The sequence below is a fragment of the Erithacus rubecula genome, assembly GCF_903797595.1.
Source record: "Erithacus rubecula genome assembly, chromosome: 14".
Classification (NCBI taxonomy): Eukaryota; Metazoa; Chordata; class Aves; order Passeriformes; family Muscicapidae; genus Erithacus; species Erithacus rubecula.
Window position 1 is genome coordinate 7,671,716 of NC_136666.1, and position 288,358 is coordinate 7,960,073.

The 288,358-nt window shown below is 44.2% G+C and overlaps 1 protein-coding gene and 1 long non-coding RNA gene across 2 annotated transcripts; both read right to left on the reverse strand.

Moving 5' to 3' along the window:
• Positions 1–50,757: 50,757 nt before the first annotated feature.
• Positions 50,758–180,188, reverse strand: SLCO3A1 (solute carrier organic anion transporter family member 3A1). The gene is made up of 10 exons (XM_079317622.1): positions 179,786–180,188; positions 157,051–157,516; positions 80,819–80,917; positions 76,984–77,235; positions 67,242–67,406; positions 65,156–65,354; positions 64,178–64,316; positions 59,706–59,881; positions 56,622–56,686; positions 50,758–52,301 (listed from the first exon to the last, which is right to left on the reverse strand). Exons 1-10 carry the CDS (start codon positions 179,957–179,959, stop codon positions 51,922–51,924), a joined length of 2,115 nt encoding a protein of 704 aa, XP_079173748.1. The 5' UTR covers positions 179,960–180,188; the 3' UTR covers positions 50,758–51,921.
• Positions 180,189–204,342: 24,154 nt separating this feature from the next.
• On the reverse strand, positions 204,343–205,084 carry LOC306807740. Its single transcript, XR_013775801.1, has 2 exons — positions 204,699–205,084; positions 204,343–204,582 (listed from the first exon to the last, which is right to left on the reverse strand). It is a non-coding gene; the product is annotated as an uncharacterized lncRNA (long non-coding RNA).
• Between the last annotated feature and the right edge of the window lie 83,274 nt (positions 205,085–288,358).

Below are 288,358 nucleotides of genomic sequence, written 5' to 3' on the forward strand. Positions count from 1 at the left end.
GCTTTTTGCATCAATTCAGAAGTACAGTGTGATACACTGTCAGTGTTGTGAGATTCCTGCCGAGGTGCCTTGCACCAGGATAAAGCTGTCCGTATGTACAGGGATGCCTAACACCAGCATCGTGTATGGGAAGGCACATTCAGCAAAAGACTTTTCTCTTTATCTGGATTAAATGGTGGAAGGAGCGTGTTGTGGCCCATGTGCCTTCCTGGGGATTCTGAAACTCTTGCAGAAAGAAGAGACAAACAAATCACCATTACATTTATAGGTAAAAAATACAACACAGGTGAGTCTGGTACAATTATACTGTAGTATATATGGCAAATTTACACTCCGGTATACAGCTTTCATAATAGAGCATATTCAGGAGCCTGGGGAGAAAGTGATTTTAGGTGGTGTAAGTAGCCCCATAATTCACCTAATGCGTAAATCTGAGGAAAGCCTAATTTTCCTCCTGTTTTATTCATCTCGGACTCCTTTTGCCCAGCCTGCTCTGGAGTTTCTCAGCAGTGTGACTGGCCTGAGGATGAGGAAGCAGGCTTTGAGGTGACCTTGCAGGTGCAGGGACTGACGCTGGGGCTTCCCGAGATGCAGCACCAGTCCCCTGTGGTTCGGGAGCACCACACCGCAGCTGGCTTCTCCTCGTGCACATCCTCAGGAATACAGATGGAGATATCTGCTCCTGCATCTTTTTCAGCTCCATCCCAGGTGGTGTCTCAGCCTCTTTTGTCTGATCTTTGTGTTTCAGTTGCCAATCACAGTGTCAATGTGCAAGAACAGAAATCTCGATGGAGGCTGAGGGATAAGAGGGGGGATCGTTCAGTGCACAGCAGGAGTTGGTTTGCCTGGACAAGGAGTCTCAGGGGCAAGGGCATCCTATCTGCTGTGATGCTGCTTCTGCTGAGGGGTAGCTTTTCTTAAAAGACACGCTGGGATTTGGCTCTGCTCCTGTGTAAGTCAATGGAAATGCAGCTATTAACTGAAATTGAAAAAAAAAATCCTCCTTGCAGGGTGAGCTGAGAGTTAAGCTTGATGCCCTTCACTGGAGAGCTCCATTGCTAGGGGCTCACACAAAGAGCTCTGTGAATCCTCTACTTGGTGTCATATGTTGCTTTATTCCTCTGAAAGATGTAGGTCAGGAAAAAAGGTCATTCTTTGGCTGATTGGGCTTCAGACACAGGACCAGGACCTTGAAGTGCAGCTGGTTTGAGGTGAGGAGACAGCAAGCTGGATAGAAGATGTAGGAATAGTGCAGCTTACTGAATTATTTTGTAATCAATTAACAAAGCTGTATAACACCACCAAGTGTGACTCTGTGATGAAAACCTTGAGATCTCATTGCACTGCTGAGGGCTGAATTCTGCACAGTCAGGAGTCTCACTGCAGTGATAAGAGAAAATTAATATAATAATACTGACTACAGAGAGGACAGTTTACTCTGCATTCACTCCAAGTCCATCCTTTACAGCGTCCTGGCCAGATTTGGGGGAGGAGCAGATAATCCAGCCTGATAATGCACCAGTTTCATGCATTACTCATTATCCTGAAGAACTGCAGACTGCTTTGGAGCAATTGCCACAGTTCCTCAAGTGTTAGTCATTCTGCACATTCAATTCACCATGAATCTTTACATGATTCAGCTTAAACAGGTGCATAAATGTTGCAGGATTGGGTCCATAAGCATCCACAGCCTCAATTTTATGTCTCATTTGTAAGATGGGTTGCAGGAAGATGAGAGCAAACTGTCGCAAATAGACTGTTGTGGTAGAGTAATATGTTCTAAAACAGAATAAAAGCTGATTATATCTTCTAGTTCCTAATAATTTGAGGAAGTAATTCTGTATCTGGAACATTTGCAGTAAATACAATAAGGTCTACTTAAAAAAATATAAAATGTTAGCATTGCAGCTAAAGTAACTGCACCAGAACAATATTGCATTTTCTGCTTTGTAAGGAGAAGAGAAAAGAAATGGCATTTTTACATTTTCTTTTGACCTTTGAGAAATATCAGGAATATGTAATAGCCACACTCACCGGCAATAGCTCAGAGGATTCAGAGAATAAGAGTTAAACACCTGGGGACATTTACAAACAACTGGCAGAGAGGTGATGAATTTAAGATGTGGGTATGAAAGGCACAGATACACAGAGAGTGCGAAAATAATACATATTTAAAATGCTTTTAATCTGTGTGAGAAGCACCATTGAGGTGGGAGGGGCAGGGAAGATGACCCACGAGGTCTCTGCTACCCTGTGGCAAATGCTAGGGCCTGGTGCTGCAAGAGGTCTCAGGGGACATTCCTCCATCAAATTCATAATGCTGTAAAGCACACATAACCTTTATCGTACCTGCCAGCCAAAATGAGCAAAGTTTACAGCCCATTTTATACAGCTGAGCACTGCTGTGATGTGAGGAACAGGCACAGGAGCCTGAGTTACCCAGGGCTGTCGTGTTCCATTGTGTCACTGCTGACACACCACCCTGATTTCCCCAGCAAAACTCTCCCACGGAGGAGAGGTGACTCCCAAAAGCCATGGAGTGTCTTTTCCTCCCCACTAGGTTCACAGGCAGGAGGGAAGGATGCTGATCCAGTAGGTTTGATACCCTTCATCTTCTCCTGAATGCTCTTGCTGGTCTCCATGCTGAGCAAGGGATTGGAGAGTACCAGCCCAGCAGCTCTGCTCATGGATGGAGGGTGCTGGTAACAACCCAGCAGCTTCCAGAGCCACCAGTCTCCTCACTGGCTTCATCCACCCCTGGGTAAATGTTTTCCAGCTGTATCCTGAAGTGGCAATGTCCATTGATGAAGTGCATTCACCTGGCTCCTGGAAGAACTTCCAGACACTGGACAAGTTGTTGGTCCCAAGCTGGGGAATATGAATAAGGCTTTTTTTTTTTTTTTCTTTTTTTTTCTTCCTAAATCAGCAGACAGCACTGAGTTGAAGTCCAAGCAGAGGAATTTAGACCCATCCTAAAGTCAGTGAATCTGAATTTTGCCACAATACAGGAATCCATAACTTTCTGTGCTCCATCCCCTATTGAAATGGGTAAAGAAGCATCCCCTGTTCCTCATCTTCTAGACAGGAAGGGAGAGCCTTTACATCCTTAGATAAAGAACCAAAACCCTCCTGATTTTCTCTTTTCAAGGATTTTTGCCATTGGAAGGAGGATGCCAAGTCTGTCATCTTTTTACCCAGACTGGCGTAGCAGCAATAAGAAAGCTTTGTTGGTTCATAAGAAAGGGAGAAGAAAATTAAACTGTATTAATTTCAAGCTCTATTAGGATTTTAAGAAAGTAAAATCAATAGAAAAGGATGGACTCAGTAGGGAACGTGACCTTATTTTCCCAGTGTCTGAAGAGGAAGTGCACACAATAGAGAGATAAAAATACATCTCTAAAACCAGATCAGCTTCTTTGATGTTGAAGAGAAGAAGTTAAAATGCTTATGTGAACTTGCATCACTTGACTGGCATTTAGAAGAAGTGTCTTAAAGATAAAAAGAGCAAAACAAAAAAAAATCCCAACTTCAAATCCATCAAAAAATCCCCAAACCCCACCCCACCCATTAGTCCTTTCTATTTCTTTCTCTCCTGCACTAAATTGTAAAAATGGTGTGATCCATGCAATATTTCATCAAATATGACTCGCTGTTGTCAGAGCAAAATGTTTGATATAAAACAAGAATGATATTTCTTTTCTTTTTGGTCAGATAAGCTGGTTCGGATTAATAAAAATGCCACATTCACAATGATATCGATAATTTGCATGTGAAAAGCCTTCCACCTAGTAATGAAAACAATTTTTCAGTTTTGCCAGCACTAGTCAGGAGAGATAAGGTCTGCCGTCCTCCCCCTTGCAATTAACCACAGACACACAAAAAACGGAAAAGGGAGAAAAAAGGGGAAAGGCAGAATATGTGTGACAATTGCAAATTGCCTGTTACCTGAACCTGATGCCAAGGAATTGATATTTCCACCTGCAGCTGCACAGCTGGCTCACTCCTACAGCCTGGCCCTGCGTGCCTGCCAAGCCAGGCACCTCCAGCTTGGGAAGGCAGGGCTGGCTATGTGTTTGTATTAAATCTGTACACCGTGTCAGTGGCATTTAGGGGAGAAAACCCCACCCTAAACCAAGTTTGCACCCCTCCTTTGCTAGCAAGCCACTGGGTGGCAGTGCTGTGTGTGCACGGGTGTTTATGCACACACAGATTATGGGGGGCCCCTCTTTTTGGGGGGTATTGAGAGTCTGGCTGTGTTTTGCTCAATCTGTGAAGCCCCTGTGATGCCCAGGAGGAGAAAGGTGTTTCAGCTTTGAAGAACGTGGGCAATTGCTGCACCTCCATGGACCTGTGTGAAGCTCCCCAGCCAAGGAGGTGAGTGCCCAAATGTCACTCCCAGCACTGTCCAAGCTGTCCCAGCCTCTCCTTCAAACCTGCACTTGCAGTGTTTGTCTTGCACAGCCACCAGAGGAACAAAGAAACCTTTTGCTGATAGTCATGGACAGAAATGACACAAGACTCCTCCCTGTTCCCTGCTTCTGCCCTAACCCACCCTTTTTTCCCACCTTATAGAGAAATAATTAACCCAGCAAGGCCATGTTTTCAGTGACAGAAGGGTGTTTTCAGTGTGTATGAAGGATGCACATTTCTTGCACACAACCAGCAATGCTCTGAATTTAACAGCACATCCCCCTGAAATAAGGCCAAACTGATACATAATTCTCACTTGTAATTGTAGATTTGAAGTGGCTGATAAACAGATGTAGGGTTCAGATGCCAACCTGAGACCTCAGCGAGTTCAGAATTTTGTCTTTTATCTCTGATTAAAGCTGCTAAGACATGGCATTTCTTTCAGGTTTGTTGCTGCAGCACCTCCAGCATGGTATTCCTGCATTTCATGGCCCTCAAAGCACAGGTCATGTTTGACTCTAGTTTTGACCTGTTTCAGACTGACAGGTTTGATTAGTCTTGTCCTATGCTTGACAGAAAACCAATTACTCTCTACAGCCAGGTTGAGGGGGTAAATCTACCTAGTTTGGATAAACAATCTCACATGTAGGATGAAGGAACGAGCTGTGTACGGGCACTGCAAGGTGTGAGAGGGGTTTTTTTGCAAGAATAATTTGAGATTTCAGATTGTTCCCACCTGTGAGAAGTCAAAGAGAGTGCTGGAAGTGACAATATAGGAATAGATAAAGAAGAAGAAACCTTTATAACCCTCCTTTGGGCCATCCAAGACAGCACTGTTAACTACTCAAAAATCTATCACCTTAGTGATGAGCACACCTGAAAAAACCTGCAGGAAGGCTCTCTTGCTTTTTCCTCGCCCTCTTAGGGTGCTTTGGAAAATTTGGATTGAAATATTTGCAAAATGTGCAGGTTACAACAGCAATTAAAACAACCAAAAAAAGAAAAGGAACAAAAAAATTCACATGCACACATGGTCCTTTGCAAATGAGAACTTTTCTGCCAGGAAAACACGAGATCTGACAATATGTTCCATTTAGCAAAGATGACAAAACCTAAAAGGGTAACATTAAGAATGTAACTTTTTCTTCTCTTCACCTCTTGCTAACAGCTAAAAAACCGCTGTGCAAAAGGCCTTTAATGTGAAGCCTCATTTCAGCTCTGGAAAGGCACTTGATTTCTGTAACTACGGTGGCTGTCGTTCTGCCCCCATCAATAATAAATGCTTTTTTTTCACTTCTCTTTTTTTCTGCTAATATTTCTCATCCTTCATGTCCTTTGTGGTGGGCAGAGCTGCCGAGGGAATTGCTTAGGCTTTGAAATAAAGGGAATTTTGAAAGAGTAAAGTAGGGCAAAAGGATTTCTCCTGGAGAGCTCTAGCCAGAAGGAGAGCATGGCCCCCAGGTTAGGTCCTCCTGTGAAGCAAGAACAGAACTTCTTGGCTGGAACTCACCTCTTGGTGGCCAACACAGAGAAAGAATCACCTGTGTCGATCCAAAAAAACTCTTAAGGAATTGCAAGCACCCCAGTCACATTAGGAGCAGCCAGGACAGGATATTTTCAAGATCATACTTCCCTTCTGGGCTCCAAAATTGAATTTTTGAGTACCTGCTCCTGTCTGTGCAGCACCACATGCTCAAAACCCACCTCAGTGGGAATCTGATTTGTCAGCTCAGTGAGCATATTCCCTGGGAGGGAAAACTTTAGGGCAGCTCGTGCCAAAATGTGATTTTTGCTCTGATGTGGGATCATTAGTGTCCTGTGTGGTGAGGAATACGAATGATCTGCTGCCAGATCACACCTAGCACAGAACCCCCGTGGGAGTTGGGGCTGCCTGGAACACTCTTTGCAGGTTGAAGTGCTCTGTACAAAGGAGAAGGAGAAGCAGAAGGAGGAAACAGAGGGGAAAAGAGCCAGTGCGGGGGAGAGAGAGACCACAGGCATGTACCAGCCTCCCTGACCTAGTGATTTATTTATGGCAGTCCTAGAGGGGAAGAAGCCATGCAAAGATCATGAGCCTGCATGCTGCAGTAAGTGGTGGATATGTGCTGGCATATATTTAGTGAGCAAGAGTACAAAGCACAAAATCTACAGAGGATGGGGAAATGCTTCCACTCCTTGCAAGGTTTTTGAATTATTTGAGTCAAGCCAGGGGAGAGTTTTATTTGGAGGAACACGAATTATTTCCCTTGTTTCTCCCTATAAATAAATTGCAGGGAGATTCTTGGGTTTGCTTCCTTGAAAGCCAGGGTGTTTCTCAGCACTCACCTCACTGTGCCTCACTCTTGGGCTGGCAGCAACTCCAAGAGCCTCTGCAGGGAATTTTGGGTGCTGATGGCCCTCTCAGGTCTGTAAGAGAAAAGGCTGTATCTGGGATGAGGTGCCTGAGAGGTATTTCACAATAAAAGGAGCATTGCAGGGAATAGGCCTCCAGTACAGCAGGAAAAAAATCAGAATGTGTGAGCTGAAACCAGTAGCAATGTTCACCTGACAAATACCTGCTCTGGAAGGTTAATAAAGTGCAGCATCACACGAGGGGACTGCACAAAGATTTGCTCTGCACTCACTGCTGCTGTCTGGGGCTGGGGCCCTGCAGCAGAGCCCATCACTGTGGCCACCTTAAATAGATGTTATCAAAGGGGCTCTCCTCCCTTCCCACTGGAGTGGGCCCTGATTCCCCAGGCTGGTGCAGCCACCAGTGGGACTGCAGCAGCACAGCAGGGGCTGCACTGTGCCTGGGGAGAGCAGGGGCAGCACAAAGTGTTTGGCAGCATTCATCAGACCTTGCACATCACAAAAGGTTAAGCCCTAAATGAGAACACAGTGTCACTTTAGAGCTCCTGACTCTGTTGTCTAAATTAAACCTCATTCAGAAATAGGATCTTACACAAAAGCCTGTGACACCCTCTTTGATTTCTGAGTTTAGCTCCTGCTTCAGCCTCAGGGGTTTCAGAATCCCAGTGGCCTGAGCTCCTGGAGATCTGTGGGGACACACAGAGCACCAAGTGTCCCAGCTGCCTCAAGCTGAGGGTCTGATGGCTTGGGGAAGGCTCAGAAGCACCACTGGACATTTCCTGAGCAGGGCCAGGACTTTGATGATCCCTGTGGGTTCCTCCCAATTCAGCATATTCTATGATTCCATCAGCATGGACTTGATTTGAGGAGCTGGGCTTGATTACTCCAGGAGTGGACTTAATGCTTGGACTTGCATCTCAATCAAACTTGTCTGTCATTCATAGATTCTAGTGGAAAAAAATAATCTCCGTTTATGTATGGGAATATAACAATCAATCAAACTTTATAGCTCCTGTTTCCATTCTAGCAGCTTATAACCACATAATAAAAGCATATAATGAAAACATCATAAAAACACACAGTAAAAACACATTCACCATGCAAGTATTGCCATCTTAGCACATCCTGGATAGAAATGCTGGAGAATTCTTGAGGCTTCTGGTATGTACTAATAGCCTCCATAACACTACATCACACTCACCCTTCCCACTTGAGAAGTGCTCTCTATTTAAACAGCAGTGGTTATAGAAGATGCATGTAAATGTTTGGGTTCAGCAAATTAAGGACATGAAAGATCTCCAGAAGAATTTTGCTTTCCTGGCTTTACAGCATTAGTTAGAAGATTCTATGAGAAAGGCCTCTTCAGCTGCTTTTGTTGTATTATAGCCCTTATTGGAAAAGCTGCATGAGGTGGGTGTTGCATTAACACTCTTCCTCCCTGTGGTTTAAATTAAAGTTCATCTTCACAGGCAGTCCTCTGCTTCACTTGAAGGATGCAAGCAGCTCGTTCTGCCTCCCTGCTCTTTCTTCATTTCCCTGACAATTTTCCATAAATCCTTGCTCTAGCAGAGCATGGTTTGCTCACTGTGAAGGAACCAACGCCCTGATCCTGCAACAGGGAGATGATTCTGCACCCTGATAAAAGGTACTGGTCCCTGCTAACTCTGCTTTGAACCCAAACTCTTGTGACTCATCTCAGCTGACTCTCAGTGTGTTCCAGTGAGGTGCCAGGGCAGTAGCACCATTGGAATTCTCCCACCCCACATAGCTGCAGCTCCTTTATGTGGGGGAAATTGCTGAGGTCAGAGCCTTGTGTGGCTGGCCACTGCACTTGCCCACTTGTCCCTTCACATGTGTTCCAAGTTACTCACAAAGTTGTTTCAGTGAGTGAATAAACCAGAAATTAGTCATCAAGCCTGTCACAGTGACTTTCTCCTTCACATCAATAGTGCCAGAATAGTCACCTCTCACTTTAATAAGAAACTTGAAATCTTCTCACTTTCAAAGATTTTCATTTTGGTTTGAAGTGAGCATTACAGTGACACTGTGGACCTAATGGCTCAGCTGCAGGTTGATTTTTGTATTTTTTTTAAAAGCCACAGATGTTACTATAATATCAAAAATGACTGAACCTGTTTATCTTAGAGATTAAAGGCAATATAGTTCCCAGCTTTCCCTAGCTGCTTATTTTGTGGCTTTAGGAAGCACTTTTTACTCACATGGCCTTGCTTTTTTCCTCCATTACTTCCCTCTCCTTTGTTTGCTTGACACTTTCATGCAGAGAAAGGGCAGAATCCTAAACTGGGCAGCTGTGGTTTGATCACAGAGCTGGTGGGGGGCAGGTGCAGTCGATCACGCTGCCGTGAGCGCTCCCATTGCCATCAGCTGCAGCTTGTTTGGGGAGAAATGATGCCCTGCAAAGATGCCAATCTAAAGCCTGTGATCCAGGGATGCCTTTGCATGGACTCTGTATTTCATGCAGTGTGTCACTATTCCCCCCTCTAGTCTGCAGATGTGTTAAAGCTGGAGGTTGGTTTACCAAAAACCGCAGATTGATTCAGCAGCAGAGCAGAAATTCCTGACCCGAGTCCTTCAGTTCCTCTCATGAAACACAAAAACTCCATCAGAGACTTTTTTTTTTTTTCCAAGTTCTCAGCCTCTTCAGAGACACACTAAATTAACCTGAACTCCCTTGGCTTCCCTTAATCTTACAAAAAACACGAGATGCAAAGTAACTGCATTCCAGATGAAGGCAGCAGAGCTGCCCCCCTTACCCCAGCTCGGAAGTTGGTCCCTGGGATTTTAACTGTTCCTTTATCTACTGAAAAGGAATGTTGAAAAGTTTAATTGGCATGTAATGAGATAACTATAACAAGTTAATTAGTTCTCAATTAAATTGCGTTTACCATACATTCTGAATATGTTGTTAGCAATTAACGACACCTAATGAACCTGCAGTAGCGACTGAGTTTGCCATGATAAGAGATATAATAATAATAACAATAATGCTCACACGTGGTTTCATAGAGCATTAGAAGCAACAAATGATTTAATAAGTATGCGGTTAAATCATCATATCTTGTGCAGCCACTGGAAGGGAAACAGCCAGGAAATTTATTCTGGCACATTCAGCAGGGTCTGGGAGGAAACAATTGGCTTTTAGGATAGGTCATCTTGGGGAAAAAAATTCCCTGAGAGTTGTAGAACTGCAGAGGAAAAGGGAAAGCAGAGCTGCAGGAAAAGGTGATTCAGTTTACATATAAGAAAGTGTGACAGCTCCAGGTTGGACAGGGCTTTGAGCAACCTGGTTTAGTGGAAGGTGTCCCTGACCATGGTGAGGGGCTGGAATGAGATGATCCTTAAGGTCCTTCCCAGCCCAAACTGTTTTGTCATTTTGTGATGTTTTTATGACAAAGAAAGATTGTAGCAAACGTCTCAAAATTGGGATAAGGTAGAAGCCCCTGTGAGTGAGAGAAAAGGGTTAAATTATTTTGCAAGATCACTTAAGCAGGTGAGTATATGGAGAGCAATTTGTCTCCGTGCTGCCAGTTAACCTCCCCTTAATGCTTTGTGCCATTAGAGTGTCACACTGAACAGGCATTAGAAGGAAAAAACCCTACAAAGTAATTTACATTTTAATGAATTTTTAATTGAACCAAAATCTGTTGTTTCTGTTTAAAGATGCAGTGTTGACTTTGTGGTCTGTGCTGCTGAGAGCCGAGTGGGATCTTAATGTGATAAAAACAATGATAACGCTAAGCTTAATTAGGTTTGAAAGCATCCCTGGTAAAGTGGTGGGGAATAAAAACGTCACCTTCCCACATGGAAGCCAAACAGCCAGTCTAGGGACAGCCTGGACCACTTGGCCAGCCTGGCTGCCATGAAGCAAGAGCCAGAGCTGCTACTTCTTGCTCATGTAAAGCTCAGCCTATGGCCCCAGTGGGTTCAGGGAGACAAACCTGACACAATAACGTTAATTCCATCCTTTCCTGCCATTAGATCCAGCTTTAATGACTGGCAGGACCTCCTGGGGTTTCTCTAATCACTTTCCCCTTTATAACAGGGTGTTTCAAAATGCCAGAGCCTGGCAATCACACTTTCCATGGCTGGGACTTGGAGGCATGGGCTTTCCTGCCCATCTCTGTCCTGGAGCAAGTCTCCAGTAAAATAAACACCTCCTTCTCCGTGCATCCAGCCTGCCTGGAGCTTGGAGACAAGAGAACTCACTGCACTTGGATTTGACCAAAAATGCTCTCCAGTATTGAGGTGCACACGCTTGCTCTCTCTCTGGTGTACCTGTAATCCTGATCCAGACATTATAAGGCATTTTGTTGTGTTTTTAGTGTCTTGTACAGCAATTTGCCAAGCTGACCATGGCACACACATACCCAAGGAGCTCAGTGAAATGGCAGCAAAGCAGCTTTTAAACACTAGTTGCACATCCTCTACTTTCATCTTTCCTCTGGCTGCCTCTGCTCCTGGGAGGATTGCTCTCTTCATAACATGCTCACGGTTTTGCATAATTAAACCTTGGTTTTTATTAGTTATCATTTATTAGGTTATTGTTGATTTGGTTGTAGCATAAGCATAAGCTGAATACACCCCTTACCTCCACAGAGAGCCCGAGCATCTGACACTCTAACGAGCCTAAATAAAATCACAGCAATTGAAAACAAGCTATGGCAGCAGGTTTCAAAACCTGTTAAAATCACTTTGTGAGCTTTGTCTTCAATATCCTGCTGCTCCTTACCAGGTCCTGCATTTTGCAGCAATTTGCTTCACTCTTACTCTGTTATGACACTGAATTTATACTGCACAGGAGTCCCTAGCCTCAATGCTCAACTTTGAACTTTACATTATATATCATGTTATTTTTGACTTTTAAAAGTAAGGTTTCCCTTGACCAATTTATTTCATATCTCCCCCTGTTACTGTGGGCAGTAATTTGGTTCCTTGTTAGCATGGGCTGGAAGTATATTCCTTTCTAAAGTAAGTTTGTCATTAAAAACATCTTTGCATGCATAGTGGGTGCAGAAGAGTTAAGACAGAGACCTTGCATCTCATCACATGCCTGAAAAACTCCTTATTTCTAGTTGGAAACAAAGAACTTTTCACTCCTACATCAATTTTTCAGCTGCTGCTTTTTGCCTTCAGAGGCATTAAACTCCAAACTCACTTTCCCTGCCTTGCTGCTGTATCTGAGCTGCTTCTCTCTGGAGCTATACCAGCTGAACAGAGAGAGCCACAGCACTCCTCACATTGCTTTGGCTTGGGAAATTATTCCTGCCTGCCTTTCAATGCCTTGGAACAGCAGGAGCTGTCAGTGCAGGCTGCCCTTGCTGGGTGTGAGCAGCAGAGTGGTCCAAGAATAGCCCTTGGTCCTGACAGGGCATAATCCCAGAATAGCTGGGATGTTAGAAAGTTAGTAGAAGGGGAAAGAAATCACTGAGAATTTTGACTTTGAAGCAGGGGCACCAGGGCTTCCAAAGCCATGTGCACTGGGAGAGGTGAGGATTGGAGCACAGGGCTCAGCAGCTCTTGCCCTCACACATCACAGGGGGCTTCACCTGCCTCAGGGAGGTCATTAGGACCTCTCTGGGCAGGGGTTGTGATGCATTTACCTCCCCAAGAGCAGCTCTGGAAAGGCTCAGAGTGTTTCCAGGGTGTTGTGGTCTCTAAACTCTGTTTCCATCTCGGCCACTGAGCAGGAGCAGCCCCAGAGCTGGAAGGCTGGGTGCAAACCCAGCAGCAGAGCTGGGAATCTCAGGGGACACAGGGGGATGGAGGAGAGGCCTTTTGGCTTGTCTGTCTGCTGTACTTGTACAGCAACTGTCACTCTCCAGCCCATAAGAACTAACTATCTTGAGATCCAGGAAACAGCTGCTAAATGACAGAGATGTCTTTGCATTTATATGATGATCATTACTGAAGGGTGGGAACTCAGCTCCTGCACATAAGCTCTAAGTGTGGGAGGGTGCCACATCATTTTCCTTCTTCCTTCAGAAAGGGTCTTTCAACAAATTCTCTCCTCTCCTCTCCTCTCCTCTCCTATCCTCTCCCTCGCTCCTCTCCTCTCCTCTCCTCTCCTCTCCTCCTCTCCTCCTCTCCTCCTCTCCTCTGCCTCTCCTCTCCTCTCTCCTCTCCTCTCCTCTCCTCTCCGCCCTCTCCTCTCCTCTCCTACTCCTCTCCTCTCCTCTCCTCTCCTCTCCTCCTCCTCTCCTCTCCTCTCCTCTCCTCTCCTCTCCTCTCCTCTCCTCTCCTCTCCTCTCCTCTCTCTCCTCTCCTCTCCTCTCCTCTCCTCTCCCTCTCCTCTCCTCTCCTCTCCTCTTCCTCTCCTCTCCTCTCCTCTCCTCCTCTCCTCTCCTCTCCTCTCCTCTCCTCTCCTCCTCTCCTCTCCTCTCCTCTCCTCTCCTCTCTCCTCACTCCTCTCTCCTCTCCTCTCCTCTCCTCTCCTCCTCCTCTCCTCTCCTCTCCTCCTCCTCTCCTCTCCTCTCCTCTCCTCCCCTCCCCCCCCCCTCCCCTCCCCTCCCCTCCCCTCCCCCCCTCCCCTCCCCTCCCCCCCCCCCCCCCCCCTCCCCTCCCCTCCCCTCCCCTCCCCTCCCCTCCCCTCCCTATTGCTTTGGGACAGTACATCTCAAGTCAATTTAAAGATTTTCCATTTTGCCCTGACAGCTGCAGGCACTTGAGGCCATCTGGAGATGCAGTGTCCCCAAGTGATGAACCAGACCAAGGGACCAGGGTGTCCCTCTCAGCTGAGCCTCAGTGTGTTCCTGCAGGTCCTGGTGAGTGCCACAGCAGTCTCTGCTTTTGTGATGAGACAAAAATAAATAACGATAGTAATAAAAAAGCTGGCTAATGGTCTTTTTGCATATTTAGGTGACTATGGCCCAGCTCTACAGAAAAGGCTTTTCTGAAGCGAAGCATCCCTCTGAGATTGTTTTTTCACCATAGCTTTATGTAAAATCTCTCTGCTTCTTCCCCACAGTTGAATCAGATCATTGATCTTACCCTGCAAGCTTTGCCTCTCCCTTTTCACCTGTTCCTGCCTCTGTTCCACTCAGCCTGGTAATGATTCCCAGATACAAAAGCTCACTGCCTTCCTCATAATGAGTCCACTTCTGTCACAATGCCTCATCTTGGGTACCTGGATGGAAAATATTGTCCAGATCCCATTTATGAAAATGCCTTTAATTCTGAAAGAAGGATGATTTTGCAGTTCTCTTTGGGAAAAATGAGGACAACAAAGGGAATTTAGTGCAGAAGGGCCTAGAAAAGATCCATTCCACATGCTGCAGGCCACAAAACACTCTCCATCTTCTTTATCTAACTTAATGTCTAGAAGAAAGAATAAGCTCACAATGAATGCACTGTGCTGCAGGAGGCCTCCCACCCTCCAAAGCCAGCATGTCTGGGAAGGAAATGTACCTGAAGGGTGGGTTTATGTGAATGTTTCTGTGGTGGTTTAGGCTGTTGCCCCCTCCTCAGAAGGGCACAAGGACCTGGACCTCAGCTGTACCTCTGGCATCCTCCTTGAAAGGCACCTCTGCCATGTGTGAGACAGACCTGTTACAGAGGGGGCTGGGGTCTGAGCTTGGGCAGAGGCAGCAGAACAGCCAGGGCTGTGATGCCCCAGCTGTTGCAGCAGGAATTCACCTGGCAGTGCTCTGCATCCAGGAGTCCTGGTGAGTAGGTGCAGCACACCCATATCCAGCAAGACAGAGGTCAATTGTGGTAATTTTCTTCCCCAGCTCTGTAATGTGGTTAGGCATAGAAAAGCTGTCTTTCTAAGTGGATTGATATAATTGACAGAAGCAGACATCAAAAATTCCTAGGAGACTATGAGTATGATCTTCTTTGAATGCAAATAGTTCCTAGCACAGCAACCCTGACTTTGGTTAGGCCTAATGCAAATTAATAAGCAAAATAAATTATATAATGGATGGAAGAACTTGAAAAAAACACTTCACTCAAGAAAGCAGAAGTGATTTTTCAATAGCACACTGTCCAGGTTTTCACCAGGCTTCAGCTGCATTTTGAATAATGAAAGAGATGAACAAGTGAAATACATATGCTTAAACCACAATCCTAATTGAAATACATTATGGTCAAACGGCATGTTCTACAGAGGTGGAGATCAGTGTGATAAAACCAGGAACAAGATGGAATAGTGCTTCAGAAGTGTTTAAAAGCTCTTCCCATTCCGAAGGAGTGGCTCACATTTGCAAAACATTTATTCAAGTCTCAGCTGAAAATAAATCCTTGAACGTAGCTGTGCTACTGAGAGGTTGCACGGTGGCAGTGGCCTCTTTAATCATTGTCCCATTCAAGCCCTAATCAGGGCAGCATATGCAGGAATGAGTGGTAGTAGATGAGAATTCACCTCCTCAGCAGGGTGAGATTGTCTCTGTGTCTTCTTTCTAATTAGAAGCTCTATTCAAATGTTAATCAGCAACACCATGATTAAGGAGGATTAAAGAGAACACTTGGCCATCACTTCACTGATGTGGCTAAAGAGGTTTTGTTTTTTCTTCTTTCTTGTAACAAATAAGGGTTTTCTGCTCCTGGTGGAAGTCAGTGTTTGCTTTCACCTCAACATCGAGGATGCCACCCCTTGTCCAGGATGCTGCCGTGGTGGAGAGCAGCTCTTTTACTCCCAAGACCTTCTGCCAGTCATCTGAGCCACTCTGGTCCTTGGTAAACACTGCTGATGTGTGAGGAGTGACAAGGGACTCGCCCATCACAGCTGAGAGGAATTTGGGAAGTACTCAAAACAAAAATGGCCTGAGAGAAGGTCACAGGAATAACCTCTGCTCCCCTGACATTAGCTTTGAGCTCCATCCTCAGTTATCCCAGGGCTTGAGTACCCTTCTTATCCCATCTTCTCTGCCAGTATGGGGTCCTAAATGGTTCTGTTTGGATTTTTCTTCAGAGAAAGGAAGAAAAAATAATCACTATCAGGTTAAGATGAAATCAAATGAATCTGAGACAAAAGGGAGAAGTCAATGAAGGAATAGTGTTATACCTGATGGAAATGGGCATAACCCTGCAACAGGAAGGGAGCAACAAAACCACTGGAGATTGAACCAGGATGAATCCAGACCAGACAGAACAAGATGATCCACAGAAACAACAGGCACTTCTCCACTCTATTTCTCTGCTCTATTCAAAGGAAAAAAAGTGGTACATGATTTGAGACCCTGATCTTCTCCAACATCCTCTCCTGAGTGCCTGCCTCACTGCCTTGCCCAGTGATACCACGTCATTCCCAGTGCCTGCCCATGCCCATAATTAGGAGAAACAAAAAGCTCTCTTGTGTTTGTTTCTTCTGAGGAATCAGCTCAGCTAGCATAAAATCAAACCATTTGTCTAATGGTCTTGTATTTGGAAAAAATCCCTTCAAAGACAGTGTACTGGAACTGGCTATTCCTCCAAATTCATGAAATGATTTCATTAAAGGTGACAAGTTAAACAGAAATTTTAGTGCATAGTGACCTCATTGTAAGTCTGTATTTTGCCTTTACAAAAAGTTAGCATCAGGTGAGGCTGCCCACCCAAATCAAATGTCATAACCAAGGTCCCAACACAAAAACCTTTCTCTGAACTGAGGCTGGGGAATCTCTCTTCATTTGCATATTTCAAGAGAAAAATCAAACAAACAAGAATGAAAAATTGAAAGCAATCAGCTCATTTCTGGTGGAGAATTTGGATGCTGCCTCCTGCATCCATGCATAATCCTCAGCACAGCATTCATTAAGCCCTGATGATTCATGACTGGCTTCTCCAGCTGAGACACAGCATAGGTTCAGCCCTGAATTGCCCTCACTGTCTGGAGGCATTTAATTCCAGGGGTGACAACACACATTGCTGTGAGTGTTTTGGGGCTGGCTCTGCTCTGTGGCAAATTTAGGTGTTGACTTCAGCTGTGTTTCTAACAATACCAAAGCAGGCAAACAGAAATTCAATCCTGTGCTATATATTACATATGATACATTATTGTTTGGGAAAAAAACAAAACCAAACTACCAGGGTCTTTAATTCTTCTTGGTATTGTACAGGAAGGAAAGTGCTGGCAACAATAGGCTCTGTGCTTGCAGAGTCTTTCCAGGCTGGATTCATTTTTAAAGTAAGCTGGAGGTTAGCTCAGAGTCAGGGACTTCTGAAAATTAGGGGTTTTCAAAGCATCCAATTCCCATGTTGAGATGCTGTTTGCAGTCAATATCCAGCCCAAGTTTTCAAATATCAGCTGTGCCTTCAGCACACCCTTAGTCACACTAATGGGCATCCACAGCCCAGACACCACCACTGAGAGGGTGACCCCTAGAACTGGAATGCTGTCCCATCTGAGATAGGCTGCAATCTTGGGAGGCATATCTGTGCCAGATTTAATGTCCCCAGAGGTCCCATGGAATAGAAAGCTGTGTAAGTGGCACAAACTATTGACAAACTATTCACAGCCTATTGACCCGTGGCAACATCCACATCCCTCCACTGTCACAGCTCACTGGGACCTGCACTAGGTAGATTAAGCACAGCTAAATCAACCTGCCCACATGACAGCACAGCTACACTGAAAAATCTGGGGAGAGCTGGAATTGCAGCAACGTGTGCCAGAGGGAAGGTGAGTAGGAAACAATTATTTGCTGTTCTTGCAGCAGAAGAACAAGGGATCATTATGTGGAACTCTGAAATTGCAGAGTCAAGCAAATGAGCATTTTGCACACATAGTTAAACTGAAATATACTGCCACAGGATAACGTGGGTGCCGAAAATATTCATGGTCAGAAAACCCTGTCAAGAGTCATTAAAAAGAAGGGCTTAAACATTGCCTGAAGAAGTGCATACAGTACTACAGCCTGAAGGTGAAAGGACATAGAGGGATCCTTCTCTTCTGATACAAAAAGCTTCTGCTGCTGTTCACTGTGAGACAGAAACCAGAGCAAAGCTGATGTTTGCTTCAGATGACTACAGCCATTTTTATATCCTTATATAAAAAAAAAAGTTCTGTTCATGGATTTGTCCTTTCCAGGGAAGGTCAGGATCTCCAGATATCTTTTTTGACAAAATTTTAGAAACTAATCAGATAATCAAATATGCCTTTGACTGATGCTGGACAAGGAGCATCTTCTTGCCTGATAGCAATTAATCCCAAGAGTCCCTCCATAGCCTAATGGATTACCAGGACTCCTAAAGGTCATCTCCTACAGCAGAGCTCTCCCAGGACAGATGGGAGCAGTGCCATCCATGTCCTGACACAGCCAGGGCAGCAGTGCCTGCCTCCCCCCACTCAGGGTCCCTGCTCCTGTCCTCAGCAGAGCCAGCAGACTGAGAGGAGCCTGGCTCAGCCTTGCAGCTGCCCAGGTCCCTGACATTTTACTGCTGTCACCGTGGCTGTGTCTAGGCAGCACAACTCAGCACTCTGCAGAGCTGTCTGAGCCAGGCAGCATCTGCACTCTTGGCATCTGAGCTGCAGGCATGTGGAGCTCCCTGGCACTTCCCAACCTTCCTTCTACCCACAGGGCTACTCTGGTGTCTCTAGCACCTTTGCTTAATTTTAGTCTCTTGGTGATGAGCCCTAACACCCCCTTTGTCACCTCCAGGACTGCAGGGAATGATGAGGTGTGTCTGTGCCATCTCTGCACATCTCAGAGGATGTGAGATGAGGAGCTGACAGCTCACCAGGAGTGCAGTGACAGCTCCTGTGGCTGGAGCCAGGGCAGGGATCCCTCAGCAGGATCCCTCAGCAGCCTGCAGGAGCCCTGCCAGCCTATCTGCTGCCACGCTGGCCCCAGGTAATCCAGTGGGCACGTTCTGGCACATCAAAAGCTTGGGGACTGTGTGTCTGTAGTTTAAGTGAGTCACAGCTTGGGACAGCCTCAGGTCTCCTTATGTTCACTGTAGACAAGAGTGAAATGCTCACACTAAGGAGCTGCCTCTTCTGAGATTGAGATCACCTGGTGCCATTTATCTCAGGACACCCAGTAGCTAACACTGGCACTTTCCTTAGGAAAGACTGGGAAAAGTTGAATTTCCTGTCTCCATATCTTTTACTTAAAACCTGGCTTTGAATCAGAACCTTTCCAGTGCTGGTCACTTTCATCTGGCAATAAAATTCTCTTAAAGCATTTAAAATAAAAACTTCACAGAGTTACAAAACACCGAGGTTTTGATCTGAAATCATTACTTCCCTACATGCTTAGTAACATATTCATATTTTTCTTGCTTGCTTCTTTCAGCTAATAGTATCTCCAGAGGGGTTCTTCCAACATCACCTATTTCTTGGCTTGCAAAGAAATAAAAATCCTGATTGATGATCTGCAGGCAGACGTGATGAAAGCATTCCAATCAGAGGCACAACACTGGTGCCTGAGTAATGGGTTTCCCACGCCCACGGGAGGCACAGCACGTACCAAGTGATGAGGCTGCTCTTCTGGCAGGCAAAATTCTGCACCATCAGATCTACATAAACAGCCACAAGTTCACGTCACTGGGCTAAAGAAAGCAAGTAGATAAACTCAAAACACCTCCCTGCTCTTGTCTTTCCTCTTGTTAACATCCAGGCGTGAGCAGTAGCCTGTTGCAGTGGGTCATTTGTTTTAAGATTGTATTTGGCTTGACAGGGAGTCTAGACAGAAGAGTGCTCAGTTAATCTGTCAAATTCCCATTGCTCTTCCATGCATCGAGCAAGTCTTGGATGTGCTGGTGCCTGGAAGGTGGAGCAGGGAGGTGAGGCAGAGCTTCACTGCAGAGCAGCCAGAGAAAGGTCCTGGCAGGCCATGCCAGACTCCTCTGGGAGCAGGGGAGGAAGGAGCTCATTTTCCTCTGGAGAAGAGCTGAGACCTTGCAGGGTGCCATGACCACAAAACCTTTAAATTGTGAGTTAAAGAACTGGTGAAGTGAAAGCTGCTCAGGCTGGTGTGAATGGAAAGGTTGATTTTTAGGGCAGCAAGACTTTGTTTTACAAATGTTATAAAGGATATAGCTGTGTAAGGCACTGGGTCATAGCCCAGTGGGACCCAAGCTGGGTCCCTTTACTGCTTGCAAAATTCAGCAGTAGGAGAAAACAGCTGCAGTTTTATTGTATGATTCCATGATGCTATAACTCTCACTCCCAGGCTGATCTTAGTCACCCTCCTAGTGTGACATTTTTTGGCACTTGTAGGTAACCTCTGCCATGAACTGTTCTCCACATGGCTGCTTTCTGTTAGAAAAGAGTCCCAGACAGATCTGTCCAGCCAACACAAACCCTCTGGGGGCCACCAGGGACTCTGGATCCCCGTCCTGAATGCATGGCTAAGAAACAGGCAGCCCACCAGGGAGAATGGTTCCACTTCTGTCAGGCTCCTAACACTGAATCTGTAGTTCTTACAGCAGCAATAATCAGCCACAGAGCCTTGGGAAGGCAGGAAGGCCAGGTTCATTTTAGATAAGGGAACTGTGAAAAATGACAGCATGACAGACAACTGCACGAGGGAGAGTTCTTCACACAGTTAAGGCTTTACTGACAAAATGCTGGAACTTCCCAGCAAGAGCTGCTCAGTCAGCTCCAGAGCTTCATCTGCTGGTGCTCCTCAGTTCACACCTTGCCGTGGGATTCTTCTCCAAGCAAAAGGATACAGGGAGTGGGACCTATGATAGATGTGGCTATTTTGGTAGAGAGCTCTGAAGGTCCTGGAAGTAAGGATGAGCGTGCCCATGGTACTGTGAAATCTGGTTAGGGTTTGTATTTTGCTTTTTTGGAAGATGCCAAGTGCACCTTTGGCAAGGTCAGGAACAGTGTTCATCTACAAGCACCCATCCTTGTCTTTCCACCCCATTTCTCCTCACCATGCATTAAAATGCACAAAATTTTCTAAAAATTTTCAAAACCTGCTTCTGAGGGACAGTAACATGTCCAAACCCCTGGAGGTTGGACAGGGCAGGGTGCAGCAACTTTCTCCAGCTGCTGCAACTAAAGGGCAGCCTGTAAAAACTGCTGAGCACTGGGTGAAGGCAGGATGCTGGCTGTCCTGCATGGTCCTGGTCATCCCTTCTCTGTGTGGGATCCAGAGCTGGGCTGTGCTGCTGCACCCCTGAGGGAATGTGAGCAAAGCAGACCATGCAGGCAGCTCCAGACAAAGATTTTTGGCTGCATCTCTGAACACTCCTCTGCTGATGAAATATTTATGATGACATGTTGCCTAGCAATGACCAGATTGCCCTGAACAGGCAGGAGATAAAATATACTATGGGATGTGGGAACTATGGGAGAGATTATGAGATGGGGGGGAGGGGGGAGGGAAAGAATCAAAATAAAACCAACTCCAAATGGGCACTGATTTAGCTGGGCTTAGAACCTTTTACTAGTAAGAGATGAAAAATAGGTTTTGTTCGGTAAAGAATTGGATTGGTCAGACTGATTTCACCAGCTAGGTAGAAGCTTACAGGGATAAAAGCAGGCAGTCAGGAAGCACTTAGCTGTGATGTAGCAAAATGTTTTATTTTTGTCACTGCTTGGCGATGTGTGTCCAGACAGCACTGTCCTGTGGTGTTTTCTTTCCTCTCCTTGTCAATGTGCCAAAGCTAATTAAAGTGAGCTGGGTCTATCTGTGAAGTGGGATTTACTGAAACAAACTAATCAGGGAGGCAAAAATAGCATGTATTTTTGTTGTTTGGAGGGAATTGGTTGGCTCAGAAAGAGGATGGATGGGAGAGCCGAGAGCTACCACATGTCGTCTGTTTTGCCATCTGATTCTCCTCATTCATCCTGGTCTACATGCAGAGCACTCTCAGGTTGTTTTTTTATTTTTCACCTCCTAGATTTAACCCCATTTCCAGCAAGGTGGAGAGCTAACAGGTGAGCCAATAGTGTTTCTGAAAAACAGCCACTTTAAAAAAAGCTGGTGATGTGTTTGCTGTTTGTGGTTCTTGATGTAAAGAGGGGAAAAAGAGAAAGACATGAGTTGTTTTCCTGTGAAAAGAGATCATCCTGCAACAGCATTTGTTTGCTGGAGCCCTTGCAGAGGCCAGCTGTTAATAGATGGGCTGCATGAGCCTTCTCATTCAATTTATCACCAGTCCTGCACAGAAAGATTCTGCTGCTTTCACGAGGGCAGTCAATCCAACCATCTCACACACCTAGAGCAGCTCTGATTGTTTTACCATCCACTGCCTGACAGTCTTTATTCTTCCAGATCCCTATGGGGAAGGGATGGTTGCTTGCTCCATTTTGCAGATTCACAGAGGAATAGAGCTTAAAGCCAGACAGGAATTTGCATCACCAACCCAACACAGATCAGGACATTTAATCACTCACCTCAATTCCTTCTGCATGACTGATATTGTCCTTTCTCATAGCATCCCATCCCACCACCAAGCCATGGAGACTCTCTGGAGAGCTTGATGCTTTTGGTTAAACCTCCTGGAAAACTGTTTAATTTCAAATCAATGCATATCTAATTGAAAAAGTATAAAGTATAAAGAGCAGAAATGGAAATTTCAGGTAGGGACTTGGCAGTGAGAAGTGTGGGCTCACTGGCAGAATTAACCACTCAGCAGGGAAGTTGAGGAATGGTCTCCAGAGGGGTCAAAGGAACCAACATGTGACCCTCACTGTAATAATCACTCTGGAAACACACCCCAGACAAATCCCCAAATCTCTGGGAGGTACATCCCTGGCCAGACCAGGCTAAGTGCTGTTGGTGGGACCAGTGTTTTCCCTGCCCAGGTTTTGGCCTGCTCATGGGCTCCAGTTCCAGCAGGCTCCTTCAAGCATTTTGTCAAGAGCTTGAATTTCTGCACTTTTCTGGCTTCGTGGAAGCTTTTCCAGCTTTGTCATTTTGACATTTCTCCTTTGCTGAGTTTTCCAGGCAGAGGTGACACAACATGCTCTAGCTGAGCTCCCAGCACTGTCTCTGCACAAAGCAGCCCCCAGGCACCTGCCTGGACTGCAGCAGTGTTTGCTAAACTTGCAGTTTTTTCCCTCAGCTTTTATCCAAAGCAGGTGTTTAGCTGGGCCTTTGGGGGATGTTCACTCCACTGCTTGCACTGCGGGAAAAAATCCCTTTCCTCCAAGGTGGGTGATCACTGTTGAGCTGTAGAAAGGCATTGGGGTCTGTGCTATCCTCTCACAGCAGGTTTGGGGACAAGGTTACCTCACTCCCTCCCAACTCTCCCTAAGAGTCAGCATGGGGGAACTAATTGCTGCCACCTCTAATGGAAAAACCAAGGGCTGCTTGACCTTTGATGACTGAGCAGATCGAGGAAATAGATTGAACAATCTTAAACACAACAAATTATATGGTCAAAAAGAAGCAGAGTGCATGGCAGGTGCATTGAGCTGCTGAAATGGAGGGGCAAGGGGCCAGAGCATGACCCTCTCTCCTCCATCCAGACAAAAGGGAGTTCAGGGGTGGGCACATGTGTGTCAGGAGCCAGGCTCATCAATTACCATTGACACAGCAGCGAGATATTCCCCTTGACACAGGATCAGATAATGCTGAGTCAGAATCACAGCCTTCAGGAGGCTGCAAAGGCTCCAGCATGATGCTATCACTGCTCTGAGCAGCTGGAGGTGAGAGATGCAGGGAGAAAGCACCAGCTCCCCTGGGTTCAGTGCCTGGCTTGGCCAATGATTTGCTGGATGCCCTTGGAAAAGCCAATTAAGGTCTGCTGCCTTGGATTTCTCAGTTGTGCAATCCAGAGCTGTACTCAAGCATAATTAACTCATGATCTGACCGCAGTTTCGGGCATGTGGTTTGTAAGAGGCATGATGGTGAAAAAAATCAGGAATTGAAAGTATTAATAGATTTTTAGGGCCTGAAGCAATGACTCTGCTAATTTATTTATACAGCATTTGTTAACCAGACAGCAGAAGCTCTTCCAGCAGTATCTACACTGCAGGCATGCCTGGGAGTTATACCTGTGCACCTAAAGAGATGCAAAGTCTTGACTTAGACATCTCAAGTGACAGAGACTTCATCACATCTGCAGATCTGCTGTTGAAAGGCTTATTTTCCTGCCTCTGTAGCACACCACATTGCTAGTCTGAGCAGACCCAGGGTCTGCTCCCACAGTGATGGGATTAAAGAGCTGTAAATGTGAGCAATCTCTAACCCAAGTGGAAGGCTGCAGACGGTGACTGAGCCAGCTCTTTGCCTTCTGGTGGATAAACTGAATAGATTAGGGTTTAAGCCACTCACAGTAAAGAAGGTTTTCAAGGTCTTAAATCATTCCAGGAACTCTCTCCAATTTCCCCAGCATCTTTCTTTGAGTTTTAGATGCCCAAACTGAAGAAAGAACCAAACTCATCTCACTGACATTTCATTTATATGTAGCATCTCTGCACTTCTTTTAATGTATTCCCTTATTCATTCATGGCTCATATTTGTCCCTTTAGCTACAGCTTTGTGCTGAGAGTTCATGTTTGGTTTTCTACTGTGATGCCCTATTTCTATTCCAACAGAGTTTTTGAACACTCTCAGAATAACTGTTTTACAACCTGAGCAATGTTTAGACACAAGGATAAGATGAATAACTTGATATTTTGATCTAAGGTAATGCAACAAGTGCCCCAAAGTCAGTCTGAGTTGGAAAGAAGGAGTCAAACTCACAGCTGGAGTTGTTCAACCAAGACTTGAAAAGACACCCTGGATGAAGACTGGAATTAAATTTCAAGGTGGGGTTTGCTGTTGGAGTGCATCAAATCTGTCATTAATCTTATGAAATGTGCTTTTTTTTCTTTATCCTTCACTGTGGCTTTGAGCAAGAGCCAGCTCAAGGAATTACAGGGAAATGCTGCAGACATTTATTCTAAACTTTTATGGCTGAAATAGGACTGTAAGGAGGATCCCTGACCTGACAGAGTAAACCAAAAAATAGCCAGAGGCAGATGATTTTGGAATACCCAGAGAGGGGAGGAGATGGGCAGGAAAAACTGAATTTCACTTGTGCACATGCCACATCTATTCTTTGCTGACACCTTATTTAAGAAAGCCTTTGCAAGTTTCTGTGGGACCACAAATGGTCCAGTAAGGACCCATCTCAACTGCTTGGCTGTGGAGCCACAACATAAGAAATTACCAGAAGATCTCTGACTCACCAGGCTTTAGAAGTATGTTAGAAATGAAGTGTGTCCATTAAAAAATAATTTAAAAAACCCTGCTGCTTCAACAAGATAAAGAACTTATGGCTCCAAGGAGCATCCATCAACAAAGCTATTGTCCATGGAGGAAGACAAAAATTCAGAGAAGGAATGCAAGAAAGATGCAGGACAGTGGAAGAATAGATTGAGGAATGGTCTTTGGGAAAAAAATTCTGTGATAAGTGAAGGGTATTGTCAGGTAGAAAAAGGAGGTTTCACTAAATAGAATGTAAATTATAAAAATTAAAATGCCAGGACTTGCTCTACTTAAAAACAAGCAAATAAACAAACAAACAGACAAAAAGGAGAGAATATGACAGAGTGGTAGAGATGCTTGCAGAGTAATCTGGAGCTGAAAACTCTTTGCTTACATAAATGGCTAATTCCAATTAATAAATCCACGTTAAGATTCCATTTTCTTGTCAAGTGGATATATGAGGCTAAGTAGGATGGACAGTGAGGAATAGGGTGGGCAGAAAATACAAAAAGAAGGCAGCATTCACTGTGTGATGTGTCAGATGGACAGACTAGGGCTACACCACTAAAACAACACATTTGAGTGTTTGAAGTGAATAAATGGGAAACTGGGGAGATGGAGACACAGAGATGAGAATTGTCCAAACAAAATGATGGCTGAAAATCAAGAGCTGAAACCAGTGGAAAGAAAAGCTGAAGGGAATAGGGACAAAATCCTATTTGACAAACAGGGAAAGAAAGGAAGAGTGCTGGCAGAAGCAGAAGGGAGAATTCTTGGCAAGGGTGAAAAGGAAGTTCCTCTACAAAGTTTCGCACTCAAAAATCATAATCAAAGATATAATGAAATGTTTCAACATCTTGGAAAGTCCCTGAGGAGCTTCACACAGAGTTTCAGCTGCTGTGTTCAGATAAACAAACATCATCTGGGAGGTTTTGTGTTGTGTATTTGTATCAGCTGGGATGGAGCTGGACAGAGCAGGACACAGGGCTATGATTTACAGTGTCATACATTAATAGTATCAAATTATGGCTCTGTGGTTCTTGGGGTATATGGTGGAGTGTGTTTTACTCCTGGCAATAAACGTAGTGTTTGCCTTGGGATGTCAATCAATAAACCATCTGCCTTAATTGGTATTGATTTATTCATTCATTATAACACTGTACAATGAAAACCAACACTCCTGTGCTGTCCCAGCCCCTGCAGCAACACAGCTCTCCCCAAACCCATTTTGCACAGCAGAACTGGGGGTTTCAGATGGGGACAAACCTCTGTGAACACACAGTGGCTCCAGCTCTGCCCTGGGCACCGAGGGGCTGCCCTCCATCACTTCTGATTGCCACAGACAGAGCTGTACTCATGTCCCATTTTGCCTCTTCCATGACCCACTGCTGGATGGGAGGAGAAAACCTCTCTCTCCTTTCTCAGTGCCTCAGTTCAGCAGAGAACAGAGCTTTCCCTGAGTGGAGGTGTGAACGTGGACACCCCGTGGGTTCTGAGGAGTGTTTGAAGCCTGTTGAGATGCTCAGCACTGCAGTCATTGGCTTTGCTTAATAATGGTGACAAAGCTCCTCATCCTGCCAAAGCAGCAGTGAAACCTGCCCTGCACACAGGGCTGGGTGGCAGGGGCAGTGCTGGGGGCTCATGGTCTCTCCCAAAAAGAACCTGGAGTCTGCTGTGCTGACTGTACAAGGAGAGAGGGTTTCATGCTACTTTTGGCTCAGTGGGATGCTGCCCCTGTAACAATGCCTCCTCGTTTTACCTGGGAGGAGGCAAAACACTCCAGTCAAAAGATTAACTCTGACATGGCTCAGAAGCTCCAGAGGGGCAGAAGGGATGCAGCAGTGCATCCAGCCTGGAGAGCACAGGCTCAGGATGGGGTGAGGGCTGCTTGCTCCACTCATGACTCATTTTCTTTTAAGTTAAAAAGAGATGGCTGAAAAGCAGGAACTGTAAAATCAGTGGAAAGGTAACAGGGACAATACCCTGTATGACAACAGTGAAAGAAAAGGGGACTGATGACAGGCAGTGGGGGGAGGGAGAATGGTTTCCAAGGGTTTTAGCTCTAATGAATAAATAAATAAATCTGGTTTTTTGCTAATTCCATACTTTAAACAGTGCTCAGGATACCAGGCAGTCCCAGAGCTTATGGCATGATATAGAAAAAGGAACCTCTTTTCCTGCCTCACTGGTACCCTCAGTCATGGCTTTGTGCTTTGTTCTGGGGATGCCTCTCCCAGACAGGAAGGTATGTGCTGGCAATTAGAGTCAGCACAGACAATTACACTTCTGGGGTTTTCCTCTCATCTCACCTCATCTGAGCAAGTCAATTAATCTCCCTGCATCTCAGTTTCCCTGCCTGTAAAACAGATAATCATGTGGGCACCCCCAGCATGGCTTCATGGAAGTGCTGGCATCGCCCCTGGCTGCAGAGGCACCCTGGATTCTTCATCTGAAGCCAAAGAAAAACGCTGCCTCTGACTGGTCATTACACCTGCCAAGCCACCAGCAGCCTCTGCCCACCCCTGGGATGTGCTGGGTCACCTCCCAGGACCTCCCTGCTGTGGCTCTGAGCTGTGGGAGACCCTGCTAAAAATAGCAGTGCTGGCACTTCTGCTCTGGATGCTGCAGATCATCTATTTTTCTTTTTTAAAGAGCTGATTTTACGGATGTTTCTTCTGGAGGGAAAAAAAAAAGAGGGAGGGAGAGGAAGAAATAATTCAATTAGGGATGAAAATAATGGTCCCATTAGGCAGTCACTGCTGGATCAGGCAGGAGGGAGGTGAACTGCAAAGTTCTGATATTGGGAGGGAGGGAGTGCGGGGTGTGCAAAAAGTGCCAGTGTGATGTGAGAGGAGCAAGGCCACAAAGGGAAACAGCCCCAGAGTGATGATGGGGCTTGGCCAGGGTTGTGCACCACAGACAGGAGCCATGTCCATCTCTCCTGGGAGGACAGACCACCCTAGATCATAAAACCCCCCCACCCACACTGCTAATCCTCACAGCACTGCAGAGCATCAATCTGAGCCTCTCGTGCAGTGAAAAGTGCCCCAGTTGGGTCCCAGGATGAAAATTTACCAATTAAACAACTTTTCTACAGAGGAAATTGCTGCAGACATACTGTATCTCTTCAGGAGGAGATGTCATTAGTGCTCAGTGTGCTGGTGACCCTGGCAATGGAGACACTGGCTTGTTTGGAGAGGGATGGACAAGCTTAATCCCTTTTTCACTTATGCCACCAAACAGTGGCTGCTAATTATTTTAGTCACTAATTCTCTGTATCACAGTACAACCCATAATCCAGTGGGGAAAAGTTTTGTATCCCATTACCATATCCCTTGCATCAACTAATGACTCCAAAGATAAACATGTTTAAATTAATAGTAATTTCCACGTGCTTTGTGACAACTCTCTTTCCAGCATACAGTCTTTACATGCTCCCTATTTTTATGCAGAAGATTTATTGTGTTGAAGCTTGGAGGGTTTTTTATAGGGTATTTTTGGTATGCAATGACTGCTTTTCTGGCACTGGTCCATCTTATGCCCACTTGGATTTTAAGAAGAGACTAAGTGGCTCTGACATGAGTAGAGGAGGGTGTGCAAATGGAAGAAAGCATGATTGGAGTAGGTGAACTTTTCAAGACTCAGAGAGGACTGTAAGAAGAACCACTCTAGAGTTTGGAGAATCTCCACATTTCCCAACAACAATGCACACCAGGAAAAAGCTGTAGGTCTGCAGCTAGTGATGGGTACACAGGCAGCACATGGCAGCTGTGTCAGGCTGAAGCGTTTCTCTGGAAAATCCTTTGTGTTTTCAGTAAACATCTCCTTCCACACAATATGTCAGCTATCCCCACAAGATTTCAAATTTTCATTGGAAAGTCACAGCTTTGTTTATGGAAATGAATTTCTTCTCATAATTTGTGGTTTAGGGGTGGGAAAAGGTTGGTTTACTATAAAATAATAATGAAAATCACCCAAATTCCCATCTCTTTTTATTTCCTCATCCAGTTCCTGTTAGTCTGTGCTCATCCATGTTAAAGCACAATGGGAAGGGTTCTTTTGGTTGGGGTTTGGCTTTTTACAACACAATCCTAAAGCAGCATTTGGAAATCAGGCACTGACATGTCTGAATGGGTGCGCTGAGCCTTCAGAACGATTTTTGTAACAGGCAGACAGGTGAAAGGGAGAGATCACAGGAGGATTCAAATGTCTCATAAAACACAAGAACCAACCTGAGAGCTCACACGGTGCTGAAACAGATGGCTTTCTGAGAGGTAATCTGTTTTCTCAATTTGGTGCTGTGGAAGGCACATAAACATTTCCTAAGGAGAAGATGACTCCTTGTCTTTTGACAAAAGGCACCTGCCCTCCATGCAGCCACTACCTGAACAAGGACAAAGAGAGAGAAAACTGAAAAAAAAAGAAAATTATATAAAAATCATGTTGTGTTTTTCAAGTCTTTGTTGGGAAAAGGATGTAGAGAGGGGGAATATTCCTAATTATTATCTGAGCAGCATTCACAGACAGTAGCTTTGGGGAAGCCTGTGGCAGGTTAAGGGAGCACATCAGCAAGTGCACACAAATGAGAAGGTACCTGCTCAAAGGAAAACAATGCATAAAACATCCTGCTTATGCAAATGTATGATGATGACATTACCAGGCACTGATTAGAAAATAAATCTGATTTGCTTAGGGCCCTTTTTATCAACAATCCACTGTTTTTTAAAAGGTGTCTGGTGGCTGTAACCTTGGCTTATTCCTCCATATTTGGCTGTCCCCTGAGGTGAGGTCATTTAGAAATTAGCAGGGGAAGGAAGGCTCCTGCTCTCAGGGTGTCCTGCAAGTGAGGGTCCAGGCATGGCTGATGAACAGGCTGGGGTATTTTTTGTGCTTGCCACAGGGGAAATGGCTGTCCATGCATCCTGTAATCTGTGTTCCTTCTCCCAAGTATGCTCACACATACGTCAATTCCTCTCCAGCCTCCCCCTGTGCACTCAGTCATGCAGCAGAGGAATAAACATGGAACAACTTACAGAGTAGGTTGGTTAGAAGTTGACTTCTTGCTGTGTTTAAAAATGTTTAGAACTTTCCTGTTTTCACAGCAGGGGCAGAGGCATCAGGACATGGCAGGAACACTCCACCTATATGGGCTGCTGGACTCCAAAGAGCAGCACTGTCTCCTTTGATGGCATTCATTGCTTGCAAGATTTTTCTGATAAACACTGGCCATTAGCACATCCTGCAAGTGCCTTTTTCTAAGCCCATCTCTTCTTGGCATCCATGACCTACAGAGACTGGTTCCTAGCTCCACAAATTGGCACCAGATCACATTAACAGATGGCCTCGAGTGCACGCGTGCCAGGACTCATTATGCACCTCTTTTTTTCTTTTTTTTTTTTTTTTTTTTAAGAGCTGTGTATGGACTCTGTCCAAGTATGTGGCAACATCTCTCACATCTGGGATCATGGTGATAGCTCCTTTCTTGTATAACAAAGGTGTGTCTCACCCGTGATGTGCTCCACAGTCCTCACTCACACTCAAGGGGAGAGAAACATCTGTCTGGTTGGAGCAAACAGCTGTGCACTCCTTTTGGGTAGCCTGGAGTGAGCTGCTGGCAGCCAGCACAAAATGCAGCTGCTGGATCCATCCAGTCCTCAGCACACTCAGCAGATCTTCCCAGCCAAAGCAAACCTCAGATGCTCCCTCAGCTGATACTCCTGTGGCAGCCACGGCACAGGGAAAACAGGCACAGAGCAGGAATTTCCTGGCAAACAGCAGCAGGTGGCCGGCAAAGGCCAAGGAAAGGGCAAATGGAGCCTGGATCTCCTTCCTGGGTGATACTCAAAAGCTGTGTGGACACAATCCTGAGAAAAGTGCTCAAGGGATCCTGCTTGAGCAGGGAGGTTGGACCAGGTGACCTCCAAGTCCCTTCCAGCCTTAGCCACCCTGTGAATTCGTGATTTTACTGCTCAGGGCTCATTTCTGGAGCTGCCTCCATGGCAGAGCTGGTCAGGGAACTTCTTAGAGATGGCAGCAGAAGGACACAGGTATCACAGCCACACCCTGATCCTACAAACTCTGGTTTTGAAGCTTTGAGCTTAATTTGCATAACTTCAGGTCTGTGTTATTTACCTGATGGAGAAAGACTCATCCCTTTGTCTTCCTGAAGATCATCACGACTCGGCTGCCTCCCCTTTGTGTCAACCTCAAATTTTTTTTCCCTTGGGAAAAATATGTTGTGCACTGATCTGTCAGTCACTTCTTCAGGGATATGGAATCTATAAAAAAGAAAAGGCTGGTTTTAAATGACATGTCACACTAAACTGCTTCATTACCTCCAAAGTGAGATGAAATGCATTCTCCCTACATATTATTTTTTTCCCCCTATTTCTCAGTATTATTCTTCATTCATGGGAATAGTGTTTAGCTTGGAAGATTATAGACTGGTCATAACCAAAGAAAAGGAGAGAAAGATTTACTCCAATCATGTCAAAGGGACCTCAGTGAGTATTAACTGATAAAGCATACACAGGTCTGAGCACCCCCTCACAGCCTGCCTGTGGATTTATCCAGCTTGATAAATGGGAGCAGTTTACAGAGCAGGCAGGAATTGATACAGGAGAGGTTTCTATCTGGAATGCTCTGTATAAATTACTGGATGCTTATCTGTGAGTAATTCCCTTGCATATGCTAACTGTCCAGACCCTTAGAGCCTATGGCAAAGGCATTAGATAACCTTCGATTCACAATTGCTGGGGGCAATCTTCAAGCTAAATAAATAGTTCATCTCCTTCAGACCCAAATGATGTATCTGTTTCCTAGCACCACAAGTACTGCTCTAGAAATGGATACTTCAGCTACAATTTTTGAGCTGTCCTTCCTTTTTTTCTCTGGGCCTGCAATTTGTGTCCTCACTTTATGTAATTTAGCAGCCTGCTACTCCTGCCTTGCCTATTTTATCCATCAGGTTTCTAATGTTCCCATCCAGTGGTCTGTCAGGTAGATGGACAGTTAAAAATAAGATTTTTAATCTTTCTCTTTTTTGCTCTGTTGAGGCCACAAAACACCCCAAGTACCTTCCTTTATTTGTCTGTTTGGCAATTTTGCCCACAGCTCATCCTTGCTACAAACTTATATGCTGAGCTGAAAAGGAAATGTTTTTCTACTCAGCTTTGCAGTCTTAAGATCAGAATTCACCTGAGCAAATAGTGAGGGCAGGATGCAGGCAGGGTGAACATCAAGCAGTCAGTACATAAAGACAAGAGGATTTTCAGCACTCAGACAGGTGAGTGACAAATATCATCCTTTTCTGACAGAACCCCCCCACCTCACCTCAATACATAGTGTTTGTTTGGCATCAGCTGAATTTACAGCTCTATTTTCTAGAAATAAAATCACTATCTGTGCCTGAAAGTCAAAGCAGATTTTTTTTTCCCCTAGAGGAATTGCATTGGCACTCTCAGCCCATCGTACAGCCCAGTGCCAACCAAGTGGAAATGAACCAGGAGGAGGAATTTCATAGCACAAAGAGGAGATTTCAGGCTGCTGAAAGCAAGGTGCAGCAGCAGATCCAAACCAGGTGGGTGGAAGCAGCTACTTCTCCAGCCATCAAGAGCAATGCCAGGGATTCCCATCCTGCTGTGACCCAGCTCCTGAGCCATGGAAATGTTCTGCCTCACTGTGAGGCTGAACTGGAGCTGTGACCAGCCAAAAGCCACAGTGTGCTGGCAGATGGGACACGTGGAGCTGCTGCCCCTGCCTGGAGAGACACAGCCCTCCAGGGAGGACAAGGACAAAGCTCAGGGGTCCCAGCTGCTGCCTTTGGTTTGAATCTGCTGCTACACTTCAGTCAAAACCTGCACCTTCAGGCTGAGCTGAAATTAAACACGAGCCTCCTCACCACAGCCATGAAACAAACTGGAAATCATTAAAACCTTAAGACACTCTTCACCCAGTGTCACCCACTCTTCTGCTTGCTCTAACTTTTGCTGCCTAACAAGCTGTGCTGGTAAATGCAGTTTCCCTTGGCAGTTAGCAGTGAAGCTGGCTCTGTTGGTGTGCTGGATTTGTATTTCTCAGCTCTGGAAGAGGTGCTGATCCCATGCCTCATTCTGGGCATTGCCAGGGTCCCCAGCAGAAAGCTGTGCACAGATCCTTCCACAGGGGAATACTTCATTAATCAAGTGCTGACAATCCTTCTCACTGGGGCTTTTCCCCCCCACATGATTGTCAAACACATCACTTTTTCTCCTGAAAGCTGTTACCTGCAATCCTGCATGGCACAGCTGCATCACACAGAGCCCCAGTGGCAGAGGGTCTGGAGCTCAGTCTGTACCTTTGGGGAAGGGAGCAGTGCTTCCCAACATGCAGCCAGCATCTCGGACAGATGCAGAGACAGAGCCTGGCTTTTGACAAGCTCCTTCCACCCTGTGGGTTTAACAGCTAGTGACAGCTCATGTCTGCTGGTCAGAGCCCCTGTGAATGCTGTAAGCTGTGCCACCAGCTCAGGCTTGGCTGCCCTCTCTCTCACAGCCAGAGTTAACCCATCCTTTTCTCAATTTTCCATGTGAAACAGCACTCAGCAGCTGTCCAGATCTGCAAGGCACAGCTGCCCCAAACCAGGGGCATCCTACCCCCAGAATGGAGATATCCCAAGATTTTATTTGGAGACAAACAACTCTCATTTTCAATAGCCTCCCTGATATTTTGCAAGATTTTTTTGGCTGCCACTGCACATTGAGCTAACGATATTGGAGAGCTGTCAGAACTGACTCCAGCTCTGCCCAGTCCAAGCTCAGCACGTGCAGAGATGGCCCAGATTGCTTCTCTCCACATTCATCATGGTCACTTACACTGGGGCTCGGATTTACCTATTCACACAGATTTCTGAACTCCTTTGGAGGCTCCCTGCTATTGTGATGGGATTTGACTGCCCAGAACACCTGAGCTCTTCCTCCTCACTCCAGCTGTGTTGTGAGTAAATGCACATCTGGAGGGGTGCCCAGTTGGGATGGCATTGGAGGAGCTCAGCCCTCTTTGGCCTCTTGCCCTCTACTTCTTGCTCTTAAGAACCTGAAGGCAGATTTTACTCCAAAATTACTTTTTTTCATAAAAAGCTGACATCATTTATTATTAAAGGTCAGTGAGAGGGAGAAAAATCTTTGCATTTGCCTCCTTAGCTGAAATCTGGGAGCTACTGCCCATCTACCAGGGTAGTGCTGGAGATAAGCCCAAAGTCCAAACTCAGCAGCAAGCTACAACTCCTCTAGATCTGGCTAGAGTAAATAACATTTCCTGCCACTGCTATATGCCTGTGATTTGGGTCAAATAAACCTTTTGCTGCATGCTTGCAACAATTTGCACAAATTTCTTCAGACTCAGAGTCCAACACGTGCTCTGTGCAGAAGGGAAATAGGCACAAGTTTCTTTCTCTGTCTCAGCAGAAACATTTACGTTTCCATCTCACAGGAGAGAAAATCTAGATGCTATTTTTTCCTCCTCACGGCTTGTTGCAACAAGGACTCTCCCTACTACCTTTCCCAGAGGGGAGAAGAGTTGCCTTCATTTCTAAATTTAGATTTAATGAGTGCAAAATGAATAAGGCAGCAGGGGAACCTAATCTGGTTAGCAGAGCAGCAGCAGAAAGTACAAGATGCTTGAGTGGAGCTGGGCTGTGATTTCCTGTGCTGGATCCACGGGAGCACTGGTTTTGTGGATAAACAGCTGGGTATGAATTCGGCAGGCAGTCCTTACTGCTGGTGATGAGAGCAGAGCTGAATTTGGCCCTGGGCAAACACACCTTCCTGCTGATCTTGCTGCTTGCATGCTGTTTATGAAGGGAGGAATAGCACAGGCTGGAATGTATGAAGTTCTGTGGCACAGCTGGCAGATGTGTCCTAGCAGGCTCCTCTGGCTGTCCCTGCCATCGTCCTGCTCTCCTGGGTGTCCCTCTCCCCACTCCTGCAGCAGCTCTGATCATTCACTAACTCAAAGCACAATGATTTGCCTCATTCATTCAAGTCCAAGGTCCAAAAAACTATCATTACATCTTAGTTTTGCTCCAGACCTGATTCTCCAAGTCCCCACTGGTACCCTTCACTCCTGACTTGCATTATCCTTATTATCCATCCCATGCCTCACAGCCCAAAATGAGAGTGCTGCTGAGCTCAGCATGGCTGGCCTGATCTCCAGAATATCTAAATGGGTAGGATGCCCTGACTTTTGCACCTGAGATTCTCAGAAAATGTTTCCTCTAAGAACCCAAACATTACAATCCCAAATTTCTTCTTGGGGTCATTCTTGGGGACTAACCCCATGGGGGAAAAAAAAATTGCCACCAATGTAACCAAAGTAACTTCACTGCCCAAAAGTACAAAGAAGAATGTACACAGAGATAAAATATTCAGATTCCACTGCAGGGCATTTTAAGGCAGAATTAGCACCTGGCACCTGTCAGAAATGGCAGAGGATGGCTCATGATGTTAAATGATCAAGGCACTTGCTTTGGTCTCATGTGAAAGCCAAAACTATCTTCAGAAACCATAAATTCTGCTAATCATGTGCTGATTCTGCCACTTTCTGTGGTGTCCTGGGGCTTCCTTGGAGGTCTGTGGACCAGAGACACATAAAGGATGCACAGACTGAATTTCAAAAGCATCTCTGCTCTCACAATTTCTAGTGAAGTCATCTGAGGAGACTGCAATGCTCCAATCCTTTCCTAATTAGATCAGCAGTCTCATCTCCTCCTGAGAGAGCTTGGTGTATCCTCTGGCTTTTAAAGGAATTCTGTATCAAAAGCAGAGATCCAACAAATTGGAGCCTCCTCAAATACAGAGAGAAATGTAAAGAAAATAAAGAGCTTCCCCATCACAATTTTGAATAATGACAGTTGGAGAAATAACACTTGTTTGTAAATAACCCATGACCCTTTTCATCCAAAGGGATCATGGTAGCAAATTAATCAATGCTTTTCTCAAGACATAGAGGGCATTAATAACATGCTTGGCCAGTTTTCTCACTTGAATTTTAACTTTTTCAAGGCTGCGATCACACATTCCCAGAAGAAGAAATAGATAACATTATCTTTAATTTCTCACTAATTTACAACGGGCTTATTTTCAGGGGATGGAGCAGATATAATTTATTTTTATACACACTTTATTTCAGGGGATGAATGCAAACAGAAAGCACCATCAATTACTCAATCAAGCATGGAGGCAGCAAATCAGCTGGGTATGAGCAACAAGGGTCAATTATCCCCCTATATAAGATATTTCTGCAGTATATAAATTAATACAAAAGGCTGGCTTTGTGTTTCAGTGCTCTCACATTGCCTGGTGTCACAGGATATTTATTTGTCACTCTTGGTTTCATTTGTTCAAATGGGTGTAAAGATGACCCTGGATCTGTGTCTTGTAGCATTTGCAGGGTGAGCTAACAGGGCAAGGGAAAGGTATCTGAGCAAAAGGAATCGTTATTATTCCATTTTATGGGTGAAGAGTGAAGGTCTAAGGGAACAAGGCTGAGTGGAAGAGTGTAAAGGATTGAGAGGTGACTCCTGTGTCCAGCCACAGTGTGTGTCTTCCCAAGATCTACACCTCAGAAATTCAGTGAGCAGCTGGGAAACTGCAGCTTTGTCCTCTCCACCTCCAAGAAAATGAAGGGGATTAAAGATGCTCAGAGATAACAGGTGGCTCAGAGGTCACCAGGGAGCCAAACCCTCACATCTGTAAACCCCATGGGTGAGATCTGCACAAGCCCAAATGAGCAAACAACAGTGAAGTGTTTGTGAGGATTTATACAAATGATGCTTGAGTGTTTTCCTTGGGGACATTCCTGCCCTTTGCCACGAATCTTCATACGAATGGTATTTTTGTGTGCAAGACCAATTGTACAAAGGAAAAAGCTCAGAAATATTCATTTGAGTGAGGTTTCACTACAAAGAAATCTTTGTCGTGTATAAAAGTTTCAGTTCCTCAGAGAGCGAATTGAGGAAATACAATCTAGGTAATACATTTTGCAAACCAGAAAATAGCAACAAAAGGCTGGCAAGCAGCCAGGTGCCACAGAAATGAACTCGAGGGCTGAGATACATCACATACTATGTTTGAATAAGGAACATTGTCATAAAAAACAAGCCTGTTCATTCATGAATAATACAGGACCAAGGGACAGGTCTGAATTTGTCATGTAAATTATTTACTGTAACTATGAAATGGCCACCTGTCTGGACTTGTTGCAGCATTTGTAACACAGCCTATTACATAAAAAAGGGAAAAGATAAAGTTGGTTAAGCTGAAGAGGAACTTCTTTGGTCGTGCAGGGTGGGATGGAGATCTATCTGCCAAAGCCAGTCTGACCCAGAGCTGATGAGACAGCAGCTCTTAAAAACACAGCACCTTCATTAGCATTAGCAGCTGTCAAAGATGGAATAAAATCTGCGCTGTAAGGAGTCTAAAAGACATTTCTCTGTGTTGTGGCTGTGCCCTCCCCTGCCTCCCCCAGCCTGTTCCCACCACCCCACCTCAGTCAGCTCCTCCATGGTGACACACAGCCCTGTGCACCCTGCTGACTGCTCAGGATTTCAGTGTGGCCTTTTGTTTCTTGGCTTCATTTATTTTCTTCTTTTTTTTTATTTTTATTTTTTATTTTTTCAACCTGTTGCTCTATAAAGCGTTTCCAAAAAATCCCAGCAGACCAATAATGAACAAGAGCTACTTCAGAAAAGCACTTGGCATTCTTGTTTCAATAACCTCTTTTACCCCTCAATTGTCTTGTTTTTCTCAGGGTTGTCACAGAGAGGAAGATATTGATGAGCTGGTGGTGTGTGAGGGAGCATGGATGAGAGCAAAGTCATTTACTCTGTTCTCCAAAGCATTTATTTTTTGACCTATTTATCTAGTGTGTGTAGCTACAGCGTCCCCCTGCTCCTTGATGTCAGTTTGGTCACTGGGGAGAGCATCCTGCAGCACAGGCAGTGCACAGACATGGTTAATGCTGCACTGCCTGGCACCAGAGGAGTGCCTGTCATGTTTAATACATCCTGAGAAAGCAGACACCTTGCAGCAGACAAGTCAATAGGTTGTTTAGTTATACAGAGCTTCCAGAAGGCAAAGCTTCATTTTCACCTCTCTAAAGAAAGGAAAGGTCTCGGGTGTCTGTGCATTAGATCTTCAGAATGTCCCATCAAAACACAGGCTGCTGTAAGGCTGTTACCTTGTAAGAGAACTGTCTTACTGAAATCAGCAAGGTCTCTGCTCCCTCCTATGAGAAAGGAGATGAATGAAAGCAGGCAGTAGGTTCTAAGACTGCTTTCCCCAGAAGAAACCCAAAACATTTCTTCCTGGTGCATTGCAGCCTTGTTTGCACTTAACTAGAAAACTGGAAAAGAACTGAAAGGTGAATGATGCCAGGCCAGGATGTCTCAGAGTTTTAACCATCAAAAAGCTCCTTCAGCAGCAGCAGCAGCATTATGAAAAGTCCAAGACAGAATGTATTATGAGGATCAAGAGCTACTTACAAACTCCAGCCCTTCTGGAAGCTGCACTCTTTTTTGAAGACTTTCCTCTGGATATTTTTTCCTGCCCTTGATGAAACACACAGTTCTATTTCCAACCCACACAACACACTTGTCCTCTTCAGGTCTCACAACTCCTCTGTTCACACTGGAAGGCAGCACTGCCAGCAGAAGAGTTTTGACTGCAGCAGTATATTCAGCAAACATCCTAATTAACTGATTCACCCTTTTATTGTCTCACATCTCTGCTATCACTGGGCCTGCTGTGCTCTAACAATGCTTTTAAAAGCCTAACTTGTTTTTTCTCCTTGGCTTTTAAACACCCTCACACTCCCATCTGCAGCTTTGTATAGATGCACATGCAAAAACAAACAAACATGCTTCTTGCAGCCTCCTTCACCTTCTTCTGAGCACAGCCCCCAAAAGGGGCCGCCCTGCAGGTTTCCAAAGCTTTAACCCAAGCCATGACCACATAAATACAGCTACAGTGATAGCAGGTAGCTAACACCAGTAATGGCAGTGAGAGAGCAGGGAAAGGGGGCAGGGAAAAGGGAACCAGCTCAGATAATATTTTCTGAAAGATGATCCTAAATGTTACTAACCTGATTCTCCTCTGCCATCAAAATTACACCAAGGGATCTCCAGTTCAGTGAGATTCAGACCATGAAGGACCAACAAAATCCTTTCTGTTAACAGGCCCATAAACTAATGGTACTTGAGAAACTCAGCACACCAGGCTTTATGACCCACAGTGAAACAGATTAGAACTAACACAAAGGCAAAAAGAGCCCCCTAAAACCTTATCTTTAGCTACAAAGAGTGTTCTTGTGCTGAGCAGGTTTTGGTTTGCAGCTCAGCACCCTCTTCTGCATCTCCAGAGGCATTTGTGCCCAGCAGCATGTTTCCACAATATTGGAATAAAATAAAATAAGTCAAACACCTTTTTGTCATTTCAACAAGGTCTGGATTACATCCTGGCTTCATACAGCAAGCTTGTTTCTCAAGCTGCTCTGCTCCTTTCCAGACACATTTGGAAGTTGTGTGGGTGTTAGCACTGGATGAGTGCTGATTTCAGTGGGGAATTAGTACATGTCCTGAATGGAGAAGAGGCTTTGTATACACCCAAGGCTTGCAGGAAATGATCTCCAAGATTTCAGGTGAAAGCACTCCAAATTAATCTTAGGGGGAGGGTAGCATTCAGCATGCTCTAGGGGTTGCCACAAAAGCATCCTCATATCAATCATTCATATTATTGGCTCAGCAGTCCCTTTCCTCCTGCATATGAAGGGAGGGTTGGAGAGGTGAGTTTAATTCTAGAAACCATCTCTAAGAGAGAAAATCAGGATGAGGCTCCACTCCATCCCAGGCATTTCTTAGACTCCTGGATTTCTGCTGGCTGAATTTCTGTACTCACCTGCTGGCAGCAGCCTGAGGACCTCTGCTCACAGGCCACCCTGCAGCCTTTGGGGCACATTGACTCCTCACTGCCATCCTGACTCCTGAGAATAAGATAAAAATTTCCATTCCCTTTGCTCTCCCACCTCTCAGCAGAAATTTTCCTAACTTGCTGTATAATGAGACCATTTTTATTCTTTCTGGTCATCTCCTAAAGGTGAAAATGGGCCCTCTGCTGAGCATCAGCTTCCCAGGCTCAAGGCTTTTGATGAAAACCTCAAATTCCTTTATTTAAGGCCAGCAAGGTGACAAATGGACTAAACAGCCTGAGAGGTGGAGGAAAGGCTCTGCAGAAAATCAGTGTGGCAGGCAGCAAGGTCCCTGTTCAATGTTCCTGACAGCCAGCCAGCCCCATGGACCTCAGGCAGGGAGAAAACTCCCCTGAGCTGCACCTTAGGCCAGTAAAAACACCTTATTTCTGCAGCTGCCCTTCAGCTTCATGGATTTTTCACTCCCAAGATGAGCAGTCTCCTATCAAGAAGTCTGCATTCCAAAAATCACAGGCTGGGGCTCTGCAGCCTGTGCTCAAGGCAGTGGGACAGGAGCAGCTCAGCCCCTGAACATGATGCTCCCAGTCTGGGGATGAGCCCTGTTCAAGCATCTTCCCCTGCCAGGGAGGGAAGATGCAAATTGGCAAAAGAGCAGACACAAAGCCAATTTTAAAACCAATGATGGCCTCAAATTAGCAGGAAAAAAAATGCACCATTAGCTTTGATTTTTAAATACATTAGTTATCCTCTCAAAGGCTGGATCAATGGAGAGAGGAAACTGAGCAATGGATAAAGCTTTAATTGCTTAGAAGTAGGATTCATCCTCACACTGCCTGGCCAGAGCATGGCCTCTGCTGGGTGACTGTGCTCCTGCATTCCCTCACAGCAGCTGTGCCTGCTCCCATGTCCCATCAGGCACTCAAAGTATTTTTCTGGTGGGGTCTGGATTGGCAAGAGGCATCTGTGAAAAGTTCCAGAAGGTTTATGTATGCTTGTGTCTCAAAATAGAACAAAACACTGAATTTCAGAATTTCCACAGAAGTGTGGCGTTAAGCAGAAAATATTGCCTGAAGGCAATCAAAACATTTCATTTCATAAAAGCCCAAATAGTCCGATTTATTTTATATGCTGAGAAAATTCAAGCTATGGTTTTCCAAAGAAAACTCTAAATACTTCAATTTCAACAAGATGCTGCAAGCTCATCAGCTTTTGTTTGAATGAAATAGCACTGAAACGGAGATATTCTCACAAAAAGTTATAATTTAGAGGAAATTACATTTTTCCCCTCACTGGGAATATTCTGACTGGCTGTATGTAGCACTTTGGTTTTGCATTTTGCCTGCAGAGCCAAAGGCATTTGTGTGGAGCACACCTATTTGTCACTGGAGTGGCAGGAAAACAAGAAACAAGGGATAAAAGACAACTTTGCCCTGCCATGAACATGGTATCTGTCCCTCCTCTCTGGCTGGCTGAGAAAGGCTCTTCAGAGAGGGTTTGTACAGAGTCACAACTCTAATGATGTGTTTTATCCTTCCAACATTCTGCACTCTGGACCACTGGGCTGCTCTCTGCAGTCACACACACACAACCCTGGGCTGCTGCCAGCAAAGAGAACCCCAACACAAAACCAAAACAGCTTCTCCCAAACCCCCACAAGCCCTCCAGGCCATTCAGCTCTGGAGAACACAGATCACCTACAGCTTCAGGAGCTGAGCAAAGCTGGTGCAGAGCTCAGACCTGCAGAGCACATTGCCTGGAACACCACAGCCTTCTCCACTTGGGGCTCTCAGACTTCACCACCACTCACTGCCTTAGTCTCAGCTCAGGATGGCCTTAGACCCAGCTCAGGATGGTCTTAGGAAGGCTTCCAGCATCACAGGCTCCCTGGGGTGGGCACCCATCAAGGTCCTGGAACACCAAGGAGGAGAAGGATCAGAGAAGGCTGAGAGGGGCAGGTAAACTGATGCTGTTGATGTGTCCCAGCTCTGAGTCCTTTCTGATGAAAGCAGGGCTCACAACACAGGCCCTGTTGCTAATCAGGGAGGGCTGAGCACTGACACATTAACCTCCCAGTCTCAAAACATTACCTTTACCTGCTGCAATATCTTCTAGGTGACATAAAGGTTAATAGTCTGCATCCACAACAGAATTCAGCTCAGTAAATACCCAATTAACCAGATTCTGTCAGAGGCAGCAGCAAAAATGAAAGGTCTAGGATGGCTAAAGAAATGCTGAAATGCTGGGTGTGATGTGTGCTGGTGTGTTCACCCACTGTGGGGGACAGTGGGGACCTGCCAGCAGTGGCAGGGCAGCAAGCAGGAATGATGCCTTCAGAGGGAGCATGCACAGCCCTCAGCACTACCAGGAGCTGGGCTGAGGAAAAGCAATGAAGTGAAAGAAATAAAATGATTATTCGCTGTCAACATCTAACAAAACATTTTTTTCCCCCAGACTTTCTCCCTCATTGCTCCTGAACTATTCTCCAAAGCTTCTGTTGTTGGAAAGTGAATTCAAAGCAACAGTGGTTGGATTCAACTCGTGTGCAACAAAATTGTTTTTTGGTTTTTTATTTTCTGACTTTTAATCTTTGTTTTGCTCACTGCCTTTCAGAAGAGGGAATTGGAACAGGGAAGGATAAAAAATGGAACAAATGAGGAATAAGTGAATATTCAACTCAGTTGGAATGCAATTGCCTCATTTAGCATCGTTTTGTAGAAGCTCAGGAGAAAACTTCCCTTTGATACATCAGATTTGAAGCATTTAAAAATAATGGGTCAAAGAAGTGATTACTATTATTTTGGCCAGAACAGCAGCTGGAACAAGAGGAAGTGTGTGTCACTGAGTGCTCAGGAGTGTGTCACCCTCTGGGCCTGATCCCAGGGCAGCAGGAGCACTGATGGAGATGGAGAAGCTTCTGCAGCTGCAGGGGCTCAGGGTGCATGGCAGGGCTCAGCCACTCACTCAGCTGCTGCTATTTCAGCTAAAAGCTCTGTTTTTTTTTTTTTTTCCTCTGCAGCTGAACTGACACAAAGAGTGTGAGACATTCATCACTACAGACACATCCAGCATTTTCCTGCTCAAATCATGTTCCCTCTGAGCTCCTCCTCATTTTACTGTCTTCCAGGTGTTCAAGTTCCTCTGTTCTGCAAGAATTGAGGATGCCCTTGTTCTCTCTTTCCTTTCTCCATTCATCAAACTTCATTTTGTCTTTCCCCAAAATCTGCCTTACCTTCTCTGCCACAACCACTGCTTCACCTCCCCTCTGAAGGCACTGCACATGCACAGCATGTTCACCCCTGCTGTAATTTCTAGCAAGCTTTCAACATCACCATCAGAACCTCCAACCTGAACTCTCAACCCTGCTCTTTCCAAGGCTGAGAACTTTCTGGAACAGTCAGAGCACCAGCCCAGCCAGCCAACCTGGGAGAGCCAAAGAGATCATCAGTGAGACAGGACAAGAATGAAAATAGTGTTTTTAATATCATTTACAGCAAACTTACAGTATGTATTTCACATCACATATTTCTAAACTGCTCATCTGGAAAATATAAGCTGCAAAAATACAGAACACAGTACTCAAAATATATCGAGCATGTGGCTTCTCTTTTTTTTTTAAATTTATTTTTAAAGTCAATTGTACAGTGATACGTTTCCTTTTCCAAACCAGGTTTTGGTTTATTTTGGAAGTACTGCTAAACATCTGAAAAATTACCAGCAGTCAAATTACCAGCACAGTTCAAAGACCTTTCTGGGGACCACTTTCCCTTGGGCACTGCAGGAGAACAGTAACCCCCAGCCCGAGAAGGGGCAGTGGCACGTGGCTCATCCCACACTGTGCTCCAGACTATTTGTGGAGATGTTCTGAGCAGGAAGGACCTTCTCCACAACCTACAAATTCTGCTCTGCCCAGGTGACTGTGAAGGACAGCAATGGTATGAGGGACAAACACCATGGGCTGGTCTGGTACAGACAGGTCACACTCCTCCAGTGCTGTGGACCCTGCACAGAGCTCTGCAGGTGACTTTCAAGCCACAGGTGTGACAAACCACGGGGTGGTCTTGTTCTCTAACAAGGCAGTCAGTGTGGAAGCACCCTGCATTCACTGATGGAGGATTACATCCACACACCAGCTGCAAACACTTGTCAGAGAAGTCCTGAGCTTCTGAAGCCTGGAAAAACTCCCACCAACACCCCAGTTAAGAGATACATCAGGATTTGGAGGGCATGGAGACATGGCAGGCCTGCCACCTGAAAATGTATTCTTTTCATTTACTCTATGGAGAAAGAGAAGGATGGATAAGGGAGTGGATTAAGGAACAAAGTAGGTTCCTAACATTCTTACTAACCAAACCCCCAAGCCCCTCAATCTCTGCCAGAGACACAGAGGAGCCAGCTGGTCAAGAACATAACTTCTTTCCCAATCTGCTTTGAATTTTAGGCTCTTGGGTTTGCTCATATGTAGCTGCCACTGTCAGGGGTGGGGAATAACCAGGTTACACAGGCAGGGCATGTGCTGCTGGTTGACCTCTGCAGCAGGAAACAAGCCAAGAGAGACCAGCCACTGAAACCTCACTGCTTCACTGTGAGTGAGGCATGGCCAGGGACTGCCTGGGCAGTCTCTCCTGCTCATGGACCACACCAAGAGCTGCTCTCCTCCTGCCTGTGTAAACTGCCCCACCACCTCCCCTCTGATTTCAGATGGTGCTCGTGTCTCACCTGCACGGGGCAAAAGGGATTTTAAATTAGCCTGACTGCAAGCACGCCCCACCTAATGCCATTTATGCATTGCTAGCTCACACCACTCCAAAAGTCCCCGTGCCTGGAATGTGATATAAGTACATACAGCAGGAAAAAAAAACATTTCTGCAGACTGCATTTGACTTGTATCAAAATCCTAACGAACACCACATTTATTGTACTTTATTTACATGGAAGTCACGTATAATATAATACAATACAGCGTTCCATTTGCAGTGGTAGGCACTATGGGTTTTAAAATGTCACAGCTCTTCCCCTGCTCCATCCCACCCCCTCCTCCCTACAGATGTGGCACCAAGAGCTCCCTGTTGTGCAGTCCCAGTGCTGCTCCAGCTTCCCTCTGAACCTGCTCTGGGATGGCTCCTTCCCAAAAGCAGGTGAGGGAAGCTGCTTTCATGACCTAATGTGGAGACTCCAAAACTTTGGTGGTCACAGACCACTGGCAGCACTTAGCACTTGTCAGGGGCAGTCATGTGCAGCCTCCTCACCATGCTTTGCACCAAAACACTGTGAAGGCAATGTGGGGCTGTAGCTGAGCTAGAGCCCAAGCACAGGGAAGAGGCCACCCGTGATCACAGAGCACCGTTTGGTCCTGCTGCAGTGAAACTTTAGGAAAACAGCTGTGAGTCTCCAGGAGGGACCATCCTCCTCCTCTGACAGGGCAGGAAGTGTCACAGGTGAAGAACAGGGGTTGTTTCTTCCATTCAAGTTCACAGTTAGAGTTGTGAGGCACCAAGAACTGCACTGTTTGCACCGAGGGGTAAATGCACCGGTGTTTGTGCGATGCCCTACTGCACGAGCAAACGGGTTTTGGGGGCTCAGATATCCCTGGCAGGGAAAGATGCCTTACTGTCCCACCCATGGGCAATTCATTTGGGAAGAACTAAGATATGTTAGGCCATATGCAACTCTCTTGATGCCTGAGAGGTTTCTGCTTCTGATCCAAGAGCTGCGCAAACATAAAATTTGCACCGCCTGCTTCACCTCAATACCAATTTGGTTTTGTCTAGGTTCATACCCTTCTGGTGTTTGCTCTCAGTAATTACTCAAATGAGTGCTTTAACCAGTAGGAACACTGGGAGAGGCTGAGAATTTCAAGCATCTCTCAGAGAATATTCCTGGAAAGTGGGCTGAGTTGGAAGGCAGCACTTTGGCTGTCCTGGAGCACTGTGTGTCCAGCAGTGCTCAGCACACTGGCACTGAGCAAGGATCCTCTTACTCAATTCCTTATCTCACACTTTTGAACTAAATATTTTTACTGGTGAGGAAATTCCAGCCCAGGGAACTCAGGAGCAGAAACATGCCCTGTGAGTTTTACGTCCATCCAGAACAAACCCCCGTGTATGAATTACAAAAAAACTTTTCCAACTTCTCCAGACCACAGATGATATGCAGAAACGACCTTGCAAATACACTGGAGTAATTTTCTTGGTTTTCTCAGCAATTTGCAAGGAAGAAATAAAAGGGAAGATTCATATATGAAGTTGCTATAAATTATTTGCTGAGTTGTAGCTGACAAGTTTCTTATTGCTTTCTGCCATATGCAGACACCAACTTTGTGTAAAACAAGTCTAGCACTACAAACTGTTCAGGGTATGACAAATCTCTTCCTTCTCAAGGTTGGACATCCTGCTCTGCCACACTTAATCTGAATAAAGTGGGGGAAACATCACAAACTCATCCCATCCCAAAGACCCCATCCCTGGAATCACTCCATTCAACAAAAAAATACAAATTGAAGCAAAGCTTTGACAAGCAAAACAACATAAACACTACAAATGGATTTCTCTGCCCACACAGCTTTTCCTGAATTCCCTGTGTCCATTTGGGACCAAGAGATGCTCAGAGCCAAGCAGCCAAGGCAAGACTGAAGCTGAAAATAAAGCAGTCCATGTTCACACTTTGGCCCAGGAAACATCAGTATTGCTTCTGGGCGGGCACAGCTTCCTTCTGCTGCCCTGAATTCAGGGAACAGACAATGGCTGAAGATTTTACTTGGCATCAGTAGTTAATAAAGAAGTACCTCATGTCTAAGAACTGCTGGAAGGCCATTTTTCAGCAAAGCAATTGTATTAAGACTTAGATTGGCTAGAAATGTCAATGGAATGATAGAAAACATCATTTGCACCCTAGCAGTTATAGATTTAGGGGATATAGGAAGAACAAACTATAACATTTTGAACATATGTAAAACTAAGTGAGACCTGCTGGCATCCCAGGCAAATTTGAATACCTCTCAGTAACTCTGGATACCTTGGTATAGCTAAGCTGTGCTTTGCCATCAGGGGAAGGAAGAACTGTGGCCAGAGGAAGGAAGCTGATGGGCAGTTTGGAAGAAAACACCCACAAACCACGGGTCTGGTGGAGGTAGGGTTATCCAGAGCACAGAAGGGTGGACAATCCCTTCAGAGTGGCTCAGTTACACTGTCCTTTCCTCCTTGGATCAGTCTCAACCATCAGATAAGCATGGCTGAATCTGGCTCACACCAAAGGTTCCCATCTTAATAAACTGCTGCTATATTCCCACCAATTGTACATTGGTTGCCAACAAAAGAGGTGAGTCACAGCAGCAGTGTGGGATGCTGGGAGAGGTGAACCCAGATTCAGGTAAAAAAGCCAGAACCCCTATTGCAAATGAGAGCAGGTCAGGATTATTGCTTGTAATCAGGGGTGCTCTGCCCTGTGCACAGGAAGCTGGTGAGCTTTGCACATATTAATCAGATCTTGAGAGAGAACAACAACAAACCTGCTCCTGTCTGCAAACACAGTTCATGTGAAATTAGGGGGATAGATGAGCACGGCTGCATTTAAAGGCAGAGCAGGAGTAAGTCTGGAAACCCTTGTGAATAAAAAAACAAAGCTGTTATCACATCAGTCCAGTGAAGCATTTGCATGTGTCTTTTATACTGACAATTCCCCACACCACCTGCCAAGAATAAAGCAAACATCACACCAAGAATGTCAAAGTCTGAAGAAAACACCAAGCCAAACACACCCAGCTGTGACAAACTCTCACATGGCAGCAACAGCTGTGGCTGACTTGGGGGCTAGAGCTTCACAGTGCTGGTAGGCTTCAGGCTGTTGTGGGTTGGCTGTGGAGTGAAACTGCTGGTTGTGAGATGGAGCTGCCTTTCTCTGTCCCAGGACCTCATTTAGTGAGAAAAAACGTGAGTCTGTCTGAGACACAAAGGTGAATTTTAAGCACATTGCCTCCACTGCAATGTGATGAGCACAAAACTGTGATGGGCATAGGAGGGGGTCCAAATCACATTCACTCCCCTTTTTTTTTTTTTTTTTTTTTTAAGGAAAAAAAGGCAATGCATCTCAGCCATTTGGAAATACTCCAATCACTTTCCAAATGTCTGCAGACCATCAGTTCAATTTGGAAGCATTTTGAAGCATAGCTAAGTCAGATAATGGAAGCTAATTCCTCTCTGCATCTTTCCCTTCTCACCTTCTGAGCAAGGTGAGACCCAAGCACGATTAACAGCAGCAGCACTGAGGAGTTTAGTGCATCTCAGAGGGGCATGGCAGAGAGGTCCCTGTCAGCTGAGCTGCCAAGAGTGGAAGGCTTGTGATATTCAAGTGATAATTCAAGTGATGGACTTTCAGTCCCACTCTACATCCAAGATGTGCTGGGCAAAGTCAGAAAAATGGATGATTTCTATATGTATTAAAATAAGTTTCTGGAAATGCATCACCCTATTAACAAGGATGCAGAGAAAACGATTCCAGTGTCATCTGCACCAATTTTAGATTGGAGTCCCTTTTTGATTCCACTGGGGCTATTCCAAAGTGGGATCTGTGCAAGGGAAAGGAAACCCCAACCTGAAGCCATGCAAGGCAACTGGTCAATCCCAGAGAGACTGCAGAATCTCAAGTAGTTTGTTTTTCCAAACATCCCATTCCTTAGCAGACAGCCATGTGGGGAACATAGTGCTTGGAAATGCCAAAAGAACATTTCTGCTGAGACTGTGGCCTCAACAAACCCCTGATTTTCAACTGAGTATGAAGAAACAATTTCCACCATTGCATCTGGACCGCATAGTTCAGACCATGCCCCTGTTTCTGTTCCTGGGAATGGGCATTTTTCTAACTCCATCCTTGTTTTTTTAAGTTTCCTGCATGGTTAAGGCAGTTGCAGGATGGAGGTGAAGTGCTGACAAGTGAAGGCCCATAATGCAGTTTGGGAATAAGGAGGATGTCTGATGCTCTTTATTTGTTATTCTGTAACAAAAACTGGGTTGCAGGCAAAAACGGCTTGTGGTTTTGAAATCAGAAAAAAAAAGCAAAATGCCTGCTGGTGTGGATGAAGGGTTTGGTCTGTGTGTTTTCTTTAAACTAAAGCTCTGTTTTTAAATCTGTACCATAGCACTGACAGAAAAGCCCTTCACAATACAGGCATCAGACATAACCCTGGGAAAAAAAAAAAAGAGGGGGATGGGGGAAAAGCTTTTCAAAAGTTTCATTGTCAAAAGAAAATAACAATCATGTAGAATTTTCAAGTTACAGCTTTAAAATAATGTAAGTAACCCCATTCAACTGCATCTCCCACACATACTAAGAGAAGAGATCAAATGAAAAGAGTAAAGAAAAACAAAGATGAAAATGTTATGTGCCCAGGAATCCTGTTTCTATAACTCCGGTCAAGGGGGACTTTTGACTGTACCAACAAACCACAGCTCATGAACACTGGGAGTTTGTTTTACATCATATCAATCAGCATGCTATTCTCCTTCACCTTGGTCTTTCAGAGGGGAAAATCATGAAACTGTGAAAGGGGTTATGAAATTTCAAGCAATCAGGCTTTTAGAAAGGTTCTTTTCTGTGACATTTGTGTTCGAGTCTGAAAGTGTGTGTATAGTATAAAAATTATGAGTTAACATTTGGAAAGTAGCAGTCTAAGCAATAAATCTGCAGAATGAAGAGAACTGTACAGAATGATTTCAAAGGCTTATGCTTGACAATTATATATATTTGATGAGACAGATATGCACCTTGTGCCTTTTTTGAATTAATTGTTTTATGGATGCAGTATCTCTATTTTCGCAGACAGGATATACCAAACCAATGTAATGGTCTAAAAAGCATCATTTACCCAATGTAACAATGGCACTGCATAGCTTAATTTTTTTTTTCCTTAAACTCTTTCATCAATTGAGTAATTCTTAACATCGCTGAAACCCAGTAATTAATTATTTGCAGTTACAATATCTGTTGAGTATTTGGCACGACGGAGTTTATTTGATACACCCTTTTTTCCTGCCCTTATTGTTGCTGAACGTGTAATTCTGTGCAGAAGTGGCAAACACACATGTAAAGTCAGTCAAGTGGAAGCAGTTTGATATTCCACACCCATGTTGTAAAGTCTGGATAAGAGCAAAGTCTGCTAAAAAGGTGCTGAACATGAGTGACAAGTTACCAGCCCTCTGTAATTGTGCCAGCTCTGGGGTGTCCACTGCAGCAATGGACAAGGACCTGGGGAAGATGAGTCCCTCTGCCACCTGCATGGAAGTGACATCCAGCATTTGACTCAACATGCCAGGTTACTCCTCTAAGCATCCTCAAGTTCACAACAGCTTCGAAATTCACACAAAAAAAGGAACTTTTAGTTATGATGCTAACCCTTAAAGCCCTTCTGACATTTAGTCCATTGGAAACAAGTCTGGTTCCTGGGGAAAAACTCATCAAATGCTGCCAATTTGCATTGCTTCTCAGCAGGAATGTTTTGGAAAACAAAAATATGCATACAAAATAAGCCTGACCCCCACACTTCTTGTAATCAGATGAAAGTTTCCCCATGGTTTTTGCAGGTTTAGGTGAGACTGCACTGCAAGAGCCAAGCCAAATCTGCTCCTGCATGGAAGCTTTGTGGGGAGCTGAATGGAAGTTTGAGTTGCTCAATGCTGGCCAGCCTCTGCTCCCACGACCCAGCCTTCCAGAAGAACACTGTTCTCTCATGCACAAACAAAATGTGGCATCCAGGAGAGATTATTCCATCTTCCTCACATGGCTTCCCACTGAAAGTCAGTGGAATTTCTCAGGTGAAAAATAAAATACCAATTGTGAGGGTTGAAGGATTAAGGTCAGTATTTCTCCCATCTTGTACACACACGCACGCACACACACACACACACACACACACACACACTTTAAAGAAAACATCCACCACACAATTTCTAGATTGCAAATTATATATATATATATCTTTAAAAACTGGAGAGAACATAAACAGCCTCTCCACATATATATGTATTCACTGAGTCACATAGAATATGAAAAAACTATATTATGTAAATCATCATATTATCTATAATTCTCCAACAGACAATTGTTTTTATAGAGACACAGTGCATTCATTCTCTTTTTTAAAAACATATTATGTGTCTTCATTGGCTTGGTAGCATATTAGAATGAAGGCGTATGGATAAAAAATGCAGAGATTAAACAAACCCCTTGAGTCACATCACGTTTGGGTGAATTAAACAGGATCCTTTACCCAAACTAGCATAAATAAATCCTCCTCATGGAAAAGTGTCAGCGATTTAAGGGTTAACATAGATTTGAAAATAATTTCAAAAAAAACATCTTATTAGAGGACTACACAGATAAGTATTTGGAACTCATCCCCCTTTAAAAATGACAGCACGTTTGGCAAGTGTGAGCAAATGTCTTGAACTCTACTGGGTTTGAGATCTGAGCACAGTTATTCACAGACAGCCCCGAAGCTGCAATCTGTGAATAAGCCTGGGCTGGAAGGACTTGGATACCCCTGACAGCACTGCCTGCCACCGGGAAGGTTTCCAGCAGCTTTCAAGGTATTTATTGTGGACTCGTGGCTGGTGACAGAGTGTGACTGGGGAGGGACTCCAGCACCACTCCCTTTGCCATGGCAGCAGGCTGGAGCAGCACCCAGCCTGGCCAGCCCTGCAGGGCTCCACAGGCCCCATCCCAACTGGGACACACCTATTGCTGCTATCACCTGGCTGTTATCACCCTGCTGTTATCAGCTTGTTTTCTCTACGCCTGTGCCCCAGCCTGTGCTGAACTCTCCAGTGAACCTCTGCAGATTCCCTCCTTGGAAGCTCGTACTGTCACCAAAGGGGCTGGTACCCAGCCACAAGGGCTCCCCCCTTCTCCATCACCCCGCAGGATGTCACAGGTGATCCCATTAAAAGATGCTGTTCTCAAGAATCCTGGCTGGGTCTGACTGCGAGAAAAAGACAAAAGTTTCCTGTGTTGCCGTTGCTGTTTTGCAGTCGCTTCTTCTTCCATTCGTGCTCTCTCCTTGTTTTTATTAAAAAGGACCCTTGTATTATTAATATAGTTCACCGCTCCACAGTCACTATAAAACAGACTCCATATTTTCACACCACTCATGATCTTCAAGGTTATAGATAAATTTTGTCCTATGTGGTTGGTTTTGGGGCACTGAGTCCCGCCCCAGATTGTCTAGGGTGAGAGTAGAGGCAAAAAACTCACTAGTGCTGAGACCACCTTCGTGGTTCTTGATGTATCTTTTATAGTTTTTCCTCAAGCACTGCCAGGTGGTTGTGTAGAGGATGAATGCAAAGGACTTGAGGGCAATAGCAATGCTGACATACAGGTATCTGTAGACCACGTTGTCATAGAGTGCACAGGCTCCCTGCTCACCACAGAACGTGCTCCAGAACAGACACGTGGAGTCAATCCCGGCCCCGAAGATCAGCGGAGGTGGGATAAAACCTGCCAAAGTAAGAGAGACAAATCGTGCTTTTATGATCCCTGTGATAAAGAGAGAGGACGTGACTGCAGTGAGTGGAAAGAGAGTACTTTATCAAGGTTAATAGTCCCAGCTGAAGCCTGTGATTCTAATTTTTCAAGTTTTAAATTAACCTGAATGAAGTTTGTGGATGGGCTTTTAGCTTGGACTTAACGTCTGTGGAAGAGATTCCTGCTGATATCAACATGCAGCAAGGATTTTATTCAAGTTTGAGTGGCTTTTATTAAGTTTCTTATTTGCCTAATGAGACTAAGTAGAGGGGTAAATGAAAGATGAGGACAGCCTTGCAGCTCAGTCTCTAGAAATTCTGCACTTTAAGATGTTCACCTGAAGGATCTCATAGCATTCCAGTTCAGCACCTTAGCACTGAGATCCTGACATAGCAAAAGGGTTTCTCTGGATCTAAGGAAAAGACACAACAGCCTCTAATAAATGTCAAAGATGCCATCTGAAAAGAAGTGAAAATTTGGGAGTGCCATTAAATGAAATATCACAGCAGGATTCTCCCACAGCCACTGCAGCTAACTACCAATGAGTGTTTCTCAATGATAGTTTGCAGCAGAGCTGCAATCTTAAAGCAAAGTAATCACTCCAATCTCATTTAACTAATAAAGGAAATGTTTTTCTTCTCTCCTTTCCCCCACCCTACAGGGACACTGCAGCAACCCCCATTTCCCATTAGCCTGACAGTGATTAGGACATCCACATTCCAGCTCTGCACTCCCCAGCCAGAGCACATGCACTGAGTGTGCAGCACTGGGAAGAAAATGTGAACATCCTACATAATGTAACCATTTCTCTACCTTCTGCTGTATTAATGGGCAGAGGCTAGAAGAAGATAAACCCTGAAAAAAACTCTGATTGATGAAGTCACTGCTGTGGGTTAAGACAGCAAGCAAAGGAGAGCATTGCACCTACTGAAATCCAACAGCAGGCAGGCACAACACCCCCTGACAGTATCAATGCATCCATAGGTGCTGTGATGCCTGAGACTTTATAAATACCTGTGAAAGCAGACACAAGCACTGCAGTTTTTAGACAGGAAAGTGTTTAATCTTGGATCCAGTTTCATCATTAACCTGGATTTTCAGGCTTAAAAAAGATACCTTCCTTCAGCTTGTCACGAGCAAAGTAGTGACATTCATGACATGTATCCTAAGACTACAAATAAATTGGTTGTCTTCACTGTTCCCTGTGGTAACTGAGATCTCTTTATTTTATTTTGTTGATGACTGGAGCTGTGCAGATTTTGTTTGATCTCCCTTATATGTTGATAAATGCAGGAATTAAGAAGGGCTATATGGGCTTTTGGTACTCATTTTAACCAATCATTTAGTAGCACAAATGTAGTAAATAAAACCAGATGATAAAAATGCAAGACAATCAGTTTGTTAGAAATACTAGTTCCAGTCATCATATCTAAAAACATGTCTATGTTCTGGAAAAAAGTATCAGCACCAGCTCTTTGTTGATTTCAATAACTGGAAAATCCAGGCTGGGCTGGATCTGCTTCTAAGTTAAAAGAAGCTTTTTTAGTTGACACCTGTGAACAACACACACTCAACCTGGATTTTAAAAATTCAGCTGGGCTCCTGCCACAAACAAGCAAGAGGCTGTGCTGTGCCTGCAGTTTGTGTGCCCAGTGCTGCTGCACGGCACATCAGGGGCAACATCCAGATGTGGCAGTGACTGAGGAGCCACATTGTTTCTGGAATAACAGAAAACCACATTTGGATCATAATTTTGAGGTGTGAGTCTAGTTAACATGCTGAGAGATGTTGACACAAAGCTTTGGAGATGTGCAGGCTGAAGTTCAGAGGGAGTGCCATCCCCACCTGCTGGATTCAGCTGCCCTGCCTGGTGTCCACAATAATTTGGCCTGGAAAGTGCTTCTTATAAGACTTGAGGAAGAACCTGTTTCCCTTGAACTCCAAAGCTACTCCCATGTGAATGCAGGCATGTGGAAAAACCTTTAGCAACCAGTGAGTATTTCAGGTTGTTTTCAGCAGAGGAGAGGACAGGAGCAAGTTGGTGCTCAGAACCCCTGAGACAAGGAGCTGAGGGGTCACACTATACACCAGGAACTCCTGACAGTGAAACACTGTGGGGTTTTGTCATGTTAGAATAAGAGGCAAAGAACATGTGCTTGGAGGAAAAAAATATAAGGAAGTGCCCTGTTAAGCAGAGGCTTTTCTGGGATGCATTGTGAACACCACCCAGAAAGGATCCAGGATCTTAAAGGTCTGAAATTCTTTGCCATTCCAGGCAATTCCATTCTGAACCTTTGGCTATAATGGCATTGCTTTATTCTCTTCTCTGGGAAACTGCAGTAATGCTCTTATATGAGGAGACTGTTATGCTGCCCTCTCACAGCAGAATTCCTATGAAATGGGATAATATATGCAGGAGGATACCAGGAGAATTCAGTCATGTTCCATGTTATTACAGTGAATGTTAAAGAGAGTCAATCATGTTCTAGCTCTTACTGCAAAGTGTTGCAAAAATTTCTGCTCTATATATGTATTTCATAGCAGAAACTGTAGGGCTGCATAAAAAAAGGAGCTTCTGTCTTACTGAAATCTATTAGCTAGGACTGCACCTTCGGGTCTCATACCTCTTGCATTTAATTCTCTCCCTTGGTTCAAGAAGCAGCTATTATCACTGTCTTCTTAAGTCAAAGCTTAAAGGTGAACTGAAAAGCTTTTAGAATAAATCAGTAAAGCTATTCTCAAACCTCAAGTTGATAGAGGCACAATTTGGATATCCTAGCTCATATGGAAAAGTATCTTTTTCTTCATTTTCTGTGTGTTCCAGCTACACTGCTGATATGCTCCAGGATGTATTGTCTTATTTCATGGGAATCCCTTAGTGACAGAGCAACATATAAAGATTTGAGTTGAAATTCTCACTATGGCTTCTTTACTGGAATGAAAAACAGAAATCTTTTCAACTTAAGCACACATGTCTGAGCTTGGTTTTAGAGGAATTCAGGATGCTGCTTTCTCAAGAGGCTTCTCTCTTTTGAAAGGAAAAAAAGAAAAGCTAAAAATCTCTCCCCCTAAGTTTGGAAACAACACCCCACAGCCATCCTCCTTGCACACTTGCCTGCTGACACTCCACATTCAGCCAGTCACAGCTGAAGCCAGCCCAAAACCCATGAGCAGCACCAGCAGCTAAAGAAAATGCTGTGTCTGCAAGGCTTGAACCAGAGCTGACCCAGGTCATCCCAGGAACTTCCCTTTGAGTTACCTGAGCTCTGGGTAAGTCAACTTGATGGAACTTTTTGTATAACTGCACTTACTTCACCAAAACCAAGGGACATCTAATTTGCTTTACTGTAAACTGGTTTGGGAGCACCATTTCCTATTCAGCTGATGGAGAATGAGGTGTTAAAAAATTAAGTAAAAAAATGAGGTCACTTATTCAAAGCAATGTCTGGCATTGCTGGATTTTCAGTCCTCTACTTCCCAGTGTCTTGCTGTAGCCTAAGAGATGACACTTTAGTCTCCAGCTCATTCCTTTGGGACCATGGGGGACTATGAAGGGAAGGTGCTCCCTGTGCCCTGCTAAAAAAAGCAAAATTCCACTCCCACAACATGCAGAAACCCTGGGCATGAGATGGTCCCACACAACAATGGATAAGAGGATTTTGCCCTGAATCACTGAGACTAATGAGCTGAAAAAAAAGAGCTTTAAAATAGGAGCCACCTCTTCCAGAGGGGAGAAAAACACCCAGAAACAAGCAGCAGCCTGGTGTGTCCCTTTAATTCACACAAGAGAAGCACATACTAGTCCAGAGGAGGAGCCATGTGCATTTTAATGGAATATTAACCCACAGGAGGAAACAAGGACTGAGCTTGTCTCATTTTCCTGGTTTCCTTCCCGAGACACCCAAAGGAAGGGGCAAACCCACCACCTAACACAGGTCCTGTCCCTCAAAGGAGGATGAAAATCCATATCCCTCTACTTCAGCTATATGCAATACAGCAGTAATTCTGCAAGCTGCTGACACATTAATAACAGCTACAGAAGAGAAACTGGTTGTGTGGAACCATGGGAGAAACAGTAATTTCTCATGCAACACTGAATTTTCTTCCATTAGCACAACAGAAATGGCAAAAATGCCTTGATATGACACCCCTCGTGGAGAGGGCTCGGACCCCAGTGTGCCAGACCCCACTCAGACAAACTACAGGGAGTAGAAATCAACTTTAGCATGTTAAAAATGGAGTGTTCTATGAGGGAACAAATGGGAGGGAAGGACACACAAGTCTTGTACCTACCCAGCAGGCGGAGCAGCAGGAAAAGCACCCCCAGAGCGTAGGACTTGAGTTCAGGGCTCACGGTCCTGCAGGGAGGAGAGGCAGAGAGAGAAATCGATTCCTGTTGTTCTGCTTTGATTAACACACCCCGAGGCCATTCTGTGCTGTCAGCCAGGATGCCACCAGCACCTCTGCAAAAAGTCATTAATGGGGCTTTTCTTCTGCCTTCTCCTGAACTGCCTACAGCCCCAAAAGTAATTGCATTGGTGATAAGTTCAGGAATTAGCCAAGTCATTAATAACAACGGCTAATGTTGTCATTGGATGGGGAAAAATGGAATTCCCATCTCATTAAAACATTGTTTACAAGCTCTCTATGAGGTTTTCAAGGCTCCAGATGTTGAGAACTGGAGGGAGAGAAAACTTTTGATTCTGAAACTCCCCAGACTACTGGGAACAAGAGTGGGAGGCAGGATGGTGGACCAAGAGGTTCAGTCAGCCTGGTGATCCAGTGAGGAAGTCCTCAACACTAGTTTTCATGCACTTAAGCATCCCACTTTTTTTTATCTTGGGAAGACAGTGTTTGCAGAATTTTCTGCTATAAACACAACCACTATTGCATTGAGAGTTATCCTTCAAAGGTGCTTTAAAAAAACACTCATGGCAGAGGCATAAAATACAAAATATAAAATCTTTGCATAAATACACTGGAGGGGCATCAGCCAAAACTCATAAAACAGAACTAGTGAGAGCTTTTAAATTAGAAGACACTTCTGATCACCTGCCCTCCTCTCACACATTCATGGGCCATGTAACACCACACCATGACTTCTGCATGAAGCTTGTGACCTCAGGATGAATTTCAGCAGTTTTCAGACAGATCCACACACTTTATATAAAGCCTTTATGCCAGGAATTATATAACCTTGGAAAAATGTTCCAATGGTTAATGGCTTGGAATCCTCAAATAGGAATCTACACTTGGGTGGGAAATGAAGGAAACAGAGCATTAAAAGTGTATTTTAATGAAAAAATAGATTATGACATGGAATATTCACAGTGGGCTTTTAATTGGTGGTGGTGTCCTTCCATCCACTTTTCTATATTTAAGACCAAAGTCAATCCTCATACCTTAGGCTGGAGCAAAAATTGCCACTCCTTTTCTCACTGACTACAGCAGTGACCAAATGACTTGCTTAGACAAGACATTCAATTTGTAGGCACTGAGTCCATTTTTAAATAACCATGGGAACTGTCAGTGTCACTTGTCACTGCCCTGGACACCAAGGACACATTGATATGCCACAACTTTTTTCAAGAAATGGAAATGGCAGTTGCAAGAGAGTACAAGGTAGTATTTGGCTCAGAGCTCTCTGCTGTACATTTGGTAGCTATCAGTGATTCTGAGTGAAGTTACAAATCTGGATGTGTGAATTGTTTATTTCCTACAGCTCTGAATTGAGTATGTTTAATCTTCCCTTTGCTTTTTTTATTTCCTGGTATTCTTCTTCCTGCCTGGTGCTGGGCTTATCTCATTTAAAAGCAACACAAAGATGTCTCCATGCAGGATCCTATAGGTGCTGGCAGCTTCCTTGAACAAAGAACTCTTCAAACTTCAAATTGCTTTTGTCACAATATTTATCATGAGGAATTTGATTTCCCTTTAGCTACCGGAGATGCAAAGAGAGAAATGAACTAGTAGGTGGAATATCTCATTTTGTATCCTGCAGGGAGACATGCCCTCACAGAGCTGTTCTGTCCAAAATCCACTCAAGAGTGTGTTTCTAATACAGACCTTATTGATTGAATTTTATTGGAATTTTCCAGGCAGCAGAATGGATCTGCTATTTATGCCTCTGGTTATTATTCTCAGTAAGTGACAGCTTGGACAGCTAAGTAATTCTGGATAAATGTGGGCTTAGATATATATATGTATATCATAAGGTGAAGTGCTCCACATGTCTGGAAATAACACAAGGTCAGTTATTTGAATAAGCTACTTTTGCCCACCTATCCACATTAGTTTAACTCAGACATGTCCTTCAGACTTCCAAGTTCCTGATGTTCTTGGGCTTGGTCCAGGGTGAGAGAAGATAAACTCCAGTCAGGGAGGTATTCAGCTTTTTGTTTCTCCATGGTTTCTACGGTCTCCAGACTATCTCAAAATGTGAGCCTAAACCTCTCTCTAAGCCATTATGTGCTGAGAACATGGGGTGACAATTCTGCCTCTCTCCTGATGCAGCTGTAGCTTCCTTACTACCTGGATTGGAAACTGCACTTTCCATGTTACCCCTGGAAGAACAACCCCTGCCATCCTTCTCTGCAACATCCCTGCAGGAATCTTGTCCATTTGGGGGCCCAGTTCTACCTCACTCTCTCACCTTACCAAAGGAGAGCTCGAGCAATTCCTTTGTCTCTCTGGCAGCTCCACAGTGGAGCCCTGAACTGGGGCCATGCCATGGATAAACCAGACACTACCAAGTGAAAAAAAGTGGCTTAGGGAGAAAATGGTTTGAATGGAGATTTGGTTGGAAGTCACAAGTCTGGGGACAGTGAGTTCTGTGCAAAAGGCAGAGGCTTTTTGTAGGACTCTCAGCTCCCCACTGTGCCCTAGAGTCCCTCCTGCCCTGATCCCGTGTGAGGAGTGGCCCTACCTGATGAGGATGATGAATAAATCCCCACCTGCTGAGGATGGTGAATAAATCCCCACCTGCTGAAGATGATGAATAAATCCCCACCTGCTGAGGATGGTGAATAAATCCCCACCTGATGAGGATGGTGGCTAAATCCCCACCTGCTGAAGATGATGAATAAATCCCCACCTGGAGAAGATATTGGCTAGATCCCCACCCGAGTAGGATGGCAACTAAATCCCCACCTGAGTAGGATAATGGCTAAATCCCCACCTGGTGAGGAGGGTGGCTAAAGCCCCACCTGGTGAAGATGGTGGCTAAATCCCCACCTGGTGAAGATGGTGGCTAAAGCCCCACCTGGTGAGGATGGTTGGTGACTAAAGCCCCACCTGATGAGGATGGTGAATAAAGCCCCACCTGCTGAGGATGATGAATAAATCCCCACCTGGTGAGGGTGGTGACTAAAGCCCCACCTGATGAGGATGATGACGGAGGGTGTCTGCGCCATGGCCCCGATCATGCTGCAGACACACATCACACACAGGAATGTCAGGAAGGCCTCCTCACAGCCAGGGCTGGGGCATTTGCCAGGAACCACGGTGGCGTTTTCAGCAGGAACCGAGGTGAGGCACGAGCAGCCACTGAGGTTCTGCAGAGAAACACAAGGAGTCAGGAGCAGGGGGAGCTGTGATCCCCACCTGTAACAGGCTTGTCAGTAGCAACGCCTAATCCTCTAATGGTCAATTAAATAACTCCTAAGTGCTTCCTGGCGGGGGGTTTGGGAGGAATTTCAGGAGCATCAGGGCTGACGTGTGTTGCCAGCAAGGGAAAGCTGTCCCTTGGCTTGTTTCTTTTCTTCTGCTCCTTTCAAGTCTCTCCCATAAATGTCACCGTGACAAAATTATTACCCAGTTCTACCTCTTTGAAGGAGAATAAAGAAACAATCTGTGTCTCTGTGACAAGGAAGATCCCCCCATTACGGTTCTAATTACTTTCTTATTTACCTCTATCCTCTTGCAATTAAACTGAAGCACATTAAATGCAGGTAAATCTGCAGCCCTGTTCCTGGCTGCAGGTTTGGGGCCAGCCTCCAGCACCTCACACCCTGGGAAGGAGCCACCCACGATGGGTGCTGCAGCTCACCCAGGGCTGAACCACCACAGCCTGGCAGCACAGACACTGCAGGACTCAAGTGCACTCCAGGGCTAATAAATGACATCTGGTTCAGAGGGATTTGTGTTGAGCTAAAAGCTCAAGTCAAGCAAGATAAACTTTATCAATATGTGATCAGAAGGAGGGTGGAATGACTGCATTTCGCTTTGATCTCTCCAGCAAGCACAGGATGTGAAAAGCATCTTTGTTTGCCAGTCACAGATTTAAGGATTTACTTTTTTTTCCTCATTTTTCCAACTCGCCCTCCTGAATTTCTGAGTGGGGTGTCTGTGCAATTAAGGCACACAATACCACCAAGAAATCCCTTAACGAATACAGAAAGAAACAGTCATTAATGATTCATGGCTTGTCTTCACAGGCCCGCTGGGTTTGCAGGTCACATGTTTATATGAGGAGTAACGTCATAAAATATAACATATTTAAAAGCAGCTGAATCTTCTCCCCTTCCTCTCTACCATGTGCAAGCAGAAATTCCTCTGCTTTTCTGCCAAAGGGGTCCCCTTAGGACCATATGAAAGCACACTTTCTGGTTCACTGCCTCCAAAGATCAGCAGGGATACTACTCCAACCTTTCTGACACCAATCTCTTTCTTCTGCACAGGAGTCAAATCATTTTTTCCCAACTAAGTGCACAAAGGGCAAGAGAGACTGTGGAGCAGAACTCCAGGAGAGCTGGAGCAGACATGCAGGTGCCTTTCTGCTGGCAAGCAATAATTAACATAACAAATTCCTGTGCTGTGAGTAAGAAGCTGACACCTGAAGGCTCCAGAATGGTAACAATTAGCACCACTTAGGTGGCATCTGCACAGACAACAGGAATTTGTAGCTCCTAGCTCTTACTGCAGTGCATTGGTAGCCATCAGCCTGGGCAAGGCCCTGTGGATCAAAACCCATGTAAGTCTGGAAAAGTATATACCTGAACTGAATAAACCTTGGACAAAATTCCCATCACAGCAAACATGCAGAACTGGGTGTTTATTTCCCATGGGCTCTCATCAAGGGACAGAAAGCATCTGTTTCAGGCAGTGGTGGGGCAGACTGTCCTCACACTGGTGTGATTTTTTTACAAGGCAGATCTTACCTTCCCCCCCTGAAAATTTGTCCCTCAATCTGCTTGTCCTAACACTTTGCTTCAAGGTGCTGGCTCAAAGTAGTGTGAGTGCTTTGCACCAACTGCCTCAGCTTGCTTAGCACTGCACCTCATCCTTACCTGGGAGATCTTTGATCTTTTATTACACAGTATGCAACTCACAGACATCAAACAACGAAACATCAAAGATGGAGTTATAACTTTGTCCTGTGGAGAGGCAATTTTTTGCTACCTGTGCCAAACTTCTGTAGATCCCCTTGTCTGCAACCCCAGTGCATTCAATCTCTTGTTATCAGAACCTTCTGCTACCCAGCAACCTGCACAGCCAGATTTATGTGTGCCTGTGAGGCTACACAGATGCAGAGTTTACACCTTTAACAGCAACCTGACTTTGGTGTGATTATCCATGCAAATTACCCACTGTTTTAATTACTCATTTTTTAAGCCATGGCTCTGACTGGTACTTCAGTGCAAAGCTGTGAGGTGCCAGCACAGTAACTCCAGCCTGGAATTCATGTGTCTCCAGCCAAAATGCTGAGAGAGTCAATGGCATCAAACAAAAAAACATGTGGTATGCAAGGGTCACTCCCAGGAATGGCTTGAAAGAATAGTTCTTGGGGGTGCCAGAGCTCTGCCTCCCAGCACTGATATTCCTATGGCTTTATGGACAAGTACACCTCTGGAATCAGCTCAGTAAGAGAAAAGGAATGAAAAAGAAAAAAAAATAACTGAGCTACACATTGCTTTTAGAAATTGTTCACAGAGGAAAAGTGAAGAGAAGCAGTCAGAAACGTAAAATGTAGTAAAGTTAAATAAAGCATTCAGAGAATTTTATGTCCCAGTAAAAAGCAACCCTTGGCTCATCACAAGCACGTAACATTCACAAGACCCTCCAGACAGGTCATTACCTGGATTATGGGTTTAAAACTTGGTTTGGCAATTTGGCTTTGCCTCAAGGCCATTGCATGGCCAAACTGGTCCATAATTCTTGATAATGCCCTTTCCAGCGGATGCTATTGCTTCACCAATTTGTGTTCAAAATGTTACTGCAAAAAACCCCCACAAAAGAAAGAGATGAGAAGAACCCCAAGGATGACAACAAAAAGGCAAAATAAGAAAGAATGAGTAAGAGAGAGCATGAGGCAGAGTGAGTTTTTTGCAGAGAGGTTTGCTCCTGCAGAGCACAAGGTCAGGCAGCTGCAGACTGAAGGGGCAGAGCTGAATTTTCATTACCACACTTCTTCCAGAGCAGCCAGGGCTTTGCCCTGCACTGCAAGGAGATCACTCCCATGCTCCAGCCACAGACCAACACCAGCTGTACACTTGCTGAAGGCTTGGTGAACTGGTGAGACACAATTCTGGGTGCCTGAAACAAGCTGGTTTCCTGTGAAAATCATCCTGCTGCCATCTCAGGTGTGGAATTACTGGGAGGAGGAGGAGGAAGAAGAAGGCAGGAGGTAACACCTTCACGTGTCACACATTGATGTAGATCCTTGTAGGGCTGCTGAAAGCTCAAACTGTGGTGTTTCAAAGGGATGCCTGCATCTCTGAGGCTGGAGAGGGAATGGAGGAGATGTTTAAGCAGGACAAGCTCACAGGTGATCTGGGTGGGGAGGCTGCACTGCCAGCAGCAAGTGCCTGTCAGCAGCACTCACATGTGCTTTGTCTCTGGGGCAGGAAGGGAGGTTTAGTATCTCCTCAAAGAGGAAGGATGAAGCCATGGAGGGATAATTGCATGTGGTGAGCACTGATGTCCCTGTAGGCACAAACAGCCCCTGTGACCAGGCTGACCTCCCAGACTCCACACAGCAGTGATCACCAGGCCTGGCACAGCCCCAGGCAGCGAGCAAGGAGGCAGGAATCCCACCAGTCCCCACCCACAGGAGCAGCAGGCACTCATTTTCAGCATAACCCAGAAGGCATTAACATTTCAGCAGCAAAAAATGAAAAAGCTGGCTTTTAAGATACTGTTAAAATTTTTCCCCATCTTTATACAGAGATAGTTTGGTCTTTAAGAGTTTTCTAAGGGAAAAAAAAACCTCTCAGAGAGAACCAAGAAATGCAGAGTATCTTTGGATGGAATCTCTGCTCCCCTGATAACTGCTCTTGCTGCTGCCTCAGAGCAAAGCAAGGAAAGAGAGAGAAGCAAGAGCAGTTAAAGGAAAGCTTAAACAAGGGTGAATAAAATCAGGATCTGCTCACAACTGTCTAGGAACCAGACTCAGGGAAGGACCAAGAGGAAAAAGATGAAAAGGGCTGGGCAGGACACACATGGGCAGGTGGAAAAGAGGGTAGATGAGGAGCAGCAGGATAAAAGAGAAGTTCTGGTTCCTCAGCTGGTCCCTTCTGGGCTAGGAATCTCCTGCAGAGGATGTGTCCTGCCACTGGAAACCTGTGCAGATCTCTTATCATGTGCCTGAGGAGAAAACAGGGCAGGAGGTTGTGAGATCCCATCCTGCTCTGTGGGTGACCCTGGCAGCTGCTGCTGGACAGAGTGGGCATTTATGGAACAGAGTGAAAAAAACCCAGGGGCTCAGGCCCACTGGGGGTGTGGGGCCAGTTTTTGGGGGTGCAGCCACTGCTGGCTGTGAGTGAGCTGCTCTACCAGACACACAGGAACCTCAGTCACTGAGCTCCCAGAACTGCTCCTACAGATGAGAGGCCCCAGGAAAGCTCACTCACCGTGCTGCTGCAGCCAGCAAAGCAGGCAGATAAGTATGTGACCCCGTCTGCCCCACACACTGGAGTGAAGGAATCAGTTTGGCATTCACAGTTGTTATTGCAGGGGGAATATGGGTCCAGAGATGAGGTTGGAGTTGAGCTGTAAGACAAAGAGAGAAAGAAATTAATGGACAGCGTGGTATCAGCCAGCTTTTCCAATTGTTGCCTCACAAAGGTGCTTTTGAGGGGGACAGATAAGGCAAACACATTACAAAAAGCAGTGGAGGCTTTTTCTGTATGGCCAGCTGGGTTCCAGCTCTAAGAAATTCAGGCTACAGCCTCTCCTTGGAGACTGAAATGCCATAGCCACTATCTCCCTGCAAAAGAGAATCTAATGCAAGGCTTGGGCTGCCCTGCAATCTTAACAAGAAGCCTCAAGGAAACACAGACATGCTGTGGATATTGCTCTGTGTTTTTCTGCAACACTGTAAGGAGCTGACAGCCTGAAGTTGTCATCTAAAAGAGTTGCCACTGCATCCAGGAGCACTCAGGAAGAAAATACCAAATAACTCTCTCCAAGTCCTGTGAGTACAAGACATAACAGGGTTATGTGGGCCTCATTTCTCATATTAAAATGGGCCTGCAGCCACAAACACTGTCTCTTCACCATATCTGCATTTCCAGGCATCTAAAACCTGGTTCTACAAATTCCCCTCAGGCACTTAAATCAATGTACAAAGCAGAGCATGCCAGGACAAACCAGACCCAATACAACAGGACTGGCACCTTTTGATTCAGTTTGACTGAATTTCATATTTTAGGTACTCAAAATCTGCAGGTACTCAACTCTCTCATTGATGAGTGGCATGGAAACATCCCAGACCAAGAGCCCATACACATGTGCTTGCTCTATGGCTGTCTGAAGGCCAGCACTGCCTGTTGAGGACACTAACATGAATTTGAGTTGGTAAAGCTCCCTGAAACTCTCTGTGGACTCACTTGTTTCCATAGGGAACAGTAACCCCTGCCACAGGTCCTGTGTCACAGCCCAGGAACAGGAAGGACACGTAGCAAGCTGTGGACACCAGGTTCACCAGCATGGCCATCCTGATGGCTCCCAGAGCAGACAGGCTGAGCTTCTTCACCAAGAGGCCACCCAGGAATATGCCCAGACATGCACATGGGATTGCTGTCATCCCTGCAAGTGGAAAAACCAGTTAGCAAGAGGCATGAGTGAGCTACACAATGTGACAGGGCTGAACTCTCCAGCAGTCAGGTCTGGGCACTGGCATGAGAAACCTTGCAATGACCAACTGCTGGAGTAGCACCAAGCTGGGGCTGCCCAAAAAAACCAACAGATGCAAACAGGCATGCTGCCTTGCATGGAGGAACCAGGATCTTCTGCCAGTTCTCATCCATGCTGGAGGGGATGCCAGACTTGCTGAGCTTGGCCCAGCCTAGCAAATAAAGCAGCAGCAAATAAAGTCAATAATTTTCTGAGGTGTCTGGAGCTTTGGATGAGCCCTCCTGGTGTGACTCACAGAAGTCTGATCTTCAGAGATTAGGCAGGAGCAAGTACCTGAAAATATGAAATCTCCCTAAAAGAATTTTCTTACTGTGAAATGCGAAATCACTGCCAGAAGTGACTCCCTTTCCAGCACAGACAGAAATTACCACACTATGGTTGTCTGGGCTCACTTCTATCCCTTTGCTGCCAATTACACTCCAGATCTCACCTGCCTGAACTGTGTTTAGAAGAGAATCCCAGTTCTGGCATTTCTAGACTCCCTTAAATGCCACGTGAGAAATCTGATTAGAACTTTGTTTAAACAAGTTGCTGTGAGAAGCACAGAGATATCCAAGCCTCCTTTCCCACTGTCAGGGCAGGAGCAGGATGTGCTCTGGCTCAGGGGTGATCCCCTCTTTGCTGGCCACCCAGCTGTACTCACATGCTGACTGCCCAGCTAGCTCCCACCAAACAGCTTTTTCCCTTCTCCCACTGGGTCAACAGTGAAGTTACTTTCCTTTGCCAAGCCTTTAATTTTCAGGAAAGATGGAATAGCCTAACAACTTTGAGGCCTCTGGCCTTCTGTCAAATTGTATTAAAATTTACTAGCAAATTCCTGGGTTGCTGGGGGAGGCAAGGCTGACTGCAGGGGATTGTTTCTTTTGGAAAACCAGGCCAAAACCAGCAGATATCAATGAGTTTATTAACAGGGAAATAAAGAACTGTCAGAAGAGCAGCTTGCAAACTCCTTGTTATGATATGAAGATCCACCCCTTTCCTGATGTCCCAGTTTTTGACAGATCACTGCCAGCTGCCCATCTGGTGAGCTGGGGTCGCAGATCATCCAAGATCAACTTGCAGATATCTTAATTGGGTGCTGCTGAGAGAAGGGCTGTCATAAACAAATGGCTGGGCCTGCCTGGGATGAGCAGCAGCAGAAAATAAATGAATATTCTGCCATCAGTGTCCTGACAGGGAACAAATGAACACTGAGAAATGTAGAACGTGAAATCACAGCAGCATGGAATGGTCAGAGAGAAGGGACATTTGAAAGACAACCAAGCTGCACTAACTCAGGTACCTGAACTGCTCATTGCAATCTTGTCATTTCCAGGCCAAGGGGAAAGCAGTGACTAACAGGAGAAAAAGGGTTCCTAATAACAGGAGAAAAAGGGTTTCCTAACCCAGACTGAGATGGGCTGCAGAGCTGTGGGGCACCAGAGCCATGAGATGAGCAGTTCAATGTGCCACACTATCCCTTAGAGAGTCTGAGGCCATCAGATGGGCCATTTCTGCTGCAAACAGGCTCCCACAGCCTCCTCTCCTGGCTCTCCCAGCGGGGAGGGGATGCATCAGGGGAGAGCACACTGCAGGAGAAAGGATGCTGGAGGTCTGCTCTGAACCCTGCAGCCATGGCACAGCTGAAGCCCAACATTCTCACCCACAGACACATTTCCACATGTCAGAAAAGTCACTTTTTGGGCAGCCTAACCAGCGAGACTGGCAGCAGCTACCAGCCACACTGAGTGTTTTAAATACCTTTGTGTGCTGGGGGTCTGGTGTGGCTGTGTTACTCACCCAGGAGCTGGTTGGCAGAGGAGGTGGTGAGGTTGAACTGCTGCTCCAGGTACTTGCCCAGGAAGGCAGCAAAGCCAGCCACCACTGCAATCTCCATGCAGGCTGCCAGGATGATGCAGGTGAACACGGGGTTGGACAGCAGGTGCTTGGTCACTTTGGGGATCACTGCAACACAGCACAAAGGGAGAGGGGTTTTGGTGTAGACTTTACTTGAGGTGCTTTCTCTCTTAAGGGTAAACTTCACGTCAGGAGCGATTTTCTGTTCTGCACAGACAAGCTGCTTGAAATGTGGGAACACCAGAACAAAGTGAAAACACCCAAACAGTGCCACCTAAAGATTCCAGAACCAAGAGGGTGCAAAAAGAAATAATCTATGATTGTTGACTCCTACAGATGATTTTGAAAATTGGAAGAATAAGAAAAATATCCAATATTGCTTTTTGTTTCCCCCATAGGGAAGTCAATTAAATTCTGGTGTGATCTTTCTTCCCCTTTTCTTTTTGGTGCCTGTTCCCCATCAGTGCTGTATTCAGCATAAATTCCTGCAAGGTTTCAGACACAAACTAACCCAGCTCACATCTGGCTTTTCCTTCTCCTCCCATCCAGATTTGCTTCATTTCCCTATTCCAAACTGGCTCACTCACTGATGGTCACCTTCTTGCAGCTCATGTGGGTGTTTTCAGCAAGCTGAATCTCTCTGGCTTAGCCTGGCCCATGGATACCCATAGCACAAGGGTTCTCCTGCCTGGGACAGGCTTGCCAGTCTGTGTGTTCCCACAACCTAAAGCTTCTCCAGCCACCCAACACCTTCCATGTAGAGCCTCCCATCCTTAAGAGGGTGGAAGAGGATGAGCTGAGCTGTTCACTGTGTGGGACACACTCACGTGCCTCTGGTTTCACAACCCCTTGGCTCTCCCCTCCCAAATCATCAGTGTCCAGAGTCCTCTCTCCTCCAAACCCATCTCAATTTCCCATAAGCAAACATGAGTTACCCTACAAAGGCAAATCTGGCTAATGGATCAGATCTCACGTTTTCTACTCCAGTGAATGTTTTAATTATTGCTGAGATAACACAGCTTGAAGAGGAGAGCATCCCAGCACAGAAGAGAGCCTTGCTTTGTCTCAATACCTGATGACTAATTTCTCCCTGAATTAAATGTGAAAATCATTAAGTTTGAAAATTACCTTGATGTAGTGTAGTGAAGCCTCAATGGACCCCTATTTGCATTTTGAAAATCTATCCCCCACATTCCCTGTGGTGTACCAGGGGCTGGCAGATGATGTTTGTCTAGTGCTGGCTTATGTTCTCCCTCAAGGAATTCTTTTTGCACTGGCCACAGCAGGGAATGCACGGCTCTTTGTCAAGGCTTTGCTTGGGTGTCCTTGGTTCTTTCTTGAGGACAGTGGAAAAAGGGGTAATAATTAGGTTTGATCTAACCTTTATGGAAGAGATCACTCCACAGTTTCTGGTCTCTTTAGATCAGAAATGTTTTTCCAAGCTGTATAAAATTCCTGCTTCCTGAAGATTTAGTGAAAATAATTAAGGTGCAAGAGGCATAGCAATTTTTAGCACAACAGGGTGAGGGGGAAAAAAGAGGAAAAAAATATGTGTGGGAGGAATGGGGATGGGGGAATTCAGACACAGATAAATTTCAGAAACCACCTGCTGCTTCCTTCGGTTATTTGGTGGCCACCTACAGAATTTCCCCTTCTTGCCAGGAAAAATATAGAAAATGCAAAGGTGGACTTGGCAGTACTGAGCTTGAAAAGCCATATTTAAGGTATTAATGACTGTTGTGCCTCGGGAGTTCAGTTTGTTCAAGATTAATGGATTCCTTGAGATGTAGCTTTGTGCCAATTTAAATCCAAAGACACTAAGGTCTAGCTCTAACTTCATCCACCCAACAATAGTGATGACAGCCTGCCTTTTGCAGGAGGGAGTTAAAGATCATGGACATTTATTTCTGAAGTTGGCACCCAACCATCACGCACTACCAAGGTCAAAATTAATCTTCTGTGCTTGGGGTGGACAACAAAAAATTTGCAGAGTTATTGCAGCATCTCACACAAGAGAGGAGCCCCTCAAAAGTGCCTTGTCTGGAGTGCAGGCTCCAAGTCACAGCACTTCATCTAAAGGGGCTACAGGAGAGCTGGAGAGGGATTTTTGACAAGAGTGTGCAGTGACAGGACAATGACTAGTGGCTTTAAGCTGAAAGAGGGAGGGATTACATTGGATATAAGGAAGAAATTCTTTACTGTGAGGGTTTGAGACACTGGAACAGGTTGCCCAGAGAAGCTGTGGATGCCCCTGGAAGTGTCCAAGACCAGGTTGAACAGGGCTTTGAGCAACTGGTCTAGTAGAAGGTGTCCCTTCCATGAAGAGGTGTCTGCAAAAAGATGATCTTTAAGGTCCCTTCTGACCCCAATGTTTCTGTGATTCTGTGATTCCACAATCACTGCCACTCCTTCCTGTGAGTTTTCTGGGACAGATCCTGTCCCCTGCTGCATGTTTGATCACTGTCTAGTGCAACAGGACTCTGTACCACAGCCAGCATGACACAAAACCCAGTGCAAAGAGTGCACAGACAACTCAAGCAGTGTCTGTCAGCCTCCACCATCCCCTCATCCAGGGCCAGCTTATTCTCTTTCATCTTCTAAGGGAAATGACAGGAGGTTCCCTACAGAATTGAATATCCTTTCATCTTGCCACTGCCATTTGTTAAGATCAATCATTTGACACCGGCTGCTGCCTTATCTGTCTCAGTTCTTGGGGTGAAATACCTCTGGGAAAAAAGTAAAAAGTCAGCAGTGAAGTTTAAAAATCTCTCAATGGACTGGAGCGACAGGCTTTCAGCTGCCTAGCATATGGTGCTGGGTATGGAGTGGGAATAAAAATGCCTGATGGGGGACAGTGAAGCCCTGGGGAACACAACAGCTATGGATGGTGCTTCCCCACTGCAGCCAACTCAGCAGAAGTCATGGGAAATGTTGCCCTGCACCTTACTGGCCCAAAGGCTACCTGAACACTTTGGAGCACCTTTGCAGCTGTAAATCTCAGCTTAAGCCCATCTGCAAAGTGGAGAAAGTCTTTTGGAATCCAAAGAGTCTCAAAAATCTACTTGGAGAGCGCTGAAGCTGCAGCAGCCAGGGCACAGACAGACTCAGCTCCCCTCCCAGAAGGATGAGCCCATTTCCCATCCTCATCCCGATGCGCTCCAGAAACGGCGGCAGAAAAACAAATCCCACTGCCCTGGCAAACACACTGACAACACAGCAGCTCTTCTCACTGCTGAAGCATTGTAATCCCAACTCTTCAGCCCACCCATGTGCAGTGTTGGCCACGGGACGATCCACAGGCTGGGAGGATGTCCTGAAGCTCTCCCAGACCCCTCACCAAGCCCTGACTTCCCACCTTTCCACACTCCAGCAACACCCGTGCCAAGGCACCAGAACACCCTCCCTGCCTCCCTCCGTGGGGGCTCTGTGGGTGACAGCCAGGGGCTTGACAAATGCACACACTTATGTACACCAAGTAGCTCTGATTTGTCACTGCACATCGGGGAGCACCGGGGATAATTGGCAACCTCATTACACGAGGTTTAACTACTCTCCAGAAACGACAAACTATAATCATCACGTTGGTGCTTGAAATGAATTGTTTGGAACATTACAATCACCAAGGCCCCTGTTTCTGGTTGGAGCACCCTACAGAGACATGTTTTCAATTTGCAGTAAAGATGAAGAACACAGAAAGCTAAGTAATAAATTAGAGGGAGGTTTACAGCCCAGTCCACCTAGGACAGTGTGGTGAGGGAAAGGCAAAATGTAGTACTGAGCCAAAATACGACTTTCTACTACCTGTGTCTGCAGCAAGCCTCAGGTCTGAAGAGAAAACAAAGGGCAAAATCTCCACCTAGCTTGAGGAAAAAGGGATGAAGAAAACAGCACAGGCAGCAAGAATGAAACACATTCTGGAAAGATGTAGCTCCTGTAAAAGAGAATATGGAGTAAGGCAAGAGATGCTGAAGATACCTCAGGTGAGTTTAGTATGCTGAAGTTCCATGGAACCTTGGCAAAACTATCATAAAGGATATGAGGAATAAGGGTGACACATAAATCAAAAAAGCTTTCCTGAAAAGATGGAAGCTTGAAACAGCAGTAACATACTCAAGCATGGAAAGCAGGTCCTTCTAGTCCATCATCTTCCCTGCAGCAACCACCTTTGCTCTACTTGAGAGGAGGACATAAACCTCCTCACCTGTGACACAGAAGTCAAAGAAAAGCATTTTTTGGAGACAGATTCTGCCTGCCTTCAGCTGCTGCTCAGCTTTAGTCCTGATGTGTGCAGGCTGAAGGCCTTCCTGAATTTTTTAATGGCGCTGACAAGAAGATGCTGACTTGGAAACAGCCAAGAAAAACCTGACAACAATATCTGTACCCTCATGAAACACAATCCAAAGGAAACCCAAAAGACTGACAGGACCTGATGCCTTTTATGATCAACACCTTCTCACCTAAGACTTGGACTTCTCAGCAAGGTGTTTGCAGGGGAACAAGACCCAAATCCAAAAAAGCATTAAAGTTTAAACCTGGGTGAAAGCCTCACCAGTGCAGCTGTGAATGAAGATATAGCTGGAGCCCTCTCCAAAAGGTTGTCACTATCAGTCATGAGAAGTCAGGAGTTAAAAACTACTCTTGTTAGTCTTTAATCCTGCCCAATCCTATGAACTCCCACTGAGGATTACAGGCTCCCCACGGTCCAGGCCCTCCCTGCACAGCTGGGAGCTTTTAGCCTGGCACTAGTGCTCCAGAGAGCACTTTTTGGGAGAGAAATCCCAGATTGAAAGTGGCTCCCTCCCCAGGTATTCAGCAGATTGGCACACGGAGCAGGACGGAACTGAAGAGAAGACAAGGCAGCTGTCAGCTGTACATCCCAGCTCTCCTACACTCTTGAAAATTAACCTGGAAAGAAACCAAAATGTTTCCAAATCTAGGGAATTTGCAGTTCTGTAATTCATTTAATTCCACAGTGAGTTTTCTTTTAATTCCTTGTGAATGAGTTTCTCTTTCCAAACCTGGAGTATTCCATATCAATTCCAATCCTTTTAGGGTTTTAATCTCTCTTGCTAGACAGAGCAGCAGAATGTAACGAATTTCTGGTTTAAATCATTGCAAAGCAGAATGCATTTAGGGCAGAATGTTTCAGAGAGGTGTTAAAGATCATGCACAGGAAGCATTCTGAAATCAAATTTCATCAGAACTGGCCGGTCAATTCAATAGAAGTGACATTTCTGTGTGGAAAAAAAGAGAAGGGTTTTAATGAAGTCTTTCCAAGCACGTCCCAGAGCAGGTGGTGTGTCAGAGGCAGTGAGTGAGAGGGCAGGTGCTGGACAGACTCCAGCAGAGGGCACAGGTGCCCTGACACAGCCAAGCATCTTCCCTGAACCCGAGGAGCAGAGGGGTCCCCAAGGCAGAGCAGAGGTAGGAAAGCAAAGCTGTGCCCCCCAGAAGAGCAGGGGCTGCCCAGCCCATGCCTGAAGTGCTCTCACAGACCACAGGGAGAGCACAGGGCTGGAACAACCCTGCCAGGCAGGAGCAAAGAGCAATGGCAGCATTTATTCAGACTTTCACTGCTGTTAATCCTTCACTTCTCTGTGCTTCCAAATGGATTTGCTTTGCTGAAGTGAAATACTAATCAGGCAAAGTGGTGAAGCATTCACGTGCCAGTTTAGCCCCTGGAAGCAGCTCCCAGGACTGTCCCAAAGCTTTCCTGCCTGAGCTGCCATGCCCTGTGCAGAGCCCCTGCTGCCTCCACTGCCTTTGATTGCCTCTTCACCTCGTGCTGTTCAAAGGCACCACTTCCACTTCAAGTTTAGAGCTCCTCTTAAGACTGCTTCTTTCCTGGCATGAAAATACCCCACAGGAAGAGATGCCAGGGCTTCCCAAAAGCTGGGCCCTCCCTCCTGCTTAGACTTTGACAGAGATGTAAAAGATCAATACTTTGAGCATGTTCCTTTTATATTAATCCTGGCTTTTTTTGCGTGCTAAGGCTAGAGAAAGCCAAGGAATCTCAGCCAGCCCTCCATCTCACTGACTTTGAGCAGATCTGCTGGTGTCTGGAGCATCCTCCCACGTGCCAGCCATGCCATGTCTCTAGCTGACAGCCATGACCCAGCTCAGAGCATGTCCCCAGCTGACACTGCCCTACCATGTCCTTTCTCTTGTGGCAGTCACTACAAGGCTTGAAAAAAAATGTAAGAAAAAATAATGAAGCTCCTTCAGGAGCCAAAAAGGAGATGCAGTTCATCCTCTATAGAAATTGATATTTGTATAATCAATCCAGAGGAACAGCTCTTTCCCCCACACCTGCACAAGAGATGGCCAATCCACACCTCCATGCAGACATGACTTAGAGCAGGAACAAGCTGCAGAGACAACACTTACTGAAAATGAGCCAGAGTTATGGCCATACAAACCCCAAGGAGCATCTCCAGTCCCAATCCTCTGTACAGACAAATTCTCTGCTGCAGCCCAGAAAAGCTGTGGTTGTCCCATCCCTGGAAGTGTTCAGAGCTAGAATGGATGGAGCTCTGAACAAGCTGGTCTAGTGAAAGGTGTCCCTGTCACAGCAGGGGGTTGGAACTAGATGATCTTTAAGGTCGCTTCCAACTCATGCCATTTTATGGTTCCATGGATTCTGTTCAGCCTCACAAATTTGTGCAAAATCCAAAGTCCTATTAGGACAGAAGCATTTTACCCTAGGAAAAAGCCTAAACAGTCTTAACTTTCTCCAAAGGAGAACCAACAAATGGATTAAGGAGACCAGGACCTGCCACAGATGAGTGCATACAGATCTTCCAGTGCTACCAAAGCAATGTATGCCCACAGGAAGATGAAACCATCACCTGAAATACTGCTCATCAAGAACGATGGGGTTTGCCTCACTTCAGCAACACAACTCTTGACCACATTCTGACTGTGACAACAGTGGCAAGGGACTTGAAAGGAGATGTCAGCTACCAACACCGTGTCACCTGTGACAACCTCAAAGGAATAACTAAAAAGGTCATTCCTTGTCTTATTAGATGGGACGTAAATTGTATTTCAAAGTCCATCTACAAAGAAGCTCCTGGAATACTGCCTGATCCGAAATGGGGTTACCTGCAGTGACAGGGCTAACGTGGAGGCCTGTGGAGTCTCCTGATGTAATCAATACTTGAAGCATATGGATGTGGCAGTTTAATTTCTCTACTTCAATGAGCAACAGATGCTCAGTGAACCCCCCATGGCCTCCCTGTGTGCAAGATGCTCAGCACCATCCTCAGGCTGAACTGCTGCCCCTCCATGCAGCAGGGATACATCACATTCTTTCATTTTTCTCTATGAAAACCTGAAAACTTTTCCAGTGCCCACTCCAAAAGCTCAGTGGCCAGAAGCAGACACTGTGATGTGTACACAACAACAGCCACAAAACTATCCATATGGACATATAATGGGAAAAGCCTTTCAAATCCTTGCAACAAGGATGAAAGGATAGAGAAATTCATTTTACTGACTGAGTTTCAAAATATTTTTCCATTTACCTTTCCTCTGAGTTTCCTCAAGTCAAAATTTCACATCTTTGACCTGCCCTTAATGAACAACCACATCAACTATTCAAGGCATTTTTATCTATTTAGACAACACTTTTTTCCCTGAAGTCTCTTTTTCCTTCCCACCTGCATTTCATTCAACTCCCAATTAAGGTGACTGCACAGGGAGTAAGTGATTTTGTCCTCATTTATCTAAATGCATCAGGCAGTAATGAAACCCGCTCTACCACAGCAACAGGGAGTGGGAAGCAGCCACCAGTGCTACAGAAACACCCTCTCAGATGAAGGATTTTCCAGTGCAGCCTAGAGAAAGGATATCTGCTCACACCCTCCCATGAAATGTTGGATCCTCAGCTGACTTTAATTAGAGATACCTTCATTTTCATCACTGCAGGACATAATGTGAGGCTTTCTCTCTAGTTTGCTACAAATCATGCTCTGTCCTGCCATTTTGCTGCTATTCTGGGCTGGTATTTCCCTCTTCCCATTTCAGTTTAAGAGCTGTGGTGATGCCCAGCACTCTGCTTTGTATCTGGGATTGCACTAAGCTGAAACTCAGGTGCTGGGAGCTCTGTTCTTTTAAGAGCCCTTGCTGGCTTCTCTCTATTTCCAGAGGCAGAGGGGAGCAGGACAGTGCACTGGAAAGGAGTTGTCAAATTGATCTGGCAGCTGTGCTCCCCTTCATTTTTTTAGCAACTCTTTAGGACTATCATGCATTTCTGAAGATTAAAAAAACCCCAATGCTTTCAAGTCACAAAGAAACCGACATCTCTTTTTCAGACATGGACAATACCAGAGATAACTAACGAGAAGCTGAAACATCAGGTTACTGATTTCTTGGGTGACTTCTGGCGGGACAGTGTGGGTGTCCAGGGTGTTCCCCTGGCTTCCCTGGAGACCTTGAGACCCCCCCGAGGGGGTCAAAGACCCTTGAATGAGACCCAGAAGTCTCAGGGGCTGGACTTTTGCCCCTGGAAAAATCTACCAACATTGAGGGAGGAAATACAAGCCACGGAAATAAGTATAAATTAGGCTGTTAGAATGTGGAAAAGATAGATTTTTAGAAATGTTTATATTAGAGGGTTTTAGCTAAGATGGAGGATTTGGGGCGTGGTATGCTTCTTCCTCCTTCTTCTTCATGCCATCCATGGCATCCTTTGATTGGACAGGGACAAAGTTGTACAGTGTAACAAAATAGTAGTGTATTGGAAAACAATTGTAAATATTAAGTACGTAATTTAGAGTATAAAAGATCAGACCTGCCTCTGCCAGGCAGATTCCACCCTGGATGTCTGGCTGAACATATCCCTGTTAGGTGGACAAAGCACCTTTAAGATAAGAAACAATAAACAACCTGGAAATCTCTGAGAACAGCCTCCTCCAGTCTCTCCTCGGCGGCCAAAGGAAGAAACCCAAACTCCAGAGCACCTCAAGTCTAAGGAGGCAGCACAGGCTGTGCCGGGCCTGACGAGCTGCTGAGCCCAGCACAGGGAGCGTCTGAGAGTCCGTCTGAGCCTCTCGTCTGTTTGTGCACAACCACCCTCACCTGAGCCCTGCGCTGGCCAGGGATGGGAGAAACGCCAAGGGACTGTTCCGCAGGTGATGCCCACCAGCACTGGTTTCTCATGACAACCAGTCACGGGGAGTTTACTCAACAAAGCTCCCACAGATGGAAGAACAATGGACTGGTCAGTATGGGCTGCCCTGTGTGTGTTCATAACAACAAAGATGGTTTGGTGTGCCTTGAAACGTCCTGTTTCCACCTGTTCCTCAGTGTAACGAGTTCCACATACAATAGTCCATAAAGCTTCCCACCTTTTGGCCATAAGCCACTCGCTTTGGGAAAGGACTATAAAAGTGACTTTCTCAGAGGAGACCCCCGAGATGTCCCCAGACAGCAACAGACATCTATTGGCTGACTCCATGAGGATTCGTCTGCCCGTCTTGGTAGCTATAATCCCGACCCCCCTTTCTCTCTCTCTCTCTCTCTCTCTCTCTGTCCCACTATCACATTTTGGTTGGCACTAAATAAAGTGCATTTCTGTAAAAGTAAACTAGTTTTGTCCCCTGCTGTGTCTTTTGCGCTCTGAGATCCATAAAAGAACCCGTCACGAGTCCCGCTCGGGTTGGGCGGACCGTGGCCGTCTCACCTCGGAGCTGCTGGAAGCAGGAGGCGGCGCTGTCCCCGTCCAGCGGGTGCCGCAGCACGCCGTTGCTGGGCTTGGCGCGCTCGGGCAGCATGGCCTGCTCGCTCTCGCCGGCGCGCTCCGGCCGCGGCGGCAGCGCCTGCGGGAAGCCGAACATGGGCAGCGACGAGAAGAAGAGTAAGGCACCGCAGAGCAGGAAGCCGCCCCACCAGGCTCCGATCCAGCGAGGGTCGTCCGGGGTGATGTCCAGCTTACCTGCCGGGAGAGCAAGCACCGGTCAGAGCGTGCGCAGGGGAGGCAGCGCGGTGAATGACCCCATGGGCTGCGGGGTGTGAGAGGCCAGGGCGTTCCCCCGAGAGCCTCGGGACCCCCGGGCAGGGGTCCCAAAGGCACAGTGTGCCTGTGGACACTGGGAAAAATCACCGTCCTTGCAGGAAGAATTACAAGTCACAAAAAATAAGTAGAGTGTAAATTAGACTATTAGAAGGTAGAACACTGAATTTATGGTATTATTTATAATAAGAAGTTTAGAGCTTGGACGTGGCATGTCTTTTCTTGTCATCCATTTTCTGAGCCAGGATGGCACTTTTGGGTTGGTGCGAAGGAAAACTGGACAGGGCAATGTAAGGATCATGTATTGGAAAGCAATTGTAAACATTAAGTACGTAATTTATAGTATAAAAGATAAGACCTGCCCTCTGGTGTGTGCAGTGTGTGCCTTGGCCAGCGTGCTAGATAGATCCCTGTAACTTGGAGAAAAAAATTCATTAGATAAGAAAGAATAAACAACCCTCAGAAAACAGCTTCTGCCTTTTCTTTGGTGCTTGGGCTGGGAAGAACACGGACTCTAAACCACCAAATGTCCTGCTGAGAGGGATCTCAGGCATAAAGAGACCCCAAAGGCAGCGACAGCAAGGTGGTTTGATTTACCAAAATATGAGTACTGGTCTAATACCGACACTCAGCTGTGACTCTCTGACAATTTAAAGTTAGGAAGTTTATGTTTATTCAGTGAGAGGTAATTCTCTAATACACACTGCAAAATCACAGGTGATCACACAGTCTATTTATTAGCAAAGGAGTCAAACAAATACATATTCATAATAACAGCCCCTCCCATTCCCTGCTTCCTATGGTAATTAGCTTGCATAGCTATTAAGCATATGTGATTGACTTCTTAAATTAAATGGGGTCGTTTTCATGGGGAGGGGTCTTAAAAAGAGGAAGTAAGGTGAGTCTTCCTCACTCTAAACTCTTGACCTTTTCTGTCAATGACAGTACAAATGATTTCTGTCCAATTTTCCAAAGAAAGGGTTTCTGGTTGCATTGTCTGTGTTTCTTTGGATCTGCTCACTAGTTTTGTCTTTCCCATTGTAAGCGCAGCTAAGCAAACATAAAATGACAGACAATCAATTATTTAAATTTCAGACAACTACTCCCTTCTAACTTTTAATTATTTTCAGCAAGGTAACTAAAATCCTAATTTCCTAAGATTAGTGTTTCAGGTTGTTGGGAGGTTATTGGCCTTTGATGGGTGGTGAGGGGCACAAGACACAAGGTGGGAGCCCCCAGTGCAGTGTCCTCCATATCCTTAGAGAGATCCTTAGAACCAGCTCCCATCACCTCTTCTATCTAAATGGTTCACCCAGTTTCTGCCACACCCTATAGAGAACCCTATAGGTCGTCACTCAGCAGAGGTAAGGCCTAAGAAGGGTCTGGAGTCAGTGTGGGGAAATACAAATAAACAGCAGCAGAGGAAAAACTGTTTTCCTAACAGATGCCTTGCTGCCACAGCCACAGGGGTGCCCGGTGCTGGAGCTGATTCCTGGGGGAGACCTGGTCCACATGGCTGGAATAACAAGATCCTCTGTTCATGGTGATTGTCTGGTTACTGCCACTCTGAAAAATCTGTCTCAAGTGAGGCAATCAGGTTGTCTCTCAAGCAGAGACAGAAGGAAACTCTTTTCTCCTTAGGGAAAATAGCACGTAGCTCTCAAATACAGATAAAGTTTGAAAAATAGTGTTGTGGAGGGACTAGATTCTTCAGCTGTTATTTCCTCCTGCCTGAAGTGCATTTTTTTTCAGATTCTTGGGAACACGAAGATGAAGAGTCAGACAAATCAGAGTCTTCTTCATAGTCCCTTCCTAAAATAGCAGCTGGGGGTGGGCAGGGCAGCAGCATGCCCTGCCCAAAACAGGCAGCAGGACAGGGCTCAATCCACTGCAGCTTGTTCTCCTTGTGCTGCCTCGAGCTGCAAGGCACAGCCAGCTGTGAAGTGGAAACTCTTTCCCATATAAAAATAAACAGAGGCCATGTGTGCCCCAGCTTTTGCATGCCAGCAAGTGACTATGGCCAAAGCCAGCTGGACTTGGAGTTGGGAGCACTGCATCCTCCCTGTAAAGTGGCTGAGCCCTTCCAGGCTCCTCTCTGTGGCTCACTGTTTGTCTGGTGCTTTTTGAGCTGTAAATACTGAGCAATGTCTTATGTTAAAAATGGCCAGAAGACACCAAATTAACTTTTTAGCTAGGTCAGCGTCTTGCCTTTGATGGTAAGCAGCTGCAGCTGCCCAGAAAGCCTACAAGAATAAAATCAGCATATATTATTCTTGTGGCTAGGGGGCTTTCTAAGCTAGATTTGGTGTCATGCTCATTTTTTTCATATATAAACGTGTCCAATTGCTTTAAAATCCATTTGGAGATTTTTAGCACCTTATGGTGAGGAGTTCCACAGCTTCACCTACTGGGAGATAAAGTATTTTCTTCCCTACATTCATATTTTAGTGTAAATTATACTAAATGGTCAAATATCTTAACAGGTTTCAAACAGCTCCTCTGCCAATGAGGCTTTGGTAAAGCCAAGGAATGAAAAGGGGCCATGTGGTGTTTTGACCAAACTGCAGCCAAATGTCTCAGCCAGCCCAAAAGATACTTCTTTCTCATTTGATATTATTTACATTTCTTCAGCTGTCATGTGCTTGTGAGATCAAAAAAAGGCAGTAACACTTTAGCAGATCTGCACAATGCTGTTCTGAATTCTGCAAGGTTAAACTCCACCCAAATGTATTCTGTGACAACGCATCTGCAACATCCAAGGGCTGAAACACTCCCTGCATAAGGGTCTGTGGGACCAGTGGAGCTGAGAACTGTGGAAAAAGCACCTGAACAACTGAGGGGAAAGAATCAGGTTAGCTGTGTGCAGCCAGAGGGCTGGGAGCAGCAGAGAACAGCCTGGTACATGTTGCCCTCTCATGGCTGAGAACACACAGTGCAGGCACCAATAAAAGCAGAATTTAGTCTCAATGAACAAAAAAGACAGTTGGCAAACAATCTGCTTTAATCCGAGTGAAGTCAAGGTGAGCAATAATTATTTAAAGCTTTGGAGAAAAGCAAGAACTCCGTGGGACTGATGCTACCCATCCAAGCAAGGTCGTGGTGGAGGTGTTGGGGGTGGATGTTGGGTGTGCTTCCACCAGAGCCTGGACGGCTCCCACTCACCCTGGGGTGGCAGCTCCCCAGATTGCACCCTGTGCTCTGGACACAGCTCCCCCAGCATGACAATGCCACAGAGCTACTTCAAGGTGTCCTTGAAGAGCTGGGAAGAAACTCATCTCATAGCAGAAAGCACAGAAAGGAAGAAATTTTAACCATAGCAAATCTGTTATTTTTCAAGAGTTGAAACCTTTTGCAAACCTTTTAAAACCCTTCTAAAAGTTACACTCATACATGCAGGAGGCACTGAAGATGGAATGACAGTTTCCTGCTTGTGAGCATCAACATTTTTGTCCTGATGATAAAAATTTAGCATATTTGATTTGAAACCAAACCCAGTTCTCCTTACTTGTGTCAATGAAGACAGCATCCACATAGATTTTGGTACAGAAGGAGCCCAAGATAAATCCACAGGCTGGCCCAAATACCAGCATGGTAAACAGGATCCCTACAAGGAGAGAGAAAAGAGAAGATTAGTACCAGGCTCTGGTTATTCATTGCAGTTGTTCTGCTTGTCTGCTGTAAGATGGTATTACCTTAGTGATGCCAAATAGATAGGGACAGTCTCTGTGTTGAGTGCTCCAGGCAAAAGAGCACCTTAAATGTGTTTTGCTTTTCCATATCTCTTCAGGAAAATGAACAGATGGAGGTGTGATAATGCTGAAGGATTTCTATTGAGCTGAGAAGACAGTGTGGACATATGCTGTGTTTTGGTCGGCTGGCTGCTCTAAAAGATGTCTTACTCAACAGCACAAGGTAAAGCAGACCTGCCTTCTCACAGGCAACTCTGTCTTTGCCACCTCCAGCTAAAATCCTGGTAGACAGAATTTTCAGACATTAGGGACAGCAAATATTTTAAACAAGTGCTGTCACAGACCACTGGATAAAGTCCCTTTACAGAAGTAGGAGCATTTTCCAAATCTGTGAAGCCCTTCTCCCCATCAGACACATAATTTTCACGCTGTGTGGATCTTCCAGGCTTTCACAACTGCTTGCTCTTTCTGCAAAACCTGCATGAAATTGCCAGTGGAATGGCAGGAGAAGAGCTATTACGAGTAAATTACTTATTTGTTTCAATACAGTATTTAGAAGCATTTATTTTCACTCCCATTTTGGCCCTGAAACAGGAATGCTACAGGCACAGCGCCAGCTCTCAATTATCCAGGGCAGAAAGGCAGGGGGACACAAGCATAATCCAGAAAAAGAAGCAGCAAAGATAACACAAAACATTTGTAAATTAGACAATAAGGACACATTAGGTACTTTCACATTTGGGATAACAACATTATTTGGGAAAAACAACAAAAAGTCCCCCAAGGACCCTTGTAAATGGCTTTCTGGAGGGAGCAGGGCCAGTCTGAGCAGTGTGGAGCAGAGCAGGAGCCTGCCTGTTCTCTCTGGGGCAAGGAATTGCTGATGGACACATGTGCCTGTGAGGGGGGCACCTCAGCAGGGACGTGCCAGCACCACTCTTGGTGTCCCTGCACTCCAGAGATGGCCCATGAAGGAGCTTATTTGCATCTGGGTGCTTTGCTCACTCTCCTCCTCTCTCTGGGGGTGTTGCCTGGCATCTCAGTGCATTTATAATGCACTTCATCACAGCTATCTCAGCCCTCACGTTCCTTATCTGGAAACTTCTTAATTCCCAAATTCCCTCTCTGTGCATTTCTCAGGAGCTGGAGAAATTATCAGAGCTGCAAAAGAATTCCCAGACCGCCATCCCCAGGCAAGGCAAACCACACCTGCCAACCACAGCTTAGCCAAGCAGAATAAACTGGCATGGTCAGAAGCAACTTCACCTTCAGTTTTAAAATGCAGGGTGCAAATTCCTCCAGGTTGTAGGCACTGGGATTGGCTGGGTTAATAACCAGGGATGAAGAGATGCAGAGATGCCTGCAGCCAGCTGCTCACACACAAACCTGGTGCAGTGAAGCCTTCAGAGCTCTCACCTACAGCAGCACGAGGGACAAGTGAAGGAGGAGGGAGGAACAGAAGTGGCAGGCTGTACGAGCTGCAGGGAGGGGTCACTGCTGTCAGGGCAGCAGCAGGAGCTGCCAGCCCCTGCCCAGTCTCTGCCAAAGCTGCAGCAATGGCACTGTGTCACAGCCTGTGCTGCCAGCTCAAATTAGTCCCCAGGGTCTCTCCCTGTGACGTCCCCTGTCACAAGCTGACCAGCCATCTCCTCTCCTGCTGTCACCTCGTCCTGGGGTGTTTGGTTTGGGCTCCATGATCCAGCAGTACACTGGGGAATTTGTGCTCCTCGAGCAACAGAGCTGCTTAGGAAGTCTGTGCCTTCTTTGAAGCCTCATAGGGGACATCCCATATGTCACCTGCAGAAGCATTTCATGGGATATGAAATGAGGGAAGAGACAGGCTGGGAAAGCAGAAAAAAGGGATTTCTTCCCCTAGCATACCTCAGCCCCATCTCCTGTCCTTCCCAGCCTCACTTGTGGCTATACAGTTTTCATCAGGATTTTATAAAATATCCAAGTCACATTTTTTTTTAGTCACTAGATGGCATCAGTGTTTGCCATTCAGCCCCCAAGTGCCATGTGGAGCAGGCTGGGTGACATCCTGCCCATCCTTGCAGGGGTCCTACAGCCCCATGGAGGGTGGCACTGACACAGGGCACTGCCAGCACCCAAGGGCTGCCACACACACACTCAGGCTGTGCCCCTGCCCTGTCTGCACGCAGAAAATCACAGGTTTTAGGACAAACTGCTCTGTAACTGTGAAGTTTTCAGTCACAGAGTTGAAGGAGACAGCATTTAGCAGAGATTGCCATGGTTACTCCCATGATGAGTGATACAGCATTCAAATACATTTGAAAACAGAACATTAATTCTGAATTTGTATGAAAACATGCTCAAGCACATAAGGACACGCTGAGCCCCAGATCACCTGCAGCAGTGACAAATTGCTATTCAGCTCTTCAGGCAGAAGAACAAGGGCTAGCCAGTTTTACCCCCCAGACAACACCTTTGGATGCATCAGGGCTGGCTTGAGGAGGGATGGAAGTTTGTCCTGTGATGATCTCCAAACCATAGAGTTGTCTCACCATGTGTGTACAGGGAAAACCACAGAACTGGTGTTAGTTTCATGGAGCAAAGTGCAAGAGAGAGAACATGGAAAAAGCAAACAGGAAGCATTTTCTCCTTTTCCAAAAGCATAAGAGAGTAGGGACCTGTGGCTGGTGATCCAGCAGCAGCAGGGAGATGCTGGCAGAGAGAACTATCTCAGAAAAAAGGCAAACATTGAGAAAGTGCAGGCACAGGCACAAGTGACAGATGAACACGGCCCCTCTTCACACTATTGCACCTCAAAGCCACTATGGCAGAACCAAGCTCTGTCCTGAGTTATTAAAATACCACATTTCATATCCTGGTGGCTGCAGGAAGGCACAATTTGCTCTGCATGTCCTCACTAGAGGGCAATGTGGGATAGAGCATCCACTGAGACACCTATCTAACATCTTACAAAAGCTATTAAATTATTATTCACCTCTAGGCTAGCTTTAAAAAAACCCATGTTAATTGTGTTTTCTCTTTTTCTGTAGTTTGTTCTAAAATCAAGACAACAACTGGTTCACCCCATGCCCTTTATTTATCTTTTTTTGAGACTCCAACAAAATCCTAGGGTTGCAATAATAGTATTTTACACTTTAATTCACAAATCAAGCAGATTGTGGAAAAACCCAAGGCATGGGCTGTCACATTGGATAGTCCAGGGTCTGTACAGAGCAGGACCACGCTCAAGGATCAATGGAGCATGCTGCTGGGCACAAAAAATAGGCCAATTAAGCAATTGGGATAGAGCCTGTGGTTGAACATTTATGTGGAATTGAGGACACAAGGGGAAATTGGGCAAGTTCGAATTAGCTTAAGACATCCTTCCTCTTTTGAGAAATCCTGCACAACTGCCACCACCCTCACTATTAGAACACTTTCCACATCACCCACCTCCCCATGCAACCACAAAGCTGCTGCTTAGTAGAGAAGGATGTCCTGCAAAGCTCTTTCCTGCTAAGAATTAAAATGTGCTAAATTTGTGGCTAGCTTTAATACCACTTGCTTGGTCTTTTCCCATGTTCCCCTCTAACCTTTAGAGGGAAACTCTAAATACCAGGAGCAAACAGATCAGAGGTCCTATCCTGGCTCCACCAGGCTCTTGGGAAACTCCCACTGATGCCAATAAAACAGTGATCAGTAAAGGCACTGAAATTCGATTTTATTTTTAATCTCAGAGTTATTTTTTTAATTTCTACTAAATTATGGCAGTTCTTACAAATACTTCAGAGAAGTGTATTAAAAAAAAAAAAAAGGCAACTCTGTCTTGGGACAATTCAAACACTTTGTTTGGTACTCTCCAACACCTCCTTCCAGTCCATGTCCTTTCAGAGCACAATTACACCTTAGTTTGAAAACAGCTAATAATTTTCAGTTTACCTGCTCTCCTCCCTTAATCAGTCTCCCTGCCTCCCAAAAAAAAAAGCAGGAAAAAAACCAAAACAGCAAAATGGGCTGCACTGAGAAATCAGAACCATTTTCCTCCTCATCTTTTCAAACAGAACAATTTGCCAAATCCTACTTTGTCCTGTCAAATAACATTTTCCCAGAGCTGAGGAAAGGACTGGGACAGAGGTGAGTATTAGATCTGACATTTTGTGATGAGACTTTATCACTAGTAAGGCCCAAGACTGATAATGCAGTTTTCCATTAGAGCAAAGGGAAGGAGCAGCAGCAGGTACCACAGAGAAGCTCTGAGTCATGCAAAGTGCACAGAAACTAAATTGCCAAGACAGGAATCAAGGTATAGGGATACTGCCAGTACTTCAGTAATAAAGAGCTGTCCCTTGTGTTTCAAGTTGCTTTCCAGTAGCAACAGGATCCTGAAACATGAGCAAACCTGTGTTGTTTGCAGGGTAAAACCGGTGAAGCATCAACTCAATCCCTGTAATGAATGAACTGGGGACAGTAACTTCCAGGAGAAGCCCTCCTGGCTGGAAATAAGGCACTGAAGAGAAATATCTCCTCCCCCTTGCACCATCCCAAGGGACATCTTTGGTGGGCAAAAAGCTGATCAGTTTGGAAGGCGTGGGAAATTACAAAACGTTGTCTTTGCCTCATGTAACTGCATCCCTGAGGAAGAAGGGATCAGGGAGCTAAATGTGATCTCTGTCAGCAACTTGGGGTTCAGTGACCACCCCAAACCACAGGTTTTGGGGTGTGTGGGGGAGGGCACAGCACAGACCTCACCTGCCATGGTCCTGGGAGTGCTGCTGTGGTCGTGGGACAGCATCTGGCCAGGAATGTCACCCTCAGCCCCCTGCCTGTGCAGGAGCAAGCTCTTTCTAAAAGCACAAAGGGAACTGGCTTTGCAGAGCACGAGATAATCACAAAACCCTGCTTGTCCCACATTTCCTGCTGCGTGGAGGGCCAGGCAGGCCAATGTAAAGGGATTACTGGAATATTGTAATTCATGGGCTCTGGGACCTGCCCTTAAAGAGACACCAGCCCAGCACAGCCTGTGGAAGCCAAAGGCATCCTGGAACTGACTGGGGATGCTGCATCCTCCTGCACCAGGCAGTGGCTCTCAAGGGCTTGGGATAAAGGCTCCAGCTCACACCTCAGTGGGTTTGCTCTGCTTCTCTCAGGTGATGCAACCTCAAAAACACACAGTAAGCACAGAGGGAGGCTGTTTCCTACCCAGATGGCTTCTTTCCACAGCAAACCCTGCTGGAATCACCCAGCACTGCCCAGCATCTCATGAGCTGCCCCTGACCACAGTGGAGGGATGCCTGCAATCCTGCTCAGCCCTTGGTCTCTCATTCCCAGCTCTGTTCATTTGCCATGGAAAGACATAATTTTTCTTGCCACTCAGCTTCCTGTCTACACAGCCCATCACCCCCTCCTGCTCCCTTATGGCTCCTGCTCACTCACACAGGCTGCAGGAAAGGTGGAGAGGTGGTGTTGGACCAGAGGCATGTTTTGATTTGTTTTGCCTCAGTGCAGCCACTGAAGTGAAGGGAATGTTCAAACAGGCTGGACAGATGTTTCCAAGTGCCTGCAGCTGTTGATTAATGAGGAACAACTTTGGGATAATTCACTTTAATGTTTAGTCTTTGTTCTGATGGGGATCAAAGCAGCTCCAGCCCTGTACTGGCATGAGGTGGGGAGGAGTGAAGAGGTTGGGGGTGCATCCCATCTGTGCACTAGCCCACACATTATTTATTAGTTTGCCTTCAGGAGCTCAAGACCAGCAGACCCCTCAGACACCTATTTGGGGTTGCTCGAGTGACACCAAAGACAGGGATGGATGTCCTGGCAGTCCCAAGGCAGTGAGAGGCTGAAATCCCTGCTCAGTCATTCCCTTCCCATGGACCATTCACTGCATCTTGTCACTTCTCTACCTTTTAACAAAAGCTGGTCCCTTCTTGTTGTGTATTGCAAGATACACAAATACTATGCAGTGCTTTAGCAATCAGGAACACCAAATGTGTTAGAACAAAGTGAGTTTTAGTTCTGAGCTCTCCTCATTGATTCCACTGTTACAGCTCACTGCCTGCATCTGTGTGTGCAACACAACACTTGGAGAAAGATCTGACAGCACTGTCCCAAGACATCCCATTTCTCACTTGCAGCTGCTTTTGGGCCAGCAGAGCAGCTCCAGACAGACTGCAGAGCAAAAGCACTGGATTGAATCTGACTTCTCCCATTTCCATGCAACCACTTGTGATGGGAAAGCTTAGTTCTTTCAGCCAGTGAAAGAAATTATTACAGAGTTTCAAATCAGGCAGCCTTGGACATCTCCCATCCTCCCCTCTTCTCTGATCAAGCTTTTCTATCAATATACCAAATCAGTTCCAGCAGCTTGTAAAATCTGCTTTTGCTCTATGAAGATTTGGGTTTTTAAGGCAAGCTACTCACCACTGTACACAAATGCTGCAGAATGACTTATTTGCCCCCATGTTTAATAAGACTTAATAACTGTAGCCAAAGCTGGCTGGGGAGTTTCATTTACTTACTTACAAGAGGCAATAAAAACATGCACCCATGCCACAGATACAACAAACTTCTAATGTGATTCTTCCAAGGCTGGAGAGAGCCCGTGGCAGTGCCTTTCTCCTGCATGCTGGAAAAGACTATTTCACTACTCCAGGACAGTTTTTGTTTCAACCTGTATTTAACATTCAGATGCTAATCCCTGAAGGGGTTGCTTGGACTTGAAAGTACTTTACATGGAGGCATCTCCCCAGACTATGAGGGCCCCTTTAAATATTGATTTCCATCAGAATTCAGGATTTCTCTAAGGAAATGTCTGCTGGCTTAGAGATGAAATCTGTTTTCTATAAGCAGGCATTCTGCCTGGTGAACCACCCTGCATTTTCAATTACTACCAAGCCTTAGGTTTGTTTTATCAGCAAATCCCTGTCCCCAGTACTATCAAGGCTACATGTGAAAGGATCAGTGTTATACCAACACTGACAGTCCCAGGGGATCCTGGTGCACACATGGAATATTTGCAGAGTGGCATGGAAGGGGATTGGACTTTTGCATTAGGAGCACAAGCTTAGCATCCAGCCCCAAATTTTCCATGATGACTAGGTGCATTTGCAGCAGCTCTGAACACATTCATTAGCTGGTTTGTGCCCTCGTTCTGATGAGCACAGAAGCAAGGAAAATCCAAGCCAAACAAAACCAATAACCCCCTCTGCCAGATCCTCCCTTCCCCAAACAAAATATAATCCCAAATCAACCAAAAATCCAACCCTATGTTTTTACTGGCTTTTAAGTTCCTCCTTTATTCAGCTGCTGAAACAGGATCACCAAAAAGATGGCAGAGAAACAAATCACACCATGAGAAACACTCCACAACTCTTAAAACCTTGTTTGCAAGCAAAACAAAAATTAAAGCAGCTGACTTGTGAGCTCTGCAAGGTAAACTAAGGGGATGTGATCACTCCAGAAGTGTTGGGATTAATTTGGTCACACCAGTTAACACTGGGAACAAACTGCTTCCCACTCCAGTTCTCCCTATGCCTCAGTCCCTCCCAAGCAGTGGAGGGACATCTTGCTGCATCTCCCTCTTTACTGATGGAAGCTGGAGAAGAAATTTGCTTATGCTAATCAATCCCTGGCACTAGCCACACAAGAGCTAATCCACTGGCAATCTCCATCAGTCTCTGCATATTTAACCAAAGCAGGGAACACTCACAGAGGATTATGAACGCAGAGGCATTGTTGTAGCAGTGTTTTCCTACTTAAGCTGCAATCACTCTGATGCCCTGTCTCTTAATATTTACACATACTCTACACACAAACAGCGTGCAGAATCACATCGGTGCATGCAAGCACCCTGCTCAGACACTGCCTATGAAAACACACACACACCACGGTGATTTAGTGTATCTCCCTGCAGGATGCTGTCTCCACCCTCTTCCAAAATGCTCATCTTCATGCTGGCTGTTTCTATAAACCTGCATCTCTTAAGATAGGCATACTGCTTAATCCTCACAGAAGATTTGTCTCCTTCTGCAAAGCTTTTACAGGTAGTTGGACACGCATTGCAAGAGATTAGAGACTCAGGCTGAGTTAGGAGAAGTCCAGAAAAAGAAGCTCAATGGTCAATTTTTCTGCCATTTTCTGCAAAAAGGAAACAAAGAAACAAACAACGTATGAACCCATATCCTGTCCAGTCAGGTGCACCACCAAAAGATGATGCTCAGCAATCTCTGAAAAATAAGGACAAGCCACTTGTTCCACCTAGCCTGCTGGCTCACATTCCTGTCCCTGAAACTTGCTTGTTATCACATCAGAAGGAGTCAGCTCAGTTGAAGAAGTGGGTACCAGCACGTTCCTAACTATAGCGTGCAAATCCAGGGCAGGCTATTTCCACCCTGACACACGAGCCCACGAGCCACGCATTCCACACTCCAGCCCACGGTGCAAGCACACCAGCTGCAGCCATGGGCTTAAACAGCAATTTCCACCTTGCAAGCAGTTTTCCCCTTCTGCTAATTACCTTGGGAGGCAGCCACCAAAGAGAATTTGGAAGAAAAAAAATGCCACATGCTCCAATGCCAAGTACGGTTTTTGAAAGGGCTGAAGCACACGCCTTGGAGCTGTGCTCATCTCCCCCCAGCTGTTAAACACAAACACCTGTTTCACCCAATCCACAATGCCTCTGTAGCTACAGACAGGCAGATTTCCTTGTGTTACTGCCCAGGAATTGTGTCAGCTGTATGGAAATACACTTTTAGGGCACTTTTCTTTCTCTCTACTGGACTGCAAGTCTGCTCTGAGTTTGCTGGTTGATGTCCCCTTTAATACTGGGTGGTTTTGATCCTACAGAGGAATGTAGGGATATATTAAATATCTGCATAAAATTCTTCCCAGCCCTCTCTTCTGTGCTTGGACGAGCTGTCCACCCCACTTGCAAGCACAGCTAGTGTTTGCTCAACAGACACGAGACCCTTTTGAAGCTCCAACCTCCAACACTTGAATTCTGCACAAGTCAGCACCTCCTTACACTCTAAAATACACTGGAATAAAAACCCCCAACAGCTCATGCAACTGAGAGTACAATGAGCTATTCACACATATGACTCTCACAGCCTGTAAAATGTGAATTTTGGCATTTGGAGGTTGGTGCAACACCACCTTCCCTTTTTATTTATTTATTTTCAGCTGTGTACTGTGTTCAGAACAGACACAACACCTTCTTTTGAGCAAAGAGCTGTCAGAACTGTTCCTCCCTCTCTCTCTAACCTCAGTCTTGGGGGTATCCCTTCCCATCCTACATACCTTAAATGAGAACACATTCAATGTCTAACTGAGGTTTTATGTCAACACAGGCAGCTTGCTGCTTTTCTAAGCAATGATAAGCCAGGAAGAAAAATTCAGCTCTATCCTCCCTGCTGGACCTCCTTTATGTCTGTCTCACCATTTGAGAAACTCTTCCCTGCAAAGTTCCCACTGCTCCTTCCCACTTCTCACCTTGCTGCAGCAGAGTGCCACTGTTGCCATTTTCAGTCTTTTTTGTGCCTCTAAAAGCATTTGCCATTTCTTTCTTGTGCTGACAGCACCTGGTATATTAAGACCTTTCCTCTTGGCATCATCCAGAGAAAGGATTTTCCAGGGTTCGATGACACAGACTCACCCAGTCAGGTCAGGTATGCTGCTGGATCCCCCAACAGCCCACAGCTCCCCAAATCCTGCTCTGCTCCCAGCTGATCAAGCTGTTACACACACATACATGAGCAACCCTCCATCCCAAACACAGTACCTGCTACAGAACGTGATGCTCTGAACACTGGGTGAAAAGTTCATATTCCTGCTGTTCAGGCATTTCCATGCCAAGGAAACCCTCCCACTGCCCCACATCACCCCTGCTCCAGTGCTTCCAGCTCAGCTGATGGCTCCTGGGAACATAAGCAATTCTAATTTGTTTCTCTCCTTTTGTTTCATGTGTTCTCAAAAGGTCTTGGAGGAAAAACTCGGAACAATTAAAGAGCAACGCCATCTATGGTTTGTTCATCTGTGAAGGAAAGCAGGAAGAAAAGTGTCCAAAAAGCAACAGCTCCCTAAGAACTGCCCTCCAAAAGCCATCAGCAAAACTTTCTCTTTTAGCAAGAGCAGTTTTCACACAGTTTTTTGACATGTGTCTTCAAATCTTTGCTTGGCTGCTGTGCAGGTACAGACTGCGCTGCACGGTGGAGGATGAGTCACAGGCAGCTGGCACTGGGTAAATCCTAAATTTCTGAGGCAAGGAGAGGCCTGGGAATCACCAATGACGTCAGGCAGGCTGCTGGGAAGCCAGTGCTGATAAGAGTTATCTGTACCCAGCATTTAGGAAAGCGCCGTGCTTTCCTCTGCTCAGTAGATTAAATCTGCTCTGGTAATGGCTGAGCTGTCAGGAAGGAAAGGAAATTGAAAACAAAACTTGTGTTGTTCTGTTTCCTCATATTGCAAACGCCATCAGAAAAAAGCATTTGCTCTTGACAATAGTCATTCTTTGCCCTGACCCAAATCTCACTGAGGTTTAGGGGAACTCTTGCACTGAGTAAGGCACAAAACCTTAACTGGCTTTGGATCAAATCCACCATTTGCAGGTAAATATTTGATCTTACAGACATTCAGGGTGCTGGCCTGGGACCTGCCAGGCTTGGCTTGACACAGGTATCTCACACCTCCTTCCCAGGCATCTCCTCCCTTTGAGGTACCTCACTGCTCAGCCCTTGGCATGCACAGCTGCAACTCCTTTGACAGAGGCAGGAGCATCCCCACAGCATCTGTGGGTATCACTGTGGGAAATGTGGGGTTGGGGCCCTAGCTGTGCTTTGTTTCATGGCAATGCTGCATCTCAACAAGCCCTAGGTAAACTTCTCAGCAAGAGAAATTTGAGAAGTCTAAACATGTATTATTTATGGGTGGAACAGCACCATGCCACCACCAAACCTTCCAGGGCAGGAAGGGATGGGGGTGATCCAGTCTGAGCACCCCCACCAAACATCCCCCTGAATTACCCCATGTGGGGAGGTCTGAGGGATGCCAGATGCCAGTCTGTTCAGGGGGATGGGAAGCCTGGCTGGATGCAGGATAATCCCCCAATCTAAGATTACTTCCAACATAATTGTTTAGCAGTTGCTCGCACTATCAGCACAAACCCTGCAGACTGGATTCAGAGGCCTGTGCTCAGCATTTCATCCCTTGTGCACAGCCCTCCCTCCTCTTGCCAAAACTACAGCCACATGGGTGTTTTCCTGAGGCTTCTTGCAAAGTCAGAAGCCATGGGGAGCTGCCAGCTTCTTCAGTGCTGCTTTCACAGGAATATTTTCTTTTGTGCCAAAGAGGACCCTGTCCCTGAAGAGTCTCCTTCTGCCCAGGGGACAGAACAGCTGCTGCTATCATTATGGGCTTGTCTCCCTTAATTAAGCATCCACAGCCACAGCTAAAAGATGAAACAAAGCCCTTTTCCAGCCCTCCAGGACAGGGGCTGGATGAAGGGTCTGGGAGAGGACAGCAATTCTCCCACAGTAGACCTGGAATTGCCTTTTCAGTTGAGAAATGAATTAAAATCAGCTGAATATGCCATCTAAAATCAATCACATCAGAATAGCCCAGTTAAGGGTGTTCAGTGGGAGGCTGCTCTTCCCTAAGGGAAGCAACCCTAATTGTCCAAGTAGGATGAACATGGAAGGTCCATGATGGCCTCTTACTACTGAAACAGATTATTCAAAATTCTTCATATTACTCCTCCTCAATGACCTTTTCAGGAGCTAGTGTGACTCTGCAAGGTCACTCTTCTGGGAGTAATGGGTTCAATGCTAAATACCCAATTTCCACTTTTCCACAGAGATGTCCACCTCTGAATTTGCTACTTTTTGATGGGCTTTATGTTTTCAAAAGGGTGAAGGTGTGTATTTGTTCTGCCTTTCTTTTTCTTTTATTTATTGGCTTGGTTAAAAAAGAAATTAAATAAATACAAGCCTCTTAATTCCCAGAATTTTTGGCTTCAAGAGGCTTCTTTTTACAAGCATCCCTTCATCCTGGTTAGACCAAAATGGAGTTGCACCCAACCAAGTAAATGCAAATAACTGTGAATAGTATTTCTAAGAGTCATTTTGGTGCTGTCACTGCCACTCATCTCCAGTGTGGCTCTATTAATGAATATACATCACCTCTCTCATTTCTCTGACTGTTTGTTACCCCTCTGCCAGCAATCACCTCCTGGAAGATGTTAATCCCTTAGGAATGCATAGGTAAATGCACTGCTCAAAAAATAAAACTAGTTTTTAAAACATGCTATTCTGGCTGGATCTGAGCTGGACTCAGAGGTTTACAGAACTTGTTAGCACCCATATGCTGCACATCCTGCCAGCTGAACTGCCAGTGCTGCCATTTCCAAGCCCAGTTCTGTGAAGCAATCCAAGTTAAAATACTCGTACTTTAAAAATAATCCAGCTAAAAATAATCCAGCTAAAAAAACTGCTACAGGGAGGAAACCTAGAGAGTCTGTGACAGGAAGCTGGAAACAGCAATTTCCAAACCAGCAAATAGAGCTGCCTCTTTTATCATCATTTCACAAGGTTTATCTCTACTGCAATGTCCTGGTATGGGGAATTGGTCAAAAAGCCTTTGATGGACCAGTGCACCACTGGAAAAATGCAGTGGATCAAGCCAGGAGGCTTTATGAGACTGTGGTTACTTATCCTTACTTTAATTTTTGGGAAGGGAGGAAAAAAAAACCAGACAGGATGCTGAAAATTTTCCCCAGAAATTCAAAATGGATCAAAAAACCACCATCACTCCTATGTCACAAATTCTCAGAGTGCGTGACATGGAGCCAAATAAAAAACCCTGAAGAGTTCACAAAACCCCTGATCTCTCAGACACTTTGCTCTCAAAACACTCTGGGTGGAAAGTTTCAGATCTTGCCCCGTTTCCTGCAGACTGAGGGAGGCAGAGCCGTGCTTGGCCAGCCCCCACAAACTGCCACATGTTTCAGCTGCTGTGGCTTTGGACCATGATCCACTTTCATTATTTTTGGCAGAGTTTGTCGCATTCTTTTGGACAGTAATTACATTTTCCAGGGCAGGCTTCCTGCCAGAGCTCCAAACGATGACCAACAGGCCCTTTTTAACCACCTGCTACAATTCCAGCCTTGATTAGTTATTAATGTTCTGTGGAAAGCCACTGCAAGAACCACCCTTTCTGTCTGTGTTACCAGGCTGGCTCCAGGGAGAGGGAGGCTTGAAAGGAGAACAGGGAAATACCACAAGCAACAAAGACAGAAATTTGGAAGGTTGTAGAGAAACCATAGAGATTTTGTAAATGGGTACAGGAGTAGGGACTGGTTTGAGCAGCTGTGATATCATATAAGCAACTCAATGCTAATGATACCTAAAGATAGAAACAAAACTCCTTGTAAAAATCTGGGGTCTTTTTCACCCAACAAATATCAGGATCCCCTTTTCTTCTCACTTTTTAGCTGACTCTGGGGAATGGGAGGCTTGAAAGCATTGGGTTTCTCAGATGTATGGACACTTTCTGACTGCCTCCACCCAACACACACCAGCTTCAGGGCTCATTCATATTTGACAGAGAGCAGGGGTCTCAAACACACTGAATTCTTATGGCTGGCATGAATATGTCATCCTGGAATAGCTCTGTGCTAGCTCCCAAGTAGCAACAGCCTGGCCACAAATGTTGTCTGTATTTATAGGCATTGTAGATGCTTATTATGGAGTATCATAGAGAGATATCAAAGCACAGAAGTTTATCTGTGGGTTGGTAGGATATAGCAAGTTCACTCTGGCAGGAAAACTGGTCTTTCAGTCAGAAGAAAACCTCTAATTTCCTCCATCTCTTAATTTCTACCTTCTAATCTTTACCATCTCCTTGTTTCCAAAAAAGAGGAATGATGGTTCAGTGGTACATGGGGATCAAGCCCTGCATGAGGACAAGTCACATTGTTTCTTGCTGAGGGGAAGAAAGAGGCTCCTGTCACTGCACATCACACACTTCAGGTATTTTCTTCATTAAACCACAGAGGACATGGGATTGAGGCACCAAGAGGCTAAGGCATAGGACCAAGGACATTCCAAGGACTTTAGGGAATGAGCATCCTAATCTTCCACCTCTTCTGTCCCAAGCTGGTAGCCAGAAATGCCCAGATTCCACATTAGTTACTTTAAAATCTGCTGTGATAGATCCCTTCTGGTTTGTGCAGTCACACATTGAAATATCTGTCCTTCTCCTTTTAATAATCAAGTCTTAATTTTATTTTCACTCATCGAGCACAGAAACAAGTCAAGGGCTTGGCACACATCACAGGCACAAAGGACACAGGTGCCTGGCACCTTCTCAAAGCAGCAGTCCCAAAGTGAGTAATCACAACTACACTCAACAGGAATTTCTATTCTTCACAGGCACCAAATTTTAAAGGAAACGTGGGTGACAACATGGCTGGTGTCCTGCATAGCATCTAAAACTCAAGAAAAATTCCCATTTATCCTGATTTAGACCCACTTAAATGGCAGATTTCTCTGTAGACCTGGTCATGAGTATGTATTGTCCAGGGCATATCAAACTCTTTGACAACTCTCACTCCTTCAAAGCCATCAGGATTTCTCCAGCCAGGCTTTCCACAGCATCCCTCCCAGCCTCCCCGGCTGCCAGGGCTGGTTTGCAGCTTCCCTCTGAGCAGATCTCAATAAAGCTGCTCACAGGATCTTGATAAAAATTAATGTGAAACTCTGCTGTGTGCCACCAGATCTGCATCTTGCAGGGGATACAGGAAAACTACTAACTTAGTTTTGTAATAAAGCTCACCAATGGAATGACCATCTCAGAGGAACATTCCACCTTCACTTTCACTCTATTCTTTATTATCTCCCAGAGGTTTTTAGTAATAAAGCCAGCACTATGTTTATAAAGATCCAGAGCAGACAGAAGGCACTCTGCATTTATTGTGAAGATTTCTGCTTTGCAAAGCAGGCACATGCCTGCCAGAAAGCTCCCTGCTCTGCCCCTGCCAGTGTAACCTGAACCTTGGGGAGAAAAACATCATTTAGTGTTTCACATTATCCAGGCTTTGCTCCTTTTCTCAATTCTATAAGCATTTAAAGTTAATTCTTTTTTCCTTTACCTGATGAAATTCACGATTTAATAAGGAGATAAACATCTACAGACACCTTGCAGGTTCCTCAGTGCACGAGGAATTGCCAAGAGAAGGAAAGGAAGGAAAGCACACCACCACTAACAGCTTTAGAGGCTTAGATTGTTCTGTGGAAGGTTTGGCAAAATAGCACAGTAAAAAGAAAAGATTTTTCCATCCCTGTGAAAATAATTCCTTTAATCCAATGTCGAGACAAATCATCAGCCCTTGTGATTTATTTTGCCAAAAGAAACATTCTCAAGACACTTCAGTGAAATTATTGAAACATTATGTGTTGATAGAGCAGAAAAATAACTACCTAGTGTTTGCTTCATCTCAGTACTACATATTATATAAAGAGATCTTTTGTCTCCACCCAGATACACAATGCTGACAATCTTCTGTTGAATATTTGGATAAATTTGATGCAAAACACTTCAATTTGAACAAATTTACCTTACAAAACACTTGCCACAGTGAGAAGTGCTCAGCAGACACAACCCAGCAATCACCCTGCAAGGTTCCCTCTGCAAACCTGATGTATTTGTTCTCCCAGCAGCAAGGTGCAAGGATCACAGGGGGTTTCTAATCTGTTTGTGACCTTTATGAACATCCTCTGATATGGAGGTTGTAGCAGAAAGTTCTAATCACTGCATCTTGGCAAGACTATGCACAAGACACTAGCAGGGCATTTGTTTGAAGGAAATTACCTGGGCACTGAAGTCATAGAGTGTTTTCATCTCCAGTGACTAACTGAAGCCTTCAGGCAAATTATTACACCTCTCCACTTAGGAAAGATAAAATTTTTCTTTGACACTAAATGACCATTAAGCACAAAAATACTAATAGAGGATATTAACCATTCAGAATGGTAATTGAAGTGCATGCCACGAAGGACAGGTAGGAAAGATGCAATTTTCATAGTCTAAATAGGTTAGAATCCATCTAGTTCATGACTTCAGTAAGTGTATCACTGCTCTGCAGTATTATGGCAAAGCTGTTGGGTCACATCTACTTTATCACCACAGTCAATGTAGGACTGCTTTTGCCAGGGGATTATTTTCAGGTGTCCAGATGTACAGGACTGAGCACTCATGCTCATTTTTAATACTGAACTAGTGAACAAGGGGAGAAAACAAAGGGAAAAAATGTACTTGATGTTGCATGTGAAAACCACTACTCCTTTCAGAAGCAGCTGTAATACAAAGAGGGGGTGACTGACACAGTCTGAAATTTGAAAACCCTTCTGGGCACACAGAGATCTATGATGCTGTATATAAAAGACCCTTCATCCATCCTGAAGTGACAACAGTGCACAGGCACTGCTGCAAACAGTGTGTTTAATCCTGCCTTTTGAATGCTCTCTAGCACTGATCCTGCTTTCTACAAACTGTTGGATAAGAAATGTGCTGCAACCTCCCCATCTGGCCATGGCAGGCAGTGAACAGAGCCCTGTCCCCCAAACCACCACTTTGTGCCACTCCTCCTCCTCCACAGCTTGCAGAGGAAAGTGCCTGTGGTCCTGTCACAGCAAGAAAAGATGATGTGGAGGAAACCAGGTCACCTCTTGGTACACAGAGGAGACAAGCCATTCCACAAACCTTTATAGCCCATTAACACTGGCATTTGAAGTAACTCTGGGCTTGCACAGAAGGGGTGGAGTTGGAGAGGTTTGAATGTGTCTGAAAGGGGGAAAAGAGCTTGATGAGAGCCATGCTGCACATCCCAGATGCAAGTTGTACAGATCTCACCTGCCCCTGAGATGGGCACAGAAAGTCCATCCCTTTGCATGGAGGAGCTTGCTTTTGTTTCACTGTTCTCACAGCTTTTGTCATGGGTGATTACGAGACCTAAAAACTCTCCATACTGAGCAACTCCACTTCCAAACCTCTTGGATGCTGCTCACTCAGCACTTCCAGAAAAAAACTGCAAATGAGGACTACTCTTTTATAACCTGCCAAAGGATGAAGAGGCCACTTTACCATTATTAGCCCAGGTATTAGAGTACTTCTCCATCTGCCTCCAGGAGACCACATCTCAATTCTTTCCCTTGCCAGGAAAGTACCTGCACCACTCTCTGCCTGATCCCAGGTTTTACAAGTGACTAGTCCTGAACTAGAACCAAGCCAGAGGTTCCCAAACTTATCCCTAACTCATATGCTGGCTTAGGATCTGAATTTTATTGCTCAGAAAGCAAACTGGGGAGAAAAAAAAAATAAAAATAGCAGGAGCAGTCAGAAAAATCTCATTTGCTACACACTCAAAATCTACCCCTTTCACTAACGAGTGCTTCTCTCTCCACAGAGGTTCTCAGACACATCTACATAAGAGGCTTGACTGAGCTTAGCTCTCTGGAATATGTGTCACACCAGACCCAAATCACAGTGCAGTGATGTCACGGCCAGCAGCAGCTCAATTCCCAAGACTTGCCTTTTTTGCACCAAAATAGCAGCTAAGCCTGAACAGGAAGTTCTGAAATATTCATAACGATGGAATTAGAGGTAACACTTAATCCTCATTACTCACTATTGGTATTTAGGCAGCATACTGTCTGGCTCGTGAATAATCCAGAGGCAAAAGAAGTTAATATATGTGAACAGGGCACTGTCATTTCTGAAAAGTGACTCTGTGCTGCCTGTTGGCTCCGTGTAATCTTTGTGGGCAGAGGCAATGCAAATTCCCCTCCCTTTACCTGTCATTGTAAGAAGAATTCCAGCTGGCATGAATAAAGAAGAGAGCAGACAGTTCCATCACGTTCTGCTTGCAGTACCTGGGGCCCTTTTTGCAGCGGACGAGTCACATTGAAACTCTCTGGATTGTTTAACAACAGTTTGGTGGGTGGTTTTCCATCCCTACACCACCAGGTCTGCCCTACAAATGTTAGAGTAACAAATGTTGCTTTGAGACTTAAGCCACAGATGATATTCCCTCTCAAGTGCAGCCATGACCTCTTTTTTCCTTCTCATTATGTCTTTTGCAGGCAGCCAGGGCAGCTGCCTGAGCCATCAGTGCAAAGGCATCCTACATCCTTCCAGTCAAGAGGAGCCAGATTAGCAAAGACCTGCTCATATGCTCAGTCACCTGGCTCATTTTGGTTTAGGGATGGATCAGAGGAGCAACTCTGTCTGCTGGGATCAAGGGTCAGCATCTCCTAAATACCAGCTGAAGAAATAAACTGCAGCTGACACAGTAGAGGCTAGAAAGGTCACATCCCTATGCCCTCAGCTCAGTAACAGCACTCATTTCAGGGACTGCACATTCCACAGTCCTTTATCTCAGATTATTTTGGGAAAAAAAAAGGTCAAAATATTGCCTTTCTTCCCTCTGACGAATGAACAAACTGAGAGCAAAATACCTTTATTGCTTTCCACTGCTGGCCAACAGCAGAGGAGACAATACAAGACATGATTTTTGAGGCCTTCCCAGCACTCCATCACCAATCATCTCACACTTTGTCCTGGGTACCACCCTACTGTCATCTTTATCTGCCTGTGGGAAGCTGCCGTGCTGTATCTTCCCTGTACTTCTACAAGGACATGAAAGCAGCAGCCAAGATGAGGGTCCATCTGCCCCCATCACACCCTTACCTTTCAGCCATGCTTTTCTCTCTCCCCCCTGGATGAAAGCTTCTGTTTCCACTCAACCCATTAAAGCCTTCAAGAATGGAGGCTGCTGCAATCTGATAAAGCCAGCAACCACCAGGGTTCTGAGCAGAAGCTTTGAGTTCATTGTCTAAGGTGTCAGCAGGGTGAGGGAGAGAGGGGGCATCCACAGAAGCTCTGTACCAATAAAAAGAGGCCCAAATATGGACTGTCAGCTAGTAAAGCCCTTCAAAGAACTGCAGGGAAAGCACTTCTCCTTCTTATCCTACAGAGTATAAAGGTTTATATTTAGTGCTGCCACAGTAAATGAGGACACATTGGGTACCACCACATACTTCACAGGTTCTGCAAGTCATGTCAGTGGTGGGCTGACAAAGGCACAAGTTCAGGATTGCCAGCACAGACAGGGCTGTGGCAAAGTTTTGACCAGAGCACCATCACTCCAGCTGGCTGCCAGCCTGCCAGCACTTGCAGCCTGCCAAGGGTCAGAGAACTGATCTGCAAAGCAAACCAAATGATGAAAGTAAAACCTGATTCTCTGCTGGTGAGTCCTGGCTTGCATCAGGAAAGTTTAAAGGCAGTTCAGCTACCTGTCACATTGCAGAGCAGCCTCTGTCCTGAAATGACAGGTGATGTGGGGGTCAGTGCTCAGGTACCTCCATCTGGCTGTGAAATGCTCTACAGATGTGGGAGGCAGGCAGTGTAACAGCTCTCTGGTTTGTGTAGAGGATGCTGCAAGGTAGCAGAGAAAAAAGAAAAGGAGATTCACTCATCAGCATGCAAGAGTGTCAAACCATCAGAGCCTGTCCTTTCCACCACTGGATTCTGCCCTGTGGAGACAGAGATCTGTAAGTACTGAACAAAGCAGGAGGTTTCACCTCTGACATTACTAAAAGAAAAAGAGCAAAAAGCCTGCTGCTTACTCACAGCTCCTCTGGGCCATCCCTGTTGTGTGGGCAGCAAAAGCTGATTGCAGATTGCTAACAGTAGTCACCAGTGCCATCTTCAAAATTGCCATTTGCAAGTGATTAATTAATGCTGCCTGGGTACAGACTGTATTGTTAATTAAGCTAAAGGGAACTTTTCAAAAGCAATACTGGTGAGTGCTACACTGTGCTGGAAGGGCTGAACATGGTTGTCTCCACCCCTCCCCAGAAAGAGGGAAAACAAACAAACAAGTGAAGTATAGACCTGAACAAAACGGGTCCTAGTACATTTTTAAACAGATCACACGTGGTTAATTTCAAATAAATGCTATGCAATTTAATTTCCAAGGCTAGAGGCAAGAATAATACAGCCCTGCTGTGTTGTCTTCATCTGTCTTCCAATAAACTGATTAGAGCCCAACATGTTAAAAGCCCTGTGCACCATTATCTATTATTCAGGTCCCTAAAAGATGTTAATTAACCCACATGTTCTGAGGAGCTCCATTGTAACACGTACAATAGGGAGCACATGGCACAGTCAAAGCACGTGTTGCTTACTCCTTTTGGCTTAATTACATGGGCATTGTGCCAGGGTGGTACTGGAAGAAAAAATACAGTATGGCAGGACAATGTCCAGACAAACACATCAGCTTACAGTTCATTATTCTATCAGGAAAAACCCAAATAAATTCACCTTTCTCTGTTCCTAGCAACAAAAAAACCCAAGTAGCTTAGTCAGAACTGAGTTATGTCAGGCAAACCTGGTATTAAACAAGACCAGTTTGGGTTCAAAAGTCAGCACTCAAAAGAGTTGATCCTACCATGAAGAAAACTTGAAAGAAAAGTTCTTTTCAGGTTGAAATGCCAACTGAAAACTAAACGAATTGTAGGAGATGAATGGAGTTTTGACTCAGCTCCTGGTCCCTAAGCCATTGAGAAATGAGTGGAAAGACAAAGAACAAGAAACCTCTGCATTAGCTCCTGCAGCCATGGCATGTGCATGCCCATCACAGATGAAGCTTCTGGAGAAAATGCATTACTCAGACTCTCAGCAAGCATATAAAATATAAAATATTTCAGAGGTACATCGCAAAATAAAGTCTTTTGGACTGTAAAGTTTAGCACTTAAGTGATTCAATAATGCTCTTCTAAGTCAAAACTCTCTCCCCCCAGACTGGAAGGCTCAGGAGTACATAACTGTAAGAACTGTATTTCTATTTGAACATGGTAAAATAACGTGTTCAACCAAAACCACTGAGCCACAGTTGTTTGCACTGAAAATTGCATTTCTTCCTAAAATCTCACCCTAAGGTAGATGCTCTGCATGGAAAACCTCGGGTCAAGCTCTGAAAGCTGGCAAAGCTGTAAGCCCTAAAACCAACACAGTGCAAGGGGACACAAACCTGTAAAGCTGCTTGATCCATCTCCAACACTGCAGAGCCAACATTTAACAGGACATTGGGTGGACACCCAACCTCCTGCAAAGCCTGAAAGGTGTTTTTTAAGCCCAGATCAATGCACATGGGGAAGGTGTCTGAGCTGCTGATTTCCCAGTGGGGAGTGTTTGGTTTATGTGGTGGGCACTTGGTGCTGCACTGGTGAGAAAAGCACTGTGCTGAACATCTATGCACTGCATGGGTTAAAATACCTAACCTGAGGTGATGGATATCAACATAAACCATAATAAGTGTAAAGTTCTGATTTGGGGCCAGCCCAATAATCCACAGGTAAAATTAACATCACCCCTCTCAAGTGATCAGAGAGGATGAAAGCCAGCACTTTGGACATTAAGCTAACTCACCTCTGTCTTTTTCTTCTTTTACAACACTTTCAAAAGAAAGTAAAAGGGGGGGGAAAAAAGCCTCAAGAAAACCACAGACTTTTCCTATAAGGCTTGAAGGATCAGGTGAGGCTGCAAGGGAAGCACTGCAATCCCTGGCAGGAAGGGATCCTCCCTCTGGGGTGCCCCCCCAGTAACCCAGGGAGCCCAGCAGGGTTTGGGCAGGAGCACACCCAGCTCCTGCTGGAAGGGGTCACAAACTGCAGCTGGCCCCACATGAGCTCTCTGCAGCCCAGCACCTGGTCAGGGCTTGCTGATAAGGGCAGCACTTTGCCCAGGGGCAGGAACTGATGCTATGCTGTCCTCTGGGGCTTCCATGCTCTGTTTGCCTGCCATAAATCTAAGCCAGCTCCATAAATCTGCTAACATAAACTGCTGGTGGGAGCTATGCAAACACAACACATGCATTGGGGAGTTTGGAGGGAGCCTACCTTTTGTTCATCTCCTAGTGCTGCTGGTATGTTTTTTAAAGCTGTTTCAGAGCTGCTCCATCTGCCAAGCACTTGTGATTTCAGCCAGCAAAACCACCCAGCCACTGGGAGCATATTACTTTGTGCCATACAAGACCTTTGGGATGGACTTTCAGATGTCTGTGGTGTTGGGATTTTGTACTTAACTGCAGAAGCACAATTTGTTCTTTTTCCTTGGGAAGATGGAACTTGAAGACATGAGCAAATTTGTATTAGAATTTAATGTTAAATGAAAAAAATCTGCAAAGGTTACTTAACTCAAACTGTCCTTAAACCCTTGTGTGTTCTAGGCAACCAAATATCAGGGTCAAGCTATCCCATGTGTATTTACCAGAGATCTCATTCTTTCCTGACTTACACAGAAATTTGGAGAGGAACAGGCAATTTGAGGTTCTCTTCCCACTTATCCTGCTGAATCAAAGATTTCTCTTTACATGTTCAGCTCCTGCTTTCTCTGATACAAATGTTGAGCTCTCCCTGTGCTTTCTCTGAAGTCTGAGCAGCGGAGCCTTTAGAGATGGACCACTGGACTGATGATGGGTTTGACCCCTCCTTTTTTTAAAAAAAACAAGGGAAAGAAAGCAAACAGAAGAACTCAGTAGTTGCTGAAGAAGTTACTCAGCAACACAGAAAATTCCCATCCCAGGTTTGTTCTGCTGGCAGAATTTTGAACATGGAGCAGGTCCCCTGGCAGGAAGGGAATGCACCAGCACCACAAGGATTTTATTCTATATTATCTTGACCCTTCTGCACAACCACCCAGCAATTCCTACTGCTGACAATGGCAGTATTTTTTTGGTCACCCCTTATCAATGCAGATGCCATTAATATGTCTGTGTCTATCAGTGTAAGTAATAGTGCAGTGCTAATTGAATGGCTGGGTGTTCATTTCATCACACATTAACACTGCTAGAAGTTATATAATTCAGTTCCCAGGGAACATTTTACCATACACTATAAACTACCTCAGGAAAAAAGAAGGCCAAGACAAAGCAAACCAGCTCCTAGCAGCTTCTCCCCTCTTGGAGGGCTGTTATTTAATCAGCTTTTATTTCCATTATTTATCATGTGGAAGCAACGGTGCCGTTTCAGTGGCTGCAGCTTAAAATGTAATAAAATATGGTTGTGACACAACAATACCTGGATTCTTCAGCCAAAGCCTGCATTTCAGTGTCAGGATGTACAAAATATTAATCATCTGATGCAGCTGCTGCTGTCTTTGTGAACAGAGCACATATTTCACTGCACCCTGGCACGTCTCTTCTCCTGAGGGCTTTTATTAAAAAGAGCCTGTGAGTTACTGAACCATTAAGGTTTCCAAGCCAGAAATTTGACCCAAAATCCAGGTTTATAATGCTCTTGGAAAATATTTAAATCAAGGAGCAGACCCAGACCCTTAAATCACAGCAAAAGAACACCTGACACACTATTATACAACAAATCTTTTTTAAGAAGAGGCGGCTGATAAAGCTTAGCTGCTGGCATCATTATTTGCCATGTTTTATAACCAAGGAGGCCAGGTTCCTACTTATGGATTAGGTCACCAGACAGAGTCAGAAAACATTAGGGCTGACAAACTCCTTCTTAGACTTCATCTTTTGAGTCATGAGTTTGGCAACACTTTAATTAAGGAGAATATTAGCACAATGCAAATGGGCAGTAGAAACAATGCTTTGCTTGGAGGGGAGCACTAAAGAGCCATCCCTGATGAGGATGATGGTGATGATGGTGACAATGACCATGCACTTGGGCTGCCAAGGCTGGGTCAAGACTCTGCTCTTGCCTTGGCCTGGCACAGCAGCAGCAGCTTAGGAGAAGAGGCTCCAGCTCCTGCACTGCAGCTTTTGGACAATATTCTCGTGTCTGTTCAGCCCAGACTTTTAGAAAAAGGAATAGAGAAACACAAAGGAGGATCAGAACATTTCTTTTGGTGTCAGTGTCACTCCTGATGAGAACTGGGTCATTGAGGAGCTATTTCAGCCATTATATCTAATTACAAAAAGAAATCAGCATCTAAAAATAAAGCTTCGTGTGCCTGAACTACATTAAAGGCAGATAATTCACAATCAAATAGAAGAGGCCACCTTCCCCACCCCCAGCATGTCCAGTCTGCATCTCTGCTGAGATGTCACTGAAATATATCACTAATGTGGAAGTTGCATGCAAAGGACAACAACCACAGCTCCTGAGGGATGACACCAAATTCAGGAACCTCATTTGGAGAATCTGAAAACAAAGAGCTCCACAACATGTCTGTAATTACTGCTGCTGAACAGAACTTTGAGTTTTGAATCCCCATGCAAAATTAACCCAAGAACTGGTCAAATACCTGTAACCTCTCACCAGCCCCCCTGTTTAGAAATGTAAATGATATACCCCTAAGATACTCTATCTTCCAAGGACCAAGAAACAGGCTCAGAGACAAATCAGTCCACCTGAAACACAAACCACCCTCTGGCAATGCCTGAGTCTTCCCACGGGCTCCACACTCAGCCTTCCAGCTCTGAAAAAAGTGCCATTGCCCCTCCAGAGGAGGATGTCAAAGGCCACCCTATATACCAACCTAAGTGGACACTGCCAACCCAAACTTCCTGGTGGACATCAGGAGCAAAATACCTTTAGAAAAAGGAAGTGGGAAACTGGTTGCAAGTCTGCACAGCCAGCAAAGAGCAGAGCCCCGAAGCTTGTCAGATATATGCAAACATGCCAAAGATCAGACGTAGATTTGAAGCACTTGGAATTGCAAAGCTGGATTGAAGTCTCACAAAAATAATCTTCTTCATGGTACATCTTGTTCCTCCTATTTCTGAATGTGATGGAAACACTGCAGGAACAGCCTCTGCCATCACAGAGCAGCATATTGTATTCCCAGGCCGCCCCACAACGGAGAAGCAGAAGTGAATGGAGCAGAAAAAAGCATAACACTTTGGCATTATCACCCCCAGAAACACTCTTTTTTCTTTTCCTAGTATGCCATTTGAAAGGTTTTTTTACACCCATTTTATCCTCAGAGAACTTCTCTTGAGGACGATTTCACAGAGAGGACCTAAAAGTGCAGTCAGATTTGGGAAATTCATCCATGTTGGGCTGGATTTTCCACCTTGCCTCCAGAAAAGTGTGGATGCAATTTATCTGTGCAAACCCAAGAGAAAGGGCAGGGAGAGATCCAGTCCAGCTGCAGAGGGGCATCAAACACATTAGGAAGAAAAGAACAGCATCAACACGGATGAGGCATCATGGACTGATGGGGCAGCTTTTGCTACACTTGAAGGAGTGCAAATTTAAAAGCTGCCTTTAGAAAATCATTATCTCACATCCTCTCCCTCTCTTGCTTTTAGCAAAACTCCTTTCATTCTTCTCCACCTCCCTCTGACACACAGCTCTTACACAGCCTGCTCACCTGTCCCTGTACCTCGCCCTGCTCTGTGTTCATCCCATCTCTTCAGACCCCAACACTACAAAGATGCTCATTACATCACCCTTGCAGTGTTAGCCAGACTTCCAAGAGCTTACAAGTGGGATTCAATAGCACCCAGTAGATAGGGAGCTGTGGGAAATCAGCAAGTTCTTCACACAGGCCCAATTCAGGGTAATTACTAATCATACATTCATTACAGATGCAATCTCTTCTGACCCAATTCTCAGCATGCAACATCTGTCTGCCTGCAAAAATGTGCATCATTGTGTACTCTTGTATGTGGAAAATGGAGTCATTATGTACAAAACACTCTCCTTTTGGTCAGAAATCTTTCTACATGGGTTTTGCCAGTCTCTGCCTCCTTTCCTCTGCCAGCAGTCAAGGAACTTGCATCACTTGTCACTGCAACTCCTCATGCCCATGGGCTGTCCTGTCCCACCCTTCACTGCTTATCAAAACTTGCCCTTAGACTCTGTGGGATGCTCCTTCCTGGACCTAAAAAGCAGAAGTGCTGCTTCTGAGGCTGAAAGCTCTTGAAGGCAGGGAAGAAGCAGGGCAGGGCTGTGCAGCATCTGCTCCTTTCTGTTCCTCTGCAAACATCTCAGCTCCTGCCAAGCTGCTCTGTGCTAACTACCTGCTCATCCAAATTTGCTCACTGCTCACAGGTTGGCCACCTCCTCCAAGATCTGTACTAAGGGATATTAAAAGAAAGATGAAACTAATGTGTAGCCATTTTGTCAGTGGTTAACACAGAGCAATTACCACAACGTTCGTGTTCCCTAACAGGCAACAAGCTCTTAACAAAGTGATGTTGTACAGAAGGCTCCTGTAGATCACAGCTGGGAGCAGGGCTGGCAGCTTGGAAGCACTCCTGGTTAAAAATAGGACAGTGCATGGAAGAGGTAGGATTTGTAACATCTAAAAATAGTCCTCCCTAAAAGGATGCTTTTTACCTTGCTCACATATCACACATGTATCAGACCTCTCAGCAAGTACCAGCTGCTATATCAAGATTTTTCTTAATTTATTATTTCAGAAACATGAAATCCTAACTCACAAATTAAAAAAAAAAATAAAATATTTACCATAATGACTCATTCTGAGAGCTACATTCACAAATGCTCCCTTCCCCCTATCAGGAGACACATTCCAGGACCATGTGAGCAAGGAACACAGCAGCAGTCTCCAAACAACACAGCCTCTGCTTATTTAACAATTTTGGCGAGCCTCTGTTTCCTGATTCAGTGCTTCAGATTTGCAACAACAGAAAAGAGAGATTACAGGGCAGGTTTGTGTGGAGGCTGGGATAAATGTGATAAATGTAGGTCGACCAAACTGAATTTCCTATGAGGTGCAGGAGCGCAGTGTTGTCACACCATAATGGCCTCCAGCTGTTATGCCACCAAAATACACAGATAACATTTAAAATACACACATCTAGTGCTTGAAAGCCTGTAGAAAGCTGGCTCATCTGACAGCAGGTCTGCAGGGCAGTGTCACTAACATAGGGTTGGGTATTTATGGAAAGCACAGAGAGTGATCACTATTTACATGGGGCTGATTCTGCTGTGGAAGGACCTCAGCTCAATCAGACTGGGATGAGCAGGGTTAAATGAAATTATTCTCTTAGTTCCTGCCTTCTTCTATTGCAATGCCAGCATCCCTGCTAAACTTGATGTTAATGCATAGCATCAGAGCTGTTATTCCTCAGGAGCAAGGGAACCCAATCTGCCCTGCTGGGCAGGGAGAAAGGGAAGGGAATGTGACCCAGCAGATACAGCATGGATCTAGCCATGGAGCTGCTGCTCCCAGCCTTGCCACTTGCCCATCCCTGCACAAGGAAACCTGCCTTTTTGTGCTCTAACATCCCAATTTCCAAAGTCAAGCTTCTCTGTTAAGATCTTTCAGATCCATGCATGTTCAAGAGCTAGGCTGGTTTCTGGAATGAGGGCAGCAAAGCCTCAGGGCCAAGAAAGATGCAAGAACCACCCAAACAAAATGAGTTTTTTGTGAGTCAGTGGAATTCCTCCAGTTTTTCATTTGTCCACAGTAACCAACAAGCCATGATGCTGGCAGGCTGCCACAGGACTCTGACAGCAACCACTAAGAATTACAGGTTTGGTTTTTCCCTTGGTTTGGGCATAATGAAATAAGAACACTGAATATATCAATCTATTTTTAAGCCAGTGCAACATCTGACAGAAGTGCTGGGCACCACAGATTTCCAAAAGGAAAAGACTGCCCAAAGGATATTGACTTTCTCTCAGTGGGCTCCATAGCCCTGACTACAAGACAGGTATGATTCCAGAAAACACAAAGTATAAAGGCCACCAGAATTAGTTTATTTCAAAACATAGCTCTAAAGACTCTTTTTATAGGTGCTTTGACTTAGCCTTTGGCAGAATAGGAAGGAAAGACAAATATAAGCATTTCTTTCCCTCCTACCTCCTGGGCTGGCTATATTTATACTGCCACACAGATTGCTGACAGGTTGGTTCAAATGTCTTTGTAAGAATAACCTGAAAAAGCCTCAATTTTCTCAACAGCCTCCTTCAAGCGACAAATAAAGATAAACTGCATTCAGTGATGCAGCTGCTGTGCAACCAGGACTCGAGGTTTGCACTCGTGGCAGACAAGAGATGCATTTGCATTATTTGTTCCTCCCACATGAGCTCTAGGAGGTAGCTCAGGAAAACTTCACCTGGTAGAACTTGCTTCAGGAGTTTTCTTTTCAGCTTTAGCATTTTACAGGGTGGAATGGCCTGGGAGCAGCTTCAGACACAAGTCTGTCTACGTGTTAGTGACAGAACACTGAAAGGAAAAGCACTGGCAAAGCTGATGCATGATGAGCAGCTTTCCTTCTATGCAATGTCCTGGCTCCCCAGTGACCAGTCTGGCAAAGCCCTTTCTAGTACTTCAAGAGCTGAAAGATTGCTCAGGAACAGCAAACAATGGAGGTCTGAGGAAGACACCTGCACTTGAACTTGCTTATTGCATTACATTGGAAAAACCCCAGAGCTATCAACTCTGTGTGGGAGGAGACATTCAGCAATTCCTTTGTCCTGTGTAATAAGCTGAAAGAATCAGAGGGAATTTTTGTTGGCCAAAACAAATAATTGCTTGCTCCTGGGATGTTGCATTTTGGCTATAGGAGTGGTGGAAAGGATAATGCAACATAGTTCTTTGTGTAATGGAGAAGGAAAAGAGAGTTTTATTTAAGGAAACACTTCAGTTATATAGGGTAGTTCATGCAATAGAGAATAGAAAAGGCTCACTGGTCCAAGAAGGCAACACCTCTTTGAAAACATGCTTTCTGTAAAACATCATGTCTCCAGCAGGTGTTTAATCATTGTTATAATTTCTTGTTCCAAGGTTTCAAAGCTGCTTTTTCCCTGGTTCCCAGCAGGATCCAACGACACTGGGATAGGGGTGTAACTGAGGACCCATGTTTGTATTTTGAGTGTGAAAAACAGAGCAGGTGTACTGTACAGGTTGTACTGTACCTGTGGGCACAAACACCGACTGCATCTCATCAGAACCACCGAGACAGAAGTGACCATAAAGCACTGATACCCAGCAGAGTGTAAAAAACAGCAAGAAGATTTCTGAATTTTATTTGCCTAAGTTACAGCAACAGGCAAGTGTCTGGGCAAGCAGCTCTGGTGCCATGCAAATCTGTGGCCTCCCTGTATGTCCAAAGAAAACTGAAATAAAAGAATTCATTAAAGGATATGGTGACGTGCCTTTGATGCTTCCAAAGCTATGCTGTCTGCCTCTGAACAACTGAGTCATAATCACAAAGGAAACTCTTCTGAAGTTTATTTCTCCTCTAATTTGCATCTTGTTTTCTTTCTCCTCTTTTGTAAGTTGTGCTTTGAAAGCACATTTCCCTGCCAGCAGCAGAGCAGAGCAGAGAGGCGAGAAAAGCTCCCTCCCACCAGCGCAAGGATTCCTTGCTGGCTGCCTCCGTGTCTCCCATCACTGACCCTGCCCATGGTGGGCAGGGGGAGCTCCCTCCCAGAGCTCACCCACCACCCACCTGCAGGAGAGAGAGCTCCACTCCCTGTGCTGCACCACAGCACTTGCAGAGGAATGGTGCTTCATCGGGAGGACAAAAATAGAGATGCTGACTGTGATTGACACACGCCCCATCGCCGTGGGTGTGCTCCTGTGCTTTCCTTAGCCTGGTTTCCAGGAGAGTGGCTGGCCTACAGCAAACTCTGCAGCTGGCTGGGACTGCTGCTCTGAGCTCCAATGTCTGACCATGACAGAGCATCACATTATTGGGCTGCAGTCCCTGCATTTGATTGGAAAAAAATAATACATTCATTAGTCAGGACATACAGTGCATAAGGACAGCGAGGTACAGGTGTATGATAAAGTGTTCATTTGTGCAACATCCTTTATACAGTGTGCTTCCATCACAAATTCCAACATCTCTCTAAGCCAGAAGTTTCATTTTTGCTCTTTCCAAGGGGCCATATTGCAGCCCTGAGGGTAGCAGGATGGTCCCACTCTACACCTCTTTTACTTGTGTCTGTGGCCTCACAGGATGTGGTTCAAAACATATTTACTGTTCTCTGAAGGGATTTTAAATGCAACAGCATCTCATGCTGATGAATTCTAGAAGAAAAAATGCAATGGACAAGCATCATTTTTCAATATCTCTACTACTGCAGGTCTCTGCTTGAACCTAAAACTCATTTTTATCGGAAGTCTATTAAAACAACCAGAAGACCATGACAGAAAGATATTTCAGACTTATTGTCTGCAGAGCCAGTTATACCCTGCAAGACTGACTACTATGGCCTTCACACTGCTCCTTCAAGGGGCAACATGTTGGCTGGACAGAGCTGTGCCCACCTCCCCAATTTCAAGGGTGACCTTAGAACTCAGTAAAACGGACAACTCCAAAATTATGTCAGTTTTTTTGCCTGGGAAAGACAGCTTTATCCAGTTTCTCAAATCCCATTAACGGCTCCTTGAATATAGTCTATATACCCAACTCCGAATGCAGGAAGAAGAGAACAAAAGAAATTTAAGAAAAAAAGAAGATTTCAAGGTCAAAACGTTGTGTTTAATTTTTTCATGAATAGTGCAATGGCAGCAGTATTTCATTGTGCCTTCTTTCATTGTTTCTCAATCATCAGCATTCTAAAGGTATCTTTCCATCTCTCTCCAACGTTCATAGGTAGATACTTGACAATTCAGTAAACTAAACTGAAATGAAGGCTCAACAGAGCACAAAATTTGAGGCTAGTTGGAGCCTTTGAACCAGACCATTATGATATTTTGGGTCAGTGAGTAGGAAAACAAGTTGGGATAGCGAAATGTCAAAGTGTAAAACTGTCAGAAAAAAAAAAGATGTCAGAAACAATATACTCTCATTCCTCCCTGAAGATGACTCTGTCTGTGATACAATACCAAAATTATTTTACACACCAGAGATCCATGAAGTCCTTTCAGCTGGAATGGCAGCAACTGCAATCTCACTCTGGAGTGTGCACATTGTGCTTCATCACTCCTGATCTCGTGCTCTAAAAACTGACTTTGACCATTAAATTTTATTGGTAGCACAAAAATTTCTTCAATAAAGCTAAGCTGATGGTTTTGCACCACTGAGAAAAGGAGATGTATTTATTTTGATCATTTAATCTCCTCAGAGATAAAACGAAGATTTTAGAAAAAGATGCAAACATCAATCACAGATCTTCTATGTGGGTAAGTTGAAAGTTAAATTATTTTCTTAGCTAGGAAAGACAGAGCCGCAATGAATTTGATGAGCATTCAAGACTTGCAACAGTCTATTTTATTTTCTTGAGCCAAAATGCAATATAGAACCTGCAATGTCATTGCTAGAAATATTCTTCTAAAAAGGTAGCAAAGATACTTGTTAAACCCTTTAGGATAAATTGGCACTCACTCAAGTATTTAAATCAATGACAAGAGATAGAAACCTCTGAAGTGATGCATGAGCACTGTGAAATAAGCTGGCTGAAGTTTCTCCAATTAGACAGCTCTGGGATTCAACAATTAACTTCAGCCATTCATTGTGTGAAGTATCTGGTGTAACCTCAATGTAAAGGAGCAAATAATCTGCAATTGGAGCAAGAATGTGTCCCTTGACAAACAATTATGAGTACATATAATATGAGGGGAAAAGACAGCTTAGAGCCTCAGAAAAATCACAAAGAGATTTCAGAACCTGATCATCAGTGAACACCAGGGATCATGATCATTCTATGGCTATTAATGGATTTATGTAAAAATGCCTATGAAAGGCTCCTGGCACAGCCCTGTGTGCCAGTCCCACCATGGCTTAACTGCAGTCTTTGCTGGAAGTTTGGTGTCAATGCCGGAATAAATCTGAATAAATGCAAAGTTTGACTTTGTCCTGGGATGCCACTGAAGGATCACAGAGAGGAACATCAGCAGCTGCACGATGGAGAAGGACACTCTTCAGGTCAGACAATCTGGCACCCATGAGCATTAAACTCATTTCAAATAGTTTAAAATGACAGCTGTAAGTTAGCATCCATTTTCTTCTGCACATTGACTACTGAAATGAGTAATCCCTTTCTTCAACTCCCGGGAGACAGCCAGGACAAATACACTTTGTCAATCACAATATATCATTCTGCAGCCCCAGCTTCCCCAGAGAACCTCAGCACACAGCCATTTACTGGAGTGGATGGGCCCTGAGCATACACACTGTTGAAACTCATCTTGCATTCAACCCTGAGAGGACAGCTGTAATAAATATTTCCAAACTCTCATTTCTGTGGTTCCATTCCACGTACTTCTGTTAAAAAGATAAAAGGTAAGAGAACAAGTGGAGTTAAAACAGCCACTTGCAGGCAATGCCCAGCATTATCCATCCAGGTCAAGGATCCTGGAACATAAACACAATGCAACAGAAGCTACAAAATAATGGACTTGATTGTTTTCAAGTGTGTCGTTCTCTCTCTAGGAGAACTGTCTTTACATAATCCCTGGAAAAGCAGTGCCCTCAGTTAGCAGAAGCAGCCTTTGAGTGAATCTGTTGAATTTAATCTCAGATCTACAAGTCTCATCTTGATTCCCTCATCAAAGAAGTTATTCAGAAGGAGAGACCAGCAAAGACAATGTTTTCATCTGCTGAAGTGATGCCTTGGAGATGACCTCCACCCACCTGTGATCACACAGCCTGTCACCCCCATGGTGCCAACCAAAGTGATGCCTTCCCAAGAACAGAAACACCAGGTATGCATCTGGCAATGCATTACAGGCTACTTAACTGAGAGGAAGACCAAAAACCTAGTAATCAAGCAGGGATGAGTCAGCTGCTGCTTGCAGGTAGTTCACAATTGTAGGGAACAATTCAGCCAATTCTAGTATTTATTAAATATATAATATTACTGTATTTCCAAAGAGCTTGAATAAATGGAAGAAAATACTTTTTTGCCCCAATTAATTCTGAAGTTGGGGAACTCACAGGCAAGTAACAAATGCCAAAAGTTTAGATGGATTAAGAAAGCAGTTGGACAACATAAGAAATCTCTCCTCCTGCCAAGTAACACAGCAGACAGGAGAGAGCAGGGTTTCACTTCCCCCACTATGAGATGGGGCAAGAGGCAATTCAAGGAGGAATTAACATCACACCAAACCACCAGCATTCAAAATCCCAGCCCTGCTCAGTACAGGAATTTGAAGAGACATTTAGTTTATACAACCCAAGTGCACTCTTTGTTTTATATTTGCTTAACATTTGGCTCATGGATTTTCCACCATGGAGAAGCTCTTGTGCAGCCTCAGAAATGTGACAGCACACACAAGGTGTGCTCCTCCAGGTGACCAAGTTTGTACTGATGGTACAGAGTCACAGGTTTGCTGACATTGATTCTGACAGGCACTAGAGAACCCCAAACAGCTTTTGGGAATAAAGAAGAAGTAGTAATTTTTCACAAACATATACAGGGTCAGCTACATGGTTACAAACAAAGCAGCAGCAGCACAATAACCTGGATCCCAGTCCAAGATGCTCAACCCAGTAATTTAGACATATCAGCATGAAAGCCCTTGAAGTGGATTCTGGCTGCAGCCACTGTGCTTAGAAGCTCTTTTCTTTGTCATTCCCCTCTAATCAAATGTTTTACTTTGCAGAGACAAATTACATTCCTAGCTTTTATTTACTCAGGAACTGCTGTGACCAAGCAATCAGCTCCAACACTCTCCTGTCAGGTTTAAAATGCTGATGGTCAAATAACACAAGGGGTGATTCATCTTTCAAATACATCAAGTTGCTTGCAACTGCCCGACTGCTTTTCACACACCAAGGCATGGCTGGCTTGGGGTCTGTTATTCACAACAAACAGGGTTCCTCCAAGTGACTTTCCCATGCATTCACAGCTATTATATATGGGCTCTTCTGGACTTTCATTGCACAGGGGGAGGTATGGAAGCCATACATCAACAGGCAGCATCTCCATAAAACAGTGATCAGGTTCCAGGGATCCAAACACTTCTGTCACCACCTGCACAAGATGCTGGAGCAGCCTCCTTTTGCTCCCAGCCACTGCCACAGTGGAGTCAGACACCAAAACTGATAATAAAGTGCATGGAAACTAGGATACAAGTTGGGCAAACATTTCCATATCTTATTTAATTTAAAATAAGTTTTCCTATAAAAAGGTAAAAAAAAATTCAAAACTTTTTTCCTTAATAAAAACTTTTTAAGAGACAAAGTAATTATCAGGAAATCTGAAGGACTGTCAAAAAGCTCACTGCCAAGAATGTTCAAGCTCAAGGTTCCTCTTTCTGTCCCAAGTGCTCCTTCCACCACAGAGGATGAAGCTGATGCACAAAGATCTGGATAGATGTCTTTGTTTCAGCTGTCCAGTGGACAAAGAAATCAGGGCCAGTAATTAGTGTTGGCAGCTGGCACAAATATAACTTTTCATTTGAGATGTGGACAATATAAGACAGCCTAAATCTCCATCCCAAATTCAAACCACTGCAAAGGATACACATCAGAGAAGCTGTGGCTCAGCATATTATCTTAAGCTTCTGCATGTGGAAAAAAATAATAAAGAGAGTTCAGCACTAATTCTTTTCTTTATTAGAAGTCAGTGCAGACCATATGTGATCCAACTTTCTGGACTCAAGACAGCCACCTGGCACCAAAGCACTGCACTCAATTAGTGTGATGGATTGATTTCTCCAAGAGGCCAAATTAATGCAAAGCATTAGTGTTATCCAGCTTGTATCAGCATCTCACAGTTCACAGAGCAGGTGACACCAGCCTGGCAACACTGTGAAGATACAGGGGAAATGTGCATCCCTAATGCTGGCCAGCTGGTCAAGCCCACAGCCAGGATTTGAGGGAAGCTGCCACAGGACCTTTGCTCAGGCAGGAAACTTCCCTCAGCCCTTGATGTCAGCAACCCTGACTGCCACCTGCCAGCAAGACTTTTCATCACCCTCTTTCTTTTTGCCCCATAAACCCCATGCCTTACCTCACACTTCATCTTGCCAAAAAGGACTTTTCTCCTTCTGCCTTTGTGCACAGACAGCTCATTCCTCTGCTTCTCTTCCTCATTATATGCAACCCTGGGGTCCCAGGTTTTGCTCACAGCAGAAGTGCTTTCTGCAGACAAGGGAACTGCCTGAATTCATCTGCCAAACGTTCACAACAGCAGGAACATGGATCACACTCAGAATCCCCTGGCAGGTCACAAAGTTCTTTTCAAACTTTGAAGCAAACAAAGAGAACGTCAGGAACTCTCACTATAAGCAAAAATAGCTCTGGAGACCCAACTGCTGTAACAGACTCAGCCACAGCTTCAAAAATTCAGCAGAATTTTACTTTTCCATAGACCTAAAATAACATTTATTTTTTTCTTTGTGAAGTCAAAAGTGGGAGCAAACCACACAAAAAGGAGGCAAGGCAGTACAGTGGAGCTCTCATCCCTGCTCAAGTTTGAAGGCTCTGCTGCAGTGGATTTCACTGTATAAGAATAATAAGACTCTTCCTGTGGTAAGTTGCCTGCTGCAGCCCCAGCTGGAGTACAAATATGTACTGAAAGCCAGAGACAAAGAATAATGAAAATAAATCATTATTTTTTACTGAAAAAAATCAATTTGAATACGGCATTTGTGTTTATTTTAATTTAAAGCTATGTCAACTGCACCAGGAAATTTATTACAGTCTCTTCACAAATGGGCTAGCTCAGGGCAATACCAAATGTTAAATTATGACCACAGACCTGCAAAACTGCAGGTGCTAAACACACACTCAGCAAGCCCAGTTCATATTAAAGAGTAAAGCCCTACTGACACAGCTATAACAGCAATAACTCAAAGGAATAACATGGATTTCCAAAGAATATCAATAAAAATATACTTGCTCTGGTTTTGATGGGCACATATTGAGCCAAATCAGCAGGTACAGTAATACTGAGTCTTTTACAATAACTGATGCTGCAAAATATGCACCACAAAGGCCCAATTTTGCTCCCACCTGTGAGCTCCAGGCTCCCCAAAGTGGCTGCTCTGGTATGATTTTGTAGCTGGAAGAGCATCAGAACAGACGGTGCAGGAATCAGCTTGGTTCTTTTGGAGGAAATTACTTGGTATCTCATTGCAAGAATCAGTTCAAGGGTAAATTAGTATTTGTATCAAAAGCCTGATTTACTGATAAATTGGTATTTCTCCCCCATATTTTCTTTATGGCACAAGAAAAAGGAAGAAAAATAGGAACTAAATAAAATAGGAATTCACAAGTAGAATAATGTATTCAGGCAAATATGTTCAGAGACACCCCATTAACAGAATGGCTTAGCAAGACCAGCCAAGCAGTGATCACCAAGCCAAGCATTGTCTGAGGAGATATGACAGGGAATAAGCATCACTTAGAAATGGAAAAAGTATTGATGGTTTTATAACTCAGAAAAATATGAGAAAGGAAACATCTACAAATTTACACTTGGGTAAAGATCACCAACTGCCACGTTTCCTCCTTCCTTCTCCTCTCCCCTGAGATCCTTGCTAAAAAGGAATTTACAACCTCCTTGCAGGGCTTTGTTGTAAAGTGGGTCCTTAGTTTCCTCTTTTTAGGTTCTTTCTGATAGCCTTAGCCTAGGGCACATTGGAGCAGCACCTCACTGACAGATGTTGCTCTGTCTCCCTTCTCAAGTTTGCCAAAATATATTAAAAATATATTAGAAAATGCAGATGGGAGGGGGTAACCTACAGGTGTAACCTCCATGGCATCCCTTTTAGAGGTAAAATAATAAAAGCAGCCTATGTGCAAACTCCAAATTCTAGCCCCTGCCTTTTTATGTTCTGGTAACACCTGGCCACTTCTGCTAATCCTTTGTTTTTTGGCAAAACGGAAAACACGAGCTTATCTACAGAGATCATAAACTAGAAGGCTTTCATCTCCTGGAAACTGTGCACAGCAAGAACAGCCATGACCAAAAAATCACCAGTGAGTGTTTGCAGAGAGGAAACCCAAGTTCAGCCTTGCCCACAGCACCATCTGCAGAAACCTCTCTCTCAGATGCCAACCCCACAGCTCTCAGCTTGGCAGCACCAACATCCCATCCCTGCTTTGCACTAACAAGATGCCCACATCTCCCAAGCAGGGAATTCCTCCCAGAAGAGGCAGCTCCCTTCTTCAGGTGAGACTGAGTCCCACCATCACTGCCCAGGCAGGTGCCACCCCCAGGAGGAGTCTGAGGGCACTGAGGTGACTCCCACGCTCAGATGTAAAGAACTAAAACTGGGCTTTGGAGGCAGCACCTGAGCTGAGCTCTCAAAGCAGGTGGGTGCTTGTCCATGGGATTGGGAGTGTGCTGCTCCACAGCCAGCACCAGGAGCAGGACAAAGAGCAGCAAGCACAGGCACTGCAGACAGACAGACAGAAAGGCTCCACAAGCCTGGGGAGAGCATCAGTAGGCACTGATGGGATGTCAGATGGTTACACAGCAAAGTTCTGCCCTCTGCTGAGGGTAACAGCATTGCCCTCTGAGCAGCTCCACTGTCAGTGCAAAATCCACTCTTGTTCAGGGTCTTGCTGTTGAATTTTGCACCCTGATCCTCCCACACTGGTGCCATGCAGTGATGCACAAGCCCACTGCTGCAGTGGCCACAGGGAGGGGAGGCTCTCAGCCACCCACAAATAAAGTGTTTGTCTAGCAGTTTGGATCTAAATAAGCCATGGCGATTCTGGTATTCTATAGGCTCTGTCACAAGCCTCAGTGAGAAGCCAGGTGCCTGGTTCCTAAGGATGGGAAAGGTTCCCCTCCATGTATCTGTGCATGCAATCATGGCATGATCCAGGCAGCCTAAAATAACTGCCTTGAGCACTGGCAGTCAGAGGCAGATGTGTCTGATGACCTTGGTGCTGAATTTTTTGGAGGTCATAGGAAAACCCTTGTTTGAATCTTAAGTCACTGTGATCATGAGGATTAACTGGAGAAATGGCCCAGTCAGACCAAACTTACACAGATGTAAATACAGGGTCACAAGAACAAGATCTGTGACACAGAAATATCCTTACTTTGTCCTGCCTATCACACCCAAGGCCAAACTCTCAGCCTCTGCTACTGAGAACAACAGAACAAGGGTTCTTGCCCTGATGTACACAAATTTTGGCTACCATGTGAATGAAAATCCCAGAATCAACCCACTGCACAACTCATGTGTATCATTAAAAAATACTACTGACTCAAAAAGCAAGTCCAGTATGTGAAGAAAAATATTTGCAGTCAGTGGGGAATACATCACTGCTCCTCATGCACAGAGGAAATGTCATTCCCACCTTACAATTCTCCAGCACAAGAATTCCCAAAGCTTCATCCCCTTCACTGGGAAAGGAGTGAACAGCACATTAAAATGGGCTGCTGCTCACAAAAATCCCAGGCAGAACTTCCAGCTATGTCCACATTCACACACCAGTGACACCACAGTCACGTGGGATGTATAAACTTGCAGCTCTAAGATTACAGCAGTGATGATATAAATAGGTGGTGATGCACACATGACGACAGAGATGAAGGGTCAGGGATTTATGGTCTGTCAGGTGTTGCATGAGCAGGTGGGGGCCAGCAGCAGCAAAGAAGCCACAGCCATGCCAGCCAGCTTTGCTCCATTCATATCTCAAGCTCCACATCTGCTGTAAGAGTTTCCACTTCCTGAGCAGCTTCCCAGAATTGGCAGGGTGGATTTCCTGCCCACACTGTCCAGAGCTGAGGCAGCTGCCTGAGCTCAGACAGGGCAGCAGGGACATGTCCAGACCCCAGGACACACTCTACAGTCCAGAGCTGTGCAGTGACCTACATCAACCAGCCTGGCCACAGAGGCAGCCTGCTTACAGCTAAATGAAAGGCCTAAAAACTTGAAGATTTGGAGGATTACAAGGGAGATGAGGCTGAGTCAGGTCCTAATCCTAAGTATTTGCCTGATTTTGTGTGCTAAAATGAGATCTCTGTGACACTATGTCCTGCAAGTTTTCTAGTTTGAATTTGTTCCCAACCTTGTAGCATTTGCCACCTCAGCCTCTTTTTTTTACCATAAATTTCAGCACTGGAAGATGACACATCACTGGAAGACAAAGCAGTATGAGCAGGACACTCTGGTTTGGTCCTTTGGATTCAGTTTATCTTGAGATAAGAGTCTCAAACACAAATCCTCCCTTTCCCTGCTGCTCTGACAATAGTGCTTCTTCATGCCAAAAGTCAGAGCAACAAAAACCCCCAACTGCTGGGAAAGGTATAAAAAAATAGTTGCTTTTTCACAACATTTTCTAGATACCTGTAGAAACATCTTAATGAGCTAAAGCAGGATCTTGAGCTGTATTCCAGGGGTGCTGGCAGAATCCTGACTGCTCAAAGAAATGGATGCAGCACCACATGGCATAATCAGTCCTGCCTGACACCAGGCAGCAATCAGACAGTCCTCAGACTAAGAAAATTTATTCAAATATCTTAATTAGACATTAGAATTAATTAGAATTAATTGTTTAGTCCCACATATATAACAGGACATGCAAATACAAGTCAGCAGCATGGAAAGAGGAGGAGGAAGCTCAAGGGAGGAAGGAAGAGTACACTGAAGAGCCATAAGCTGCCCAACTAAACACAAGAAATTTAGAAGTGTGAACTTTGGTTTAACCATCCTATTTCCATTACATTTTCGTGGGAAAAGGAACGTCCATGATCTAAAGGTTCACTTATTGATAAGACAGCATGAATACAGGAAAAAAACCCTTAGATTGCCAGAAAAGTCAGGAAACCTTAACTGCAGTTTAAAAATTAATCCACTGCCACCACATTGTTAAGACCCTGATGAAACTTGTACAGGGCTTTAAGGCTTTCAAGGGGAATTTCAGACAGAGCACTAGCATTTAATGGATCAGACAATCCAATTTAAGAGTTTGCCTATGCTAGAAGTTCACTGCTTTTACTTGCCTGCAGTGGTTAGGGTGGCATCCTGCTCAGGCAGGCACATGCCTCAATATGGGTGCAGTTGTGTGTGTGTAACAGTAATTGAGTTTGTAGGGTTTATTTGCTGTTTTAGGCAAAATTAACTGTTCCAAATAAGACAGTTCCCCTCAGCCCAGCACTGGGAAAACCACAAAAATAAAATCCCATCTCTGACAGCACTGTGTTTGATCAGCCTATGGTTTCTAGCAGGCCAGTACCTGAACACTTGCAGAGAGAGGAGGTGAGCAGAGAACTAGGAGAGAAGATAAAATACTGCTTTCCAATTTGCATGGATTTACTTGTGCCACAGCAGTGATGTTTCACAGCATATTTGCCCCCAGGAAAGGAGGAAATGGGCTGACATCCCACTACCTTTTCCACCCTGTGCTGTATCACCTCCAAATTAGCTCTACATGGAAAAAAACTTGCTCCCAAAGCAAATAAAACTTTTCCTCATAGTTTTCTTCTAGCTCAAAACTCTGTAATTTTAAATACAAACTTGTTCCCTTTACACTAATTTCTTAATGTTTATGGAGTGACCCACAGGCACAAAACAGGATTCCCAATAACACCAACTTTTCATGCAGCTTTGAACCCTGCTCAGAATGCCACATTAGCAGAGTCCCAGATAAGATTTATTTTAGCCATTTTCACATGAGAAAACTTGGGTTTCTCATAGTGCAAACTGAAAGGGACAGTTTCAAGTCCTTTCTCTTTCCAAACACTGTTTGGAAATATGTTTTTAATTGCTCCTATATTCTCTTAAGGAGCAGACAGAAATGCTGGACGGCACTGCCCAGCCCAAATGCACATCTACAAAATATTTTATTAGCCAACATGGGTTCTGTGCTGTTTAGCTTATTAGTTTTATAGTGCCTTTCCCTCTCCAAACACATCCACACCATTTCTTTTGCCTGTTGTGACTTCTTGGATCCATGCAAACCACTCTTGCCCTTCCCCAGGAAAACTCAGCCAGCAGGCAACACACAACCTACAGAGCACCATGCTGCTTAGCTTTCTTCTTTGTTGTTGAACTGCTCTGTGTGTCTGTGGGATCCAGAACACCCTGTTCATTAAATAACATAATTAGCTGTTTGGATCTGCAGCACTGTCATTAGTCTGCAGCACAACAACACAGATCAGGGAACAGGCAGTTTGCAGTCGATGTTAGGACTCAGATCAGGCTCAGTCCCAGGGCAAGCCCAAGCACTGCAGAAAGCATCCAGGCTTCCTGAGCACCCAAATCCTGCCTCTGCCACAGAGCTGGAGTCACACACTGCTCACCAGGTAGAGCTGCCATGTGCACAAACGTGGGCTGGGACAAAGGAGAGCCCAGGCCCCCACAGCAGATCCTGGCACAGCTCAGACAATGGGCTAATCCAAATTTTCACAACTAGAGCTCTGTTCAAGTCTAAGCTTCCTTTTGTGGCTCCTCCTCACACCCCATCTGCTTTTGGCTAAGTGCAGTTCTTCTTATCTAGATACCCATTTCTACAGGGGTTTCATCAGGCTGGTGGATGAGGTTTCCTTATCCTCTCCAGCCTGCTGGAGTGGGGAACAGAAGTGGCACATGAATAAGAGACACCCAGGAGAGGGAAAAAACATCAGAAAAACAAGCCAAAGCTCACTTAGCCTGTTTGGGCTTTTTTGTGTTATTGAAATAGGTTTTCATTAGCTGATAAACACTCTGACAGTGTGATTACTCCAAGAGAAATCATCATGCAGAACAAATCAGTACATCCACAAGGCTGTCTCCATTCTCCAGCCTCCACAGGGACCACTTCCCCCTTCGATAAATGTAGAGGGAAAGGAGATGTTAATTCTTCCTAGTAATGCTTTGCCTTTCATCTGAGATTTTCAAAACACTCAACACTGAGCATTTGTTTTGTTAATGTTTAGAGGACCCAGGAGAGTGAAGGCCTCATTAGGAAATTGATACAGACAAAGCAGCATCATCCCTGTGCTGAAGACTGTGGTCTGACCAGGCTGGACAGAACAGGTGCATCAGAGGAAATGGAGGCAAAGGAACCTGTATACAATTATCCACTGGGATGATTAGGAACCAATTTTGCTGCCCTGAGCCTCTGCCTTACCCACTGCATCAGACTGAACACCACAGCCAAGCTCCTCACACCAGAGGCAGAATATCCCCATAAACCAGACAGCAGAGGCCAAAGGAACTCTGCTTTCCAGGAAGCTCAGGAAGTCAAAGAATAGACATTAATTTCCCTTATCCCTAAAGAAAGTGCCCAGATTCCTACTGGATAAACCAAGGCCACAATTCCTGCACAGACACAGCTTCACCATAAATGCCAGGAAGAAATGTGTGGAAAAGCATATATGTGAATAACAGCCACTTCTCTTTTCCATTTCAGTGTTTCCTCCCAAAGGAGAATGTCGTGTATTTTACTTGTATCTATAAATAATTTATGTGTCTGAAAGAAAAAAGGCGAGGTCTTACAAATTTAGGTACCATATGCCTTCATACACATATTTATGTATAGAAATATATAAATGCATGCACAACACTGGCACTCAGATTTCTACAGACAGCTCATTTCTCTCCCCTCTCCTCCCCTCCTTTGCAAGATCACAGTAATGAAGTTAGGCCTGGCAACATTAGTGAAGCACTTATTTAATCCACCCTTTCAAATTCAACTGATATCTGCCCAGATAATATCAAGAGAGCAGCTGAGGCCCCTTTGTCAGCAGCCTTGAAGGAGTCATAAGCAAGAAGATAATAAGAAATCTTATTACCAGCTTGGAGAAAAAGAGAAAATAGGGATTTGGAAGAGACATATAAGCCAAAATTGACCCTAGGCAAATGCATGTGAGTAAGGCTTTCAAATGCAGTACATCAGGAGAGCCCTAAAATAGGGTTTTAAATGTGTACAATGCACCCAGCCAATTAAAAAGGTGTTTTATCAGATGCTGGGCAGCTCTGTCCCTGCCAGGACACAGAAGCAAATTTCTATCCTCAGCTAAAAAAAATAATTTACCTTTTTGTTTCACCTCCAGGACATGAATTTTCTTTTGTTCTCTCCCCTTCTGCAGTATCAATGAACAAAAATGGCATTCTTGGTTTATATATCTCCTCAGAAACACAGAAACTCTCTGCATATATCTGGAGATGCCACCTAAATCTTAAAATTCATCCCAGAAGTTGGTTTCAGTTACAAGATGTTTTTGAAATAAGCAATCTTGAAGAGCAGTAGCACTACATACTTGCCTGCAAAGTAACCAAAGTTACTTTATTTCTTGGAATTTCTGAAGAACCAGAGACACGGCATATTTTTATGAATTATTTATCTCCTCTCACAGAATATTGTTTTTTTGACAAATTTTGACCAATTTTTATACTTGAAGCTGGATATCACTTTGAAAAATGCAGAAGTTTTGCAGCCCTGCAAAGAAGAGGCAGCCACATCAAGGAATTACAAGCTGGGCACCTGCTCTGATCACCAGAGTGACCTGCACAAACCCTTCTGGTAACTATTACATCAGAATTAGTGATTGCTTCATCTCTGTTCTCTTCCCTCAGAATGTCTCCACGTTTTCACATGTCCAAGGTGGGAGAGGAACCTTGGCTGGAGAAGGACAGGGACCCCTCCCCACTGCACCTTCACAGCCAAGGCTTTGAGGAAAACACTGAGATGAGCCTGAAGAGCCAAAGGGAGAAGCTGATGGCCTGTTATCAACAACAGATGGCTCTCAGCAGGGCATCTTCAGGGGAAATTGTCTCATTTCCCAGTTTGGGGGCTTGGAAACCTGAGACACCATGGAGGTAAGGTGGTTTGCCAAGGGGCACTCGCAGTGACTCTGCTCTTTCTGATTTATTAATAACTCCATCCACACTGACTCAGCTGGAAAATATGATGGCCTCTAAAGGCAGATGGAAGCTGGTTTATGGCCCAGAAAGGTAATGTCAGCTGAGCATATTTCTAAGCCTGTTTCTAAAACTAAAGTTATATTTAAGCACTCATATGTTACACTGATCATGACACAAAAGATAAAGTCTATTGTTCTTTGCAGGGTGTCCCACCAGAGGCAGCAACAATTGCTTGTTTCAGTTTGGTTTTTAACTTCAAAAGGAGAATAAGCAGCATTTTAAGTTGACCCAAATACTTGGCTTCTCATGACCTATTTCTGCCTATGATAACTGCACAGACATCATTCACAGGTCACTGAAGTGTGACATGCAGGGAGCACACAGCAGCTGCACAGCAGCCCAGAACCCAGCCAGAAACACCCTCCCCTTGTGCCTGACCCCTGACAATCTGAAGCCTCCTCATCACCACTGATTTTGCTGCAGAATGGACATTTCCAACAGTTTCATTACTTGTGGATCAAACACAGTTAGGACAAGGATCCATCTGACTCACTGGCTTGGATCTGACAATTCTTCACAAGCTTGGGACACACTTTCAGAATTTCAGCCTAGCCTTACCAATTCTCCTTTTGGTTGAATCCAACACAATAAAAGATTAAGCCAAGTGGCCTCCTGTGCTGCTCTGACAAAGACCAACCACAAGCAGCAATGGCTGCAATGAGCAGAGCTCACTCCAGCACTGTCATCTCCCACCCAGGAGAGGGAGAGCACTGCTGGAGGTGATGATGGACCTTCTCTGCATCAGGTTTGCATTTAAACAAATGGGTCAAATGTGCAGCAGAGGAATGGACTGTAGGTCTATGAAGCAATGCAAACACAGCCTGTGCTGCTGCAATAGGGTCCTTATAGGGACTGCTGTGCAACCCTGCAGGAGCTCTACCCCTGTGCCCTCTGCCCAAATACCTGGGAGCTGTGCTGGCTTCGTTCAGCTCTGTGCTAATCAAAACTGAAAGCCTCTTAGAACGACTGTGGTCTGCCAAGACTTCAAAGGAAAGGTGAGTTAAACTGCAGGACTACCTGCAGACCCAGAGGAAAGAGATTTTCTGTTACTGTCATAACTGAAAGTCAGTTATGGCAGAGATATGAACAAACAGCTCTCTTACCTCCCCATGCTCTGCCCAGCACTGAAGTTATCCCTCCCTCCAGATATATATCCCTAGCAGTTCTCTCCCACAGCTGCTGTGACACAAGGCACTTCCCCAGCCCTGAGGATCTGCTTCTCCTCCTCAGCATCTACAGTTCAGCTTTAACTGCTGACACTATGGTGGATGTCTCCTCTCTTCACACACCCATCCCCAGACCATGCCCCACCAGCCAGCTCCCAGCAAGCACCTCACAAGGGATCACTAGGATCAGGGGAACTGCAGAATTCCAGTTCCCAATCCAGCAATCACATTTGTGTCCTGCAAGGGGATGTTTGTGAATGGTGTTTGAGAAGTTACTGCACTCACTGACACGCTTTGACATCCTTCTGTTGACATCTAAAGATGTAAACAGATATAGCCTGGCTTTCTTGGACATCACTCCATGGGCATCAGATCCCAAAGGGAGGTGACATTTGAGCACAATTCAGTGCAGACAGCAGGTGCCACAAGTCTCCTCCTCTCTTCTGGAAGCTTCATATCCTCCTCAGTTTGCACCTCCTTGCCTTCCACAGAAATTCACCACATGCCCATCCTAACTGCAGCCTCCCTGACCAAATTAAATCTAATAACCAGCTCATGCCTAAATGTAATTACTGTCCATGAGTTGCAGGAAACAGGGAACATTCTATAAAACTGAGATCAGGGCCAGGCTTGATAAAACTTGATAAAAATTATCTGTGGAAATGAGTGTAGTGAAAACAGGGGCTCCATAACAGGGTAAAACAGCCTTTCCAGAGCTCTTCCAGAGCCTCTGCCCTACATTTTGTCCAGCTGCCCTATATACTATACCAGGAGTAAGACAACAGTAGGTTGTTTTATCCAAAAAGCTTTAGATGATGATAAAGCCAATGCAGGAGGTAAAGACAGGAAAACAAAGCATAGGGAAAAGTAACAGATCAGCCACCACATCAAAGGAGCAGCCCAGCCTCGCTTTTGAGACAAAGGATCCCGTCAAGCAGTGTTCCCAAAGGCATGGACTGCAAACCTGTGCTGGTGCCACTGGAGCATTCAGGAGAGTCACTGATACCAAGGAAAACCCTGAGCAGCTGCACATTCTGTCCTTGTCAATGGGAACAACATTTGGGAATTCCTGTCATGGAATGAGAAGTCACCACCTTCACCTACACAGAAGCACTCAGCCTTGCTCTCATGGCCTCCAGAGCTGTCCAGAGAAGAATGCAGCTGCAGAAGGGAAAATAAGCATCAGCTTTTCTGTTCTGGAGTGTGGTTGTTTGCATAGCTGAAGTATTTTTGGCCATATATACAAAATTCAATTTTGATGTTCCTCAAGTTCAATTTCGACAATTAGAGAACTTACTTTTATATCCTGACTGACCCTGTCTTTTCAGGGAGGGTTATGTTAGTTTTGGCTATAAAATACTGATTATCAGCTGTTTATTGCACAAGTGTGAACAACTATCCTTATCACTAGAACCCTGGGAAAAACAAGCTTGCTTTTACAGCAGGAAAGGAGACACAGAGCAGCACTGAAGTCCTGTCACACCACCAAGGAAAACTGGTCAGAGTTAAGCTGGCAGTCTCTCCAAAAGCTTGAGTGCAGCAGAGGTGCCTGGAAATGAAGCAAGGAGGAGCTGTTATTTTTCTGTGCAACAGCTGGGAAAAAGGCTACAAGCTTCTTTTCAAGGCCAGCCCTCATTTAACTGAAAAGATTAGAACAAAATCAAACAGTAAGCCACTCTCAAACTGACAGAGCTGGAGGACAACACATGCAAGCAAGCAGCCTGCATACAAAAACAAGACAGCTGAAGAAGCAAAGGCTGTATTTTCCTCCTAGAAAGCAGCCAGGCGAGTTAGACATAGCTTGGCTCTGCAAAACTTTGGAGAATATCATCTCCCACTTGATCAGCATCCTTTCCCACACGTTTCCATAGCAGATTTACAGAGCAGCTTTCAGAGGATTGCTGTGACACTGCAGGGAGGCAGCAGGACTGAAAGGCTGCAGCCTGCACCCCCCAAATCCCACCCCAGAGCCCAGCCAGCCCGCCCACGTGTGAAACCAAACTGGCTGGCAGCTCTGGGTGGAGTTGTAGGAAGCCAAGGAGAGAAAAAAAAAACATTTATAAAACATCCTGTTTAGGGAGAGCTACAGCATCTTACAGTTTTACAGAGCAACTGATTAAGCCCAGGCAGGACAAAGGAATTCTGCTCCTATCTCATCCTCTGTGCCAGTGCTACAAAGACAGAATTAAAAGCAGTAAATATGACAGCATGGCACTTTGGATGCCCAGCTGACTGTGCCACCAACTCATCTGGCTCCAGGGAATGTGACTCTTGGGCAGATGACAGCAGGACAGGCACTGGCTGCTCCCTGCTCCTCAGGGCAGGTCACAGCTGTAGGACCATGGACAGCCCAGTGGAAAGCACAGCATCTTCTGCTTCCTGTGTCAATGAGCTGAAGGATCAGCTTTAACACATGGACCTCAACAAGAACCTTTTGGACTTTCTCCCACTTTTACGTGTCTTCCAAATCACATCAAGTAGCACATCTCTGGTTTCAAGGAAGTGCCACGTGTTGGAGCACTTAAGGTTTTTTTGCCTTGACTGCAAGTAGAAGACACATGGAAAAATTGAATACCAGCCATTGCCACGCCCATTAAAGCATTTGACAGTATCCTAAATGAGAGCATTTCACGACCACAAATAAAACCTCCCCTGAACACAGGAATTGTCCAGCCATAGCCTATGACAAGCAATTAGTAGCTGTGGCTTGATAGACATTTCCATCCTAGTAGAAACCCTTGCTTTTTTACCTGTTTAAAAATATTACTCAAAACCTGTAGGACCCTGCAAAGCTTCATAAACAGGCAAAGTCTAATTGAAATAATGCAGCCAGGGCTTGGAGGAGCAGTATATCAACTGGACTACAATCCAAGCAATTCTTCTCTAAACCTCCTCCCCAAATATGAGCTCATACTTGGTTCTGAGGATTCAATAACAATCAATTTTTGCACAACAAAAACCTAGCTGTCTTTGCTGACAGGGCTCCCATTCTGCAAACTATATGATTGTTGTAGGAATGCAAAGGAAAATATCCAGTTAAAAATTAAACAGATTCTACCAAATGCCTTCAGCTCCGTACAAAGAGCAGATGTTAAAACCTTCAAGTGGTGTCAAAACATCTCTCTCAAAAGTGGCAGGTTTTGAATGGCTTGGTAATTAAAAACTCTGAAGATTGTTGGCTTTAGTTCAGCACACTTCACATTCACAGAAAGCCTTATTTCTTCCCTCCACAGTGCCAGATATTGATGCACTGAGATATTTAAAAAGCCAGTCAGCCACCAACTTCCATGAGCAAACCCTGAAAAACCAGCAGTGCTAAAATCTCAACATCTGCAGAGTCTGTTCACACATCATCAGTCTGCCTGGGTAATAAAGAGGCAGAAATTTGCAAAATCACATAAACCCACAACCAGGGTCACACCTTGCAGGGGAGGGGAGGGTTTCTCCCTGTTGGGCACCAAACAAAGAGCAGAGGGAGCCCAAGCAAGATGTGGAAACAAGCAAAGCCCATCACCTCAGGAGCCAGGTGCTGCCAGGGGAGCTCTGTTTGGAACACTCTGAATAGGAGGAGGCTCCAGAGCTGTCATACTTTGGCCAAACTCCATCGCTATTTTAAGAGGAGATCTGTGTATCTCCCTTACAGGATATACAGAATCTACTGAAACATGCAAACTCCCCCATAAATATGCTATAGATCAAGGACAAAACCAAATCCTTTTTTAACACCAAAAATGTTTTCCACACAAAAGCCATGTTATTAATTACAATTTTTTCCTTAAGTGGCCCACACGAAGGGTTAGTCATATACCTCCCATTGACTCTAATGAGAGCCTTATGGTTAGAACAGCAACAGCTTTTTCCAGAACATGGTGGGTGGAAGCAACTTCTATTTTAATAGGCCAAGAGTAGCGAGAAAGACAGAAAACCAGAAAAAAATTTTCCCCCTGCATGTTTAGGAGGGGAAGAGATGTGACATATGTGTTCTCTGCCTCATTTCAGGGACCTGAAATGCATCTTCAAATTAGTTCTTAAAGCTTTGCAACAAGACAATAAAGCAATTTTCAGAGCAGATGTTGACCTGCTCCTTCCTCTATGATGAACAACTTCCACACTGAAAGGACAATAATAAGATACAAGCATGGAAGCTGAAAACACATCTTGGGTTTGGGAAATATTTTACAGAAATTTATTTACACTGCCAGTGGTTGAAGGCTGGCATATCTAGATTACCAGAGCTAGAGAAAAAAATAGAAAGGCTTCTCCAAAGAGCCACCACTTTCAAGCTAACTTGAATTCTGAAATGGAAACTCACCCCCTCGAACCTATACTTAGAAAGAAAATCCCTTTAAAGTGCAGTCTGAGATTTCATTTAGGAAAACTGAAAACAATCTTGTAACTGAGGATTTTCAAAACACTTCTGAAGCTCCTCAAAATGCCTAAAGCTCAGCTGTTTGCAAGCTGACAGGCTGGGCAACAGACATGAGAACTGGGTTGTGAAGGGTATTTTAAAGCAGAGGAGCCTCCCATGGTGCACACCTTTGAACAGGGACAGGGGAGCCCTACAAATCCCACCTCAGAGCAGCACACACCATGTGAGCCTGGAAACCCAGCCTGCTCTAGAGCATGAAGACAATTCAACTCTGAGCTGCTTCTTTTTTGGTTTTTTTTTTTTTTCCCAGTTTTGTTATTCTATGTGGACTATTATGAATAACCTTAATATTTGTATAAGGCTTCAAAACACTGTTCAAACACCAGTTAATCCTCTCAACAAATTTGTGAGGTAAGCAAATGAGTATTATCATTTCCATTTCATGGATGACAAAGCTAAAACATGTAAAGGAAGTTAAAGCCACTATTTCCAAGCAAGCAGATGAATAGAATGAATGAACAGAATGAATGAATGAATGAGTGAGTGAACAGAGCATCCTGAAAGTTCAAATGAGATCTCTTCTTCCAAACAACCATATCACTTGCAAGTGTGGTTAGATATTCAGGTTCTGGAAGGAGCACACCTTTTATTGTCTTGCTTTTATAAATCCAAATGAACATCACACCCGCTAGAAAAATGGATTAGTTATTAAAAAATACAAACATGAGCAAACAAGAATTTACTTTCTTTTTGTTAAGACCTCAAAACATGTCCAAAAGTCCTTAATGCCTGAAAGGATAAAACCCCAAAGTGAACAGTACCCCAGAGGCAGCACAGGGTAATTTACTTGAGCCAAAAACCTTTTGTAGAGAGTATACAGAACTGTGGAAGGGGTTTGATCATGGGCCAGGTTGTGTTTCCTGGGCTGGTGTGTGATTATCCAGCATGACTTTGCACTATAGCAGAAGGGCACAGGTAGGAGCTGCAGGAGGCTGCTGCAGAAAATCACAGGTGAAGAGCCAAAGGCTAAGCATCTTCAACAGAGAAAAAACCCTGCATTTCAAGTACACTGAGCTTTGAGCTGGGCCAAAGTTAAATACTGCAGTGACAGGGAGGAGAAGAGTAAATTAATTGTGGATGATTTTTACTAAGTGAGAACCCAGTCGCTTATATGCTTTTACTGCTGAAATAGAAACAGATTAGATACATTAAATTGATGACAATGACATTTATCTTGAGCGTCAAGACACAAAGTAACAAACACTGATTTGCTGTCAGAAGCACACAGAGCAAGACCTAGATTTTTATAAATCTCAGCTGTTGCTCAGGCAACAGTCACTTTTAAACAGCCACCATGCAGAGAGCATTTCCAAAAACCCAGCCTGGAGCGTCTCTGACTCAGTTTCCTTGCTGCAAGCAGGGATGGGAACCTCAGGGGGAGAGAAAGCAGCAAGTGCTTCACAGTCCCTGTGTGAGGAAAGCCTCCCTGGGGCCACTGTGAAAGCTGAGGCATCCCAGGGAAAAAGCTTTGCTGCTCAGTGTGTGAGCAAGAAAGACCTGGCTCAGGTGTGTTCCCCTCCCCTGACAGAAGGATAGCTGGAAGGATGATGGAAGGCTGCAGGGAAGACCTGCCCTGTGGCTGTACAGTTTCCTGCAGTTGTAAAAGCACCACAGACCAGCCCTGCCAACTACAACAACTGACAGACAAGCAAAAGTTCTTCCTGAACCCTGGGGCTACAGAGGCCCTAGAAAACAGCTACCAGACAGGAGGAGAGCTTGCACTCCCAATTCCCTGCCTCTCACTTTCCTGGAGTGCAGCCTTTCTGTCCTCCAAACACATGAGCCTGGCTATTTAATTCTCCTCCCTCCAATTCTCACTGCCCATGCAGAAGCAGCTCCTTCCCTGCCACTCACCTGATCCTTTTGTTTCAGCTCTGCGTGGGAAGGAGAGCTCAGTAAAGGAGCACCAAGTGTGCTATTCTCAGGATTTTCTTTACATTTTGTAGCAAGGTGGCACATGCACATCAGCACGTTTTCACTTTTTTTGCTGAGCAGTTTGGACAGAACCTCAGAGTTCTTTGGGATGGAAACCTGGTAGCAAAGCTCTGTTTCAGCCTGTTCTTCTCTTAGAGCATAAACATTTCTTCCCATTTAAGTATTGTACTCAAAAAAGGTAACCCTTAACCCTTAAAAGCAATAATCTTTAATGCTCACTGTATATAGTGGCCTGCTTTGCTCTGCTTACTGTAACAAAAAACCCTCCCATCTTTGTTTCTTTCCTCTGATCAAATAGTAATGGCCGTTTCCAGACTTGGACACCATTAAAATCTGTATTCTCTACTAGTAAGTAAAAGGTACATTAAGAACTAAAAGGGGTAATAGGCCATAAATGATTTTTAGGTGGCAAGTCCCACTGGTCTGTGCAAAACAGAGACAAGATTGGAAATTCTGTGACCTCATATAAGGCCTGTAATTTCAAAAACTGGAACAAGATCTCTAAATAACATTTGCAGAAGAAAAAGGAATCACAGGCAAAGAAGAACTAAGTGTCCCTCTTGCCACAGGTGAGACTGCAATAGGCTTGCAAAGCAGCCTTAGGCTGAGGCCAGGAGACAGAAGGAGAAAGGGATTTAAATGAGGAGCCAAAGCAAAAATACCCAACAAATGTTGCTTTGATTTTCCTGCAGCAACACTCCAGTTACCTGGAGTGACCCTGTGGAAGGAGCCCAGAAGTAACAGGGGTTATGGGGAGATGCTGTGGCCAGATTGTCATAGAAATGCTGGGTATTTTATCAGGCTAGAAAAAGCAGAAGACAGAGCATGGCAGTAAAGCAGCAGCCTCCCAGCTGAACCCACAGAGGTAAAAAGGCAGAAAAGGAGGAGGAGGGTTTAGCTGAAATTAAACAGACAGTGGATTAGTATGGGATTTTTATCCTTGACCTGACTTTCTCTCTTGCAGACAGCTTACACCCAAACACCCTGGCCAAAGAGAAAGCGGCACACAAGTGATACAGTTTTGCTCTGGCACAATCAGAGGAAGGAAGGAAGTTATCCATGCTTTACTGTATACAAGGCAAAGTTAGTTTCCTGTAGTTACAGAAAAGCTTTTCCTTCCTCCTTTCCCAGAAACACCTAGCAATAAAACACCTCAGTGCAGCAAAACCAAGTCTTGTGTGCTTTCTTCTACTTCCTCAGGAATAAAGGGGAAACTAAACAAATTTCTCTTTTTTCTTTTTAAATTCACATCCTCCACACATCCAAGATTTACATTTGAAAACAAAGAGCTGCAGAAAGTTCTATGAAGAAAGATTCTCTTCTTCTCAGCCACTTCAGAAACACGCACATGAATCAGAAACGAGCCCTAGGAAGTTTGCTGCCATCCTTTCATTCACAACAGGAGGCTTTTCCCTTCCCCAGCCCCTTTTCAGAGGCAGAAGCTGCATCAAAAACCACTCCATCCTACACTGCAGGGTGAGACACTGTGGGCAGGAGCTGGTTTTCAGCTGAGCCCCCGTCCAGAGCATTTGCTGCATTTATCCTCCAGCAGAGGCAGCAGCCCACCCTGTGCTGGCAGCCTGTGTGAGCAAAACTTGCCTGGAATAGTTGTGTATCTTCTGAACTACAAGCCAGTTTTGCCTCAAGTGCCTCAGAGACAGCAGCTACTTCAAAACCTCTTCAGAGTAGGTTAAACTTGCAAGGTCAAGTGATAACTTTGGGGTTTTTTAAGCTGTGGCATACAAGCAAGCCTCAGGCAGCATTCTCTTTCCCCACCCCAATGCCATGCTCTGCATCCCAGCAGGATAAGGCTGGATGCTGCTGTGTTCTGCAGCAGTCACCCCAGCAGCTGTTTGGAGCCCCAGGGAGGCTTTGGGGTGCCCATCTCACCAGGCACAGCAAACTCCTGCAGTTGGATTATGGGTGGCACTGGGGCAGCTTTGGGAGGCAAAGCTCTCCAGCTCCAGCACCACAGGGCAGGGAGATGTGACATTTCTGCAGTGTGAAGGATGATGCAGGTGAGAGGAACAGCAGCAAGGCAGCCCTTCCACCCCACGACTGAAAACACTGTGCAGTGAACTGAGATTGTCCCTTTTCTTAGCATCTTTAATTTTGAAACAAACCCCTTGCTGCTGCCTTGGAATGTTTCAAGCAAAGAAAACTTTGACATACTTCCTTTTGAAGCTTTTTTCCTCCCCTTCTTTTTTTTTTTACCCTTGAAATACTGACTCTCTACTCAGTAAGAGTGCTTGATCTTGCACAGATTCCCAGCTATAGTCCTTCCTTATCCACAATCACTATGTTCCCAATCAGTTTGAAACTCCTCCAGTGGTTCTGGTTTGTTCCAAATGAACAGTGTAAAACCAAGGTGTGACCTGAATCTCAGGACAGGGTGTTCAGTGTAAAATCAAGGTGTGACCTGAATCTCAGGACAGGGTGTTCTCTGAGCAAGCTACACCTGCCTCTTCTGAGAATTTGAAAATAAGGATGACTTTGCTACTCTGTCACAAATCCCTAGCCAGTATTTCATTTTAGTGGACTTAAATTGTTCTGGCACACAATGCAGCTGAAGGAAAAATGGTCCCCTGAGCAGCTGCAGTTACTTGTTTAAAAGCAGAATAATCCTGTGTAGCTCCTCAGGATGGATCACTGGGAACTGTGATTCTGTGATGTTAACAACCCATCCCATCATGACACATGTGATCCTTTGGCTCTAAAACAAAAGCAAACTGAAGCACAAAGGGGACATTCTCCTTCAGGTTCAGTCATCCTCTGCAAACACAGCCCAGGAAATGTTTTACTCACTTCTGCACTGCAAACAACTCGAAGAAGTGAAGCAGTAGACTAAAATCCCAAAGAAGCATCCTGGTGTGACTCTGAGGACAAAACAGCTCTGACAGGGGGGTAGCAGAGAGGAGAACTGCACAGTGCTCATCTCTAGGGCTGTCCCTGAAGCAATGGCTCAAGATTAGCTCACAGGAACTGCTGCAGCAGCTGAGCTCTCTGGGGTCAGAGCAGGAAATTTCAGACCTTAAGCAGTTTTGCTTCTGTGAGTCAGATGCTCTTGAAGCAATCTGTGTGCACATGTACATTTTCACACGCAGCCCCTTGCTCACACATTGATTAGCAGCAGCAGGCTCTGCCCTTCCTCCAGTTCTTCAATGCCAACACTGTGACTGCAATCCAGCCCTGTAAAAAAGAGGAAGCTCTTACAAAGCAGGGGGGAATCGATACACAACAGCTGTAATTCTCTGCTCAATAATTCCACAGAATTTACACCGCTGAGTAGGCTCCCTACATTGATTTTTACAAAAATATTTACTGCAGCAGGAATACAGGTGGAAGGGTAAGTTTTGAGGCTCTGTCTTTTCAGTGCATTGATTTCAAAATAATAACCAATTTCATACTGTACAATGCTTTAATGCCTTCATGCAGAGACACACCTCCATGCAGACCATGCCTCTGCCAACAGCATTCTTCTCTCTCTCCATTTTTCTTCCTTTGTTTAAAAATCCCAGTTTAGCAACTCTTAAGTACTTATCACAGTCTCAGTAAGAAATGAGTCATGTTGTAGAACCTGGGGTTGAATCTTGGGTCCAACAAGAAAGGACAACATCCCTGGAATCCTGTCAACCAACTCCACCCAATGACACAACTGAGGGGCTGTGAAGATGTCCCAGAATGTTTCAGTGCTAGACAATGTCAGGCTGGTAATTACACTGTCATAAGAAAAACAAACAAATCCATCCTGATACCAAAAAATCTCTCAGAATCTGTTCTGCAAAAGTCGAGGGATGAGGGGAGGAATTAAAAAGGGAAGAAATCATCCTGATGTCACTGTCCAACTCCAGAGCAACCCTGTATCATACTAAATGAGAAAATCTGTCCAGCCAGCTTTAGAAACAATATAAAAGGACTAGAAAAGACAGACAAGACAAGACAAGAAAACTAGAAATATGGAATGGAAATATGGAACCACTGCTTTGGGAACTTAAGATGAAGATGAAATGACTGAATTGTGTGGAAGAGATGAACTGAACATTTCTATTCTGACAGGGCTTGTGGGTACCCAGGCAGAAGCTGTAGAAGAGATATGAAAAGAATTTTGTTTGTGGAACTTGCTGCTGCAAGGTATTGCAAGGCCTGAAATACAAATCAGCCTGAAGCCAGGTTAGCTGAATTTGGAAAGTACAGATTCACTTAATAGGGGAATGGTCCAGATGGAGCCTCCAAAACCAAACCACTGAACAGCCAGAACTGAATTCAGATACTCAGGAAAGGATCATCCTTGCATTTTTCCACACTGGAACTTTTGTTGCTGGTTACTATGTGAGACAGGGCAAGAGGGACTTTAGTCACAGTCCCCAAGTTTAATGTAGCACAGAAATCCCTGAACTATTGCCAGTACCAATGCCACCAATGTGTGTGTGAGAGGAAGGGCAGTTCAGAAGCACCAAAGAAAGATGGACACAAACTCCCCTCAATTTAAAGGAATAAAATCACCATTTAATTACTTCCTTGCTGTTGATGCTGTCCCGAGGGAAAAAAACAAGATGAGCCAAGAATCAATGACTGCTTTTCCACAAAACACTGGTGTGCAGCAACTTCTGTGGACTCAGCAAAATACACTGCCCTTTCTCTTTAAACTTAGAAATGGAAGTGTAAGCCTTCAAACCAAGAGCAGAGGTCTGGACCCAAACTAATAAATCCCACTGGTATACAGAGATGAAGGGTAGGTAGCTATATGGCACTCTCTGTTTTCCTTTTCATTGCAATCAATTTAATTTTCTATTTTTACATGTGATTTTTCATGTTTTAATTCCATGAAAAAAACCCACAAAGACAGAAGGTCAACACTGCATAAAAAGTCTCACTTCTCTTGGTTTTCTCTCCAGAGAACACTGATGCTACTAATGCACCATGAATTTCATAAGAATGACTCATTATCTAAGTAATGGAAGATTAAGATTTTTTTTCCCCCTCCTTAAACTTCTGCAAGAGAGGGTTTTTCAGGAGCATGAACAGGGTGACTCATTGCAGAGGGCACGGGGGCCACAGCTGGACGTGCAGCACTCCCATCTTAGAAACCCCTTCCAGGTGCTTTTCAGAGCTGTGCAATGATAAATGGCAGATTAGCATCTGACATGCTAGAGGAGAGCTTGTAATTACCAGCAAAGCAGAAAGGCAGAGGCAAATAATTGCCTCTCTTCCAGGAGACAAACATTAGAAAGGTTTATTGAGCCATGTTTCTTGGGGTGGCAGTGGCCCCCTTCAACACCTCCTGTAAACCCTTCTTCAATTTTCCCCATGCTGGGGCCACTCCAAAAGCCACAAGATAAACAGGAGCAGGGAAAGAACAGTAAGAGGAATAAAACCTGGATCCAGGCTAGAGAGTAATAAATATTTATTGCCTTTCCTTTCTGCACATTGTGGGAACAGATGCAAAATGAAGTTCAGTGCCTTGTGGGAAGCGAGCCAAACCCAGCCTTGCTGCTGCTGCTGCAAACAAGCAGAGCCACAGGAACAGCTCCTGGTTACCTTGCTAGTGGTGCAGAATCTGTCTGTCCACCCAGGACCTCCAAATCTCTAACATCCCTGTCCCAGTTCAGCCCCACATGCTCAGGAACAGCAGTTCCCTCTGCCAGGCAGGCAGCACACTGACAAGTGTCCCTCTGGAGCACTGGGATGTGGCTGCTTAGTCCTTCAGTACTGCAAAGACACAGTAGCTGTTGCTACTTTGTCAGGAAGCCAAAATTTTAATAGCTTCTTTTGTCCAAGGCCCAAACATCAGCTCCTCTCCTCATGTGATGAGAACCTCTCTTTGTACCTTCACTCAGCATTTTCAAGGAAGCCTGTTACATTCTCTCAGACCTCTTCCAGCACGACTGTGTGCTAAGGAAGCTGTTTGTTCTCTTGCTGCACTGCCAGAAGCATGTGAATACTACAAAAAAGCCACACAGAAAAAACCACAGCTGCATTTTGTTTGCTGGCTTTCATATTTTTTCCTAGATTCAAGGCAAGTCCCACCATCCAACATGCAGCTAAACAAAGAAAGGCACTACAAATATATAGGGAAGTGCCTAAGGACCAAATGGTATCACAAAGTTTAAATATTAAAATCCCAAAATCAAACTTGTCTCATATCAAATAACATGGCTGCAAAGGGATGGGTGGGAGTCTTAATTTCCATCCTTTCTTAGTGCATTTTTGTTCTTCTCTGTCATCACTTCAAAACTACCACTTCCATCTAGGATCTTAAGTTCTCACAGGGTCCTACCTCACAGGGTGACACAGAGACACAAATTATTTAGCTGATGATGCATTAGGCAGGGATTGAATCTGGAAAACTCTTTGTGAGCAGCTCATGAGCACTCCATTCATCAATGGTGTGGTGAAGCTCAGGGAGACCCCACAGAACAGGATGAGGGAGCAGGATCCTTCCCCTGAGTCCCATTCTAAACAGCCTCACTGAGACACCATCAGGGAACGAGGATTTTGCTCCCAGGACATGATGTTTCCTCAAAGCAAGAACAGGTGGGGAGACAAAATAAATTGTTCAGGATGCATTTCTTTCCTTAAATAAATGGCTGAAGCACACCACAGATTACCAGAGGACATCAGAGAAGCATGAAATGTGAAACATTTCAAGGAAAGAGAGCAAAACCTGGGGCAGGGCTTGGCAGACACCAAGCAGGTCTCTGGCCTGGAGAGGAGGAAAAGCTGAACACACTGATTTATAAAAGTCTGCAGGTACCATGGGAGCTGCAGGTGAGACAGGTCAGAGCAGTTCCATGTGCTCACAAGAGGCCTCTGCAAACAGCCAGGCTGCTGCTGTGTCCTCATGCACACTCTGCCCACTGTTTCCTAATGCAGTTTGGTTGTTTTTTTTCTCTCCCTCCTCCATGTCTGTAACATCTCCAGTTGACTTAAAAAGCTATTTTCTTTTTGTGGAAATATGAAAGCTCTCCATTATTCAGCACTTATTCCACATGGATGAAGGTCGATGGCCTCCTTAAAGAGCCTTCCTGCAGTGTGTAGCATTAATAGCTGCACCAAGACTAAATTAATTTCATTTTCTGAGATCTTACTTTTGACACTGAACAAAGTGCGTGGGATGGGAAGGAACAGCAGCAACAATTCCTTGCTTGACTCAAGGGGAATTACACCTCAGACACTAGGATTAAACCCCACAGACCATTTCTGCCCTCTGCCCCAGGGCAGGCAGAGGATGCTGGGGTGAACTGGTCCACACTGGTCAGCCCCAAATCCCAAAATCCCAAATACTTGTAAGCCACAGCCAGGAACCTTCTGTGAGTGACATTCACAACATGTGAGCGTGTTGGCAGAAGACTTGAGGAAGTCTTAAAAATGTTTATGAGCTTAAAGAGGTTAATTACTAGGTAAAAAAAAAAAAAAAAAAAAAAAAAAAAAAAAAAAAAAAAAAAAAAAAAAAAGTACTTTAGTCATTAAAAATAAAACACAAGAAACAAACTGTCCACTTAAAAGAGAGGAAAATGAGAATAAATTGCAGTGATTGGTATCAAGTCCCTCTGCTCTCACTAAGTAAAGTTGCCATTTCCCATTATATGCCCAGTATCAAGGGCTGGGTCCTAAAAGCTGCATCTCTGATGACCATATGCAATAAAAAAAAAAAAAAAAAGGGCTGATCACCACATCCCCCCAGTACAGGTCTCATTGCAGTGGTTACAGCATTCAGAGCCTGTGTGAGCCCCCTGCCAAAGCAATCCATACCAGCTTTAATCCTTTAAACAACTGATCTTCTGTATCTGGATGGTTTTGACTGAATAGCACATGGTGACACCACCATGTCTGCTGGGAGTCCTGTTGGGATGGGACATGCCCCATTAGTCACTCCAGCCAAAAAAAACACACAGCAGACCCTTACTCAGAAGCACCAGGAAGGCAAAGACAAAGCCCCTAAGCCTGTGAAGGTGAACACAAAACACACTCAGGATGAAAAATGAGAGTTTGGCAGCAGGGAGCTGCAAAAAGAAAAGTAGAATGAGCCAAAGCAACGTAAGATTAAGAGGAAGGTGGAGATTAAGCACTGCTGTGACCTGCCTGTTTTACTATGAATGAAGAAAGGGTAGAAGGAAACACACCAGTGCCCTGCTTCGTGCTGTGCTGACCTGCCCCTGCTCAGGCCACCAGCATCAGATGGCACAAACAGCCCAAAGGAGATTTGTCACCATGGTGTGGAAATCATATGCCATTTAGAAACCCTGGATTTCAACAGCAATCACAGAAGGAAGAGAAATAAAAAGCCAGTGGGTTAAAAGTCAGGATCTCCCTCAGTGCTGGGAACACAGTTTGATTGCACAGCTCCAAGACTAAAGCTTAAGCTGTGATATTAAGGTTCCTATGGCTGAGATGATATTGGCATTTGGGCAGACGTCAGCAATTCTTTCAAGCGAGTTACAGATACCAAGGGCTGGGAAGTCAGAAGCATTTCTGCTGTGTAAAATGTGACATGCCAAGATATTTATTCTGTTGTAAATGATGCTCCACATGAACCTTGAAAGACTGGGCTTCTTGCAGCTGAAAAATAAGACATCCTATCCTCCACACTCACAGGTTTTGGCCCAGGTATACCGATGCTCCTGCAGTCTGCTCCCCTAGTCTGTGCTCCCTCACAGAGCATTTGGGACTTGCACAGGATCCCAAATTCCTCACACCATGTGGCTCCAGTGAGAAAAATTATAGGAAAATGCCTCTCCATTAGTTAAAATCAGGCTTGTGAGCACAGGCTGGGTGATGAGTGCATTCCACTAGCGCTGCATACAAATCAGAGGCAGCACACAACCACGGAGCGCCTGGGAAGTGATCAGCTCATGCCTGCACTCCCTGGAAAGGGCTCCTTGCTCCTGGAAGGGCATGTGGCAGAAGGAGGAGGGGAGAAGGGCAGCCCAGGACACGCTGCCCACTGCAGAGCTCCCAGCAGGAATGCTGCCAGTTCCCACGGCCGGCGAGAGCGCTGCGCGCTTTGGGGACCCTGAGGGCCAGAGCTGCCCAGTCAGCCTCCTCTCAGCCCCACTGAAAATAACAGCCTTTGCAGCTCAGGGCCAAATGTTAAATGTCACTTTCATACTAATTTTCAAGCTTGGACACAAGTGTTTGTTTTTAAGGGAACGCTCCAGAAAGCCTCTGCCTTCTGCACAGATGGGTACAGCCAAGATCTAGAAAACAATCCACCAGAACTGATGAGACTTGATTTTCCTCCTTATGCAATTATTGTATCTGTGGTTTTTCTGAATATAAAAGGTTACAGTTAAAACTTGGGATAATGAAAGCAGAAGTTGACTTTCAATAAAAAAAAAAGATGCCAAACCTAACCCAGAATGTTGCAATTACTTCTGCCACACAAAATGCCTACTAAAGGCATTCCTCTACTCAGAAATTAATATTTAAGTTAAATATTTGAGTAGTTAAATTAATTTTTTGCAAGTTGGGTTACTTCCTTTCTTAAATAAACTCCCTCCAATTTGCTGCTAGAAAACCCTGAAATGATGGAAATAAAAGGGAATCAGTGTATCCTGTTAAGGTTTAGATCATGTCCAGCTGCATAAGAAGCATAGATAAACAGGAGGGAGGAACTCAGCCAACAGGATTTTGGGCCCATGGGATGGATGTCATATGTTTGAGGAATACTTTTTGCCTCCTTGCCATGATTCTGGATACCACAGGTAGGCAGAAGATAAAGGCACAGCTCCTGCCCCATGTGCTCAGGCTGGATGTGCAGGGATTGAATCACCATTATCTCCACTGCACATTAAGCTCTGTGTCACCCTTGAAATTGGTCAGGACCAGAAGGCACTGATGAACCTTCGGTTTATTAATTATTTTTTCTGCTCCCTAGAGGAATTATACTAAAAATAAAAAAGAACAATTTAATTTCCCTTGAAGAAACTTAGAAAATTATCATTCCAATAAAACCTTGGCATTCTGTTTTTTTTTTTCAAGTAGTCTACAACTTCCTCTGAAGGGATAGTAGACTTGTCTGTCAATGGAGATTTACTTGGTTAACAGCTGCATGCAAGTGGAATTAGACCTTCATCCCATTTCTAGAGCATCCTGGGTGTATGCACAGCATTGCACAAATGAAGAACTGCACCAGACAAATAGCAGGTCGCCCATCCAAAAGGGCTTACATTAATTATGTTAATCCAGTAGAGACAGAGGAGTGTGATTAAACAGTCTCTGCTGCCTGGGATTTGGCTGTTATCCAGCAGTAATCCTGCACAATCTGTGTTTGAAGTGTATGTGTAAGGCAGATACTCTAACCACCTATGTTCAAAACCAAAGCCAGTGACTTGGGTAGACTATGGCATCCCTAGATGCAGGAGCAGTTCCTGGAGAGCAGCATCTCCAGAGATGAGCCCCACGGCCCCAAGCTCAGCTCCAGAGCAGCCAGACTCTTCCTCAACTGCTGCAAACCTAAGGGCACTGGGGACTTGAAGTTAGGCAATAACTATAATTAAACCCCAAATGCCTCGTTAAGGAAGAGCAGAAGGAGACACCAGAAACAAACCTGGAACCAAACCCTAACATGGAGCTGTGTCCTGCACCTGACAGGGAGGAAGACTCAGCCCATGGACCCTCCATGCAGTCACTCAAGGTTAGAGTTGAACTCCCTGTACCTCTGTACACCAGGTGTCTCATCCTCCTGCTGCACAGAGGAGTCTGTTCAACATCAATTTCAGTGTCACCTCCAAACCTCCCCTTTCTTTCAGCTGTAACACAGTGGGTTTGAACACAACTGGCTGAAAAAGGGGATACTGATTCTCATGCAGCAACACAGCCTGGGGCATCAGTGGAGCTATAGCACAGTCTCTATCAGTTCATGTTTGTGACCAGCAGAAAAGGAGAGATCCCTTTGTTGTGGTCCCATTGTGGGTTGTGACTAAGATGCCCACAACCTGGGCTGGAGGCAATAAGCCCCAGTGGTCAATACTGCAGCTCCTGCTTCTCTTCCAGTGCCTTCCCACAGAATGCCATAGGTTAGACAAGGAGCAGAAGGTGCAGAACTGAGCCTGTGCCTGCTGTGCCAGCTCCCCATGGCAGCAGCACTCCAGCCTCGCCCCAGTGATGCCACCAAGCACAGTCACTGTCCCCAGAGACACTGACGGTGGCATGTGGTGTGACACAGCCCTGACTCTGCTCCTGCAGCAAAAGGTTATTTCAGCTTCTGGCCAGCTGGCAGCAGACCCTGGACACTGCTGTGAGGACCCTGCTGATACACCATCCACCTGCTGTAACCAGAGCACAGCTGATTTATTCCCTCTGTCTCTGGCAGGCTGTCTCCCATCCAGAGGCATCTCCAGGGAAAAGAAGCAAAAGCCCTGAGCCACTGATCACAGGCACAGGGAGCTCTGCCTACCCACTGGGGAACTTACTGCAGCCCACTCAGTTCTGAGCATCACCTCTGGCAAGCAGGCAGCAGCTCTGTGCTACCTAGCACAGCTCCAGAGGGATGCTGGCAGCAAAACAATCTGCTGAACTTCAACTCGTGACACTCTATTCTGCTGTGCTGGATACAGCTCTGGAGGATGTGAGGAGCAGAACCAGAGGCACAGCTTCTGGGATGTGCACTGGGAAAGGGCTGCTTCCAAACATCAAAACCCACTTCTACACTCACAGCTAACAGGGAAGCAAATCCTTAAATCTATTCTTAAACAAATTCCATTCCTCTCTTCTGCGTCCCTCTGAGACAGAAAGTCTGCAGGATATTGTGGAAAAATCAAGACACTCTCAGAACAAAGGCTGAGGTCCCAACACTCTTTCTTCCCACTCTGCACAACAGAAAATGACAAGCAAAAATGCAGATCTGGAGAAATGCTCTGTTTCCAAGTCTCCTGGACAGAAAACTGAGGTAGTAACTTCAACATAAACACTCACAGAAGATGATAAACATGTCTACAAGCTATTTCTAAATTCTCAGTCTCATTTGCCAACTGAGATACTACAGAGAGCAAGTAATTTCTCTGTCTCAGCAGGGGAGACAGGACAGAAATCTGTAGACAATGTGAAGAAATGCTGCTCAGGCAGGAATCAGAGTCAATCCTTGGGAAGTGCCTGAATAACAAAGTGCAGATCACTGTTGCACAAGTCTGGTTTGCAATGTTTCTTTCATATTATAGTAAAAAACCCACTCATACAAGCAGGGAATAATGTCAAAATGCACCTACTCTACTACTAACTTTGTGGTGGATAAACTCACTGCAATCATAAAACCCCCAAACTTATGGGTTTGCTGTACCTGTCACTCCCACAACCTCAACTCAAAGTGCTTTGATGATCTGCTGACAACTCACTTGTTCAAGGTTTGCATTTAGTTTGAAAAGCTCAACATCCCCAGCATGAAAAACAACAATGTTTTCCTTGGGTCAGCAAAACAGGGCAAATGCAGCTTTTATTTTTCACCCTAACCCTAGCTGGGAGAGGCATGGCTCACATTCAAAGGCACAAGTGCTCTCTGCCACACGGCTGGGAATGAGTTTTGCTCTGTAGCTCTGTAACATCATCCAATTCTCAGCTGGAGGTTTTCCAGTTAATAAAACGGCCATATGGGGCACTAAAAAACAAAACCAAAAAACCAAAAGCATTTCCTTCCTTTGCAACCTTCAGTCTCAAAAATCCCTCCCCTCCCAAAAAAAAAAAAAAAAACCCAAAACAACCCAACCAAAAAGTAAAGCAGCAGCCAGTGGTACTCGTGAAATTCTGAAATTCAAGAGCATCTCTTTTTCTTCTCACAACCCTTTTACCCAGAGCACTATCAGCACTTTTGATCAGCGTGCTGTGGGCAGAAGACAAATAATGATGGGTTGGAGGCAGCAATGAGCATTTTCAGTAAACACTCTCTGGGAACAAGAGTTCTGGCACACTCACTTCCACTCCTGACACCACCCACACTCACCATCAAAACACACTGCTTGTTCACAAATAAATTCTCTCTTGCTTTGTGAGAGAGCAGAGACCCTGAGCATGCTGGGGTCCGGGAGGAGGCACACCAACATCCTTGTGAATTGTGCAACAGCTGTGACCCAGAAAGGCAACATTCAGCACAGATTCCACTTAGACACCTGATTCCCAGGTGGGTGTCAATTATTTTAAGAGCCTGAATTTTAATAAAAAATGGAGTTTTTGGATGTGAGGATCCATGCTTCTGCAGACTTAATGGAGATGGTCCATACTGTGTTTCTCCTTGAGCTCCTGTCTTAACTCTGGTTCCTTAAACACCTGCCCCTCCTTCCCCACAGCTTTAATATGCTGCTGCTCACATCAACACTCCACCTCTCCTCTACCACCATCCTTATTCTTGCCTCTGCTGAATGCAGCCTTTGTTCAAGCAGATTTCCCAAAACCTTACCCCATCCTCAGCCACCTCCAACAGCTCCCCAGTGCACTGTAGATTCAATTTCCAATTGCCTTCCTGGGCTGCAGTAGGCAGCAAGGACTTTCTCGAGCATATCCTTAGCCAGCCCTATACTTCCTTACTTGCCTCCTCCTTCTACTGCTCCTCTGGCTCAGCTCTAGAATTTACTGCCCCTTCAGGGCTAATAAAACCTGAACTTGCTGATTTTAAGGCACAGAGTAACTCTCATCTGTTTACTCAGACTTGGAATACCACAGGACAGCGAGACTAATTTATTCAGAAAGCTTCAGTCAGCTGCTCTCATCTCCACATTACCACAGTTTTGGGAGGGTGCAAAATGTGAGATGAACCCAGGGAGCCACACATGGGAGCATTTCACACAGCAATGCTGGAGAGTAGCACAGCTGCACTTTCACTTCTCTTGTTTATCTGAAATTTTCACTTCAACAGGTCTTTTACTCATCAGCAAAACCCATTTAGGACTGTATTTTTCACCTAATGGGATTGCCTGTCCTGATTGTTGCCAGCTGTGCCAGCCTGTGCCTTATCTCCCCTGCCCCAGTGCACTTTCTCAGCACTCCAAGGAATTCCATGTGCACTCCTATGTGTTGGGATGTTGCAAGACCAGGGTGATGGCACAACTGCCAATTCAGCAGATTTTTGATAGGCAGATGCCACCTCTAAGACATCTTTACTCCAAGAGAAGTTTTGTGCCCACTTTGCCACCTTCACAGCCTTAAAGCCAAAATCCTAAACATCCAATCAAGAAAGGAGCAGTCCTGGGAAGAAAAATGCATAACCTAACTCGGAGATGAGGAAAGCCACAGAGAACTGTGGAATTTGCTCCCATTTGTGTTGGGCAGGCTGTAAGTGAGCTTCAAAGGTGACTGGACAAGTCTGGGATGTGCATCCCTGTGCTGCTGGCTCCTGGGAACGTGTTACAGAGGAGTGAGGTGTCTGACTGTCCTCAAAATGCTTCTTGCACCTCACCAACCCCTATCACAGGGTGGTTTGTGCTGGAAAGGATCTTAAATTCCAAGCCCCTGCCATGGGCAGGGACACCTTCCACTAGACCAGGTTGCTCAGAGCCCCATCCTGCCTGGCCCTGAAGACTTCCAGGAATCCACCAGCTCTCTGTGCAAGCTGTTCCAGTGCCTCACCACCCCCACAGTCAAGTTTATTTCCTAATATCTCATCTAAACCTACCCTGAGCTTGAAGCCATTTGCCCTTGTCCTGTTACTACATGCTCTTGTAAATATTCTCTCTCCACTATGCAAAGACAGTGCTGGTCTCAATTTAATCATCCAGCTCTTGGAGGCAAGTTAAACATAGCTTGCAGAGGTGGAGCAGGCAGACAAAAAGCCAGGATCTGTAACCCCTCTGCTACTGAGAAGAAAGGAATGTTTGCACCCATGGAAGATACATTGATTTGCAGGAATGTAGTGAAATGCTTTAGTTCTCAGAGTTAATTGCAGAGCTCTGGAGTCAAAATTCCTGGGGTCTATTCTCACCCTCTTACTAACTTGTTTTATAACCCTTGAGACATTGTTGAGTAGGAGTATTTGCTTAACCTAAGCTTAATTTAAGTTTTGCTCCTACTTATAAATCAAGTATCTCCAGGACTCTTAGCTCCTAATGAGGTACGGTCTACAATTACAGAAGAAACTGTTCCATTTGATAGGGAAGTCTCACCAGCACACGAAGTGAAACAACGTTTGAAGGAACAAGATGTTATTTTACCAGATCAGGTGACAACTGAGAAACAAAATGTAAATATTCTTGAGTGTGATTAGTTACCCTGATCAGAACAAGATCCACCAAGCACGAACATGTGTGTATTAAATAGGTGTTATCTTTCCCTACAAACCTCCTACCCTCTGGCACTTGAGGGAAACTCCTCACAGCACTCTTCCCCAGAACCACTGCAAACAATTTAGTTTCCTGCAATGCTGCTTCCTGTGGTTCACAACACAGTGTGCTTCTCTCCCACAGCAGCACATTTACAGAGGACATGAAGATGTGCATGCAGATAAAACACAACTGCAGTAAAACATCTGTATTCCAGGAGGGTGAGTTTTGCTATAAAATGAGGAGGGGGAATACTGAAATCACACACACAGACATCTCTGCACCACCAAAAGAACCAGTGTCCAGAATGAACAGAAAGCTCAGAGGGAGCTGACAGCTCAGGACAGTGAAGCATTAACCAGTGCTCAAGACACCTCAGAAGGCCAGGGGACTTGGCAGCTCACTTCTTGCATGCTACCACCCCTTCAGTCTCCAACCCCAGCACACAATTTGTAACTGTCTGCTGAGAAAAAGCTCTCTCTAACAAGCCTTATTCTTCTGATGATCTGATTGAATTAGGACATCCATATGTTGTAGCTGTTGGCTAACAAGATAGAGGTGGTTTTTCAACACACGGGTAATTGGTCTCAGCAGCAATTACTGACACAGCAAAGTTGTCCCAGTTGTCTACCCCCCCCAATATTATTTCTTTCAAACTCTAATAAGCAGTATCACTGTCTTGTACAAACAGTTACAGTGGGACTGGTTTGCCTAACACTGAGGGCAGGAATGTACAGAATACCACAGGGGAAAAGTGAGGTAAGCAGAGGGACAGAGAGAGGAAAGAGCTGGTGCACAGAGCATCTTGCTCTTCTACCAGTTTGAACACTTGAATGTTCACCATGCCTTGCTCTGCAGCTTTTAGCCAGATCCTGCTCCTTTTCATAGACACAGCTTTGTTTGGCTGCACTCAAGAGCTCTGAAGTATTAAATCAAAGAGCAAAGTCACATGCTGTTAACTTCTATCCAAGAAACTAAATCTCACATTTTAACTGGTTAATAAAGGGCCAGATTTGGATAGTCTCCTCCATACAAAATCCCTATTACTGAAATCAAAAGGGGACTTAGTGGGAGCAGGCCTCCCTCTTAAGAAAAGCCAAATACCTCATTAGCAGCATAGTTAATGGAATGGCCATACCCTGGCAAAAAGAAATCTGATAAAAGACTGAGTCCTTTCAAAAGAGCAAAGTTCGAAGAAGCAATTTTGGGAGCAGATGCCAGATTTGAACCAAACAACCAAATTTTGAGAAAGCAAAGCCACAATTTGTCCAAAACCAAGGAGAAAGTGCATAGCTTAATAACCCTAGATTTATGCAAACTTATCACTTATGTGAAACAAATAAATCCATAAAGATATAAACTTTCAACATCCACCAAACCAAGTGAAAGCTTCCACTCCACTGGCTGCTAAGATGACCAAAAAGGACAAGGAGGAACTTTATTTTTTTTTTTTCACAAGGTACCCATCACTTCTGGCCACACATTCTCCTTCAGGATGGTGCATGAGGGATAATCAGATGCATTAGTTAGTGAGGCTGCACCAATGTCCCCATCAGCTCTACCCCAAGCCCCACACTGCTGGGCCATCTCACACCCTTACTAACTAATGCATCTCATTACCTCTCATGCACCAGCCTGGAGGAAGCCTGACCACAAGTGATGGGTATATTGTTACACAAAACCAAAATTCCTCGGCATCCTTTGTGGTCAGAGGGACCATAGACAAGGGATAAAGGTTTTAAACTACTACAGAATCAATTATAACTAGATATATAGAAAAAATGCATTATGAGGAGGACCATGAATCAGTGGCACATGCAAAATTGACAGAGAGGTGGTGGAGAGCCCTGCACAGTCCCCAGTGCCCAGCAAAGCCAGGATAAAACCACACTTGAACAGCTTTGGCAGCAGAGTGCTGCCAGCCCCTGTGGGTCAATAGAGCTGCACCTTTGTGCCATGGCACTGCTTGGGACTTGGCAAAAGCAAACACGTTTAGGAGGTTACTCAAACAGCACTTATTTGGCACCCAAAGGGTGTAAGCTTGCCCAGAACCCAGCTCAGACCTCAGCAACTTCTCCAAAGTGCAAGAAAACTTGGTTGAGCACCTCAGCCAGACGCAGGAGAGGCAGCTGTGAAAGAGGTTCAGCAGCAACTTGAGAGAGAGCTCTGCATTCTCCTGTACACTCATACAAGCACCTTTTCCTGCAGACTAACACCCAGCCAGTGCTCTGAATTGTGCTGGCAAAGGAGGAAATTCTGTGCCTTGTCCCCTCCCAAGAAACAGAGCCCTTGCTGTTCTCAGTGCCAGCCTGTAAACCAAAACATCTGGACACTCCTGCAACAGGCTGGGGAGTCTCAGTCAAGTTCCCAAGGGAAGGGCCAAGATTGGCACACACCACTCCTGCCTGTGCCATCAAGGAGGCACAATACAGCCTTCAGCTTTTGACATGGGCAACTCATCACCTTCCAATCTATTTAATTAATTTTGTGAACCTAAGGGCTCTGCATATGTGCCATTTAAATGGCAAGGGCAGTGCACTAGAGAGGCTGCCCCAGGAATGATGTACCTCACTAGGCTCTCCCAGATGATGACTATTTAAAGCACACTACAGAAAAAACCCAACACACTCAACAAATGGAGTGATTTTTACAAGACATCAGAGTCAGCAAATCCCAATTAAGGCAAAAATCATCTGCAGAGTACATAGAGAGCACAGAGTAACATGGAAACAGCTCCCACCCTCAATATGCTCTCACATGAAGTCATTTGGTTGAGCCCAAGCTTTATTTACTCAGCTCATAACAACAGCAAAAAAAAGCTATTAGCAGAAGGTTAAAGTAACTGAAACAATGGGTGTAAAATAATGGAGCCCACAGCAGTTACGACTTCGTGCATATATTTATTTAATTGAATAAATACAGCCATTCAGCTACTGCTTTTCACAACAGCCTTCCTGCCTGCAGTGGGAAAGGTTATTCCCATTAATTGATTATTGTTACTGCTCTAATACACCCTACACACTTGTTTGTGTTTCCATTTAATTTTCCAGGGTATTACCACTAGCCCTGTAAAAGGGGACATGTGTAACCGAGCCAGCCCCGCTGACACACGGCAAATGAGAACACCCATCTCTCCCCAAAGGGGCATAATTATAAAAGACTGCAGGTTATTGATGGATCAGTGGGTTAATACCAGGATATCCACATGAAGCCATGCAATTTAATCTGATCACAGTCAGTCCAGGGGGAAGAGAGCCCAGTGAATCTGAAGCAAAGACACCTTTCAGTAATGAGCAGGCATCAGAGCCCTCGCGCTGGCAGCAGCGCTGCTCGGCGCTCACAGCTAATACTGTGCCTTTCTCAGCCCATGGGAGACTGTGACAGGAAGGAAAGGCTCTCCAAATCACTCGTAGGAGGATGCATTTACTGAACAAAAGCATTACAGAATTCCGTCTTCAGGCTAAAAATATTACACACCTATAAAACTGCCTATGCCAGCAAGGAGAAAAGCAATTCTCGCCTCTGTGCCCACGTGGGGGTGGACAAAGTCACCAGGGAGCTGATGGGTATGGAGTGGGCAGAGAGTAAATACAACAGATTGGAGTCAGCTACAATCCACTACAGAAGACCTCATAAAACAGGGTTTAAAAGGAATAAAAAGGGCAAGGAATGCACAAGGCTGGCAGAGCCTTAGGTAGTGAGCTCAGAGAAGCATGTTCCAGCAAGAAGGGTTAATGTGAATGCAGCACCCATGCTGCTCGCAGACCACAAATGAGCACAAAAGTAAGGAAAGTGGCCATGTGGGAAATGCTGTGAAGAGTGAAAGGATGAGCAGCCAGGATGGGCAGAGCTGTACAGACCTCTCAGTGGGTCCTAAAGGCCTTCCAATCAATACACATCAACAGACAGCCTCAAAAAGCTGATGATAGAACATAAACACACAATTATTCCACTTCCTGTGGTTTAGAAATGTAGGTTCAGACATACATGTCAAGAAACTTGAGAGCTTTGGAAAGGATAAGACTGATCAAAATATATTCATCCTCCACGTAAAAGACTTCTCAACAGGTAGAGACAAAACCAGTAAACCTCAAACGTACAAAGTGTTGACTCAAACTCTGATTTCAGCAGCTTATGCTGTTAATTTGCTGTTAACTCACCAGCATAGATACTCTCAGATTTAATTCTTGTCAGCTGAGAAAACGTTTCTGCTTCTCCAAAGCACAATGGCTGCTATCATTTTGACTGACGTAAGCTACCATAAATGATTTTTCAAATGGACAAATTTATCCCTGGAGACAGCAAGATTCCAATTAGGGCATGTTTGTCTTCCTCTGCAGCAAATCTTGAGCTGGTGCTTAAAGCAAGAGAGAAAGCACCAGAAGCAAGAGAGAGCTTTCTCTCTGTCATCACCAAACAAAAAGTGCTCTACACATTTGATGCCAAATAACCCCACACTAATGCAAAGTCAAAGCCAGCAGCTGCAGTGGAGGGTCCTGTCCCTCTTACAGGGTTAGTTAGGGCAGATGTGGTAAGAACACACCATTCTGTTGAGTTCTCCTCTTACACCAAGGGTAAGAGCTGGAACAACCATATGGTAAAACCAAAATACACAAAGAAAAGGCCAAATGGACAAGACAGAAGAAAGCAGCTAAAGAGACACATCCAGCAGAGCTGAGTTATCCATTTTTCCTTTCCTCTGCCCTGTCATGAAACAGGCCAAGGACAGCTCTATGCCCCAGAGGATGCTGTGCTCAGGTACACCCTAGCACACCAATAACTCAGGAACACTCATCACTCCTCAGCACATACTGCTTGTCTCAAGGCTTGTCCCTTCTGGGGTTTCCTTTAAGCCATTCTTCACACTACAGCAATTCAGCAAGGAGCTTCCAGTCATGGCTCCTGAACATGTGGGATATGTGCCCACAATGCCAAACACAGAGACAGCTTCAACAAATGCAAACAGAAACTCTCAAATGCATTAAAGATCAGCACAGCATTCTTCTGAATGAGCCTCACAATCTGGCAGGACTCCTTCCAACATCAATATCAATTTCCTCCATCAACAGGAGACAGAATAATAGCAGCTTCCTCTGTTTAATACAGCCCTTAATTGTCCCAGATCAAATGCAGGCTCCCAGAGGCTATTCATTCTGCTCTATAGGTAACTGTGTCTGAGACAAGATGCAAGAACTTTTATCAGCAAATGTTAAACACAGCAGGAAGGCCAGAAGGTGTGTCTCAGGACTGCTAAAAACATTAACCAACCACATCACTGCACTGGCTCTAATGGAACTCACAAAGCACTGCTGGGACCAGCACGGGCACCCCAGTGACCAGAAAACACTTGCAAGCTCCTGCTTATCTGAGAGGCAGCAAATCCATAAAATCACTGTCAGATCAGGGTTTTTTTCCCCTCTTTGTATCAGCTTCATGATGCCTCTGATCCCTCTCTTAATGAAAAAGTCCTCACTGATTTCAAGAGAGCTCAGCAAGACTGAGCAGAAAAAGAAACTAAAAAAGGAAATGGCAAGTGAGTCATTAGTGGGTGGAGAAAAGAACTGTATAGTAAGTAATCTTCAACTTTTACTCCTTTGAAATAAACAGTGCCACAAATTGAAGGAATCCTTTGACACCAGTGAAGATGGAGCAGTAACAAGCCCTGCACAGTCTGTAGGAATGATTAATTCCTCCACTCAAAGGGGGTTACTTATGACAGATGCCAATAAGCACACAGGTAAAATTAATCTTCTTGCTTGGAAACCTCTAGATGGAAGTTCCAATTTTAAATACAAGATCACACTCAGAGAGAAGCAAGCAAACCAGCACCAAACCAGAATACTCTCCCCAGTTTCAAACAGCTAAGAAAATTCCTTAATTGTTTCCCATCTTTTGGCTGCTACTGCCAGCATTACGACCTTTGAGTCAAGCAGGTGCTCAGATGCTGAAATGGGAGGAGAGTTTCTTCCCCATTTTTAGATTTTACATGACCATCAACCTGTTCAAGTGAAAGGTGTCTCTACCCAAGGCAGGGGGTAGGAGCTGGATTAGCTTTGAGGTCCCTTCCAACCCAAACTGTTCTATGACTATGATTAACCAGAGCAGGCATGGTGCCATGATCTTTCTAGCCCTGCTACAGCACAAATATGTTCCCTTTGGAATGTAATTCAGTGTGTACTTTCACACACTCATCTCTTTGATTCATTTTGCCCTGGCTTACCAAAACACAGCCCTTTTTCCTAGGCCTGGTTACTACAGCAACAAAATCATTTTGAGTTTGGTAGCAACACATTGCAGGCACCAAAAAAATCTGCTATTAGTTCAAGAAACATGAAGCTGCAAGCCAGCAGCCCATGCAGAGAAATCCTACTGTAGCATCTCACCCCTGCCTCTCTAATTAAGAAACTCTAAGAATCCCCACCTCCTTGGCAGAGCACAAGCTTGAACAGCCTCTGACTTCAAAGGATGAAAAGAGAGGTGCACTGCCCACAACATCCTGTGTGCCTGTCCCTGCAGAGAAACCACAGGAGAAATCTGATGGGCTTCATTGCCACAGGAATATTACACTCCACTGATGCTATTAGTTCCACTAATGATTAAAGCCAAAGCACCACTTTAAACTCCATATGGTATCACATCTGCATTCTTCTGCACATACATGAGTATTAACACACAAAAAAGAAGGTTTGGGGGGATGTTCTCAGGGTTTGGACTTTTTTTTTAATAACCAGAGAAGCCATCCTGTATTGTTATTTCACTGCAAAGTGACTATATTAGATACTATATTATTACTCCACTTAACTTTCATACAGCTCAGAAGCAGGAAAACAAAACAACCACTTGGTGCACACAGTTATTTCTAATTCACTGCCTTGGGACACGAGGGTTTTTATTGCAGAGGTGAACAATGATTAGTCCTTAGCTGTCAGGTTGAGAGACTGCTTCTAACCCTCAGCTACAGTCCAGCCCAATGCAGCACACAGACTCAACATAAGCAATACACCAAGGACAGCATAAACTGGTCAATATGGTCATTTCTCAGCAGCACCCAGTCATTCTACAAAGTTCAGCCAGACTATTATCGCTGTTATTAATTAGTTCCTATCCGAGAGAATGATCTATGCCAGATTTGACCCTAATTTTGACTAAAGGAACTTTCCCAAAACCATTTCATCTGGTCAGCCCCCACTGAGTGAGTGTGCTATTATGAGAAAGCAAACTGATACAAATATAGCACAGTGACAGTATCCACTCTGCAGTTATTTCCTCTGCGAAACAGAGCAGAATGAAGTGGGTAAGCTGCTCAACCAGCTTTCTTCTAAGGCCACTGAAAACTGCATTGATGACATCAACAAAAATAATCAGTTAAAGACAGATCTGAACAAATAAATCTCAAACAACATTTAAACTGAGCAATCTGACCTCCTCTCAAGTATCCACCAACATAAGATGACACTTCCACTTGTTTCTTCTTCATTTATATTCATTCATGGAATAGATTTTTTTCCTGGTAGCTTTTATTTTCACAAGCCAAATTGATTGCAAGTTGATAGATGAATTAATCATCCAATATCTGAAACTCTACTTGTGATGGATAGGCTAGGACAGGGCAGAAATTAAACCTAATTGGTGACTGAGTGTGCACACAGGCACTCCTCTGTAATCCTCAATTCAGATGTAGAAATTCAGGCTAGGATTTTAATAGTTAAAGCCAGAAGGCACACAACCCTAAAATGCTTGGGGTTTTGTGGTGGGATTTCTTTCCTTTGTCTATTTTTAAACTCCACATGTAGTAACAAATACGGTTAGACAACATCCTTATCTCTGCAGAAAAAATAAAAAAGCAGCCTATAGTAAGCAGAAATAATTTTCTGGAAGCATTTTCCCAGCTACAGTTGAACTGCCAACTTTAAACACGTTATTTTAGCATACAAGATGAATGTAGCTCAGGAAGAAGAATCACTCTTCCTAATCCTCCTCTCATGCACCCTCCTCCAGCCTGTTCTCAAGACATGAAGCATTGCTTAAAAAATGCCCACGGAACAGACTGAAAGAAGTTGCTGCCCCTCTATGTAGTTATTTATAATAGATAACTTAGAATCACTCTTAATTCCAGCTCATCATTTATGGTGTTGGCACAGTTGCTCCAGTGAATTCAGTCTCATTACTCACCTTTGGGTTGTACATTATCTTGCATTTTATACATCATCCTTCTTTGTCCAGTGGATCCCTCACAAACACTTACAGAACCAAGTGAAGATGAATAATGACCCAAGGACAAAGCTAAACCTGAAATACTATGATTTTATGGCCAGCTACAGAAAAGCAGGGACATGTTTTGAATACACAGACAAAGCTCTAAGTGAAGCAGCAATAAATCCATGAATGCCATGTTATGTAGTGACTTTCCACCAGGCTTCTGCACTATCCCAAGACATTAAACAACACTTGGAAAGTCAGCAGGACTTTGTTGTCAATGCTCACTTTGCTCACCTTTGCTGTCAATGGCCACACTCAGCTTGGAAACTTGATAAAAATGTCTTTGGGGAAAAAAAAACAAACAGGAATAGGATCATCCATTCAGCTGAAAGTCACACCAAGGTGGGGATGATGGGACAAGTGGGACAAGTTTTGGTTACCAGGATTATACTAATAAGTACAGAAGGATCTCATTAATGCAGCATGCACTCCACTGATCTATTACATTGGAGTGGTTTACCTAGTGGCAACTCCTGCAGAAAGAGGAATGGGCCAAGCTGGTACATTTTTTCAAAGAAAACTTCACCAACAACATCCTCTAAACCTGCTGGGAAGGGGAACTGCTGCTGAAACCCATAAGCACTTTGCCCCAGTAACTGAGATGTTTCACTGGGGAATCAAAGGCAAATTTCACAGCGTAACCATCTGGAAGAATTCTGCAACATGATCACCAGAACCATGAGTTCTACTCCAGGCTCACTGTATCTCAAAATAGACCTCCCCAGCTTCCACATCCCATTCTGTTACAGGGATCACATTACCAAGGGTCCTGCCCCAGCATCCTGGGTCACAGCACCTACTCTGGAACTGGCACTTCCTTGCTAAAATGTGACTGTGGCAGTGACAACACCTGTGTCCTCTCAGTCTCCTTAGACTGCAGTGATCACTCAGACACATCCTCTGGAACAGGAAGAGAACCAGGGTATCATGTAGGGGGGGAAAAATTTTAAAAAATCAATCATCATCACATACACCACTTGAACATTTGTCAGCTAAAACCGAGCCACAATATAAGAATTTAAAGGAATCTGGGCAAACACAAAAGAAGGAATAAACATCTGTCCAGTCATCATGGCTGTCAACCTCTACCATTGCCACAATATGAGCAAACACTACTGTGCTTCCCTGCTGCTCGATGCAGAGACCCATACCAGGTCACTTCCACAAGCACAGCAGCACATGGAGGAGAGGCCTTGAGGCATCCCTTGCACTGGCATCAAACAGGGAGCAAGAGCCAGATGCCAGCCCACCAGGAAAACCCTCGGTGAGAAGAAGAGCCTTACCTATGTACAGGGAGGAATCTTTCCGCCTCACGTGGTCATCGATGTAGGAAACTCCCAGGGGCTGGACAGGGGTAGCACCAATGCCCAGGAGGACCTGTGCCCCGATGAGCAGCAAGTACATCATGTTGGTGGCAGTCCTATTCCTGCAGATGAGGTCTGGGTCTGGTCCCTCATCGCTGCTGGACCCGTTGACAGCACACACATCCCTCCCTTCAGCTCCCCAGCGTATTTCCCCCGATTCGTACTCGTACTGGTGGGTCAGAAATTCGGGCAAGGCAGAAAGGAGGGCCCCCAAGGCCATGACTATCCCTCCACACCCTATCAAGCGTGGCCGGTGTCCTCGGGCTCCGAAGTAGCTCACGAAGAGGATGAGGGCCAGGTTGCCAATCTCAAAGCTGCTGGCAATGACGCCCACGTCGGCACTCTGCAGGTTGAATCGCCGCTCCAAGGTGGTTAAAACACTCACCTACAACAGAGAAATCCAGAGAAAATTACATCCCTGCCTTCCATTCTCCCCATACTGCAAAAGCATACATTTCCTTGACTTTTCCTGGAGCTGAAACCATACCCACCAAGGACATCCAAATCACAGTATAGCAGCTGACCTCCAAGCACGACCTGAACTGCTCCAATACAGCCACACCAGAAGGTCCTAATACCAAGTGACATTTCACAGCCTACCACCTGTCTGAGCACATGTCACTTCCGAATTCCTGTGCCCATCAGGGTGTATTTTGGATGCCTGCAGACCCCCATGATTCCATGATCTGTTAGTCTGTCTTTGTGCTCCCTTTTTATTTGAAGGCACAATCTTCAAGGTGCACAGTCCCACAGAACCAAGGCACAAAACACACTGAGCTTCACATCCTGCCAGGCACCCAACCTTTCCCTTGGAATGAACTGCAGTTAGGGAGCAGCAGAAAACCCTGCAGAGTCTTTGCTTGCACACCAGCACAAGGCCATCAAGCCACTCAGAGTGATGTGCACACAGGCAGTTTAGCTGGCATTGAATGCTTTTACTCAAGTATATAAATAAAATGCTGATCAAAGGGTTTAAACTGTTTGTGGATTAGTTAATGACTGGGATCGTCACAGAGTATTTTTGAGAAGACAGGCCAATTAAGGTTTACATAGAAGTTTTAAATCCACCATGAAGAAGGGATGATTTAACAAATTGTAAGTATTTAAGACTAAGAAGAGAGAAGCACATGAGTAGCGTTCAAATATTTAACATTACTGCAAAAAGGAATGACCTGTTCTTTGAATTCAAAATGAACAGGAAAGAAGTGACAAGATTAAACTGAAGCAGAGATGATTCAGGTTGGATCCAAGGTGGGGAGAAACCACATTTTACTGGTAAGGATTGTGAGGCACTGAAATGTGCTGCCTGGAAAGGCTGCAGAGGTCTTTAACAGAGCACAGACCAGCATCTGTCAGGAAAGACACAGGTATGACTGATCTTGCCATGGGGCAGGAAAATGAACAAGATCATCTCTTGAGAGCTCCTCCAATCTTGATTACATGGTGCAGTGAAACACAATGTGGATTTCCTGCAACAGTCACGGCACTGATCAAAGCATGAAGGATGAACCATTAAGTACCTCACTTGCTGTCAGCCTTGCTCAAGGGAGAAAACAGAGTATTTTCATGTCTATGGCAGTGTCCCTCTTCTACAGCAAAAAAGCAACAAAAGAAATCTTGAACGTGTCACTGAAATGCCAAAAACTTTTACCTTGAATAAAAAACTATCTAGTTTTCAGGCTGCAAAAGATTAAGGTATTTAAGGTTGTCCTAAAAGAGGCAGGTTTCTCTACTCCAAAAAAAAAAAGTGAAAAAGACCTCAGAGAAGAAGGTAGCCCCTGGATAGAATAAAAATAGCCTCCCACTGGAGGCACTGAAAATCTTTGCTGATAAACCTCATGAAGCAGGAGCCAGCCTGACCGACTTTAAAGAATTCTGACAGCAGTTCTTCTCCGGGGGCAGTTTGCCTCTGCTAGGGAACACCAGGGCACAGTTGGACAAAGACAGCCCCATCAGCAACAAAATGGAAAATGGAAACAACCTACTTCTGCTGCTTTGCATAAGCAAAAGCTCCCAAACCTGACTGTGGTAAGTGTGTAAGCCAGATCTCCAAAACTGGACTGTGTTAATGCTTTCTGAAAATCCAGCCTTCTTCTCTTACAGGCAGCTATCACTTTATACCACCACCAATGAAATCCTCCCCAGCTAAAGAGCAAAGAGCTGAGGAATGCAAGGAGCAAGAAACCTAAAAATCAAATCCTATGAATAAAGGCAGTGCCAAAGCCAGGTGTGTCAGAGGGAGAGGAGATCACCACTTTGCCTGCAGCTCCAGGTGCAGGTCCCTGCTGGGATGGAATAGCTCTGTGACTCAGGAGGGACAACAGTGTCCTCTGTGCAGGCACAGCACAGCCTGTCCCTGCTCCAGCAGCCTTGGCCAGCAGTGCTGCAGCTCAGCTCACACTCACAGGGACATTGCAGCTCCCAGCCCCCTGAGGGAGCTGAGCAGGTGAGCACAGACACTGCTAGAAAACATTGCTCTGGTGCTTCCAGAGCAAGGCACACCAAGGAGGGGAGATACAGACAGCATCCCACAGCCACAGGCACATCCACCAGGCACCCATGGGAGGGAGAATCTGGAATGGTTTGGATTGGAAAGCACCTTAAAGATCATCTATAGCTCCAAACCTTCCACCATGGGTAAGGATTTATGGTTTCATTACAAGGTGTGGTCTAATGGGGCTGTCACTGGGGGCCCGTGAACATCAATTTTGACAGGCTGAGGAATCTCTCCAAGATCAATATATAGCTCTGAGCATGCAAAGTTATGTCTGTGGTGCTCATTTCTGAGCTACACCTAGATGGAAACTCATGATTACTCATTACAGCTGTGCAAACTGAGGTGGAGAGCCAACTATTAATGAGTCAAGTACAGTCAACAAAATTAATTTCTGATGGAATAATTTAGACTGGAAGATTGAAAGCCAACAGAAGTGATTTCCCAAGGCCAACTGGTATTAACTAGCTTTGGAAGTCTCCCACATTTCGACCTGGCTGCCAAATTTTAGGCTTTTACCATACATATAGAGAAGTGGGTAGAAAGCAGGACATATGTGGGTGCCAGGTCTCAAAAGGGTCAGATTTTGAACAGCTGGATTTCAGACATAAAAACCCACACATTTCCAGGTGCAATTCACAGTGACAGAGACAGTCAACTGGTGACAAACCAGGGAACTAAAACCAGAGTCCCAATTCTCATTCCACTCTTATTTCAGCAGGACTTCAGCCATTCTTTTCCTTTTTACAAAAGCTGACCCATTAACAGTAGGGAAAAAGAGTCACACCATCCTGTAATACTTCCTTGCTTAACTATGGGGAAAACACTGAAACAAAAGCAGGAATAGGACTACAACACAAGGCAAATTCCAACCCTCTTGATAAAAGCTGGCAGTTCTCCTTATACCAGCTCTGCCTTTGCTAAGTGGGTTATGAGGAATGGAGGGTATGGTGAACGAACAAATTCATCACACCAGCCTTGAGCATCCAGAAGAAAACAGCATCCAAGTACAAAATGCTGAGACCAGCACACCAGCAGAGTAGCCTCCAAAACTGACAGTGACAGTGAGGGGTAAAAAAAATAAATCCCAAAATAAAAACAAGGCTGGGAAATAAACTGTCAACAAGCAGATTCTTAGCCAGAGAACAACGGGAACACAACTGCATTTTATCCAGGGTGGCTGCAGCCCAAACTCTTACTATGACATTGGCTGTGACCTTACAAAGACCAACTACAAAATCAGCATTAGCATGGCAGAAAAGTTACCTGCATTTATGCAAAATGTATCCCTGTCCATGAATAAAATCATTCTCCCACCCTCCATGCTCCACTTTTATGGGACTTCCTGCATATAATGTTTAACCTTTTAAGTTTGCAGTTTCTATGTGGGATGTTCCCAGTGCCCTTGTAACTGTGGGATAAAAACACTGTATTGCCCATTTTCCTTTCACAATCCTGTTCCCCAGAAGACGAACCATCACCACTCCCAGACACTAACGCTGTTTATCCAGAGTTACATAAAATGTTGTAAAAGACACCACAGGTCCCTGTAAAATACTGATGTCATGTGAAAAGGCTGTGAGGATTATGAAAAGGTCCCTGTGTGCTGATGCCAGGTTGATCACCCTAGAGCACAGCCATGTGGATGCTGTTTCAGAGCAGGGATGTGGGCCTTGGGATGGTGCAGCAGCACAGCAGCTTCAGATGGACAACCTCCTGCTAAAACACAGCAGGGAAACACCAGCAGCCCACAGTCCTGACTCCTGTCAACTTACACAGCTGTTCAGTGAGGGATGGGAAGAATTGACTAAGAGGGTATTTAGTTAAAGAAACCTTCTAACCCAAGATCAAAGCAGTTACCAGGAAGCAAAGACAGCACCCAGTAAAACCCATGCAGGCAAGATAGAGCAGACCATGCAGCCTGACCCCAAGAAGTCACTGGTGAAAAACACCCACAGGACCAGAGAGGTCCAGAGCAGGCACAAGGACAGAGGCAGGGTCATGGGTCATGCCAGCACTCAGGAAAATGGGAGCAGCACTGAAACCACAACTGCCTATGGCAATGTGCCTGCCTGCCACCCTTGTGTGCTCCATTTTCAACAGCAGCTCCACTGAGATGTAGCTCTTAGACATATCAGCTGTGTGGCTGTTGTTACTCCACAAGCTCATGCTCCTCCACACTGGGTCTATACCAGACCTGCCAACTGGACCACTGAAAGCTACACCAGTTTGGGCACCTGCACACCTTGCTCATGCAGAAAGCAGGCTGGGCATCTGGAAAACACCATGTAACCCAGTATCTACAGTAACCCAGCCTTCTGGCTTTCTGTGAACACACATACAATAACTAGAAATGATTAAAACTTATGGCATGCTTGCACTGTCTGCCCTTACTGAGCCACAGCAGGCTGCACACACATTTGGATCAGACAACTGACATCAGACAGGTCTGGGCTGAACGGGCCTCCTAACACCACCCTAAAACACTCTGCAATGATTGAAAAAGGAAAATGTCTCTCACAACGCACACAGTGATAAATGACCCACATCAAAAAAAAGAAATCAATCACCACCTTAAAATTTTCCAGCCAAAGCAATTTGTACTGCAACTTTTGTAACTAAATCCATGGAAGCTTATGCCATGCCATTCTGGACTTATTTCAATAATACAAGCTCACATTCATCATTCCTCTCTGTTCCAAATCTACAGACCTCGGCCTTTCTGAACCAAGGTAAATTTGTTTTCTCTGTAGGCTGTTTATTTTATATTAGTGCTCAGCAAAAATACAATCCACAGACCTGCTTCACCCTATTGCCCCACTTGATCACTAAGAAATGAACTGGAGGCAGGGAGCACCATGATGGAGTCAGAGACACAGTATATTGAAAATGAATATCATATTGTTCATATCTCCAATGATCAAGTCATATTCACCCACAGAGTCTACAGTTAAGTTCATTGTATTAATAACACTGGGTTATATATAGAAAACACACTGACTTTATGCCTGAAGGGCCTTTTCAAAAGGCTTTTTTTTAATGTAAAATACATTTTCTCAGTTATGTGTTAAGAGATTGGACTTGAAGAGACATGTCTGCAGTGCTACAGGGTGTAAAATAATTGCCTGGCAACTACATTCCCAAAGGAAAACAAACTCAAACCATCTCCCACAGTCTCCATTACAAGCTGGGAAACACAGGGCTCCTTGAAGAGCCAAAGGGACCATGCCAGAAGTGCCACTCCTTCCAGGTGCCTCCACCCACTTCTTCAGGTGTCACCTCATCCTCTCTTCCAGCAGCTGTGCAGGACATGGCAAATGTGATCCCATGGCTGGGAGACCCTTACCAGCTCTCTTCCTGTGGAGCTGGTCCCAGGGGCTCAGTCACCCTCCTTCCCACAGCCACCAGGCTCAGGCTTCAAGCCCAAGGGAATGATGCTGATCCTCTGCTCTGACATCTTCCTGCTCCACAGTTCCAGTGCTGAGATGGATCACTTGTGGTTGAGCCAAACTTTTAAAAAGGCAGCCATTTGGCATTTTGCCCACTCCTTCCCCATTGGCTGGGTAAAGGGCAACAACCTTATTACCCTTTGCCCAAACCCAGGCAACAGTTCTTCTTGCTACCCCACTGAAGTAGTGAGGGCATCAGGACCTCCTGTCTCAGGCTGTTGATCACTTCTCTGAACACCTTTCCTGCTCCATCAAGTCAGTCGAAACTCAAAATTCATTTTCAGTGTAGATGCCAACAGCTGTGCTGGCTTTGGGCACACGAACATAAGGGAAAGCAAAAAAAGGTGGCAGTATGAACACACCCAGGCTGGCTCTGCTCAAGGTCTGGAAATCATCTCTGCACAGAAATTTGCATTCACGTGACAGGGATAATAGATGCCACAGCTGAACCCCTGCTGAAAGTAGGGTGTTATTAGCTTGGCTCTTGCTGCATGTGCCTGTGCTGTTTCTAGGCCAGCACTCGAAAAATCTGCAAGTTACTGTACTGGTGCCATGAGGAGTTTGCAGCTTGGATCTGTGCCTCACTGGTGTGAAAAATTCATTTTATATTCTAGTGACCAGCTCTGAGGTTAATGACAGTCCAAATCAAGCACACGTTCAAGGTCAGGATTTTCAGGGCCTTAGAAGAGAGGGTTTTGCACCATGCAGCAAGAGAAACAGCACATCACACTCCTAGCTGAGGCAAGGCACACATTTTTGTCAACCTTTTCTCTCTGGCATCAAGCAGAAAACTTTCCTGCCATCTCTTGTGCATCTCCTCACCACATTTCAGCAGCCACAGCATCCTGTGCCTCTTGGCCAACAAGGCACAAAACAAGGGTACCTGGGCACCTTTGGCAGGGTTTCACAGCTGTGCCACAAACAGTGATGCTCCAGGCTGCTGCACACTGCAAACAGAGCAAAGAGTACTCAGCATCCATGGAAGATATCCTGCTTGATCAGAAGCTGATACATCAGTGCAAAGCTTCAGTTTGTTCCAAAATAGCTCAAACCAGAAGAAAGCCACGTGCCTCTGAAAGGTAAACGTGCTTTTTCCACTGGTGAAACTGAGATCCATGTTGGCCAACTATGGTGCATAAAAACCTAACCTCTAACTCATTGCAGCAAACAGCAATGCAGGCAGGGCTTTGAATACCTTCCTCATCTGCTTCCTACAGATCCTGCATGGACACAATGGGCTGACCCCCTTTCCCAGCTCCCTGAGGAAGGGGGGGCACAGTGCCCCATTTACAGCAGTGTCAACCAAAATATCACTGGGGTGTTACCTGCAGCTACCCCCTCACTCTTCCTTCATCATGGAAAGTCAGCCTGAGTCACCAACAGCTCAAAGCAGAGCCAGGTACAGAGCCAGGCCACACAGAACTGCCTAAGCAGAACTTGAAAGGATTTTTCTGTTGCTCTGAAACATATGCACACTGTAGCCAAAATCCTGCTTTTTAACCTTTTAAACTCTCAACCTACAGTGATAATATAATCACAACCACAGACCTTGTGTCCACACAAGCTTTCTGCCTCCAAGTCTGCTGTTCAATACTGACCTCACTGTGTGACAGCAGGTGGTATTTTAGTCCCTGACAAGGTATCTACATAAAAATACCCAGTGCCAGAATCCATTTTTAGCACAAACTTTCCTTGAGTAGCACACTTACAACGAAGCCAGTAGATATGTGAATCCTTACTTATTTTTAAATGTTATGTCATTTTCACTGGCAGCCAAATAACACATCATAAACATGCAAAGAAGAACAAACCTCAGCCCTGAAGCTTCATTTCTTCATGCTTTAAAAACTGTAGCACAGAACAGTGCTGCCGGCACATTTCAGACCTGGGGGATGAAGAATTCCATGTGGGATAAGGGGCTGGTGAGCAGGGGCAGCCAATCTCTCTGTCAAAGTAAACAGCCAAGGGAAAGCTGCTGGAACATCTTTGACACATCCAGAGATACCTCTCTTTCTTTTTCCCTTGTGGCCAGCAAGTAGGTGTACAAAGCCAGATGAAGAGGAATTCAAAGTGTATAATTTAAATGTAGGCTCCTGCAGCACTCCTGGACACATACAGAACTGGCAGCAAGATCCATACATGGGTCTGGAGCTCTGCAAACTGGGCACCACCATGCTGGGTTCCAGCTGAGAAGAGGAGATGAAATTCATGTTGCTGGAAGACTCTTAACAGGAAAAAACCCCCTTCTATATGCTATCACATGGACTATGTACTACCACTGGAGAGGCACAATCCCAAGCTGTCACACTGCAGCAGCCTCCCTTCTCCACCTCCACAACTGAATGCTGGTTTGCTTGTTCATCTAATAAAACACTTCCTAACACAACACTTCCATGCCTGCAGAGAAGGCTTTCTACTACAAACAGGGCACTTACCACACAGAAACCACAATGCAAGCCTGGCAAGGAAACCTGCCCTGCAAAGGGCTTCACGTTATCTGAATTTATATCCAGGGCTGAACTCAGGGCTAAGGGCTGCACCCGAGTCATGGACTGTGCAGATGAGGAAGCAAGCCTGTGGAGCTGGCTGCTGATGCATTCCCAGCTGCCAGGCATGAACCAGGGCAGAAGTGACACGGGCAGGACACTCTGAGACAATGTTAATAAAAGCTTTGAAGGAAGCTGAACTCAGTTTTCACGGTTGGAGGACAACACTGATTATATAAAGGCTATATACTGGGAGAGGAGCTTTTCTGACAAGTCCTACTACTTTTCTCCTCTTCTGCTCTGGCTCTGCTGATCTCTCCTGCTCTATTCCCTATCCAGCAGAAAGGATGCCTGGCTGCAGCAAATGGGAACTCGGCTTAGGGAGAAGTTTGAGGCTTTTCACATCAACCAGTGCATCAAGTGCTTTAATTCAGTAAGCCTTGGGAAATAGGAAGCCCTTTAAAAGGGAAACAATAAAATGGCCACATTGTACTGCACAGCACTTTGTAACTCTTAAAAGAAATCCTGAATGACTGCAAACTTCTGCAGGTGGAATTGGGGTCTCTCTGGCACCTAACCAGCAACACCCCTAGCTTGCCCTGGAGCCACATGTGCTGCTTGCTTATCCCCACCTCACACCCTGCAGCCCACACAAGCACTGTCCGTGTCATCCTGCTTATTTGCTAAGTAACACCCTCCTACAAAGCTGTTCACAAACTCACTTCTCCTTTCACGTTGTCTCTGTGCAGCGCCAAGGGTACAAACAGGAGCCATGTGCTGGCTGCTGAAAAACTTTCCACTAAAAGGAGAGGCAGGTTGGGGGTGAGCAAGGAGGGCCATGGTGAAAGCAGGCAAGTCATGGCTTGAAGGTGATCTTAAATCTATTTACTGCAGAATCACCAGACCCTGAAAAACTTTAATGAGCACACGCAAGGAAAACAGAAGCTCCCACCTCTTCTATTTACCTATCAGAGTCTGACATGAGCAAAAGCACAACAGGACAGGAGTTCCTATACAGGATCACTGCTCCTAGAGCCACAACAAATTCTGGGAGGAATCCATCTTTCAGGCACTAGAGAGTGGGAATGGTTTTGCATTCAGCATTCAGCATAAAGCCAGAGACATCCACTAAGGAATGGTTGCTGCAGCCAACATGAGTGCTCTCCTCTCCTTGAATTTTCCCAGTCTGGTTTCTCTCAACCTCCACAGCCATTTCAAATCCCATGTTTTCATCTCCTTCCAGTTCTTCACTCATCCTTTTCAGACAGCTTCTACATGAAGTTAATTCTCTGTCTACTGAGCTTCTCCCTGATTCCTGCCTCCCCAAAGTACTAATTACAATACAGTTTATTAGCCAGGCACATAACATTTAGACTCTAATTTTGCCCTGCTTTAAAGGAAGCTAGACACCACTGAGACAGTCCACTGCAGTCAGTAACAGGGAAGGATATTTTTCAAAAGCATTTTAGTGGCTTTGGAACAAGAGTCCCATTTTCAAAGAGACACTTGGAGTAAGTCACTTCTGTCAATGACAGTACAGCTCAGAAAACATCCTTGAAAATAACACCCTCAGGCTCTTTTAAAATCCATCACTTATCAAAGAGTGAGTAAAGCAGACCCAAGTAGTCTTTTCCAGTGAAGCCTTGACCAGCAAAAGGCTAAATGTTTCAGCCTTGACATTTCAGGCAGGTGTGAAGGAAATAGGGATAACACTCAGCAATAAGGCTGCATCATCACAGGTAGGATAGCACACAATTACCACCCCATTAATTAATTTAGTTCAGCCTGTTATGATAACTGCTAGAGACGTGGTTCAGGGCCCACGCCTGGGGGCCTCTTTCATCCCAGTTAGCATCACTGGAGCAGCTCAGTGCCCATCATCCTACACCACAAGATGACCATGGAACCTGACAAGAACACAGCCAGCACGTTTGCTGATTGAGAGAGAAAGCCCAAAGAAGGCTTTGATGCCCATGACAAAGCCAGGAAAGGAGCCCAAGCACACCTGGTCTGCACCTTCACCAAGACATACAAACAGCAGTTGTTCCTCAGCCAACAACCCCATGGGCTAAGCTGTCCTCTCCCAAGCCTGCCACATGTCACATTGTCCAAATGCGAATAAATCCAATTTCTCTGGGCACAAATATTAGTCTTGACTGATGAAGGGAGTCAGTTTGGATATGACAGGTCTGGACAGCCTGCTGCAAAATAAGAGCTTGGCTTGAAAACATTACCCACATGTGGCAGGAATGTTCCTCTGTTCCTGCCAAGATGCCACCACCAACAGAATCTACCTGGCCAGTATTGGTTCAGAGGAATCAAGTTCTGTTCCTCCATCATTTAATCTCTCATTTGCTTGAGCAGTGGGGGCGAGGAGGAGGTCAGGGAAATACACAGTGACAGGACTCGTGGAAACACTCATGAACCTAATATTTTGTGACACTGTCTGGATACCAAAAGTTCTGAATACAATCAGGATGCTGAGAATCAAATTGAAAGTGTCTGAATCCATGCACTATGCACTACAGGGGGCAAATAAAGAAGAAAGAAAATGCCATTTTAGTTTCATTTGCACTTCCAGTGTAGCAAAGTTCTGTGCACCTCTTAAAGATCCCATTCCTTGAAGCCTCAGTGTGATGTCTAACAGAAATCTGTAAAGATTTGATCAACAGTAACTTGACTGTTGGAGTAACCACACACACTCTATTCACCACGCTTTGCCACAAGCTATTTGCAGAACATTTTTGTCTATTATGGCCAACTACTCCCCCAAACTGCAAAGGCAACTCAGAGCAAGTTGGTTTGAACATGGAGATACAGAAATATTGAACTGGAAACATTGTAGGAGAGCCTGGGAAGAAATTTCCATGCATGAGACCATACACCCTTACACCAAATCCCAGAAAGCACTCTGCATCCAGATTTACCTCCCAGTAACCAGTTACCTCCTGCTAACCAGCTGCTCACTGGATACCTGACACAGACACCAAAGATGCAGTCTATTAATGTGGGAATATCTGGAAAACTCAGAAAACAACAAGGAACCCTGGGCACTGCTCAGGGATAGACTTCAAAAGTTTGCAGTCTGAAAACACACAGAACTGATTCTAGAAGCTGCATCCAGTATTTCCCAAGAGTCATTATATACAGCTACAGTAATTCATTAGGGATCATACAACTACAGGAGTCCATTAGGGATCTATTTAAATAAGAAGGCAAAATAAAAATTCTGGCATAAAGCTTGTCCAGCATTGAATTAAACTGAGTAATACAAATCAATAAATGCCATCTTAAATAAGGGAGGCTACACATAAGGCCCAAATGCTTCCACAAGAAACAGCAAGAAGAAATTTGAAACTTCTGCCTTCCTGCTAAGAAAGAGCAAGAAGTGAGATTAAGTGCAACACAGTAGCCTTGATGCATCCTAATCCATGGAAAAGACTGAACTTCTCTACAGGGCCAGCATCTGGGAAAGTTTGTGCAGTTGTGCCAAATGACACAAATGACACAAACCCCACAAAACTGTGCCTCTAGCACATGGCTTGCTAGTGTGGCTTAACTTCAATAGTCATCAAATAACTCCCAAGCTGATTTTGGAATCCATTCATTCACACAGTGATTTGTCAATGCAGAAGCAGCCTCAATTACACAAATTAACTCTTGGAAGTGAACAGTTTATCTAGCTCCATGGAATACTTGAATACTTTCAGCATTTGCTCTCAAGTTCTCTGAAGCTGGTAGGTTTGAATCCCAGAGGCTGGGGGAAAGTTTTTCAGTAACCTTAGCAGCTCCCTTGAGTTAAAATTTTTTTAGTAGTATTAAATATCAGACTATAGAAACAGTCTACAAATAACAGACTATAGAAAGAGAACTAACAAAACCCAAACCCCAACCCAGACTAGCATCTAGGTTAAATTGTGACCCAAGAGCTCAAGCAGCCATGTGGCTCTGGTATCACATTTTGGTATCAAAAATAGAAACTTGTGGCCCAAGCACTCCTGTTTGGAGCAAAGCTGGAGAGCACAAGGCAAGGCAGGTTCCTGCAGGAACACAGCTGAGCTCAGTGGGCATTCCTTGCACTGAGCACCTCGGATGAGACCATCCACAGGATCACCCAAACAGCCATCACAAACAAGCACCCTTAGACAAGGCATCCCTTCAGCTGAAGCTCCTGTCCCTCAGCCAGCAGCTGCACTGACTTCAGACATAAGGACCTGCATTATAACTAGCCATAGGCAGCAGGAAACAAAGTGTGCATCTCATGCGGAGGCTGAAAGGCCCATTGTAATTAACCACTCTCAGCCCTGTATGCTGGACAAGACAAAAACAAAACCCACAGTTTTCCTGTGCTAGTAAGCCCTAAAAACACTGCCCACAATTTCTCATAAAGGGCCTGTATGTCCAGCACTTTCTCCATCACAAGCTGGAGCATTTGTAGTAGGCTATGGGAAGGTTAACTCCCACAAAAATCACATTTTACAGACAATGCCTGCAGGACAGAAAGAACCCCACCCTGTTTTAGTCAGACACGCTTCTCCTTGGGCTGAGCCTTGCTGCCCAGTGGGACACCACAAAAACCAGAGGCTGATCACCAAGTGCAGACAGGATCCAAGCATAGGGAAACCATTTACCCAAGGGCAGCCAACATTTCTGCAAAGAGCACGCCAGTGCTCAAACATGATTAATGGGTACTTTAGCTCATGGTGAGGGTGGTGCTCTCCCAGCACAGCACAGTGAGGATCTGACAGAGACATACTCCCAGAGAGCCTGGGGGAAAAAAAGAGCTTGAAGGGGGGGACTATGCTGTTTTGATTTTTGGCTTTGTTTTAAACATCAAAATCTATTTTAATTGGCAATGAAAATTCATTTTCCCAGGTCAAGCCTGTTTTATCTCTTACAGTAATTGCTTTATCTCAACCCACATGCTTTTTCACCTATTTTTCTGCCCCCACTGCATTGATGAGGGAGTGAGAGAGAAGCTGGGTGGAGATCTGGCTGCAGACCAAGGTTAACACACCACAACATCTCACCAACCAAGGTGGACACCCTTTAACAAGAAAAGAGTTAAAGCTTGAAGAATAACTTGGAGAAAATAGTTTTCCTAAATCACAACAATTACAGCTCTTCCTGCAGCTCAGTGAGATGATGAGAAGCAAGCTGTAGGACTGAAAAACTGAAAGTCTTAAGTTCTTCCTCTTTAAAAATCAAACCTTAGTTATAAACTGCTATTTTTCTATTGTTTCCAAATCAACTGGGTAAGAAAAGATCCATCCCCAGTTTGGCACCTCAGTGCATCAACACTCAGACCATGTCAGGATGAGAAGTGAGCATGTTTCCAGCAGATGAAACTCATTAGCAGGGCACAAGAAGCAGCAAGACACCACGGGGGCATTCCCCTTTCATGTTTTTCAAAATAATTTTCTTTCAGTCAGTATTTTAGCTTCTCTCTTGGAAAGTTCTAAATGCTTGCACTCTCCTCTCTTGGCATTTCTCAGTGTAGACAGGCACATGTGCACATACACCTCTGGTATTTTTCAGAGGTACAGGGACCTGCTACTGTCCCAAGCAAGGCACATGCCAGTCCTCCTGCATCTCCCTTCAGAGATTCCTTTCAAGCCAAAGCATGAGGTTTAGTCCACATTCCAGCACCAAAAACACTCCCAATCAAATCTCTGCTCTCCTGCTGATGATGTGCCAAACTATGTTTGTTTTTTCAGAAATAAAAAACAAGAACTCCAGAAAAATCTTTCTGCAGCCCTTCCTAGTAAAGTTCCACCAGAGAAAACAAATACCATTCATTGTTTAACAGGACAGGTTGCAGAACTATTAAATTATGATGTTTTCTCACTCCCTGTTATTCCTTAGGAAAATTAAAGGGATGGAACACATCTGAACCTACAGAAAACTCAGAACTCTGTCCTGCTATGGCAAACAGGCCCACCACTGCTATCTCTGGCCATGCTGTGTCTGAACACTGGTGCCCCTGCCAGCTGAGAGCATGAAAAGCTCCATCTAATACACACACCAAGAAGACTCAAGGAAAAATACTTTTCACCTTAAACATCACTTCATAGAGTAATTCCTCTGTTTTCGGAATGCAGAGAGCACCATTACCTGCCACCCTCCACTGCAAAGCAATTCCACAATGTTTCATGCAGTTCTGCAGGTATTAAATGCTAGGTATCATCCTAAAATACACACATGCAACATGCATTTCAAGGCTGTTTCTTCTATATTGACCCAAACCCAATCCTGATTTCAATTCAGCCAAAAGTCTTTCAGTGGGGGACAAAAAAAAAAAAAAAAAAATTACAAATATACCACTATTTATCTTTGAAAATAAAAAGTGAAACATTTCTGAAAGGTTTCTGTATTCTTCCACACCACGCATCTCAACAGCTGAGCTTTCTTTCCCTTTCCTTATGGCAGAGTTTGTAGTTGCCCTTAAAAAAAACCAACTAAAGAAAATGCTAGATTCAGGTGCAAACATCAAAGCACAAAAAAACAAACCTGCCATAGCTGTTTCAGAAACTGGGTGAGTCATGAAGACCTCAATACAACTGAATTATCCACGTTCTGTCAAAAACTTCACTGTCATTTGATGGATCACCATAAAACTAAATTTTAAGTCTTTTTTCACTTTCAGTAAACTAAGTAATTATGAATTATACAGTGAAAAGCATGGTAACTGTTTCAAAAGGACACTTAAATATTAAAAATAAGCCTGTTCCAGAAATCCTTGCCCAGGAAACAGATGTAGCATGGCATAACAACTCCTGTGCTCCCACACCGGCCCTTGCAGCCACAGCTAAGAACCACTGTGCCTGCAAACATGCAGAAATCATCCAAGTGATAGCTGCAGACACCAAGATGGTGTGGAAAAAATACAGGGAAATCAGCTGGCTCTTGGTGAGGTTTCAAAAGGCTACTATGAAGGGAGAGGCAACAGAGGACAAAAACAGAAATCAAAGCAAATTCCTTTTCTTCTTGAAAATAACAACGATGATAAACATTCAAGGAAACCAGAAATAAATATTTTGCTTTTGCAATGCAGTCATCTAAAATAGCTGTGTTCAGGCACTGCTGCAACAGCAGCTCAGTGAAAGATCTCCAATACAGTGGGCACTGTGCAATAGCAGGAGGGGGCTGCTCCACCTCAGCAAGGAATACTCAGATGGTAAAATGCTGAAGCACATCAAATCAAGACTAAAGTTGGGAGAAAAAAAAAACCCAAAACTTGCTAATGGAGATTTTAGAAAATCTGATTTTAGTTCTGAAGTGTTTTGTAGTTTGCTGAGTGAGGAGAGGCAGATCCAGACCTGTGCTCTAAGTCTTTACCTGTGTATGATTACAACTGCATACCTGCTTAGCATCAGGGAAAAGGGAACATTGCTTTTCTCCATCCTTTCAAACAGACACAGCCTGGATGCAGGGTTCACTTCTCTGAACATTACAGAATGCTTCCCATAACAGGGCAGAACCCTCCCAGCAGGGATGGAGGGAGTGGCAGACACTCCAGGAGCTTCCTCAACAGCCTGCAATCACTATTGATCCTATTGACAACCTGTGGAGCAGGGCAGTGTGAAATCTCTACTCCGTGGAAGAGACACCACTATTAGCTCTGCACTAACTATCTGCAAGGAGACAGAGTCTAGTGGCTGTTCCAAGGTGACCTGGAGACAAGACTCATGGGGTTCCAGTCCTGGTTTTGCTGCAGAGCTATAATGAAGCCTTGTAAATCAAAATCAGTGGCCCATTTTTCTGTGCAATAGGAAAAATTAAGTCTTCCAAACTTCACTGAAGCACTTAAAGGAGTTCCTACACAAAGTACTACCACGTTTATTTAAACTTCTGTGGATAATGCTTAAAATACAACACCTGTAGTTTCATCTGGTGTTGATCAGGAGACAAAGCTACACTAATTCATCCAAGGTGCAACCTCACCCACTAAATAGTTTGCCACTGTTTGATCTTCCTGTGAAGGAATAGCAGGAGACCAAGGAGTCTACAAGTAAGGATTATAATACACAGAGGACAAATTCTTCTTGATGAATTGCAGAATAACCCTTCAGAAGCAATACATTTACACTGCTGTAGCAGGACAGAAGTTGGCTTTTGGTCCTTTATAATACCCTGAAAGTAAGGGAAAAGAAAGCCTGTGCAAACCTGATAAACACTCCTTTTTGGGAAACAGGGAGTATCTGCTCTGCCTTGCAGAGAAGGGGAGGGATCACAGTTCCACTGAGCTCTCTCTGGGCCAGGGGCTGCAGGATCACTAGAGTCACACTGCATGGAGCCCCTGGGCAGGGATGGAGCCCTTCAGAGCAGGACATCCTCTGCCCCAGCCCAAGATCCCTTTAAACCTCAGCAGCAGGAATACTGCAGGCCATTAATCCACACAGAGCCAGTCACACAGGCACCCTGCAAGAGCTAGAGTGATTCTGGAAGCAAAGGCTGGCCAGAAAAAATGAGACATTGGTTTTATGATGGACCATAACATTTCTAACTGTTCTTTCTTTCAGGGCTTACAAACATCACTTGGCCCTTACAGAGTAATGGAAGAACTGCCAAACTTTCTGCTAGAAAGTAATAAAAACACTAAAATCAATGAGTCCACATTTAGACATCAAGTGCATTTTGCCTTGAAATGCATTTAATGAAGAAGACACCAGACTGTTAGTTGCAAATTGCACATAATATATAAGCATTCTACCTCTATACCATTTCATCTATTGGTAGCAGATAAAAAAAAAAAGCACCTTTCTCCTAGTCAACACATATATGTCAGCTACAAGTTTCCTTGGTACTCAAAAATCCACACTTAGATTGGAATTTGTTTCTGTAACTTAAATAAAGTTTTTATGTTAATGTGTCCATGCCACACTCTCCACGCATACCCTGCAGGAGTCTGAAAGCATCAGAACCCAGAGCTGTATCTGGTTTCTGCTCCACCCTGCAGCCAGAGACCCCCAAAAATATCAAAAGGCGTCTTCAAACAGAAACATGTATGAATGTAGTCAAAAGAGGTAGTTTTGAATAACTTTCTGTGCAACTCAGCTGCAGAACAGACAATATTCTCTAATGGGAAAGGCACACCAGAAACAACTTTCCAGAAATAACACTGCCAGCAAAGATACAGTAAGCAATAACCAGCCAATGCTTGGCAATATTCATCCCCACTAAAACGTTTATTTTCACTCCATGGGTTTCTTCCCCTTTAACTACCCTAGTGACAAATAAATTATGAACATTACAGCTAATTTATTACTCAGCACTACTGAGGATGGAGACAAAAAAAAAAAGAGAGCAGTATTTGCAAGCTGATTCTTATTCTAGGAAAACAAATACTTCATTAAAACAATAATAAATTAAAAAGGGAAAACTGCTCTTGCAGTTAAGTCTGCCCATGCCTAAGCTATTCAGGCTTTGCTGTTGCCAACCAATCAAATTCTTTATCAATAGCTTCAGAAACAGAATCAAGTTCTTAATCCCTGCCTCAGTTTCCCCACCTGTGGCACTTCTCCCACCCTGTCCATTCAGACTGCAAATACACAGAGGCAAATTCTGTTGTGCAGCACCAAGGACAAGAGAAAGCTCTGAAGTACTGCAGTACTCCAAAAACTGACTTTAATGACATCCTCCATGGAGATGTTGCCAGATTTCAAGGAGGGTTTGCTCAGGTCTGTACCACAGAATTCAGTATTGTATTTGTTATATTCAACATGGGAAAGGAAGCGGCTGCACAGCAAAACAACTCAAAGAATCCAAGAGCCAAATTCTGCTGTTAACCCCTCAATTCCCAGCTGTTCATCACACAGGGCCCCTATTTCTGTTTGTTCCACCAGGAACCCTTTGGTGATTAACTTCTGTATTTATCTTTGATACTTATCTTTTTCCTGAAGATGGAATTTCAAGATTTGCATTGATATCTCAAACCCCAGCAGCAATAAAACAGCACAGAAGGAGACAGTCTCAGAGACCACATACACACACTCTCTCACCTGGAGTCACACTGCACTACTTTTACTGCAGGCACTCAGTTAAGAGAGTTTTTGCAGGCTGCAGTCAAACACTGCTGCATGGGCTTAGCTCTCCCTAGGAAGTTAAGCCCGGCTCAAAAGTTTTCATTCAGCAAAACAAGAAACAATTTGGCATTTCATTCCCACGCAAACACCAATGCACCCTCCTTGGGAGGGACCAATTATTTTCCTTTCCATCCCATGCTCAGGCCAGTCATCCTCTATCACTTGATAAAACACATGAATAGCTGCATTCAGAGCTGTAGCAAACAGAGACAGCTCAGTAAAGCTCTGTAAAAACAGCTCCCCAGAGCACACCACAGAACTGGTTCCCAACGTGCTTCCCATATGCATGCCCTTTATCTAAAGAAGCCCGTGACTTTGGCAGATGTTGGATGCTTGCAACTAGGTCAGTTTGAATCAGAGTCGAGGCTAAAGGCTAGGGACAGAAATTAAACTGTGCTCCTGCTCCACAAACTGACTGTCAAACTGAGGTCTCCTTGCCTTCTGCTCAAGCAGTGATTTCACCACTGGCTAGGCAGAAGATGTGACTGGCAGGGTGATGAAATGCCTCAGCAATGAACCATCAGGAACACTTGGAACGCTATTACAGCAAAAATATTCCAAAATATAGCGCACGTAGGAATTCACGGGGAGGGAGGTAGACAGGCAGGAAAGTGTTGCCAAGGTATGTGAATCAGCCTTATCGAAATCCTCATCGCTGCACGGCTGGCATGACTGATCACACTGCTGCATCCACCCGAAAGGCACAGGGCTCCAGCTGGAGAAGGGAGCTCCAGCCCTTCCCTCCTGCTGCCATCTGCACCAGTCACCCTCTAATCCACTGCCCAGCGCTGCAGGAGAGCCACTGCAGGTGGCAATCAGCTGGGCTCTTGAAAGTTGAGTAAAAAAATCCTAACTTCTGCAGCAGGAATGCCTGCAGACTACAAGCAGCATTTTTCCCACTGCCACTGCAGTTGATGGGAAATCCAAGTTCCCAAAAGCACGCAGGAGTAATTAGATGAAGCCAAATAAATGTGTACACAAAACCTTACACGAATATGCAAATAATAGGGTGTATTCAGCAGCCCCAGAAATTAAAGCAGCAGCGCAGGCTTGTATTTGCATAAACTATGCAGGATATGGCACCAAGTAATTCTGGAACATGTGCATTTTGCAAACAGCAAGCATAATAATAGACAAACATTTTGGAACGTAACATTGATCAAATACTCCCTAAAACTTCACATGAAGAACCTCAGAGACATCACACTATTTAAACACAGACATCTACTGCTGGTATCCTGGGGTATTTTCACTGCTGAGTTCTGTGGGAAAATAATTGGACTTTATATAGATTTTTATCAGCATTTATTATTTATAAAGCCCTGTTGGAAAGCACAATGTTTCATGAACAAATAAAAGTGAATGATCCTTGCTTAAAAACCACATAATGAATGAATGAATGTATACTTTGTACATATATACAAGCGGTTGCTGCCAGTCTATTGCACAGAGAACATGGAAAACGGGAGGTTTTTTACATCTCTAAAAAGAAGTAACAGTAGCCACTTGTAAATGTACTGACATGAGAGCCAAGCCCAAACCAAACTGAGCTTTTCAATCACTCCTGAGAAGCCAAGCCCCTGGCTTGTTTTCTTAACAAGCTGAGTTTCTGCCCTCATGGTCTCTCTGTGCCGAACAAGACAAAATCTGAGGAAACCAACTTGTCACCGTATAAGGCAAAAAAAGGTTTCTCTTCCTGAGTTACAAATAAGTAGGGAAAGTCACACATGTGGCCAAGGAAAGCAGAAGTACAAATACAGAACTCCCTCACTGCTGACAGGCTAAAATTAGTAGTTTATTCAACTGCCCAGAACTACACACTGTGCCTGTCCTATGCAGCATCTCCCTGCTTGTCTGTCTTTCTGTTTGCTCTCCACTTCATCTCGCCTGCTAATTTGTCCCTCAGGGAGCAGCCCAGCAGCCACCACCGAGCCCCACTCACCCCAGGGGCCTGAGCAAATGAATATCCACTTGCAGGTACACCTGGGCAACTCTGCAGTGCCTCCACGGATTCCACCCCACGGCAGCACCTGAGAACAGCACCTGGCCCCACGGGACACTCGGTCTGCAAAAACGATTAAACTCTCCATGCTTTTCAGCAAGCAACTTTGCTGCTCCTGCTCTCACTCCCCTGCAGCACCTGTAAGCACCGTGCTGGGCAGATTGGCTTTAAGCACAGATTCACCCTGCAATGACAATTCCACATTTGCATCTATTCATTGTATGAACAGCTTCATAGTATTTGCAATGACGGCGGATAAATTACACAGGGAACAGAGGAACACTTGCCCACTGCAGCTGGGCCACTGCTTATGCATGCTAAGGATTGTTTTGAGTTTAGTTTGCTTTTTTTCTTTTCCCCCACTGCCCAGTTGTTACTGGCTTTGGATCCCTCTGGCCACGGAGCACAGTGACACGGTGCTCAGGACACAGAGCTGGAAAAAGGCAGAGAGTAGAGACAGCAGCACCTCAGCCGAGTTCACCCCTTGGAGGAGGGAGGGCTCTGGGAATCGCAGTGCTCATTTCCAGAGGATGGGGCTGGGGTGTGTGAAACACTCCAAAGGAGCAGCAACGCTGCTTCAGTACAAAGCACGCCCCAGGAGTTGGGGAAAACAGGATCAGGAATGCTAAACTGGCGAGGAGTCAGCAATGCAAAGGAGTTGGAGGAAAATGCCACACTAGGGACTAATGCTGCTGATCCTACGTTCAAACACCCCAGCGAAGTGTGCTGATACACAGTCCTCTAGCAGACCCACACATGTCTGATACACTCCTCCATCAAACTCATACCTTCCTGGTACACCCCTCCAGCAGACCCACATATTCCTGGTACACCCCTCCAGCAGATCCATGCATTCCTGGGACACCCCTCCAGCAGATCCATACATTCCTGGGACACTCCTCCAGCAGATCCATACATTCCTGGCACACCGGTGCCCACTGGGTGACATCACCCGTGGGCTCTTCCTTGCCTATTACTTTGAGGAAGGATTATCCTACACTCATTCACACTGACAGCTCATTTTGCAAGTAGCTCATCGGAAACAATCTATTTACTTACTAAGGTGTTACTCACATAAAACAGGCATGTTCCTGTCAGGCTCCTACAAATTAAGTTATATCTACATATACTTACCTAGGGTACAGAACTGCTGAATTTATCTCATCAGATGTGATGCAGTTCCCTTTGGAATTACAACTATGTTTCAAACTAAACTTATATTTTATTATATGGAGATGAATTCTAATTTCAATTTCATATTAACTGGGAATATTAACCACGGTTAGTTTAGTCACATATCTTGAAAAATTATAGATCACGTTCAGTACAAATTTGCATAAGTAGTTTGAGCATGTGAGAGAAGCAATGCTAAATACTGAATACAAGTACCAAATGCAGAGTTCTTACATTTACTGTGGAATATATTATGTGTATGGCCTCAAAAAGCCTCAGAGATTACGAATACATTTCTTTTCCATGGAAACTATAATTCTCAAATCCAGCAAGCTATTTGAGAAATTTAAATCAACTATACACTTACATCTGCTGGAAGCAGAACGTTTCCACAGGCTGTACACTTCAAGGCACAAGCACAGCCGTATGGACATCTTCCCAACTCTTCTACTACACTTCTGCCTCTGACACCAACATCTCACTAGGCAGATTTAGTGCTAAAGTCCTATTTGGATTGTTCTGTACCCGACACCGGGACTTTCGGGGCTGCTGCGCTTTTGCACAGCTGCATCACTTAAGAGGATGAGGAAAAGCGATAACGCGGGAGGCACGAAATAAACGCCCCACTAGGTTCTGCCGGTATTTACCCAGTGTGAGTGCAAAGGCTGTGCTGGAGCCGAGCGCCCGGCCGGCCGGGGAGCCGCGCTGGTGCCAGCCCGCGCCGGGCACGGCCGCGCTCCGGGCGCTCGGGAGTCCCGCGGAGCGCCCGCACAACTTGGGCGGCAGCGGGTGGGTGACCCCTCGGCACTGCTGAGTCATTTCAGCCGCCGAACGCCGGGCTGCCCTGACCCCCCCCCGGGCTGGGGGGCTGCCCGCAGAGCAGAAACTTCCCCTGCGCTCCGCCGCGCACCGCCGCCCGCGGCTCAGCCCCGCCGGCGCGGGGGCTGCGGGCCGGCCGCACTCACCAGGTAGGCGCCCACCGTGCCCTGGGCCAGCATCAGCGCGCACTCGGACACCAGGAAGAGCTGGATGCTGGAGAAGCAGGAGACCTTCCTGCGCCGCCTGCGCTGCCGCGGCGCTCCGGCCCCCGGGAGCTCGCTGCCGCCGCCGCCGCCCGCCGAGCCCCGCTTCCCCGGCATCCTCCCGGGCACCGCCGCTCCGCCGCCGCGGGATGGCGGGCCCGCGGTGCTCCGCGCCTTCCTCCTCCTCCTCCTCCTCCTCCTCCTCCTCTTTCTCGGGGTGCCAATCACAGCGGCAGCCCGCGGCTGCCTCTCCGCCCGCGGGCTGCTGCCATGGCCAGCTCGCCGCCGCCTCCGCCGCCGCCTCCTCGCTTCTCCCCTCCCCTCGCCCGGCCGCGCTCCCTCTCTCCGCCGGCTCCGCGCAGGCCGAATCCGCGTCCCCGCCGGCGAGGGGCGGGGAACGGCGGGGCTGGGGCTGGGGCCGGGGCTGGCGGAGGCTCCGCGGCGGCGGCGGGCGGGGCAGCCCTGTCCCTGTCCCCGTCCCGGGCTGTGGGCACGGCGGGGGGAGCGGCCACAGCGCCCGCCCCGACCCCGCTGCCCCCCGGCTGCGGCCGCGCCCCCACGGCCGAGGGAGCGGGATGCGCCGGCGGGGAGCGGGGATGCTCTGCCGGAGAGCTGGGATGCTCTGCCGGAGAGCAGGGCTGCTCTGCTGGGGTGCGGGAATGCTCTAGAGGGGAACAGGGATGCTCAGTCGGGGAGCGGGAATGCTCTGCCGGGGAACGGGGATGCTCCAGCGGGGAAGGGGGATGCTCTGCCGGGGAGCTGGGATGCTCTGCCGGGGAGCTGGGATGCTCTGCCGAGGAGCGGAGATGCTCCGGCGGGGAACGGGAATGCTCTGCCGGAGAATGGGGATGCTCCCGGGCGGCGCTGAGAGCAGAGATGCTCCCCGCAGGTCGAGGGCAGGTTGTCCCCGCATCGGCCCGGCTGGCGACTCCCCACCGGTGTATGTCCCCTGCTCCATTCAGTTCTAGGGGCCTCTTTACAAAGGGAAACGGAGGCCCCACACAAATAAACCGTAAGAAGGAAGGAGCAGCTGGAGGTGACTTGCGTCGCGCTGCCACTGCCATGTGCGCCAGCCTCGGCCGTGCTCCGTGCCCCTGCCACCTGCCTTCCCTGGTGCCCTTTGTGGTCAGCCCCACCTCGAGTTTTAATTTCAAGAGATATCTTCTGTTAAAAACCACTAATCTTTGCTTCTACTATTACAGATCACATTCCTAGTCAGTGTAATTGCAAAACCTGATCTGTTTCACTCTACACATGCACTTTTCTAGTTCATTTCTGAATCCACACTGGGGGCTGCTGTTCTGCCTCCTTGTGCTTTTAAACTCCAAGTTATGTGGAACTTTAAATCCATGATCCATGTAGTACTGGGATGCCCATGGCCTTTGAGAGGAAGAATTCTCTGTGGAAATAAGGGTTACATTTTTCAGAAATACCCCATCATTTGCATCCTAAATTTCATTTTCAAAGGTAGTCGACTCCTTGAAGCTCCTGAAAACCTCAGATGATATCTTAGAAAATGGAACTTAAGACTGTTCTAATTTTCGGGGCATAAAACAATCAGCACCAGGAAGTCATGAGAACTGATCTTTTGAATGAGCCCTTTTTTCTTCCCACTCAATTTTGAATTTCTTCTCCCAAAATACTATCACCTCTTGGGGGCTTTTTATTTCAGCCTATTTTTACGTGAGTAACCTTATTAAACACGATGCTGAAAATCTCTGAGCAGAGTCTCCACTGAGGTTGATGAATCTTTTCTCAGACCAGCTGGTGCACATTATGGAACTGCAAACCATTGCTGGAAAGAAACTGGAGAGATCTGGCACACTCAGTGGCTGCCCTTCGCTCTGCCAACAATCAGCTGCCAACAGGTCCCTCCCATGCTGAACTTTGTCTTGCTACAGCTTTTCCAGCAGGTCTGTGCCACATCAACAGGTGTCAATAGTCCAGTCCACCTCAGGGACACAGTCTGCAATATTAATGGCCTGGGCCATCGTTATCAAATAATTAGTGAGGAGAACAGTCTGGTGCTTGTAGATGAGTGGTCCTCATTTTGATGAGATAAAGATCAGTCCTCCAGACATTGCAAGTCTCACAAGATGCACGTTAGAAGCTACCTGAGGCCTCAACTGCCAAGGTTTTTGCATGACGCCATGAGAAACTGGCTCTTCCATACAGGTTTCTGCCAGTTCATAAGGTGTTTGTTTTCCGTCCTGAAAAAACTGGTTCTTCCACCAAAGAAACCCCAAAAAGGCAAGTTTTCCAGAAATCTCATTAAACAACAAAAGTGCTCATCTCCTTCTTAAAATGTTTATTTAGGCACCTCTTCTATAGCAATCTTGGAATTGGGAAGCTAGCAAGGTCTCTATCTCTAGATGGATAAATTCACAGACTAATTCAATTAGTGTGACTAGACAGATGCTTTGCTCCAGGTGGATGCTGTAGTGCGTTATAAACAGGATGGACAAGCTCACAGACTTTTAAATAGGTGAAACCAGAGTGGTGTCTCTTAAAATACTTGAACACACAGAGTTATGCTAGGGGATGTCTTAAAATTTCCTGGAAAAAAACCCACCTGACAGAACCAATACGCATTTTTGGGGCTAATCTTTCCAGTCATCTTTTGCCTGCTGTAGGTTAGATGCTAAATGCAGCAAAGCTCTGAAAACTCATTTAACTCCCCAAGTATATATCTGGAGGCAGAAGTAAACTTCTGCATGTGCTACTGCAGTTACTAATATTCAAGTTGATGCTTTGAAGTTCTTGACAATATATACATATATATATATAATATATGCAAATGACATCCTGTGTCTCGATCACATCTTAGACATCCTGTTGGAAGAATTTGTCCAGGCTGATGCACTGCTTGTCTTTCATAAGGAAAACAGCTGCTACAAAAATTTGACTCTAATACTAATTATCTGAAACATCTGGTTGCTTGGTTTATTGCAGCAGAATACAATTTTCAGTTTAGTTTCTGTCCAGAAGAGAAAGAACGCCTGGATTTTTTTCCTCTTATTTATGTTGTATACTCACACTTATTTCCTCTAGCAAAATTCCTCCTGGGTTGCTCTGCTGAAAGAAAGAGTGAGGGTCTTGCATCTCCACTGAAGTACATTGGTAGACTTGAGTTTGCTTTTTGCCACCTATAAACAGACCACATTCCTCAGAGATTTCAGTAGAATGCTTCAAGTGACCTGGTTGGATTTAATAGTTAATTATTGCTATACCCAAACAGCTTTTCTGCCCTAAATTGACACAGCTTTAACTACTAATGTGTGGAATACTAATGTTCTTGGATTATCATTAGCCTAGAATGAAAAATGACTCTCTAGCTGCAATAGTCCCTTCTCCTCAGGGCTCAGCAGTTTTGCCAGCACAGTTCTCAACTGTTTCCACAACCAAAGCAAGCATTTCCTCCCACAGTAATTTGTACCAAAACAACTTGCAAATACCTTGTCAGGTTTTTATAAACACTCCAACATTTATTGCTGGAGGGCCAGAGTGCTGCCCTAGATAAGGGTGGGCACTCCAATCTTAAAGCCAGCTCCCTGAGACCATCTCTTCCATCTTGTCTTTGCTGAGTACCTCTGGGCTTGTGTCAACATTCTCTTCTGGGTAACCTTAGCAAGGCAGAGTTTTCTTAATCTGTCACCATGCTGAAACAATTTCTGCTTTAGTTCACTTTCCCCCCCTCCTGTTCATGGTTACTGTTTGTGGTTACACATTAGCTGTGTAATCCTATGACTTGATACTAGGCATGTATAACTTTTTTGATCCATGTGTAGAATAATTTCCTGTGGTGTGTGGGATGTGTGGCACTGAAGAACTGAGAGAGAGCTGTGCAGGGTGAGGACCTTAGTGAAGTACTTGACTGGTATCTTACACCTGAAGGGGCAAAAGTGCAAACTGAAAATCTAAGCTTGGCCATCAGCAGTGTGGGTAACAGGAGAAGGAACAGGAGAAGATGATTTCCCTTCAGCAGAGCTGGTGGAAACCACTCCTGTGAGATGTGCCAAAGCAAGCAGCTGAGCTGAATCATTAGGCATCTCTACAATTGCCATTGGAATCGTATTCCCAAACCTTCCAGACATATTTTACAGTCCAGGGAGCTAATGTGTGTCTCACCCAGTACAGCCACACTGGAGCACTGTACCTATTCCTGCTGAGGATGCAGCAGGGAAAACCAAGAATAAGTGCTAAGAGAAAACTGTGGTCTTACCTGTGAATAAGACCAGTGATGTGTAATTAAAAAAAAAAACCCAACTAAAGCAGTGCTGCAACCATGACTGTTGGCATCTGCCACCAAAAACTGCTCTGGATATTCACTACAGAGTGACTGCACTTCGCTGCTCTCCTCTCCACTGCTGCAGGTCAGGAGCAGCTATTGCAGTCTGACACTCAGCTCTGTCTGCATCCTCTCCCCTGCCCATGGCTATGGTTTTAGACAGGTGTTTGTGCAGTGCTGGGGCTGCTCTCCTGCCCCAGGGTGCCAGCCCGGCTATAAATCACTGCTAATCTCAGATAATTGCAAGGGTGGCTGAGGAACATCACGGTGAGAGCTGCCCTCGGGCATGCTTGCCTCAGTCTGCCGTGTCTGTTCTGCCCCTGCATCGTGCAGGAAACAATGTCCCTGAGAGGTTTGCACTCTGCTCCGTTCAAAATCCCACCACTGAAGTAAAAAATCAGGCACAGCTGTCTCAGATACCAGTCTCAGACTACACCCATTTGGGTTTCTTTCCAGGACAGTATATCCATGTTCGGGCCAGTTTTCATTTGCTTTAAGCCATTTGGATGAAAGGAGAGCTCGTGTGCTGCCAAAACAGATTTGCATGTAACGTAAATCATATCCCCTTGGCACCAGATCTGCACCCCTGACTGGTCCTGCTTGGTGCATTTGTCTGAGGGAAGGCTTACATATTAAGAAAATAAGGAATAAGTTCAGATATGTTCAAAGTACAAGGAAGAAGATGTAAATAAATAAGAGATCCCAGGGCTTTAGCCAAGAGGCTTTTCCTTGGGATGGCTTTGAAATATGTTTTGTGAATCTCCTGTGGCCCAGATGGCACAGGAGGGAGGAGACAGGAAGGGATTTTAATCACCTACCAGTGCAGAATGGGGGTATAAGCATGCCCATCAGCCAGGGGTGTATGGCAGTAAGGAGAACTGAGTCTGGGGCAGCTTGTGGATGTATCAGCAGCTGTCATTTCCAAGATACCATGACACTAGCAGTTTTAAAGCAATTTCTTTCTATAAAACTTCTGACTTTACTGCCTTGCTATTTTGGATCCTGCTGGAGACTTGGACTCATTAAAAAGGCATTTCCTTCAGACGAGCAGATTAGATAGCTGTTCCTCCCCCCACATGATGAAAGGATGAAGAACACCTCACTAAAGCTAAAAAATGCAGAAAATTAGGACACATTAGTTTAACAGGAGGTCAAAGTTCACCTTGAAATCTCCATCTCTAAAAAGAGTTTAAATAGAGAGGAGATTTCCAAATGCAAGAATTGGGTGTCTTGTCTACAATCCACATTGCACATCTTGTCTACAATCTACAATTGCATAAACCTGACTCCTAATCTCTAATTATGGTTTCCCAAATAAATGAGACTTGGATCTGAAGGCAGCTGAGTAATCTTTAGTGCCACTGACTCCATGAGTCCTGAGGGCATGCAACACTTTCACAGCAGAACTATACACCCAGCAGGATCATGGGCTAAATGGAAATCCAAATGACTTTTGAATTAAAGCAATGTCATTTAGCAAACACTTTATAATTGTGGAGTATAATTGTGGAGTACCTGCAAATATTGATATCAGCCTAACGCCTCATTTAGTAGGAAAGTTAATTTGCAGAATCAGAAAATGAAAAGTAAATCACTGGACAATAGTCTGCTGCTTTCCTGACTGTTAATCAGCATCTCATAAAGCAATGCTTGTCCATACTGCAAGTCAATATACAATAAAAATATTTAATTTCTTCATTGTAAAGATGATACCTTGAAACTCTAATTCTAGAAGATAATTCTATTTAGTCAGTCAAAAAAAGGAATGTCATCTGTATTTTATATATTGATATGCATTTGTGAAATAGCTAAGATGCAGTAGTAACACCTTGTTACAAATGTTCTGCATTCCTGTCACTGTCACACTCTGGAAAATATTCTTGGCCAGACCTGTCCATGGCTGACGATGCAGCAGAAGGCAATGTTCCCTGGAGTCTGCAAGAATTTGTCCTCCAGGTGGAGGGGTAACACGAGGAGTGATGGTGACATCTTTTGTGTGGGAAGCCACACCAGGCTCACACAGCCACAGCTGCTGGTGACACACGGGCACATCTGCCCAGCTCTGAGCATTGATATCAGCAGGTCAGTCCAAAGCTCATTGCTGTGATTTCATTTTGACTCCTTCCTCTGGGGTGTTTTTGGTGTTAGCTGGACACAATGTGCTCCTTCTAGGTGTCCACCTTCTAAGTGACTTCTTTTAATAGCCAAATGCAGCAGAGCTTTTATGTGGCAGTTTGTGAAGTGCTTTGGGAGCTGTAAACACTTTGTAAGCAGGTGGAGTTCCACCCAGACACTGAACAGTTGTGCCCTGACACTTCCAGATAATGACTTGATGGACCCAGTACTTGTAAATCAGACTGTCCCCTTAATAAAGAAGTTGTTTACAATGATGCTCAGTGGCATCTTGAAATCCAGCCAGGTTTGCATGGGCTGACTTCCTCTGGAGCTTTTTATTTACTGTCCATGACCACATTCCCAGTGGATCTTACAGCTTGGCATGAATGCTTTCAATCAAGCATTGCTTGCTTTCAGCCCAGTCATATTATTTTCTCTAGACATGATGTAGAGCTTTCTATTTGTCTCATGGTGCTAGTTCCTGGGTTTATTGAAATGACTGTTGTATCTCTTTACAGAATAAATTTTATTAACGTCTCTGAGCTGCTGAAAACCTGGCTTAGGGGTTTTCTGGATTAGCTGTTTCTTCCCAATGTAAGAGAGTTTCCTGTGTGATTTTGTGGTGAATCTGTAGTACCAGGGTCTCTCTAAGACACACTGTAGCCACAGATAAAATAAGCCCCTGTGAAGGGTGTTCCATCTTGAGGCTGAGGTAAAGGTAAAGGTGTTCATGGGAGAGTGAGAAGCTAAATAATTATAGACAATACTTAAAACAGTGGCCTATGCTGCCCATGAAAGAATCAAGGCAATCAGCAAATACAGAGTAGGACAGTACAGACAGAAAAGGGGGGAACTTCACTGATGGCATTATGCTGTTGTGGAACAGTTCCTCAAAACAAAACCAGCTCCCACAAACCAGCCTTTCTTTTTTTTTTTTTTTTTTTTTTTTTTTTGGGCCAGAACTGAATTCTCTCACCCCTTAACTGATGCATGACCCCAGTTCAATTAAATAGGTTCATCTTAGGAGCAGCTAATGGTGTTGTTGGGTGTTACCTTATATACCTATGTAATTTCAGTTGGGTGAGCTTGATGTAAAAGAACCCCCTTTTGTCACCTTAGCTATCCCAATGCCTCAGGGTACCATAAGGTCAGTCACAATCTTTTTTGGCTGGGCACATAACCCTGAGTTGAGTTGTAATCTTTTAGGTTCATGTGGATAAGTAAAAACGTGCCTTTAAAAAATGGCAGCAATATGAGTATATAGCAAGCATTTTGGCCAAAATTAAATGTTTTTCTTCTTGTACTCTACTGTAATAGCCTATTATAATTGAATTTCAGCATTCTTAAAAACATTTGGTCCTCAAAGATTTGCACACAGACTAATGGAAATAAGTAGAAACTTCAAGAATGGAATTGAATTTTTTAAACTTATTTTATTGGGGATTTAGGGGTCTATTGTGCTCTATTCGTTCAAGCTTTTAAAATTAAGAGAACCCCTACATTATTTCATGTCTGTGTGGAACTAGAATGCCTTTAACAGCCTTTTGCAGTGCATAATGTCTGAGTACACAAACTGGTATTTAAGGCAATGGTCGTCTGATACCAAGACTCATCTGTGAGGGGAGCCTTTCCTGAAGTCACTGCAGAAGAACTTGCGGAGCATTCCTGAGGATCTGCAGGCAAACTTTATCCAAAGAGCACCAGAGCCCTGCTGCATCTTTTCATCCCCCTTGTGCTGGAGGCTGAACTTCCCTTCTGAAGGATCCTTAGAGTGTTTGGTATGAAGGAGTGTAATATCTCTGCAGCAATGATAAAAATGCAGGATGGAGGAATGCAGGGCAGAGAGAGGAGTTGTTGACCTCACTGGAACTTAGCTAAGCCAGTGAAAGATAAAGGGAATTCACTTGCTCCTGGCCTGCCCTCCAACATGAAAACAGGGCAATGCAATAGGCAGTCAAAGAATAAAACCAAGTTATTTGACAGTGCCTCAGTAAGGCAGCAAAGAGTTGCTCTACTTGATCTTGAAACAAGCAAAGCCCTCAAGGAAAAAAATGTCTGATTCATTTGCTTACTGTGAAGCAGACAGAGCCCATATTTTGGTTGATGTAACAGAACGACTCTCCTGTAACAAACAGTCAGGGTGTGGGAAAGGAAGGTGTCCTTAAAGGAGATTTGTGAGCTTGTTATCTTGATGCTTCTCAAACACAGCCTGGTGCTAATTCTAGAGTGTTCAATAAGCATGGGGAAAATGGAGCAACAAGGAGAGGCAAAGCTTGACAGGTTCTTAACAGTGTTACATTCCTGCTCCACTTTTCCTTGCTATTTTAAAAAGAAAATAATTGGGTTACAGGAAATATCCTGAAAGCTCTCACATGAATGTTTGCTCTTCGGGTAGAATGGCCTGAAGGTGAGCTCTCAGCAGTTATTTTCATTGAGAAAAAGACACAGTTTCTAATCCTACATTTTTGTGGTGTGGAGGGCTGTCCATAAGCCAAGAATGGCATTCTGCTAGTGCTGAGGGTCCAGTAGTTCAGGTTTACATGCTGATTATTATCACACCAGAGAATGGGTGGCTAGTCCAAATGGATTGAAAAATAAGTAATCTCTCACTACTCATTTAAATGTCCTTCCCCTCTAGATTGAGAAACTACTTCTGGACTTATATGGTGGGACATGAAGAATGGGATTCACTCTGCCACTAAAATTGTTCATTTTCCCAGAGGAGACCATAGGCACTTACCCAGGAAAGTTACAGACAGGACCCAATCTAGAGAAAGAAATGACCTTGAGTCATTGTTTTCAGGGATATTCCCTAGAGCTCAGTGGGATCTGGTGCCATAAATACACCACAGCCCATATGGACACCACAAGGATGGGAGAATTTCCCCACTGCTTAACAACAAACACTTGAAATGATCATTCAGGATCTACGTTTCCCCTACACCTTAGCTCCCTTTCTGACTTCCAAAGTCTCTTTTCTATGAGAAACATCCTGTCAATTATGAAGGATATATTTGGCTGCATAATTAGGAAGAAGGACAGTTGTTCAGAAGGCAACTATTATTTTTATTTTTCTGTGGTAATATAAAACTCTCCTGGGAATCAATCATAAATGTCTCTTTGGTGATTTATGACCAGTATGTGAAAGCTGAGAGATGGCCTGAATGCAGATTGTGTTATAAATTATTTCCTTGAATTTTTATCCCAAATGCAATAATTTAGTATTATTAATAGCCTGTGCACATCACATTGAAGCAAAATGGAGCATGGCACCTTATGACAGCCAGTGTACTCAACAAAATTTCCTTGCATAACTTCTTCCTTGTAGATGTATATCATTAATATTTTGACAAGAAGGATATTTCATACAAAATTTAAAGTGCCATTCTGGAACAGAGAACTGAAGTTGTTCATCTACTGAGAGGATGAGAATCAAGGTCTTCACAAGAAATGGCTTTTCAAATATTCAACTTTGTTGACTTGCATGAATTGCAGCAGTGCCCACCTGGTCTGTTGTGGACTGAAGTTCTGGAGGTGAACAAAAGCTCCTGAACAAAGGCTCAGTCTCAGCTCTCCTCTATGTGGAGATTGTTTTACCACCTGGACAAGACAATATGATAATGATTATTCAAGAGAGTGATTGTCACTCAGTCATTCCATTGTATCAACATGCCTTTTCTCAATCAAGCAGAACAGACCCTCCATGAACTATTGCTGTTGTTTGCTTGAGAAAAGCTCATTACCTGAGCTGATCAAGAGAGATGCTTCAACCATAATATATACATGTCTTTCTGGGAAACTCAGCTTTTTATGACTTTTTTTTTGAAAAGCAGTATGTTTTGATTACTGGCTTTTCTATTAGGATTATCCTTTCAGTTAGTAAAAATTACAATGACAATTTTAATACCTTTATCTATAATTTTCTCTCTGTTTTTCTGGGAAGGTCAATAAAAATGTAAAAATGTGCCCATTTTACCTTTCAAAATGAAAACAGATACTTCAACATATCTGTCAAATTGCTTTCTCTATCTTGATTATTTAGCCATCAGAATGTATCTTACATCTTCTGTGCTATGAATTAGCCTGATACCACCAACATTACCACAGTTTTCACATCCTACTGAGCTTTTTGTGGGTTTAAGTTTCCTAATAGAAGCATTAGAGGGACACATTTACATGCTGGCTCTGATTTATGAGTAGGTTCTATTTGTGGGGAGATTGAATTGTGCTAGGCTGGGTCTGTTTGGGTTTCCTCGATAGCTTCTGATTAGTTTTAATACAGGTAACCCTCACAGTAAATCAAGTGTCTCAGCTGATCTGCAACAAAGTGAAGCTGTGACTCATTACCTGGTAGAGCAGCCTTTCCTCAGACTGTAACTCATTAAACTCAGGGAGTTATTTATGATCCACCCTAGCTGATGGTGTCATTTAGGAAACCTGGATGATCCATATGGAATGTGAAATATTTGATGGTTCGTATATAACTCATTAAGGTCTGAACAAATTCAAAGTGTGCTTTCCTGAGGAAAGCTCATCTGGGTGATGAATGTGGCCATCACTGGGCTCCAGGGGTCACCTGGGAGCACAAAGAATGTCCCCTGCCTTTGCCCAAGGGTGATGTACATAAGGTTTTCTTGGAAACTCGTTAACTCTGTCACCTGCAAAGTGTAATGAAGAAAGGAATTTTTTTCCCCAAGTCAAGCATGTAAGTTTTGCAGAAACAACACAAGAACAGACTTCAAGCTGGAGTTGTCAGGAACATGTTGAAAGAAAGAAGTTGTTGAGCTTGGAAGCATGGCTAATGCAAGCCTGAGGGCATGCAAGGCTTAGACACTGCCCTGTGCTTGCAGAGCATCTGAACCCAGGCCAAAGGACTGGATTTAGAGCAGCAGCTGGGTCTGTTTATCACCTCTCTGTTACCCAGCATCTGCAATGCATTTCTTTATGCTTCTTTCTTTCTGTCACTCTTTTGGTGTCTATGCTAAGGAAGTGTCAGTGCTCCCAACCACTCCTAGAATTCATTCACCATCGTGCCATTCTTGAAAGCTCATGGCTGCACCATCATATTGACACAGCAGCAGCACCAACCCCCAAATCCCTCTGTGTCCACCAGCCAGCTGGCCCTCCTCTCCTGAGCAGCCATGCAGCCATTCCAGGAGGACCCTGGCTATCTCTCTGCAATATGTTTTATTGTCCCTTGGACACCAGTCTGTCACTTGGGTGGTGAGCAGCCTGAGACAAGGGCTGCACTCGTGCTTTCTGTTAAGTGGCTAATGCACGGGGGAGGCAGAGGGGCATATTAAATAATAATGACAATAATAATGCATCTGATAGAGTTCTGTTCCACTTCAGCACTAAATGGAAAGCTGAAAGCCTCCCTATGGATCTTTTCCATCTCCTGCACCAATGGTTGTAACAGATGCATCAGTTTAAATTTATGACTTGCATGACAAATAAGACAGATACATGTGTTTAGAAAATCTGTGCCCAACTGGCATGTTTTGATTAGCTGCAAATGATGACACTGCCATGTCTGTAATGCAGCTTATAAAAGGCATAGGTGTGGTCCACTTTTTTAGTTGAAGCAAGACAACATGGATCTGTTAACGTGATGTCTGTCCTTTACCTCCAACTTTTTGAAAACCTTATGATATAAAAATAAAAGCAATGAACAAAAGAACTCTCTTCTATGATTTTAAAAATACCTACAAACAACAAAGAATTAATAAAACCCAAAAGAGGAATGAGGAAACACTGAAGATGAAAACCACTGATCCATTTAAGCACAGATGAAACGATTTGACAATGTACTGGAAAGGAATATTAAACAGATACAAGCTATTAATTTTCACTGAGGGTCAGCCTGGGAGCTTGAGTAGCACCAAGCATTCAGGTTAACCCTTCACAGTGGTGAGGATCTCACCAGCAATCACAGCTTCTTAATCTTCTGGAGGATGTTGATCCAGCTCATGTAATAACTGCAACATGTTTTGGACAGGTGATAATGTTTATAGAAGGGAAGGATAGTTTGGAAGGTGGAAAGAGTTTATTATAAGGAATGCTAGCAAATGGCAAAATTAGCATGGAAAAGTATTGACCCCTTTCATTTATTTCTTACAGGCAGAGGACATTGAGGGGTGAGACTGGTCTCAATGAAAAAACAGTTTGTGCTATCAGGGCCTCTCATGGGAGCAGAGACCTTCCAGCTCATGCTTATATTGCAAACTCCCTGTGGGCTGGGCTCTCCTGGCCATTTTTAATGTCTGTGTGCTCCCACAGTATCTGAGCATCTTCTATCTTGAGCATAACAAACATGAAGCTTTTACAGGACTTCACAGTGTCACTGGATCATCCCACATTCTGAGGTTCAAACTCTGCTCAGTGCTTTTGGAGGGGAAGGAGGTTGCTGGGAAAAACTGTGCAAGCAGTTAATGTGAGGAATTTCAGCCTTGATACCTCTGTTCTGATCACTCCTTCACCTAAGGCAGAGCATTAACCTCCTCTCAGCTGCCTATGCAGCCAACTTTTTGTCCTAGTTCTTAAAAAAAAAAACCCCACAATATTAAACTGTACAACAAATCACTAGACTTGTCCCCAGGGAACAGTAAATGCCACTCTATTCATACCTTACTTCTTCAACAATCCTATTGCCAGTGCTAGAAGTAATGATGTGAATACCTCTATATCAGTGTTTTCTATCATGATTAAGGCTATGCCAGTCACCATAAAGGTCATCATATGATAGACTACAGACCACAGGCCCCCACAAGCCAGTGTGACTAACACATTAAATATTGGATTGCAGCTTGGTCAAGTGACTAGTGTAGTGTGAGAAATGAAATCAATACTTACCCTGGTGAGAAATGAGAGAAATGAGCATTCACCGTCAGCCACGTTCAGATGGCTGCGAGTCTGGAATGCCATATTTTTGTGTTTATAACCTGGATGTTGCCCTTAAATTGCCCTGAAACTCAGTAGTAGTGAGCACTGAGCACTTACTCCTTCAAGCCTTTCTCCAACTTTATTAATGTCCTTGATTTTTGAAGCAGAAGTGTTCTCTGTGGAGGTCCTGACCCATCCTGCCCCAGCCAAGAGGGAGGGACCTGTTCTGCCAGGCACAAATTCCAACAGACATAATTATGCTAGGGAAGATTCAACTTGTTCTGCCTGGAAAAAAAAATACAGCAAACAAAACTGTTGTAGCTATTTCAAGGGGATTGTATTCTGTCCCTCACAAGAGAAATATTCCAGGTACAGAGAGATGCATTTTAATGACTTGGACATCATGTGGAACAAAAGCTTTTATTCCCCAACCTTTCTCCTTTCCCAATCTTCCCCATTTTTAACAGATTATTACAATATTATTATTATTATTATTATTATTATTATTATTATTATTATTATTATTATTATTATTATTATAGACAGTATTATTTGTATATTTTATTGTCTTTCACTTATTATGCTGTTCTTTTTCAGTCCATGAGCTTTACCTTTTATTGATTCTCCTCCCCAATCCTGATGGGGTGAGACCATTATAGCATGTTGCATCCTGTTGAATTGGAATTAAACACAGGTGTGTCTAGAGGAAAGGTTGATGTCTCAGTATCTTCTCTATTTGGTCTTCAGTTAAAGTTCAATTTTATTATTTTACATTTTATTTTTGTTTCAAAGGTGCAGTTGAACAAAGAGGGTTTCAGATTGATCTTATCTGTTTATAACAGGCTGTTCTTGAGTACAGAATCATCACTGTCTAAAAAAGCATTGAGGTTGTAGTAACAGGTATTGGAGTGTGTTTTATGTGCAACCTTCTGGTCTGGAAAGCAAAACTAAGTGCTTCAGCTCTTCTAGCATGTCTGCTCCTTGAATATCTATTTTCCAGGTCAGTCTTAAAAGCAGCCTGTTTCTTACAAGAGCAAATCCAATATTGAAGCTGTTAAGTCCAGGCAGTCGCTTAAAACTTGGCCCTGTCTGAAAAATAATTAATAATTAGAAATAAAATTGTGTTTGTGTAACCTTTCTGTAGAAGAAGCCACTAATTGGTACAGATGTCAATGCAAAGAAGCACTCGGAAGAAGCATTGATTACAAATCCTGCTGGGGTATGGCTCGCTAAAGGTCAATCACTCCTTCTATTAATTACTTAAAAAATAAGGCTTGGAGAAAGCTGCATATGGAATAATGGTGGTGTTTTGGCAATTCTGTTGTAAGCTATGGCAGTGTTTCCATTGGTTTCAGGAGGAGAAAGTTGTGCCATGGCTTGGATGGGCCCTTTAATTCCACCTGGGTTTGTCTGTAACAAAATTGGCTGGTGAAGAGGTGAGCATGGCAAAGAAGTGCCAAAACCACAGGTCTTGTTACTGACTGCTCCACTAAAAACACATTCATTTCAAACACCTCAAAAAGTGCAGGAGAGAAAATTAAGTCTGGGTCTGTTTCATTTCTCCAGGCAATTTTTCTTCCTGGGTTACACAAATCTATTCTTTTAGATTGTTTAATAAAAAAAGTCACAGAGTGTAATTGTTAAAACGAGCAGTGGGAAATGCAACAGCCTGACAAGAAATTACATGTCTTATTTATCTCCACTGAAGTTACTCCTGCAGGAGCTGGGTGCTGGTGGAATGTACTGCACTGGAGTGTGTGCCTCTGATGCTGGGCAGGGGCACTTCCCCCAGCTCTGCAGCAGTTTCCACCCCACTGGAAATCCTCAAGGCCTGAATTAACCTATGAATCTTGCCAGAGACTGATGCCCCTCTGCGCCCTTGCTGTTAATGCTGAGGCAGAAATGAAGCAGGTCAGGCAGAACTGGAGCTCTGTGGGTGGCCTCCTAACTGTAGGAAAAATTAAATCAAAGCTCAAGTAATAGTTATCCCTGGGGAAGAAGGTTGGTGCTTACAGGTTTTCTCTGTAGATGCCTGAAAAACTGCCCAAGCACAGTGCACAGCACAATGAGCTTCAGCTGAAATAGAGATGAAAATAGATAAGTCAAGAAGAAATAATGGTTTTAGTACCTTTATTTCGTGGAAGTGACAGTATAAAATCAGATCCTGTTTAACCAGATTGGAATTCTTCTGTGCAATGATTTAACAGCATGCTGATGTGCTGATAGCATTTGCCATCAGCTTAGTTAAATGCTGGTACATGGTGCACCAGTCCTACAAAAATTCACTCATTTTCACAGATAGCTATCCAAGGGCATCAAGGCTCTTCTGAGATGGATGGCTTCTTCTTTTGAAGACCCCAGCTACTATTTTGATCAGCATAGTGTTAAAAACCTGAAGGGAATTTAAATTAGATTTAAATTATTTCTTCCTTTTGCTGTCATTATGTATGTTGGGAGGAAGGGGAATGAGCAAATAATGAGCAAATATTGCAATTATACCTTCAGAGGGTTTGGCTTATGTAGGGCAATGGAGCCAACAGATGGTGAAAGCAATTTGATGCACAAAAGTATGAAATAACTGATCTGGACAGAAGGATTAAAGTAGGGTGTGGGTATAAATTGAACATGGATCGTGAAAAGTATATTGGATTATTATGGGAAATCAGTGAAGCCTGAGCACAGCTGCTGCAAAAGAGCAAATCAAACTGCACTGGCGCAGCAATAGAAACAAAGACAAAAGGTGAGAGCCTTATTGTTTTAGTCCTTTGTCAGTGGTGCAGGCTTTGATCTGCTGGAAGGAGAGAGCTGCCTCAGGGAGAGGTGTTGAAGGATCTGGTCAGGAGCAGAAAGGTCACAGGGGCTGGGCCAATTTGCACAGCAAACTACAGGGTGATGTGCTGATCTTAGAGAAACACCTTTAAGGAAAGGCTCCATCAGGGCACTGCATTCCTAAAACTTGCAGTGAACAAGACAGAACCTCTTATTAGTGTTGGCAAAAGGGCCTGGACGAGGCAAAAAGGCCTGGCTGCCTCTTGTGAGGCATAATGCAAGCACAAAATAAGTAAAATGAGGACACACATTTGAGAGTACTTAATGGGAAGCACTAAGTTTTTAGATGATAATAGCCACTTAATCAAACAGCCTTATGTAAAGTCCTTCTAATCCTAGCTCATCAGCAGAAGCTATGCATCACTGGGGTATTCCCAGGACAGAAGTACAGTTTTGCTGACAAAGAAGACTAAAAGCAGGAAATTCAGGCAGTGCTCCTGTCCATGCTGCTCACTGTCTAAGGGAATGTGTGCCCCAGACTGGGGTGCACTGATTGGGATCCCCAAGGAAGCTCTGATTCCCAGGTGGGCTGGGCATGACACACACCAAAATGATTGCACAAATTTGGGAGCCACATCCTGCATCCCTACTGTGCCCTGCATTCTGTGCAGCAGGATAGCCCAGCCTGGATGTGCCTTGGGCATGGCCACATCAACCCAACTTTTTTGTTAAAAAAAGAAGTTTACCTGTTTCAGGTGGATGTTGTGAGGCTGCTGGTTAGGATGGCAACATAATCCCTTCCTGTTTTTAGGAAAATGCCTCCTGGTGTCTCCTTACCTGTGCTTGAGACTGCAGAGCTGACAGCAAAATACAGGATCTGGGCATCTTTTGCTGTAATCCAGGGGGAGAATTTTATGGACAGGTCCATACCAAGGATCCTTGAAGGATTCCCCAGAAGGGATACTGAGTTGCTGAAGTAGCTCACTGTTGCTCTGTGCTCAACAAATGATAAATTTAATATGCTGCCCCAGAAAGCCATGACCAGCCCCTCTGCCTAAACCCAGAAACACTCTTGTAAAGTTCTTCTAGCACAAGTGTGGGGCCATGGAGTGCCACTGATCTGAACTCCCATGGCATTGCCTTCCTACCTGGGCAGGATAACAGTGTATGGCTGCCCTGCACCAGCAGGACATCCCAGTTTTCCTTCTTTCCTAGCTGGCTGAACTGCTTTTGGCTGGACATGTGGTGGGTGGAGGATTGCTTCAGTTCATTTCCCACCCATAACCGAGCAAATCAACTCATTTACTCTTAGAGCTCCCATTAGCAGAGCTGATGGAGAGACGTGAGGAAGGTCTTGTTTGGTTTTTCATCCACTTAGTCACACAGTCCAGAACCAAATTAAACCTTCACCCTAGAAATGTGTCCTATTGTGAGAGGCATTTAATTCCTGCAAGGCCCTTGGAGTGCTGAGGAGTCAAAATTGCACAGCCTGAAAGGCTGAAGCACAGTAAAACTGACTTTGGAATTTAAGGGCAGAAATAGAAAATAAGAGTGTTGGAGAAAATCAGTTTAGAGGAAATAAAAATGGATATTTTAAAAAAAAAAAGTTTTCTTCAGCTTTGGATTATTTACCATTACAAACTTTTCTCTCTGTTACAAAATCACTTCTAGGTCAATTTTTCTGGAAAAATTCCTGTCTCAGCATGAAGGGACCAATCTTTTCAGCTTGAAAACATACCCCTGCAACTGGCATGCCTGCACTGAAATATGTTGTTTTAAAAATGTGTACATGGAAATTAATACACAAAAACTGTTGCACTCGCTTTTTCCAGTCTAAATTGTCAGCCTAAATTAGCTTGCATGCATTGTCTCACTCCATCTGAATTGCTATATTTTAGGGAATTTTCCTTGCAGAAAATAAACCACCTGGATCCTTCTCTGGAGCTCCTAAATCCTGAGGTTCCAATTTTGTTTTGTCTTCATTTTTATTCCCTTGTTTTGGAAATTTTGGGGCTGGTAGACTGGAGAAATTTTCTAACTTGTTTGACCATTTCTTGCCCCTCCTCCACTCCCCTGTCTGATGGATGATCTCCACTCCCCCAAATCCCTGAACCTGCCCCATCTGGAAAGAATGCATCAATCTGAAACACAGACCAGCAATATATAAGCCAGGAGTAGTAAAGTTATAGTAATTAAGGTGGAGTCCTGAAGGGCTAGATTAGTGTTAGTTAGCTTTGAAAGAAATTGCAGGAGTATGCACAGACCTTATTAGTAGATATTCCCTGGGCAGAGAATATAAAACATACCTGAAGAGTTAAGTTGAAAAATAAAATCTTCAGCAAGGGCTACTTATGTCTTAGGAAGGACAAAGAAGGATTTCATTTAGAGTTAGTCTGGTGAGAATTTTCTGTTGGAAAGATTCTTTCTGCTCTCTTTGCTCTCAGGATTCACCAGCATGCCAGCTCCCCATCCCTGTCTGTAGGTGGAACATATAGACCATGACAAGCAGAAACCAGGCAATGATGTGCAGGACAGAAATTCCATTGTTGTCACTGAACTGAGGCTGAGGTGCCTTCACCAACAGAGCAAACCTGCTGCATGGGTGCCAGAGCAGGTGCTGGGAGGGATTTGAATGGCTTACATAAGGCTTCTGAAATGAAACAGCAGGGAAAAGCTGGTGGCCCAATGTCCAGCAGACCAGAACCTGTAGCAGAGAAAAAATACTGTCAGTTGTTCCATTGGATGTGTATCTTTCTCTCACTTAATTTCTAGCCCTTCATCCTGAATTTGGAAGACTACATAGGATGTAGCCCAGCAACTGTGTGCAGTTCTTGGTGCAGTGTCTTCCTCCCCTAGGGAGGGGCTGAGGAGGGGCCAGGGGCAGCAGAGCCATGAGGATGTGCTGCAGACCCTGAGCAAACAGCCAGTCCCTCCCTGCCCAGCCCAGGGGAGGATTGCAGTGTCCTGAGCTGGCCTGGCTGCCTGGACACAGCTGAAGCCTCTCAGCATGCACAGTGTGGGTGCTTCTTTAGCTCTCTGTTAGTGCTGGGATTGACAGTGCCCTTGTCCCCACTGTGAGTGCCACTCTGTCACAGCAGTGCCATGTGTCCAGTACTGGGGGAGAGGCTGGGCATGTTCTGGGCACTGTATAGGGTAAGCAATGAGTGTTCATCCCCAAAATGTGGAGGCAGGGGGAGAAGAGGAGAAGATGTGACCTCAGCAGATGCTTGAGAAGGAGAGGGGGAGGATGTGCACTGCAAGGAGCCAAAGTTAGCACAAAAGAGAAAGTGTTAGCCTCGTCAGGGTAACAAATGCATTCAGATCTGGAGTGGGGGCTGACAGCAGCTCTGCTCTCCCAAATGCTTCACCCACTGCCCTTGAGCTCTTCCCCCCAATTCACCACACCCCAGCACTGCCTCCTGTGCAACCACACACCTCTCCTCCTCCTCCTGAGTGTGCATCCCCACCTGTTCTGCTCCTCCTTCAGAACAGGCAGCATTCTGCATCTTCACAGCATTTCACACACACCAACACACATCACCTCTCCACGCCAGCAAATGCTCTTTGACAGAAATTTGTGTCTTGCAATTTTAGTAGGAGAGGTTGAAAGAAAGAAAATGGTGTTGGCCCAGTGCTCTTGCTGGCAGAAAGCCAAATCAAGTGTGGAAAATCCAAACTGGGTATAATGAGAAGATTTTGTGCCCTGCTGCACTGTTGGTGCAAGATTTCTGGTTAATTGTTAAGAGTTCCTTATTCAGTGTTTCTTTTTATCCACAGACAATGTCTTGCAAATGTGACTGTTAACAATACAATAAAAACCCCCATATTTTTTTGCCTGTATTCAGTATCAATAACATAGCCTAGACAATCTCACATGACCATACCCCTGATGTCAACTCAGATGAAGCACCTGTCTTCCAGAAGAAACAAAATGTTGTCAAATCTGTCACCTTTAGCAAACAGAGCAGCCTTTTTTTCTCATCTCTGAAGTACCTCTTGCCTGAATGACTCCAGTTTTGATGATTAACCAGCCCATTTTCAAACACCTAGAAAATGCCTTTCCCAAACAGGGAAAGATCTGGATATTAACTCCAGCTCAAATACAGACCCATTACTGCTGTTTGTTAATCATCTAGGGAGACAGTGTCTGCAAACAACTGTGCAGGGACTCTCTACAGGGTTTATAGAAGTGTTTATAGCTTCTTCTGTACCTTCAGTGAAAGGCAAAATCAGTGCTCATTGATATATTAAGTCTTTAGGCTTCATTTTGGAGTTTTCTGGTGCAGCATAACAAGATGTACCAAAAGCACTTTTATGTCTCTGCTGTACCTCCTCAAACTCCTCTTCTCTGGCAGATCAGATGGATGGGGGGGCTGCAGCCATTTGCATTTTTAAATAAAGTCAAACACTGTAGAGTGGAGCTTGGCTTTCTACAACAGTGTGCTGAGCAGTTGGATTTGGCTGTATTTTGAGAGACTTGAACTCTGCTCCAGTGTGTTGCTGTCTCTTTTCTGAGCACATTCCCTAGTGCTGTAATAAATATTAAAACCATGGTCGTGCCTTTTCTTCAGCTGAAACTTGGATTTAGCTGACATCTGGCAGAATTTGACCCAAAGGTTTGACAGAGTCATAGAGTGGTCATTAGAAGGGACCTGAAAGACCCTCTGGTTGTAACCCCCATGCCATGGGCAGGGACCTTCCACCAGACCAGGTTGCTGAGGGCCCCATCAAGCCTGGAGATAGTTTAGGGTCAGGATAGGGCCAGATATGTAGGTGTAAGGAGATGCAGACAGAATGTTCTCAAGAACCTCCAGAAACTCTGAAAGAAGCAAACAGAAAATCACAAAATAAATGAAAGCCAGCAAACAAGTGCTAAACTGAAAGAAATCAGAATAAATGTGTCCACAGGGGTCAACTTAGGAAAAAGCCACATAACTGGGGTGATGTTCATGCCCTTCTCCTTTCACCCCTTATTGTTCTGGAGCTACAACCAGAAATGTTCCTCCCCCTTCCCCAGGCTGAATTCAATGTCCCACCATGTCAGCAGCTGGCACCTCCTCAGTACTCACAGAGACATTCTGGGCACTGCCAAGACTATTTGCATTGCCAGAGGAAGGATTGTTACCCACTGAATTAATGAAACCTGTGTCAAACTCAGCTGTCCTTGCAATATTCTGAGCACTTTACCTCTGTGTCTGGGGAAATTTAGTAGCAATGTGGCACTGCTGCAGGTTTGGTGTGCTCTAGGTTGGAGTCACCTGAATGGGAACCTGAAAGAGATGCAAGAGATGTTTGAACTTGAATTTTTGAACAGGAATTTTGAGCTGGTGAAGTCCAAAAATACCATCTCCGTCTGGAAATGTAGGGACAGTGACAAAGGTTAAAAATTCTATACTGGCGTCATTTGGGCTTGAGTTATAAAACAACTACCATGTTAAAGGTGTGTGTGGAAATCTTTCAGGTGACCTCAGTGAGGTTTGCATAAGTTCCCTTTCCAGTAAAGCTTTATCCAAACACACCCTCATACATGCTACAGAAATCCTGGCAGTTGGCCTGCTGAGTGGAGAGGGATGAACACATGCAGGCACCATGTGTGTGCAGTATACTTTGCCCCAAGCTGCTTGAAATCCCAAAGATTTCCAGAGACTTGCAAATGTTACACTGGGTTGGCCATTTCCACCCTACACTGAGTAATCTGAGTTTTCCCTCCAACTTCTGCCAGTATTTTTAAACAAGGCTGGAGCAGCCCCTATCTATAAATACTCCACTTCTACACCAATATTTGAGATTCCAGCTGATTAAATTCTGTCTGTTATGCCCCTATTTTGTTTATTGCATATTAATGCTTTTCAGCACCCATTTAATTTCTTTCCCTTCTTGTTATTGCTCTTGCTAGGACTCACTCAGACTACGGAAATTTAAAGAAACCTGTGTTTTTCCCAAACCAAGAGTCCTGTAGCTCACAGCCTGCAGCGTTTCCAGGATGTGAAATAACACAGTCAGCAGGACAACATGTCAGTCACTAGCACAAGCCAAAAATAGCATGTGTAAGGCCAAGCTCAAAGGGCTAAAATAGTGCTCTTAGAGCAGATGTTTAAAAGCTTGTGCACAAGCTCTAGGCTTGTTAGCCAGCCTGGACCAACTGCAAAAGGCCTCTGGGAAGGATTAAAACTCTTGGCTAGCACACACACTTCTCTGTTAGTACACACACTTCTCTGTTGGAGGCACTGGAGAGATGTTTTACTTAAAAATGAAAGTGGTAACCTGGGCTGAAGTCTTACTCACAGATCTGAGCCAGACATCCTGGCACCATTCCTGATTTGGACCAAGGACTCATTAAGTGCAACAGGAGTTTGATCTCAGAGAGGGCTAAGCAGGGGCATTTATGGCTCAAGAGAATCTTGTTTTAAGGAAGATGGGCTAGAAAAAACTACCTGAGAAATGGAGAACTTCCATGAGTAAGAATAACAGATGGGCAGTTTTACAAGTGTAAAAGAAAATATACTGAAAAAAATATCTGAAGAAAGAAGACCTCAAGGCTCCTGGTTGAGATAACCCCTGTGGCAGCACTCAGCAATCCCAGCCCCACTTTGCATCCATTCCAAAATCTATGGAAGCACCAGGTCCTGACACATTCCCTGCAGTGAGCAGGCAGTATCAATAACTTTGTCTTTTTTCCCATTCCCCCTACCTAGTTTTCTAAAAACATGTCCTGATGAGCAACCCAACACCTTTACTGTTTCTGCCGTGCTTTTACCTGTGTGCATTCTCTGGCTACAATTCTGTGTCTTTGGCTTGTTGCCATGGCAAGGAAGTGCCGTTCTGTGTCAGTCACAGTGAGAAAACAGAGGCCCTGATACTCCACATAACAATTTTATAGCCCAATGTGTGAAAACATGAGCTCATCAGGAAGCAGAAAGCCAGCATTCACCCTGAGCTACGGATGATTTCCTCAGTCATGAAACCTTTGGCCAAGCAGCACCACCTTTTTTTTTTTTTTCTTTTTTCATCATCACAAGAAAAATACCATTGAAGCTTTTCCCAAGTGCCAGATTCTACAAGTAACAGGCTGGGAGTTATTATGAGTCTCATTAGTCTCCATGCCCTCCTTCCCACACCTATGAAGAGCAGCACGTTATAAAAAGGGTTAGTTGGACTCAACAATGAATGATCACTTCAGCTGGGTAAAGAACAGAGGAGAAATAGATTGGGATAACATGGTGGAAGAAAGCAAAATAAATTTATTTCCTCTAGCCTTAGCTGAAATTAAAGTGCTAGGATTGAGTACCCACTAAGGGAAATTAATGGTGATGTTTGATCTTGGTCCCATGACTAGCAAGGAGTTTGTTCTGATAAAAAACAACCACTGTAGTATTGGAAATTTCACCCAAATATATAAAATTATTTTTTGTTCTCTCTGGCATAGCTATATGAGAGCTCTACCAAGGGTAGATCAGAGAAGGCAGGGTATTGTGGAGCTATTTTCTTGCAGAATAAGGCAGGAAGTGAGAAATGATCACTCTTGTGTCTGAAAAGACCAGGTTAAGCACTGGAACAGAAATCCACTGAGGAATTAATTTGTAGACTTTGCAGAGAGTAAGGAAATTAAATCTAGCTAAATGAGTTATTCATATTTTTTCCCTTAACAGTAGTAAGCATTAAATCTTGAACTGGGAATACAGTGAGACACTGACACACCATCAGTGTGTTACCTGGCTCATTCATGCTGGAGCAAGGCTGTGGGTAACAAGGAGCTTTCATTAACAGCTGATCTAAAAAGGAGGCAGTTTTAGTCAGCATTTATCTTTTCCAGACATTCCTGAGAGTGTAGCTTGTTTGAGCTGGGAGGGATGTTCTGGTGGTACAGGCAGGCCAGGTCTCTCTCCTCATGGTGTCAATTCTAGGAACACTGTCTATGGATTTTACTCTTCCCAAAACTTTGGCCCTGGGTTCCTGTCATCACCTGAGCTGCCTACATTGTTCTGATTAATTTGGCACCTGGAAAAACCTGCTTTCAGGAATAAGGAACCAGCAGTACAATGTGGTGCAGCTGGTGTCATCCTGGGAGTGAGAAAGAAGGCTAGCAGAAAACAAAATTTTGACCTATATAGAGCGATCCATCTGTCCAGGGAAATATTTCTAAACTTCCTAGAGTCATCTTCCCCTGCTTTACCTGTTGGTGTTCTGACAGAAATTTTCAGTGTTTTTACCAAAAGGATATTTTTCCCCCAGCTAAAATCCTTTCCTCCAAGATTAATTCCTAAAACTTGGTGCCAGGGAAGGCTTAGCCACCCAAACTTGCCATTCTCATGTGGTTTTTAACATCCTCCTGGGAACTCCCTTAAGACTGTCCTGCTGTCATTGCATTGCCTTCCTGGCTGGTTATTTTTCCCCTTTTCTTTTCTTTCTTTCTTTTTTTTTTTTTTTTTCATTCAGCTGCTTGCAATTCACATGAACTATTGTATTAATAAACAGACCTTTCCCTTCACCAATCAGACAAACATATGGGATATGAAGCAATAAATGACAAAGCAGCCCCACATCTTTTATACTGTCGTTGGCCTTCATGTCTTGCAGGAGAGGAATTTCATCCAGCTGGTTCCATCATGGTTGAGTGATCTTTAGTATTAAATGCAGGGTAGAAGCTAAAGATCATGGCACCAGAATCCTTTTACAAATGACTCGCCTGCAAATGGAACGAAATGTCAGAAGATGATATCAAATAAATGAAGATATCACCACAACTACTCATGTGGAGCATAATGTCCCAGACCTTCTCTCTATTATTTCAAAAGCACTCACATTTCAAAAGAGTGGGGATTTCTTTTCTCTTCCTCATAGGGGAAAGTGACGCTGTAGAGTTGAAAACACGATTGTGGTGCACGCTGTGTGAGAAGCAGTCACTTGCTGCCTTGGAAACCTTGAAAAGGCCCTGCCTCTGAGTCTAGCTTCTCTTTCTCTCACCCTCTAATTATGTAAGCCCCACTCATTTAGGATTGGTCTCAGCCTGCTTTTCTTGCTGGTATCCATTACACCATTAGGCTGTTGCAGTGACAGAGTGCCCCGGAGGGAGGGTAAAAATACCTCGTGGGTTAATGGAGGAAGCAGGATGTTTGCAGGATGTTTTCAGGATGTTTTGCCTGGATGAGTGCTGCTCTAAGAGGGATACAATGCGAGACATGCTCCCCTGTCAGTGGTGGTGCCTGTGCTACACAACCATCACCCCTCCCTTTCCAGCATTGGGGGGCTGAACTGGTAATTGAGATGTAATTGGGCACCTCTGATTCTGTTTAATGGGGCTCCTGATAAATGGCTCTCCTGCCTAATTGGTACAGCTACCATAGGAGGGCCTGGCCCAAAGTGTGAAGCAATGCAGGCCCCTAACTCCCACTGAAATCAATTACACTGAAATCAATGAGAGTTAAACAGCTGAACAGCTTTTAAAATCTGGCCCTCAGTGCCCCCCGGGGCTATAATTTATCAAAACACCAAATAAATGGCATGCCTGGTTGATTTCAATGGGTGTGATTGGTTTATAGGACTTATTACTGGAAAACCCCCAGCTTTTAATATGCCTCCTGTTATTTTTCCAGAATTTCAGTCTGTTGATGCACAAGTGCAAATGTACTTGAGTTTGACTGTGTTCCAGGAAAGCTATCAGGTGGAGTCCAGCATGTCTTTTGATTTTTGACCATGATGAGGAAGAGGACAGAGGATTAGACAGACCTCTGCTCTCATCCCATGCAGCCATTTGTGCAAGTTCCTATCAGGGCAATTGATTTGAGGGAAAAACTCCACAGTCTTTGCCCATCAAAACTCTCCTGAACATCACTGGGCATAAAATCAGCAGTGACCTTGAGGAAGGAGTATTTTCTGCACATTGCAGTGCTGTGAAACTCTTTGCACACAAAACCAGGGGACTGCCCCAAGTGCTTCATTCTTTAAAAGATAATTCAATTAGGGTGTTCTGGTGCTTGCTGGCATGATCTTATTGCTCTGTTACAGCTTCTAAGCAGGGTACCTTATCTCTTTGTAGCTGTTGTGAAGTGTTTCACTGTTCTGCATTTCACAGTCCTACCAGGTACTAAACCATATCTGTCCCTACATCCCTAAGAAATGGAAACTTGCACCAGGACTGCTACTGAAAGGACATTTCCTTCTGCAAGCATCAGTATTTAGGAGCATCCTGCACTGAGTGGGATGTTAATTAATATCTGATTTTTGTCCCAACATTTTAACACAGGACCATTGTGTTTGATAGGTTTTTCAGGGGACATTTCAGTCAATGTTCTGTCTACCCTTGTATTTCCTATGTGTGTTGATCCTTTGGCTTCAGGGTCTTCTGAGGTGTGAGTTGAGAGGCAATTAGAAAGTCTCATTCCTGATGTGAAGGGAGGGGTGCAGCATGCCAGGTGGCCTTGTAGGGTGACTGTCCAAACTCACCTTTTAGAATCCCAGAACCTCTGGGATGACAGAATGTTATTTGTAGACTCTGATGAACGAACTGAATTTCTTCATTTAAAAGGGTGCCTTGTAACCTGCCAAACCAGATGTCAAGTGTCATTCTTTCAGAGTGTGACAATTTCAATTCTGAGATAGCTTTATGTTGCTGATTAGACTGTTGATGGGCCATCAAAGACATCAAAGATATCAGATTCTGGCTTCTATTCTTGATGACAATATGTAAAATCTTCAGTGATCTGCATGTTGGCTCAGGGACTGACTTTGTTCTTTCCAGCTCAGAATAGCAGTAGTTCCTCACCCCTCCAGAGAATGATGTGTTTCTCACTTTTTTTTGATTTATTTTTTTTTTTTTGTGTGGTACAGCTTGGACAAAAGACTTGAAGGTGTGAAACAAAGGTAGCAACAAAAAGTTTCATCACTCATTCCCAACATAACTCGTGCTGTCAGTGTTTGTGCTGTCCTGGTTAAAGATGCCAGCGTGGGTTTGTCACACTGTGTGGCACGATCTGCTCACAGCTGGCCTGCCAGGCTCAGCCAGGCTTTTTCTCCTCTTGTGATACCCCAGATTGTTTTCACTTGCTCCAAACATGTAGTTTGCTCCAGCCTAGAGCAAGGCACCAAGGACACAGGGTGGTTAGTACTGAGGACTGGCTGAAAAAGATGAGTCTTTGAGATAATTCCTCAAAAGACTTGTTAGGTGGAAGGCAGATAAAGGTACAAGTAGTCTCTAGCTGTGTTACTTAAAAAATCAGAACACTCCATTCCATGTGACAAGAGATACAGGTCGTTGGAAAAGATACTCCAGCCTCTTCAAAATCCCACTCTGAGTTCCTGCTGAAAGGCTCTGTGCAACTGGTACTGAGCTGCTGCCAAGAGCTGAGATCACAGTTCACCTGGCTTTATTTCCTCAGAGATGCCTGGAAGTGGCTCATTCTAAACAATAGCAGTGTATGTTTGGACTCACATGCTATCCTTTCTTTCCTTGTCCACCCTATATTTCTTCACTCTTCCTTGAGGCAACAGGCATGGTCTTCCATGTAATTTGATCTATTTGATCTATTGTGGATGCTATTCCACAAATTTATCTAGGTCACACTCCTCCAGTGCCAGCAACTGAGAGGTATCCATCAGTATCTTGCTTATTAATGATATTACATTTCCATCAAGTTCCTTCAGATCCTCCCTACCTGCATTTATAACAGACCCCATGTGGTGACTTCTCTCATCTCTTTCCTTGCTCCTAAACTGATGCATTTCTGAGCTGGGAAATGTCTTGGTGAATTTCTGTATTTCCCAGAATGACCTTGTTGGCATTTTGACCACAGTATGTGAAAGACCTGAAATGCTTTCAACCTTGTAAAAATGCAGTTAATAAATATGTAAATCAATCTATGTTTATTTATAGCCTGGCAGAGCTCAAACACCCAGATTCCAGCCAAAAACTGCTATCTATGGTTCCAAATGGCTTAACATTTCAGAATTTCAAACATCAGCAAGAGATGAACACATACAAGAACGACCTTTTTTGTTTGTTTGTTTGTTTTAAACAACTGAATTACTTTTAATTTCCTCTCTTTAATTTTTTACTTACATGTTTACAAGGCATAAAGCAATACACTATTAATTAGGTCACTCAATACAAGAAGATGTATCTCCCTTCCTCCTCTCCATGGCAGTTCACAGAAGGTCCACTCAGGTGGGAGTGGAGCTCATGTTAAAGGTGCTGCCATGAGGGCCACTATGTATGTATGAATTCATTTAATTCTTTATTATAAAGTATGCCTGCATCAAAGGATTACACCAAGGAGTGAAATCGAATCAGCTTAAAAAAGGGAAAAGTAAAAAGTCTCAAAATGAATGCAACACAGCCCTTTCAGATGCTGTTAGTTTACTTTATGTTTGTGGGTGGTATTTCCTTCATTCCCCATCAGTCATGCCAGCTATTGATATTTTTTCTGTCAGACACTGAGAGTATCAGACTGACTGACTGACACTATCTGTCTATTGACTGCCTTGGTTTTCAACCTTTTTGGATTTGCAGCCCCCCTGAGCATTTTCCAGCTGAGGAATTTAAGCCAGCTGACATGGATCATTAGCTTGAGTTACTCTTCATGAACCTATCAGAAATAAACTAGAAACCTCAGAAGCCCTAGGTAGATAACACTGATTGCATAGGATAGGTATTTACATAACACCATTGATGTCTCAGGTATAATCAGTCTCTAGCTGGATGAAATAATCGATAAAAACCTGGCAGAAACTGCAGGATGAGATTTTTCTGGGCATTAGGAAGCCAGACCCATAGGTGGATCTGTTTTCTGTGTCCCTGGACTGAGACAGTTTTGGAGGGGACATTCACCCTCTCAGGAGGACAGCTGTGATCCAGGCATCCTTTGCATGCTGGGTGGTTGAATGAGGACTTAGGACAGCCCCTACAATCTCTTGTAGGCTTGGGAGATATAGGAGACTCCAGCTCAGGTGTATCCAGTATCTATCTTAGGTACTTCTCTTGGGCTTTATTATACTTTATTTAGCACCTGAAATCATGTTGGAGACATATTCTCTTGGGTCCCTCACTGGAAACTAATTATACTCTCATAAGCCTGCTAATTTAGTGTGTGCTTCCAGCCACTCCAAGCAGGCACCACCTGATGTGCAAGTTATGATTTGCATAATGCTTGGGGACTTAATTTTCAGAGGTACCTTTGTGCCATGGAAATCAGCAGGACACCTCACATTGCTCTTTTTGTCTTCACATCAGTGCCCAAATAAATACATGAAAACTGCGTAGTCATGTGTAGAGACTCAGCATTTCTACATTTCTCAAATGTCAGTCAGATTTGCTACCTCTGCTAGACTGAAGAGATTTTTCCCAGTCAAAACCAACAAGCTGAAACTTCAAGGGAAATCACGTCCAGCAATTTGATACAGGTTCTTCACACCCAAGAAGTTCAAGGGAATGTGGATATATGAAGTTGTTTTAGTTTAATTGATAGTTTAACCTAGTTTTGTCAAACTAATTATGGTTTCTGTGAAGGTTTACTTTCCCTCTATTTCATTTAAGATTAAATTGCTAAGTAGCTCATTTAGGCTGAAATGTGATAAAACAATTTCTAAGCAGAAAAACTATCTTGATATGGTAGAAGACAGCACTGTAACTTATATCTGTCTTGGTTATTCTATAGTAATTTGTGTGTAGGCTAATCCTGGGAAGTTTAAGAGCCATTCCTTTGTGGATACCATGCCCCAGTGATGAAAGAGGAAAGTTGCCATCTGCTCGTGTTCCAAATGTTCTTATGAGGTGTTAATGAAGCATTTCATCCTTTAATGGGACCACTGGGATTGCAGTTGTCTATATTTTATTTTAAGTGTTTTTCATTTTCCAGGGATCAATACCTAGTTCCTAGAAAAGATACAAAAAATTCCAGTAATGTAAGGGAGAGAATTACTGTGTACCTTGAGGGCTGATATGTTGGTAATGAAATCACTGCAGTTTGAGCCAATTTTAAATTCTCCACAACACTGAACTTCCTTTTCAAGATGCAGAGCAGAAAGAAAAATCATGTCATGTAACAAATATCAAGACAGAAAGAGGGCCCAGTAGCTTATCACATATGTGTTTGGGACTCAATCAGTTGTTTAATGACTCTGCTCCAGTGGTGCTCTGGCAAGTGAGATAAAGAATCCAGTGCACAAGGCAATCTGAGAGGCCACTAATATCTCAGAAAGTGATGCCAGGATTTGTTGCCACCTACTCTGCTTGATCGTCTCCAGAAGGGACTTTGTGTTTAATAAAAGCAGCAAGTGTACTAGACAAAAGATTTTTTGGCAAGATCTTGCTTTGGTCAGTTGAAATCCAGTTTCCATTACTTCAGGGCTTGGCATGAACAAAAGCTGCAGAACTTAAACGGTTTACAACCCACTTATTGCATTTTTAAAAAATAGTTATATATTTTCTGTGCTGTAGCAGTCTGGTTTTAATTGCCTGGATATCTTTTAATACAACAGGTTCACATGGAAAATTTTTTACCCAACAGAGACAGCTATAAGAACAGATCCAGAAAGTGCTGTGGGAAAAGCCAAGTTTTCCATGTGTCATTGCTGAGTCTTGTCCCCAAACCAGGTTCATGTCTATCATCTGGCTCTGTGAACTTTCCAGTGTCATATAGCAAATGTGCTTTTCCTTTCCTACCTCAAACCATCTGGAAAAGTTCTTCCCAGCTGCTGTATAAAATATAGTAGGAGAGGCTGTGAATTTTCAGAAATACTTTTTTCCCTGTACTACTTTTGGCTGGAGTAAAGTTTGTTTTCTTCACAGTAGCCAGCACAGGGCTGTTTTGGATTTGTGCTGTTGGTAACTCAGGGGTGTTTTTTTCTTGCTTACACACAGCCAAAGCCTTTTCTGCTTCTCACCCCAGCTGTGAGCAGGACTGGGGCACAAGGAGTTAAGAGGGGACACAGCCAGGACAGCTGACCCCTAGTGACCCAAGGGATATCCCAGACCACGGGGAGTCATGGTCAGTGTATAGAGCAGGGGAAAGAGAGGGGAAGGAGGGGACATTGAGAGTGATGGTCTTTGTCTTCCCACATCACTGTTACAGGAGGTGGAGCACTCCTGGGGATGGCTGAACACCTGCCAGCCCTTGGAAAGTGGCAAGTGAATTCCTTGTTTTGCTTTTTACTTGCACACACAGCTTCTGGTTTACCCATTTACCTGCCTTCATCTCAATCCACAAGTTTTCTCACTTTTACTCTTCTGATACTCTCTTCCATCCCACTGGGTGGAAGCAACAGGCCATGTGGGACTTAGTTGCCATTTGGGGTTAAACCACAGTATTCCCCATCAAATATTTTCCAATTCAGCAAAAAAGAAGTGTCTTGATATGCTGTAATTCCCATACAAATCCACAAGCTATCCAAACAAACCTTCCTTACCAGCCATGTCCAAACTGTGGCTGGTTTTGTGTCGGGCTGGCTCCTCAGAAGGCTTCTGGCAGCCCTGGTAATGCTGTGCTTGGCAGCAACTCTATTTTAGATTTGTTTTTATTAAAAATTATGGCACATACCCCAGAAAGAGAATTTCAGCCTCTAAATTATGGTGCTGCACTGATGTGGTGGCTGTGTTTTTTCTAACTCCCCTAACAGAATCCTTGTACATGAGGTTGGTAACATTTTTTGTAAAGAATTTCCCCAATCACTTGAGTTTTCAGAATTAGACACATAACTTTCCTGCACTGATTTTTATTTTTTCTTTTTTTTTTTAATAAGTACCTGATTGTGGTTAACAATATGCTGGATACTGCTCCACAGATAGCAAGACAGGAAAGCTTGTAAGGTGTGAAATTAAACTACATGGGCATGGAAATACTGCAGAGATATGGTCTGCTCCTCTCTGCTGGAATTAGAAATAACATGGGTGTGATAACTTGAAAGGAATCCTGTTCCCCTTATTTCTGGATGACAAATGAAATAATGGTGTTCCCTATAGTGTTCTAAAAGACTCAGCTTTGATCCTATCAAACTGAGTTCACGTGACAACCTGTCAATCAGGGTTTGTGAATTGTCATCATGAGGCATCATGAGTTTTGATGCAGCCCAGGGTATAAAAGGTGGAAGTGAGAAAATCTAAGGTTTAGTAAGGTCCCATCCCTGCCTTCTCCAAAAAAGGCAGAGTCCCACTGCAGGTCAATGCTCTGCACCACTTTTCCTGTCCCTTACTCCTAAGCAAGGTGAGCTCTGTTTCCAGCTCCCTTCAGGAGAAGATGCAATACAGAATCTCTTTTAGTCCCGGAGATGGTTTCTCATTGTTGTCTGTGAAAATCAGATGATTTGTGCCCCATTGTAATGGAAATAGCAGAGCAGTGCTCCAGCAGCCATCCAAACCCAAGAGGAGAGCTGGCAACTTCCCCCTGACATTTCCAAAACAACTTGCTGTATTTTCACTGCTAAATGATGCTGTGGACAGAAGCCCTGAGACCATTCTTCCTGTCAGTTCCAGGCACGGGCAATTAATCACTAATGATTACAGGTTTTTTCTCAGCCAATAATTGCAAGGCAATTAAGTTTGGGGAAGGGAGAGCAGGGTGGCAGCGTGGATGGCTGTGCAGAAGGGGACTGTCAGCCCCTGGCAGTGTTAAGCTGTCCCACATCACCTGTGAATTTCAGTTACCAAAGCACTATATTTTGATATGCAGTAATTACGCTTCCACCTCAGTTTTCATCCCTTTCATTTGTCGCTTCCATTGAATGTCAGGCATTATGTGTCACGGTTCAGAAAGACTTGAGAAATCCATTAAAAGCTTCCACAAAGAGAGCAATTTTTCAGACAAATGTACGAAGAAGAAACTGGTCTCCTCTGATGATTAATTCCAGTAACTATTCATCAAGTCAGGTGCCAGGTTTTGCAGTAAGGTAGGAGCATTAAGAGCTGTGATGAGTAAGGTCTTCTAGCCCTGAACCTATGAACTAAATACATCAGCAAACTCCCAGGCAGCAGCTAGAAAATACAACATTAGTTTTAGTCACTGTACTGTTAAAACATGTATTTTCACTGGCAGGCTGCAATTGCCAACCCTTCATAAATCTTTCCACGGAGCCAGTGCCATAAACACCACTGGTTTAGCTCTAATCCCTTGGATTGTAATTGTTCATCCTCAGGGGATTCCAGTGACCCCACACCCAGACTGTGCCTGGCTGATGTCGATGGGAGTTTTGGACAATACCACTGGAGAGGTTTAGTCAACCAGATATGAACCATGCTGTGATAACTTCCAGCTATAGTTAGGTGCTGGTGGTGAGTGTTTAATCCCCTGGGAGATACCCAGGGCAGAGAGCAGGGGTTTGCTGCAGTCACTCTGAGCAGAGCTGGTTCAGCAGCTCAGGCTGTGCTGGGCACTGGAGAGCAGCTCTGGTTCCATGCTTTGTGTGGCAGCAGCAACGTGGTGACCCCCAGCATCCAAACAGAAATTCTCCTGCTTGAAATGTCACTTCTTGTCTCTCTCCACTAGATTTCATTTTGTGCTGCAGAAAGGGGCGCCCCAGATTTCAGCTCAGAGTGTCTGTTCAGTCAGGGCTCTGTGTATTTATCAAAGGAGCTGGAGAATGGACTTTTTGACTCTGGCTGGGATGAGTGATCAGTTTGCTGAAATGTTTTGAATACATATGCTGTAGGGTTTTCTTCCTTTCCCTCTCCTCCCCAGAAAAAGGAGCTGCAGGGAACGAGGAGTCCAGCCAGCCTCTACTCCTGAGCCTCCTGCCCTGATCCCACATAAGCCAAATTCCCCTTGAAATTACACTTGGGCAATTCAATTGAAATTAATAAGATTTTTACAGTGTGATCAAGAAGAAAACTTGTAATACACTTTTTAGAAGATATGCTTACTTTGTTCTCTTTTTTGCTGGCAAAAGTTGTATTTAGAATATTCTCCTTCCTTCTTGCTCTCTTGTGGGTGTACCTCTTGTGAAACTTTCCATTGTTGGAAATGTCTGTAAAGAAAAGACAAAAAAGAGATAAGCTGAATTAATTTTTTTTTTCCTTAAAAATATCCTCTGCAGAAGAGCTTGCAAGAATTGGAGAGAGAACATGAGATTTGAATGCTGCCTTTAGCCATATGCAATTATAAAGTCAAGGTATGGGTGCCTTTAGGGTATCAGCCTAAAAATGAATGGCATTTCTAGCAGAGTAGCAAAAGGAATGTTAACTGTTCCCTAGTGATGGAGACCCAAGATAAAGAGAAATGGAATGATGTGCTCCTCATTTCAAAGACATGAACATACACATGAAACAAACCAGCAAGGACAGGGAAGTTGCACAGCCCTGTTACATTCCCATACTCATCAGATAACTTATTTTTTTTGCTGTTAATTTTACCTCAGAGCTTTACAGTTAAGTGCACAATACTGAATATGGTTCAGTTAATTTAGTGTAAAATTTTTAATTTACCAACCTGTCACCAAGTTTTGGAACTATAACCATGCAGCAAAGTCAATCTTTCTTTGCTGTCTAAAGTTTGAGAACAACAAACCACAAGTAATCATCAGCCTTCCTGATGTTTATTCTTAATTGAAAAAAGGAAGACAGTGCTTTCAGGAAAAGCAAACTCCATCTCCTTCCTTGAAATTTTGTGCCAATATCTTTCTTCTACTTCTCAATATTAATCTGCCTCTAAAAAGCAAGATTATTAATTTCTCAGGGTCTAAGGATATTTTCTCCATAGTCTGACCTGAATTTGGCATTGTATTTAATAGATCAAGCTCAATACAGAGCAAAACCAGCTCATTTTTCATAGAAGTTTATCCTTTCTTTTCAGCACAGTAGAGCATATCTTTTGCAGCTGAACCATGTCAGACTTTATTCTGAGACTTCTCTCACTAAAAGTTTGCCTTGTGCTGTCTCATTTGCCTTTTTGCTGACTTGTTCTTTGTTCTTCTGCAAACACAACTCTTCATACTCCTTGTACCATCCAACCAAGTGCACCATTTGTAAGAGATGCCTGAGTTGAGCTTGCCTAAGCAATCCTGAGTCAATCCCTTATACTCCTTTTTCTGCAGCCCATAACCCTCTGCTCAGTGTGTCAGGGGCTCTTCAGGGAGGGCCCCATCTCAGGCTCAGACTGGGAATCTGTGCCAGCAGAGCAGCACTAATTGGAAGATGACAAATGTTTGCTGCTGGACCTCTGATGATGGTTGTGATCCTGAATCCCTGCTGCCTTCTAGGATGACCAATTTATTTAGGCTGACTCAGATAACTAAATGCATGGGTAAATTTTTTCTCACTCAGGCTCTATTATTTCCTCATGTAACTGCAGATCTGTGAGCTTTCCTTGCTTTGAGTTATCCCAAGACTACCTATTTTCTTTACTCAGGAAGCACCCAATCAATTCAACTGAATATTTCGTCTCTTTGAAGGCCACAAAGGGGATCTGTCCTTCACGATATCAGTAGAGATTCCCAACTAATGATGGAAAAAACACTATCACATACAGGAGACACTGCATGAGCAGATCAAAAGATCAATATTTGATGTGAGGAGGACAGTCAGTGAGCCCATGCCAAATGCTTTTGGCAGAATAGCTCTTGCTTTGAGGAACACAGCCTGAACACTTTCCTGTAAGATCAGGGAAGCAATGCCATGATCATAAAACATAACTTTGCTGCTTCTCTGTTAGACAGCTCTCTTTCCACCCTAGGCACAGACACTTCATTTCAAAGATGGTCAATCAACAGGGATATGGCCTCAGTTCCAGCCAGTGGACATTGCTGGGCTGGCATCCTCAGGACTGTGTCCACTCTGTTCCAATTTCCAGTCCAGAGCTGGAAGAATTTCCTCAGGGAAGGGGAGACAAATTCCACCTTCAGCCTCCCCAGAGCATTATGACATAGCAGTGTGAAACCTGTGGGATTTGGGTACATCTCTGCCAAGAACAGTTTCAGCCCTCCTTTCCTTACTGTGCATCACAGAACTTTGCCCATTGCTTTGCAGCAAACTAAGGAGAGCAGCAGAGATGCACACACCAAGGATATTCCTCAGAGAAGGAAGGTGGTTGACAAGACCTTATAAGCAGTTTACAGGAATAAAAGAAGGGAACTCAGCTCTTCAAATAAAATAGCCACCTAAGAGAATAAAATTGTTCATTAATTTATTTCAGCTTGAACCTCTATACACGTTTATGCTCTTATTTTGCCTCACAGAATCATTTCAAGCATCATCAGTTCTCAACTAACAGGAGGCACATTTCCAGCAGTGCTGGGAAGTTCCTCCCAGCTGCACCAAAGGGTTCACAAACCACCACTGACCTCCCACTGCAGTCCCTGCTCACATCCAGTACTTGTGCTACCCCTCAGCTCCTGATCATTTTCCTTTTCTGCTGCTGTTGTGCTCTTCTCCAGAGGTACCAGAGCATCCATGGGCAGCAGGTGGTGGTCTGAGCTGAGGTGCTCTGGAGGGACCAGCAGAGGTGATTGGCAGCAGTGAGGGTTTGAGATTCCCAGCCTGCAGGATGCTCCTCTCAAAGCCCCCCGTGCCCACTTGCTGTGAGCAGCCTGCAGCCTGCCTTGCCTCTTGGTGACAAGGAAAACTGATGAGAACAGTGCTCAGGTCCTGCCTTCTCCCTTGGAAATTCACTGCTTGGTTCTTAACAGCAGATGGACTTCGACATCCTGACACTTCCCTTCCAGCAAAGAAAAAACGCTTCATATACAGAACCCCCTGCATCAGCGTTTTGAGAACATCTTCCAATAAAATAAATCAAAAATAGAGCGAAATTTCCAACTGATAAAATTAGCCCAGCCTGCCAGTGCTGCTGCCCTAAAACAATCAGTCATACCTGGAGCTAAGCTCCCATGAAAGGCAGTTGCATCTCTGTGTGGGTAATGCTTTTTGTCACTGCAGTATGTCTGTGAGGCACCTCCGGCCCCACTACTGCTTTAACATAATCTCTTCTGATGGCAAATGGGAATTTTAGCTGTAGCCAAAAAGGCTTGACAGTGTTGCTTGCATCTTGGTACCATCCATGCTAAGGATATAAGCAGAAAAATATCACTAACAATACATCAGCTGGGTTTATATTGTCACAAAAAATTCAAGAAAGACACTACCACTTTCTGATGGCACTGTCATTAAATCCAGCTACCCTGGAGCTTGATTAGTGCACACACAGACGAGACAACACTGAGGATACAAAATGAACTTGCAATAGCTACTCTTTGAGTAATTCTGAGTCATCACTGATTATCTGGTGCATGATCAAGGAAGGAAACAAGCACAGCCACGCTGATTTATGCTCCAGATGCCACATACTCTGCCAGGCTCAGGCTAGTGTGACTATGTCATTCTCAGAACTGACATAGAATGGCCACACATCAAGAAAGAATTCGGATTAGCACATTGAGGAATTAGTGCTTGCCAAAAGGAAACGAAGTAAAATCTGAGAAGGGCACTATTTTAATCCATTTTGTAATATGATGTTTTATAAGTTCTCTCAGCAACAGTTTGGAGTTTGACATCTGATGCTTTCTAAATATGTGGCTGTTTGTGGCATGTTCAGAGAAAACCTGCAATCATCACAACCTCTTTAATGCAACACAATGAGATCTGACTGTAGCAATAAATCATAACTCATCCTATTCTATTCTCATTGATTTTGGTGGAATAAAGGTTTTGCCCAAAGGAATAAAACCACATGAATACTTTGTTAGCTTCTCATCATCTCTTTCTCAATTCATTATTACTTTGCTTTCGTCTTTGATGACTGGTCATGGAAAGTAATTCAGTCAATAATTCTGGTGAAGGATTCATGTTGTTCTTATTATATGTGAGAAAACTATTTGTAATGCATCTGCAAGGAGATCAGCATGGGTTTTAAATCTTGCCAGATTTGTAGAGACAACAGGATACTGGCTTTATCTCTCAATTGGCTGAGAAATATGTCCAATTTTTTACTTTCAGGTACAAACATTTCCATCTGCATCAAAATTTACTTGCTGGGAGGCTCCATGTACATGCAGTGCTCCAGGGATATAGACCATGGAATGATATTGCTTCATATATTAACTCTTTCTGGTTATCTTTAGCTTGACACTGCCATCCCTGTCACAATTTTATTCACATATATTTCAGGGAACTGTTGAGGAAATATCAGGGTGCAATAACAGAATTTTGCTTCCAAAATCAATTTCACAGCAGCAACAAGTGATGCAGCTGGCTGAGCTAGAAGTGATGGCTGCCACAGTAAACCAACTTTAATTTCCTCCACAATTTCTTTTTTCACTTTACCAGACTTAATACTCTGGCACAGAAAGACAGATTATTGGGAAATAGGCTCAGGTGACCAATGAGAATGTGGAAAGTGTTTGATTAGGTTTCTATTTGAGGAGGGATATTATTTGGGAAATTGAGTCTCACTCCTTGTTAGAGACTGATTCTAGCTTATCAGCTAAAGAGGTTTAGGTAACATTTCAGCTACACAGCTGGAAGTGGTACAATAACCCTTGATTTTAAAGGAATAATTATTGCATCCAGCTTAGACTTAAAAATGGAGAAAACAGACTTACAGGGCACGGAAATCTCATTCTGTTTTTAATTTGAAAGCAGCAAGGAGAAAACATGTTGTCATGTAGCTGTCAGTGGGATCTTGACACCTGAATCAGAAAGACTTCAAGCACTGGCACAAGGCAACAGCACCAGTTCTGTGCAAACTTTGTGTTTCCTGGATGGGGAAGAAGAGGCATCTGGTATTTCCCTCTCCCCATTTCCTCATCCTGGCAAACCCCCTTCTCTCCTGGTCAAGATAGAAGCCATGCAGTTCAAAGAAAACTAAAGGTGAGCATTGCATCTTTGCTTATCAGTTGTGACCCCAGATCTGGACCATGGGGAAATCTCTATCAGGGTGAAATCTGTCTCAGAGCCTGTGATTCACCAGGGAATACACTGGCATAAGGGATACCCTAAAAGTATCCCTTTTAGCCCAGCTATTAAGCTGCAGGTGAGAGGTTAAGAGGAACATTCTTAAAGCAGAGAAGAAGACAGTGATGGAACTTCTGTTGATGTTAAGTCCCACACACAGCTTTGAAAATTTACCACCTAAGAGCTACCTTAAATCTATAATGCAGTAATGGTATTAAACAAGGCAGGGACATAAAAGGCTTAAATCTTGGTTTTCCATAATGCTGTGAAATGGGGCAATAGCAAATCTATCATGCAATCTGCTTGGTCTTGATTAATTATGTGAGAGAGATGCTGGACTGGCCAGCACTGTCATAAGCAAACAGCTAATTAAAAAGGTTATGATCTTCCCTTCCTAAACACCTCCTGAATTCTCCATCTGAATAGGCAGAGGGTACTCATGGAGATCACCTGCAGGGAAGTGTTCCCAGGAAAAGCAGGATCATCTTCCTCATACCCACAGGAATCAAATGCTGTTTTCATAAAACAGAGAAGACCTGCTAAATTCTTTCAATTCTTTGGAAAAAGTTGTGTTCTTTTTCCCAGAGTTAAGATTGGTTTGAAGCTTCTGAGAAGCTTAATGAACCATGGCTATGCCTGCAGCTTTTTCACATTTGCAAACTTTTGTTGCTAATTAACTTCATTAATAGTACTTAGAGGCACAGTGGCCAATATTTACTGAGTGCTGGTGTTACTGCAAAGCAACAGTGGCTCAGCAAATAGATTTCCTACAGAAAACTACAGAACTGAACTCATCGTAGTCAGATTGTTTCTCCTCTGTGTAAAAAAAAAAAAAAAAAAAAAAAAAAAAAAAAAAAAGAAAAAAGAAAAAAAGAAAAAGAAAACCTCATTGATGCTGTTGCTTTAAAAAAACCACAGTGGTGTTAAATGAATTGAGAGAACTTCCTAATCCTGCTGGGGTTGTAACTGAGGTTTCTTGAGCACAACTATCTGTAGTCAAACTAACTGGACATCACTGCAGCAACTAACTGATCTGGAAAACTCCAGAATTGTGTAGATGTTACATGAAAAGTAACTGGAATTATTTCTTGAAAAGGCTTTCACAAACTTCTCCCTATCCTTTATTTTTCTCCTTTTTTTGTTGTTTTCTTTTACCTCTTTCATAACCTCTTATTTACATTGCATCCTTCAGGGGACACTGTTGAGCTATTCACTATAAATCTAAAATATATACATCTAGGTTGGTATATATATGGAAATAGATTAGTCTCTTTGACTTATATTTCTAGTCAGTCTGTCCAGATTATTGTGTTCTACCAAGGGAAATCTCTGAGCTGAAAAATGTTTAAACTATGTTTTGGTTTTTTTAATATCACAAGATCATTTCTATTGGTATGATGGTTCCTAGATTCTTCTCTGCAGCTCTTTTGGCTTTTACTGCACTGACAGGATTTGAATAGATTCTGGGAAAGAAAGATGCTGGGAAAAAGTTTGCTGAAGGCCCCAGGAATATAATCCTCTCCTGGTTTTGCTACAGCTCTTCTCTTTCTTTTTTTTTGCATGAGAGCCCAAATCCCAGGGGATTGCTGAGATGGGAAGGGTGACTGGAAAACGAAGAACAGCTTATCAGGCAATGGCTGCACAAGAAGGTTATAAAATTTTTTCTTATCTCCATGCTATCATCTACAACACCAGATCCTCTTAGGTTTTATACCAAAAGGGGGCCTCTCTCAGGAATTCATCCCCTGGTGTATTATATTGTGGATAGTTGAATTTCCCCTTAAGAAGTTACTCTTATTGCCCAAGAGGATTGGGATGTAGGAGAAAGCTGGAAAGACAGGGGAAAACATCCTGTTGGATGACATGGGTTTGGGCATTGCTGAGGTCCCTGGTGCTGATCTGGAGGAGTTTGGCTCAGGCCCTCAGTCTCCTGTGGCCTCTGCAGATGATAATCTGTGCCTGCAAGCCCATGTCAGCTTTTCCCAAGGTCTCTTAACACTCCGTGCCACTGTAGTTGGAATCATATTCCACTCTGCATGAAAAGCAAAATAGGCCTGTGAAAAAGTGGAAGGTTGGATCTCCAGGGAACAATAAACCTCCAAGGTTTGCAATGGGTATAAACACACTTTTTTTTTTTTTACTATTGTGAAAAGTTGGAAGGTTTTCATATTTTTCTTTTCTTCTGCCTGTGAGAAATATACTAACTAATAACTTAAACCCCAGGGTGCATGCTGGTACTTTCTTAGACAGGAAGGGAAGGATGAGCATTAAATACAGTTTAAAATAATCTAAGTATGTGGAAGGAAGACAGGATGAAAGCAAATGACAGCAAAGTATTGAGATGTGCTACAAAAAGGTCTAAAGAAGAGTCCTTATGCAAAAACCAAAAGGAGGAAACATTTGAACCACTTTGGGGCACATTTCTGCTCCTGCCTGGTTATCACCAGCCAAAGGGATTCTGCAACACTGTGCACAAGGCACCTCCTTTCTCTGTGCCCACTGGTGCTGCTGTGAGCAGGATGGGACCAGCTGTCAATGGGAAATGAAAAAGTGACAAGCTGCTGCAATCACAGGGCTGGAAAATGTGAAAATGTGAAAACGTGCCTGATGGAAACATCACCAAGACGTTTGGTGCACTCCTAAGTCTGTGCTGTCACTGGCCAACCTCTGTGTGCTGTGAACAGGTCTAAGGCTTTGGAATGGTTTAGCCATCTCTAAAGGGCTGTAGGGGTTTTATCCACTTCAGCTCCCTAAGCCTTTAGTGCCAAATCCTTGTCCCTTGTAAGTCCCCAGCAAAATCACCAGCAGTTTCAATGGGTGCAGGATCGGGTCCCTGGAGCACTTTAAGTAATTTAAACCACTCTAAATCCTGGAAGCAGCTTAAGTGATAAGCTACTTGTTCCAGAGTTTTCAGCCTGCAGACCTGGCTGGTGAAGCACCCCAGGCAGCTCCTGGTGCACGTGGCTGTAGCACACAGAGCTGCATTGCTGTGGAGCACAGAGATAACAGGGCCAGACCTTATCAAACTCTCAGTGTTTTACTTTCAGAGAAAGGGGACTTTTGTTATTCTGTTAAACACAGTAAATAACTTCAGCAGCTGCCAGATGAGATGCTGTTCCCTGTGCCCAGGCAGGAGAGATGGTTGCAAAGGCTCTGGATTCAGACCCTGCTGGTGATGCCATTTGCTGCTACATTCCCAACCAGTCTTTGTGACATCAGGAGCACCAGAGGCTCTTTAATTTAATTTAATTTGAATTTAATTTAATTTTAATTTAATTTTACCCTGCTTTTGAATGATGATTGGAAAATGGGATTAACTTGGGAAACACTTCACAAAAATCCTTCTGTAACAAAGTCCCTTTGCACAACAGACCTGTAAGGAAACCTGTATCCCTCAAACCAAGTTACCTGGAAGTTTCCAAGTGGAAAACACCCTGCAAAGCTCCCTGAGCCTTTGCTAGCAGCATTGGTGGAAGGGATGAGGGAGAGGCTTCCCCCCCCTCTCCCTGCACAGGTATTTCTGGGCCAGGGTGAGGTGTTGCTGCCACCCACGCCCAAGGGTTCCTGTTTTCCCCAGGAATGGCTGTACTTGGAACACCTCTTCCATCTTGTGGGTTAGGAGGGAAATCAGGACCCTCCAGGGTGTTCTCACAGTGCAGTTATCAGCCATAATTATTAATGTCATCAGCCCTAATTAGTAATGTTTATCTGAATGAGTGTCCTCACTTCCTAATTAAGTTTGACACCAAGTACATGGATGCCTTTGTGGCTGGTGGGAGATGAGCTCCTTGTCAGTCCATGGGCAGTGGTGGCATTTGCAGGTCAATACTTTTCACCTCGTGGGGAAAAAGCACTGCTGCTCCCAAACTCTAATTCTACATGGGATGACACCTCCTTCTTTTTGTCTCAGAAGTTCTAAGGGAGCAGCAGCTCTTCCTGAAGCTTGCAGAGAAGGAGGGAGAGGGCACCAGTTGGACACAAAGCCACAAACCTTTCTGCAATCTGATGATAAACTGGAGTCTGCATGTTAGACAAAGGTGTGAAACTTCACCCTTTTCTTCAAGCCCCGGGAGAGAAAGGGCACAAGCACTGAGAGGGATAAAAAGATCTTCCATCTTCAGCAGCTGCAGCCACTTTGGAAGTCCTAGAAGATCATCATCAGCATTTGGACAAGACTGCTGCAAACAGGTGAGTGTCTCTAAAGGGAAAGGGAGGTAGAGGGGCCAGACAAAAATTTCATTGCATTCCCATCCTTTCATTTGCATGACAGCACCTGGTGCACACTTGTCTTTTCATCTATTTTTGGCAGATCAACAAATCAAGGCAATTGTGGCCAGGCCTAGTCAAGGGGATATTTTAGGGAACTTACTAAGTCTTGCTGAAATCACAGCAGTTTGCTACTTAGGACATAATGAAAGAGACTGAGATGTTGTCTGAGACTTTAGCCAAGCTGTCTCCCTGGAGATGGATGTTTTGCTTCCCTGCAGAAGATCCAGTGTTGCTGCAGCAGTGTGGGAGGCTCTGATGGTGCCCAGCTCACATCTTAACTCCAGGAGCAGATACAAAGTCTGTAGCTCCCCACTGGCTACCACAGCATGAAATCTCTGCTGTATAGACCATTCCTACACACCAGCACAGTGCTGCTTCTGTTTTCTAAGCTCCTCTCTTCTCCACTGATGGTCCAACCTCCTTTCTTCCTCTGACTCCTACTAACTTGAAGACACTAGAAAATTACCTTCCAATCTTGCACACTCCTCTGCTGGCCCTCTTTTCCCCTTCCTCTTTCCTTCCCATCACACTCATCACCTCCTGCCTCCCTGCTCTCCTGTTCTCATCAGCATCTCCCATTCAAACTCTCTTGGGTGTCTAGATAAATATCATATACTGAATTACAGCTGCAGACCAGAGCCCAAGACACCTGGCTCTGATTTGTGCTAGTGTTCATGAGCTTTTGTGACTCAGCCTGTTTCTGATGTTCCTTCCTCATCTATGAGCTAAAGCTGGAAAAAATATAAACAGGGGCCATGTGCTCCTTGGGTTCAGGGCACGATGTAAATCCAGGTATGATTGCTGTTAACCTCTTCTGTGAGAAGTTGAACTGGCCAAATTTTCTGGTGCAGGCCACTGGCTGCCCTTCCTGGCTGTAACATGCCATTTTTCCTGAATGTATTCCCCCCTTTTCCCTCCCAGACTGTGATGTGCTTGGCACAGGAGCTGCAATCCATGCAATATTATTATTAGGCAATAAACAGTGTCCGTGAATGATTTAAACACAGGCAGAGCTGCTGATATTGATTTTTTTAAGCTCTGTAAAGAATTGCATGGAGTTTTTTTAAAATGGGAATTATTAGGTCAGCCATGGGGGAATCTTCAAAAGTACTGCTATGCCAGAAGGCAAACAGTGAAGCTTTCGGTTTGCAGAGCTTTTGGGGTTCCATGCCCTGGGCACTGGGAGGGACAAGGCACTGGCTCTGGGGGTGTAATTTCTCTAATTTCCCCCCTACAACAAAAACAAAACTGCTGCCATGCTGGGAGGAGCAGAGAGTAAAGCCTGCAGAGGGGATGAGGAACAGACTGTGCAGACACTGACTGATGCTGTAATATTGTCTGCTCCTCTCCCTGGAGTTTCATGTGCTGAACAGCTTCTGGCAGAGTCCTTCCTCCTCTCCTGCCTGTTTCCAGGCCCAGCCATCTCTCCCCTTTTCCTTTCCCTGTTCTCTTAAACCATCCCTGCTGGCCTGATGTTTCCAGCCCTCCATTTCTGATTCTCACATCCCTTTAGGGCAGAGAATACCCACCTGCCCTTCCTTAACAAGCAAACCTACACTGGTAGATTTTGCTCTGATGAGGAACACCCACAGCTCTTCAGCTCGTGCTTTACACCAGGTGCCTTCCACCCTTCAGGCTCACAACCTTTCAGGAGGTAAAAAACCACCAAAACTTGGTAAAAAGCAGGAGAGGGCTCTTTAGCCACCACTGTTATCTCTACAGCACTTGTCTTAGTGGGGTGCCTCTTCCCCTCTGATTCTTGTCCCTAAAGTCTAATAAAATAACAAGAAATCCACTTGGCATTCAGGTGTTCTCTGTTCAGATTAATTTACAGGCTGTTGTTTGTTTTTCTCTGTGCAGAGAGATAAAGAAACATTGCAGGAAAATGCCTAAGGTATATATGGGAATTAGATCCCCAACCCTTATTGAAAGTCAGGAAAACTCATGCCTTAGAGTGGCTCATGTCTTTGAAACTCTCTCCTTTTGATTTCAGGAGAAGGCAAAAATGACTGTGTCCTCCTGCATTGAAGTGTCTTGGTGGAGACAGAAGACTTTCAACAAAACCTTGTGACTTAGGAGCACTGAACAGAGATTTAGAAACCAAATCCCATTTCAACATTCATCTCCACACCTCCATGTCCAGCTTGGAAAACTGCTCAGAAGGTTCCTCTGCAGGTGCAAGCTTCTCATCCTGCATGACTTTTGAAATTGGGAATTTGCTGCTCTGGAAAGCAGAGATCCTCTGGGTGTTGAATGTAATCTCCTGGATGCTGTCCTCTGCTCCAATGAACGGCAAAAAATAAAAATAAACTCCTTTGCAGAGAAAGATATCTGAAAAGCAGACCTAAACCCCAGACTGTGAGCAAAGCCAGTGAGAATTTGAGTTATCCATGTGTGGAGAGAGGTGCAGGAACATGGAAGCAGGAAGCAGGAGCAGCAGAAGCCCCTGGCAGCACACAAAAGAGGAGAGACCTGAGCCTCTGTGGCCAGAGACACTTCCAATTCCTAGGGAACACTTGAAAAGAAGCCTTTTGTAATATGAAGTTAATTTAATTAATCTTGAAACAATCAGAAGAAAAATCACTATGCTATGTTGCTTTTAAATAAGGATTTCAATGGGCCAAGATTTAGCATCCTTTATAGACCCATCTGCCTAAAGGCCTGTGTCTTATCTGATCATTTCCATGGCAACAGCTCTGGGATTAGAAAAGGATGAATGTTTAGGAATAGTTGCTGGAATTTTATGGAAGATGATGAATTGAGGATTACTTCACTACCTACGTGTTACCATGGAAATGCACATTTACAAATTGCACTGGATTTAAAACCCACCATTATTAGTATAAATTTGTGCTGCTTTCTTAAAGAGCTCCAGGAGCAGAAGGTGCCTCTCACCTCTGCAGCCCCACTGAGCACATAAATGCAGAAAGGAAGGGGAAGCAAGTGTCAGGTTTGGGCCCAATTTCTCCTATCAGACAAGCTCCTAAATGAAACCCAGTTAGTGACAAGGTTTAAAATTTTTAAAGAGTGTATTTCACACACAGAAAAGCCACCAATCAAAAACAACCTTCCCTCTCAACATATGGAATTTGATAAATGGATAAACAGGTTTTTGAATTACCACACATTACATCTTGACTTAGGAGACTTTGGGTCTTGCAAACCCAAGGTTATTTCTAAGGCTGTTTTTATTGCTTTTGTAAAATTCTGAAGTGTAAAACAAATCTACACAGTCTGTTTTGTGAACTATTCATCAAATATTCCATATTTTAATAACCTGCTCTGCTCTACCTCTGGGACTGGAGAAGGACTTGAGACTAACTCTTACTGAAGCCTTGGAAAACACACTTCCCAACTTTGAAGCTCAGAGCAAAAACAGAGAAATATTCCCCATCCATCCATAAACCATGAAAATTCAGAGGGTCAGATAAATAACTGCTGGAAATTCCTTTATCACAGACACACCTGCTTTTTTTTTTGTTTTCTGAGGAAAGATCTTACCACAAAAAACAACTACAAATATCAAAATAAAGAATGGCATAATAACTCTAAGAAGGCTACTGCAGCTGATCCATGAATTTAATCTAAAGGAGCCAGAGCATCTTTGAAGAAAAACTGAAGATTTGCAGCAGCTTGAGAAGGAAGTGTTATTTGTTTTATTTTGTTTATCAGCAAACTGAGTCCAGAAAAACTACCCTGAGGGTCAGCATCCTGGCTGAGGATGTGGCACTGCACAAAACTCACTGGTATTTGCTGGTTCTAATGTTACATTCAGTGAGGGATGGGTGTCATCATGGTGGGTGGGGTAGTGATGCTCCTTTTTGGGGGAGAAGCAAAGGTGTCCTCTAGAGAGCTGTGTGGCTGAGACTGCTCCAAAACAAATTAATCAGCAACAAATCTATTTAGACTGATACCCCCACTGCCTGAACTGGGCAGAAACACCCAGGGCAAGGTGTTTCCACTTCTGTTCATCCAGCCCCACCTGGCACTGTGTTAATCCTCTTCCCATTTCACAGACCCTTGCCCAAATACTCCATGGTGGTGCAACAAGCTGTGCTGGTGTCTCAGTGACCTGGGAATGAGATGAAGGGAGAACACCTTCCCCAGGTGGCAGAAGAGGCACACCAGCTCACACCTCTGCAGAATGCCTGTGCTGCATTTTTGGTGCTGAGAATGAGTCAAAACCCAAGAGCACAGAGCATCACATTCCCCAGCTGACTGCCCATGACAGGGTGGAGCACTCAGTGGTGACTCAGGGATGAAGGCAGCTGTCATTTTTGGAAAATATCACGCTGTGGATCTCCTCTGTCCTTTGCACTGAGGAGGATGCAGCACCTTTGCAGAGCTCAGCATCCTCCCAAACCCACTGGTACCTGGAGGGGAGACCCTCATCCCTTGGTTAGTGACAGATTTGGGTACTGGCATTGCATTACACCTAGCAACAATTCATGATGGGATTTTTTCCATGTTTTTCCCTCCCCACACCTTTCTGGCAATCTTTTTTGCTTTCTTAAGCAACTTCTTCTTTCTTTCATTTGATTGTGTTGTTTTTTGTTCTTTTCTGTATGAGACAAATTACTTGTGGGCCCAGCCTCTTTAGGAAAAACAGGGAATAGATCTCCCCACCTTCCTGAAAGCCCTGCTCCCACCTCTGCCACATTCAACCCCCTGCAGACTTTCTCACGAACAATTAGGAAATTGCTGGAGCAGTCAGAGCTGCAAAGAGGCAGCAAGGATGCATGGCATCCTCCCAAGGGTGAGAAAATCAGAAGTGATTCAGCTGTTTGGAAAACCTCCACCCTTTCCTCTAAGATAAGCCTCACAGCTGGACATAGAAGCAGACACAATGAAGGAAAACAGCCTGGCTGAGGTGGGGTTTCCTCCTTCCCTCAGTCCTGGCCTTTGGGAATGGCTTTCCCAAGGGAGCAAGCCCCTGGCTGCTCCACTGCCCCACCTGGAGATGCTCAGATACCCCAGTGCACCATCCCAGAATGATCCCAAAATCCCAGCACACTAAACCCCCTCCCTGCTTCAATGCCACTGCACACAGCTCACTCTGAGGAAGCTGTACAAGATTTTAGGTGTCCAGGAGGAGAGAAATCCTCTCAGCAATGAGGTTTTGCCCATGGGAATGGGTGGGTGCTGGGTACCCCACACCCTGCCAGGGGGAAGGGACTGAACAGCAGCACAAGTTCCTTGCACGTTTCTTAGATGCCAGCTCTATTTTTGGCTGCTACAAGCTGGAGTGTCACAGGAAAAAAAAAAAAAAAAAAAAAAAAAAAAGTCTTTAAAACTCTAGCAGTGAGATTCTTCTGATTTTCTTAGCTGCTTGATGACAGTTTCTAGCTGCTGAAGTTTCAATATTGCAGGGCAATTAAAAGGGTATTTTAAGGATGGAGGGAACAGTCAACAGCTCAAAGAGCCTTTTCCTCCAGTCCTGCACAGATTAGAGGCTTGTAGCTTTCCACACACCAGCAACCAAACAGATTTCAATTACTGAAAACATTGACTTTGAAATCAGTGAAACCAAACCAGGAGACTGTCTTAGGGATGAGGGAGTTCTCTGCTCACAGCAGGGGTTGGGACCAGCCTGAGCCCAGCCATGGCATCTGCCAAAGGCTTCCTGAAATCCTGGGCAAGGTCCTTCATCTCAGTGTGCACAGGGACAACTTTGACCTGCCTTCTGCAGGTGACCTCAGTGCCACACACACCCTTTCCTCCATAAGACAGTCAATCCTCCCTTAGTTACACACAGAAAAATAAGCAAACCTCTTTTTTTGGGGTGGTTGGTTTTTTTTTTTTTTTTTTTTTTTTTTTCTTTTTTCTGTGAGTTCCTTTGTGCACAAAATATCTGAGATGAAAATACACACTTTCACACAAAGAGGTGATCAAATACCTCTAAGATGTTTAACCTTGGAAGATGAAAGAATTCCCTAGTTGTTGTCACCTTTACTAAGTCGTTATCAGAGCAATTATGTGTGATTTAGTAGTTTTCTCTGTTGGAACACAATTTTCTATATTGTCTGAAATGATAAATGGAATTGCAGATCTGGCCCCTGTATGACTTTTTTGTATCTGCTGCATGGGACAGGTGAGAAATATTGCAGCAGGATAAAAAAAAGTGCTGGATGATACATGGGAATGAGCTGATTCCTGCAGTTTTCCCTACATGTCCTTAGCAGTCAGGAAATTATCAGAGGGTAAGAAGTTACCCACAGGTAAAATGGGAAAGCTGTCTCTGCCAGCATTGAACAGATGGGATCAGGGTGCTGCTTGGGCACATCATTTCTCCTTATGTGCTCTGTATTTCTGAGGCAGTTTCAGGGATTTGTTTGTTTTTCCAGTTCTTAGCAATTTGGAATTTAAAAATAACTCTCAAGTTCTATTTTTTTCTTTAGAGTCCTCAGGATACCACTGAGAGCTTTCCCCCTCAGCCAAAAGTACTCAAAATATCCTTTCCTTTTCTAATTTTTTTTTTTTTGGTGAATTAGATGGCATTCTTTATGTATCACAACTCCAGGAGCTGGATCTCACTACAAATTTCAATGCTCAGGGTAAAAATGTTGTGCTTTTCCAGCTCTGGTAACTTCAATCAAAGAGAAAATCTTCACTGAATGACCTAGAGACATCCAGCAATGCAGAGCAAACAGGGTTTGGTTTTGGAAATAACAAGGAGACACTTGGCAGGAAAGAGCAACCACCTTGAGATTTACAACTGCAAATTTTCTTTCTTTCAAACACAGACCTCGTGCATCCCACTGCAGGTTTCCTGTACTAGTAACACTCCTACAGATTTTGGATTACTACTGCAAAACAGTCACACCACCACAGGAGTGACACTACAGTATTTTGAGGTCCTTTACATCCATGCAGGGAATCTGTTACATTTAGACAGTGACATTTTGTCCTCACACAGCCATACAAGAGTGGGGATGCAGAAGCCAGGGGCTGCAGGGAACTGCCCTGTTCACTGATGCAGCTTCTAACTCACAACTGAAAAATCCCTGTTCAGTTATTGGGAGAACAACTGTAAAAGAGAATTGGGGTTCAATACACCCCCCAGGAAAGACAAGACATACTACAGGCTGCTTTGCAGTGCTGGAGGCAAGATGAAGAAATGAAAGGCAGTGATAAGGGCTCCCACTGAAATGAATGGCAAAGCTTCTGGTGACATAAGGGATGCTTAATCAGAAGGAAAAAAAAAAAAAAATCAGCCTAAACCTTGCTTTTTGTTTTGTTTTCTCCATTCTATGTAATTCCAAAATAGCCCTAGGAAGTAGAAGAAACATGATTCAAAGACAGACTTTTCCTCCTAAGACCCAACTTCCTTCCTTGAACAGTTTAGAGAAATTTCAGCTACACATCTCTCTGAGCAGGGGCTTTCTTTGAAGCTGTCCTATTGTTAGGAAAACCCCATCAAAAAGCCTGTGGCCTCTACAACAGACATCCTGAGTCAGGCAGGTCAGGCACAGAGTTCAGGATTTTGTTCTTTTAGGATGCTGTTGTACCCAAGAAAGCAGGATGTGAGATTTACCCTGGCCTTCTGCTCTTAGGCAGGATGATATTCTGCACAGGCTGTGAATTCAGACACAACCCAGCCCAGGCAGTGTCTTCTGGCACAGCCTGTGGCATTTGGGCTGCCAGACAGGGCAACATGAAATGCTGGAAGCATCTTGGAAGTGTCTTGGAGCTCAGCTGAAGAAGAGGAGAACATTTCAGCAGGCAAGAAGGGCTTCAGAGATTACAGGGTTTCCCATTCCTCTTCCAGACAACTCACTTTTTCTCTATTTATTACTGCTGGTGTCAATTCATCCTGCTAGTCAGGCCAGAAGGCACATCACAGGGGAGCTGGAGCTGCTCTGGAGGAGCAGCAGCTGGGGGCTGTGGCTGACTCATCCCTGCACTGGGAATCCCCAGCATTTACATCTCTGAGACTGAGAAACACTAATTTCCACAGGCAGGTTAAATTCTCCATAAGTTAAAAACACAAGCAATATTCTGTCTCAAGGGTTCTAATTCACCTTGTGAGACCAAGCAGAATTACATGAGCCAAATACAGAATGCTGTTTCTGTTTTTGCTCAGCAATTCTGGTCCTTTTCTCATTTTATCTCTGTTCTCATGGGCTTCTCAACTCCACCAAATGGCAAAATTTTATCCTTTAAAGGATAAAACTCAGTTGGCAGAATCCAGTGCTTACAAGCAAGGAATAGCAAAATTAGAGTCAGGTAAGCAATACTTCCTGAAAAGGTACAAAAATCAGGAAAACCTCACGTTTTTCAAGTCATAGCTTTCTCCAGCTTGCCAGATTATGTGTCCCTCTACTCAAGATCATAGCCAAGTGTAAGGATGCTGCAAATAAAATATCACATTGTTCAAGCTAAAAAAGCCCCTTGATGCCATTCCCAGTCAGCAATGGTCATTACAAGCTCTGAGAAAAGCTGGATCATCATAAAATGCGCCCAAAAATGTAATAAAAGGCTTAGCAAAGGACACCAGAGAGAACCTTAAGTCTTACTTTCCTGAAGTTGAGAATTCCCTAGGAGAACCTGCAGAGATGCCATCACCCAGAACAATCCCAAATCACTTGCCTAATGCTGGTAATCACTGTGCATTTTGATTTATAAGGTTTGTCACAGGCTGTGGCAGGGCAAGGTCACTTTGGAGTGGTAACGTGCCTCTAGTTGCAGCAGTCTGTCACTTGTTGAGGAGCAGCAGAGGTGAGTTCAGGATAAGGGAGCATCACCAGTGCAGGAATTTTGTGCCTCTTGAAGGTGCCATCTGTCTGTCAGCAGGGCTGTGTGCAGCCACTGCACTTTTCCTGCATCCCTGGGATGCTCAGTGCCCCAGGGCCACCCACACAGGGTGTCACCTTGATGGGAACAGACATTGTGCACTGCTAAATCTCCAGAGGCCACCTCTGCCACTCTCATTTTCTTTAACATAACATCTCTGCCTCTTTTTGTGTCCCTTGGTAGGAAGGGAGCTGGAAATGAAGTCAGCTCCAGATGCCTTTCCTACACATCCCAGTCTGGACACCAGTTCTAAGGATAACAACTCAGGCAGGGTCTTTGGCCCTTGGTCCCTGCTGCCCTGGAGAGTTTGGATTGCTGTGAGTAATCAGTTAACAAACAAATTAAAGGAACAAAGAGCTTTAAGACAGGGCTGCAATCAACTGAATTGAATTGTTATCAAGGGTATGGCTTACTGTGAAATCAGGGAAATTCGGAGATATCACTGCAATGCACCTGTCAGTCCTTCCCTAGGTCTGTACTGGGAGAAGAGAATATCTTCTTCCTCAAAACTGGGGCTTTTGGCTTTGTTCCCTGCAGTGGATCCCTTCTCCTTGCAGAGATTCAGAAGAACTCAAGGGCTCCAAGAACAACTCCAAAGAGTTAAAAACTTTGGTACAAAGGTAAGTTATAAGTTATGATATTGCTGAAGTACTGAACAAGCAAAGAGTAGGATTTTTCCTTTTCACATCACTTTCCTAATGCCTTTTTTATTCTTCCTAGAAACACACTGAAAAAAAAAAACAAACATAGCATTCTCACAGCTGAGGTGCCAGTCCTCAGCTCTATTATTTAGAGCTAATTTGGTTTAATTTCAGTAAAATCTGATGTAAGGTACTTGGAGCTCTGGGCAAGAAGTATTTGGACAAAAAGCATTTATTTTTCAGTTCACAGCAATTTCTTTTCCAAACACTCACTTTTGTTTTGCAGTTGTACTGGCGTCATTCTGAAGAAACATGAGCATTAATTGCAAAGAACAATTATCTGAGCTTTCCACAGCAAGGCAAATCTAATGCTAAGTGTAGGATTTTGTATCAGTACAATAGTTCACTTATATTGTACCATATCTCCTTATAATGCTGCACAGAGGGCTCAAAAACATCCTTCTGGGTGGGTAGAGAAACTGAGTCATGCAAAATAATTGCTATTTAACTCTGTACTCAGCAAGGAATTTAATGAGATGCTTAAGCCATTCTGTTTCAATAAAGAATTTAAGATGTCCTGCATGGGATAAGCCATCAAATTGTCAGTTGAAGAATGTATTTTCCAAAGCACTGAGCATTTGGGAAGCTCCAACTGAAGTCAAGTGTGGCCTTTAAGATAAATGACATCTTTTTATTTCCAGCCTTGCATTTCCACTGTAGTGAAGGGAATAGGTGAAAGCATGGTGAGCCTGGCAGGGTTTACCCAGAGTATCAGGACAGGGAAGAACAGCACCAAGAGAGTTCCAAATGAAGCTGTTGAAAGTCTGATATCCATGTGAGCACAAAGGGCTTTTTCTGATCTGAGTGGTGACACAAACCTAGAATTGTAGCATATCCTGAGTTGGAAGAAACCACAAGGATCAAAGTACAACTCTTGCTGCACAGGACAGCCTCAAAGAGAAAAAGCAAAACCCCTTTTCACCAGGCTTTAAACCTGGAAAGTTCACTCCAGCTTTTCATTATTCTGTCAAGTCTAGCAGAGCCTAATTTGGAAGTTAGATCTTTCAGCAATTTCATATTTTCTTAATAAACACTGCAGGGTGATGGGCCTGTATAGAGTAGTAATATTTTCTCCAAGATGATAACTCTGCAGCTAAGCACAGCCTATACCTTCTTCAAGATGTCAGGTGGGCAAAATATCCCCCCAAATTATATTTGTCACTGTCTAACAAGACAGTGTTTGCACACTTGGGAATAAAGTGAAGGCAATTAACTTCTCATATACTTGAAAAGATGTTCCACTGCCACCTGATTACTTTATCTTCATTATTTTTAGCTTTAGAATTATGTAAATAGGAATTTAGAGTGCCCAGAGGATTCTGAAGATTCAGTTTAATGACTCATAATTGTTTAATTGGACTGTAAACTGGCCCCTGCAGGGAGTTGAGCACAGGTACAAGTATTACTTCATGTCCCTACCAAAATTTGCTAATTGCCAGCTTTTGTGTAAGCAACAGCTTCCAAGTTCTCCCAGCAGCACAGCAGTTCAGCTCTGCTGAGGATTGAACCTGCAAGAAGTTCAGCTGGGGAATGGATTCCAGATCTATAGCATCAGACAGGAGATGCAGGAATTCACAGAACCCAACCACAGGCTGCATTCTGTGAGCAGAGGGCAGCATGTGAGAGGAAAATGCTGTTATTAGTGAGAAATTAAGAGGTTTAGCTCAATTATGTCACAAACTCCATCATACAGAAACATCACACAGTTATTTTAGAAGGGAAGAGTACGCTAAACCACTTTCTGGGGGATGTACCCAGTACTTTGGAGATGTGCTGTGACAAATCCAATCCAAAACAGACCTGGAGATATTTCCTAGATGCTGGCCAAGAGCCCCCTAAAAGAGAAAATCTTTAGGTTCCCCAGAGAAGCAGCAAGGATCCCAAACCACAATTCAAACAGGAGCAGATCTTGGCTCTGAGCTGAGGCAAGTTCAGAGGCAGCACAAGAGGCAAGCCCAAACCATCTTCTCTGCCCACCCAAAAAGGAGGAAGGGAGCAAGGAGATAAATTACTGCAAAAGGGCAGCAGATATCCAGAGGAAAAAAAAGGCAGAGAACCTGAGATTTCTCCTGCAGCAAAACTAACTGGCTTGAAAATTGAAACATAATGGAAAGTGCCGACTCTGCTCCACTCTGTCCATCTCTCCCCTGGTCATTTCATTTGCCCTTCTTCCTCTCTACAAAATAAAATGAAATGCATATTTTACTGTAAGCTTCTTTACAGTGCAGGCTGCAAGAGGCTTGAGGACTTCCCTAGGGAGAACGAGCTAACCAGAGATTGCTTCATCCTTTAATTCCAAAGGCCAGGGACTTTCATTTTCAATTTCCTTTTATCCAGGGCTTCTTATTGTGTTCAGGTTACTCCTCCACACCCTCTACTGAGTGACAAGCATGTACTGGAAGGTGACAGACAAACATCACACGTGTGGCCAGTGGCAGAATAAAACATCTCAAAACCTGCTTTGCAAATGGAAAGATCTTGATGACTTTCTGGATTGTCTGATGAAGTTTATGGTTTTTTAGCCATACAGCTGGGCATCTCCCTGTCGAATGTGATTAAAACATCACTTAAAGCATCAAGGGTAGGAAGAGGTCGGGTGGGGGGTTATCAATGCCCTGTAACACTACAGGAGGCTGCAGAGTCCCTTCCCAGCAGGGACCAGCTTCCTTCCTTTCTGTAGGAAACAGCATTATAACTCACATAAAGGGAAACAACCATAACTGATACCATTCAGTGTACCTATCCTTAAATCCATTATTGGCCAGGCCTGAGGATGCTGTGTTTGGCTCAAAGGCAGCCAGGAGGTTTCCCTCTGTAAATTCCTGTGACAGACCCCTGGCTCTGAGCTGAGGTGTTGACAAGAGACCATCACCCCTGCAATGCCATAAGATGTCACACATACACACAAGCTACCACCTTCCTCTTTCACTCCTGACTGGCAACATCTTCTCTTACCAGGTGGGTTAATCATCAGTTAACCTCTAACTACAGATTGTTTTTTTCTTCCCTTTAATATACCAGAGACCTTAGTAATTTATTTCATTCAAGAGGATTATTTTGAAGTGGCAAAAAGTGTATTAGAAACTCTTGACTGTCAGACAATACTCTGCAAGTTCTGGAATAGAACCACTTGAGAGCCAGCACTGGAGACAGTGTTAATTTGAAAGGACTATGTAGGGCAATCCTGCACAACAATTATGTACTATATATAAATGTATGTACACGCATATATAAATATATATATATAAACACACACAATGCAAGTGCAATTTTATGGGAGTTATTGTATTTCTCTGTTGGCTTGAGCTAAGCAGAGGTCAGCATCATGTGCTGTCTCCAGATGCCCACAAGCATGGCATAAGTATGCAGAGGGGACTTCTTATTGGATGTTCTTTCCATAATTAATTCTCAAAAATATTTTTGTTGCCTCCTCATCATGCAATTATTTGAAAAACAAAAAAGGAAGCTACAATCAAATTATATTACAATGAATTGAAGATACAATGTATCTATTAGTTTATGCTTAAACAATAATTGAATATGTGAAGATGTGATACTGAAAATTGTGATACTGAAAATATCTGCAACCCAAAAACTGAAATCCTTTTAGTTTAGGTTCAGAGAAACTTGGACCTCTCCTATATATGGGAAGTGCCTTTTAAATTCCTTTTGGTTCCCCCTTTAAACATGTGGTAATTATAAACATATTGGCTTGTTGTGAGAGTTTTAAGGAAATGACAATTTAGGGAAGTCCAGAAGATTTTTGTTTCAGATTTTCAAGCCTTTAAATATTTCATTCAGAATATTGGAAGTCCCATGAAAACCCTGAGCTTTTTACAGCCTTCACTAACACACTCCAGCCTAATGCTCAGCATAACTGAAGGGACTTTAGGCAGCAAGGGCAGAGGAAGGACACCATGCAGTAAACATGTAGAAATGTGTTCTGCCTTCCAGCTCTGCTCTCTCCCAGGGCTCTGGGCCTGTTAGATACAGATGAAGAGCCAAACTTAGCTGGAGCCCACCTGGCTCAGCCTGGATGAAAGCCACCATCAAGCCAGGAACATTTCCCCTCCATATTCCTTTGAAGACAGTGAAAACATTGTGCAAATAAAGAGACCAGAAGTGAAGCTGTTTGGTGGCCAAGTTCACTCCATTTGCTTTCAGCTCTCAATTACAAGCATCCCATCCAAGAGCCAAGTAGCAGCAAAAACAAAAGCAGCCAGCCAAACCCTGCCACCAGTTTTCAGAGTATAAATCCTAAATGAGTCAATAGATTTTTTACCAGTATAATCCCTTTGTGAATGATCAAAATGGGAATAAAAGGCTGAGATCTTCCATCCATTTCTTCCGTAAACCAGAAACAATTTGGGTGCTCATCCAAACGATGCTCCACATTAACACAGCAGAGGATCTGCTCCACTTTCAGAGTCCCAAGCTCTGTGACATTGCCTGTGCTGAGCTGAGCCTGCCAGGGTCACTGGCAAGACTCACAGAGAAGCTATTTAAATGAAGTTATTCTGGTTTTACTAAGTGAAGGAAGAGAAAATGGACAGACTGTGCAGCCCTGCCTCACCTGTGCAAGACTTTGAGTTTTTAGCACAATTTCCTGATCTGTTACTGAGCTCCTGACCAGTGCAGAAGCTGCACTACAGCAGGAAAGTGCTGCCCTAAGAGCATCAGCATTAGGTACTGCAGGGACTACAATCACCAAGAGCCTCACTCATCAGCAATGGAGTGTAACTGGTAATCCCTCAAGGTTTTGTGGCTGCACACATGCTCTGATTTCTTACAATATTCCAGCACAGCTGCATCTCAGAGAGCAATAGCTGGGAAGTAATGAGTGTTCTTCCATTTTTCCATCTCAGATCAAAGCTTGATCATTCTATCTCAGGACAAAACTGGCTCACTGATGCAGACTCTTGATTTTTTTGGTCAAACACCCATGATGTTTACACAGAAACAGGCCTGCATGGCCAGGCAGTTCCCTGAAGCATAAGATTTGATTAACCTCGTTAGCTTGCCTTGCAGAGCTGCAAATATGTTGTTAGACATCACTAAATTATCCAGTCCTATTTAAAACCCAACTGGAGTATTTGTCCTGGTGACCTCCCCCAGCAAATTCCACAAGTAAAATTAAGCACAGCTTTCACAGCCCAGAGTGGCTTGGTCCCTGATCCCAGCCAGGAACATCTCTTTAAACTTCACCCATGGCAGCTCAGGGTTTCTCCTGCCACTTTGCCTTTCCCCACTGAGTCCCAGACAGCCTTCCTTTCAGTCCTTAAAGGCTAAGTCAGTCCAAACCATCATTAAAATTATTAAAAACAATAAGCAGCACCATTAAATGATCACAAACTGCACATGCATGAAAGGTAGACAGAATAATTGAAAGCACTATTCTCCAAACTCTTTCTCAAGGGTTATCCAGCATTATTGGGGCTGATGTAAAAGATTTTATCTGCACTGACATCCAGGGAAATATAAATAAGACCAGGAACCCTGGTAATACAAGCAGTCATATCTGTATTGACTTAAGTGGTCTACAATAACAAATTCACTACTGACAAACTTCAGTTCTGCTCTAGGTGGAGAGACAAGTGAGTGCTTCACAAGGAAGAGCAGAGTAGACCTTGCCTGAGAGCTGGAGAATTTCTAACCTAAAGAACAATCCTAGAAATCATAGGAAGTTCACAGCTGGGCTTGATCTTAAGGGTCTTTTCCAACCTAAATTATTGTATACAAACAGTGATAGGGGGTTGCAAGCACTAAAAAACACTCACAGCTGGACACTTCCACATAGCTTGGAGCCAGTTACTCCCCAGCTCACTGATTTTAACTCCTCAACTTCCCCACTGGTTTCCCCTGGATGTTCCTTTGGGCCTTTTCAGAGCTGCCTGTTGTTTTCCCTGGCTCACAACAACAATAAGCATTCAAAGCTCTTCTGCTGGAGGAACACACAGTGTCAATTACAGCAACATCATCCTTATTAATCAAGGTTAATTTCAGTGGGTAACATTTTTCTCTGTTGGAATATTGTCAGGTGTTTTTAGACCTCCAATTTTATACAAATTTAGCCTCTGAATTCTCAAGGAGAGAGTTGCTAAGGTAACCAGAGCCAGCCATATTGCTGTATGTTCTCCCCATGGAGCTTCATTAGGGCCAATCAGTCATTTCCAGGGTAATAGAATATGTTGTATTCAGAGATAAGGATACAGCTTTTTATAGTGTCAAGGTATTTTTATTAAGCATGTTAACCCCTTGCCCTCTCAAAAATCAGGCACAGGCCTTTTCCTTAGAACTGTAATAGCCAAGAAATGAGATTCAGGGAGACTAATTGCTGACAGTTGAGCACCTACAGCCAGATCAGAGGAAGTCAGCATGCCTGGGGTGTGCTGCCCTGTGATAAGAAAGCCAGGGGTGCTTAGGGATTGTTTTCTGCTGGCAGGGAGCCAGATCAGCTTTATATCCCAGTAGCCAGGCACAAAGCCTGCTTCTGAAACAGATCTGGCCTGCATGAACCAAGGGGTTGGTGAATATATATATTTCTTGTTCCAGTCTAGACATATGGACTACCTGCTATGTTTGGTCTCTCATGTGAGCATCATCATCTTTCACATCTAAGAGCTACTTTACACCTGCTATAGAATTTATTAGCAGCTACTTTCAAAGACTGCTTAGAAAAAAAACCCACTGGTATCAGATCAATTCCTGGACACTGGACTTAGATCTATTTCCCCAAAACCTAGAAACCTCCCAAATTTTATCCAGCTGAAAACAGCACGGACAAGATTTGCACCTTCTTTAGTCAAAAAGACTCTGCCTGTTGTTCTAATTGTCCCTGCACCACTCATTAACTATTAAGACCAACTTCAGAACAAACATATTTCATGTGCATACTAGCTTCAAAAATTCATTTTCTCCAAGACTTTCAGCCAGTACTACCCCACTGTAGCAGAACAGATGATGTGTGTGAGTCACTCTTGTTGATCCATCTCCCCAGCCTGTACCTTCAGCATGGAGCTGCTCCAAGGTTATTTCTTCAACTCTAGGTAACAACACTTATCCCTGTGCCTCTTGCTCATCCACAGTACCAAGAACACCTGAATTGAACACGACTTGACCTCACTTTTGCAGGAAAATTTGGAAAAAATAGTACTAAGAAAGAAAACACATTTGCTGCCAAAGTGGTGAAAAATAAAAAACCCAAACTCACTAGCAGCTTTCTGTATCATCTGTCTTCATCCAGTAGGACTCCTCCAGTCCTGCCTGCAGACCAAAAGCTGCAGTCATAAGACACCAGAAACCCAAAGGAAAAAATCTTCCCCTCCTTCCTCCTCCATTAATCTCTTTGGAAGTTCCTCCTGGTGCAGAAGGATCCAGTTACACCTCATCACTCCTGCTCTCCTGAACATCATGTCCACCTTATTGAATAATGGATATAACACTGCAGGCAGGAAGGACAGCATCTGTCAGCTGATACCATGTTTATTGTTTTCCCTTGAAAGAGTCCATTATTGTGGTCCTGTAGCAGGTTCACTTACAGACACACAGAAGCTTTACTTAAAAGAGGCAGGGTCTTTTGTGCTGGAGAAGCAGAGACAGCTGGGCACTGGCATATTTTTGTCATCTCATGTTTTTTTGTTGCTATTATATCTTCACTAATGGGATAGGAAAAGGCAATTATGTGGCATTTGAATAAAATTAATGAGATAGTGTCAATAATATTTAAAAGATGCCTGAAAAAACCCAGCATTTGAAGCACAGAGGTATTTTATAATGATTTGAGTAAAAACTCCGCTTGTCCCAACACGAATTCACAGTTGAAACAAGCACATGGAAATTAAAGTAATTCAGAGCAATTGCCACAGTTACTTTTGGTTTGAATTTGTTACTTTGAAATAGAAGTGTAGGGCATGAACACACATTTGAATACAAGAACAGCAGCAGTGATGGTGACACTCAGAAAAGAAAAACAAACAAAAATCCAAACCAACAAAACAAGCAGGGCTTTTTATTTTGGTAATTCTTTCTTTTTTTCTTTTCATTCTTTCTTATGACAGTGTCTCACTTTCCTCCTAAAAATGGAACCTGCCCCTGTCAAACTACAAAGAGCCTACAAGAGTGAACATAAAGTCTCATTCCAAGGTTCTTAGGAGTCCATTCACCTGTGCATAGCTGTCACTGCAAGGGAGGACAGGAGTTGTGTGTCCATTTGCAAGTAAAGGATCAACTCCTCACCCCTCTTCTGACTCCCCTTGATGCATGGATGTGCAGGAAGGAGGGTGAAGATAAACACTTCACATGGTGCACCCCACCACAGGGTGTGAGACAGGGCTGGCAAGACATGGCTGTGAGCTCAGTACCTGCCCTCTTTCAGTTTTCCAGGGAAGAGACTCACAAATAAAGAAAAGCTGAGGCATCTTCCTCATCAACATTACCCACACTAATGAGAGTGTTCAGCTTGCAAAGCCTGACTGCAGCTGCAGCAGCAGAGCTCAAACAGCAAACCCAGGGAGCTGCATGAAGGTGAGCCAGCCCAGGCTCCAAGGGAACACCTCTCCATTAGTAACCACTAAGCACTGGAGGGGGAAATCAGAAAAGAACCCATTCTGCTGCAGTCATCTGTGCTCAGCTCCCTGATACAATTGCTACCCAGGTCCTCTTTAGCTTCTTTTCATCACTACTCCACTAATCTCCAGACAGGCATGGAAATCCCAGGCAGGCTGCAGCTGCTTGTGGGGAGCAGTTTTGTGAAGCCTCCAGTCCCTAGGACTGTCCCCTTCAATAGTAGGTGATGGCTCATCTGCTTTGCAAATCAAAACACCTTTCTAGCAAAGGAAAAAATAAAGCAGTAAGAAGGTAAATTAACCCCCTGCAGGAAAAATCTGTGTTCCTGGGTCTTAACATCTGCCTTGGATGCTTTGTGAAGCAGCCAAGTACTATTACAAGCATAATCAGCCTCAGAAATTTTGTAGGGTGAAGCTGCTTGACTTGAACTTGAATCCTCCTATGAAGCCCTCAAAGCTGATATTAGAACTCTTTTTGAACTGTTATTGTCTCTTCACCAGCCCTTCCCATTTGTCTTTTACCAAGGGCTCAGTTCAGTGCCCACCTGACCCCATTTCCCCTCCAGGACAACAGTCTCCCACCTGGGTCACCCTTAGACATCCCACACCACATCTTGGCCACCTGTCAAAGCCCCTCTGAAACGAGGATTGCAGGCACCTGGAGCTCCCTGCCCTGCAAAGCCACCTCACCTCTAGCTGTCTGCTGCTAAACTGCACCTCTGCAGATTTTCCCATCGGATATAACAGCTGTTCTTCATAAGAAAAGAACCCAGGATAAATATAAACTAAAAAGTACCACTTCAATACAAAATGCAGAACACCCCTCCCCTCATTTCTACTCAATCAATCCATCACAAAACCCTTGGGACAAGAGGATGTTCTTTGCAGCTTGATGCTGTGGAACAGGTAGCAAAGCCCACAGTAATGATGTGATTGACATCAGTTATCTTGGAGAGAATACCCATTAAAAGGCTTTTTTTCAACCCCTGGTTCAGCACAAAAACAAGTCATCTCTAATTGCAGTTGTGCCTGTACCAGCTGGGAGAAGTGTACAAAATTTCACTGCTTTGCCATGTGAAGATGATTTATCTCATGAGGCCTGAAAAGTACAGTAGCAAAGATAATAACCAAATACAGGCAGAAGAGAAGACAGAAGTGTTCTGAGGAAGTTTAACTCATTGGAAACAAATAAGAGAAAGTAAACTGTTATGCTTCCTCTTTTCCAGATGTGGAAGTGAAAAACCATCCCACTTTCTGGAGCTCTGCATATCACAAATGTAGCTTCTTAAGCTCTGTTACTCAGCTGGAGGTTAAAAACTCAACAGCTGTTTAGGATTTTGAGCATCCTTCATTCCTGCTGGAGTTAACTTTATGCTGATAAGCACCAAGAAAGTCTGAAAGTTTATGCAAAACTCGCCCAAGTAAACTATCAAAACTCCTTTAATCCATAAGCCACAGCAGGAAAATCACAGCAAAATCAGTTTTTCTTCTATTCCAGCACTTGTGCTTCTGGCTGGAATTAGAAAAATGCACATAAACAGCTTTTTCTAACCTCAAAACACGATGCTTGTCAGAATAAGTGTCACCTTAGGCCACCCTCTTGTGGCCAGGGACAATTTTGCAGCCACCTTGTCCTGTTTTCCCTTCCATCACACTGATGGCCCCCACTCCCCCAGCACGGGGGGTTACTGAACCATGGTTTTCACCCATGGGCTCCACCCCACTGCAAAATGAGGCTCCCAGAAGATGCATCAGTTCCAGAGAGGAATTGTGTGTCAATGATGCCCGTGCTTGGGATACCACTACCCTGGGGAAGGTGGGTGATGGATGCTGGGGGCAATCTGTGCTTCCCTCCAGCACATCCCTGATCCAAGGCTCACCACACCTCCCCTGCTAGCTCCAGGGAAGGCAGCCTGCTCCTGCCTTGGCTGGTGCTCACTGGTGATGTCCTGCTCCAGCTCAGGGTGTTCCCTGACTCCCAGCACACATTCCAGCAGTTTTGTGAGCAGAGCTGCTCTTCTCTAAGCTCTACAGCACTGCAGCCCCTGAGCCAGAGTCAGTTCAGTGAGCTGAGCCGACACGAGGAGGAAGAAAAAATGAAACAAGTCTTCCAGGGGATCAGTTTCTTGATTTAATTTGCACTGAGAGGATGAAGGAGAAGCAGGGGGAGGGTGGTGCTGAGAGCTGGTAGAGCTGCACTTGTGATGGCTGCACTTTTATGTAGCAGGGTCCTGGTTAGATTCAGCATCAATTCACACCCTAAACCTCTGCCAATGTCAGTTTTCATGTCTGGGTAGCACACCCAAAGCATACCCACATTGTTACCACATCAGAAATATGTGCCTTTAGCCAAAGGCCAAAGCAAACTAGAATTTAGGATAAACAACTCCTATTTTTATTTAAACCTGTTTATGTACTTTTGTAGAGCAATAGCAACACTTCAATCCTCTGCACAAAATACTTGTGAATAGCAACAAAACAAAATAAATAAGGCAGGGGAAACAACCAGGGTATTTTATTGCATCTAATCCTCCTTTTACATAATTCATATTTATACAGGCCAGAGACTGATTTTCTTGGTCTGCCAAGCATAGCAAGCACAGAACAGAGCTCACAGCCAGGTTTTTCTGTGTCTCACTAGAGTGCTTTTGTTTTATCTCTCTCCACACCTTTGCAGAAAGACAAAAGATTACTGCTCAGATGGGTGGGCAATTGTTAAAGGAAGGAGAACAAAATAAGCAGTCAGGCCAACCTGAGAGAAGGATGCAGGCAGAGCTGAGGCATAGAGACATCTCTGCTGGATTAGGCACTAAGGAGCAGGTCAAGCATTCAGGCACTGGGACAGGGAGTTAACACCCAACTCCCTTCCAAAATATGAAGCCTTCTCCAAAATAAAGGGGAGAGAAAGGAAGAATTTTGTGCTGGTGGTAAAAAGGTGATGTTGCATGATTCAAGGTTTCTGCTTTTTCTTCCCTAGTCCTCTTTGCACCTAAGGGGAGCTCTGGACCATGGCCTTGCAAGAGGCCAGAACTACACAAGAGTCACCCCCATCAGAAATGGTGCAGGCAACTGAGACCTCCTCTAGTCCATCCAACTTCTATCTAAATTCATGCTCCCTTTTTCTCAGTTTGCAGTCACTCACCCAGCTGATACTCTCCCAGAAAGCCTTAAAATTATATGGGTTTTTTTCCCCTCAGAAGCAGTAATCCCACCTTATTTCTTTTACTGCATATCCTTATATGCTTAAGGCACACACAGCTTTTAAACACTTGGTCTTTAGGAATCTGAGCAGCAAAAAGCAAAACCCTCTTCAGAGATGTGTAGCTCTTGATGCTCTCAGTCTTATTTTGCTTTGTGTTTCATTTAAGCCCCTCATCAGACAACACAAAATCAGCTACCTGGTGCTGCAGAGATGGATAGATAGATATTGTTTGCACAATACTTGGACAGTTGCTCAGACAAAATCTTTGTCAATACTCTTTATTGTCACATCCACACTGCATGCACAAATAAATCCTCCCTCACTGGTCCATCTTTCCTTTTGCTATTATGTCTTTAAAAGAGTCTACTGCCACAAATTTACACTGCCAAAACCTAATTCTCAGAGGGAGAAAGAAAAAAAAGCTAAGCAAAAAAAATTCTGATGGTTTACACATCCTCAGTGCTCTCTCAAGAACTCCCAGCATTAGGGGAAATGGCACACATGGAGCAGAACTCCTGGCTCTAGTAGCAGGGGACCAACCACACCAAGTGATAACTTTGAGGGCAGCATGTCTTCAGAGGAACAGATGCAGGATTTCCTTTGTTATTTTACAGCAGAACAGAAGTAAAACCTGTGTTACACCATTCTTCCTCTAGACTTCATCACTCAGGATGGAAAATGGGGTCACTTTTCCTGATGTGAAACAGTTAATTATTCTGGCAGTTGTGTGTCAACTCCACAGCAAAGCAAAGCACAGGATCTGTTCTGTGAGGATCACCTCTTTGAGACTGAAGTCTCAGTCTAGGGGAGCAAACAAATTTCCAAGGGGATAACAGGAAGCAGCCACCTACCAGAGAAGTTGGTCAAGCCTATATTTAGCAAAGAAAATACTTCCCATCTCCTCCATCTCAAGTGCCCAGAAAGCAGACAGCATATCAGTTACCATCCAGCCCCAGGAGAGTCCTGCCTTCCTGTCTCTGTCCTCAGGGAAGTTCAGCTTCTTAGGGGGAAAGAAATATTGATGCTTAAGAGCTACAGTGTAAGAATAACTTGGGCAAAGATCTCTGCTTTTCCCTCAGATTAGGTACACTGATTTATCCCTTGTGCCAAATCTCCCATTCTCATTTTTCTTAATTATTCCTGACAAGACAAAAGAGCTATAGGGCTTCCATAAAGAAATCTGAAATATCTTTCTCACACTGAGGAAAAAAGGTTAAGTTCAGCAGGCTTTGGTGCTAGGAAGGCAAGGAGGGCAAAAGGGAGGAGAAAGAGGCATTTCTGTATTGCCTTGTAGCACCAGGCACACACTGTGATCCCAGTTCTTTAGAGCATTATCATAGATGGGGAGATGGTAACAACATGGCCCTGGCACCAGATCACAGCTCAATCCAACTCACAGGAAGGACAAGAAAGTAGCGACAGTGAAAATGGCTTCACAAAAAAATCTGCTCCACTAGCATGACAACCCAGAGTGGCACAGAAATCCCTTTCCCAAAAAAATCTGCCCCACTAATGTGACAGCCCAGAGTGGCACAGCAATCGTCTTCCCAATCCCTGGCTTTTCAGTCTTAAAATATCCATTCTCTGGAGCTGCTTTGGTTTAATTTGCCAGGGGCAAGCTGCACCCAGAAGGATCAGGGGGGACTGAGCACACCACTCAGTCTGTCCTGGGCTTGTTAACACAGGCAGGCAGCACACACAAATCAATAGCCAGGGTCTGAAGTTTCACAGCAGGTCATCATTTGATCTGGTAATAAATCTTCTATGGTTTATTACTGGGGATGACAGAAGTAGAGGGAAAACATGGTTTTCACTCTAACCGTGACCAATGGCTTATAGGGAAGGAATGTCCACAGTGATGGACTGAGTTATTTCATTAAAGAACACATTAAACACTGATTTTGCTCTCTGCAGGAGGGATGCTGTCCAATGAAAATGTCAAAACATAGCAAAATGAGTTCTAGAAATAAAATAGCCTGGAAATAGGGAAGAGGATCCTAAACTGGCATTGTTACGACACTCTTTGGTATTACTACCTTCCCTTTCCCTCTTTCCTGGCCCCTTTGAGTTGAGGGCAGAAGAAGTAAGCTGTCCAACCCTCTGACCTTGAAGTTTCAGTGGAATAAAAGAGTTTTTAACCACCCCATTTTCCATGCTGCTACTACAGCACCTTTACTTGCCTTAAACAGGACCCACAGCTGTGCAGTTTTCCCTTCCTTTGGTATCCCAGGGGGTTTCATTTTAAGGTTTAAGTCACCCATGTGTCAGCATTCCTCACACCTGCCTGGCACAATGTGTCCAGCCCTAGAGCAGCCCAGGATTATTTCAATTATTCAAAATTATTTCAATGTTGTGTCTTACACTTCTCTTAGAAATGGCCATAGCAAATAAAAATATTATAAAGAAATTATCTTCCTTAAGTGTTTGCTCTGAGTTTAATGGAACTGCTCTCATGTGGAAGGTTTCCTGCTCATAAAAATATTTGCTAAGTCGTAACTCATGCTCTGTGGCTATTGCAAGCTGCTCACTGTCAGAAAAACATCTATGGCATCAGTGAATAACCCAAAACCCTCATTGAATCAGTTTTCATCTCCTTGTGTGGATGCAGTGAGATTTGCTGGGAACTGGCACCAGGCATATGAGAACACAGATGTCCCAATATTCCTCCCAACAGGTGGGGACCAATTGCACAGAATGCTGAAGACCTAGACATTGGAACAGTATTAAATTAATGAAATATTTTTAACAACTAAGGTAGAGGCTTTCACTCAAAGAAACACTGAAATGCCCCACCCAGCTTGTATGCTAGGGATGGTGAGAGAAAACACTGATAAATTTCCACAAGTTTTATTGTCTCTGGAAGAGTGTTGGACAGATCTGTGTGTGTGCATAAAGGTCCATTCCTTATTTAGGCAGCTTTTAGTGGGATACACTTTACAACCTTGTTTGGATAAGAAAGAATATTGTGACCAGACAGCTGGGCAAATACTTTACCTTGTGAAAACCCCAGCTGGCATTTCCTGCCTCCTCACTCCCAACAAGCAGGAAGTTTTCACAGGCTGGGTCTCCATCTCCAGAGCTGCCTCCAGCCTTGCACTGCTCACTGCAGACTCATGTGCACTACAGGGTTAACCAGAAGCCAGGCTGTAAAAGCAATTCCAGCCCTTGCTAATCCCATCCACTGAGCTATGAGTCTGTTCCCAAGGTTTCCCAGCACAGCTCATTGCTGCATGTGCCTTTATATTACAGCAGAGCACTTTATCTTGAGGCTGAATTTTTGTAGGGCTGTTGAACATAGTGATGCTTCAAGCTGCTCTGTCCAGATAAAGGACTGGGGCTGGACTTCTTGGAAATGCAGGATTTGTGTCCCCGTTCAGAGTGTTTTTCCTTCTGGCACGTGGTCAAAATGCCTGTAACCTGGGAAAGCAAAAAAAAAGTTTTCAGAGTAAGATATCCTAGATTCTATCATCACAGCTTGATAATGTGGTGGCCTTTCTGCTGCTGACAGCAATATAGTCTCAGGTATTTAGACAGGGTCCTTTCTCTGCTGATTTAACTCCCCTGGGACTTCTCTGGCTCACAGTTCTCTTGGAATCTCCCTGACTCATGTGCCTCCTGGACATCTCTGCTTGTCAGGCATGGGAGCTGCCTGGGGCAGGTGCCCTCTGGTAACCAGGTACTGGTGCAACTGGAATAACCATGCTGAGAATGCTGCTGGTCAGACTCTGACTGAACTGGGAAATACTGAAGGACCCAGGAAAAAGCAAAGGCTGATGACTGCCTCTCACCCAGTCGATCTGGATGCTGAGCACCCAGTTTGACTCAGAAAGCTCCAAAAATCCATTTTCCATCTTCTTACTCCCATACCCCTGACTGCATCTTAGTCATGGCTGCAAATGCTGGCTTTCTTTCCTCCCCAAATATTCCTTTTACTCTAACAAGACATGGATTGCACTTAATTGTTTATCTGAACTGAGGCTGTAAACTGTTTAAATGATTCATCCATTAATATTCAAGGTGGATGCTGCTTTCACACGCTGCACTGTGCAGAAAAACAAGAGACCCACGTGTTATTTTAATGAATCAATAATTACTGCTCATAAAATGTTATGAAGACAGGGCACACCACCATTTATTAGATAGTTATTTTAGGTTGTTTCACTTAATTTGGAGATAAATGCTGGTATTTACCTGTGAAAGGAAGGTGCTTCTCCCCAGACCATTGTGAGATTGTTTCTGGTACCTACACAGGGAGTGATGCACTGGAGCATCATCAGGAGAGGCAGGGTGCCAGCACCCAGCAGTGATATACAGACCAGCATCTTGCCAACCCAGCCTGCAAATAGCTCTGTTCAGACCCAGTAACTTCTGAAAAAAAAAATAATAAAAGGAAAGGAAAGAAAATGGAAAAACAACCCCGATTGCTTGCTCAGGCACAGTGCAGGGCAGAAACTGTCTCTCTTGGCACAGCATCTTGTTTCTCTGCCCTTCCCTGCTCACCCCACACAGCTGGCAAGAGAACCCTCTGTGTCCTGAGCAAGGATCAATCCATCATGTGGAACAGGAAGGGTCAAGCCCACTCCCAGGAGTAACTGCTGGGAACGTGGGGACTGAATGACTAAAGCTCCATGGAAGTGACGGGAATTCTGCCTTTCATTTCAGCCTGGCCAGGATTTACTTGCAAGAAAAGAGGGGAAAGTTCCTAAGATTTCATTCAATTTGGATAAGTACCAACGGTTTGTTTGGTTATCCCAGGGCCTTTATCTGCAGTAAATACAAGAAGAAAAGGCCTTTGAGAAGGCAGATTGAGAGGGTGTTAAATAAGTTGTTACCCTTTCCTTGTTCTGAGTGCAAGCAGCCGGTTTGCATGGATAGAGGCTCTAAAAGGCTGCCTATGTACAGATCAAGAGGTAAATTGTATTTAAGACTTTAATGATGGAAATTTAACTTGCTGCTTCGGGCTTACCCTGGCCAAACCAATGGATCGATGCAGAGGGTCATGCATTATTTCAGCTGAAGTACTGTTGGCAAATGGTGATGAGTTTGCAGAGAATTATCCTAGAGACATAAGCAGCTTCAGGCAAGGAGTGTTTTTCCTCTATCAGAACCTGCCAAAATGTGATTCTGAGAAGTCTGTGCTTCAGTGAAACTTTGTCTCCTGAATTCTTACCTCCAAAAGTCTCCAGATTTTGCCCAGAATGGAACTCTTCTGATGCAGGCAGTGATCTGGTTTCAGTGTAATTCTTCCCTGCTCTGGTGCCAGAGAGGTTTGGAGACTGAATCAATATTTGCAACAATTACAATGGAACTTTACCTTCAAGCCTTCTGAATTCAGCTGGCTTTTAAATTTGTCAGAAATAATTCTCCACCATCTCCTTGAAGGTTTTAGCAGTAGACCTGAATATACAGTCATGCTGAATAGGCAGATGGTCCAACCCCAGCTACCTGTGCAAAGGTGACTCTGGATTTGCCTGATGCCACTTTAAAAAAGAAGTAAAGGACTTCAGAGAAGCTGAAGCACATCTACACAATATCATTTCAGTCAGGTGCTCTGAGCAACAAATATTTTCATGCAGCTAATTTATTCTCCTGAAAAAATGTCCCATGGGAAGAAATATCATATGGTTGATTGTTCATGAACATTTAAAGAGTTTCCTATCTGGCAATTCTTTCTCCTCCTGACAGAATATCAATCCAGCCATTCTGTCAACTCCTGTGCTTTAGTTTAGTTACTACCACAGTAACTGCTAGAGCAGTAAAATTTATTGATCAGACATTCTTGCTTTACAAGGTAGAAATGGAGGGCTGTGATGCTCATTCCCCTACACATGCAGTATCTGTCTTTGGAGGTGAAGAGCCTTGAACGTTTATGGAGCTGCAGACTGTATTTTCCAAACTGGGTGTTAGGAATGACAACCAAAAAAAAAAAGAATAATTGAGCAAGCAAGAAAGGAAAAATGTTTGGGCTGTCAGTAACCGCTGTTCACTTCAGGCTGTGGATGTCATTGTCTGCTCTTGACTAGAGCAGAACCAGCAGTGAGCTCCATGGGATTCTCCCTTTCCCTCTCTGCCTCAGCTGGCTCTCTCCTGGGAAGAGCTGCACAAGGCCTGTGAGTGAGGCAGATGGCAAAGCCCATTTGTGTTCAGCAGCAGCTGCAGAGCAGAGCATTGGGGTGGAGGCTGCTCTGCTCCCAAGGCCAGGGAGTGCTTCCCACCCTGAGCACAGCAGCAGCACCATCCCAGCTCTGGAGCGAGAGAGGGGCACTGCTGCCCTTGGCAGCTGCTGTCTCATTAGCTCTCCATTAACTCACAGGAACAACATGAGATGCATTCCTACACCCCTCTAGCTGTCAAAGGTATTAAAATGCCCTGTGCCATCTGACTGGGAGTGTAAAAGGCAGTGGTGGAAAGGCAGGACACATTAAGCAACTCAGAATCCGAGGGGCCAGCTGGTGTCTTAAGAGGGAGTCATTTGTAAGGCACAAATGGGTCTAAGTGAGCACAAGGGAGGCTCTGGCCCTGAGTACTGAAGCACATACTTCTCTTTAAGGAGTTAGTAATTCCAGTAAATTTGTTGGCAACAATATTTTTCCAACTCTTTTCTGTGTCTAATGTTCCCTAGATAAAAAATAGAAGTGATAATATCAGCTTGCCAGTTGTTGAGGCTTACAGGCTAAATGTGTGCAGAGTGCTTTGAGATAGGAACCTAGGAAACAGGCCCAAAGGGGACTCCAAGGGTACCAAACCTCACGAGCACATCCACCACTTAATATCTCTGATACATTCAGAAAGCTCCATCCTGAAACCTGTTAAATTTCTCACCCAAAGTATTTTGGCTTGCAAACTGTCCAGAAATATTACCTTTCTATGGATTAGAAGCAGGGCTGATAGTATGGGCAAATGATGAAAAGAAAATGCATTTAGGAAAAGATTATCAGCTGCATTATGAGCCAAAAGGAGCAAGCAAGCTCTGAACAGTCCATTTGCTTCCTGCCTGCTCTGGGCACTCTCCCCTGTCCTCTTCCATGGTTTATGTCACTGTTATCCTCCAGCCATTATTGCTCCATTACTCCTTTCTGCTGTCTGCAGACATTGCTCGCTCCCCCCTTCTTCCTACTCATTTTTGGATCCTCTCCTCCTCCACCACTTGATTTTGAAATCAGAAATCCACTCCTCTCTTTCAGCCCATGAACATGGGCATTTACCCTTTTGCACTGAGCTCCTGGAGCCCAGTCAGCATTCAGCCACATCCCAGGCTGAATCTTCTGCATTCCAGGAGACAGCATTTCTTCCCTTCATGCTGGCTGATGGAATGATCTGTAGGGGGGAAATGGAGAGCCCAGTGTGGGAAGAGTGGCTGTACCAGCACCCCCAGGCTGTCCATAACCATCAGGGTGATGATGAGCCAGTGTTGGGAACCACAAAAGCAGGAAGGAGCCAAACATGCAGCAAGAGAATGTTATTTTTCTTCTCTTTTCCGTAATTATTTCATAGGATGAGAATTTGCTTTTACTCAACATTTTAAAATTGAGGCTACCCTTTGTGCAGCAGTCACCATCTGCCCAACATTCACATCTGATGGTGGGGACAGGACCTGGTTTTGGATATCATCCATCAATGACAGATCCACATCACTGTGTGATGGAGGGCAAGGCAGGGGGGAAGGAGAGGAGGGAGTGGGAGGTGCAGAGGGCTGGTAAACAGCACACAGAAATCTCATTTTCAGTTGCCAGCTCAAAAACAACCCCAGCTTGCTGTGGCCCAAAGCCATTTCCTGTTGAGTGTAATGACTTTGGTACTTGCTCTGCACTTATTAGACAGGCAACCAAAAGAAAACAACAGCAAAAAGCTGTCTTTGAAAATGAAGCAGGCACTGCTAACAGCAGCTATCCATCTTAGTCTCCATTTTCCCCTGGAAACAGATCCCAGCAATTAGCAGAACACCTGTATCTTTCATGGAAATAAAAAAAAAAAAGTTAAGTAAACTCCAAACCTGCTTCTGTCTCTCTGTGAACATCCACAGAGGGAGTGAAGGGACCCTTCAAGCCTATGTAGTCCAGCCTCTCTGCAGTGAGCATCTTCAACTTGATCAAGCTGCTCAGAGCCCCATCCATCCTGGCTTTGAATGTCCCCAGGGATGGGGCACTGGGCAGCCCATGCCAGTGTTTCACTGTCATTACTGAAAAAAACCTTCTTCCTTGCATTTAATCTAAATTGACCCCTTTTCAGTGAAAAACCATTTCTCCTTGTCCTATCACAACAGGCCCTGTAAGAAGCTTTTTCCCACAAACACAAGTTGGTGCCCAGATGCTGACCTCACAACAAACCCACTGTCACCCTAAAGAGACAATTTGCTCCTTGGCAAAAGCACCCTGGTGTGGAGCCCTCCCTCAGCAGAAGAGCCACCCTGCAGCAGATGTCAGGAGAATTGCAGTCCCTCAGCCATCCCCTTCCTGTGTGAGCTTGGATCAGGGCACTGAACAAATCCCCTTAATCCTGACCTGGCAGAGCTGGAGTCACTGTGCTGTTTTGCACACACCACCTTCACTTTTCCTCCAAACTGGCAGCCAAGAGTGACAGTGGATTCTTTTCCTGTCCAACAGCTGTGCTGGCAGTGCTGATGAATGTTTCAGGATAACTAACATCCTCCTCATCTCGGATTCCTCTTAGCCTGTTCATGTGGAAATGGCTCAGCCCTGGATTTAAGCAGCACTTCTTCAGCAGACTCACTTTCCCTGGTATTTGTCCACGTTATGACATGTATCCATGTGAAAGAAAAAGTATGTTGAGGGTAATGGAGCAGAAGGACAGAGGGTCATCATTATTTTTTAAGCTGCTTCGAGAATTCCATCTGACAATTGTGTAGGCATTTTGATGTGGCTGCCCTGCAGGAGGAAGTTTGGCTCCTCCACACCTTCCCCTCGCTCAGATTGCTTTCACCTGAATTTTAATCATCTCAAAGACTCTTCAGGCTTGAGAAAGATAAAATCAATAAAATGTTTAATGTGGAGAGATGGCACAGGGTGACCCTGAGTGCTGTTCTTTGTGGTTGAAAAATGCTTCTTTAAATAAAGTTTTTCAGTTTGTGGATCTCCCCCAGCAATAAATTTGATTTCCTGCCTTTTGCATTCACTTTTGATTTCAGTAGAAATTGGCTCCCGCAATTAGGGCAGGGCAGGGAGCTGGAGCTGGACTGACTTTGTGCACAGACACTTCACAACCACCCAAGAGAGGGGTTAGCTGGTGGAGTTTTCCAGCAGCACAGACCAGCTTCTCCATGAATAGGCATGATGAATGCTAAAGCTTTCATCACTACCAAAACATCCACAATAGTTGTTAATTCCTTCCTAGCTGAAGAGGTGGTGTGTAAAGGACTGGAGCTCTTCAAGAGATGAAAAGATATTTTGTCCCCAACAGAAAGCAGCTGATAATGAAATAGAAAAGCACAGTCCACCCCATGCTGAATATCTGCATTTGAATTTTAATTCGCCATCCCCTTAGAATCTTGTTTAATTATTGTCCAAAGGGAGATAAAAAATTATGCCTTCTTTTATTATGTCTGTGAGTTTTTGGCAGTGAGATGAGCTTGTATCTTGTAAACTGATGTGCTCTCTGATGTGAGGAGTTTGGCTGCTTTGAGCTCTTGTAACTGCATTTGCTTTGGTCCACAAGAGGAAAGAGCAAGATGAAAGAACTCACCCTGCTGCTTCAGGTAATTGGGAGCCAATCAAACAGTCTGGGACCCTGCCCAGAGCCTTTCATAGGGACCTTGTCCAGAATTTTTCATGGGGACCCTGCCCACACAGGGCTTGCTGCTCTCCTGTTCAGTCAGTGGCACAATCTCTAGCACGTGATCCCAAAACACCTGAAATAACCAGTCTGGATCTCTTACATCCCATCTTTTCATACATTGAAATACCGTGGAATACTACTGCAAAATCTGCATCCTGGAGGAAAATCAGGGAAATATTTTTTCACTTCGAAATAGAGAGAAACTCACTGACTTTTATGATATGTCATGTTTTTCTCAGCATTGAATCTCCTGCAGATGCATGATTAGATAAAAATCTCAGCTACAGAATTCCACAGAAAAGCTTGAATTAAATGCTAGGTTTTAGGAAGCAGAAGGTGCACTAAAAAAAAGTTAAAATATCACACTTGGAATCTGACTCATGCATTGGGGATGGTAGATTCTGGAAATGGTTAATTAGTAAAACCACTTGGGATATTCTCAGCTAGAAAATAATCTGTTCCAGAATCACAGAGGGCTAGGGTTTAATCTAATACGCAGCAGCAGTGGGAATTATACTCCCTGCTGTATTTCAATATCAATAGCCATTGCTTGGCTGTGTTTGGATACCCCCATAGCCTTGCACTTATGGAGCACAAGGGGATATACTTTCCTCTAAAACTGATTAATCAGTACCTGTGGAAGGCACAACAGATTTCACTATATTTTGTTAGTATACTAAAGTTTTTTTGGTTTTTTTTTTTTTTTGTTGTTGTTGTTGTTGTTGTTTGTTTTGTTTGTTTTTTGGGGTTTTTTTAAACTTATTTTTAAGAAAATGTGTACCTTCAGTACTCACTGAATTTAGTTAACTGTGGTTCCTGCCTACAAAGGAATCACCCAGGTAGTGAGCACTGAACCATCAGTTCTTGTGTCCTGCACAGAATGTCCCTCCTCACCCAAGGATAGTCCATCTGTTGCTGAAAGTGGTGGTTAAAGATCAAAATACGTACACTACAATACATCTTATTTCTATTTTCTCAGAAGTTCTGTGTGAATAACCAACAATCTGCAAATGCAAGAGACTCATATACGAGGCTGAGTGACTCCCAAAACTTTGGATCAGTTAAAAATGTAACCAAACCAACAGAGAATGGATAAAATAATTCTACTCTTTTCTATATCAGTTTAAAACTGAACTGCAGCAAGTGAAATAAGAAACAAAATCCTTGACAGTCCATTGAGCAGCTACCCTTACAAAACACCAATCCTGTCATTTATTTGCTTGTCCTTGATAAATACATACAAAAGAAGGGAAAATTTTACAGCAGAAAATATCAATAATGTCTCAGGGGAGTCAGGCAAAATTGGTTTGTCTATTTACAAATCAATACATAAAACCCTCCATAAAGCTGGTACTTATTTGACTTTGATGCCTGAGCATCACTGAGGGTGCCAAGGGTCGTTCTCTGTGCTGTGGGATGGCACAGAGAGACAAAGCTGTGCGGGGTTGGGGTTCTGGTTTCCCACATGTGTCCTTGTGCCAGCACAAGCCAAGAGGCTCCATGGGGCCATGGAGGTGTGCTGAGCATCACTGCTGATGGGAATCCCCCAGGGATATTCTTCATCTGCCCTCTCTGCTGCCCTGATTGCTGCACTGGGATGTGAAACAGAAGAGCCAGGACCTCCTGGCACCAGCATTTCCTGGAATATCAGCAGGATTTTGTAGAATGCTGTTTTCTCCTCTGTTGTATTCCCCAAGGTCTGGAAATAAGTGGAAAGGGCAGTGCAGACTCAGCTGGGACAAGTGAGGTTGGTCAAGACATTTATATCAAAACAGCAAAAATATTAGCTGTAAATTCTGCTTCCTCAGGGAAAGCCCAGATCTGTCCCTGGAAAAGGGTGCTTTTGTATCTGTGCAAGACTTCAACTGGGAAAAGATGCTCAGAAAGCCCAAGGGCATCCCTCCTGCAGTTACCAGGACTTGGAAACGTTTCCCTGAAAAGGAGTGAGTGAAGATGCAGAGGGAGAGATGATACCTTTCATTAAATCAATGGAGTAGAGCAGTTGTGGAGCAGCAGAGGAACAGCAAAAGGCAGGCAGACCTTCTGCAGGGCTGAGACAGTGACAGCAAACCAGATAAACACAGTCACTAAACACAGCCAAGACCCCAAGCATCAATCTAAATGCTAGAATTACAAAAATATTGCCCTTAACAATTGGAAAACGTCACTTGCAGGATGTACAATTAACCCTAAGAAATCAGTGAGAGAAAAACTGATTGGGTAGAAATTCCATAAAATGGGGGTCAACACCTTTTCTGTTTTCTCCATCAGGATTTAAAAAGACATAAAATCAGGGATATAAAGGCCAGCAGCAAGAAATAAGACTTTTTTTTTTTTTTTTTTTCTCAGCCAGCAGTAAACAACACACATCTTTCATAAAATGAGACATGTCCCAAGGAATTTCAAATGGATCATTGCCTTTTATGAAACATTAGATGTGTCTGGAAGTTAACACTGAAAATTAGAATGCAGAGAATAGACAGACCACAGAAAAACATCATTAAGTGCAATGTATTGACTTTCCTTTCACAGTGGGGATAAGAGCATTATTGTTTAGGTAAGTGAATGGGAATTCAAATGGGAGACCAGACCAAATCTACCTAGTTTTTGGGGTTTTTTTTACAAGATGAAATTTCCTGAAATGTCCTGTTTTACTGTATTATGCATTACTGCCTGCAGGAAAGTTTCTCTCTAAACAAATAGATGAAAATATTTTGAGAGAGATCACAAAGGAGCTTAGAGCAATGAGCAAAAACCAAATAGGCAGTGTAAGCATGATTAATTTGTTTCTGCCTGCTCCTCCATTCAGAGAGGGATGAGCTGGGGAAAACATGGTTTATTTGCAAAAGGAACAGATTCCTATCACGAAGAGAATGGGGGCAAAACTGCTTTGAATTATTTTTGTTGCCTTTTGTGCAACAAATTCTTTGACACAAAGATGTAAAACTTAAATCTCCCGCATGCTGGAACGCTCTCACATTGCTGTTTCCAGCAGTGGGCTGTGCTCAGATGCCTTTGTTCTCCATATCTCCCTTCCCCTCTTTGTGTGCTCCTCATTTATGGTCTTCTACCTGTTGGTTAACAAATTGCTGTGCTACATGAATGGCAAAGACTGGGTCTGTGATAAAGGGCTCCGATGAGCAGAGATAGTGCTGCTGCCTTGCTCTACACAATTTGTGCCCAAACAGGAGCAGCCTCAGGTTTACAGCCTTTTTTTGACTCTTAGCCATTGCTGTGCATGGTGCAAAGGTTAGGGAGATGAGGCTGGGAGGGGAGGGCTGCCAGGGCTCTGCCCTGCTGGCACAGCTGAGGGTGCTGGGTGGTGCTGAGAGCTCAGGACTGCACTGGTGCCACTTCTCAAGCTGCTTTTGCTGCTGGCCTGGAGGTGTAAGGAGCATGGCCTGAATGAGGAGATCAGTGGTTTCAGGTGACCTGTGTTCCACCCACCCCTGTCCTCAAGAAGAAGCTGTGGTGTCTGACTTGGACACCCTTTATGAGCAGTATGGCTTTTTTCAGGAATTTTCCTGAGTCCAGCCCTTGGTTTTGCTGTGCTGCTGTTCCTGGGTGAGCAGTGGAGATGCTGCTGCTCCTTCTGCTCCCAGGGCAGCAGCAGCCCCATCTCCCTGTTCCTCAGGGGATACCTGACCTCAGCTCTGCCCCAGCACAGGCTGTCACCATCTCCTGTGTGCTTTTCTATCCAGGTTTGTGATAAACTGGCATTTGTACTGACAGTGAGCACTGAAAATATATGTGTGCATTGAATTTCATAGAGATTTGGATCATTTTGGTCTTTTTTAGAGCTTTGCTACTCTTTTTTTTATCCCTGAGAGTAAGTCCTGATTGTGTTCATGATAAGTCCAGCAAGGGCAGCTCCCATATGAGTGGGAAAACATGCAAATACCAAGGATTCAGAGGAAGGCAACAGATTTTTTTTTCTCAAGGTTTGTGTGCTTTTATGAAGTGCAGAACAGCAGTAAAATGTTTATTTTAAACTATAGTTAACCTGCATGGGGTGAGATGGAAAGAGGTTGAATGCACCAGCCACAGGACTCAAGGTTATGGCATTTTTATTCTTCAAATCACAATATAACCAGCTCTAAAGAAAACAGAAACACCGAAAACAGATTTTCTGAGGACAAAGTGAATTGCTTATTGCTCGGCTGTGGTTTAGAGGTCTGCTCCCTTTTCCTTACCCATTCATTCCTAAGTTATGTCTTCCCTCCTAGTAATTCACAATAAACACCTCAGGAATGGAGGGAATGATTGAAAAAACATGAAAACGTTTGAAAGCCTTGACTCACTGCCAGCAAACCACCATCCACAGCAGTTAAATATCTGTTTGCATTTGAATATTTGATGGAATCTGGTCGAACTCAAATGAAACTGTTGCTGGGAGAGAGATAATGCTACAGCAATCTATAGTAATGATCTGAAGTGGTGCCATTTACAGCAATGGCTCTGCTATGGCTGCTGCATTGTTAATGAGAGCACAGGAGCACACAGAGCCCATTAATGATGGGGAAAAGCCTGCAGGGAGTGGGCACCCTCAGCTCCAGGAGGCCCTCAGCTCCCAAACTCCGTGCCAGATGTGGAAATTTCCACCCAGCCCTGGCACAGAGGGATTGCCACCCCTCATACCTCCCATGGCAGCCTTCCCTGGCCATCCCACCGTGCAAAGGCTGGGATTGCTGGAAGCCTGCTCCTTCTGAAAGGGCCACTCCAAGGAAGAAGTTGAAAGGCAGGATTTCCTGGCTCCTCTGATGCTTTCTGGAATGAGTTTGCCTGCAAACCACTAATCCCTGTGCCACTAAAGTTTCACTCTCCCATACTGTGCCAGTTTTCCCTCCTGCTTTTCTCAAACAGATACCACAGTCAAGGATGGATCAGTTATAGATTCCCTCACAAAACATAAAACCCTAAACAAAATGAAAACCTCAGTGGAAGATTCTAGGATTAAACCTGCAGCTAAAGCCGACCCAGAGGTCATCTCTGAACTCCTGCAATGGCTTCAGATGTGCATCCTTCACTTCTAAGCTGGGTGAGATGCTGGAGGTCACTGAACTGGGGAAAGCACAACTGGTGGGGTGACAAATGTTGCCAAAATTCTTCCTCAAAGAGAAGAGGAGCCAAAGGAGAAGGGTGATGAGATGTTTTGAGCAGCTGGGTTCATGCCAAGGGAAAAAGAGATGTTAGGCTGTCACCACTTGGTGCAGCACTGCTGGAGGGGTATTGGCAGGGAGAAGAAAGCAGGCATTGCCTCACAGGCTCACCTTGATCTTGTGAGTAATTGCATTTCCATGAGGTGTCACTTCCTGCTGGCTCACAGGTGCTCCCCTCTGTTTGCAGCCTGAGCTCTCAATATCCCCTCAAAGGGAGGCCCCTTCACTGAGCTGCTGCCAGGCTGGGTGGAACAATTCTCCCTTTTCCCATATTTTTTCCCTGCCTCTATTCCATGGATGGCACCACCAGTTAAATTGGGAAAAGCTGGGACAGGGGGCTCTTCCCTTTCAGTTTTTGTTATTGGCACTGTAAAGAGATGAGGGGAGTTTACACTCCAGCTTTCCCTGGATGCAGGAGAGGATTTAACCAGCAGAGACTGCCCAAAGGGAGATGCTCTTAGCTCACATGGCAAAGAGCTGATACTGTATCTGGAGAGAGAGTCCATGAGTGGGTCACTTACAGATCTGCTCCTTGAGAAGCTTCCCTGTGTTTTCTGAAATACAGGCTCTGCCCCTCGCCTGGCAGGGAATCTGAGATGAGACAGGTCCTGGTCTGAGCTGATTTGGCTGTTTGGGCACTGGTTTCCAGCTGCTGAGACCTGCCTTCAGAACCAAAGAATGACATTTCTTCCAGCAGTGACCATTTAAACCCAAATTATTTGCTCAGGGAATTTATTAATTTAAAGAAGAAATCATCAGTCGATCAGATTTTGAGAAACAGTATTCACTCAGGGCTTGCAATACTGATCTCAGCCTTGTGCTGGCATGTGGGGTGTTTATTCAAGCTTGGCCCTTGAAAAGGGTCACCAAGCCCCTGTCCCAGGGTATTTCTGTTCGCTTTCAATTGCAAATGAACATTGGATAAGGACTTAATCTCCAGTTTGCCTTGTAGAAATTGATTTATCACTTAATAAAACCCTTGCTGTGATGGGGAGAGAGCAGGCAGAGCCTGAGCAATAGCTCTATTGTGCTGTCAGTATAAATTAGAGCTAAAGATGTTACTCTTTAACTACAAGCTTTGGGGTTTCTGTGTTTTTTTTACAAGTGCAATTTTCAGCTGACAAAAGGCATCTTGCACAACAGATTCTTTCCTGTTTAGGGTTTCATCCCACACAGTTTTCACAGCCTTGCTGCCCTCTGAATATCCTGCAGGCAGCAGCATGCAGAGGAGAGGGGATCAAACTACAGGAAAGGCAGAGTCTCCTTCCTGGGCTGGAAATTGTAGTGCACAGATATTGATGATAATTATAGGGAAAAGGCTCACTGATTTACACTCTGCTTTCTGAAAAACTGAGGTTCTATTGAAACCTCAGGAAAAGGAAAAAGTAATAAACTAAGACATCTGTTCTACTTTATTTGTTATTAGAGAGGAAGGAGCTGGCTTCAGGTGTCTGAGAGAGTCATGTTAAGCTCCAAGACAAAGTCTGAAGAAGGAGCTTTACTTCTAAAGTGCAGACCAGCTTATTTTTACTAGGATCTCCCCCCAGGCTGAGTAGCTGAAATCTGGAATAAGAATGCATCAGCTCTGTAGAGATGGCCTTGTCCTGAAACAAAGGTTCAGATGGAGCCAGGAGAAAGAGCAGGGTGCAGGGACCACATCTGGGTTTCATCATTTGGGAATTGCCTGAATGTGCTGCTGATCTCTTCCCCTGAAAGGAGACTAAAAAGATGATACAGTCAGTAATGCTCAGCCAGTAATATTGAAGTGCCAGATATAGATGGGATGGTATCAGCTCTGTCTAAAGCTGATCTCCAGCCTGACTGCAGGTGAAGGATCCTGCTGGAGCTGTTGGTGCAGGTTGGACATCCAAGGGAACAGGGAGTGTCCTTTATGCTGAGCAGCTGAATTAATATGAGTGGTGACCATGAATCAAGGAGGCCAGGTCTAGCTCAGGGGTTTTCCATGTCTGAAGACTCCTGTCTCTTTTTCATCCTGCATCTTGTTAACATCAGTTTTGTCTTTTGCATTCAGCTTCTGAGAAGCTCCCATGAATTGCAGATTCCATAATTCCTGATTTCACCCAGCCCTGGATGCGGGGTGGCATCAGCCAGCCAGTAATTCCCTTGGCATAAACAGAAATTCTATAAAATATTAACCAGGGCTTATGGGGTTAACTTACTACAGCATAAAAACTCATAACTTATTTATAAGTTAACATTTTTATATACACACATGCATATATATATATTCATTAACTTGCTAGAATGTATATTGGGAGCATTTAATACATTCTTCAACAGCTGAGAAATTTCTGCTCAGCCCACAAATTCATCACCACAGTGAGTGATAATGAGCCTTTTGCTGTAGGATGCAAATCCTACAGCATTTCTGCATCCCTGTTGGAGGAGGGACTAGGAATCCAGGCTCTCCCTGATACCAAGGCTAGACTGAGATTGGAAAAAACAAATTAACCCCTGTCATTTTTGCTAAGTGTATATAATGAACCATTTTAAATTTGAAAGGTAAAAGTATTTTAAACAGAAGCTAAAATGTGGACCTGATGTATTAATTACTGTTAATCAAAGAAGAATTAGGACTAATCAAACGTTTCCTAACATGTTGTTCAATTTTTCATACAGTCTCTTTGCTCTGACAGGACAGAGAACAAAATGCTAGGAATATCTTCCAAGTCAATTTCTTTAGCAAACAAATAGTTGAATTTGCATATTTATTTGCAGTACTTTTGGGATATCTTATTTCATTCCTTAGTTAATTCATTTGTAGCAACGTCTTTTCTTTATTCTTACAGTGATTCACACCACAGTGATCTTGGAAACATATTTCAAAATCACTTTGGTTATCTTAGTCATGACTTACCAAAACTTTTGCACTCAGTGCATATTTTAGTCTACAAATTGACATTTAACAAGCATTCAAGGTCTTTTATACAAATAAAAATAAATATGTGAAAATGGGGGATTTTGTGTGTCAGAAGTAATTTGCTTTGTGTGGAAGAAAGAGGAGGGCAGAGAGAGGTGCCCAGAGAAGCAGCCTGTCAGCAGCACCATTTCTTGCTGTTATGACCACTAGTGACCAAAATCCTCCAAAATCACACCTCTCCTCCTGTCTTATTTTTTAAATAAAATGCAAATCTATTCTTTTAAAGACGGCTTTATTGGGCTCTGTGATCATTCTCTCCTCTTCCATTTATTTTTAAAAGAAAACACGATTTCTTAAAAATAGTAAAAAAATTAATTATATTGGAGAGATACAGATTTGTGTGCCAGTGAACATTTTGGTATTCTGCACAAGGCAACACTGACCATATTCAATTTTTTTGTCCTGTAAATGAAATAGATATTTTCAGTTTTGAAGTTCCCAATTGCCTTAAGAACACTTAACAGAAAATTTCCCCCCTTGCACTAATCTATCAAGCTATTCCAAATCTATCAAGCTGAAGGGAAGGCTGCAATCTTTCATTAACTGCTGAAGAATGCACCACGCCATCCAACTTCAAACATTCTGTCAAAAATATAATTAAGCCATCTTCTAAGTAATAGTAATGATGTCTTGAATTTCCCCAGATGCTTTTATCCCTGCAAAGAATATATTTCAGAATTCACAGACCACCTCCTGTCTCCCTTTATTAAAATAAATTTTGAAAGAACATTGTAGCTACTTTGATGAGATATCTATTTATTTATTTGTTTGTTCATTTATTTATTTATGTATTTCAGTGTTTATCAACAAGATCATTTTAGTAAAGAATACATTGTGGGGTCATGTGCATGTATATTCATGAATATGAGGCAGGGCTGGAATTTCTTTCTCAAATCCTTGAAGTGCCTCAGTCTCTTGTGCCTCCTTAACTTTGCAGAACAGTTTTCACCCAAGGAACTGAAGACTCCTTTGTTCAGCTGAAATTCAGAATTCAAAATGAAATTCACACCCTCCAGATGCTGCAAAAGTATCCAAAATCCCTCTGAACCAACAACAATAATTTTTTTTTCTTCTTTTCTTTTTTTTTCTTCATTTAAGAATTGGAAGACTCCCATTTTTTAAATGAGCACCCCTTTGGGACAGGGCTGTGAGTGACAGGGGCTGGCAGCAGGAGCCCACCAGGCGTGGGCAGCTCCAGGGGGTGTGCTCAGTGCTGGTGCCCAGCCCACACTCCCATGACATCTGTTCATCTCTTCATCCCAGCCCCTCTCTCCCTGCAGTCCCTGGGAGAATGGTGCTTTCCTGCAGGCACAGCAGGAAAATCAATATAAAGTATGCCCTCTTCTATTTTATTTATTTATTTGCTTTTATCTTTTTTGAGTGAAGGAAAAAAAAATAACCCAGCCTCTTTCTTGGTTGTCCCTTATGAGGGATTTTAAGGTAATCTTTCATCAGCTTTCCTTACCACCACAGGAAAAAATCTCCCTCTCTCGCATTCTTACTTCAGGCAACTGAAGCATGAAGTGGGAAATCTCATCTGCAGTGGAGAGCAAATGTGTCACCTTATTTATTAATTTCATCATCAGCTGAAGACTTTGATTTATTGGACAAGCCTAGCAAGAGTGTTTTTGAATAAAAGCAAGAATAAAGACTAGCTGTGGAGAAGGTTGCTAAATATTTTCTTTTTATTATTTAAACAGAGATGCAAAGAAAAATGTTGTTTAAAATAAAAAACAAAAACATAACAAAACACTACAAGCCCAGAATCTTTTATGTCTTTTTCCATCCTGTGGGAAGTTTTTTCCTCACTTTTTCTTTGCCAAGTCTCTCATCGTGGTCACATCACATTCCAGCCCATGCCTCTACCTGCAGGTTGTGGAGTGCTGTACCTTGGATCTGTTTGATTTAGCTAAACTTGGCTGCCAACATGATGGGTTGAGACCCTGGAGTCCTGGCTTCAAGGTGCCATTGGCAAAATGAGCAGAATTTAAAATATTTGCAAAGTGTTCACATAGTGCTGTGAGCTCTTGGGCACTCTGGAAGTGCCTGGTATTTTCTCTGTAAATGGGATTTGCATGTACCTCAACATTTAAAATCTTGCAAGAAAAGGTGAAGTCACTACAGCCAGGCAGGAGACAGACTAAGAACCTCACATTTATTTCACTGCATTTGGGAAACAGAACACACAAGCACTATCTTTCAAAAATCTACATTTTCCTTTTTTCTACAGCAAACATACACTGAACCAGTCTCATATAAATTACTTTTAACTTGCAATAATAGTAATATATCCAGGAGAATGGTGCAGGAGTTCCCTATGCAGTGCTGGAGCCTGAGGTCTTAGGTATAAAATCAGGAGAACAGAAAAAGCAGAGAGATGGACCAGGCATGGATGTTGGCTTGGGTGGGTGCATGTCCCAGAATGATGATCCTGCTTTATTTCCCTGGGGATGTTAGTGGATTATCTACTGATGGATAGGTTTTAATTACGAATGGACATGTTTTCCAACATCTGACCTTCACCCAGATGTTTATTCAAGAAATATTCTGCTCTAGTTTATGCAGGGAAGTTGTCTGAGATCATCTTGACCCTGTGGCACTATAATCCATAAACCTTGCCAATAAATCACACCATTGCTCCAGTCTTCTCTATGGAATCACACTGCAAAGGAAGTGATGAAGAGGGTCAAATCTAGCCCTGATCTTTGTTGAAAGCTCCCCTTTTAAGAGGAACTGCATATAATGAGTGATTCACCCCTCCCACTTGACCCACAATTTAATCAGTAGGGGGAAATACAGACTGTCCTTATGGATGTGCACATATGCAAATCGCCTGGTTTATGCCTGTAAGGCAATTAAGCTCACAGGTATAAAACAAATATGCTGTAAAGTTTGCTTTTTCCTTAAGGGGAAGCCTGTGGCATTTAAAAAACACACATTTAGAATCTTAAAGCCATTGTTTATGGTGATGTTTGAGGGATGTGGGGCCAGAGAGTTAACTGAGTTAGATGGCTTTTCAGCCGGCATCAAAAAGAGCAGGAATGAGTCCCTGTTTGACAGCTTGGAGATAAACTGTAAATGTGAGACATAATTTATATGTATTTTAAAAATTCAACAACAACAGCAAATAATTCAAGGGACTCTAGCCAGCTGGTCTTCCTTCTAAAACTGGATACAGCAAGCGGGAAGTTTTTGCACAGTGATGATGACACACAGAAGCCTTCTATATAAATTTACACATTTATCAAGCCTTTGTGGAATAATAAGCTACAATCTAGCCAGCCTGGGGCAGTCTGCTGTAATTGTTATGATTTGTTTTCCAGATACAGTACAAATTCCTTGGTAATCTTTCCTGAATTTTAATAAGGGGAAGAGAAGACTTAATTAAAGAATCCTTTGTACCTTCTATGACAAGTGCCATCTGCCAGTGCTTCGTTCTGGGTCTTATCTCCATGCTACAGCCCCCAGCTCTGCCTTTGTGCAGGGTGCTGGTAACTTACACTCAAGGAGTGAAATATCCACACTGAGTGGTTTTGGGAAGCATGAACCACTTTGGCATCTTCAGTGGAGAGGTAAGGACCAGAGCCCTTTGATCAGTCCTGATGCATTAGAGTGTTTATTGAAGACAAATGAAACTTATTGCAAGAAAAATTAATGACATTTATTTCAAGACAAATTAGAGAATAGCAGTTTACATATGAAAAAATCACAAAACTTTTTTTTTAAGGGGTACAAATAACATAATTGACTCCTACCAAGAGTATTCTCTGCTGTTAATAGGGCCCTCTGTATGTTGATATAAATGGACTTTTGCTTTTACAGTGAAATAGGGAAATGTATATACTAATAGAAGCTGCCAGTAAGGAGGTGAGCTTCTCATATGCAACTCTGTACAGGCAAAACTGATAATTCATTTGGAAATAAATCCTCCCCACCCACAGTTTCAAGAATAAGCAACTTTTATAATAGGAGTTTGCAATTAAGGCTGGGTACCTCCTCACATTTGCACATACATGCTTATGTACCTTTTGCTGTAAGAAATTAAAAGTTTGGCCAACATCTTGTTCTTTCTGTTCTGCTAAATGTTGCTTGGTATAGCTGTGAAAGCTTTTCCTCTCTGTTGCATTCCTACTCCCTTCTTTCCTATCCATCTATCCTATATGCCTGTGGGCTGGGAAGCTGCTTTGGTGTGGGAATCCTCAGCACTGAGCTCTTTCCTTCCATGTTAATCCCCCTTAGGAGCAGCCAGGATGTAATTATTAATGAGTCACTGGAGAGCCAGGAATGTAATCTCTAGATAACATCCATCCAACTTAAGCCTGCCCTTAACACGAGGTTTTGGAGAAATGTCTTGGGACTTTGTGTCTTCTGTTACACCTTGATATGATCACACAGGAATCCTCATGGGAGTGGAGAAAAACACTGGCAGACCTGATAGCCAGGGTTTCATTTCTTCCTGTCTGACTGCACAAGTGGTGTGACAGCATTGCTTTAGCTGATGGTGTGTGAAACCCTGAGCTGTGGACAGAGGGGTTAATTTGTTGAAAGAAAAATTAATGCCCTTTGTCTTTTTCCTCTCCACTTTTTATCCATTTGCATCAAAATTCTATCAAGCAAACTGCTTTCCTCTACATCTGGAAAAATTCAGTTTGTATTTTACTTCTATTCCAATTTTGTGTCCTTCCAGCTCTGTTAGCATAGATCAAAACAATCTAGGAGCATATGTTCCTATCAGATTTAATGTGTAGACTTTCTTAAATCTCTCAAAAGACCTTTCAGATCTAAGCCTACATTTAAGCAAGCAATTAATTATTGCATAGCTCTTCCAGTGAAAACACAACTTGTTTTCAATTTAAACTGCAATTCTGTCTCTTTTGAAGTTTCCTGCCTGTTCATTCCAAGCTAGGGATTGTGCAAATCTGATCTCAGACAGTACCTGTCAAATCATCAAAAGGCATTGGGGAGCCTCCACGTGTCAGGAAGAATCTCCAATTCTTCACTCACCCCCGTGATGTTCAGGGACCAGCAAATTCAGTCACACACATCAGTGTGTGCAAACCACTGAACTAAAACCTTTCTCTAAAACACTTTAAACACAGTATCTTGCCTAAAAGGACACAGCCTTCCTATAAAGACATGTAATTAATCCTGTGACACTGTGAAATGTCAGGCAGGAGGGAGTCCTTGGGGAGGGAGGGGATTTGGGAGTGAAGTGTTTCTTGTCCTGGTTCATGAGTCAGGGACAAAAACCAGGAGTGATTTTCTGAAGAGAGGAGGTATCTATGATTCAGCTGTCACGTTGTCAACTGCTCCTGGCAACCCTGACAGGACAGGGAAACACTTCCCAGCAGAGCTGGGGGTGAAATATGTCTCTCTAGTGGAAAACTCCGGGTGGTACCACAGCTTGTGATGCAGTAAATCGAGCTCACCGTGCAGAGCATCACCTGCTGCCAGCCCAACAGAAGGCACCAGAGCCAGCACAGAAAGCCCCATAAATGCACAGAAAGGGCAGAGGATCAACATGGGGCTTGCTGTGTTGGTTTTTGAAGGACGGTGTATAATTCATCACCTGGGGACAATCACGAGAGGGATGTTTAAATTCCTCAGAGAGCACAAAGCTTATAAATAATAATGAACAGAATAAAATGCAAATGGCCTGGAAGGAATCAACAGTCATGAATGAAATCAGCCCTTGGATCCTAATTGAAATGAAAATGAGATGCATATTCAATATGTGCTTAATAGAATATACATAATATGAGCATTCTGAGCTAATGAACAAGATCTTTCCATCATGCAGATATACACAGGCATGCCCCCCTCCTCGGAAGAAAATGCCAATAGATGCACCCAGCCTCACCATACCTCTGTGAATTGCTATGTATATATACATATATATTGAGGATAATGGAAACAATGAACTTTTAACCTCTGTTAGGTCTCAACCACAAACAGCCACAAAAAGAGCAGCTGTTGTTTCTGAATATCCATGAAACTGTGATAGGTATTTTGCATATTGCTCCAAAATTAATTGAAGCTTTTGTTTGTGTCAGAAATAGCACGTGCCAAGGCTTTATCCTCCTTTGTGTTTCAGGCCATTTTGCAGTAGCTCATTGGGTGCCCTCATGCTAATTGCTCTGGTTCCTTGGTATCCCTTCCTAGGACCTCACTGTCCCACGCAGAAGAGTGGGAGCTGCTGCTCTTTGAATCTAATTACAAACAATTGAATCATTTCCTGCACAAGGCTGAGCTGAGGATCTCATCTCATCTCAGCAGAAAGCAGATGTGCATTTCTGTGGGGATGACTTGCCCTGATATGCTAAACACTGGCACACTCCCTTGCAGTAAACTCCCTGTTTAAAACCATATTTATGGTGTTTGTGACTTGGAAGAATGAGCAGCAGGGACAGGAACATCATTGTCACAGGCAGGAGGGTCTTGGCTAGGGCTGCAAACATTGGCTGTCATGAGCACAGCCCTGCTGTGCAGGAGCAGGAGATGGCCCACAGCCCTGGGCCAGGGAATCCTGACAGCTGGGAAGCTGTGAGGCTCATGTAGGATCAGCTCCCTGAGGTCCCACTCCTCTTGTGTTGGTAAATACAAGTTAAAAGATGCCCAGTTTGCTGCTGAAATGCTGATTGCCCTTTGCCATGCCCAGCAAAACAGAATAAGACATTCTGCTCTTGGGATAAAAACCCAAAAACCAAGATTCCTAATTGGAATTCTGCCACAGTTCAACCCCACTGCCTCCAATTCCTCATCTCCACCCCACATCTGTCCTGAGGGCTGATTGTTTAACATGGCAATGTTTTGAAAATGTTCTAAATGTTCTGTGCTAAATCCTGTCTGAAAGTACCTAACTGTTAAACAGATGGAGCTTATTTTATTGCTTTGCAAAGCAAATGTCATCTGTATTGAATTTCTTGCCTTGTCTGCTAACAGAATTCTTCTCTCTGATTTTATTTTTCCATTCCTGTGCAGACAGGGTTGTTGGGGAGGGAGCTGAACACAATAATTTAAGGGCCAAAATTCTCTTTCTTGCTTTAGTATCCAGCATTAACGTTACTGCCTCATCACTACTGAGCCAGAATCCCAACTGGATATCAGACTGATGAGGTCTTTATCCCAGACCCATTGCTGGATGGAAACACATTCTTCTGAATCTGTACTCTATGACTGGAGAGGGGCACTCACTGACAGGGAAAAAAGTGTTCTCTGAGTGTAGCAGAAAGCTGAAGTAAAATCATCCTCCCCTTAACACAGCACAACAGCTCTTGTGACACAGTGAAAGTTTTGCTAAGGCCCACTCAGCTCAGCTAAGGGCCATTAGGCTGCCACAGAAATCCCTGTGGGTTTTCCTCATGGGAAAAAAGGCTGGAAGTTGGTGCAAACTGCAAGGGTGACAGCTGAGCACAGAGAATGCCTGCAGGGAGCAGTGCAGGCTCCTGGCTGTGCTGCCAGCTGGGATTGTCTCACCCACCACACTCTGTGCCTCTGCCCTGTCCCAGCATCTCCAGCCTCAGACACGAGCACAGCAGCTGGGAGGGCCTTTGACCAAGAGCTGTTCTCACAGCCAGCTGACTAATTCTTCCTGTTGTATTCCAGCAGATGTTTGTCTGTAGCTGTTCCTTTGTAATTTTTCTCCTTATTTACAGGCTCCAGGCAGTAGAAAGGCAAGAAAAGTGAGAACATTGAGATGATGGACCTGTCTTCATCACCTGGCCTGCATGCAGTCACCCTGCTTCCCAGACCTGGAGCACTGGGTTCCAATCCTTCCTCCCTGAGCCTCTTCAGCCTCTGCACCTTCAGGAGTGTGGCTTTGAGTCATCAGCAATGAGCCTGGAAGGACTTGAATCTATTCTAGGCTGCTGCTGCCAGGTACAGCAGATGCTAGCTGTTAGATTTTACTTTCCCAGAAATTCTTCTGATTCATAAAACATTCAGAATTGTGGACTCCTATTTTGTCAACTCTTTCTTTCCTGCTGTGTAGCTTTTGGCAGTGGAAAACTTGTATGAATGACTACAGAGCTGGTCTTCTTTATTAATATCTTGGTTGGCCAGAACATTGTTGGGTAAGCCATGAATAGTCCTGGGAAGTCTGCAAGGCATCAGAATGTGATTTTCCAGATGAGAAGTAGAAATAAAGAAGGAAAAATCTGTTCTGAGCTACACACAAATTCTCATGGATGCAAACAAACAAAATAGAGAAGAATTAATTCAATTAAAGAGCATTCAAGCTTAAGCCTTATTTTAGGATTTTTTAAGTGATAACTCATGTAGCTACATTGCATTGGAGTTTCCTCGTATTTTTTTCTTTGTATTTCTTTTTCACAAGTAAGCCAATCCCTCTGTTAAAAGGATCAGAACACTCTGAAATAATTGTTGAGAAGTAATTCCTCTTGCTGTTCTCCCTGGGGAGCAGCACTCCAGGGTTGATGCTGGTCCCAAAGCATCTGGAGGCATCTCAGCTCCCAGGATGTGGCTCTCAGCACATCCCTGAGTGCTGGGGTGAAGAGAGGAGAGCTGCACACACTGGTCTGAGTGTTGCTGTTTCTGACCATGGCAGGGGCAAATGTGAGCCCAGGCTGTGTGCTGGCAGCTGGCAGAGTCACAGCCTGCAGGGAAGCTCCACATTCCTGACACCCCTGTCTGGAGGGGACACATGGCAGTGCAGCTGAGCCCAGGCCTGACAACCTGACCCCACACCTCCCCTACCAAAGGGTCACTGCTGCTGCTGCTGGAGGCACCAAGAGCAAACTGAGGGCTGTGAGAATGGATCTGCATGAAACACATTGACTACTAGCTGAAATTTCCTTCCTTTTTGGCATATCAGATATTCACATGTGATGCACACTAATAAGATACATCTATTTCTAAATCCAGCTATTTAGAATAGGGGCAGGAGTCATTCATATTATACACAGAGCTTGATGGAAGGGGGGTTCTGTGAGTTTTAGGGAAAATCCTTACAATAAAACCTGATCTAGAGTCATAAAACATTTATCATTGTCACCCCTTCCCCACTAGTGGCCTTCATTTTCTATTTCTACACTTTGTGTGAGAATTATCAACTTTTCCCTACACCAATGTCACTCTCATCTTTTAGAAGACTTTTGTTGCAATGCCAGTATTAAGATCAGTTAGCACTTGTTATGCTGGTTTCATATTTTTAAAGCACAATAAAAAATTATTTAAAATGGTAAAATTACCAGATGGGAAGCTAATTTAATAAGTTGATAATATCTTTTCATTTTAATTAGAAGATTGCACATAGAGCTGTCTTCTTGAAATACAACCTGACACAACTGCAATAATCCTAAACTGCCAGATCTGATTTTGTTTTCCAAGTAGGAACTAAAGAATACTTCAATTTCTTTAAAAGTACATTGACAAGGATAACATTGCATTTACAAGGGCATTTTTTAAGGAAGACTGACTCAGGCACAATGAGACATGGAAAGTGTAAAAGTTAAAACTAGCTGAGTTGAAAAACAGTTATGACCACCAAATGAAATAAGCAAATAAAAGATGCAAAGGAGCAGCCCAGTTTTGCCACCTAAACTTTTGTTATTTTTCTACAAGCCATGGGTAGAATGCTATTGGAATTCACAATTCAGAGCTTATTTTAATATTCTTCTCTGCCTACACATGGCTGGGAGAACTGGGCTTTAACTCAATATTATCAAGGTCTTTCCATCTTAAAAATAGTGTACAAAAACCAGACTGATTGGAACTGAAACAGAGAACAAATACCCACAATATGTGGCCAATGTCTGATGAAAATCAGGATGTACCCTCTGGAAAGAAGATTATGGAGACACCCCCCCACCCCCAATCATAAGTGAATTTTCTATTTTTACATGTACCTGCTTCCTAACTCTGTTCCCAGTGAAGGAATTAATAAATTATTTTTGAAATTCCATTTTTATCCATGAGGCAATCTCAGAAACTTATTAATGGACAGGAAATGTTGGCCAATAGTAATGTGGTTAAGAAGCACACTACTTTATAATCATTTTACCTGGGTTCAGATTAAGACTTTTAAGCCACAGAAGAAATTATTTCTCACTCTTTTCTTGTCAGAGATTGAGTACCTAGAACAATTCAGAGGGGAGATAATACTTGCTGAGTTTAACACAGGGAAAAGGTTGTGGTGGAACATTTCACAGGGAAATTTTGGATAAAGTTGCATCTAATTTTTTTGTGTGGTGGAGAGAAAGAAAGGTTCACTCCTCCAGATTTGTTTGAGTTACAGGGACAACAGTGATTTTATCAAGAGGAAATGGGAGCTAGGGAAATATTCCTTGTTTCTAAATAAAAACATCAATTCTTCCCCCACCTCCTAATGCATGGGATGCAGACAATATGAAATATGATTCTTCAGCTGCCTCAGCATGCATGTCTGCTACACCAGCACTTTCTTGGCTTGATTTCATTTCAAAGCCCATACAGATTCTATTCTCCCTGTGCTATAGGTCTGTGACTGAATCAGGTTTCAAGTAATATTTTGCTGTTTTCCCTCAAGAGTAAAAATCAGAGCTGGCTCCTGTGGGCAGTAGCTGATTCTCTCAGGAGCTGGAGGCAAACCTTAGGGTTCATTCCACACACACTCTTTGGTAAGTGTGTCTAGCTTGATTGAAACATGCAAAAAAGCCTCACCTACATCTGTCATCAGCACAGCACTTACCTAGGAAAAAAGGCTTGCAGATGAAAATGATCCTGGGAATAATTGCAAATCCAAGATGAAAAAGAACCCAGTGGCCTCTTTTTAAATACCACAGAAATATATTGGCAAACCTTTACCATTAGACTGGAAAATAAATATCCATCTACTCACAGTCAAATTCCAAATGAACATGATCTAACTAATCAATTTTTGTTTATTTAGCATGCTCTAACTACTCAAGTAAATCTAAATTAATGGCATGAGTAATTGGATTCATTTAGGACCTTGCATTTCCTTTCCTTATGCTCTGCTGCTCACTGCTGCTTTAATGAGAACAGCCAAACCATTTTCTTCTGTGGGCCACGCAGACAATAAATACCCTGATCACCAGAATCTGGGTCCCAGGTGCCCTTTTCAGAATTACCCTCTCACATATGGCACAGCCAAGTAGTAAACCTGCCATATATCTTAGAGCTCCAGAACAACTCAAACTTGAGATTCCCAGCAAAAAAAAATCAGGTATACAGACAAAAAACTATCCAGTGTTATTCCAGGTGGTGGGAGAGGGAAGATATTAGTTTGAATCCTCACTGCCAATGCTCATGCACAGAACTGCTGAAAACTTTGTCCTTTCTTTTCTGGAGGTGCAGAGAGAGAGGAGGAGAGCTCTGCCACAGCACCTGGGCATCATTTAACCCAGTCCTGGGGTTTCTGGTGCCTCTGAAATTCAGTTATTCTATTAGTAACCAAGAACAACTGCATTCTTCTTTCATCCTATGGTAAAGATGGCTGGTGCTGCCTGCTGCAGTTTTATTTATAGCTTCCCTACGCCCTCCTGCTCTCTCTAACAGGCAAACCAGGGAGCAAACTGGAGGCTGCTGGATGGAGAAAGGGAGTTCTTTAGGTAGGGGCTGGGATGTGGGGTTCTGATAATCCTGTGTCACTAACAGAGAATATCTCTTAGAGCCTGTCTCTCCTCTCTCAAGAGGGTTTTTTTATATACTAGGCCTTTTTATGGAGAGAGAACACTTTCCACCTAAAATGTTGAAGGTTTTGCAAGACAAAGTTAGATCCAAAAGGGAAAGAAAAAGAAAATAACTTCTACCAGAGAATTTCTGGGAGAGAACAATCACCTTCTGTGCCTTGTCAGCAGCTCTGTGCTCTCTGTGTTGTGGTGAAAATTGCTCAGCAGTGATACAAATTCCTTGGACCCCTTAGCCCAGATGAAAATGGTGTGAAGTGTGTGAGGGTGAACAGGCAGGAAAAGGCAAAGGGGTTTTGGAGCAAGCAGAGTTGTTAAAATGGCATATTTTCTAACTTGCAACAGAACTGCTGACTCTGGTTTAGATTATTGTTCCTTGCCTTCCATGAGCAGTAATAGGCTATAAATAAACACACAAAACCTTCCTGCCAGGGAAAGCTAATTTCTGGTGCATTTACTGAGGTTTAGGGCTTTCTTTTCACAGCAGATGAAATCACTGGAGTGTTTGCTGTGATTTGGTGTATAGTAGCTCAAATCAGAGCTTTGCTTGGATCAGCTCTCAGCATTCCCTTTGCTGTTGGGTCAGCAAACTTAGTGTGAATTTGCAAGGGGCCAAAGGAATTAAGTGCCCACACTGACTTATTTTGGTCATTAAGATGCCCACATTTGCCTTACAAATGCAAACTTTGAAAAAAAATTACACCCTGTTTTCAACAAGAAACCTATTCCTAAACCAGGGAGATTTTTTTTCCCCTTGGTTTCTTACTCAAATTCTTCCTTTGGATTTTGGTCCATGCAGCAGGGAAGAGGTGCCAGTGTTGAGAACACCTGAAAAGCAATTAAAGGCAGCAGCTGCTGAGGGACTGCTTCTTTATTGCCCTCCACTGAAAAGGTTCATGGAAAACTATTTGCTTCCCCTGAGCAGCTGAAGAAAATGTTAGACAAGTTGTAGCTCTGTGCAGAGGTTTGTGCCTGCTCTAACCTCTTGCATCCATTTGATATCTGCAAATCTATTGACAAATTATTTCCTATCTGCTTTTCACACTTGCTGGATTCCTGGGATGAGAGAGTCTTTATTTCTTTGCAGGGCTGAACTACAGCCAGCTAGATTAGAAAATGTTACTTTCTGATAGATTTTTTTCCTCTTTTAGCTGCCTACAGAATGCTATACTGAGGTGCACTGAAAAAGAAAATAAATTCCATGCTAGAGATATGATTTTTCTATTAACCTTTTCACCCTAAACTTCTTCAGAGACTTTCATTTTTCCCCTGGATTTTTATAGAATTGTTCCATACAAGCTGAATAAGTTTGCAGAAATCAGCCATTCTTAGGAGAATTTCTTCATGCTCATATATTTGTACATTGCTCTTAAAATCAGATTCCTTGTAAATATACAATTCTGCTATAGATGAGGCCTTGTAAGGCTCAGTTGGTACCTTACAGAGCCCTTCATTACCAGGTTTTGGTGAAACCCAGCTCTGCTGTGTTACTGGTAAAAGCTGCAGGGAAAGGTGTCCAGGAGCTGGGATCACACATGGTTCTCTGTAGAAATTTGGTGTTTGACAAGAACTGGAATGGTAAAGGAAATGGTGTTTGGGGCCTGGGGATTCACCAGCCCTTGTGGAGTCAGTCTGCAGCACTTCTTGGCCAAGCTCACCTGAAAACAAGTCCATCTGTAAAACACAACTGGTACGAGCAGGGATGGGAAGGCAGGCACAATTAATCAAACTTTTGGAAATATAGAAAAAATCCATTTCATATGCAGCTGAAGAGTTCATCCCCATTCCAAAGGGAGAGTTCCCACATTTTGATTGCATGAGTACTTGAAGAACAATATGAGAGTGCTGCCATCAGAGAGGCATTTGCAATCAAACACAGCCTAATGCAACCCTGTCTCTTGGGGTTTGTTGGGTTTTTTCCTTCCCTGATATTTGCTCTTTCTCCCACTCTTCCTTTGTGGTTTGTTGTGTCCTTTCAAGCATTAATTTCACAACTGATAAATAAAATTTCCTACTGACTGGGGTGCAATGGCAGTCAGGCCAGGATTTACACTTCCAGTTTAATAAAACCAGTGAGAATGATTTGTTAAATCAATGCAAGAAAAATGCAGGAGGGGAATTTCAAGGATCTCTGAGCTCATGGGCATGACTGACTAAGATGGAAGTAACAATTTGATTTTTTCTGATACAAGCAGTGTTCTCATGACCCTCACATAGTTGCAGTGATCCTTCATTTCTTCTTTATAATGAATTGATGTTTATTGCCTAGGATTTGGGATTTTTATCCTGAAATCTGGAGAACTATTAATTTCAAGATAATATATGGCTACACATAAATCTAATAATTCAAGACAGCTTTCAGTAAAGGGCCAATGTAATAATAACTCTCTTAAATTCTGAGTATGAATTTGAGCAGCCTGAATTATTTCTGTTCTTCAGGCATCCAGCAAATTTATTAATCTTCCTGCAACAGTTAGGTATCAATGCTTTGTGTTGTTAACGATTGTATTAGAAAACTGGGGATTTGAAAACTCTCTAATTGTTTGTGGTTGCTAGGGAGAATGGACTAAACCCTGATTTTTACCAAGGTAGATGTGTTTGGCTTCACATTGCTTTCCTTCTCCCTGGTGTGTTATTGATGTGTTCTCTTGCACTCATTCTTTGGAGAAAAAAAGAACTCACCAAATAAAACAGCTTTTGCTCATGTCCACATTTCATTGTATTGTAATGCTGTTATTTTCCCCCCTAAATTTTATCCTTTCTTTATCTAGTATATGTGGGCCTTTGAGGACAAGCTCAGAGGAAAAAAAATTACTCTGGAGTTTTTTCAATCTTCCTTAGTTATAACAAAGAGCAGAACTGCATGTAGGGGCTGTAAGGAGATGTATAAAAGGGATCATAGTTTGGCAGACAGATGTCTTGATAAGTTTTCTTATTCCTGTGCTTTTACTAAACTTGTTTTAAGTATATCCCACACCCCATCCCATGGCAGCTCAGGATACACGTGCAGACATACACAGACACTGTTACCAGGGCAGCAGCAGCACACAGGCATCCTGTGCTACCATGACAGCAAATGTTATATATATATATATATACACACACATATATTTATATTTATATATTTGTTTGTGTGCAAGCATCTGCCCTGGCTCTAAGCCTAAATCCCACAAGTCAATGCCAGGAGCTGCAGTGATTTAAGACCAAGGAGTTTGGCTGAATGTAGTGAAAGCTAAGCACGTGCTTAAACTTGCTTCTTGATGGGAAACTCCTTATCCAAGTAAAACTGGGAGGACAGGGACAGTCAGAAAGCCAGGAGCAGTCAGATCATCCAGGGAAAGTGGGTGCAAGTTGTCACACTCCATCACAGCTTCAGGCAAACAGGGCCAAATCCTTGGAGCCACAGTATCCTACAAAGAGCCTCCCAAGTCAGGGTTTTCCTTGGCCATCTCCAAGTAATACCCAACAGACAGTGTAAATACTTTTAAATTTTGCCCACAATCCAGAAGGCTTGTTGCATTATGTTTTTGTCCAAATAGATACAAATATTGCCCCTCATTATCCATAACCTCTGAAATTTTGTGGGTTTTGATTTTTCTTCAAATAATTAAGCCTGTTTGCTGTTGGCAGCCATCACATTTGCCTACACGAGGCCAAGTCTTTCCAAGTTTATTAGATTTACAATTTCCAAGAAATAGCTTTCATAACCAGAGGTGCCCATTAATTCTCCAGCTATTTCCTGCCTTATCCCCAGGTTGTTGCCCATGCCAGATTCCCATGCAAGGGTGGTCTCATGTTACAGAAAGAGCCCCCTTCTCTCTGGAGGACACAAACTGACCCCACACAGATATAATGATGACTTTAAAACACAGAGTGCAGCAATTACCCATGCACGTGCCACAAACCAGGCCCACAGAATTATTTACTCTCTCTCTGCTTTTAATTTTGTCCTTGTTCTGCGTCCCATAAAGGTCCCTGTCATGCTGCCAGCATTTTGGTGCCTGTTATTTATTTTATTTATTGTTGAGAAATGAAAACGTGTAAATCCATAAATAGTAACACAAGAAATATTGCTTCTGAGACATAAGTCCAAATCTTTCATGGCTCTTGCATCAAATGAATGGTCCAATGGGTCAGGCAGCTTCAGCCAATCTCCCAGCACCCCATGACATTTAAATATAATTTAGCTTTCATGGTTAGGGGGGAAGAGGGGAGGGGAAACTGAATGAGTTATGAAAATACAAATTAAACTACACTACCACTGCTGTTATGGCCTGTGCCATATTAAATAGCTGATGTGTCTGTCCTGTTACTTTCACATTGATGTAAACTTACTTCAGTTAAAAAGAGAGCAGGAAAAGAAAAATCAATTGAAAAAGAAGACAGGGATTTAATTTAGCTGGGGGGAAATCAGATCAAGGAAGGGAAATGATGAAGATAAAAGTGACCCCTGTCCCAATGTAGGGAGTGAGTGGCTGTCTGATGTTCATTAGAATTAATTAACACTGTTCTGCTCCTCTGGGACCTGGGGGGCTGAGGAGGGTGGAATTTGCTGCTGTTCCAAGAGTGAATTAGAAACAGACCAAAGGAAAAGGGAGACAGGGGTTCTCACCCTGTAAGACTACTGTGGGTTGGTAGATCTAGTGAGTGGTTTAAGCACAGCCCTTCCTTGCCACAGCTGTGGTGGAAAAAGGCAGTGACTGATGGATTATTGTGCTGGCTGTACCTGGGAAAATGAGGTTTATGTGACCCATGCTGTGTATGCAACTGTCTGCCTCTGCCTCTGTAAAAACCATAATGTCCACTGGCTGATTTCAGTGAGAGTACCTGAATACTCTCAAAGATACTAAGTTCCCAGAAGGAAATAGGCCAGCAGGTAGAAAAGTGTCTGTGTCTGTGTTCAGGCTGACACTAGGAATGAACTCTCATTCCTTATGAGACACTAGAGAACCAGCCTTAGACAGATCTATTATTAACACCCAGCAGTGCCAAGCCCGCCACTAGCCCACGTCCTCGAGTGCCACATCTGCACATCTCCTCAGTATCTGCAGGGTGGTGACTTCACCGTGGCTCTGGGCAGCCTGTTCCAGTGCTTGGCTACTTTGGTGAAGAAATATTTCCTGATATCCAACCTGAACCTCTCCTGGCACAACATGAAGCTATTTCATCTTGTCCTGTCCCTTGTTACTTGAGGGGAGAGTCTGACCCCCACATTGGAGGCTACACCCTCCATTCTGGGAGCTGTAGAGACCCATAAGGTCACTCCAGAGCTTCCTTTTCTCCAGACTGAACCTCCCCAGATCCCTTGGCTGCTCAATGCTCTTTTCAAAGTGAGGGACCCAGAACCAGCCCCAGGACTCGAGGTGCAGCCTCACCAGTGCCAAGGACAGAGAGACAATCACTGCTCTTGTCCTGCTGACCCCACTGCTGCTGACACAAGCCAGGATGCTGTCAGCCTTTTTGGCCATCTGCCAGCTCATATTCAGGTGTAATCCAGATGATTAAACCCAGAATAATCCAAAATCCAAATACAAAATGGCAGGAAAGAGGTTTCATAAATTTGTGGGTTATTTTTTTCCCCTCATCTCTCACCAAGAAGTCCTTCCAGGACTGTTCATGCCAGCCCTGAAGATCCTGTGCCTGCACTCAGTGTGTGCTAGAGGAGGGAGGCAGCCAGTCCAGGAGTGTGAGCAAACCAACATGGGAGGCAGCTGAGTGTGGAAGGACACACACTTTGCTTGTTTTGGATTGAAAAGGAAGGCTCATTCTAAGCTTCATAGGATTTTTTTGAGGGATGGAAGAAATCAGCCTTTACAAAAGGCAGGGAAAAACTGACTTTTCAAAACCTGGAGAGGATCAGGGCTTAAACAAACAGAGTCTCTGAAATTAAATCATGCAAATGTACTTGACAGATTCCCTGTTCAGAAAATGGTGCCCAAGAACAAATAGTTCTTTGGCTGTTGAAATGTTACAGGATATTGGCAGCCTAAAGAAATGAAAATAATCCCCTGAATCAAGATATTCTGCATCCCCTGAGCTGCTGTGCTCCTGCCCTGTGGTCAGGGGGTGTGAGCACTCTCAAGATGGTGATGACTGAATGATTTATGAAGTCCCTTTTTCAAAGGATGCTTTGAGAGGTACATCTGTGTAGCTGATCCCAGCCAGCCATGGCATCAGTCTCTGGAGACTGTTCCATGTGTTGTCTGTTCATTACATAAAATGGTGATCCTTCCAGGTGAGCAAGCTTATTCTGTCTGATCAGGAAGATATTATGATGTTATTGGGAAAAAAGGCCTCTTCATTAGGATCACTTGACCATGGAACAACATGCATAAGAAATTCCTTAGGTGGACACTGACTTGAAAAGCAGGAAAAGGAGCAAGAAGCCTCTTGGACTGCACTGTGACAATCTGAAAATTCCAGGCATTTTGGCTATTAGGCTGCTCCAAAACACATGAGCAGTATAAAGCATGAAAGCAGAGAGAGATCTAAATTTGATGGGTCAATCTCTTCAGTGATTTGGTTGCACTAAATTCAATCCTTAGTTCAGGGAGGTGACACAGAGCTGGAAATTGAAGTTCAGATACAGAAATTGAGTCTCAGGAAGGCAAGAAAGCAGCAAGGCATAAAGGGGAAAGAAAATAATTTCTAAAATAACTTCCCTTTTGATTCCTCTAGCTAAAGTCAGTGTTTGCCAAGAGATAATCTGTGCATAGCTTTCCCTCCTGTGCTCTGGAAAGAGAATCACTGGGGGCCAGACTTTGAAACCCCAACAGCCAAGTATGAACTCCATTGCTGAGGAATTTCTTTCATGACTAATCCTGCTGGCTCTTCTGGAAGGAGGAGGAGCCCTTCTCTCCTTGGGGGAAAGGAAACTCAGTCTGGACCAAGATTTGCAGGCAGCAGAGTTCCTGAGGGCAATGGTCAGTGCAAGGTAGTTTGATGCCATGGAGATGTTCACATATCAGGAGCAGGTGCTCACTTATCACTGGGGCTGAAGAGGGGATGGACTGAAGATAAACAGCTCTCAGTGTGTTGGCAGAGACCCCAGCCAAACTGGAGAATGATTATCCCCAGGCTGCTTAGTTTCCAGGGCTGCCACCTACCTTGGAACAGTTGTTGTTCTCCAGGAGCCAAGGCCATGGCTCTGTGTGGTCCTTGGAGCCAGTTCATGTCTCTGTATGAGGAGTTCTGGTTTTGTCCTATGAAGACATAAAAATTTGGCCTTTTCTGCACTCAAAAATATTCAAACTAGAGAAACTCTGAATTCAGCCCCCTGCAGGAGCTTTGGTATTTCCTTCCTTCCCAGCCTGGCAAAGCTCTTGCAGGCATGATAGAGATTATCAGTAGTAGTTACAGCAGTATTTATGCATTGTATTTTAAAACATTTTGCTTCAAGCATTTGCAAAGAACCAATATTACAATAATAAGCAACAATTTAGAAATGATCATCAAAGTGGAAAGCCAAGATAGATATAACATAAAGAGCCAAAGGGCATCATTAGAAGGCTGAGGAGGCTTTCCCTTAGAATGCAACCATGATGCAGAAAATGCCTATTCAGAGCTAACTCTCACCTGATCCTTCTTCCCTTCGAGAAAAATGTGCATTAGAATTTAATGTTGCAATTTCTATGTTAGAATTCAAAAAGCAAACACAGCCACGAGCTTCTGCTTGTTCTGAGATCCCATTCCCCCTACATCTCTCCTCTTAGATCTTATTCATCTTTAACAGGTGGTAAAGGAAAACACAGCTCTCAACTGCACCAGGGGTCAAAAATGTTTTCTGCTCTTGCTTAAGTGAAAGAGCAGGATTTTTGTGGACTTGGGCCACAGTTGTACTGTGTATGACCACACAGTCAAATAGCAATGACACAAGCAGAGAAGAGGAACAGCTTTAAATTATCACAGACACAATTCTCTGTGCTTCTTAAGTTACTGTGGCTGTACAGATGCTTATAGCAATCAAGGTTTTTCATTAAAGCCCATTTTTAAGAGAATATTCATTTTCACTGGAGAGGAAAATATTAAGGACATCTGTTTTCCTTAAAGCCTGGACATATTATAAAAAATAGTTGTAGTCCTAAAGGAGAATATTTTAATTTTCAGCTGGAAAATACAGCCCAAGTGCCAAAATCTCAGCTTCATATAGAATAGGAAAAATAAGCTGAAATGTTTGGTGAAGTCTTTTCCTCTTCCTTGGGGTCATCTTTACCAGGTCACTGCTACAAGCTACATTCCTTTTCTTGTCTTCCTTGACTGCTCCAGGACATCCCTTCCCAATTCTGCTCTTTCCCTGGAACTTCTCACCCCTGCAATTTTTACTCCACTGTCCCTTGATGCAGCAGGAACCTGGCAAAGCCCCAGAGGTGCTGATTTGGGGCAGCAGCTCTGTTGTGCTGTCAGCTGAGAATCCTCCCAGCGGTGCTGAACTCTTTCTGAGGCAGCTTTTACATTTTTTTTGTACAGTTTGTACGTGAAGGTGTCCTTCACTTTGTTATTTACAGACTTCAAGGACAAGAGATTTAATATTCAAATTTCTTGTTTCTAAGCTTCATCCAGTTAAGATGAACTGGGTGCACAAACTGTTCAACTAATGTGAAACTTCTGATAGAACATTCAGGTTTTTTCTAAAGAACATGAAAGATGGGACAACCATGATGCTAATTATTTTGCTGCTTAAGCATTCTCCCTGTTTAAATGTTTTTGTCTTGCATTCAGATTGATTTTTTTTCTTTTTTTTTTTATTTTGACATTTATTTCTTAAGTATTTTCCCCAGAACCACACACAAATCTCGTGGCCATCTGTACTGTAAATCTTCCTTTTGATCCTAATACATTTTAAAATTTCTGAGTTCTGACAGCTGTGGTTTTCCCCTTTGATCTTTTCATTCCTACAGAAGTTTTTCACCATTTTTGATGGGATGATTGATCACACCTCTTATTTTTCACATGTAATACTGTGTCTGCATATATAAAGTACATACATTTGTGTATGCATATATACATATATATAGTATATATATATATAAATATATATGTTTACATATGTGCATATTTGTGTATATATATGTATATATGTGAGTATATATGTTCTATATGTTGAGTTTTGGGCAGCTGGCTTCTAATAAGATGCCCTTAGCCAAGGCTGTTGGGTGGTGGCTCTGGCCTCATCTATTTGAGACAGCTGAAGCTCCTCAGTTTTAGGACCCTATTTACCTCTTCTGAACTGTGTCTGGTATTTCTGGTGATTGTGCTGCTTGTTGAGTAAATGCTGCAGATAATTTCAAAGTCATTGGCAAAATATCTTCTGGATTGATCCTTTGTGAGGCAGCAAAGGCATCTCTGAGTGCACCAGGGAGAGTTTTCTGCTGATCCAAGTGGCTGAGCACATTTCTGCCTGTATGAGCTCGGTGTGGGAGGCAGCTGGGCTGGCAGGCAGAGGCAGCCCTGTCACAGGGTGCTGGAGCAGGCTGACCAACAAGCCACAGGTTCCCCTGTGCCACATTGTCAAAGGCAATGTTCCCATTTAGTCACTCACACTCACTCTCTTTCAAGCCTCATTGAACTCCAAGAGGGGTAAAAAACCTCTGCAACAAAACTGATCCTCATGTGCAGGACAGAGACGTTCAGAGGATGTCACTGCCATCACTCTGGCTGGGTGAGGCTGGAATAACTCCTGTCAAGCCCATGATGGAAGCAGGATGGAGGAGCACTGCTAACAACAGGCAGCCGTCAGCACTTCCCAAACTCCCCTGTGACACAAGGCCAGGGGCTGTCTCTGCATCTCCCCGTGGGTGTGCCTGGTGCTGTGAGCTGCAGTCTCTGGTATCAGGGGCTGTCTGGAGCAGTGAGGGGCCCTGCAGCTGCCAGAGCCCAGCAGAGGGTGACAGCTGCAGAGGCATCATCAGTGCCACCTCCCACCGCTGCTGCTCACAGCCACAGCCCGCCTCAGTTCATGGGAGACATCATTTCCCCGTGAAGGAGGACTGATTGTCAATCCAGATGGAAATGGATTTGCATGAAATGCACTTTAATTAATTAGCTAAATGTTTGCAAAGTGCTTTGAAGATGTAAAACTCCATACAAGTGTTCAACGGTTCTAATAATAAAATAACAATAATTAATTTCCCCAGGAAGCGTGTGTACAACATGTGCTCAGAATATTCCCATCCAAGAACATTAAAAAAAATAACCCCACTTTACCTCTGACATTTTATTGAGGACTGAGTACTGCAATAAAATAAATTAATTAATTTATTCATCCATGGAGACTTCAGTTTGGCTCTAGTTTTAAAAAAGAAAATAGCAGCCATAGTACCCATTAGTCAATGTGACAGAACAGCAGCATAATTTAGAGCAGTTAAACAAGACAGGGCTGGTAAGGAACAAGGCATCTGATAGGGGGATCAAGTATTTCTGCTTTCAGTTTCCCCTAAAAGCACTGTGGCCCTGCAACAAGGTGGCCTGCAGTGACTCAAAATCTGGATATTATTCTGAGCACATTAACTATGAGGAGGCAGGAAGAAATCTGCTTCATCTGCTACAGACGCTTTTACTCATTATTCCTGGATGGAGGCTGGGAAATTCTGCTTCCTTCCCTTGGAAGAAGTGTTCATTTCAGTGCTTGCATTCCCTTGCATTTGATTTCTGCAAACATTTGGTCAGATTTCTGCACATAAGAAATTAGTGAGAAAAAAAGCCGTTGCAAAAGCTGCTGTGGATTTGCATTTACCAGAGGATTTGCTTTCCAGCAAATGCTTCCAGCATTTCAAGGTCTTTACAGCAAACCTCTGGCTCAAGAGTCAACCTTCCCTGTGCTGCTCCACCAGGATTGTGTTCTCTGGGTGAGACTGGGCTAGATCATCCTCACTCTGAAGGAAGGAGATGGCAGTGCAGTGCTCCTCCTTCAGCTTCCTGACAGGTTGAAATCACTCAGACTTGTTAATTTACCTGTGACACCCCACCAAACACATCTGCTGGAGCAGGTCACCACAGAGACTCCAGGGCAGGCAGAGATCTGTGGATGGGCTGATTTCCCCCAGCACTTTTCATGCTTTATACAAGTGCAGAGATGAGTGGTGAAAGTTTGTGTCATCAATCAGTAGCTTCTACCCAGAGCATTAGGGATTTTAAAGCTGAGGAGATAATGTGACAAATGAAAAAAATGATGTGAATTAGCAGAAAACTGACTTTTCCCCTCGATATTAATTCATTTCTGTGGCAAGGGTGCACTTTCAGAGAGAAATCAAATTCATTAAGAGGTTTTGATGGATATGGAGAGAGAGGAAAACACCATTTATCACTTGGAAAAGCTTCACAAAGCACAAGAAGGGCCCCTTTATGGAGTCATAACTGCTGGAGTTGTCATCTGTCAGGAGCCTGCACCATGGCTCTCCCTGCCCAAGTGGGGATGTGCAGATTGCAAGTGAGGCTTTAAACTTCTCTCCAGAGCCTGAGTTCAGGAGTTTGTTTTTAGTGTATTTCAGAAATAAAATCGGAGAAGAAAAATGAGAGAGTTGGGCTGCTTTCTGCAGAGGGACTCTGCCACCCAATTCACCAAGGAATTGCATGAGATGCACCTGATTCATCTGCCTCAGAGCAGAACTTTATGACCAAAACCGCCTGTTTTGTTCCCAGTAGTTATGTAGAGTGTTATATAACAAGAAGCACTCGAGTGAGACACTCAAACAAAAACAAACCTATACTTTATCTCCATGCCTATAAGCAAATTGAGTGAGAGCAAATGATTTTAGGTGTATCTCTAACCTCCTTACCAAGGCAGAGGAGATATTCGTGCTCCACCAGAACAAAAAAGAAGCATTCAAAAGAATAGCTGAGGTCAGCCATTTTCCCTAAACACTTAGGTGTTTGCCAAAAACTGGAAGATTATTTGACAGTCATCAGCATGAATTTTCTTGAAGAGGATGCCTGGAGTAAATAGAAAGACCTGAAGGTATTGAGCATGCAAAACTAATACAACTTTACCCTGACACTGAATTCATCCTGCTTCTGGAGAGAAGCAATGGGGAATTTGAAATCTCCATACAATCTCAACACCCTGACTGAATAAAAAGAACAAGATTTACCTGCTGCATTTGACCATTATGTTATTGAAAAATTCCCACCTATGAACTAAGGGATTTAGCCCTTGGAAAACCTGCTTGTATTTGCAGAGCTGTTTCCTGACCTTTTCTGTAAGCCAACGTAGTCATGAGCAGCAAGATCAAAAGCCTGATGAATGTCTGATGTGAGGAGAAAAGAAAAGGCTTCAGGCTCTTTCCCTTAGAGACTGATGAACACTCATTTCCAGTTAATTTAATAGGGTATATGCTGAAAAAGGGACTCCTGTATACAGTACATTGAACACAATCTCTTATATTTTCTCTGCTTAAGTGGATGGTCTATTCTAGTGAGCCTCTGTCTTAGCAGACACTAAATATTATGTTTGTCAGCTGGATGTACCTCTTCAGAGCTCAGTTTGCAGGCACTGAGTGCACTTCAGCAGATGTTAGTTCAGAATGGATACAGAAACCCAGAGCCCTGCCTGATTTGGGACAAAACGAAGAGGTGACCTGAGCCTCCAGTGAGGCAAAACAGCCAAATTTAATTGATTTTGGAGCAGCAGCAGTGATTGTGGTCCCTGATGATCCAAGCTGGATGCTCCAGACCAGCTGACTGTGCAGCAATTAAAGCAAAGTGATGAAGGAGGAGAGTGTTTTAGGGCAGCAACACCAGCACCAGGCTTAAAGCTGACAACTGAAATTTAATAATGCATCTCATGACATGTGAGCACTTTGTTCCTGAGCCATCATTGAGGTTTTTGGCATAGTAACTGAGCCACACAGCTGGAAGGAGCAGGAGTGATCCTGGGGGATACAGCTCCCCTTCCAGAGGCACAGCAGAGTGGGAGCAGCTCTGCCTGTCAGCACCTCAGGCCTGACTCCTGCACGTTTCACAGGAGAGAGGACACACAAATACGTGTCCTCACTGGTTCCCTGCCCAAACCTCTCCAGACAAAAACAAAACTCAGCTGAATTTGACAAACGCACCTCCAAAAAGCTTCTTGGCTGGTTCCTACCTGCAAGGTAATAATCTGCCTCTATGGAGAATGACTTTGGGAGGGATATAATGAAAGGGGGGAGGGAAAGAGTTGACATTATTTAAAGAAATCCGTTTAGTGAAGCTAAGTATGTCATCTACATCTTCATTTTGCAGGTGTCAAGTAAATATAAGAAGATTGTACTTGCAGTAGGCAAGAGCCCATGCTCAAGCCCAGGTATCTACATTAATGTTACCATCTGCTTTAGGGTTTTCTTCACTGGAACATTATTACAATCTAACCCCTTCAGCTGATAATTTCATGTGCTTTGCAGGATGGTGAGCAAGGTAGAAGGAAGGGAGGAAGTTCTTAGAGGGGAATGAGGCATTTTATTGCATTTTACTGCTGTAAGTAATTACCAATTTAATTATTTCATGTACTCTCTGCTTTTGATGGCTATTACCAACATATAAATACTTTGCAACAGCATAATTTCTCTGGCAGCAGCAAATAAAGAATCAAATGGTGATTGGACCCATCAACTTTGTCATCTCTGTCCCTGCTTCTTCTCTCAGGTTCCTTTCTGGAGTTCAAGGTTGTGTGGATTTCTCCCCTAAATCCACTGAGCAGAGTCAGGGCCACAAAGCAGAATGTTCTCTGTTCTTTTAGGAGCTCAAGTGAAGGCTGCAAGAATAATAGAATCACAGAATGTCCTGGCTTGGAAGGGATCCACAGAGAGCATTGTTAATCTATTTCATTGTAGCTGGGGTGGTCAGGGCTGTAAAATGGTCCAGTGCTTAACTGCATTTTTATAACCCTCTACAGGAGACAGAGTGATGCCAGAGAGCCTCTGCATTTACCACTGCAGAGGAAGTGGAAGGAGACATGCTCCTAAAAATGCAGTTTACCAGGGGAAGCTGCAGCAGCTGTATCTGTGCTAGCAAAGAGCTCTTCCCTCAAGTTCAGCCCAGGATTCACCCTCCCTTTTCCTGAAACTCAAATAATTCCACGTTGGGTCAAACACATGTGAGATGCTTCCAGGCTGGTCTCTGGCAGCTGGAACTGCTCCAAGGATGCTGTGGACTGCTTCTGTTGTAGCAGATCTGAACTGCATGAGGAGGAACTGAGAGCTTGCCATCACTACCCTCTGCAAATCAGGACTGAGAGGCTGCTCTGCACATATCCCTGCCTGTCCTGGTCACTGCTATAATTTCATTGTTTTCTTGTCCTCCATTCTGTTTTGTCATTATTTAGTCTTCTGCCATGAGTACTTTCATGCCACCTTTCCTCTTGGATCAGGGTAGGAAGTGGCCCCTGGCTTTAAACAGCCACCCTACCCCACAGGGTACCTGCTGTGCCTCACAGGCACTGTCCCCATTAACCAGCTGGGACAGAACTGGCTCCAACCTGAAAAATGGAGGTGCCAGCAAAATGAGGAGCCACAGTTCTTCTTCTCTCTAAATCCTCTTGTTGGTCTCAGTGGTAAT

What these genes read in the sequence shown, in the direction of transcription:
- SLCO3A1 (XM_079317622.1), bottom strand. Translation starts at nt 179,959, where the DNA reads ATGCCGGGGAAGCGGGGCTCGGCGGGCGGCGGCGGCGGCAGCGAGCTC. An exon ending in GCACGGTGGGCGCCTACCTG is followed by an intron (nt 157,517 to 179,785) that starts GTGAGTGCGGCC and finishes TCTCTGTTGTAG; the next exon opens with GTGAGTGTTTTAACCACCTT. An exon ending in TCCGTCATCATCCTCATCAG is followed by an intron (nt 56,687 to 59,705) that starts GTGGGGCTTTAG and finishes TCCTCCCTGCAG; the next exon opens with GACCGTGAGCCCTGAACTCA.